The sequence below is a fragment of the Urocitellus parryii genome, chromosome 1 (genome assembly GCF_045843805.1).
Source record: "Urocitellus parryii isolate mUroPar1 chromosome 1, mUroPar1.hap1, whole genome shotgun sequence".
NCBI classification, from domain to species: Eukaryota; Metazoa; Chordata; class Mammalia; order Rodentia; family Sciuridae; genus Urocitellus; species Urocitellus parryii.
In genome coordinates, this window is record NC_135531.1 from 211,908,973 (window position 1) to 212,197,330 (window position 288,358).

Consider the following 288,358-nt stretch of genomic DNA (forward strand, 5'->3'; position numbering starts at 1 on the left):
TTTTTTTTTCATATATTTGGTGGTCATTTGCATTTCTTCTTTTGGAAGTGTCTGTTTAGTTATTAGTCCATCTATTAATTAGAGGAGTTTTTGGTGTTTTTTGAGTTCTTTAAATATTTGAACATTTTTTTTTAATTTTTTTTGTTATAACTTCTTTTTTTTTAAGAGGAGAGAGAGAGAGAGAGAGAGAGAGAGAGAGAGAGAGAGAGAGAGAGTTATTTATTTATTTTTTAGTTCTCGGCGGACACAACATCTTTGTTGGTATGTGGTGCTGAGGATCGAACCGGGGCCGCACGCATGCCAGGCGAGCGGGCCACCGCCCGAGCCATATCCCCAGCCCTAAATATTTGAACATTAATCCTTTGTCAGAAGAGTAACTAGAAGGCATTTTCTTCCATTCTGTAGGTTTTCTCTTTGCATTTCTAATTGTTTCTTTTGCTATGCGAAATCTCTTTAATTTGATGCCATTCCATTTATTAACTCTTGGCATTATTTTCTGAGCTTTAAGGGTCCTGTTGAGAAAGTCATTGCCTGATCCTATATGCTAGAGTGTTTACCCTATGTTTTCTTCTAGTAGTTGCAAGTTTCTGGTCTAATTCCTAGGTCTTTGATCTATTTTGAGTTGGCTTTGTGGAGGGCGAGAGATAAGATACACAACAATGGCTTATTAATCTATAAAGAAAAATAAGATTGTATCATTTTTCAGGAACATGGATGGAAATTCAGAACATTATGTTAAATGAAATAAATCAAATTCAGAAGGTCAAGGGTAGTATGTATCATCTTATGTGTGGAAATTGGAGAGGAAAAATGACAAAAAAAAATGTTGTGGGGGGCAGATTTTATGAAAATTGAAGGGAGTTCAGTAGAGGGAAAGAACCATGGAGGGGGAGAAGAGAAGAGGAAAGGAAATACTATGGAATGATACTGGCCAGATAGTATTGTTATATGACATTGTAATTATTTCTTTTAATTATATATCTTTGTTAAAACATGTCAGTATATAGAAGAGATATCTAGAAATGGTCTTCTCCAGTCCAAAGTGTGTGTATCATATAATTTTGAGGTATTGCTGAATTGCAGTCTACTTCTAATGTATGAATACCTAGCATCCCACATTCTTGGCTCTTAAAAATATTTTAAATGTTCTTCTATCTATAGGTCAAAGATTTATCTTTTAATTTCTATTTGAATATTTTTCACATTTTTCTGGCTATTCTCAATTATTTGAATTTGTATTATATTATCTTTTCCTCACGAAATCTTTAGATGTTAAGGTTGCTATCTTTTCATGTGCGTGTTAAGAAAGTTCTTGATGAGGTTCATAATTGTCTTTTAACTTGGCTTTTTGACATTTATTGCACAGAAATTCTGAACTTTTAAGTATTCTAATCTGTTGAAACTTTCCTTTACGACTTCTGAATGTTTGAATCCCTAGGAAGGTCTTACCCACCTCAGGATTATAAATATATTCTTCTTCATTTTCTATACTTGTTACCCACCAGTCTTACGGGCCTGGATTTGAATCCCCAATTGGCTGAATGTGAATCTGCAAGTTTTTTAAAAAGCTGTGGACACCACCTAAGTAGGACTCTTCAGAGTCAAATGACAATGTGTGGTGCACGACATCCCTACTTTATCATAATTCATCACTAAACTCTTGTGGCTTTTAATTGTGGTATGCCTAGAAACAGCAACTGAGACAATGACATTCCCATTAAATGCATGGTTGGTATCAATGGGTTTCTCTCCAGATCAGCAAAGGGAGCTCTCTCAATGTGACTCTCTCTTGGTTTGAGTTATTACAATAATCCCAAAATTAATAATGATGATGATGAAGTTGATGACAACTAACATTACCTAGTTCTTACTGTGTAGCAGCCATATGACGTGCCATCTCATTGAATCTTTATAGCAAGCTTATGATAGAGACATTACTACTTCTATGGCCATCAGCATCTACTGACATTTTCTGAAGATGCCACAACTAGTAAACAGTATAACCAGAATTCTGACCCCAGAAGGATTGTGTCGTATAACTTGAGCATTAATCCAGATAAGTAGATTTGAAAGTTGATATGGAAAGCAAAATATTTTGGGGGTGGGCTAGGAAAAAATCAGCAACAAAAGTACTAAAAGAATCAAGTGGTTAACAAAAACAACTTAGAAAAGAAAACCAACTTTGTAAATATGAAACAAAATCAGCAACCTCTAAAAATAGATGATAAATTTTACTCCATAAACAATGAAAATCTTTTTCATTGCAAAAGTGACCAAGAATCCAAGTGACAAATGACAAATTTTGGCAGATGGGTGGACATGTAACTAATATTACTGATAAATAACCAGTAGCCCTAAATGTGAGAACTTCACTGATCTTACACAACTCTAGTCCAAGTCCAAGAATCAATTTGGGAAGAAATAAAGATAAATCTTAATAGGAAAAAAATACAAATGATTCTTAAACATATAAACTATTATTTAGCTTCACTAAGAACTTAAAAATGTAGAAAACATCATCATAATGAGGAACCATTTTCATTTACCACTTGGCCATGATAAGACAGAAAGAGAGAGAGAGAGAGAGAGAGAGAGAGAGAGAGAGAGAGACTATGTTGCAAGCTTGAAAGAAGTGCTCTCTTACCCAGTGCTGAATACAGAATACATTGTTACAAGCTCTATATTCAAGAGGTCTAAAACTTGACATTTTCCAAAATAAAATTGCACAGCTTCTTTGGTCCAACATTTTGCACTCAATAACTATGTTACACATATATGATCACCTGTGGAAATGGCATGCATATAAGGACATTCACTTTATTTTCATAGTAATGGTAGGAAACAACTTAATAAAGAAGTACTTAATATTTAATAGGCTATACAAATTATACCATGAGCTGGGAGGAAGTTTAACTTAGTGATAGAACACTCGCCTAACATACAGGAGGCCCCAGGTTCAATCCCCAGCACTTCAAAAAAAAAATTTACTCTATATCCATAGAAGGAAATAGCTCATAGTTTAAAAAAGAATATAGCAGCTTAAACAGATTGATCTATTAAGTTAAAGAGCCAGGGCTGGGGATGTGGCTCAAGCGGTAGCGTGCTCGCCTAGCATGCGTGCGGCCCGAGTTTGATCCTCAGCACCACATACAAAGATGTTGTGTCCGCCAAAAACTGAAAAATAAATATTAAAAAATTCTCTCTCTCTCTCTCTCTCAAAAAAAAAAAAAAGTTAAAGAGCCAGATAGAAAGGTATATAGGTATTATGGTTGTATAAGAGGGCAGGAATTTTGTATGCATACAGACAGAAAATCTCTGGAAGGTTTTTCTAAACCTAAAGAAATTGAGTGTTTAGGAAATTTAGGGAAATTTGGTTTTTACTATATAGCCATAAGTACCTTCTAAATTTTAAATCAAGTATAGATGTTATCTATTAAAATTATAATTATTTATTAAATTGAGAAGTCTACAAGGATAGTTTCACCAGGGATCAATTTTTCATAGGGAAAAAAATGTCAAGAACTTCAATATCTGTCAATAAAGTAGTTGTTTTTTAAAAGATGATTCATGAAATGATGAATAGCTGAAAAAAATTAATCCTTATACATTATTATTTACTTTTAAGGTTAATAAAATACCATCCAATAAGCATAATTTAATCCCAATGTTTATAAAACAAAAAGAATATGGGCATGTAGATGCCCACTAGTAGATATATGTTTATGGAAGAGATCCTGAAAGTTCACATACTACGGACACCTGAGAAATAGAGGGGGGAGTGTGTATTCACTGACTTTATTCACTTCTCTGTTTGAATTTTACAAGATCATATATTACACTCATGACTAAAAATATGTACTGCTCATAATTTAAGTCACCTGGACCTTCACTGAGAAGTTAGGGACTTATTAGTTATATAATATTATTTTGTTATTTTTGCCTCAGTTTCCCAGAGATACACATTTTCTACTTTAGGTACCCAATATATTCAAACATTAGGAAAAGCATATAAAATAACATAAATATTTACTTTCTACCACATATTAAATTTTATATACTGAAATTAATCTACAGTCAATATTTAGACCTCAGTGAAAAGAACTGTTTGATCAAGAGTTTAAAATAAAAGGCACTTGATGGAATCTAAAAACAACAATTGGGATTTCGATGTTAAGAAAACAGCCTCAATTCTTACTCAGAACTTTTTTCTATGTATTTATTCTTTTGAAGCCCTCTGTCAGGCCAATTTACAGATGGTCTGGTGAGCCACAGGAAAATAACCCTGCTTAACTCATGAATCATAAACAGTTACTGTAAATAGTTATTAATGCAACTTCTCAAGGCATCTGCCTTAACCCAAGGGAATATTTTACCCATAAGTTTGAATCTTGCTCAAAAGCAAAATAGGTAGATTGATGCCCTGCTTATAAGTGAAACTGCCTCATAATGAAGTCCTCTGGGTACTTCATAATCTAAATTCCTCACTACAGAGAAAGATTAAAACTAATTCATTCAAACTGAATTCCGTTCTGTAATTAACAGAGCTTATAGGAGGGACTTTGTTCTGTGGTTTTCACAAGTGAACATTACTGAGCACTCTCAAATACTATAAGACCTTCACTTCCATATTTTTTTAGCATGTCAGCCACTTAATGGGCACATGTTTTCCATGTGTGCTTTAGTGTACTTGAATGTTCAGTTGTATTCAACAGATATCAATCAAAAATGAATGTTTGGTTTTTAAAAGAAATTGCTTACTTGCATATGTCATGGGTGGGAATGGAGCCTTCCAAGGGCAGATGAAGGCAAATCAAGTTCAGAGTTAACCAAGCACTGTCCAGCTTGGGTCCAGGAATGTGGACATTTAAATTTATTAGTATTAGAGACTAAGAATATATGCTGCAGTATATCTTAACGTCACTCATTTATGAATGACATTAAGTCAATAAGTGTAAGAATACTGTATGATAGACTTTCCAACTTAAGGACAATGGACATAAACAGGCTTCCCTGAAAGGTGAAAGCTGGAGGACTGCCCAATGCCACCTATGAAATATCCAGGTTGATAGGGCCTCACAGGTTTCAATGTACATAAAACTCCTCTGATTTTCACATTCTGACTTTAATCAATAGACAAAAATTCCATCTCCAATAAGCATTTGATTTATAGAAGAGTGTACATCTTCCATTTCTACCTTTTTTCCCTTATAAAGTGAATATTCTGGTGAAGAATGTGTTATGAGAAAACAAGGCACAAAGTGTAGTATTGGATCACTAAATGGGAGTCAGAAACATGAATTCTTGGGGCTGGGGTTGTAGCTCAGTGGTAGAGCGTTTGCCTACCACATGTGAGGCATTGGGTTTGATCCTCAGCACCCCATAAAAATAGATAAATAAAATAAAGGCAATGTGTCCATGTATAACTAAAGCTATTTAAAGAAAAGAAAAGAAACATGAATTTGGATTAAAACTCTTTCAAGAATTAGTGAGTACCGCAGGAAAGTCAGTTCTTCTATATGAAGCCTCAGTTCTCTCATTTATAAATTTAAAGACTAAAATTAAAATTGCCCTCAGATCTCAATATGTCTGAGATGATACAGAATAATGCTTAAGAGATAGGTATGAAAACTTGGGTGTATTATTAACTTCTTGCCTTACTTTCATCAGGAAAATAAGAATATTACCTACCTCATTGGGTTACTGGGAGTTATCAATGAATTAATATGTGTAAAGAGCTTAGCACATCTCAATAGTAATTATGGCAATGAAGTTGATGATGATTTTATGGACTGAGTTGTATGAGAGGAGATGAGGTAAGAAAATATTCAGATAGTCTACAAACTCTGTAAAATCCTAGAAAGATATAAACTGTGACTAAACATAGTGATCAAAGGAGAAATTCAGTTGAAAACCTTTGTAATGTATGTTTCATGAGTCTTCATAATTTTTATTAATTAATTTATTTTATAGGTATATATGAGAGCAGGATGCATTTTGATTCATTGTACACAATTGCAGCACAACTTTTTATTACTCATTGTACACGATGTAGCATCACACCATATGTGCAGTCATACATGTACCTAGGGTAACAATTTCCATCTCATTTCACCACCTTTCCTCCTCCCATTCACCCTTCTCTCCCTCCCTTCCCTTTACCCAATCTGAAGTTCCTCCATTCTTCTCATGTCTTTATTATTTTTAAGGCAACTTGTGCCTTAGACAACTCATCACTGGGTAAATAAATCTCAAATTTTATTAACTGTTTTGAATACCAAATTACACTAAATTTAAATATGTGATTTCAAGTGTAGGCATTGAACAACAACCAAATATAAGTTTTATTAGAAACGGATTCATTGAAAGTGATGACAAATACATTATAGCTTGTCTTGTCCTTATCCAATTTTGTCTCTCTCCATTGACCCGGAGATGGATTTTTCTCAGTCATTTGTTCAGAAAATAGTAGTTTTTGAAAAGTGGCTCATTCAAGTGGGTTGCAAAACCATGAGGCCAGCAGGCAGAACATGTAAATGCAAGTGAAGAGATCTGCATTGGGTTAAGTGTGGGTGTAGCTTAGTGGTAGGACATTTACAGAGCATTTTCAAGGGTCTGGGTTCAATTTCCTGTGCTAGAGAGAGAGACTGAAAAAGATATCTGTGTTATGGCTTGGATATTAGCTGTCTCCCAAAAGCTCCTGTTAATGAAGAAACATTCAGAGGTAAAGTGATTTGATTATGAGAACTGTAAATTAATCAGTCCATCCTGATTTGAATGGACTGGGTAATAACTGTAGGCAGGAAGGGTATGGCTGGAGGAGGTGGGTCCCTTGGGGGAGAGTCCTGGGAGGGAGCATCTTCCTGTGGCCCCTTCCCCTTTCTCTTTGATTCCTGACCCCGTTATGAGCTGAGAATCTTTCCCCACTGGGTCCTTCCACTTAGATATTCTGCCTCACCTCACAGGCCCAAGGAATAGAATCAGCTGCATGTGGACTAAGACATCTGAAACCTTGAGCCCCAAATAAACTTCTCCTCCTCTAAGTTGTTCTTGCCAGGTGTTTTGGTCACAGCATCACAAAAGCTGATTAAAACATCTGCATGTGTTTCTTGCCCTCTTTATTTTGCCTTACTCAGCTATCTTTGATCAAGATTCTTAATTTTTCTGTTTCTAAATAAGGTTTTCTTAAAAGCTACACAAATACTATACACCCCTATCCTACATCATTTAAAGAAAACCAAAAGTTAGAGTCGAGATCTCATCTTTGGATTTGATAACACTTTTCTTGAGATACTGAACATATTACTGTTGTTCAAAATGTCCAAATGTCAAAATGAAGTCTTCTCAATACACTTTTCATTTCCTCTTCTTTTCTCCCTCCTCAAGACAGAGCCACCTTGAACATTATTTTGCAAATCCACACTCAGAAATACTTAGCTACATAGTCCTGTCATAGACGATACTTCACATTATCAGTGAAGCAACCATATACCACCCAGAAGTGAAAGTTCTACATTTTCTACATTCTCTGAGTTCTGATGAACAGAACCAGCCCTTACCAAAATTATTAATAAGGTATTTTTAGAAATCTAATCTCTTCTTTTGAGCAATGGCTAATGATAAACAGATTTTTTTTAATTTTTAATTTTCTGTAACCAACAAGCAGATACCCTACCATGTTAAAATTTTGCAAGATCTAAGAATACATTGGTTTAAAGAGAGGGCCTAAATTGTTTTCCTGCAAATAAAGTACATGTCCTTCATTGGTATATTCAGTAAATTCTATTTTGGGTGCTCAGAGCGAGCCTCACTTTTACTTATTGGATTGATGTTATTTTTCAAAAATTGAGATTCTTGAATTAGTGGGCTGTTGTAGCTAATGAGCACATTTGTCATCACCATATGGTTATTTAGTCATCTCCGTAGGTCTATTATGTCTGTCATGAAGTATAAACATGTAAAGAGCAAAGGCTGTGCCTAAACTAATTCACACAGGCCGTATAGCAAGTACACTCTTAATGCCAAGCAAAAGCAATACAAGAGATTGAGAAAAAAGAAAAGAAGAAAGAACTCAAGTTTGTAATGAAGAACAAAATCCATATCTTCCCATTTGGCACAGAATCCCATGAGAGCAAAAAACAGTGTCTCATTTGCCTTTGTAACCTCAACATCGAATACAGTGCTTGGCATATTCCATATTCATCACATTACTTGTTGACAATAGGTAGATAAATGAGGGGTTTTCAGCCTACTCATAAAACAGTGCAGCACAATGTGCTGCCTAGAAGACCTCCCTCTGTAAATCCAGCCTCCTCATCTGTAAATTGTATGGAATACTCTCTGTCCCACTAGGCGATGGAAAGCAGTGACTGAAGCAAGCGATGACACAGGACCACAGAAGGTACACTGGGGCTGTCTGCAGAAATGGAAATGACATACTTTAAATGAGTTAATAGGCAAGGAAGGAGCACCAATTTCCCCATTCACAAAGTGTCTTCAGATCAGAACAGCCTGCTTAAAAAGGAAGGGGTGAACTTTTCTTCTATATGGAAAAAAATAATAGCTAATCACCATCCCTGAGATGCATTCAAACACTAAAAACAGCAAAGGATCTTCACAAGAGCATCTTGCAATGGTCTAGAAACTTACATCTATGATTGCCCCCTACATTATGTGCTCCTGAGTCATGAGGCATGGAGTCATTCAGGGGCACTAGGGAGCCCAAATGAAGTTGAGCACTGGAAACCTCCTGGGGTCTGCATCTCCAGTCCCACCAAGCTGAGAGACTCCTTCAATGAAGCCACACAACCAGTTCCCATATTTCAAGAGACTGAAGATTCACTATTGGATATTCTAAATCTCTTTTTCTATTTTTTATTTACTTTTAATTTTTATTTTAACCAATCCATTTGAACCTGCATCAAGGAAATAGCAAAATGAAATAAAATTACGTCAATCAAAGTTATTGTTTTTAGTTATAGAAATTAGTTTAGTAAGGGCAGAAAAAGGTGACATCAAAACCATGGTTTTTAAATTTTTGCTGTCCCCTGTCAGCATTTGTGAATTAAGAATGAGTGGGACTATTATTCTTAGGTTCTAAAAACATACAAAGTGTACTTTTACCCAAATTAATAATGTAATAAATTTAGAGTGTTCTTTCCTCTTTGATAAAGGAATCTGAGACCAAGGTTAGTGAAATAAATGTCTTGACCAAACCATCAGCCACAAAAACAGACAAACAAAACCAACTTCCTACGTCTTTCTCCCATGACAAAAGGTTATGGTGATGCAGCTGGTGATGAGATTTATTCATTTTTCCAAGTTGACACACTGGGTCTGCTCATTTACCATCACAACAAAGCACTCTGCGTCCTTGACTTTAGGTTTTATTTTGGATTGTTTTGGTAGAATAAACATCTATTGCTCTAAGGAGGGAAATCATGTGCTCTTGGAGACATTCATTGCCTTACCACCTAAGTAAAGTTACAGAGCATTCCACAGCCCCGTACTGGTATTTACATGGAAGCTGTGCTTTATGGCAATCAACTTTCTTGTGTTCTACACAATCATACTGTTCTACCACTCAATATGATTCTTGTAGGATTCCAGGAATTGTCCCCCATGTGATGTCTTGAGAGCAATAAAAAAAATAAAAAATAAAAATTTTTAAAGCCTCGTTTTGCACAACTTAAAAAAATATTTTAGAGGCATCAAAACAAAATTATGGATGTGAAATAACTGTTTTTAAAAATTCATCTCATCTTTCCTCCACCCCCAAGCTGTTAGTACCAACTGCAGCTTTTTGAGAGAAGCAATCAGAAACCACAGGGTGGACACAGAGAGAGGGAGTATTTTTGTCGTTGCAATAAAATGGAGCACTGTGGCGTGTAATGAAACAGCATCTGCTCTGACTGGCATTGCTAATCTCCCATAGACACTCTCAGGGTTGACCTCCTTCGTAGGCAAAGCACATGACTGCCTACTAGTGTGATTTGGGGGATAAAGAGTCTCTTTGTCCCATAAATATTTACCCTGTCAGTTTTCATAGCCCTAAGATTCCCTTATCAAGGTTCTCTTATTGGGGGTTAAGATGTATGGCTTGTTAGCATAGTGATTCTCTGGGAACCCATACGTGGTAGGTCATCATGCAATATTTCTACATGTCCTAGAGACAATACATTTTCAAACTGGGTTCTATTGGGGGTTTCTCCTCATTCTTCAGAGACTCCTAGATTAGCAATTCTCCAAATTTTATGCATACACATATCTCCTGGGATCTTATGAATATAAAGATTATGATTCAGTAGGTCCAGGGTAGGGTTCAAGATTTCTGTATTCATAAAGAATTCCTTCATGTTGATGCTGCTGGTCCACAGACCACATATGAGTTGCAGGCTCCTAGACTCTTTCCAAAGTCTCCTAGATTGGAACTTAAGACTGATAACCAGCAAGTTTTACTATAAAGGACCAGCTTATGAATATTTTAGATTTGTGGGCCATTACGTGTGTTGCAACCACTCAACTCTGCCATCATACCAAGAAAGTATCCATAAACATTATGCAATTAAGTAGACATGACCGTATTACAATAAAGTTTTATTTACAAACCAGGAAGCAGACCACATTTGGTCCACAGATCATAGCGTGTTGACCCCTGTGCTAACTAAGCCTAATAAAGGAAAAAAAAAATGTATTCAGAACCCAACCAAGGAAGTAACCAGGAAGCAAACTCTGGGTTTAAATACACTCAAGGAAATTTTGGTATCCCCATTAGAAGCTGAGCCCGGTGCCTTAGACAGACAACACATAAAAGGTGGAGGTATGAGAGCACCAGTCATTTATTCCACATTACAATTTTACATATAACTTGCTTTGTACTCATCTTGGGTTTTCCCTAAAAGAATAAGGATCCCAGGAATAAGACAGGAACAAGGAAAGTTTATGTTCTTCAAGTTCTTGCTCATATATTAGCCTTTTGTCATGCAGAGAAACCACACTAACATTTTTTTTTCAGCCATCAGAGAAAAAAAGATATCCCTAAAGCACAGTGCAAGGTCTATTGTAAAAGTAAGGCAGGTGCCTCTGCTTTGTCTTGCTAACTGTCAAATCCACTGTATCTATCTACCCCACTCGCAAGAACCTTAATGTGTTGACATTCTACTCAGCATTCCAGTATGTCCAAATTCATTTCGTTACTAATCAAATTTTACTGGGAATCCATATTGTAACTGGAATAAGTGGAATTCCTGGGGAAAAAATGAATGAGACGTTCTTGATCCATGCTCCAAGAGTTTATGGTATAGTCGTGTCTTCAGATAAATAATTAGTTCGGCATCAATGTGACAAGAACTATGAGTGCAGAAATACTGGTGCTCTGAGTGATGATAGAACAGAGATATAAAGGTACCTGTGACCTGAAGAGAGGGTAGCCATTGAGCCAGGGTTGAGAGAAGATGAAAGTGACCCAGGAGGGGAAGAGTATGGGCAATAATCTGCAAGCAAAAGAAGGAGTGTCAGAAGAACTTAAAGGTATTTAGTGAGACTGAAGCAGAGGGCAAGAGGGCAAGGTGAGAGATGAGGCCAAGAGAGTATGAAAAATCCAGACCATTGAAAGGCCTTATAAATAAAGCCTTATAAATAAATAAATAAATAAATAAATAAATAAATAAAGCCTTATAAATAAAGCCCTTCAACAAATCAAGAACATATTTGAGAGTGAAAGGAGGGACTATTAATAATTATGTTGAAATAATGTGTATAAACTGAGACTATTCGAGGAAAATGGGACATATGGCCAGCCTACTTACAATCTATATGAAGGAGGTAGGTCTTTATACAAAGAGCCATGGGAATCTATTAAATATTTAGGGTGAGTGGTGATGTGTCTAGATTTATGCATCAAAGTGGTCATTCTGGCTGCATTATAGCAACAGGGGGGGCAGGAAAATCACTAGAAGTACTATAATATCTAAGTGAGAGATGATGGTACTGTACTGTAATACCCAAGTGAGAGATGATGGTGATCTCCAATAAGTGCTGACAACTGATATGGGGAAAGTGGATGGAGTCAAGAACTACTTGGGACTTGGGACAGGAGGACTTGGTTATTGATTAGGTTGGCTGATTGTGTGTGGTAAAGAGAAAAAGGACAGGGAGTCAAGAGTGAATCCCAGACCTCTACCCTGAGCAAGTTGTTCACAGTAGTACCATTTAAGAAGGTTGGGAAGCAAAGGAGTTGTTTTAGATATGACAAATTTTAATTACAAGTACAGTTTTGAGAGGTTATGAAACATCAGGTGGAAATAACAATAGGCAATGGTATAGAGAGAGATTTGAGAGCATTTGAGAGCAAATGAGAAAAGATCAGACTGGAGATTTGATTGGATGATCATTGCCTATTTGGTTCTTGAGACCCCTATTGCCCATGGAAAGTGTGCAGCATGAGAAGAGAGAACTGCCCAAGAGAGCAGGTGTGAATTTCATAGGCCCTAGTCTACAGCATGCAAAAAAAATATTAACTTCCTTTATTTTGGAAGAACTTGCATCCTAATTTTATAGTATCTCAAATAAGGTTCTTGGTTGAGTAAATTCTTTTCCTAAAAGTTACTATTTATTTATTATTTTTATAGTATTTATTTATTTATTTGTTTTACTTCATATAAAAATTGAATACTGTTAATAAGTTGGTAAGAAAGAATAACAATTTAAATTGTGGAAATTAATTTATTTCCTACACCAGATATTTTCTCTTTTTTTCTGGTTTTCCATATTTTAAAAAATTTATATATGACCAGATATTTAAATAGTCTGGCATCTAGCTGACTTTTGATTGTGCCTCTAATTCTAACAGATATCCAGACTGTATAGGATTCCCAGCAGTGAGCACAGCCATGATTAAATTAAAACACATCTTGTAGTTAGAAACTCCTAAATGAGACAGTGATTTAAAATGGATTTTCTTAGCGAATTCTTAGCAAAATGAGGCAAAGGGTTGATTCTGAGACTGTCGGGAGAAGGTCAGGAACTTTTCTTGGATTGGATTGGCTAATCTCTTTTAAAAAATGTTCCCAAAACAATATCAATTTCATTCCATCACAGCATCTGCAGCTGGTTCTATTTCCTTACCATCTTCCCACTGGAATGTATGCCCTTTGATAGCAGAGACCATATGGTGTTCTAGGTTGGAGCCCAGTGCCATCTGTAGTGCCTGATAGGTAACAGATTCCTTGAATACTTTTGAATTAATAAAGAATGAATGGAAGAGAAGGAGATAGTTATGGTATTTTCCTCTCCATTGTTCTTCCTGATATGCCTTTATTAAACTTGTCCTTGTTGCTTTTGGTTAAGAGTACCTTCACTAGTTCAAGGGGTCTTTGGACATAGAGCATTGTGCCGGTCTCCTACTTTGGTCATAACACCTTGTATCAGGATCTCTGAAAACTTTCAGTTGGACAGAAAAAAAAAAATCAACCACTTAAAAGAGAAGTGCTTACTACCACGTATTGTTACTCTGAAAGAAACACCACAAACAACAAAAGTACTTCTCTGTTTTATCAGCAATGCTAAATCTTGGCAAAGAAACAAGAGAAGAATGGAAGTAAGGGAAAGAAAAAGAGAGTAAGGGGGTTCAAAGTAGATTACTAACATCAAAAAATTAATTATCAGTAGTTTCTCATTGAAATGTAGATTCTAAGAGGTTAACAGATTTGCTAAAGAAATCATCAAGGCAATTTAACTTAGGGATGAGGAGCCAGAGAATAGAATTTATAATTTTCATTCTTCATGCATGAAGAAGTTCTCTTAAAAAATGAATAGAATAAGCCAGGTGTGGGGGTGCAGGCCTGTAATCCCAACAGCTGAGAAGGATTGTAAGTTCAGAACCAGCCTCATCAATTTATCGAGGCCCTAAGAAACTTATGAGACCCTGTCTCTAAATAAAATATTTTGAAAAGTGGGGGATATGGCTAAGTGGGCACTTTATCACTGAACAGACAAATGGACAGAATAAGGGCTGGTGGTATAGCTCAGTGGTAAAGTTCTTGGCTACCATGTGCAAGGCCCTGGGTTCAATCCCCAGTCATCCATACATCCATCAATCTATCAATAAAAGAATGAATAGAAATAAGACCTATGTTTGACGTGGAAACATCTGAGTGTTTGCCTTGACAAATTCCTTATATTAAATCACATGCAAGAATTGACAGACTTCCCATTGACTGGGTAACAGATGACAGATTCTGGAGGCAATTAAAATAGCAATTTACTAGGTAATGAACACTAGAACATGAAATGGAAACAGCAGCTGTGATATTGCTGCTAAAGAATTTGTCCTACCTTTTTATTTACTGATTACTCACATTTCAAAAGAGAAAGATGAACCCAAAGTAGAGTCATCTTTCCATATCTATGGGTTCCACATTTCCTGATTCAACCAAACAAGGGTAGAAAACATTTGAAAAGAAATTGTGTCTGCACTGAATACATACATATTTTTTTCTTGCCATTATTCCCTAAAAAGTGCAGCATAACAGCTATTTACATAGCATTTACATTAGATTAGGTATTATAAGTACTCTAGAGATGATTTAAAGCATATAGAAGGATATGCATAGATTATATGCAAATACTACTCCATTTTACATAAGGGACTTGAGCATCATGGATGTTGGTATTCACATGAGGTTGCAAAAGCAATCCCTCTTGGATATGAAGGGATAACTGTACTTCAGTCCACCCCATCAGCTAGCTTCATTCCAAACAGTCTTTCCAAACCAACAGAGTAGGGCCCTTTGATGTGCTGACAGAGTTAGTCTTCCCACAGAGATAACCTCACTGGTAGAGGTTAAGTACTTTCCCTTCCAAAAATAATTCCCCCCAATTCTTTAGAGGTCTTAAGACATCCATCACTTGTTCAGTTTTAATAAGGAACTGTTTAAGAAAAGAGTCCAAATAAGACAAAGTAGTTGTTGAAACATATACTGATCAAATAAACAAATACAGTAACAAATAAATAGATGACTGAAGAGCTGAATGCATGAATGATAAATTAAAATATGTAGTGGCCAGAGTAAAGATAGTTAAGTCAGAAGTTTAATTGTCCCAAGATCCATTTTACCCTTCTTCCTGTGCACATGGTCAAGAAGCTAGACAATATGCTCTCCAGTCTCCACAGCGAGACATATACCATTTCCAGGTCATTTTTAACTTAAACTACTTTCTGGATTTTTTACTTTCCTCTTACCTTGAGCTGAAACTTTGACACGACAGCAACTCTGCTTCAACTAGGAAGGTAAATACCTTACCTTAAGGACTGGTAGAACTGCAGTGAGAATAAACACAGATCCCTGAATGTCCTCATGAGGCAGAGTTGCCTAACCAAATTAGACCAACCTGACTATTATATGAAGGGGAAGAAATTAATATCTTATTTAACCTACTGTATTGTAGGGATCTCTTTATTATACTTGCTGAGACTTTATAATTAATACATTAAGCAAAAGCATCAATGAACACAAGGAAGGAGCTGAGGAGGATTAAAGACAGCCTTAATCTTCTTCCCAAGCAGTCACCTTCTAAGGAAGGTCTAAAAATAAATTATTGCAGTCATTTATTCCTGATGATATAAAACATTTTGAGGGATTTTGAAAAATCAATAGTATTTTTTTGTGAGAGACTTTATATAGGGATTGTGTTAGTCAGCTTTTAATCACTGTAACAAAATACCAGAGATAATCAACTTATAAAGAGGGAAAGTTTATTTTGGCCCACAGTTTTGGAGATTCTAGCCCATGTTGCTTGGCTTTCTTGGTTTGAGTCTATAGCCAGGCAGCATAACATGACAGGAGCACATGGTGAAGTAAAACCACTTGCCTTGTGGATATGTAGATAGAAAGTGAAAGAGGGAGAGAGAGAGACATGGGAGAAAAGGCCAAATTCCTACAATTCCCTTCAAGATCATAGCCCACTGACCTAAAGACCTCCCCTTAGGCCCCGCCTTTTAAGGGTTCCACCATCTCCCAATACTGCTACCCTAGTTTCAAGATTTTGACGTTAGACAATTGGGAAAGTACTTTTACCAAATTCAGAAATTGGGAAAGGAAGGCAGCCAGTTTTGGGACAAAGTAATAAATAGAGTTTTTCAAATGTTAAGTTTATGAGGGTTTTTTTTTTTAATGAGGAAAGCATTCTGGGGTTGATTTCCTTGGAGGAATATTTAGTTAAAAAGTATCTTTTCCAGCGGATTTTATACACCAAAATGCAAGAGGAATTCCAAATGGAGAGACACACAGCCTATTATCTAAACATTTGCTCCCAGACAATCTCCTCAGAAAACTGAGCTTGATGTCCCCTTCCTATATGCTACAACCTCTATTAAGGTTGAAAGAAGAAAAGTGGGGCCTGACTGTGAGAGTTGTTGGAATGATTTCAGCACAGACATAGTTCAGAAGACAACTGTAAAAATTCAAGAGTCTCAGGCCTGACTAAAAGAGAGCTATCACTTTACAAAGATTGGGCTTCAGGAGGCAGGGAATCCTGAGCTAAAAACTAAGGAAAATAATGCTCCTCCATGGCCCAGCAATCAGTGTTTTAAAACACTGGTTAAGGATGGCCTCAAAACTTTGTGAGATGGTGGGAAGGGAAGAAGGAAGAGGAGGAGGGGGGGGAGCTGACAGTTGTTGAGTGCGTTCTACATGCCAAGAATATCAAGTTAAATATAGGTTAACTCATTTTATCCTGACAGTAACCCTAGGAAAGAGAGCCTATTGGTATTCCATATTGCAGAAGAAGAAACAAAGATACAACAAATCATCTAGACTTATATTAAAATCTAGGTTGATCGGCTCCAGAACTCTACTTTCTACCACTCTACCCTACAGTCCCTTTTGAGTTCAAATGTTACACACCATGTATCATGTTGTCATTGTACTGAGAAACATGGGTTTGCAGGTCAGGTCTTCATGCTTCTGCCTCTGGATTGCTACAGAAGGTTTCTAATTGATGGCTCTATTTCCAGTCTTGCAAGTCCTGTCTCAACTGTCACCTTTTCTGGGTAGTCATCCCTAAATCCTCATGCAGGATACATCTCTCCTTCCCCTCTGTGGTTGTGGGTCATGGGAGCATTATTATACTGAAGTTTTGGAGGAATGGTTGCTATATTTCTGGCAGCCTTATACAGTCTAGCACACCTGGCTTATACTAAGTGCTCAATAAATATTTAATTACTGAAAGTAGGAAACCACTCTGGGAGGTGCTTGGAAACTTTGTGTTATTTCATATATAAAGTAGCATCCTTAAACTGATTGAGTGGCAACTAAAACTAACAAATGCATATAAAGATTAGGCAATGGCTGATTGCTAATTAGCAGTCTCCTGTAATAAACCTGGCACTTATCTAGTTTCTAAGCACAAATTCTTTTCCCTACCCAAAACTCACAGGTGACTTTTTAAACATAATCTTTTCAGTGTATTTCTCCATTTGTTCCCCAAACCCTACTCTCACCCATAAAAAATAACCTTGAGGAGTTGTTTTTTTTAACATGTGTCTCATTTCAATTCCTGCAAAATTTGATAGAGTGAAACATTTTATAATTCTGATTTCCTCGTTCCATGCAGTAGTCTAAACATTTGTTTTTAGATTTGAGTTCTGGTTATTTCCTTAGACAGTTCAACTAAATGCCCTTGGAAGAGGTACTGGGTTGTATATCTGGTACTATGTTCAAACCTCTGGCTGACCTTTTGAACTGATTACAGATCCCCTCCCTGCAGTGTGTGAATCCTTCTCAACACATTGCTCAAGACAGTCACTAAAAATGTGGATGTGTAACTGATGTGATTCTGCAATCTGTATACAGGGTAAAAATGGGAGTTCATAACCTACTTGAATCTAAAGTATAAATATGATATGTCAAGAGCTATGTAATGTTTTGAACAACCAATAAAAAAAAACACAGATAAGGCCTAAGCAATGTTCCTAAAGCTCAAGATTTATCTGCTCACACCCCAGCCTATCTCCAATGTTTTCCAATCACTGCCCCGACTCTCTCTTTCATTCATATGTCCCAGAATCACCTAAAAACCCTGAATAGGTAAAGTTGCTACACTTATCAGTGCTCTTCCTTATCCCAGGACCTTGAAGATTTCCCTGTCCATTCAATTCTTATGGGTTTCAAGGACTTTATTATGAACTACTTGCTTTCTTCCTCTTTCTGATTTTTTAAAATATTTCTGACATGGGATTCAGAAGTAAAGATTCTTAACTCAGGTTACAAGGTCTTACAAATTAGTGAAATTACCTATGCTTCTAAATTTCCGGGGTGGAAAAACTGTGAAGGCTCCGAAACAGATTGGAGAATATAAAGAAAAGAAACCAATCCTCAAGAATCCAGAAAGAATCCTGAAGTCATATGAAACATATATAACTCTCTCAATTAGCACATTATCATGGTGAGTGCCAGATTTGTTCAGAGTAACTATTGGAACTGAGTGGCCAAGTAGTAACATCAATAGCTAGACAATGGGATAATTCCTATATAAGATGTATAATACTTCCAAAATCCAGCCCTCATTCCTATAGTGACCCTTACTATAAACACCCGAAACTCAAGAAACAGACATTTTTTTTATTTGCTGATATAACTTAAGATAAATGCATCCACACTTGTTGCCCTCACCAGTGTACTTTTTCACTGAGAAACTGCTCTTCCCTTATCCCATGTTATTAAGACCAATCATCTTCCGGTCCATCACGACTGACCCTCAAAGTGGGCAGCCAATCTCTCCCAGACATTTTTTATATCTGGATGCTAAGAAAAACTGTATGAGCTACATAAGACTGAAATTAACCATAATTCCCCTACATAGAGAAAGTCTCAATACCAAGCTAACATAATAGAAAACAGACCTAAGAGATAAATGCCTCCTGACATCTGAGGCTCTAGGTATACTAATACCTTACCTGTTCTACCATTAGTAGTTTAAGATGGATTTTTGTCACCAGAAGAAATCTGATAAATGTATATTTGTGTATATAACATTATGGGTTTTTTTTTTAACTTTGCAGGATTGGAGATTGATTCTAGGGTCTTGACATGCTAGGCAAACATTCTAACACTGAGAAACATCCCCAGTATAAATACATATGGGATATTATCTTGAAATCTAGGAGCCTAAACTGTGCATTAAAATATGGACATCAGAGTTGCTACTGTTTTCCAACTTGTTATATCTAAACCATTCACCTGAGTTACCACTGTCTAAGGTCAAAGAATGAGCTAAAAAGCCAAAGCAAGAACCCTTTTAGTTAATGCCTTTCCTCTTTGATCGCACTGTTTCCTGAATACATCTTCTACGTTATTTTCAAAACCATTAACATCCCTCCCAGTAACACACATGTATCCTTCTGCATTATACTTGTAGTTGTAATTAATGTCTTTCTCCCTGGCTATAGTGTAAGACCCTTAAAGAAAGAAACTCTGTTTCACACTTGTTTGGGTCCCTCAGAGCTCAAAGGAGAAGATCTAACTGTCTCAACAGTATTCTCTTGGGATTTTTTGAGTTGTTATGTGAAGTATTGATTTTCCAAAGCAGATTGCTGAAGTGATTCATTGTGATTCTGGAGTTTCATTAGAGGCAGCAACTGAAAAGCAATTACTAAAACAGATTCTGGGTGAAAAATAGTTTGTTGCCGTTGAATGTGGGCTCAAGCCTACAATTCTGTAGACTCAGCTTCTTCCAACTTAGCGCAGTCCCTAGTTAAATATTCTAGGCAATTGTTCACTTATTTACTTCTATGTTGCAAAGCTAGAATAACTTTGGGGATTGGAGCATTCTGGTGAATGGCAATGGCTAACTTGAAATCCTTTCATGTTTCACTCATTGCTAAAAAATTTTTTCAGAAATGTGTAAGTTTCCACTTTACCAAGTAAAAATAGAGCATGATTTCATGTTTATTTGGTACAATCTATTTTATTGTCTTGAGGTTATCATTGGGAATATTAATTCTGTTTGTCATTTAGACATAGAAAGTATGTTTTTTCAGGCCCCCAATACATATGGGAATATAATTTTAATTAAATTCCTGAGTAGACTGTTACCTTTGAATTTGTTTACTTTACCCAGAAACTGAATGCACTGGGAAATGTCAAATCAGCTGGAGGATTTGCAGTTCTATTATACTGTATTGGGATGGAGTGAAAATTCATGAATGAAGTTTTCTTTTATGTGCTATACTAACTGTTCAATGTTTTGTAACCCCTCCGTAAGCCAGAGTTGACACATGAAGAGACACAAATTCTATTATAGTATACACACACGGAGGGACCTGAATTTTTTAAGGCACAAGGAGCAGTGGAAATGCCAGTAGACTTAATTTGGTCAATATCTATATTTGTTAGACTGCAAGGAAGAGCAGATCTTCAAGTGTATGTTTACATTCCATGAAAAAGAGATTTGGAAAAAGATACCACAAAAAAGAACAGAAGAGATCCCAGCCACAAATTTTTGGAAGCTGGAAAACAGATGGGTAGCTTAGCAGACCCAAGAAGCTGAATCCTAAACTGGCAGGAATGAGAGCTGAGAAACAACTCATTTTACACTGTAGAACCCCCAAAGATTCGGGAATTGCTGGCACCAGGTACCTCTAGAGGCATGACAGTAGGTTAAAAGAGGGTGGTTGGTTGCAAGGCTATTTAAGAAGTACTTAGCACCCAAGATTCCCTCACCCTCTTGGCAGAAGACTTGAGTTCTTTCCCTGGAGAAGGTAAACTAGGTAGTCTCTGGCACAACTGTCAGACACAACTAACAGAAGGTGTCTTAACCCTAAAAGATAAGAGAATGTGTAAAAAATGTGTGTGTTAAATGTGACCCTCCCTAGCTTTTGCTCCAGTTGGATTCCTTAGCATTGGCAGACTGGCATATGCCCTCTAGGTCAAAATTGTAAGAATGTTCTCTAAGGAATATGATGAGCCAAAAAGAAAAGTCTTTAAGATAATGATGTTGGAAGCTCTTTAATTAAATGGCTCACCCATGCACAGAGAGCTTTCAATTAGCTTTTCAGGGCCCATTCTAACATATAATCAGCAAACATCTGGCAGACAATTCTAAGATGAAGGCAAAAGTCAAAGCTAACAAGACAAGGATAAAATGTAGGAGAAACAAAGAATTTATTTTCATGAAAAAGGAAACCTAGAAAACAATACTGAGCTATAATTAATATCCTGAGAATTCAAAGACAAATATCGCAACCATTGAACATGAACAGGAATGTGTGTGTGTGCACGTGAGTGTGTGTGTGTGTGTGTGTGTGTGTGTGTATATATATATATATATATATATATATATATATATCATGTATTCAGAAACAACACAAAAATCCTTTGGAAATTTAAATGGTAGGAAAATGAAAATTCAAAAGCATCCGAAGATAAAGTTAAGAAAATCTTAGCAAAAAGTAGGGCAATACAACATAATATGGAAATAAGGGAGAAAACATAAGAAGATTTCAGGAAAAGCCCAGATGGTCTAAAATCTGATTAACAGGTGTTCCTGAAAGGGAAAACAGAGAAAATGAGGGGAGAGAATCTTCAAAGAAATAATTCAAGAAATTTTTCCAAAACTGAACAACATAATTTTCTGAACTGAAAAGGCTTCTCAAAAGCTGAGCATGAGGAAGGAAAAAAACCACACAGTATCAGACACCTCTTAGGTCTCATCAGATTCTTCTGGTCTCCCTTGTCTCCTGCTTTGGTGTCTACAATAGCCAGGCTTTGCCAAGCTTCACGTATGTCATACCTCTCGCCAGCACTGCATGCCTTAACTTGCCCTAAGACTCTTCAATTGGAACTGAGGAATGAGATGTCCCCATTCCCTCTATGATACAAACACGTGTGCCCACCTTGAAGTTCAGGGCAGACCTTTGACCAGTAGGACACGGGAGCCGATACCCTTTCTTTCCCTTTTTCCCCTCAGATGGATAATCCTCTGATGGATTCCATCCTGGAGGAGAGTTCCATGATTTCAGACTGCTCGGAAGTCATCTTTATATTGACTCTACTTCTTTTCTGTTCATGTACCTTGTCCCTTACTCCTGATTTCTGGATTTACACACCCAATTAATAGCAAATAGGCATTTGCCTCAAGTTTACTTTCTAGGATATAAATTTTGTGGGATGTAATTTGCATACCAAAATACATCATTGTGAAATTGTATAATACCAGGGATAAAGAAAAAAAATCTTAAAAGCTTATAGAAAGAACAAATATGGGAGACAGCCAGAAAGTTAAGTATCATAATAGCAATCCTGCAAAGCTAGAAGAAAATGAAGCAGTTTTTCAAGTTCCAAAGAGGAGAAAAATTCAAACTTTACATCTATAACCAGAAGAAAAAGAAAGGCATTTGTTAAGATTTAATACCCATTTATGAAAAAAAAAATCTTAGCAAACAAAGAAAGAGAGAAAACACCCTTAATCAGATGAAAAGTACTTACAAAAATAGAACCAAACTATTTATGAAATATGCAGGTGAAGTAGAGGCTACAACATCAAAAAAAGGAAATAACAAAAACAAATCAAAATGACTTCTTATGTATTCAGGTAGTTGGTAGAGAAGTCACTCCACTGAAAATGAGTTGGCAAACCAAGAAGAAAAACTCTGAGACATAAGAAGTAGGACATCGAATCCAAGAGACAGTCAAAGGTAATTCCAGGACTATGGTGAAGGGAGACTCTGTGATGAAGGTTGTTCACAGGGCTTCGATGAGAAGACCAGATTAGAGCAGGTCTGAAGTCTCTAGGATCTAGAATTCTTCAATATGGTAATAGAGATAGAATATCTTGAGTGTAATAACACAGAAGAAGAGAAACAAACAATGAGGCGATTTTGGAGATGAATTATCCTGGACTAAAATTTAGTAAATAAATTTTAAAAGTAACTCCAGGAAAACTAAAAAAATATAAAGAAATAAAAATTTGAAAAGCATCCAATACATTGAAATAAGCATAGTATGTTATTATACTAGGTCCTAAGAATGAAAAACATCCATATATCATAATAACATAAACATAATAGTAATCAAGCTAAAATTATTTTATAATAGTATTGTGAGGATAAGGTATGTAGGAAAGGTGTATGTACTAGATAAGTTTGGAGTTTTCTCTCACCAGGAAATGTAGAGTGTTGCCTCTTTCTCATATACTCCAAAGCTTAAAGGCTAAAGGTTTAAAGGCTAATGACTCAAAAAATGGCAACATAAGCAAAATATAAGTAAATATGAAAACAATCAGCTGAAAGATTTGAAAGTGGTTGCTTTTGGGTGTGAGCAATATGGTCAAGGACAGGAAATTGCCATTGTGTTGTGTTATTTCATTTTTTATAACAACTTGGTAATATTATTTGACTCTTTAAATTATGAGCACGTTTACCTCAGATAAAAATTAGTTTAGGACTTTGCTTCTGATCATTAGGAAGAAACAAAGTTTGGACTTATTGCAGGCCATAATCAACTAGAAAATTGAATATAATACATTGAACAATAGTTTTCAAACACATAATAATAAGCAGCAAAAGTCTATGATGCCTGAGAAATAGAAAATCAATGGGGTGAGCTCTGTGTGTCTGTAAGAAGTAATTTCTAGAACTCGGTGCAGAATGAGTACACCCAAAGAGATTCTAATGTTCTAAGTTGAAATGACAGAGTTCAGAATCCAAGACTGAGTGTGTATGCAAAGATTAGTGGAGAAGAGAAAACAAAAGAGCTTTTGAGGTATAGGAGTCCCCACTAGTCTTTGGTCAAATATCAATCTTCACATGCATTGGGTAAAATTCTGAAAAATCATTCAAAAAACAACTTTTGAAGTGAGATCAATTGCCAGGGAACTATAAGAGCACACACACAACTCAATAAACTTTTGTTCACAGTAGCCAAAGGGAAAAGTTCTTTTTAAATAGAGAAGGCATTTAATAGAGATCAATACAGGTCAAGCTTTAATGGTGCCACTTTTCCAGCCATAAAATAAAGCACATTCTAGTCATGCCCTAATAAAGTCTTTAAAACACAAGTCTTGAAAAATAGGTAAACTTGTTACAAATAACCTAAATGACTATGAGAACAAGGACCAACAAACACTATTTAAATGGACATAACAAAATTCATCATTCAATAATATAAATTTTATAATGTTCTAAATCAAGCTGAGCATGCTGATGCACACCTATAATCCCAGTGGCTCAGGAGGCTGAGGTAGGAGGATCATGAGTTCAAAGCCAGCCTCGGAATCTTAGTGAGGCCTTAACAACTTAGTAAGATCCTGTCTCTAAATAAAATGTAAAAAAAAAAAAAAAAAGATGGCTGGGGATGTGATTCAGTGGTTAAGCATCCCTGGGTTCACTCCCCTGTACCAAACACTCCACACACACATGCACACACACACACACACACACACACACACACACAAAAGGATTAAATAAAAATTTTCCACACATACATAAAAAGGAAAATTATAACAAATAAATCAGAGGAATGTCAGTCTGTAATAAGAAACCTTAAAATTATAGAAATGTAGGAAAAAAGTTCCTGTAGGCAGTAACCTTAAAACCACTATGATCATTATACTTAAGAATTAAGGGTAAAATTAATACAAAAAAGAAAAAAAAAGAAAAACAGAGAATACCAAAAAGGAACCAAAGAACCTCTACAGATGAAAAATAAATAATTCATTTAAAATAAAAGTCACCTGGATAGGATTAAAAAGCTGTAAATAAATAAACAATAGTGGATTTGAAGACAGTGCAATATAAACTCTTCAAAATGCATCATAGAGGGAAGGAGAATTGAAGAAGAAGCACAGGAAGGAGAAAGAGGAAGAAATAAAGGAGCAAGAGGAGGAGATTATCACCAGTGGCATATAAAATGGTAAGAAGAATCTAACATAACACACACGTAATTAGAGTCCCAGAATAAGAGAAGGGACATTTCTTCTAAACTAATCACTTAACAGTTGTCATTTTGCCTAAGACAGTGTAGACCAATAGACTTTTCTATGATGGTGGACTGTTCAGTAAGGTGGTCACTAGCCTCACATGGCTATTGAGCACTTGAAATAAGTCTAGTATGATAAGATGAAAAAATGTCTGAAAATACAATCAAAATATTTCCAAATTTAAAGAAAAGCATACACTAAGACTCCAAAGGAACAATGATTCCCAAACATCTTCACACAAGGAAAGCCACAGCCCACCATAATCAAATTGCTAAAAAACAGTGGTGAAGAGGAAAATATTAAGCAAGACAGAAGGGTGAAAAGTTGAAATATAAATCAGAATAAAGAATTACAGCACGTTTATTACCAAAAACCATGCAAGTCAGAAGACAGCTGTCCAATGACTAGCCATCCGTTACACATGACTACTAACATTTTCATTTAAAGGGTAGAAAACTTGTAATATAACGAATATATTTCTTCAGTCCTACTAAACATATTTCAAATGTCCAATACCCAAATGAAGCTAGCAACCACCTTCTAACCATCACAGAAAAGTCTGCTGGTCATCACTGTCTCAGATAACATGACCATGGTTAAATGATTATTTGAGGGGAAAATGTCCAAAATGAAACATTTAAATTTACCTCTCTTAAGAAACTAAAAACTGAAGTGCAAATTAAATCCCACATACATGGAAGGAAGAAAATAATGGACTTAAGAGTGGCAATCAGTGAAAAGGAAACATACAAACAACAAAGGAAACTCCATGTAATCAGAAATTTGTACTTTGAAATTTTCAATATAACTAATAAAACTCCAGGGAAACAACACATAAAAGCAGAGAAGATTCAACCTAAACGTATAAAAACTGAAGGAGAGAAATTTAACTATAGAGAATATTAGGAACAAATTTATACCTCTATATTTGACAACATAGAGGAAACAGAAAAATTCCTTGAAAAGCACAAAGTATCTAAATTGAAGAAGAATTTTAAAAATTTGTATCAATTATATAGTCTTATATCAATTAAGTAGATTAAATTCTTGATTTAAAAATCTTTCTAAGTAGAAAGAGCCAGAATCAGAGAGTTTCATTGGCAAATTCTTTCAAAATATTTGAGGAAGAAAAAATTGCCAATCTTATAAAAACTTTTTCAGAAAATAGAGGAATTTGGAAAATTTCCCAGCTCATTTTATAAAGCTGGTATCACCTTAATGCCAAAACCAAACCTGCCAATATAGTGTTAATAGAGTAAATGAAAATATTCTTGCAAAAATATTATTAGGTTGAAACCAGAAATACACAAATAAGATATTGTACCATGACCAAGTGGTATTATTTCAGAAATGCAAAGTTTATATCACATTTTAAATATTGGTTAATATAAATCATCATATTAACAGATTAAAGATAAAAATTATATGATCATATCAATAGATAAGTAATAATCATTTGACAAATCTTAATACCCATTTATGATAAAACCTCAGCAAACTAGAAATAGGAACTTTTTCAATCTAATAAAAAGCACTTACAATAACCGACAGCTATTTTAATGGTGAACGACTGTATGCTTTCATCTAATATCAGGAAAAATAAGGATACCCTTCACTACTACTTCTCTTCAATTGTTGTACTAGAAATCCTAGCTTTCACAATGAGAAAAAATAAAATAAAAGAGGGACTGGGGTTGTGGCTCAATGCTAGAATGCTTGCCTAGCATGTGAGAGGCACTGGGTTCAATCCTCAGCACCACATTCAAATAAATAAAGGCTTAAAAAAGCAAATTTAAATAAAAAATGAAAGTATACATATTAGAAAAGAAAAAAATGACTGTATTTGTAGATGATGTAATTGTCTATGCACACATACTAAAAATTTCACATAAAAATCTCCTGCAGGTAATAAATGAATTTGGCAATATTTCAGCAAGCACTGCTAACACAAAATCAACTGCTTTTCTACAAACTGTCAATAAACAATCAAGATATGTAATTTAGAAAATAAAATATGTAAGAATAAATCTATCAATAGGTACAAGATAATTATGCTAAAAATTAAACTATACTAAGAAAAATTAGGACTTAAATGAAGAGAAATACCATGCTCATGGATAGGAAGACACAATATTTTTAAGATGTCAAGTCTCTCCAAATAAATTCAGTGCAATCCCAATCAAAATCATGGTATGCACTTTTGCAGGAATCTGCAAGCAGATTCTATAATTCATATAGAAATGTAATAGATCTGTAGTAGCCAAAACACTGTACTTACACACCTAGTTAAAGATTTATTATTATAAGTCACAACAATCAGGGCATAAGGAAACATATTATTTCCTTATGCCTTTATTAAGGGCATAAGGATACATATATAGATAAAAGAACAAAAACTACAAACTAATGTTAGATTTGACTGTCAAAGATAGCAAAGTAATTTCATGGGGGAAAAGAAAGACTTTATAGCAATGGTATGGGTAGTGGGGATCTTTATGGGGAAAAATAAATAAATAAATACATACACACACACATACACACACGCACATACACACACACACACACACACCTTTATAGAAAAATAGCTTAATTTTTTCAAAAAAATGTTGACTTGGAATGGGTTTTATGCCTAAATGTGGAAGATAAAACTAAAATCACTTCTAGAAAAAAAAATATTATGAGGCAGTCTTTGCAAATTTACAGTAGGTAAGTATTTCTCAGATAAGACACAAAGAGCATGAAAGATATCCAGGCATGGCAGTGCATGCATATAATCCCAGTGACTCTATTAGTGACTCTGGAAGCTGAAGCAGGATTGCAAGTTCAGGTCTAGCCTAGGCAACTTAGCAAGACCCTGATTCAAAATAAAATTTTAAAAGGTTGGGATGTGGCTCAGTCGTAGAGTATCCTTGAATTCAACTGGAAGTTCCACAAAAGAGAGAGAGAGAGAGAGAGAGAGAGAGAGAGAGAGAGAAAAGGAAAAGAAGGAAAAAATTTATCTTTTTCAAAATTTAAAACTTCACTTTGAAAAATAACACAGAAGATTATAAGGCAAGACACAAAGCAGGAGAAAATATTTATAATATATTCCTAAGAATTTGTATCTAAAATATATACCAAATTTTTACAACTTGATAATAAGAAAACAAAAAACCCAGGTAAAAATGGGCAAAATATTTTAAAAATTGCACAAAAGTTATATAAACAGCCATTAAAGAATGAAATGATATTTACCATCATTACTCATCAGTGAAATGCAAGTTAAAATCATGAGATACTTTCACTTCACACCTACTGGAATGGCTGGACTAAAAAAGATTAACAATGCCAAGTGTTGGAAATGATGTGGAGTAACGCAAACGTGCATGCTTTTTGGTGGAATACAACATGTTACTGGCATTTTCTTATAAAGTTGAACATATGCTTAACATATGACTCAGTAATTCTACACCTACATATTTACCCCCCAAAAAAAGACATATATCCACACAAAGACTTGTACATAAACGTTCATAGCAGATTTATTCATAATAACCCCAAATTAGAAACAACCAAATGTCCAACACCTGGTAAATGAAGAAACAAATTGTAATACATTCACACAATAGAATACTGCACAGCAATAAAAAGTACACAACAACCTGGATAATCTCAGAAACATTATGTTGAGAGAAAAAAGCCAGACAGAAAAAAAAGGACATATTGTAGGATAATATTCACATGAAACTCTAAAAAGATAAATTCAATCTATGGTGATACAAAGCAGATCAGTTGTTACCTATGCTCAGGTTGCAGGATGGGGATTAAATGGGGAGAGGTACAAGCCTACTTTTTGTAGTGCTGAAAGTTTGTTGTTGGTTTTGATTACAGTAGATCCATGTGTGTACACATCATTTCAAAATCCATCACCTGCACAATTACGTGTGCAATTAAAAGGAGGGTGCACATGGAAAGACAAGAAAGGATGAGGGAAAGGAACATAAGAAATAAAAGAAAACTCTCAACAATTTATGCAAAGGAAGAGAAGAAAGAAAATTGAAGACAACAAGAATGTAAAATGGAGAGAATCTGTAATACATACCTCACTTCTATGAACTTGGCACATTAGCATTTCCCTTAATCCTCACAACTTTGCAAGTTAAAAATAATTACCTGCATTTTTTTGATATGGAAACTGAGACCCTGGAAGATCAAATCATTTTCCCAATTTTTAGTTTATCAGTGGATACCAAACTCTTTTTACATGTTAGTAACATCCTTTGAGAGTCAATTGTCAGAGAGTGGGTTCTGCAGAAGTCAAAATAGAGTTTGCATTCAAAGTGTGGATCAGGTATAGGTACATCAATGTTTATGCAGCACAATTCACAATAGTCAGGTAATTGAACCAGCCCAGTTGCCCATCAACAGAGGAATGAAATAAGAAAATGTGGTAATACTTACACAGTGAAGTTTTACTCCACCTTAAAAAAATAATGAAAGTAGGACAATTACCAGTAAATAGATGGAATTGGAAAACATCATACTAGAGCAACATAAGCCAGACTCAGAAAATTAAGGGTTGAATGCTTCTTCTCATTTGTGGAAGATAGAGCAAAGTAAGGGAATAAAGGGGGTGGGGTCCGTTTTATAAGGATAGAGAGAAGAGCCACAGAATAGAAGAAGATTGAGGGGGAAGAGGAGCAAACACTGGATGAATTTGACTAAATTACACTATGTACCTGTGTAAATATATCCCAGTGAACTCCATCTTTATTTGTATCAATAAAGCACCAATTAAAATGCAAATAAATAGAAGAAAAACCAGTAGAGTAGAGGAATAGAATTATAGGAAGGGAAGGGGGAAGGAAAAGAGGAGGCATTTGAGACTCAAATGGAGAAAATTAAATTCCATATATGTATGATTATGTGAAAATTAACCCAACTCTCCTGTATAATTATAATACACTAATAAAAGCATTAGAACGAATAAAAGTATGTATCAGGGATCAAGCTCTGTGGGAGGAAGGCTACAGAGGGGGTTTGAGCAGAAGTCAAACTGTGACACAGGCCAACAAAATCTCTCTAATGCCAGAAGGATTGCAGCAAAGTAAGTGGGCCCTCAGAGTGTCCCAGGTTGGGGCAAAATGGTCAGGTCCTACCATCAGTACCTCAATCAGTCATTAAATATGGGATGCCCCAGGAAGAGCATAGCCTTTGGTGAGCTGGCCCCTTGTGGCAAACAGCTGACATCTGGAGGACATCTTCTTATAACTAGAGTGACAAATCCTTTGAAGAAAGATATAGATGACCCACTTCTGTGTCTACCACAATCCTGAAGATAGAAAAGAATACATGAGAGGGGAAATATTCATTTTCTCCTGGCAGAAAAAGAATTTGAGGAGATGTATTCCCAACGCCTCTCCACCATGACATCTCTGTACACTGTGGCATCTGTCATGCAGATCCTGGGGACGGGGCAACTCTCCAAGAGACCTCCCACCACTGACATGATTCCATGCCGAAACAGGAAGGAGAAGGAAGCATATCAGCAACTATAATGACAAAAATAGTTGCAATATGTTTTATGTGCAGGTATGATCCAAAGTACCATGTATGTTTTAAATCACTTTTAAGTGATTTTAAGTGTGAGTTTTAACTCACAGCTGTCTGTGATGAATGTTATTTTTAAATTTTCACTTGTCATCATAGAAACTGAGGCAAAAGAGATTTAGCTTCCAATATAAGAACATATAGCTAGTAAGTGGAGATGTCATCTTACAGTGGAACCCACTTTCTTAGCACCCACACACAATGGATCTCTCAGCATCAAAGACGTTCAGGATTTTTTAGTGTCATACTATAAATACACTTGATCAAGTGCCACCTGGAGTCCTACTGCTCCTTCTCAAAGAAAAGCCGCCCACCAAGTCCTCAGGTTACTCTTCCATTCGAGACAAGAACCTTCTGATTGAACACATATTTTTCCTAAGGCAATCTGTTCTGACCCACTTGGCCTTGAACCAGCAGCTTTGCACACAAGAGCATTCATTGTATAGTGTCTCTGAAACATGAGGGGAAAATCTCCAACTAAAGAGCCATCAGAAGGGAAGACAGTCAATTTACCTTGAATTTGAAATGGGTTTTTGGGTGCTGATCCCCTGCCTCCACTATCCCAGATTGGTCTGTAACACAATCTGACTCTCAAAAACTTAAAAATAGAGATAATTGAACACCCCACGCTGTGATGTGGGGCCTTGAAATTCAGTACTGAATTCGGTGGTGGGAGGGCTGATTTGCATTGACTTAGTCATGCCCACCTCATCAACTTAGACAACTGATGCTAGGTCCCTAGAGTTTCCTAGGAACCTAAGTGTGCCTACGAACACACTAGGCAAGGAATCAGGCCAGGATTTTATTCCCAGTTCTGCACTTAACTAGTTCTGTAATCCTAGATAATTCACTCAGTTTCTTTAAGGTTTCAGCTCCTTTATCGTAGACTTTGGGGTTTGGAAGGGATAAGTTCTTTTCCAACTAATCCTCAATTCTCAGAAATCAATCATGAAACTTAAAGTTGAGTGTAGGAGCTAAGACTTTAATTGGAAAACTATTCTTCCCTAAAATGGAACCTATTTCATTAAGGCAGGAATATAGTCTCTTTGATCCCATAATGAACCTCTTAAAACAAACAGGGTCCTCAGCATTCTATGTTGAAATAAATGAGGTAACAGACAAGCCACAAAGGGATCAACCCTTAGTCAAGAGGCAGCATGACTTGTGGAACAGCCAGGGTTGGGAGCAAACTCTAGCATGGTTCTGCTACAACTCATCTGACCTTACTCCTTGTTAAACAGGCTTTATGATGTCTGTGTCCTCCCAGGAGAAAACATCAGAGAAAGAGAAGAAAGAAGATCTTGATAAAGAATTCAGAAGGTAGATTTTGCTTATAAAATGATCTAGGCCCAAGAACAAGGAAAACATCTTATTTCACTAAGCTTGCAGGATGCGTTTTGAATTCACTAGATTCCACTCACCTAACCCAGAAGGCAAACATTGAGTATGGCTGCATTCATATTTTTTAAAAATGAGAGAGATAAAAAGGAAAGCTGAAATGAACCTTGGAAGACCAGCTTCCCCCATTTGACTGTTAGATAAATTGACAGCCAGAGAACAACTCTGATTTGTCCAGAGCTACAAAGAAAATTAGCTATAGGTCTATTACTAGGACTTGGGTCTATATTCAATTATTCATAGAAAAAAAATATTTACTGAGCACCTAAGAAGGAATGGATACTATTCTACCCTTCTACCCTTGAGGCTGGACTATCAAATAACCCCACAAATAAATGCAGAGTTAGAACTGTGACAAATGAGAAGTCACACAACACTATGAGGACATGGAGTGGTGGCAAGTGGCAAGAGAGGAGACTGGAAAGTGATGTTGAAAGTAAGTGGACCATAAAAGATGCTGTGGATCATGTTCAGTCATTCATTCGTTTACTCATTTACTCTTCCAGCATATATGCTGAGTACCCACCATGAAAAAGGTATTGCACTGAGAACGAGAGATTGAGCGATGAACAAAATGGTCTCTGTCTTCTTGGGGATTACATTCTAGTAGAAGAGAAACAAAGAAAATAAAGAAATATATAGAAATATAATGTGTCAGATAGTGACAGGTACCGTGATGATAACTGAGGCAGGAACAGGGAGTGGAGGCTGAAGGGAACAGGGAGTGGAGGCTGAAGTATTATTTTAGAAAGAATGACGAGGCAAGCTGCTTTGTTAAGATGCATTTTGAGCACAGAGAAGTGAAGAAGAGAGGCATTCAGATACAAGAAGGACAGGGCTCCAAGTAGAGGGAGCAGCACAGGCAAAGGTGTGAGCTCAGAACACACTTAGAATATTTAAGGAATAACAAAGAAGCCAATGTGTGTAGAGCCCAGTCAGCAAAGGGGAAAGAATCTGGAAATCTTAGAAGAAGGAGTTTATAGGGCTTTGGAACATTATGCAAAGACTGGCCCTGACTCTGAATGGGATGGGAAGTTATTGCAATGGTTAGAGCATAAGAAGGTCTGACTTTTGCTTTAGGATGGTCTCCCCCACTGCTCTGTGGATATAGACTATATGAGTAGAGTCTCCTTGGAATGTGGACTTGTGACCATGGCAGCAAGCTAGCTCCTGCGGATGGTAGAGGATTGGAGGATGGGTAGAATGACAGTGTTTGTCATCTGGAGCTAGGGCTGGTCATTCTCCATGTCCTGGAGAAACATGAGGTTGGCTGCAAAGAGAAAGAAGGAGACAGAAGCATAGAAAAATGTGGAGATAAGAGTGGCATGTATTCAATGCCTAGTTCTGGTCCCTTCCTGAGTGAGGCCCAGTAGTCTTTCTAAATTAGGTAACTAAAACATTCTTCTGTGGCAATAATAAACACAACTTTTTAATTTAGTTGTTTCAGTTGTCTTTTTAAAAAAAAACTTATGCCAAAGGATTATACTTAATGGTGATGAATACTTTTAAGAAAGAGAGGGTAAAGAGATTTTTCTTTTCCTTTTTTTGGTACTGGAGATTAAACTTAGGGGCATTCAACCACTGAGCCACATCCCCAGCCCTATTTTGTACTTTACTTAGAAACAGAGTCTCACTGAGTTGCTTAGCACCTCACCATTGCTGAGGCTGGCTTTGAACTCATAATCCTCCTGTCAGCCTCCAGAGCCGCTGGGATTACAAGCACACACCACTGCACCCAGCTCCAAGAGCTTTATTTTTCTTAGCTAGGTGTGGTAGCACATACCTATAATCACAGCTACTCAGGAAGCTTTGGCAGGAGGATCACATGTTCAAGGCCAGCCTTGGCAATTTTAAAAATACCGGGAATGTACTCAAGTGACAGAGACCACTTGTCTAGCATGCACAAGCCCCTGGATTTAATCCCTAGTATTCACAAAATAAAATAAATAGAAGATTTGTTTTTCTTTATGTTATGGTTTGAATATGTGGTGGTGTCCTCAAAAAACTCATGTGTGAGACAATGCAAAGAAAGTTTAGAGATGAAATGACTGGGTTATAAGAGGTTTAACATAATCAATGCATTAATTCCCCAATAGGGATTTACATGATTGTAACTGTAGGCAGGTGCATGTGGCTGGAGGATGTGTCTTTGGTTATGTGAGCTGAGTTTAGTACTCTGCTTCCTGATCATGTCCTGAGCTCCTTTCCTCTGTCACACACTTCTGCCATGATGTCTGCCTCACCTTGAATTCCAGGGAATGGAGTAGGCTATCTATAGACTGAGACCTCTAAAACTGTGAGCCCACAAATAAACTTTTCCACCTCTAATTGTTCTTGTCAGGTCTTTTAGTCACAGGAGCAAAAAAGTTGACTAAAACACTTTATGACTACCTAGGTAATTCTTGGAGTTCCATATCCAAACTCATTGCTGCCACAAAAGAAAGTTCTAAGTTGTCTCCATTTAGGAGATAGAGAACTTATAATGGCTTCATATTAACTTCCACCAGTAGTGAAAAGAGAATGAGGCTAATGAATGAACAATAGTCAAGAGAAAAATTTAGAGAAGAGACAATCACTAAACCCATCTAGGAAGAACAAAGAATAATTGATCTTTCTAAAAGATCAGTGATGAGGTTTCAGGGAAATTACTTTAAATGAGCAATTTTATTAAGTATGTTTTAAAAATTAATTACTAACATTTCAAAAAAATCAGAATATTTCACTATTTGAAGTGATAATCATTATTCGAATTCCTACATTGTGCAAAAGTAACATAAGACATATCAGACTGAGAAATTCATTCCCCAGTGAAGCAGTGTTTTGATGGGATCTGAGAGTCAAAACTTGAGGCAGAAGGATCACAAGTTCAAAGCTAGCCTCAGCAACTTAGCAAGACTCTGTTTCTAAACAAAATATTTAAAAGGGCTGAGGATGTGGCTCAGTGGTAAAGTGCTTTTGGATTCAATCCCAGGTACAAAACAAACAAACAAACAAAACAAATAAAAACCTTTTTTCTTTAAAAAATATTACTATAAAGCATTGTGTAATTAGGTTCCATTACTCCACCTTTATTCCCCCACCCTACACCTGGCCATTTTCTCTCTTTCTCCCAACAAATGTCAGAGGGGAAGTAAAATTGTGGCTGGCAGAATCATGACACAGCCCACCAGAGTAGATTAAACTGTCCACAGGTCAGTCTGGTTTATTTGTACACCATGGACAAAACTCCCATATTTTATTTTATTTTGTTTGTTCATTAAAATGGAAAACAGAAATGAAAGAAAAATAATGAGCCATGTTTTATGATTGGCAAAATGGGTCTTAACATGCAGAAATTTGGAAATTTTCTATTTTATTAAATAGCTCATTTGATCAATACCAACCAAAAAGTTTTCAATAAAATGTTCTTATTTACATAAATTGAACTTGTTTACATAAATACATTACAATTGCACCCCGTGTTCATGCATTGCCTGTGAGTGAGCCTCAGAGGCTAGAGTGGAAGGAAAGGAGGGAATGGGCTATCCATGATGGTGTGGGTCTGAGATAATGTAAGATTCAGGGATGTGACAGAACATTTGGTACAAAGTATCACTTGATAATTTTTTGAAAGCTGAATATTTCATATTTTGTTTTGGGATTACGAAATGGGTCAATTTGAATACCAAAGTGGCCACATTTTCAAAATGACTGCATTAAAATGTCCCTTGCCCATTGCACACTAGGTGCTAATTATCAGAAGGTTCATGCACAGTTTGCAGCCTTGTGTAGGCAGAAAGATAGAACTGGCTTTTGCATATGTTTTATTTTGCTCATACAGCATTTTTCAAAAAAAATGTAATCACCATATTTTAAAAAATGTGAAGATTTAAATATAAAATTTGGATTTTAAACTTCTCTTGGAAAACAGGATACTAAAACTCTAGGTCCTTATTCTCAGCTGGCATTAATTGACTGGATCTGAATACAGGCTGACCGACCGGTTTTAAGTAGAGTACTGCGGTCCATCAGGGCTCCTTTTGACTCACTGTACCTGCCTGTCTCCTCTAGGCACCTGCGTTTGTAGCCCCTTGAACATGAGCCTGGAGCCCTGTGATGAAGAATATAAATATAACTTAAAGCAGGGCAACTGCTACCTTTTGCCAACATGTGTAAGCACATGATAGTTCAGTGATGCCAGATTTTCCAATTTTTCGAAGTTGAAAATTTGTGTTTTTATTTAAAGTCTTTCCATTTTTAAAAGTTAGCTACTAATTCATTTTTCTAGTGCTCTGACAAACAAACGTAAGACCTGAAACTACCAGCCTGAGTCTGCCTGGTGCCATTCTTCCCTGAACTGCAGGAAAGGTAACGATGTAAGGAAGCCTTTGATACATGAGTGACACTGCTGTGGCCCCATTTCTAGAAACACAGGTATAGAAATCAGATCATGATTTTCCAAGGGCAAATCTCATTTAATTGAATCTATGGGTACATTCACTAAGCATTTTCTGTACACATGAGCGCTGTGAAGACGGTGGAGACCCAAATGGGACCAAACCATATTCTAGCCTTTAAGAAGCAGGCTGCCAACCACAACTAAATGAGTCGAGTGTTCAGCTACCTTATCCCCAAATTGGAGTGTAGCCTTTTATCTTACAGAGGCCTCAGAAAGTTTCAGAGTTCTCTGTTACTAGGTACTCCTTTACGACTGCTTCAGGGCAACGAGTATTGCTGCTGCTACTGTTACAACTAGTAACAGCTACTACTGCAAATGCAGTTGGTCCTACAACAACTGTTACCACCATATATTGTGTCTTCATTTTGTGTTAAGCACATTAAGTGAACCATCTCTAATGTTCACAATACTCCTAGATGATAGGTACTGTTATTACACCAATAATATGGTTGATTTAGTCCAATCAGCTTTCTTGAGACCACATGTTGGTAATGATCAAAAATTGAGTTGAAACACAGGATTAGTGGAGTCTTTCATTCATATCATGCTGTTTCAGTTCACACGTAGCCTCCCACCAAGACTTTTCATCTTATGGCTCATACATTTAGGACCTGCTGCCCTTTGATTAATAAGTAAATCAATTATTTGATAGAATACTGCAAGCTGATAAAGACATTATCATCTTCCCTCTTTTCCCTGGATAATGTCTTAAATGAGATCCTCCATGCCTTAACCTCCAGAAGTGACTAATGATAGGAATGTTAGCCATTACTGAGGCTCTATTTTGGTATTGTTTTTGCACCAGCAGCATTAATGCTCTGATAAAGTCATGCTGTTTGGCATCATACACTCTTCTGGCATCAGACTGACTGAGCTGGCACAGTGGTATCTGAAATCTAAAGGTGTCATCAGCAGATTTTTTTTCTATGAAGGGCTAGATAGCAGAGATTTGAGGGGGGCTTGTGTACAATCTCTGTTGAAACTTCTGTCTTCACTGAACAACTCTGCTGTCATTGGTGAAAAGCAAACACAGACACTAGTATACAATGAAACCAATAAAACCAAACAATAAAAGGACCAATAAAACTTCACTCATAAAAACAGATAGTGGGCCATATTTGGTCTGAAAACTACTTTGTCAACCCTTGGTCTACTTGGTCTTAGGCCAGCTCTGTGATCCCGGAAGACAACACATAAACCTGCTGAACCCCACTTTCTTCATCAGTAAGCATGCATATCCCACTACTACCTAAACTAACTTAAAAAGATGATAAGGCTATACTGAGGATGAAATTAGAGAATTTACAGAAAATCACTGTCAACTGTCTAGTGCTCACATAATTATTTAATAATTAGCTCACAAAGTAGGGAGACTTTACTGACTAATATTGGCCTCCTGGCCAACTACCACCTTTGTTTTCCTTCTTCTGTCCCTCCACTAAATTCTCTACCTATTAATCCCTATTCTCAATCCCTCCTTTACACACACACACACACACACACACACACACACACAAACACACACAATATCACAACACATACACATCCTAGAACTATATTTTTACAGACCTCAGCTATACCCCAGGGCCCTCTTTTTTCATCCATCCTCTAGTAGCCTTGATTTTTGTGTGCCACCACTCAGTTGTCCTTCCTCAGATTAGACCACTAATGCAGAATAAATATTATTACTGGCTCAATTATCTTTTTGAAAGGGGTGATTTGTAGATAAATGGCTTATTCCAACATGCCCTTGGAACATCTCACAAGAAAAGTCTAACAATCCTAGTGAAGTGAGTGATTCTTTTTATAGTTCATTAGATTACTTCTGAGAAACCCACTTATAGTCCGAAACAGCAACCCAGCTCTAACAAACCAGGAGAAATTTGGATTTCAATGATGCCATGTAAAGCCAATTCCATACACAGAATTGCAATTGCAGAGTAGGAGCATGGACAGAGTGCAAAAACAGGTGTGGCTAGGAAGAAAGACTGAACCTGAACCTACTTGCTGGTTGCTGAAATAAGTAAATTAAAAGACGCCCCTCTGACATTACTTTCTCAGGAAAGGTAATTCTTCTTTGCTTTATGAATTATATTCCTGCCTTTTATAACACTTACTTTTGATCCCAAATATTACAAGTTCTCTTTTGGGGGCTGTGGCTGTGGCTCAGTGGTAGAGCGATTGCCTCACACATGTGAGGCACTGGGTTTGATCCTCAGCACCACATAAAAAATGAATAAATAAAGATATTGTGTTCATCTGCAGCTAAAAATATAAAAACAAAAAAGTTCTCTTTTCTATATTCTAAGGTGTGTGAAAGCAGACACCATTTCTATTGTATAAATTTCAGCATTTACTTCAGGGCCCAACATGGAGCAGAGATGAAGTAATTATTTGTTCAGTGAAAACTATTTCTTAAATAAAAAGTTGTCTTTGCAAGTATAAAAAAATAGAGTCTGAATATGTAGCTCAATAGGTAGCATGCAGGAGTAGCATGCACAAGATTCTGGGTTCCATCTGCAGCACTGGAAAAAAGAGGGGAAGAGAAAAAGTTTTTAGTGATTTCTAAGCTCCAACTCTTAAAGAATTACAAGTAAAAAAAAAAAAAAAAAAAAAAAAAAAAAAAAAAAAAAAAAAAAAAAACCCTGGACTTTCTGGAGTCCTCATAATATACAGTGTTGTCCTTAGACTTCATTCTCTGATCCCAATTTAGAATCCTATGCATTGAACTACTATTCATATTTAGCATTAGTTGGCACCTTTCTATTAGGGAGATGCTAGATGATTCCTCAAATTGGTTAAGGTTCCTCAATCAACATTTCCGTTTAGGGTTGTTACATGGAGCCAGTGCTGGGCTAGAGTCAACTGGATACACGTCTTTCCAATTTTGCCTTTAGTCCTTTTCACTTCAATATTTTAAAATCTGCTTTGGTAGGATTATTAACACCATAAATATAAGCAAATGCTACTAATCAGGCTCTTTTCAAAAAACAGTTGTTAAACATATACTCACACAGCACTACTTTTTCTTTTAGAGGCTTACTCAGGGGTAAAGAGCCTGATAATTAAAGCTCAAGACATTGCCAGGAAAGTCTAATATGGAACATCCAATTCCAAATTAATTATATTGGGTCAGGCACTGAGAAAGTCACCTTTCCTCAAGCCTCATTCTATGAGAGGGCTCCAACTTTTTCTCCCAGTCAAAATCAGCTAAGTTTTTGTGACTATTGTTTCCTCTTACTATTAAAGGGTCCTTCAAATTTCATATATAGCCTCTTCCTCGATGAAGCTGGAAATCAGGGCCTCCTGTGCTACGAAGTTGTCAGAGAAAGAAGGAAAGGAATGATATGCCCCAAGGATTTATTACTTTACATTCACACCTTGTGTACTTTCATTATTTAATATTATAATCTAAAAGACTTGTACTCTATGGTTCAAAGGGTTTAGCCCATATAATAATTAAAAAAAAAACATGCTTAAGTATCCCAGCCTACATTTTAAGGACCTTTCTGATTTGGGTTCAACAAAATGCAAATATTTGTTTACTTGCATGCTATAGGAAGATAGACAGTACCGTTGCAGTCATCACCAGCTGAGCCATAATTTCAAGTAATTACATTCTCTCAAGGGAAGAAAGCTCATGTAAGTGGTTTTGGGGGGCTTCAGTTTACTATGACTCTTGATCTCATTTAGCAAATGCTTAATGAGTTATCAAAGTCTCTTGAAAGGATGCTTGTTGGTGTTCTACATACAAGTAGAGTTTTACTAAATGATGGAGAGTAGTTTTAACCAATGTTTTATCATTGCAAGTAAAAGCTAATTATGCTTTGTTTTTATCAATCCCACCTTCTTGAAAGTCTTATTCTTCCAAACAGGCTGTTTGGATACTACTTTAATCTTAGTTAATTAGATATAGGAAAGTGAATCCAATTCTCAATTATAGGCATAAAGGTAATAATACACTAATATGAAGTCAATTGGTAGATAAAAAGAGAATGTATCTCAAAAGAAATAATAACAAATGAAATAAATAAATAAAATTTATTACTGAACCCACTTATATGCAAAATAATTTTACCACTTAATAAGATAGCCCTTGTGATTTTTCTGAGTATTTGGGGAACTGCTGAATGAATAATACCTACAAGTGATATTTACTGATCTAAGATTCAGATGTATAACTTGAAGCTACAAGAAACCTGATGCTATGGCCCCCTTGCATTCCTTGACTAAACCAGATGCAAATAAAAAGTAAAGCTGTCTAGAAGTTAAACAGTTAAGGGGGAAGGATGAACTCATTTTCTTATATATGATCAAATTTTAAAGCAATTTTTTAACAATACTATTGATACATGTATACATTGGCTATACCAGCATTCTTCTAATTAGTATTCAAATGACTCATTTTTCTCCATGCTTTTACTTTGACCTGATGTGTATCTTTATATTCAAAAGGAGTTTCTTGTAGACAGCACAAGGTTAGGTCTTGCTTTTAATTAGAATGTTTAGACCATTTACATTTATTATAATTATTGATTCAAATCTACCATTTTACTGTTATTTTTTCTCTTTGTTTTTGTTGTTCTTCTTTTTTACTCATTTCCTTCCTTCTTTTAGGTTATTTTTGTGATTTTATTTTAGCCCAGCATATAATCATTTTTGGTGAATGTTCTGTGTGCATTGAAAAATAATGTGTATTCTATAATTAATGAATAAAGAATTATGTAATGTTGATTGTGTCAAGTTTTTTGATATATTTGTTTTAATCATGTAAATATCTACTTGTCCTTGAAATTACTGACAGATTATTGAAATATACAGCTTTATAGATTTATCATTTTGCCTTTTAATTCTTTCAATCTCTATTAAGTCCATATGCATTTATTATATTTTTATGTCTTCTTGATGAATTCTTTGTGAAAATTTCCTCTTCATCTCTGAATATATTCATTATCCTGAAATTCACTTTGTCTGATATCAATAAAACTGTAACTTAACATGAGAAAAGTCATGTATATTTACCAACATATTTGCCTTTTCCAGTGCTCTTCATTCATTTGTATATCCAAGTTTGCATTAGACATAATTTCCTTTGATCTGAAAAACTTCCCTGAATTATTTTTTGTAGTGTGAGTTGCTCATGAATTGTTTCAGCTTCAATTAATCTGAAAAAGTCATATTTCAACTTAATTTTTGAGGGACATTTTCTTAGGATGTAGAATTTTAATTTAACAAAGTTTTCCATTTAATACTTTAAAACACTGTTCTAATGATTTCTGGCTTGGATGGTTTCTATGGAGAAGTCTGCATTAATTCTTTGTACCTCAGTAGATAGTACATCCTTTCACTCTGGCCACTTTTATTTCTCTTTATTACTGAAATTCAAATATTTGCTCATGATACTCCATGTGTAGTTTTCTTAGTGGGTTTTATGCTTATTTGGTATCTATCTTGGGTTTTTCCTTGAGTTTCTTGGATCTGTGTGCATGTGTGTGCATGCGTGCATGCGTGCATGTGTGTGTATGCTTAATATGCATGGATTTAAAAGAGTAGATAAGTACAGTAGATATAATTTTCATATATATATTAAATTCATTATATTGGAAAAATTTTTGAACATTATTTCTTCAAATATTTTTATTTCTCCTCCTTGTTTATTGGAACTCCAATTATACATATATTCAACCACTTAATCTTGTCCCTAAACTGCTGATGCTATCTTATTGTTTTTAGGGATGTTGTGTCCTCTGTTTCTACTTTCAGGTAAATTTTATTGCAATTTTTTGAAGTCACTGACCTTTTGCACTTTAGTGTTAAATCTACTGATATTCTAGCCAGTGAAATTTCCATTTTATATATTACAGTTTTCAATTCTAGAAGTTGTATTTGATTTCTTTCACATCTCTCTCACTCTCTCTCTCTGTACTTATCTACTCTTTTAAATCCATGCATATTAAACATATTTAGAATAGCTGTTTTAGCATCCCTAGTTCATTGTTTAATCATCTAAGTGTAATAATTTGTATTGCATTCTAGACACTCTGAATGTTACATGTCAAGCGTGGTATTTTGTTATATTCCTATAAAGAGTTTGGTCTTTAATAAAAATAAATAAATTATTTGTGAATAAGTTTGTTTTTTAGTATACTTGTCTTTATTCTTTTTTATAATAGGCCTAGGAGAGCCATTATTTTAGTTAGTCTTGCTACTAAGATGTGTACCTTCTTGAGTCTCTATAATGCATCATGTGTGTTTAATAAGGATCTGTTACTTGCACTGTTGTGAACAATTTCTATTACTGTGTGAACTGAGGTAATGGTTCAGCTTATAACTCCCTTACTATTAGTCAACTTTCTGTTACTATAAAAAATCTGAGGCTGAGCAACTTTACAAAGATAAGAGGTATATTTACCTCACATTTCTGAAGGTTCAAGGGCATGGCACCAGGATCAACTCAGCTCTAGTAAGGCCATCGTGGAGGATGGCACCACAATGGCAGGAACATATGCAAGCAGGAGTGAGAGATTCTGATGCCAAACAGGAAGCCAAAGAGTAACTGAAGACTAACTAGGGTCCCAAGAGAACTATGCTAAACCCATCTGAAGGCATATCCCAAGTGACTGAAAGACCTCCATTAGACCTTGCCTCTTTTAAGAACCTTTAAGTTCCAATACCTCAACTTGGCCACACTGAAGACTAAGCCTCCAACACCTGAATCCCTGGAAGACAAACTACTTTGAAATCATAGCACTCCTATATGATTGCTTATTTCTTAGAAGTTTTTATTGTCCAGCCTTATGAGGTTTTACCCTATATATGTACAAGTTATTATTCAGCCAAAAATGCATGTACATCTCTACAAACATTTGTATTGTTCTTTCTTTGTACAGTTCCCTCCTCTCTGTTGTCTTGCTCCACAAATTTCAGCCACCTTGGTTTCTCCAGTCTCCTCAACTCAGCAATATTGTGATGATATGTATTTGGTGCGGCAGTAGGTGGTGGTGGTGGGGGGTCCTCCATCTCTACATTATATAAACCTGGCATATATGGGCTCACATCAGTTGGAAGGGTTATTGAATTTGGCATTCTGATCTCTATAACAGAAAACTGGTATGAATACGGGGCTTACTTTGTTTTCCTCCTCTTGGATGCCACTGCCCTATGCTTCCTATGTCTCACATTTAAAAACTGGAGTTTTTCCCCCATATATTTCAGCTAATTTTCTCATTATTTATGGAAGTAAGGTAATTCTGAACTCTGTTACTTACATGGTCAGAAGTAGAAACTAATACTTGAATTTTATTAACACAAGTTTGAGTGGGCAAAACTTATCAATTTCAAGATATAATCTTTTCCAACTTATTGTAATGACAAATTACCACAAACTCAATGGTTTTAAACTACACAAATGTATTATTTTATGGCACTATAGGTCAGAAGCTCAATACAGATGTCACTGGGCATACAACAAGACATTGACATTGGAGGCTGTATGAGGGGATCTGTTTCACTGCCTTTTACAACCTCTGAGACCCTTTCCACTTTCTTTAAAGCCAGTACCATTGCATTTCTTATATCATTTGTCCATAGTTACATCTCCTTCTTACATTCCATTCTGCCTCCCTCTTCCATTTTTGAAGGTCTTTGTGATTCCATAGGGCCACCCAAGTAATCCAGGGTTATTTCTCCATCTTAAATTTATCTGATTAAGAAATTGAATTCCATTTGCACCCATAATTCCTCTTTGCCACGTAACAACATATTCACAGTTCTGGGGATAAGACAGATCATCTTTAGAGGGGAAAATGCCTTCCACAAAAGACAAATAAACAATCCATCACCATTTCAGTCAATTTTGACATTTGATTTGGCTTAAAATCTGAATTAAGGAAAAAAAAAAAACCTTCCTAAGCAACTTAAAAACCCTGCTGCTTAAAGACTTAAATAATAATATTGGCAAAAGACTATCAAAGCATAAATATCAATTATCATTTATATTTTTGTAAAATTGGAATGTAGAAGACAAATTAAAAATTCTCATGGTGGTCATTTTTTTATTTTTCGTAGTATATATCACAACCTATATTAAATACATAGATATGTAAGCATATAGAAAGAGTCATCTGTAGTGGCTACAGATTTTAAAATAAAGCCAGGTACTTCTATAAAGCATATCTTTCTTTCCAGGGTATGGAATCTTTCTAATTTTCATTTGGTTATAATTCTCATTTTTCATATATGTCAACATCTAATTTCCTGACCTTAGGCATCATATTCACAGATGGAAATATGTTCTGAGAATGGTGCTACAATACCATATTAAGAATTTGTAACAGTTAAATCAAATAAGGCAGAGATCCTGTTGAGTATTAAAATACGAGGAAGAAAACCTCACTTTATGTTTTGCAATATTACAGATTGCAAGACTGTGCAAAGTAAATATGTCTTCATATGTAAAGCGAAATTGGCAGATATTCTCAGCCAAAAGTCAGAGTGCTTGCTCCCATCTCTGATTTTACTCATCTCCTCCTTCTCATTTTGCAACTTCCTTCCCCTGTGGCTAGCTCTGTTTTCTTCCCAAGAAAACTGTACATTTCTGACAAGGTAAGCATCACAGCTTTTAGGTTTTTTTATCCACTGTTCCTTCAGAGAAAATTTGCTAATGACCACCTCTGGCACATAGTTAAGTGTTGGGGAATCATTCAACAAGTCAACCGATAACCTCTTCATTCTCTTGAAGATGGTGTCATACCCTAGAAAACTTTTTTCAGTTTTTATATGAATGTGGTATTTTCAAAATCATCCTTTCTTGAAAAAAATTATCATTTCAGACCTTGTGTATTGTTATGGGCACATGGAAAAAAACATTAATAATGATTTAGGTGGGAATGTAGGCAAAAGGAGTTTCTAGAAAATACTTCCACAAAACAGCAGATTCTCCAACAAGCAATCAAATAAAGACATGTCCCCAACTCCAAAACTAAGGATGTTGCCACTCTGCCATTTTGATAATGTAATGACAAAAGATTCCAATTCTTAGTTTTATCTTGTGAACTGACACTTGAGTGGGAGAACAAACTTAATAAGAGCCCTGTTTGGCTGGTGTTGAGATTTTCTACCCTTTCCTCTTTATCCCAGAGCTGTTCTCATTGGTCTTCATCCTTCCTCACCTGAGTTCTCCCTTCTTATGATAACCTTGCCTACAAGTGTCACATCAGAATGTACTCCATCTACTAGCTTCAGGATTGCTTATCTGCCTGGTCTGCTACTGGATATCATTATAAACTGCTGTTTTTAGAGGACTCATATGTATGTGTATCTCTGTATGCTAAACAAATCATCTGAAAAACAAAATAACTATTTAGCTCTCTTGCAAAAGTCAAACATATAGAATTCACAGAAAAATTTTAGACTGAAGATTTTCTCAAGTCAGCATAGTATTTTTAAAAACTGGCCAATTTAACATCTCATCCAGATTCTTGACTTAGCTTGAAATACTGGAAAATTTGGCAACACAGGGTCATCTCTCTTGCATGGCACCAGTCAGCTGAAATTGAATAGCATATGTACTCTTCAATGTGACCCAGTCTCTATCATTCCCTCCTAGCTTACCCTCCACCTATCTGATTCATTTAAATGTAAGAGCTCTGGACCCACCAAAAATGCCACAGAGGCCAGGTGCTACAGGTCCAGCAGCATTTGTGACAGTTTTATAGCACCTACTAGGAATGGAGAGAAAAAAAAGAAATATTTATTAGGTACACCATTGATCCCTGCTATCCAGGAACCTTATTCTAGAAGGAAAGACAACCAAGGAAACAAAGAGCCCAAGACAATAAGATAAACTAGAATCCAGGTGGCAAACAACTTCTTGTATACAACCAGCATTCATCTTTGGCAGACTTTGAGAGTGCTTTCAGCAGGGAGAAGTGCAGACACAGACACAAGAATCTGCACCTAGGACACCAAAGAAGACTGATAATTTAGGACAGGAATAAAGACAACATAAATTCTCCATAACTCCATGTCCTCATCTGCCAAATGGGGATAAAAAAAACCTGTCATTAGGCTGCTGTGAAAATTTAGTAACTTGATGTCTTAGGTGAGTGAAGGTTAAGCCCTTAGAGAGTGTTGGCATATATCAAATGCCTTAAAAATGCTAAGTTATATTGTGATTGACTAACGATTGTAATAAATCTTAAGAAAAAGCTCTAAGGTAGGAACTTGACCATGGTGGAGGTGGAGGTGAAGTGAGAGAGTTTGGGACCAGAAAATGAAGGCAAACTTGGTAATGGGAACCATGAACAGAGCTTAGTGACTATACTCACCCAAGAAACTATATCACTGCATATCACTAAAGAACTCCTGGCCCAGACTCCTAATGTGCTAAGATCACTCTTTGCATTTCTGCCTGGATGTCTTCCTGGAAGGCACTTCTTTTTTGACGTCTCTTAGTACCTGCTCCAAGTTTGACTCTTAGTAGATCATCAATAAATGTTATGAAAAAAAGGAAATAAATATACAAATGAAAAAGGGCCCCAGATAGAGGACTGAAGAATGAACATAGAGTACCTATTTGAACAACTTCTGAGTATTCACAATTTGGGAGCAGTTGTATCAACTCTATCTTTTGTTTAGTCATCTAGAAAATCAGCTTGTTTCTGTTTTTGAAAAAAAATATACATTAGGTATATACAATAATGTATACATATCCTTTCTATGTATGTATCAGACCACTTTTTTGTATCACCCAAGGTATTTCTCAGGCTTCCAGTTTTTCCTTCTCAAATTAGGGTCTGTATAGGAAAAGGCTGATTATTTAAATATGTACAATTTTATCCTGTGGCAAAAAAAAGGAGAAACAAATCACTTACAGAAACAAATAGAATAACAACTTTTGTCTCCTCTGTCCTTCCTGTCCCATTCCTGAATGGCAGAGAGAAGGGTAAAGCCATCATGTTGCCAAGGGAGACAGAGCAAAGGGCCAAAGTGAGTCCTGTTAGACAAATTGCCTGTTTGGGAGTCTGGCCCACTGCTGTTGAAAGGACACTTTTTCTCAAGATAAATGCTTTTGCCCCATATCATTGCAACTTTTATCCAACCCAGGATGCCCTATGGCATGAACTCCTTTCCCCATTTTTTGATATTGCCAGCTTCCCCCTCTGGAGCCAGTAGCTTGTTTACCAGACATGGCATCAGGGACCAAGAAATCTCAGAAGCTAGTGGCCTGGTCCCTCTGAGCACACTTCCTTGTTTGCCTTGAAAACTTTATATACAAAATAAAACTAGTTACTGCCAGTTCCCACTTTCTCTCAGCTCCCAAACTCCCTCTGCTATGAGGAAAGAGTAAACTTGGAAAGAATTTTCCTACTCGAGAAACTTTCCAAGAAGAAAAATCATATTTTCTACTTCCTATATTGTCTTAAATTTGAGTAAGTAACCCTTCTCATCAGCCCTTTGCCTGATTAGGTCAACCTGTATGCAAAAGAGACTGGCAGCTGCCTAATTACAAGGATTCAAGGGCACACGAAATATATCCTAGAACTCCTTCCCCCATTCACTGTGGACTCTAAGCACAAACTTTTGCCTCTATCAGATTTATCTGGAGCGCATGTTAAAATATAGATTGCTGGTTCTAAATAATACCTCCCTACCCAGAGTTTCAATTCTGTAGGTGTGAGGTGCCACCTAATAATTTTCATTTGTAATAAATTTCCTAGTGATAATGATACTGTTGATTTAGGGACCACTAAAGTATCAACTCAAGATCTAAAAAGTAATCACTTAGCATCAGAGGAGAAAAGTATAGAGTATATGAAACAGTGTAAGGATGTCAAGTGAGATCTTCAGGACTTAAAGGCCCATAATTATATGAATGATACTCAGCTGGCTACAACTCAGTGTGAGAAAACTACCCAAAGCTGGATAAAGAACAACCTAAAAAGATTAGCAGCAACTTAGTCCTCACACAGGGTCAGGAATGATGCTGTTGTCTACCCATAAAGATGAAAAAAAAATCGTGGGATTTAGATAAAGTACTTACAGGGGTCTTGCCTCAATAGTGGGGAATAACTATCCATAGGCTGAGTACAGTTCAGTCTGAGTACTACTCCACTCCTATTTCAGATAACTGCATAGCAGAACAAAGTTGAAGAATACTTATAGAAATACAAAATATTTGACATCCAGCAAGGTAAATTCCAATTAAAAATCTATCATTTTTTTAAGAAAGAAGAAATTATTACCCAGAATGAGAAAAAAAAATCAGAATAGACACAGATGGGAGTATTGGCAGATGAGGACATTAATTATTATAACTATGTTAAATATGGTCAAAACTGTATTTAAAGATATTGAAAATATTTTTCAGAACACTCAAATTGAACTTCTAGAGGTTAAAAGAAATAAAACCTACAACATATGAGAAAAAATACATTAGATGAGATTAATGGCAAACTGGACATTACAGAAAAGGTTAGTGAAACTGAAGACAGAGAAGCAGAAATCATCAAAAAAAAAAAAAGCAGAAAAAAACCTCAGTATAATCAGTGAACTGTACAACAATTTCAGGCAGTCTAACAGATGTGTAATTGAGGTATTCAAAGAAAAGAAGAGGAAGAGAAAGATATTAATTTAGAAGAACAAAGAAGGAAAACAGCAGATTTCTCATAGGAAACAATGCAAACAAAAGAACGGTAGAGCAATATCTTTAAAATACTGAAAGAAAAGTTCTCTACTGAGAGTTATGCACTCAGTGAAAACATCTTTCAAAATTGAAAGTGAAAAAGAGATGAAGGAATTCACTGTCAGAAGATGGGCACTGTAAAAACAGTTAACAACAAAAAGAAAATGATACCAGGTGAAAGAAAGCATGGATCTACACAAGAGAAAGAAGACCACTGGAAATAGTAACTACATTAGCAAATATTTAAGGTATTTGTTTTGTGGTGCTGAGGATTTGAACCCAGGGCCTCACGCATAGTAGGCAAGTGCTCTGGCACTGAGCTACAGCCCTAGGCCCAGATTTTTAAACTATCATTTAAAATTTTGAAACTTATCATTCAGGTTTTTCTGGGTAACTAGGAATTATCTACATGAGCATCTTTCCTCAATTTCTTATGCTAACACAGAAGAAAATAAAGGAAAACAACAAAGAACTGGGAAAGACAGATAGCATGAAGCCGTCATGATCTTACCTTCAAAACAAAATAAGAAAAAATTTAAAAGAGTCCTTACTGCTATACCCCATTAAACATGGCCCCACAACAGGGCCCATTGCAATAACTCAATAGTTTGCTTTTAAACTTAAATTAACTTTCAAGAAGCACCCACTTTCTGGGTATGATGTATTATTAATATATTTAAAATGTTTAAATATTATTGAGAAATTAAAACTGCAATATAAATGTTAGAAAGTAAAACTGAAAAAAATAAGTATTGATTCATTTAAAGCTCACAACAAATCTATAGGATTGATATTATTATCCCCCTTTCATAGAAGAAAAAAATTAAAACACAAAGAAATAGAGTGACTTTCCCTAATTTAGACAGCTACTAAGTAGCAGGTCTGGGGTTATCATCTGTTTATAAACTGTGTTTTTAATCTTTATATTATATTGTAAAGACATAGGAAAACTGGACAGAAAATACTTTTTAAAAATTAGATGATTGTGGTGAGCCACACCCCTTAGACAGTGGCCGCCATTAAAAGATGGCGCCGGCTTCTGCTGTAGCCTGTGATAAACAACTCCTTCTATGGAGAGTTGGCACACAGTCCCTTACCTCCCTATGAGAAGGTTCCACCTGGCGGCTTGGGATTGGGATGCTGGGGGGCTTTATTAAGCGGCGCTTACGTGTGCTGAGAGTAGAACAGATAATCATAATACATGAATCAAGGCCTGAATAAACTGTTGAAAGAAGAATCCTGTGTCGTGTTTTTTCCCTTGCCGGCGAGAGGTCGCGACAGATGATAAAGCCAGAAGAGTTAACATCCAGATACTAGGAGCTCAAGACAGCAAAAACTGTAGCAAACAAAGTACTTAAAATTCTATAGAGAAAAATATGTCTAAATTTTGCTAATCAGAACACATGAGATTTTTCAACATAAACTGAGAACAGCAGATAATATAGTAATATCTCCAAAATTCTAAAAAGGCCAACCTAGAGTTCTGTATTCCTAAACTCTTAGTTAGGTATTTTTAAACATATCAGGTCTGATATGTTTAAAAATATTTACTCTTCACACACTCTCAAGAATTCAGTGAAGATGCACATTAGCAAAACAGGGATTAAATAATAAGGAAGAAATAGGGGAACCAGAGTTCCTACGGAGGAATGAAGCAAGAGAATTCACAAGATCTTTGTGAGGGTAGATCCCAAGAGGATAGCAGTAACAGTGCAATCCAATCTGGTTCAAAGCAGGAGGACAGAAGGCTCCAGGAGGAATACCTCTGCAGAGACATTGGTAGATAGCCTTACATGGGTGGATGGAGACATTAATAATTTGACAGTGTTTGGTAAAGAATTGATAGCTTGAAAACAGCAAATATAAAGAGAAGAATGACTTCAAGGAAAAACAAAAGTCTGTACAGAAAAGAAATGTAATTATTTGTGAATAACATTTAATTGGCAATAATAAAGTTGAACAGTAGTCATTGTCTTAACTTGAAATTATTACTGTAAAAAAATCTATGAAGGAAGAGATTCTGGTCTGTTTTGTTCATTGCTTTTCTCCCCCTTGATTAATCAGCTGTGCCTGGCACATAATAGGCACTCATTAAATATTTGTTAAGTCTATGAATGAATACAGGGAGAAAAGAGGGAAAATGTATAAATGAGTATAGGATAAGAGTAAGAAATACTAAGAAGAGAGCTACGTCCTCTTCTTCCACAGAAGTCAAGAGAGAATGTCTAAAAATAAAAAATAAGAAATAGAAGGATAACTAGGCTATTATAAAAGCAAAGGTAAATACTCGAAGAGAACTGTTTAAAAAATAAAAAAAAAAATGATTGCCACTGTGGAGGAAATGACAGAGGATTGCTACTTTTTATTATAAACCTTGTGGAACTATTTATTTTTTTAAGCAAGGAGAAATTAAAATTATAAATTCACAAAAATAACTACTATTAGCCACCCACCAAGCCGCTTGGTAATTAGCAGACTGACCTGACCTCCCAAACCAGCACAAAATTGCCTTCCAACATTCCAAAACAGATCCTCATTCTAGAAAGCAAAAATACAGCAATTTTGAAGAAATAACTCAGAACAGCACCAAAAGTAATGACATTAAATATTTTGGTAAGACTGCAGAGAGCTTGTTCTAGGCATTTTTAAAAAATAACTGAGTTCATACCTGGCATGCAAATTTGTGTCCTGAATTTATTTCTAAAAATGTTGATGCTAAACAAGAGAAAAAGATTCTTCACTAGAAAGAAAGCCAACCACTCAGTACAGAAATTCAGGAGGCATATTCTACTGAAAAGGCAGTCAATGACATCATTTTCATGCAAAAAAAAATGGGGGGGCAGAAAAAACTATGTTTTTAAAAACAAGCAACCATACATAGTATATTCATTAAGAGCCCAGGCATTGGAATCCGTCTGTCTGGGTTCAGATCCCAGCTCTACTGCTCCCTGGTTGTGGGATGGACACTATCACAATCTCTATGAACCTTAGTTTCTCTAAATGTCCAATAAAAATAATAGCCTGTCTGCTACTGTTTCTTTGAGGAGCATCTGTTCGATGGTGAGCTAATGACCAGCATGCAGTGAATGCTTAGAAGACATTAACTATTAGTTTGTAATTATTATTATGACTAATAACCGCCTAGCAGATAAAACTTATACCACAAAAATACATCATAACAAGAGGGATATGAGGCAAAGATATCCTCATTGTAGGAGGAAGGACAGGAAGGAATCCTGTCCTCTGGTACTTGACACTCAATATCTGTTAAATTTGTGAATTGTAGACACACATAAACATCAAAGCTAGAGTTTTTGAGTGACTTTGGTGTCATTATCAGGCTTTCAGATTAAGAAACGGATGTGCAGGGAGGGTAATGGTTGTTTGGGGGGATTCAACTAGCGGAAACTGTCAAGAAGAATGTGAAATGGGGAACTCTATAGAGTCCAAGGTGCCTTACCCAGCATGACACCTCCTGAAATACATGAATGAATTAGGTTTTGAAATACTGTGTCCCAGTTTCCTGAAAGGGGGAGAACCTGAGACAGGAAGCTTTGGAAAGAGAGATGGGGGATTCAGTGAAGTGCCCTGGCATGATCAGACATCTAATGATAGAGAAATTCCTTTGGGTCCTCCTGATTAAGTGCGAAAAAAAAATAGTATTTATTTAGAGACAGGAATGAGGGGAAACAGATAGATTAGTTTCTCTGTGGAGAAGCTAACATCCTAGGAAAAAAGAGATTAGTCCAGCACATGTATTCCATGATCATTTTGTGGGCTACAAACACATTAAGAAATAATGCTGTGGTCTTCAGGTCTATTTTGATGCCATACCATGCTGTTTTTTGTTTTGTTTTTGTTTTTTACTGTAGCCCTGTAGTATAATTTGAGGTCTGATATTGTGATGCCTCCTGCATTGCTCTTCTTGGTCAAAATTGCTTTGGCTATTCTGGGTCTCTTATTCTTCCAAACAAATTTGAAGACTGTTTTTCTAGCTCTGTGAAGAATGTCACTGGTATTGTGTTGAATTTCTACACTGATTTTGGTAGTATGGCCACTTCAATAATATTCATTGTGCCTCTCCAATGGAACCGAAGACACAGAAACTAAGCCACATATTTGCAGACATCTAACACTTGACAAAGGTGCCAAAATACATGGAGAAAAGATAGCCTTTTTAACAAAAAGTTCTAGGAAAACTGTGTATCCATATATGGAAGAATGAAACTGGACTTCTATCTCAAACCCTGTATAAAAGTCAAATCAAAGTGGATTGAAGATTTAGGAATCAGACCAGAAATTTTACAACCACTAGAAGAAAACAAGACCAACACTTCATCCTACTGGTGCAGGCACCAACTTCTTTAACAAGACCTCTAAAACTCAAGAAGGAAAACCAAGCACCAGGTAGTGGGATGCCATTAAATGGAAAAGTTTCTGGACAGCAAAGAAAAGGATCAAGAGTGTGAAGAGAGGGCCCACACAATAGGAGAAAAATTTTGCCAGCTGCTCTTCTGACAGGGGATGAATATCCAGAGTATATAAAGAATTTAAAAAACAACACCAATCTAACAAATAACCCAATCAATAAATGGGCAAAAGAACTAAACAGGCATTTCTCAAAAGAAGAAATATACATGGCCAACAAATACATGAAAAAAATGTTCCACATTTGTAGCAATCAGGGAAATGCAAATCAAAAACTACACTAAGATTTCATCTCACTCCAGTCAGAATGGCAACTGTCAAGATTACAAATAGAAAATAATTGCTGGTGAAGAGGTGAAGAAAACAAACACTCATACATTGTTGGTAGCACTACAAATTTGCACCACCACTCTGGAAAAGCATTATGGAATGGCACTATCCCATGACTAGCTATCTCACTCCCTGATATTTATCCAAAATAACTAAAATCAGCCTATTATAGTCACTTCAATATTTATAGCAGTGCAATTTACAATAGTCATATTATGGAATCAGCCCAGATACTCATTAATAAATGAATGGACTAAGAAACATAGTAAAAAAAAAAGAAAATATGGTATATATACACAATGGAGTTCTACTCAACCATAAAGAAGAATGACATCATGGCTGCTGGTAAATGGATGGAAATGGAGCATATCATGCTAAGTAAAATAAGCCAGACTTGGAAAATCAAGGGAAGAATCTGGTCCCATATATGGAAACTAGACCAAAGTAAGGGAAAGCAGTGTGCCTGGGGATGGGGGTGGGGGCGGAATTGGATATCATAAAGATATGGAGAAAATCAGTGGAGTAGCAGGAGATCAAAAGGGACAGAGGAGAGATGGGAAAGGGGAAGCAATGCAGGATTAATTTAACAGACTCAAATTATGTGCATATATAAATATACCACACAGGGACACCTTCCTGTGTGTGGTAAGCACCAATCAAGGGTGGATAAATGGATGAGCAAGATGAGGGGGGTCAGTGAAGGGGAGACAAAAGGAGGAGTAAAGACTGAAATGGAGTGAGTCAGACTCTATGCATGTACGATTTTCTCAGGATGAACCCCATATGTGTAACTATAATTCTCTGGAAGAGAGGAGAGAGGAAGAGGAGAGAGGGAAGAGGAGGGGAGGGAAGGGAGAGAAAGAAAGAAGCAGTAAAGTCTAGGTCAACAGTAAAGGCCCTCTATTTCTTAGTCCTTCTTCTAGGTGGGGGTTGTAAACTGGGAGGGGAGGATGGCAAGAGAGTCACAGGTAACTGAGCCTCTGGCTTAAAAAATTATTCCAATTTTAGTTGTGTTTCTACTTAGTTGAACAATTAGACTTAACTACTGTCTCAGTCTTCTCCTCTGTAAATTGGGGGTATATGCTACCCATGATATTAGAAAACATCAGCAAAGAGGTATAATAAGAAGATAATGCTTATATCAGTATGAGTCCACTTAGGAGACAAAGCACACCCATCTTTCCATATTTTTTATAGTACAGAGAATAATTCATTAGGACTAACAATTAGTAATTGGAAAAAGAACAAAATGACAACCTTAACGTTAGCGTGGAGGAAGCGACTAGGCAAGGCAGTGTGCCCCTGAGCCTGGAGGAACAAAGGAAGGGGGTAGAATTATTACAATGGAGAGGTTTAATGGGATCCCCACCCACAGAGCTGCAGCGCTGGGTTGAGCTGGTGTCTCTGAGTTTAGAAGTGGCTGGGATCTTGTCTTCTGAAGAGTGGACCCCAGTCCTTGGTGTTTAGTATCTGTGAAGTGAGGCCACAATAAGGCTGTTTCTGCAAACATTAGAACAACTGCCAACTGGCCTGAGACTCTGCTGCTACTGAAAGGAACTACCACTGCTAAGGTCAAGAAAGGAGGCTGGGGTGATTCTGACAGAACAGGAAGCAGATGGCAGGAGTCACTTCAAGTTGATGGAGTCACAAAGCCTGACAAAATGGTGCATGAAAGGGTGGGTTTTTAGAAGTACAATTAATAGTGCATAAAATTATTTTTAAAAATGGGTTTATTTGTGAAAATTTCATACATGCATATAATATCAAGGGCGGGTTTTAAGCTGAGAAACAGTCTGGAAGAATGCCTATGAGAAGTTTTGTGACAGCCTACCTGTGTTTTCTTAATAAATATTTGAATATAGGACATCTCTGTTGTATTTGAAAACAACGAGGAGTGCGCTAAGGATGAAGCTCAGCGGTCACAAGGCCCCGAGTTTCATCCCTAGGACTGCAGAACAGCAGAAATAAAAACAAAACATAAAAATCTTAGCTGTGTGTGCCTCTAGTCCCAGTACTCCAGAGGCTGATGTGGGAGAGTCATTTTGAGTCCTGAGTTTGAGAACAACCTAGGAGATAGCCTGTCTCAAAACCGAAACAACCAGGAGTCCTTGTTTAAAAAATGGAGCCAATCAAATATGTCCTCATCACAGAATTCTCACTGGTGGCTATGCAGCTCAGAGAATGTGGGTGGCCCAATGTGAACAAAGGTAGACATCAACTTTGAGGACTGATTCATGGCCAGAGAAGACTCTGGTCTTGGAATCAAAAGGTCTAGGCTTGGCACATCAGACTAAGATGGCATGAATCCACATAAACTGCTTTACTTGAGAGACCCACGTTTCCTCTTCTCACTTCATACATATTCCCAGTCACCTTGAATATGGAAATCTTAACTGGGGTTAGATTTCAAAGTCAGTAAACAAGGGGAATCAGATGGGGTCAAATGACTTAGAAATAAGACGAATTTGAGACCCTCATATAACGTGCTCGTCTACACAGCCAGATTATCCTCCAGAGTTGAAGCAGCCATGTTCCACAGGTGATTATCAGATGAAGACATCATTGACTATTCAAGGGCCAGGCTGCATAAAAAACTTATGTGAACCACTAAATACTATACTCACACTTACTCAGCACATGGGAACCAAGACCTGTTTGTTTATATCTTGGAGCTTCTCTTCACTTGGGTTCTGCAGTTACTAAGGAGAACGGCAAGCACTATTTAAACTGTCATTTACTCATCCTCTCCCTTTTGTTTCTTTGTTTTGCTGAAACATGTGCACAACACCCACCAGAATGACTAAAATGGAAAAGAAGAAACTACTAAGTATTGTTGAAAATGTAGAACAACCAGAACTCTCATACATAGCTGATGGGAACATACATTGAACAACTCTGTTTAAAAATGGATTGGTAGCTAGGTGTGGCAGCACATGCCTATAAAACCAGCAACTTGGTAGGCTGAGACAGGAGGATCACAAGTTCAAGACCAACCTCAGCAACTTAGCAAGGCTCTAAGCAACTTAGCAAGACTCTGTCTCAAAATAAAAAATAAAAAGGGCTGGGGATGTGGCTCAGTGATTAAGCACCACCGGGTTAAATCCTTGGTACCAAAATAAATAAATAAATAAATAAAGTAGATTGGTAGTTAGCTGCTGAAGTGGAACATTACACCTGATGATTCCACTCCTACATATATACTGTATGATTCCATTTATAAAGTGTTCCAGAACAAACAAACGTAACCTATGCTGTTAACAGTTGAGAGAGTTCTGAGGTGCTGGTAGTGTTTGGTTTCTTGACCTGAGTGCTATTTCCATGGATGTAACCAACTAAAAAAAAATAATTTACCAAAATTCATCAAGCTGTACCTTTTTACATATGTATACTTTTATGTAAATATATAATATTTTAATAAAAGTTAAATGTGTCTTCCTTCCAATTCTCAATGTATAAGTAAAAGAATTGAAATAAACAACCCACTTGCAGTGTTATTCACAACAGTCAAATGTGGAAGCAACCTAAGCATCCACCAAGGGGTGAATGAATGGCTGGATAAACAAAATTTTGTATATGCATACATGTATATTATTCAGCTCGAAAAAGGAAGACAATTTGCACATATTCTACAATGTGCATGAATCCTGAAGTACTTATGCTACATGAAGTTAGTTGGTCTCACAAAAAGATAAATACCATATGATCCACTTGTATAGGGAAATTAGAATGGACAAACTTACAGACAGAGAACAAAATCATAGGGGAGGTTGGTGGGGTGCTAGCACTTAATAGGTATGGAGTTTCAGTTTTACAAGATGAACAGTCTGTGGATGATGATGGAGAGTTGCATAACAATGTGAATGTACTTAACACTATTGAAGTGCTTACTTAAAATTTAAGATAGTAAATTTTAAGTGTAACATGAATTAAAATTTTAATTTAAAAAGCTAAATGTGGGGCTGGGGATGTGGCTCAAGCGGTAGCGTGCTCGCCTGGCATGCGTGCGGCCCGGGTTCGATCCTCAGCACCACATACCAACAAAGATGTTGTGTCTGCCGAGAACTAAAAAATAAATATTAAAAATTCTCTCTCTCTCTCTCCTCTCTCACTCTCTCTTTTAAAAAAAAAAAAAAAAAAAAAAGCTAAATGTGACTCTGCTATAAGGCCTACTCTAATCCCTGCCTTTTTAATCGTGTTGTGCACAAGAAGTAAAAAGAGTTAAGAATAGGTTCTGCATATCCTTGGACCTTAAGCTACACAAATGCTTTTGCCATCTTTCTTCACTTTTATATTCACAACCACCTTTGATAAATGATGACTGGATGGACAGATAAACAAAATCTTATATATACATACATATGTCAGAGAGGCTTGTTATCATCAAGTTCAGGAAACTGAGAAGGAAAATCACAAAAGAGAAACATAAAACTCATATTTTCAGGTACCAAATTCAAGCAGCGAGACATCCTCATAGTACCCTCAGGTTCATTACTCGCCTTGGAAAGCAAATTCAATTTTCAAATTAGTTTTCAGTTTCTATTGCTCCCATAAGAAAACACATTATATTACACAGATCTTTATATGTTGAAAATAATTCCACTGATTGACTTGAAAACAGTTTATTTAATTTATACAAATAACTACTAAATACAAAAAGTAGATTAAAACAAAATAGTTATTTTTTTCTGGCAGAGTTTAAATGCACATAATGGATAATTCCGAAGAAAATGCATTTTCCCCCACAGCGTTCAGGACTAAAATTCTACTGAAATCTTTGTTTCTAAATCAGTAATATATTCGGTGGTGTCACATGGGTAATGACTAAATACGTTCTGCATAAGAACTGAAAAAAAAGTTACAGTCTACACACATACAAATGTGAAGCATTTAAATGTGAATTTAACTGATAATAAAAGAAAATGTCCATTTCAGAGTATAGTGTTAAAAACATTTCAGTAATAAAATCATAAGACCACATAAAAATAAGCTTTAACATACACACAAAGCAGTTTTGTAAAAACTGCTAAGTGCACAAGTAATAAATAATTTGCAAAGTTGTGTATAAACAATTCCTAATGTTCGGCATCGTTGTAAACATCAGCACATGTGTAAAATGCAGCAAAGTCTGACATTACATTTTGTTTTTGCCAAATTGAATTCCTATTATCCAAAGACAGACCAGTGGAGTACGCAGCCAAAGTTTTGGCAAGTCGGGTCTTTAAAATTAAGAGTAACAGTGCAAGTAAGGAATGCAAAGAATTCCTAGTGCAATAAAGAAGAGAAGCACAGGCAATATTGCTGATTAAAAATTCACCACCTCCTTGAGTTTCCCGTGGGGAGTGTCTAGGAGACCTGTGAAAGATATGCAAAGCCACTGTCTTAATGCCCAGATCTCTTTTAGGATTTCTCTGTGTTCCTCCAGTTCCCTACCTTTGCAACAGTATCTGTCCACTATTAGTCTTTGCAGTGTGAACAGTTCATGAAATGCCCAGTTCACAGTCCTTGAGCGAGGTTGGGGTGGTTTTGGTGTCTCCCCAGCACATGGCTAGGTGAGATGTCTGCCTCGTCAAAGTGGCCATTGAGGGAGGGAGACAGATGAGTTCTGTTCTGACAACCAGGCAGGCCAGCATTAGGTCCCAGCTGGACAACGACAACATCAAATCTTCCTTCTTGACACCGTGAAAATGTCAACAGTCAGTTTTCAATTTGTCTAGGGAATTATCAATTTTGGTCAAAGTCTTTTTGATACGCAGAGCTGTGAGTCTTGCAGATGGGTTTTGATACCAGCATTCTTTCATCAGCTTGGCCAGAGAGGTTAATGTCTGAGAAGAGAAAGAACAAAGACCACAATGACAAATTGGCTGTTTAGTGGCACTGAAAGCTGTTTGCAGAGGTAAAGTCAACTGTTTTGAAAAACTCTGCAGGTTGTATGAAGTTAAAGAGATGTTATTGCCATTTTCTTTAAACAAACATTCAAGGCTTTAACCAATGATAAAGTCACTCAAGAGTTTCTTGAACTCTGTCCTTTCGACTCTTAATACTACGAACTTACCTTATCAGGCAAATTACACAGGCCAAGTTGGACCCCTTGATGGATTTATGGACACTAAAAGCAATGGTAGTAACCCAGAGATAGTGAAATCTGCAAATTGGATCACTTCCCAAAGTCCTAGATCTGCTACTAGTTATGTGTAGTAAGACAGGCTCTACAGCATTGAGTAGTTTGTTTGAAATTTTAGGTAAGCAGAGATAAAGAGGAGATGAAAAGCTTCACTCCAGATCTCAATGCAATCACAGGGCTAATAGCAGCAGTAATATGTCTCCTAATCCCTGGTCAGTCGTAAATTCTTCTGAATAGTATCACTCATTAGCAAGACCTACCAGACAGCACTTCTTAAAGAACAAGACAATTTTCCAAATCTACTTAGTTAGGCTCAAAGAGCCTTCTACAAAAAACAGGGAGGGAGAGTGGCCAATACAGAGTGCAGATGGCTTAGATACAAAAGATCTATTGAAATCAAAAGCAAGCAAATTACAAGCAGCCAAAATAGCTCTAGAACCAAGAAACTAGAACTCTCACCGGGTCTGAGAACCATCTGTTGGGTATGTTTGGCCTCTGTTGATCCACACACACTACTTTCCTCATATCTTCAAAACTTGGGTCATTGGGAACTACATCGTAGAATGGTGGCTTGTAGTCTTCCACTATACCTGCATATGGGACAAGAATTGTGCTGGGTTAGCAAGATAGTAAATGTTCCCCTAAGATTTTATTGATGGGTCTCACAGGTTATAATGTGACAGGATAAAGTACTAGTCACCTTCCTCATACCTTAAGCCGTTCTGGAAACTACAAGGAGATACTAACTACACAGCCTGTAGGGAAATAGAGGAAAATATTTATTAGAAGAAAGTACGGGAAAACTTCTCATGTAATCACGAGTATTAACAAAATGCTCCGACAGGACACACAAACAGCTCTGCAATGCCCAATAAAGACTGAGTGACCTAAAATAAAAATTCCTCTGGTTGTCAGAGAAGAACAAAACACTTCTAAAAAGTACACGCATCTAGTCATTTCCAACCATAAATAGAAGTAAAAAGTTGTCCTCAAACTAGAGTTGGAAGCAAATAAATTAAGACCATCCCCCCAAATAAGACTTTCTGTTATAAAATTATTTTGTAATAAGAATCATTGTTTAAAAATAATCCTTCCCACTGGGAAGGATGCTAATAATGTAATATTGCATTTCCTTGTTCATCCATTCTACATGCCATGAATACCCTCTAACCACCAGGCACAACTCTCCATTGGATGGTTCTGTTAATTGCTCTCAGATTGAAGGCACAAGACAAACTGTAGAGAGACTAGCCATCAGGAAGGCAAAGGGACAGTGAAGAAAGCTGAACTCTTCTCTTACCCCTATGCAAACATCAAAGTGACCACTTTCAGCTTCTATTCCTGAATGACTTCCCATGGCTTAGAAACCTTTTCCAACAAAATTACATAATTCACTTCATCATTTGCAACTGGAAAACTGATTCTTCCCTTCATCGAGATGAAACCAAAAACATCTATTCTTTCCTTCCCTTCATCAAAAAAATTCAGTAGAGCAGTCAGCGGATAACTTGGCTTCCAGCTCTCTTCCCTTCCTCCATGTAATTTATTTCTACTCCTAAATACATAAGGGGTTATGGCAGAGGACAGAAGGAAGCTTTGCACACAGTTATGATTAAGTTTTCCTAGTTCCTACAAGCCACCTTTGAAGCTTCAATCCCCTTTTCATTTATTAAAGAAATTACCTAGCAGTGAGAAATTACCTACAGTTCTCGAGAATCCCATATAAATACAAACCACTTATGCAGAAGATTAGATATGATAAGGAGCATCTGTTCAAGAAATACTACATAATTTTTTTTAAACTTCACAAATTCAACTAAAGAGTTTATTTTTAAAATAGAAAGTAGTCTAAATTGTGTTTTTAAAAATTCTAGTTGGTACCCTTCTTACTTCTGAATCACTTAGCCCATTGCCTAGCTGCACTGTAATGTGTCAATTACCTTCCCTGACAAATCATCAACAGCCCATATTGGGCATCAACCACAGCTTCCAGAATACCTGGAACATCTCAGAGGTCTTACATGCTTCTCATGTAAGATCCCAGGAAGCATTCAAACAAAAATATTTTACTTCTTTTCAGTACTAAGAGACACCACCTAAACCCTGCACCTTTGCCAGGCCACATGAATAAATTTACGGTAAACAAAGATGTGCTTTTCACCACCTCTTAATTTTTTTCCGCAGGAACACATTTAATAACTTTGCTTAATTCTTTAAAATTCTCACAGAAGGCTATTTGGAGTAATTTGCCTAGTGAGTGTGGGAAGGGTTATGTGAATGTAAACAGTAACACAAAGTCAGATTTTTTTTTTATTTCTAGGCAAAATAAAATGTGGATTAAAACATAAGATTTGACGACGCCCAACAATGAACTTCACTCTACAAAGCTGAAGTTTTCCCTTATGTTTCTATATCCCATAGTTTAATCTTAATAAATACCCCCAGCTTTTAAGAAAGGAAGTCAAGTTTAAAAAGAAAGACCACTTAATCGATTATGCCTGGGACTTTGTCACAACTCTGTTTCTTCAACCATTGGTCAGTGGTTGACTTTGGCCAGGCTTCTCCGAAATAAAATAAACCTAACTGTAGCAATCACTTGGAACTCCCTCTAGTCAAGGAAAGCACATTTCCATCAGTCAAAAGTACATTATAGCTACTATGTGTGGAATGCTATATTAATGCTGAGGATAATAAAAAGCTTAAACATGCTCTCGTTTTTCAAGGAAATCAAATTCTAGTAGAAGATCAACACAGTCCCTTTCTTTCTTTCCTCAGATGATGGTTTCTTTCTTTCTTTCTTTCTTTTTATTTTATTTTATTTTTTTTTTTTTTTTTGGTACCAGGGATTGAACCCAGGACTCTTACCCACTGAGTCACATTCTTATCCCTTTAAATTTTTTTTTTTTTTTCCTTTTGAGACAGGTCTCACTAAATTGCTTAGGACCTCTCTAAGTTAGTTAGGCTGGCTTTGAATTTGTGATCCTCCTGCCTGACCCTCCTGAACCACTAGGATTAGAAGCATGCACCACTGTGCCTGGCAACCATGTTTAATTGAAAGGCTTTTTTGTTTGTTTGTTTGTTTGTTTTGTTTTGTTTTTGAGGCAAATCTATCTTTACCAATCAAAAAGAACCTCAATACCTTTTCTCCCCACTATTTATATCCTGAAAGGCAAAAGTAGAAATACTAAATGTTTGCTTGTTAGCTCAACACTGACTCAATAACCATGTGACCCTTTAAACTCTGTGTGTCAGAAGTTATACTTGGCAGTAGGGATACAAATGAAAAGGAAGTTGTGACCATACTAAGGAGCAGGGCAATAGGAGAGGTGGATAAAACTGAAATGATAAACTTGTGTCAGAGACAGAAGCCATAAGATGGGGGGACAGAGAAGGACCCATCTGTCTGGTTTCCCAAGTACAATCTATAAACTGGTGCTACCAAAATACAACGAGCTTTCCAGGACCCAGGGGTTGGGTGCACATAGATAAGCAATTTGTGAGGGAGCATGAAGGTGAGAGGAAGACAAATCACCACGGAGAGATCTTCGCTCCAGGTAGAGGGAGAGTGGGGCAGGGAAGGATGACAGTGAGCCTCACATGCTGGAGACATGAAGGGGAGATCCCTAGAGGTTAAGAGTGGGGCACAGGGCGGTGGGAAGCCTGGAAGGAAAGACCAGGGTGGGTGGGAGGTGAGCACCTCAGGAGGTGACTTGTGTTGCCAAGGTAGGAAGTGACTGACTTACAACGATTCCTCATATTTGCCAAAAAGTGACAAACAATCTGGGTAGCCAGGCAAAAACAGTGAACTGTAAGTCCTATAAAGGCAGCCCCCAACGAGCAACTGCCAAATCGTGAGCCAGCAGAGATGACAGCACGAATTCAGGAAAGCAACTAAAAATATGAAATGCTTCAAGTGCCAAAGGAGTGGTACAAACAACAAACGATACAGGGATGCAGGGGAGAGGAGCTGTAAACGCTGGTCAAGGAAAGAACAAACAGCCCGGCTGGCCTTCCCATCAAGGCGGCTGCTGACTCAAAGCGGCCAGGGAAAGCAATCAGAGAAATTATTCATAACTACACCCCCTCAACTTTTGGCATGTGTAACTAATTTATACAATCTTTTTTTTTCCCCTCCTTGGGCATATGTTTAATTGAAAGTTTTTTTTTTCTTCTGAGGCAAATCTATCTTTACCAATCAAGATCCCTACCACTAATATGCAGCATGGCTCTGAATAAACTCTCAGTTGTCAGTTTTCCAATACCTTCCAGCTACACATCACAAGCTCATGTGCAAAACAAGAATACCCTCCACATGTGCTCTGAAAAACATGAAATGCCACCGTGTCCTGCCTACCAAGGCCTTGGACTAAACACTCATCTTCTCCCCTTTGACAGATGCATGCCACAGGTCTTTCTGTTTCACATCCTATCCTCCCATATTCCACTGTCTCCAGCAAGATCTTCAGAAGAAAATTGAGGGTAAGTGCATTATGTCTCTCCTCTGCCTGTATTCCACCAGTATTGCCCTTAGGAGGATGTTCATTCCCCACTACTGCCCAAGTCCACCACAATCCTTCACATACCTGGGCATCAGCCACACTAAAATGGCTTGCAGTTCCACTAAAAGGGTGTATAAGGACTTTCCATCACTCTTCCCCCTTGTGTAGCATACCAATTATCATCATAGTCTAATTGTATTCTCATTCTCACTTGCACCTCACACCCTCCCAAGCTTGCCCAGTTGAGCTCTGGTTCAACTCTTTTCGGACTCAGTTCATGCCTCTGTCTTCTGAGCAGACCCTCCAACTTCCACAACTCCAGGGTCCCAAGACTCAGTGCTCACCCTATACTCAGGCGCCTTCATGTGCACCTCAACTGTTATGGCTTAATCTGTTGATTTATAACAATTTATTATAGCTACAAGTATATCCATACAGAGAGTTGCTATCCATAGGTAATTCCTACAGAAAGGCTGAAATTCTTCAGAGATTAGTAGAACTAATCTAGTAGTAGAATTTAATTAGTAGAATTTGAAAAGAAAAAAGAGGAATGGTTTGTACTTGCTTTCTGGGAAAATGATAAGTCAAAACAGTTGTTTCCTCTAAGGGTGGCATGTGGGACACTTCGATGTGGTTCAAGGACAAAAACTTTTTATCTTACTAATTGCATATTTATGGTATCACTGTCTTCCATTTTATGCCAGGTGACACTGGTTTTCCAACTCTAGTGGTGATATTAATTTTCTTTCAAAACAAATTTAACTTTGAAACTAGCCAATTTAAAAGAAAAAAAATTACATAAATAGTGATATAGGTGTCAAATAGGTATGGGAAAATCATGAAGGTAGCATGTGTATGAGTGAATCCTGGGAACACAGAGTTTACAGAAAGGCATTCTTCCTGTTGAGACAGGGCTCAAAGAGGTGCCTCCAATATTTGTGTTATTCCACCTGATATAAAATGTCAAAATATTTTTCATGACATAGCATACAAAAAAAAAATGGTTAGTGAACGTATGGCTAAGGCTTGTCATGGCAGAGGGGATGACGCTTCATAGTTCTGGACCTGGTGGTCCTGATTCACTGACAGGGGGGTGAGAGAATCAGTACAGTATCTGGGGCATCCAGGAGCCCCACAACAGGTAGCCCTTTCTGAAAGCAGAGGTGGAGTTGGGAGGGCAGCTCTGCTCCCTGCTAGGTAGATTAAGGTTGTGACAGCTGTGTCCGAACTCGCCCCCACTGCAATTCATGGACAGTGGAAACACACATGCTTTCTTTCTTTCTTTTTTTAAAAATATTTTTTAGTTGTTAATAGCATCACATATAAATAAGTAAATAAAATAAAGGTCTAAGAATTGAACCCATATACTTTTTTTTTGAAAGAGAGAGAGAGAGAGAGAGAGAGAGAGAGAGAATTTTTTAAATATTTATTTTTTAGTTTTCGGTGGACACAACATCTTTATTTTATTTTTATATAGTGCTGAGGATCAAATCCAATGCCCCACGCATGCCAGCCGAGCACGCTACTGCTTGAGCCACATCCCCCCCACCCATATACTGTTTAAAGTCAAAACTTACTGCCTCCTCAGGAATCCATGCTAAAAATTACAAAACTAATTAATTTTTAAATTAATTAATTAATTTCTATAGCTAAGATTCCCATAGATGCAATATAGCAAAAGTACGATGATTTATCAGTTACTAAGAAGTCAGGTTTAACTAACAATATTTAAGCAGCAATGGACTGAATTACCACAGGGGTGGACAAAAATGCCTAAGAAGGCTGCCTGGCATTTCCTGAGTTGGATTTTACACACCCCCAAACCTAGAGAGACAGAAGTGCCACCTGGCTCCAGACATTTGGTAGCTATAAATCCCTCCTAAGAAGGTGCCATTCACTGCATGGTAGGGCTTTTATGAGGTTTAAGCTGCTGAAGTTTTGTCTTGGGGAAGGACTGCTCAAGAGCCAGTTGGGAAGAGAGTACTGGGTAGTAAACAGCATCCAATCAAGTTCTGCTGCCTTCAGGTTATTTTGGAATGAGGTCAACTGATTGCCCACCTCTATTATGGATCTCTAAATCATGGACAAGGAATTCAGAAATTTGATGGGGGGAAAAAAATCCTTCCTCCCACCTCACCTCCATATGCCTGACCCCAGTTGCTTACCTAAAAGGTAAAAACAAAAAAGTGAGCAAAAAACCTGAAATTACTATGAAAGTGAAAAAAAAAATTCCCTAGTATGATTCAGCTATTTGTTCAAACCTTAATATACGCTAAAGCAGTCAATTAAAGTCATGAAACATGTTGGATATTAAGTTGCTGAAGAAGTGAGAGTTGTCATGGTTTCCATACACAAGCCCATTGTGCTTAGGAACAGAAGCACATGCGGTTCCCTGGCAGGCTCAAGATTAATTAGAAGAGGTTTTTCCAAAATAAGTGTGCCAAACATAAGCTTCTTCTAACAAGAGTTTTCTAGTCCCTGTCCCTGAAGAGGTGCAGCTTGGCCAAAGACCCAAATAGTTTTTGACACATGTGAATGCTGGATTTCATCACAAAATAATCAAAGCCAGTGAAACAGTGTTCCACAGAAGCTTCCCATGGGCAGGGAAAAGGGGAAGCGAAGGTCATGTCCAGGCCAAGTGCTAGCACAGTGAGGAGGAGAAAAGGGTGTCTGAGGTCTGCAAGCTCCTAGAAACGTGCCATTTTGCAAAGTAACCAAAATATGAGGAACAAAGCACTCTCTCTAAGCCACACACACACTAAGTGCTTCACCTCTGTGACCTCATTTAATCATCATCACCTTTTTAAGTGGATGTTACCTATCTTTTTCAAGTGTTGAAATTAATCAAAGGGCCTGGGTCAGAAAGCATGATCTCAGGGGCCAGAGTATTACTGATTCCCTTTTGCTGCTTCCAGTGGGCCCAGGAAAAAGAGTGCCCAGCTCTAGAGGACACAGTCCAGCAGGCTTCTGTGTGTAATGACATCTCCAGAGACCCAGAGCAACAGAAGACAGAAATACCCATCTCAATAAGCTATATAACCACCAAACACCAGAGAAACAGATTTGTCCTATCTTCTTGTGGTATGTGCCTGCGCAATAAGGGTACATCGCCTTCTCAAAAAAGTTTTATATCCAGATTGTATATATGTAGAAAGGAATGGTGTCATTAAATCTTCTGACCTTAGATCTACTAAAGTTCTGGGGCTGGGGCCCAGCACTGTGCGTCTCGACAAGCTCTGTACGTGATTGTGGTGCACGTTCCAGTTTCAAAACTACTGATCTAAGCAAAACCCCACTGAAGTTCATGCACATATTCACACAGGAGAAGTGAGAAAACGGTTTTCTTTCCTACCAATTCCAAATTCAGTGTCAAACTGACACCACAAGTAAATTCCAAAAGACACTATTGAGAAATGTTCACATGTGAAAATGGACTTAACTCTCATTTCCTGTACAGAAACAGCATGAGGTTTATTATTAGTAGAAAATAAATGTACAATTCCAATAAAAATACAAAATACTACATATTTTTATGCTCATAGTTCACTTGAGGATCATATTGCTCCAAGAGAACTATCTGGTCATCAATTTTTATAATGGACTCTGAAACTCAAAGGATGCATAATTATAATAACCTTCTTAATGTAAGACATTCACATATTTAAATGAGGTACATTTTATATACAATAATTTCAACATCTATATTCCTTTAACGATAGTACCTAAAGCTGGTAAGAAAGTGAAATAGGTACATCACACCCTGGGGTGAGAAGGATATTGTAAATTAGAACTGCTCTAAGGGAAAGCAATTTGGCAATGTGTTCCAAATCATAAAAATGTCCATACTCTTTGACCTATTAAAATCTGCTTCTTTTCAAATTAGGAATGAATTCTCCAAATGAAAAAGTGATGTGCACAAAAATGTCTACGACAGGCCCCAAATGGGGAGACAGGATGTACTCTAACAATATGGAAATGGATGTTAATAAAATATCATGTGAGCATTTAAAACAAGTACAGGGGCTATATGACAATGTGAAAACCACACACACAAATGAAAAAGATGACATAGATTTGAATTTATATGATTACAACTGAGTTTAAGGGATGCACAAATAAGTACAAAGAAACGTGAATAAAATCTGAAAACAAAAATTTTCTTGTTTTTCTTTCTACTCACTTTTTCGTTTTAGGGGAGTAGTCATTAAAGTACTAATTTTAGTAAAGTAGGTTTTCAAGTAGCATGGGAAACCATTAAGCCTGAGTTTAGATAAACTGATCTGTAGCTGGGGGGCAGGGGGTGGGGTGGGGGTGTCCATGTGAATGTTCTTAGGAAAGAAAGGACCACAGAAAGAAAAGGGAAAAATATCAAATTAGTCATTGCCAAAGGACAATAGCTGATTTACATGAGAAATAAGATACACTTACCTCCCCCTAAAAATCAAACCACATCACAAAAGTTCAACCCACAAAATTTTAGGAAATAGCTAGCAGCTAAATGATGCGAAAAAGGAGATCAATAAATCAAAAGCAACCAAAACATTCTCTCTTCTACCATCCACAACTGCGTTTTCCAAAAATAATGTTGAACACAGGATCTAGCAAGCAAGCTAACATTTGTTGAGCTAGATTTTAAATGGATGACTCTAACTTCAAACTGACTACTATTAATCACAGCTGATCTTTAAAAGCCATTTGGGTGTATGCCTATGACACAGGGAACGGGTTTGCAACATGAGTTCTTACAAAGCCGAATCCCAAGTTTCTGCCAAGCAAGCCTGCTTGGCTCTGCGCTGCACGCCCACAGCTGGAAGTGCTACTGTGCTGGCCGTGGGATGCCAGCTTCCTCTTCATTTGGGGAAGTTCCCCATCACACAGTTTATTCTGAGACCAATCCTTCTCTACAGTCTCTTTAAGATAAACTACTCAAGAGTCACACTTTTTTTTTTTTTCAGTTCCAATGTGCTCAAGAATGATTGGGGGGGGGGCGAGGAAATGAAGCTGATGTGCAATTTCAGGCAAAGTTCAGAACTTTATAAATCAGCAAAACAATCCCTCTGTCGCAAACAATTCTCAAGGCACTTCAATGGCACAAACTGCCAAGGCAGTGGCTCCCAGCAATTGAGAAAGAATTACCAAGAAAATGTTCGTGACTTCATACAAAAAAAAAAAATGTACTTTAAAAGAGTAGTCAAGTTATGATCCTTGTATGTTTACTCTGAAACACTTGTTTTAGTACTCTCAGAGGGTTTGTTCAAAGCAGATACACTCTGCTATCACACAAAAAGCTACCGTGAAGGCATGCCAATTTTAATTATTGTACACTAAAACTATATTAAATTTCCCAATTCCATTTCCACCACATAATCTCCTAGTCTGACTGTGTAGTCATGAAAATGATGATTACCCCCCAAATCTCAATTCTTAGAAGAAAATATCCATGGAAGGCTGATGGAGCATAGATGTCAGAGGCTTCATGCATTTTTTTTTCTCAAATACTTTAAATCCAGGATCATAATGGATCACAGAAGAATAAAATGTAAAGTGTCATTGGAAATTAACAGAAATCTAAATATATGACATCTTCTTTTGTTTTTCTGGGATAATTTCAGATACATGCTGTGTGAAATAAGACTTCAAGTGGTGAAGATATGAAGAAGTTCATCAAGCTGATTCAAGAGATTGTGCTACAAAACACACAACTTTGTGTGTTGTTGGGGCATGCCCAATTTTTAAAAAGATTTAATCCTTTCCAAACACAAAGTACCTTAAAGTCTAAATATGTATTTGAGATTGATTTGGGTACATAAAAGATAAGAGCCAGAGCTCACCATAGGGATTCAGGTCATCAATGAGTTGACCTATATGTGCCCTTAACTGCTAAGCAACACCATTTCATTAAACTACTTATAAACAGATCAATATAAGCCACCTATTGAGGGCTCCCCAAATTGAAACTGGACTTATTCAGAAAGGAATGGCTTCGGAGTGTGAAAACTGAACCCCTTCTCAATAAGCCAATCATAAGAAGTGAAAATGTCTAAAACAGAAGAATTCACCCTAAGGCGCACTTGAGAGCATTCTCCTCAAGTTAAACCTACCTCAGGAGGAGAACAAAGAGGAAAAGGAGGGTAAAGAGAAAGTCAAATAGGAAGAAATGAAATATGGACCAACCCAAACACAACCCAAGAAATAATTAGTCTCCTCCAGAAAAACTGTTTCTCAACTGTCATTTCCTCTTATGCTTCAAACACGATGCTGTGGCAGTGAGTTCACCTACCAGCCACAAGTCAGATATACACTCCCAGAGTTTCACGAGTATGATTCAAGGAACTAGGTAGGCTTCTGTCTCCCCCCTTCCCCTTTCAACAGTATCAATGTCAAGAGAAGGGGGACAAGGACAATATTATATCAGATACCTACCATTGCTCACCATCCGCCTGGCCACTTCCCACAAAACAAGTCCAAAGGCCCAAATATCGACCCTCTTGTAAGAATCAAAGCAATCCACCTGGATGGTTTCATCTAGAACTTCAGGGGCCATGTAGCGCTTGGTGCCTACACGAGGATTGTTCCCCACATCAAGCTGATTGGTGCTCTGGGAATGCATGACTGCCAGGCCTGAAAGGAAGAAGACAACAGTGCAGATTAGCTCACTTCCTTTCTCACAGAAAGGCTTTTGAAAGGATTTTAAACTAACCCCAATCAAAAGTGCCCTCTGGTGGTACATGTGGTCACTGCTGCATTAAACCCAGAATCATCCTTGGAATACTTGGGGTGACTTTTGGAGTGACAACAGGAAAGAAGGCTAATACTAGAAACACTGTGGAGTTACAGGAGCCTCTAAGGGACAAAATGCTTTGGGCAAATGGCAGACCCATGCATTCAATCCATATGAGGCCAGTGTTTGAAGTCCATAGGAAAACAGGCTCCCATGTTAAGTGTGAGCCTCAAAGTGGCTTAACAAGTAAATTAAGCTCTCAAGCTCCTCCACCATTCCCACTCCTCTCCAAACATAAATTTCAAACAGTGTGAGACTGAGAATTTGAGGTAATTTGTCACCACATCAAGGGCAGACTGCAACAGGCCCTGCTCCATCCCTAAGGGGAGAGCTGCTTCTCTGAGCAAGAAAGCTGCCAGACAGGCCTCTCTGCCTGGAATCAGTGGAACAGACAGCATTAAACGAGACCTCAAGTCAATATGTATCTCTCATGTTAAATGGCCTGAAACACTTAAAACAGGGCTCTTTTCAGAATTCCTCAGTCAATGAGAGAGACCTGGTATTCCTGACTAGCCGGGGGTGGCGGGGGATAGATGGATTCAGACATGGTTTATTTGAGGATGAATTACTTATTGATGCGTACATAGACCAACTGAAAATAATTCACTTGATATAATGAAAAGTGCCAACATGGAGCAGGATGCCCCTGTAAATCTGTGCAATCCAAAGATCTCTTGGAATTCCCTCAGCTATCTGTTGAGAATCCTTCTCTTTTCACTTCATGCCTTCGAATGTGTGGGACTATGACTCTATGTAACGCCAGGGAGGTAGCATATTGTTATCTCATCCTTAAAAATTAGCTAAGATATTTACTAAAGCAGTGTGGGTCCCTCTTCTCCTATTTTTATAATCAACTCTAAGATTCTAAGGCCATTGTAAATATTTCCCAAATCATATATGCCCCTCACCATTCCCAGAACCAGAGATGATCTATGAGAAGATTAAAAGGATACAATTTAAACAAAACATGGCAATACAACCGTGGTGCTTTTATTTATTTTGGTACTAGGGATTGAACCCAGGGATGTTTATCACTGAGCCACATCCCCAGCCCTTTTTTGCAGGGGGTGGGTGGGGTACTGGGGATTGAATTCAGGGGCATTCAAAGACTGAGTCACAACCCCAGCCCTGTTTTGTATTTTATTTAGAGACAGGGTCTCACTGCACTCCTTAGTGCCCCACTTTTGCTGAGGTTGGCTTTAAACTCACGATTCTCCTGCCTCAGCCTCCTGAGCCGCTATGATTACAGGTGTGCGCCACCACGCCCAGCATGCTTTTAAAATATGTCTACAAGTTCTTTGAAACTTTTCTCTTCAAGAGGTGACCCTAAATTTCTCATCCCATTAGTGTAGGCTGAACTACTAAAGATAATATGGCAAAAGTAATGAGTTGTGTCTTTAAAATTAGGACATAAAAGACATCAGATAATTATAAAAGCCTCCTTGTTTGTTCTCATGGCTCTCACATCACGTTACAAAGACATTCAGCAGCCCTGTGGAGGGCCACATGTAAGGAACTGGGGCTTGCTGCCTGTAGTCATGTGGGTGCGCCATCACCGAACTGGACCTTCTAGCCTGCATCAAGCCTCTCAGATGACTACAACCCAGATGACCAGCAGCTTGACTGAACACTCCACAAGACCCTATGCCAGAAGTCATTCCAAGCTCCCTGACCCTCAAGGGGATGAGTGAGACGATATATTTGTGTCATTTTAAACTGCTAAGTTTTACAGGGAATATGTTACCTACTAATAAATAATTTTTACATTAAAGAAACAAAACAAACACATGCAATGTGTGAATTCTTATTTGAAAAAGAACTGGAAACATTTGAAAATAGATATTAATGATATTAGAAAACTACCAAGAATTGGTTACATTAGAGATGTATTTTTGAGACATTTTTAGAGGATGTGTTTGAGGTCATCAGGAGAAAAGTGTTGTGGTGTCTTCAACATATTTTCAAAGAGGTTAGCAAAAATACAGACAGGACCATATACAGATAAGGCAAGTGTGCCAAAATGTTTCAATTTAGGTGTTGAGAATTTAAAGTGATCACTGCACAATTCTCTCAATCCTTATATATGTTTGAATTTTTTACAATAAAAAGTTCAAAAAAAAAATAAATGGAATGCCACTCATAAGTATTAATAATAGAATGAGGAGCTGGGTTTGTGGCTCAGTGGTAGAGAGCTTGCCTAGCACATGTGAGGAACAGGGTTTGATCCTCAGCACCACATCAAATAAATAAATAAATGAATGGAGGTGCTGAGTTCATCTACAACTAAAAAAAATACTTTAAAAAATAATAGAACTATTTCTAATGAGTGAGCCTTAATTTCTGAGTATAATGTAAAAAATTATATACAAATTATGGTCTTATAAGAGCCGTTTCCCATACTATATTATCAATCCCCTGAATACTAACATCTTAGTGCAGATTTTTAAATCACCTGATGTATCTAATTAGAAGGCTGCAGATCAAAACCAACTGTAGCTGAAGAACTTATTACAAAATGCCCCCACTCTTTTCCTTACAAGTCTCACATCCTAAAGTCAAGACCTCAATTTATCCATCCCCCCTGAGGCCACTAGATTATAACAGTAGCAACCATTTGAATCCTTTGCCTGGCATTGATGATAATTTCTCAGCCTTATCAGAATCCTGTGTGGTAAGCCTAATTGTTTTTTTAGTTATATGAGTAATACACATACATGCAATGATCAAAGTTTCAAACGGTGCAGAAGTACAGAATGGGGCAGAAGTACAGCCCTTGGGCTAACACTGCTTGCACAGACTCATGCAAAAACACAGGGTAAATAAAAGCGAAAGTCAGAATTTAAACCCAAATTGCCCTGCACCAAGAGATATAACACAAGCCATAAGCATCTTCTACACTACAACAAAACTGCCTGCAAAAAGCCTCAGGGCCATGTACTTATTGTAAAATAATTTCTAAACATGAAAGAGAAGAATTTCAAGGGATTCAAAGGAAGTAAATTTTCCTAACTTACTTCCTTGTGTTTAAAACCAAACAACAAAATGATAATAAGCCTTATTTTATTATAATTAAAGCTAATTTTGCTTAAACCTTTATCAGTCTTAACAATAACTGCAATAATGTGATAAACCATTTTTTAATCAAGTAACATAAGGACTCTCAATAGTCCACTGAAATAAATAACCAATATTATAACTCAGTTCTTATTAGCAAAATTATTCAGTCAATATTTTATGCATTTAGGATGAATACAGTTTTATATGAAATGCCATGGTACATGGAAATAATCTTCTTAATAGTGCAGTTAAAAACTACATTGAGAGCTGGGGCTTTAGCTCAGTGGCAGAGCATTTGCTTAGCACGTGGAGGCACTGGGTTTGATCCTTAGCACCACATAAAAATAAACAAATAAAATAAAGGCATTTTGTCCATCTATAAAAATATTAAAAAAAAACTACACTGAGAATTACCCTAACACTATGAAAATTAGATATTGTAGTAGAACAAAATGAACTATTTTGCTCTTTCTCAAATTGATAATTTTGTCTTAGTTACAGAAGAATGATTTTAGAAAACATCTTTAAGACCTACTCATTCCACAGAACATTTCACTGTGTACCTATTTCATGTGAAAGTTTGCAAAATCGTTATGTGACATTATTAGTTGCCTTTGAGAATGGGATAGTGACTGTCTGAGTCTAAGGTGACTTTCCTGAGGTGACTCAGAAAAGAAGAGCAACCTGGCTAGACACTGGAGAAAACAGAAGTAAAAATGGTAATTAAAAAATGTTTGTTTTTTTTAAATTTACCCAAATCTGCTATGCAACACTGTCCATTCTTCTTCACCAGGATGTTTTTACTCTTTAAATCTCGATGGGCAATGGCTGGCTTCCCTTGGGTCCCAAATATCTCTATGTGCAAATGTGCAAGACCACTAGCTATAGACAGCACTATTCGAAGGCAGCTAACTGTATCCAGAGTAGTGAGCTGAAGATAGTCATACAATGACCCCATTTCATGGTAATGCGTGATCAACCACAACTGGGTACTGGAGTGCCTTGATGTCATGTCTGAAGCAATGAAACCTGGAGAGAGTAAAAACAAAATTAAATTAGACATGTGAGCATTCCACACTGTAACTCTTCATATCCAGACACAGTGACTTACACAGTAGAAATCATCTGCAACAAAAACAAGTAAATAGCAATTGCCATGAGAGGTTAACAGACCCAGCAACAGAGAAAACAACAGCATTTATTCCTTAAAGGGGCACTAATTAATTGGAAATTTTCATATTAGTTTCCATTGTAAGTGATCCTTTAGAAAATATCTTTATGTTGTATTAAGATTCAGAAAGGTTATTTTGTGTTCGTGCATAATAATAGTGCCAAATTCTTCATAATGTTGATATTCTAAGCACAGATCATTCATCAAGCATCCTGAAGAAAAAAAAAATACAAAAAAATCCAGAACCTGGATACCTATATGCTAGTCTATATACCTATATGCTGCCTGCCTGTGATTTCTGCATAATAATGGGCAACTCCGGTAGGCTCTTTGACCTTTATCTGCTCAACTGTAAAATAAAGGAATGAATTTGCTAGATGATTGACTTTATTCATCAAATAAAGAAGGAACCAATAAGAAATATTGAAAATTTTGAGGCTCTTTTTTCAGTCACACAGAAACATGATGGTGACAATATCTGCTGGCTAGAAAAGACACATAAAAAGGAAAAAAAAACTACAATATGTGAAAAGTATTATAATATATACTCTACAAAGGGCAACACAAGCCCAGAGTAGGTATTGAGATGTTACAAAAGGCTTCCATCAGAAAGTGACAACTGAACTGCTCTCAAAGGGAAGTGAGACTCTGACAGTTGTGAACAGACACTGAAATTTTGAGGAAACTTTGGAGCCTACTAAAAGAAATTTTAATCTTCAATAACTTTCCCCAAAAGAAATACCCCAAACCAAAAAAACAAAAACAGGAAAAAAAGCAAACAAACAAACCCATCACCACTTTAAAGAAATTAAATTGCTACTGCATATCTGTGTGGCCTCTGCTGATTTCTTTCCCCAAGGAAAAGTAGCCTCTGATTAAATAAGTGAAAATCAAACTTTTGATTCCCTTACTTTCCCTCACCACCCTAGGTCTCAAAAGAAGGATTCTGTCATCCCATTAATTATGTTCTGAACCTTCAGGAAAAATGACTTTTTAAATAACGAGACTTTTTAAAAACTATTTCTCTCTCAAGTGTGAATTATATAACTCCATTTGTTTCACAATGCTGGGGCACTTTTGTGGGCTATTTGTGTTTTGAGTCAAAGCACTCTATTGTTAGTGGAGGTTGAGCAGGGGGGCTAGAGGTTGGAACTCTGGCACAGGCACTGGATGTGTTCCGAACCAGGGGACAAAGTAATTAGGGCCTCTTACTTCACACTCAATGTCATCCTCCCAGCCCTTTCAAGAGCTAAAAATAAAACTCAGTCTTAAGTAAGGTGACCAGTGCCCCCTTGTGAGCCTCTCCCTGGCACCGGTCATGGGAACCAGGTACTGGGCAGCTGTGACAGCCAAGATGTAAGGCCACCACCCAGAGCAGAGCCAGAGAGGGCTGTGCCCAAAGCTACAGGACTGGCTCACAGGCCAGCCCCACCATCCCAAACTGGGTGACCTTGCCCAAGTCACATAGGGTCTCCTCCAGCTTCCTCATTCGTAAGATGAGGGTAATGGCAACGTATGTCAAGGGGTAACTGTTAGAATAAAAGCAACACTGCATGTAAAATGCGTGACCTGATGCTTCACACACAGTAAGCATTTAAAAATGGCTGGCCACTAATACATTTTAAAACAGCCCAGAGTTCAGTCAAAACCATAATAGCAGCTTTTGTAATTTAATATTTTTTGAACAAGTTGTTTCCTTTCCTTGCATCAGTTTTAAGAAACTAGGACTGGTGGAACAGTCGGGCAGTGCCTGTTCTGAGCACAAGACAGCTCTGGAGTGGGGAGGTGGAGATGGCTGCACAAGATAGATGAACTCAGTGCCACTGCATACTTCGAATGGGTAAAGTGGCAAGTTTTGTGCTATGTATATTTTACAACATGTTTTTCAAAAGGTATAACACAAGACTTTGGAGTGAATTCTCGTATTAAGCAACTTCTGTAGTTTTAGTAATGAGGAAAAGAATGCTCAGAAAGATACAACTTTGATCCCAAATAAAACAGTGGGCCTCTAACAGTGTCCAGAGTAGAAGCCAGTCTCCCAAACTCCCAGACGACTATTGCTCCTATCATGTGACACAGTGTTCCCGTGGTCACTTACCTGTTAAGTGCCACACTAGACATAACAGAAGAAAGAGTTGAAATTCAAACCAGTCCATTTGAAAAATGTTATTTTATAGGTTTGGCTAAGGGAATGAAAACTGAGGGCCCAGAGTTTTACATACACAGACAGATACATAGAAATATACATAGATAGAATTTAGTTATGTATTTTGGGGGACTTATGGGTGGGAGGGATCATGATCTTATATTCAAACACAGCATGTAAGCCAGGTGTGGTACCATGCACCTGTATTCCCAGCTAGTCAGGAAGCTGGGGCAGGAGGATCACTTGAATCCAGGAGTTCTAGGCCTGCCTGAAACACAGCCAGATCCTGTCTCAAAAAAAAAAAAAGTCTATGCACAAAAGGCTATCTGTTTCTATGATCTTTCTTAATTAGAAAGACTACACAATCCATATGGCTGAGATTATAATAAAGGTAGAAAGATCTTATGAATTCAGAATTTCCACAGATCATTAGGTAATAAGAATTGGATAATGTTTTCCCCTATGTGATCACACTAAGGGAATCTAACTTCTTATATTTGAATCATACTGTAAAGGTACCTTTCAAATTTTCCTTGTGATTAAATCCAATTTAATAAATATTTTCTGCCATGTGCAAAGTACTGTGTTTAAGCACTAGGTGTGAAGGCAAAAGCAATGCAAAAGATACTTGTCCACAGAGTACAATGGCGTCTATCATAGGCAATTTAACTAGAGTGCATGGTTAAGAGACCATTTGCAGATTACAACAATATTTGGCATATTTTGCACAATGAGTCTGTGAGCTCTGTCAGTGGGGATATGTGAATGTGCCCTTCCTTCAACAAGTCTCAGACCTCACATGCTTCTTAAGGGTATGTGTACCTGCTTGTGAAGAATAATTCTGCTATTTGAGAGAAATATTTTTGTATGAGATGGCTTTTAACACAACTAACTCAATTTGTTCTAGTGGAAGAGAGAGAAACAGGACATTCAAAGGTTATTTTGACTATAGACAAATTTTCATCTCATACCCTGACTCTAGACTCTAGAAAGCAACTGGTCTAGCAGACCAGTGCAGGATACAAAACTGCAAGATAGAGTTAGGTTGCCCAGAGTGATTCCCAGCTCCCCTATTCAACCTCCCTGTACATCAGCTGCTTCGTAAATTAAAACTGGAAAAATAAGAAAAACCTACCCTCTTATGGTTGTAGAGAAGGTTACATGAGAATATGCACATGAAGCACTTAGATCAATGGTTACTGCATAGTAACTACCCCTCACTATTTTTGATAGTGTTCTTATTGTCATTACTGTGGTTACACACAGACATCTAACGGTAACACATGGCAGTGTGTAAAAATAGACCAGAGTACAACATGAAGCTGTGCACAAAGCACAAGCAATTTTCCTGGGAGAAACTGGAAGGGAACTGAGAAGTTTTAATGGAGGAAGAGGTGATTGTAGGATGGGAAGGGGACAGTGGGTGATCAAAACAACATGCACAGGGACAAAGGGCCCTCAGTGTTCATGGCAATCCCAAGGAATGGCATCTATTGGTGGCAGCAGAATGTGGACATCTTGGTAGTTAATGCTTAAGAGACCACAAGGAGGCCCAAAATAGGGAGTCTTGAAGGCTGGGCCATTAGTCATAAATGTTGTAGGCAGTTTGGGAACCGTCAAACACACTTTGAGCAGAATATCTCTGCTCCTCCGGGGAAGACAATTCAGTGTGGCGTGAGGGGCTGGAAACTGGTAGCTGACAGCAACAGTAGCACTGGGGAGGATTAGGTGATGATGAGGGCCCCAGAGGGAAGGGAAGGGGAGAAATCAATAGCAGAAACTGAGACAGTTCTGAGAAGAAACATCGCGGCTGCACCGAAGCTTTGAACAACCATCAAACCACTGTCTGAGACACTTAATTAGGATTTAAATACTAATTAATAGTAGTGGAACAGAAATACATTCTGGCATGGTCTTCCTATACGTCAGAGCTAATCCAATAGCCACAAAGCAGCTGACACTATGCTATCAGGTTAAAGAAGCAGGTGGCATTCTCCCTCCATGTTAGTGTAAACACATTAGGAGAAATCTTGCAAAGTTACTGAAGTCAATGGCCCAAGGAATAGGTTCACCCTTATACTGCCATTGCAGGATTTCAGTGGGCACTTTACATATTTCACAAATGTTGCTAAGCTTTAGTTTCCAAATTAAAATGTATGCTGAATCCCTCTGGAAATCTGGTCTTTAAAAATGATGCCTAGTTTGAGGGAATGTGCATTTAATTATGGTGTCCCTGGGAGCTGTGAATCTCTAGGAAAGAATCCAAAGATCTTTCTTAGTTTGATTCAAGTAATAAATATTCAAAAAGGGTGGGGTAAGTAGAACAACCCATGAAGCCTTGAAGTGAACAATACAGGGCAAATTTTTGTTGTTTAAATAACGATCTGCAGATGTAGGAATAAGAATGAGCAATAACGGATTTCCTTTTCATCATCCAGAGAATCTTACAACCTAACTTATTTGCAGATTTACACAAGAAATTGGCGTTAAAAGAAAATTAAACAGTATATAAATGCTGAGGCTCCCTATTTCACTTTTCAAGAAAGACTCTCAAATTCACATTCAGCAAAAGAAAGTGGGCAAATGTCACCAGTTCCCTCTACTTAGACACAATTAACTGAGGGGCATCCTTGTACTTACCTAAAATATTTTCATGCCTCAGCATCACAGTGTTGTACAATTCTGTTTCCCTGAACCATGACTTCTCGTCACGGGAGGAAAAGATCTTCACGGCGACATTTTCACCTTGCCAACTGCCCCTCCACACCTCACCATACCTGCCTTTCCCTGCGGAAAAGAAAAGAGGAATCGCTGGAGGGTGACCCAGGAGAGGCAGCCAGCCTGACTCCTAAGAACACACCTGTGAACCTAGTGTCTGCAATCCAATCCCTCCCATTACTTGCCATGGAAACTCAATTTGGGACTATCAATACCACAACCTTTTGCCTGTGAAGATATATAAAAGGTGGATGGAATCTGCCCAACCCAAAGTGATAATAAGCTGTCATCTGTATCTGCATTGTACACTTGGCTATTAATTACAATGCTTAAATTTAAATTCCTCTACTGAAAGGCATAAAATGCATATGACTTTCAAAAACATATGCAAGTTCTTAAAATCTGGATCATGGTATGGATTATTAGATTTCAATGTTATGCTAAAAGCCAAAAAAAGATATGTGTAGCTGAATTTAATAGCTTCCATGGTGGCTTCCTCTTACGGAATCACCATAGGCATTTACTAAGCATACAAATCTGAATTTATGTATGCATTTTTTCACAAAAAAAGAATATTAAATTTAAGATGTGTGTTCTGCAGATTAGAAACAAAGATAACAAAACACAAGCTACATAGGAGATCGTCAACCTCACAACCACCATCCCTACAGGCTTTCTTGGTGGAGGATATACTTCTAAAGAGGATTTGCAGTCTTAAACACATAATCCCACAACCGTTTTGATTTCTGACATTGGTCATGGGTATTTGTTTATTAGACAACCCCTGCAATGCCACAAACCCGGTATGCTGAAAAGACCACTTGAAGAATACATTTTTAAAAACACAGTGACATTAGTTGGGGTCTGACCTGTCTAGTCTACAGTCCCCTCCTGCCAAAGTCATATACGTGTCAGTTGTCAAGGACATGTTCACATTCTCTTTAATTACAGGTAGGGGTGATCAGGGAGTTTTGGGAGGAGGTAATTACCTCAGTACTATGGGCATCAACATAAGGTATAATCAGCCTGGGCAACAAAGAGGCAGGAGGAGATACAACTTACAGGGGAGTGGGGATTTCTGCATAGACAAGTGGTGGCTGGGATCACAGAGTTGTAATAAGCAGCTATAGAACCACCTGCAGTGCAGGAATATAGTCCCTGGCTAAAAAATGAAGCCACTGAGGAAGAACTCAAACATGGAGAGAGCGCAGATCTGTCCAAGTGACACCCCTGAAATATCTTCAAAACCACTAAATCTAGACTCCCTAGGAACCAATGTTCCCATGAAACCCCAATGATTAATCCAAAAGAAAGTTAAAAGAGGCCAATAGGTACTCACTGTGGGCCACTGTTGGGTCTAATTAATAGAATTCTGTATTAAACAGACACTGTTTAATACAGAACTTTATTAATCAAATCACAGCAATTGCTCAGCCCTTGTAACTTAAGACCAGGGCTAGAGCAAAGATGCTACAAAATCGGAAGCCAGAAAAATGATATGCTAATCTTTTCCTATCTACAGTTCCATTTTGTATTTTTATTTGCCCTTCACCTGCATTCTTTCATTAGGAAGGAAAGAAAAACAGCCCAAAGAATTGTGGACATAAAGTCGCTTCAAATCCTTCCTTTTTTTCCCTCCACAATAGGGTAGATAGATATAATTAAAATAGAAATCAATTTCAATGAATTTCAAATGCTTTTGTCAAATGTTTTTTTTGTCAAAGCAATCACAAGCAGAAGGCCCCTATAAAAGTGGAGTTTTCCAAAAGCCCTGGCCAGGTGCCCCCAAAGGAGATCCTCAAGGCACCTAAAATTTGGGCATTTATCGACCTGATCCAACTTCATGTGGTTTTTGAAACACAAATGATAACACGCTACCCATGCAGTTTATCACATATATTTTTATCCAAAGCTGTACCACATGAATGCACATCACTGCTTTCATTAAATCTTTAGCACCAACCCAACAAAAATGTAAAAATTAAATTCACACTATCGCAAAAAAATGCTGAAGAACATCTATAGAACAAGAAATCATTTATATTTTTAAAGGTACAATATTATTTGGCCCTTCAGACTCTGGATCTAATCTCTGCCAACTGTGAGGGGTAAGCAGCCCCAGGATCGGAATAGAGGGTGGGTGAGACAGGTGCACATCCCCCATCACTGCCTTCACACCATTATGCAGACACCCAGGTTCATAATCAAACAGGATGCTGGTGAGTATAAGAGGACAACTCTGGTTGCTTGTAACGAGCACATCTGGGGTTTTTCTGGCTTCACCTGCTCTATTCTCAGTCTGCTGTGCAGGAGACAGGTACAGTGGGAGACAGTTATGATAGCTTCAGAACTAAAGAAAAGTGAACAAAGCTGCTGCCCATCACCCATGTGCCTCAGTCAGCAGTCACTGCTCTTCCTACTTCTGTGGATCCTCTTTTCGAATCCTGAGCTTGGGATATCCCTCTTCCCATGAAAACACGAAGAAAGAAAACCCACAGGATAACTGCCAAGGCAGTGGATGACAATCAGCCACTTCCCCAAAGGATGAGAGGACAGGCACCCCAAACTGTCTAAAGAAACCCTGAGCACTGGGAGGAAAGTAGAGGTGGTACTAAGCCATTATCACTACCGTAGCCATCCCTGAATGGCATCTGAAGGGGTAATCAATGAAAAACATCATGCACCCTGCAAATACACACACCCCATGTTAAAACTAACAAAAATTAGGACTTTAAAAAAGCATTTGCTAGGCATGGTGGTACACACCAATTCCAGCTACTTGGGAGCCTAAGATAGGAGGATTCCAAGTTCAAGGCTAGCCTCAGCAACTTAGTGAATCCTGTCTCTAAATTAAAAAAAAAAAAAAAAAAAAAAAGGTGGGGGGCTTGGGATATTGTTCAAAGCTAGAGCACCTCTAGGTTCAGTTCCAGTATTGAAAAAAAAGTTTTAAAAAGCGTTTTACACTATTTTTCTGTAGAACAATATAAAACAATAAGTTAATCACAAGTTTTGACAAAAAAAAAAAAAAAACCCAATTCCTGGGAATTGATTCTGAGAACTCAAAACAAAGAAGTGATATGTGCAAAATCGTTTTTCAAGTGGTACTGTAAACTCAACCAGTGGATTCTTAGAAACACTTTAAGACTACTTCTGATGTATGCAAATACACAAAAGCTATGTGAGCTTAAAACTAAAAAGGGGGCATAAAGTAAATCATGCTCCATGATTATATCAACATAAAAATATGTTCCCATATGGGGAAAATGAAAGGCCATAAAAATGCACATAGCTATTGTAAATAAAGGAATTACAAAAGTACCTTTGGTAAAATTTCGGTTCTTTAAAAACCTTTAAAAGTACTTTTTTAAAATTTTCAATTGACATATAATTATACCCATTTATCATTATTTTTCAAGAAAGGGGGAGAGTGAGAGAGATTAGAGACTTGCAATAAACAACTTCACTATCCAAATACTGACTTACCTTGGATCATTCCATACCTGCAGTAGGGGACAGTCATCATCAATTCACTTTTCAAGCATTGCCACCATCCCAAAGGGTTCACATGTAATGAAAACTTTGACTGGGTGTTCTCTACACTAGCTACAACCATCCCACGCCTCCTGAAGTTTAGTGAGCTACGTGTGTGACATCGCCTAAGTTTAATAAGGAAGCAATAAGCACCAGAAGCAGACTTTGCAAGTTCTATCCTTCTCATACCACCACAGCTAACATTACCTACTATTCACCCAAAAAAGGGGGGGGGGGAGAATTACCGACACACTCCAACAGTGTTATCTGGCGAGCCACTGTTCTTTGTACCAGAAAAGGAAGACCAGAGCCACTTCCTGATGTACACGAATGATCCAATAAATCCTGTGGTTTAAGACAGAGAAAAAGAAATGACTGAGTGATGGCTCCTGGTTTCAAGGGTTACAAACATGTTGCTGTAACTCATGTGGAAAGTGGCAATCCTGGGCACATGGCCATGGGCCTGCCTGCAAAGCTCCACCAGAGGCAGGATTGGTTTCATTTCTTATGAAAAACCAGAAGTCAGCCCTCTTCCCGATGCCTGGTAGATTTTCCTGAAGGATAAGCACCTTTCTGACGACCAGAGTTTTAGAGTAAAATAAATAAATAAGCTGAGCAATCTAAAGATGCAAATCAAAAGGTTTAAGAAGCAGGACTGAACAGAGAAAGACTAGCAATGGAAAAAGAAGGGTATAGGATCCCTTCAACTCCAAGAGTTGGGTATAATTTACCATATTCTGCTCTGCTCACGAAGTATCTATCAAATGATCCACTTTAGCTACCATACTAACAAGAAAGTCTAATTAGGAACAGACAAATTGGGAGTCTGAACAAACAACTGTCACACTGGCCATGGAAATATCCATTCATTAACCATATGATTAAACTGGTCCACTCAAGCAATAATGGGCTCCCTGGATAAGGTTACCTTTTAGTTGGGTGAGGAATAAAAGGATTACTAAATTAATACCTATTTCTCATTTTTTTAAAAATGTGAATCACAAATTGGAGGGGGGGTGGCGAGACAATAAAAACACAAAGCCAGGGTCCCAAATTGACTCCTGCAAATGAATATGTTGGCAAAAGGATTCCTAGATGGTTCATTCATAGTTTCCCTTCTTATTGTCAGCATAAACCAACAAGCACAAGTCTTTTGGTAACAGATGTAGATTATCTATAGTAAATAATATAGTGCCCACAGTGACAGTGGTAAGGTTGCAGTAATGTTGAGCTAACACTCTCCAAGTCTCTTCCTTTCTCAAACATTTCAGCTGCCCTATTAAAGCAATGCATCGATTTCTGTGAATTTCACCTTCTTTACTTCCTCTGAGAATCACTGCAAAGTACTGTGGATCAGCAAAATTACCAAAAGCTGAATATCCAACAGAAGAAATTCAGAACCCTTAAAAAACCACTCAAAAAAAAAGATAATCAACAAGAAAAATGAGTGTAGATGAGGTAGAGTTCATGTGCTGTGGGGGGGGGGGGTTTCCCGTCTATTCAACTTTTTTTTTAAGAACAATAATTCTGAAAATTAAACTGCTAAAATTAAATGTGTTGCTTTTTCATAATGCACAATATTAGTTCTAAATACAGGTTTATAGATGAAAAAAATCAACTAAAGACTAATAAGTATGTCCTTTAATCTGGGATCTCAAGACTTCTTTTCTCAACATAGGTAAGTGGTAAAGTGAGGGTGCGCTTTGTTGAATCACATCAAGGAGGAGACTGCTTAAATAAGCAAGTATATAGACCAATAAGGACAATTTGTTTTAAAAATTGTGTAGGTTTCTATGTTATTATATCGTGATATGCTGTCAACTGACATGGCTGAGTTTAGAAGACTGTTTTGGCATGTACTCTCATTCCTTCAAAATCCTAAAAGCTATTTAAATGGTAATTTATACTACTAGATATTTCAATTATTACCCTTGATAATTAGTTATGTTAGCAGCTCTGAGGAATAAAGTTCTGACTAATCTATTTTAGAATCTTGCTTTGATGAAGCTCTGTCAGGATTCATCCTTACATCTTCTTGCTGCTAACTCAATAAACTCATTTAATTTTCCTTAAAGCTTAGAATGGAGTTCTGAGTAAATTTCTAATGAAAATTTATATTTCTCTACTTTTCAAAACAAAATGTCATTATTTCCTCTTCTCCTAGTTCTATATAATTTAAATAGATTGGTAAAGGAAAGCTACAAATGTCTATTTTTGCCCCTTTTTCATACAAAAAAGTACACTTGACTGGCAGCCCAGGGATGGGGCAGGTAGCAAGGCAAGATGCTTCCTGCCTATTCAGCCACCATCCCATGTTCTGGTGACTCAGTAAGGTGGATCCTGCAGTTGTCCACGTGCACTACCTGGTGCTACAAAAACTGATGTTGGTGAAGATACATGTCTCCAGAAAAAAACGAAGCTGCAGGGCAAGCCTAACTGCAGAACTATCAGGCACTTTGAAGCTTGTCTCTAGCAAAGGAAGACTTAATACAAGATGAGATGGATAATATACAGGCATGGCATTAAATAATACTGAGTCATATTAGAAAGATATTGCCTTGATTGTCTTTCAATTCAATGGATTATGACAAAGAATCTATTGGTACTGCATGTCTTTCACACCTCTTTTGTACCATAAATTTTTGCCCTTATCAAAGTAGGTATCAGATATAGCACAGTATCCATGTAAATAGTATTAATTATTTTTCTTTTATGCTTTATGGTAAGCTTCTATTTACAGCAAATGATCTTCTTTTTCTAAAGTTTAAAGTCTCTTTAAAATTAAAATTTGACGCTGGGCACAGTGACACATGCCTATAATCCGAGCAGCTCAGGAGGCTGAAGCAGGAGAAGTAGAAGTTCAAGGCCAACCTCAACAATTTAGCAAGGCCCTAAGCCACTCAGCAAGACCGTGCCTTAAAATAAATAATAAAAATGGCTGAGGATGTGACTCTGTGGTTAAATGCTGTTGGGTTCAATCTGTAGTACAAAAAATTAACAAAATGAAATTTTAAAAATAACTAAGGAATGCAGCCACTACTCATGTTGTCATTAAAAAAATACAAGAGTGATTATTAAATGTATGAACACAATGGTTTTCATATTGAGTAAATGTATACGTAAAATACACATAAGATTTTGAAAACTTAGTTCAGAAACTAAAATATCTCAATTATTTTTATTGATTATAGGTTGAAATGATAAAAATTACATGTGTTGGGTTAAATAGACTATCAATTTCACCTGTTTTACTCTTTTGTTTTATTTTACCTTTTTAAGGTAACTACTTTAAAATTTAAAATTCCATATGTGGTGCACAGGTTTCTACTGGTCCACAGGGTTTAGCCAAATGACTGCACTCCACAAGGGGGCAGCACAAGAGCACGAAAAATTTAATAGCTGCTTTTTTGGATGTCAAGTTTTAAAGTCTTAAATTATAGGGTGTTGAAATAATCTCAAGGGAAATTGATTTTTAATATTAAGTAAAAGTGCTTCCTTTAAAAAGCACTTTTACCGCTAAAAATAGAGTAACAGAATACCAACTCTAAGCCCTCCAAAATTACAGGCAACCAACCATTCTCTGTCCCTTTTTCTTTACCCCTTACCCCCACAAAAACAATCTACTAAAATAAATCCCCTTTTCTACTTCTGTATCTACATAACATGGATGTTTTCATGCAAGGGAGACAAATGCTACCATATGCTTGCTTAGGAAATAAGTGACCAATGGTGTGTGTGTCCATTCACTGTTTACTTTTCATGCCAGAAATATGGAAGTGTCTTCAGCCATCTTTATTGTGCTTTAGATTCCCCGTGGGGTCACAAACTCACTGCTAAAGTGCTGTCTCCAACATTGGTAGTGATGAGCCCTTCAATGGTGCCGTACTCCACATCTCTGGGATTGAGGCGTTCTTGGTTGCGCCTTTTAAATTTTCGGAGAGCCACTCCCAGCAGGCATGCTAGAAGGCATACTGCAAACACTACAGAGAGAATAATGAGGCCCACCTCCAAGTGGAAATGCTGTGTTCCAGGGAAGGACTTTCCTGGAGATGGGGGAGAAAAGGATAATGGGCTGTCAGAATCACCGTTTCCTTGTTACTTAGCATAACCATAACCAAGTAGCTCCTGATCCTGACCACATAGTCTCACAAGACACAAAGTGCTAAAACTAAGATACTTCTCTCAATACCTGGCCAATAGCCCAGCCATTTAAACCATCATTCAATTAGACGTAACTGGAGTTTGAAAAAAAAATTCCACTGAGAATCAACTGTATTAATTAATGTGTGTGAAAGTGTTTTTAAAATGTAAATTACTACACAAATCTTGATATTACTCTTATTTACTTGGATTTGGTATATAAAGATGCCCTTACAGACACTATACCGTAATATCCCTGTGAGAAAGTGCTATCTTGGTTAAAACCAAATTACCCCATCTGTGCTCTTTCTTCAATATATCTTGAGAATGTCTACTGCTGAATTCTCATTGATCTTTTTACAGCACGATTCCTGTCTCAGAAGCTATTTATTCATCTGTGCATTTAGTCACCTACTCAAACATTCATTCACTGATTCACTCCCTCGTCCAGACATTATTACAGTACCCATTCAAGCACTGGTGCATTCACTCAAACATTTCACCTATCACACATGCAGATATTCACAATGGATCTCCACTTGCCTACTGAGTTAAATTATTATTATTTTTTTTTTTTTGGTTGGACAGTGAAGGTCCACACTTTAAGGATCCCCAAACAACACTTACCTCTGAATCAGACCCCTTATGACATTATGTCATAAGTCCAGCCCTCCTGCACATCTGCTTTACCTGTGTCCATGTCCTTGGCCCCTTCAGCAATGCACTCTCAAGCTGAACTTCCTTTGTATATTTCTCTAACTTTCTAAGCCCAAACAATGACTTAATGTACACAATCTCCCATGGTACGTGTCATTTGCATGATCAAGTTTAAAAGTAATCAAATATAACATTGAATTATAAATATTGTAGCCCCTCAGATTAGAAAATCCTTAAATAAAGACAGTCAATCTTCTGTTAAACCTAGAATCTAGCAGAGTGTTCTACAGAGAAGGAACTTCATACATAATCATTGTTATGTGAATGCAGACCTTTCTTCATGTCTTTCCACTTGATGAATGAAAACTTAACTCACAGTGCAAGAGAAGTACCTCTTTAGTTTTAATATTTTAAATATCTGATCTCTCATTTTAAAACCGTTTATTATTCAGCCCTATTTGTTTACCATAATTGAACCCTTTGTATCTGCCGTAAGGTCATCAAATCTCTGTAATGTGATCCCTTATCAGCTTTTTTTGCTTTTCTGACTCTCCCGTTGGTTGTTTCTAGCAGTGAATCCTCCTAGTAGTATCTCTTACTCCTCCACCTTTTGTGTTTTTTCTTCTTTTTTGAGTGCAAAATTAAGTAATTATACCTATTAAAAATGTACTATGCATTAAGAGAATAAATTTGGCTTGGAGTGAGTCTATGGTAATACTTGCAGGGGCTTGACAGTCTAGGGCTCATTTAATGGGAAAACAGTTTCAGAGCCCTGGTTTCCAGAAGACAGGAAATCTGTAATGAATACACAAGAGAAAGGATTCCACATAAACTACAGGGTTCGTGAGAAATCTCATCTGGCTTCTAGATTCAGCCATAGCTGGAGAATCAGATCTGGGAGGAGGTTAGGGAGTCCGTTTGCCAACTTCCTCATAAAGAGGAAAGAGCATTCCACTCAAGCACAGTTTCTTCTTCCCTACACATGTGGCCTAGAGATGAGTGTCTACTAAGTGGAATTATTTCAGAAATTATAAAAGATATCACAGCCCCTTAATAGAAAGTGGCATAGAGAGCTGTACACCCATTGGTGGTGACCTAAAGAGAACGGATTGGTCAATCTCTTCCCAGAGTGGATGTCACCTTAGTCACTTTTTCAGATATGTCCATCTTCCTTTTGAGATTCTAAAGGGCCATGCCTCTTTCCTCCTCACCTAAAGCAACCTTCTATATGGCTCATCACCTTGGTTCAAAGAGTAGGAGGAGAGCCTCATGCCTGCAAAGATCTTTAACCCAAACAGATCAGGACACTACTAACAAAACCCTCATCTAGAAATAGAAAAGTGCACGGGGACCTTTAGTGGGCAGCTGGGCCGTGATGTTCCTGTTACACCAGTCCCCTTGGCAGCACTCCACGGCTTGGCCAGGTGATGGCGGGGTCTTACAGGTCATCTTCCCTTGCTCATACACCTGGAAGCAGCCTTTCTGGTACACATGGAAGCCATCATTGATGCTCAGGGACGAAAAGCACTGCTGGCCTTCACAGTGGTCCTCATTCCCACAGGAAAGGCCTTCACACACACACATGTAAAGTTTGGGGTTGACCTTGGGCTTCTCATCTGCAAAGGAGAGAAAAGCATGGGGAAAAAAAGAGATCATTGTCTGGGTTTCACTCCCACAGAGGGAACCACAGTAGTTTTTCCAGGACCATTCCAAACACATTCACAGAGCAGAAAGTCATCACCATTATGTCCACATTTCATGGCCTCATCACTTGATCAACTACCAAATAGTCACCTCTCACCCTATGAATGCATTTATATAAGCTGAAACGGGTCCATGGAGTTCTGGCAAGGAGGTTCTCTCCCTGTGGCTTCCATGTTACCTCCAGCTTATACCCCAGTTTTTGCATCCAAATAAAATGTTTTGCTGGAACACAATTTTCAGCACCTTAACTTTATTCCCCAAACAGTTCCTAAATATATGACAGCTATTAACACCAGTTCCTGCTGCAAAAATCTTCATTGATGAGTAGAATACGCAATACTGACTTTGCTGTTTCAGAACCTGATTGCTTCAGAATTATTCTTGTATAATGCAATCTATAGCTATAAATCCAGGTTACCAATAATTCCAGTTAGATGTCTAGACTAACTTTTCTATAGTAATAACACTCACATTTTTACATTGATCAAAATGAGAATTCAGAGCCACTGCCTAATTTTCAACTGTCAAAAAAAAAAAAATGGGGGCACCCAGCATCCAGGATGAGGGCACAAGGAGACAAAGGGAATGGAACAATGTTTGAACACTAAGGCTAACAAGTAGGACCAAAGGAATATCCCGCACCTGGTGAGTCCAGGTTACAATGGAAGGAAAGATAGAAATGCATTGTAACAGAAGTACACTTAATCAGACCTCCTAATTGTCTCTTTTTCAAAATACCCATTTGCAGTTCCATTTTTCATATCACTCTTTTCCCCTCCCTTGTTGGAATGATAAGTTTGAACTTGCTTGTTCCAACCGTTTCCACTAGTGGGCAAAGAAAGAAAAGATACAATGTAAACAGCCAAGTACTAGAGACCACTGATTAGTTAGCTAAGGCTACTTTCACCAAAGCACCGTTCATATAAGGAAATTCAGCTTGCAGAGTACCTTCCAAAGATCTCTGGCATAGACAGGCTGCCCTCTAATCCCTGAACCCTCAGTTGTGGGTCTGTAAGATAACTGCTTTCTTTCTTAAAATAACAGGTCGGGTGGCTGTGCTTTCAAGAGAAGACCTGAAGGTGAGGTCTTTGAAATGTCAAGTTCATTTACACAGATTTGTGTGGGTGTGTGTAGAGATGTGGGTTATCTCAAAAAGAGAAAAGTGTTCTTAATCTTTCTTCTTCCCTCTTCAAAGAAGTGGAAAAATAGTTCACTGCCCACTGTCATGTGGGTGCCTCGTCCCACAGAGTAAGTGCATGCAGACACACAGACACAGCCTTCTATTTATAATTGACTTGCTAGTTCTTTTGAAAACCACAAGGGGCTCATCCAAAAAGCAAAGACATGCCTGAAAGCAGAAAATCCAAAATAGTCGCTGACAGTGCTATGTATGTCACCAGTCTCACCCCTGAGAATCAAGAGCCCTCAGACATTTTTAATGAGCAAAAATTTTAATGAGCAAAGAGATAGTTTTTATTTTCTCTGAGCAGAGAAATCCAAAAGAAACTCCAGCACCAATCTATTTCTATGAGGATAAGAAACATATATATCTGCTGACATAATCCGGCAAAAAGTTTACACTTGCCAAAACAGAGTTGAAAGATAATATTTCCAGGGAGTCTAGACATGCTCACCACTCTTGAATGGCATGAAGCTGGACTGAGGGCTGCCAACTATGCTGCCCAACAGGTGATGGTTATTTGGAAGGAAAAGGATGGGTGGGGTGAGTTAATGGTATCATATTGATTTATTTCTGATCTACAACAGGGAAATGAATGACTATATTCTTAAGACTCAAATAATACAGTTGATACAAATTTGAAACGTTTAAAAACTAAGTGTTTTTAAAAGATCAGCCTGATGTGGTAATACACGCTTGTAATCCTCAGCTGAGGAGGCTGAGGCAGGAGGATCACAAGTTCAAAGCCAGCCTCAGCAACTTAACGAAGCCCTGAGTAATTCAGAGAGACCCCATCTCTAAATAAAATGTAAAAAGAGGTTGGGGATGTGGCTCAGTGGTTAAGCACCCCTGAGTTCAATCCCCAATATCAAAAAAAAATTTAAAATTCACAGATGTCCACAATACCTAAGGAACACACAGTAAAAAGTGTGCCTGCTGACTCTGGATTGGGGATGAAGAGTTAATGTTGAGATTAAGAGGTAGAATGAAAATAAAGTAAGGGTGTAGTTATTCGTGGACTAATAATAGATAGAGTACAACATACTCAACCCACTGCAATAAGGTTCATGAGGAAGAATAGCAACAGCAAACAAGTAGTTCTAGGTTACAGAGGGCTTTCTCGCTCTTGATCCTATAGAAATGGACGGTCTAGGGGCTAGGATGTCATTCAGCATTATACTGCATACTTAGCATGTGCAAGGCCCTGAGTTCAACCCCCAATATCACAATCAATTAATAAATAAATCAGTAAATAATAGAAATGGATAGTCCAGGGCTGGGGATATAACCCATCTAGTAGAGTGCTTGCTTTGCATGCACAAAGCCCTAGGTTCAATCCCCAGCACCACAAGGAAAAAAAAAAAAAAAGAAATGGATAGTCCAAGCTACCAAAGACTTAATGAGACTTTATGGCTGTAATTTAAAAAAAAAAAAAGCAATTAAAAAAATAACAACAATAATAGTTTCTCTAACATGTTCTCCAACTGAACAGTTTTTTTTAAAGTAAAGTATTTTTTAATTTATTTTATTTGATTCTTACTTTCTAGAATTATTTAGACAATTTGAATTGGGCAATTAAATCTGCTGAAACTCTCATTAGGTCCTTACCAAAAATTAAAATCAAGTGACCTATAACTCACCTGCTCTCAGACAGAGATAGGGCTCTAACCTGCCATTGGAAATACTTTTAACCTTTAGATAAAGTGATCTGGGTGCCAAATGAACACTTGTAGGCACTAGCTTCTGCACTGGGGTCCATTTTGGGGGTTTGGAAATTTTTTATTATTTTTTTTTAATTTTTTATTTGTTTTAATTACTTATACATAGCAGGAGAATGCATTCATGCACTTTGATAAAAACATTGATGGGATATAATTTCTCATTTTTCTGGGTGTACATGTTGCAGAATCATATTGGTCATGCAGTCATATATATATATATGTATGTGTGTATATATATATACACATACATAAATAATGTCTGTTTCATTCTACTATCTTTCCTATCCCCACAGCCCTTCCCCTTCCTTCCCATCACTTCCCTCTACCTAATCTATGGTGACGTTATTCTTCCCCAGTGCCTCCTGCCTTATTGTGAATTAGCATTGCATATTAAAGAAAACATCCAGCCTTTGGTTTTGTGGAACTGGCTTATTTTGCTTAGCATGATATTCTCCAACTATTTACTGGCAAATGCCATAATTTACTCATCTTTAAAGCTGAGTAATATTTCATTGAGTATATATACCCCATTTCTTTATTTATCTAAGCATTCAGATGCAGGAAGGGTCACTACTTTTCTAAGGTTTCTAGTTTTTTTGACAGGATGTGTAGAGAGTCTGGCAGATATTTAGACTGTAACCTAAAGAATTCTGCCAGAAGACAGCAGCCTCAAGTGCATACCATCTTCAGTAAAATTCAACTTACTGTGCCCACTTCTGCAATGTACACAGGCGTGAAGCAACACTAGCCTTAATCAGATCTCATGGGATCATACACTAAGTCAAAGAAATTCACTCATTTATTAAATACTGTCTTTGGATCTTCCATATACTTCCATAATTGTGTTCAGAAGACCAGGAGGCTGACTATCTTTCAGTTGGTGATTCTTTGCAACAAGATATCTAAAACTGGGATTTACATATCTTACCTTCCATACTCAGGACAAAATAAAAAAAATTCAAAAATAGAAAAAAAAGCAAAGAAAAATGACTGCTAATGAAATGTAATAATCAACTTAATCTCTGACAGGGAAAAAACATAAGTCGAGTCTAGCAGTTAGCAATACAAAAGTACAAGACCATCACGACTTTCTTCCCATTTTGCTCTTCACCCAAACTTTTATCTTTTTAATCTGTACATTCCCATATAACTAATGAGCAGAGTCCTTCATGTATGGGTTTTTATATACATGTAAATATAAAGAAAGATCCTAAATTCATAAAAACATAAGAATTACCCCCCATACACACACACACACACACACACACACACACACGTCAAATGTCACCATGGCAATTTCACTGACAGACGGGGTAAATCTGAAGAGATGCCAAAAGGATTTTCTGAGCTAGGATTATTAAATCAACAAAGAAAGTTAAAAACAAGGTAGAATATTCCCAGATACTGGTATTCACAATTCTTAGAAATATAGCAGGCCTCAAAATGTCCATGACTCAGTTTGTCTTGTCAAATTGAGGAGTCACCATAACACGTGTGGGCAGGGCAGCCTTTGAGGGCCACAGAGAAGAGTGTGTGGATCTCTAAGCTCTTGGGCTGGGATATAAATATAATATACATCAAGAAACACCACAGAATGGATAATTGTGTCCTGTGAAGGGTTTTCCACAGCACAGACAGGAAGCACCATATCTGATATGAAGTACTTTACACTTGCCTGTGCAAATAACCAGGAAGTGCCCTGGCAGAAGGCAGCAAGTCTACTCTACCTAATTGACATTCATTTAAATAATTCAGTAGTTTAAATGTCAAGCCAGAGGTATTCCCTCTCTGCAGAGCTCACCCACATTGTTTGTTCTAGAAGGCACCTCCCAGCATTACTCAGTGTTATGGCTGGCTCCATATGCCCTTTGTATCACAGGAACCAGGGCCGTGTGAAAACACTCACAGCCTGGGCTGGCTGGGAAAGGCGGTGAGTTCTGACCACAAATGGAGGCTGCCTCCTATAGAGAGGGAGGCCAAGGAGTGGGGGAGGATGGGGACTGGCTCTGCAAACCAGAGATGCAGGCTGGGAATCCCAGCAGTTTACCACGGCCAAATCTTTAAAAAGATTTTTCTTGTTCTGGGCAATACTCAGCTTGCCATCTGGACACACCTACCCTAAGACTAATCCTAGACTGGCAGAGGAAGAGGCAGAGCAAAGAGCATCACGGACTTTCAAAGACGGTTCGTAGTCTGGGATAATCCTGTATGTCACAGTAAAAGTATTCATATTTATATTTGAGACTTTGGCAATCTAAGCACAATACTATGGACTTATCTATTCCCACCTGCCCAGTCATGCACTCTATAATGCTTTAAGGCATTTAAACTGATTATCATTCTAAATGGTGCATAAAAGCCCACATTTCCCACTAAGATCTTTCATACAAGACAAATGAGCAAATGCTACAAGTAAACCAGCCTGTAGCTATGATCCATCCTTGGGTCAGCAAAAGAAACAAGCTGAATTTTTTACAGTCTTACCTCAAAGTAGCACATATAATAATGCAGTAATTAGATTGTAATTATAAAAGTCCAATAGCACAGAACTTACATTGGCTAAAAATGGAGCTCCAAATATTCCTGGCCTTCTTCCAACCATCTAAACAATTCATTCACTTGGAATGGCAGTTTATATTAGGTTTATAGATTATGGGACTCCTTCCATCATTTTCTAATCCGGAACACAGTTTGGCACTTCTCCAGAATCTGCAAGCATTTGAAATCTCTGGCATTAAACAAAGGCTTAAGGAAGGATTTTGTAATGCCAGGTTTCATTGCCAGCAAGCCTGCTCCTAAGACAGGAGCACAAAGGTCCATCCGGAATGCCTAGTGAAGGGCATTTGATCCTCTGACAAGAAGGCAGGCTATATGCTCAGGGATTAAATACCCCAAGTGCCCAGATGCTTTCTCATTATAAACACTCATTTAGGGAACTCACTTTCTTTTTCCTTTTTAATCAAAGAAACTGATACTTAATAAAGTTGTAAAGCCAAGAAGAAAATGTACTCTAGGATTATAAAAGAATAGAGGCATTCAAACAGACAGCTAAAAACTAGAATAACAACAAAAATGTCTATGATTTTGAACTCATGATGCCTCCACTCCAAACATTCTCTTCCCCAGTATTCCCTAACGCAGTGAATGGCAGCCCCATTCATTCACCTGCATAAGCCTGATTCTCGCTGCCTTCTACCACTCTCAAGGACAGGCAACAGCCTAATCCTTGCCTGCTGTTTAGCATCCTCTTCAGTCCCTGGCAGCTCTCAGAAGACTTCTTCATGCTTCAGGATCCAAGGCCCTGTAGGTATAGAATTCCCTGCACCCTGAAAGCTTGTCTCTACCTCTCATGCTGCATTCACCTGGTCAGTGCCTATCAACCATGCACATCCTACCTTGTATGATATTTCCTTGAGCAGACTTTGTTCACGCACCCAAAGGTAAAGAAGAAACCCCCTTCAGAAACTCAGGTTTGTGGAAACTCAGGTTTGTGTCCTTATGGCTATTGAATGCCCAGCCCTTTCCTCTAGATTGCAAGCACTGTGAAGGTGGGTACTGCATCTGCCTGGGTCACCATTACATACCCAGCCACGGCCTTTGTGCCTGACAGAAGTACAAGCCTGAGGCATATTTGCTACAGCATGAATTTTCTCCTCCCAGAAAGGTTTCAGAGGTGAGAAGAGACCTGATGCTAATTTTCAGAGCCGACTTGAGCCCATAAAGTCTTCAAATGTCAGCACAGAACTTAAGGCAAGGCTTAGTCACCAGGCCAGCATGTCTGTGCAAACCATTTCTTCCCTAGAGAGGCCCGCCGTACCATCACATCTGTTCACTACTCTGGGCTCCCATGTGTGGCAAATTAGTACTTTTTGTGGTACAGTAGGTTTTTCGTTAGCTTGTTTGTTTGTCAGAAGAAAGAACTAAAACACAAGAGTTCCTAAAATAAGGAACTCTAATACATTCTAGAACAGCTGGGCTTCTGTGGCTGGTCTTCTTTGGGCTGGCTGCTTGGGGACTTTGGGCTACCATAGTGCTATGGTGATCAAGATCATCCACACACAATAAGTGCCTTCAACACCAGTCAGCTTACAGAGATGCCTGCAGCACTTGGCTGCTCAGCAGAGGAAAAGCTGCCCCTGATCTTTGCTGCCATTTTTTCCCCCCATCAGTACAATAACGGCAAGTTCAGCAGGGAGTGGGAAAGAGCGAATTACATCATGTTCTCCTCTTGCTTTGCTGAAGGTGATAAGGATTCCTAAGTCATCCTGCATTTGAACTGCTGAAGCTGAGAAAGAAGAAAAAATAAAAAAAGTGCCATCTGTTTATTTTGTGTCTGGGCTGACTCCTTGTCTCTGAAATAATCCCTGTAAATTAAGCCTATTACAGCAGCCACACCTTCTATTTCAAAGCCAAAAATTTAGCCCGTGTTCAAGTGACTAACAAATTAAACAACACTGTGGGGTAATGACCTAAGACAATATTGGCCTGTCTTTTCCATGGTTTTTTGTTTTTTTTTTAATGATTCTCTGAATGCTGTACAGACTTGGCTTTACCACAGCAATGCCTATGACGCAACTCCTTAACATAAGAGGAAAGTAATGCCCTCTGTGTTTTGTCTTTAAAACTTCTCCAAATGAGGCTTCACAGAAACAAATGATTACAACGACTGAGGGGAACTGCCTACTGTGGAATATTTTCATAGGCCAGAAAATACTCTCTCCTCCCCACATATAACAAGCAATGCCCATGTCTGAACAAAGCTCCAGTTCTAGGGAGAATAACAGAGCCAGAAGGAAGGCAAAAGCAGTTCATTCTAGTGAGTTATAAACAGTTCAGAAAAGTCATTCCTTCTCTAGGTTTCCATCTATTCACCATCTCAGGCTGGAAGCTCTGCTCACAGTACAGGAAGGGGAATTGCTCTTGGCTAACTCATTTTTGGTGTGTTCCCTTGTCTCCTTGGGCTAGCCAGGGAGTACATGGCCTACCACTCAGAGCTTCCTACCTGGGCTCTGAATTGAAACTTGGTTTCATAGGAAACCTTAAATAAAGAGCAGAACAGCAGAGAGGGAACCACCAGGGCCTTTAAAGCCCAGCTCTACACCTCTGTTTCTCCTCTCCTGCCCTACTCCACCCTTTCCTCTGGGGTTCAGGGACCGACCTTCACAAGTTTGCCAACCTTGGATCTAGTTACCATCACAAGCCTTTACCACACCTCCACCCTTTCCGGAAGCTTTCAAACCACACAGATAAACCCTTCAAATGCTGGGCAGGGTTCCAGTTTGTTTAACAACAGTCTTGGAATGCAGCCTTAGGCATTGTGGCACCCAAATCCAAAGGTGAAAAGGCCCCTAATTAGTGAAACCCCCCTCTTCCCTAGCTCTGTACTCTACCCTACGCCACAGAAAGAGAATGGAAGGGACATGGTGATTTCTAGACTAGCCCATTCCATGCTAGATGAAACCACAGGGAGTAAAAAAATTAAAAGAGTGAAAAATTGGGGCACAGTCCAAGCTTCTGCTACTGCTACTTCTCTATCCCCGACTCCCCAATCTACTTCTCATGGCCCTGTCCCGTCCAGAACTCCATGAGGGGCTAATGAAGCAGGGAATCCCATGTCCTCAGTCCCATGACTGCAAGACTGTAATGCCAGCCCTCATCACCTGACCTTTGCTTCACATATCTTCTTACCCCTATCAGACTAATTAATATGGTCCAAAAGAACTCATTAACTCCAAACTCAACATATTTAAGAAGATTGGCTGATTATTGAGAGAATAAAGATCCTACAGCCACTATGAGAAGTTTGAGTTTGGGTCATTTTGAGCTTATTCCTCTTCATTCAAGTCCAAAGAAAAGCTCCAGGTGCCTACACTCTGGGCAGAAGCAGAATGCATTTCTTCAGAGGGCTGGGAATTAGAACTGGCTTTCCAAACACACCATCCCTGTGTCTCAATCTCTGCGGCATGGCAAGCCATTTTCAGCTTCCACAGTCATATTAGACCCTGACAGAAGAAAGCCAGCTAAATCTGAGATGTGTCACGAGGCCACTGGCTGGGAAGCAAGAATACCTAAACAAACCCAGGCCAGAGCAACAGGCAAGACTTTCCGCAGATTCCCTTTGGCTTCTGTAGCTGCAGATCACTCCCAGCCTAAAGATAACCCAAGTATCTATGAAGGGTCACTTTTAAATAGTAGCTTTAATACCACCAGTCATCTCAGAAGTATTTCCTTCCAGAGCCTGCTTCCATCCACACTGTCATGCCAAGCCTGTCCAACAATGGCAAGCCCAGTGAGGAGAAGAAAGTCCAGAAGGAAATGGAAGGAGTCCCAAAGGGGAGCAGGCAGCTCCTAACATGCTATGGTTCTATTAATTCTCCATTGCACCCCCACATTTGGTCTACTGAGAAATAACCTTGCAAAGAGACACCCTGTAGAAACTATCTACTGAACACTGGAGATTAAAGACCAGGTATAAAATGAAACTAAATAGTTTAATTCAATGCCTCCCCTTTCTGAAGCAGATGCAACACAAACCATGGCTGGCTGCCATCCAGGAGTTTTTTAGGAAAACATCCCCTTCCAAGAGGAAACTTACACCTCTCAGTGTACTGGGCCACTGTTTTGTTGAACAAGGGAACTATATGGAGTCTTAGGACACACTGTACAAACACAGCCATTGTGGCCACCCACTAACCACGCAAGTGTCAAACGGGACCTGCTCAAAAGCCTGCTTTTTATTTTGGGTTTTGTTTGTTTTTATTTTTGCTCCCATTTAAGCAGGGACAAAGTCCCCAGATCTTCCTAAGAATCATTACAATCTGCTCAGCACCTCACCTGCTGTCTACCAAGTGAGTCCACACTGTCCTTCAAGGCAGTCAGCCAGGGGCTGCTGTACCAGGGACAGGTGCTCAGTGGGCTATTTTCAGTTGCTATCAGCTCAATCGGGAGCCACACATGCTCAGGAGGCAGCCGAGTTTTGGTAGCAGTTCAAACTCTGGGCAGCCAAGAGACATACACCTTTCACAGCTGCTACGGCAACCAGCAGCCCAGCGCTCCTCCCAAGACCGGAGACAGGCAAACAGTGTAACCTGCCCAGCCAATACGCTGGCAAGCAGGCTGTACCTCTCGGCTCACTGCCTGGGTTATTCTGAGCGGGGCTTATTGACACTCCATGGCAACACAGGAACAAAAGGCCAGCTAGAAGGATTGAAGTATCTTGCAAAAGTTGCTAGAAAAGTCAGCAGCCCAGGCTTCTGTTTTCATAATAAAGTTAGCAGTGGATTATTATTAGGTAATCCTTGTTTCGCAGCTGTCGTCGTTATTTGTGAACTACCTGTAATAAAGTTCTACTTTTTGAACTACAGTTTGTTTTTGTTTGCCACCATTTAGTTGCTATAGTTGGGAGGAGTTTGAAAATGAAGCATGTGGTCAGCCTGCCCCCAAACTGCAGGAGAACTAGTTTTTCTCACTCCCTTTCCTTCTATTCTTGACATGACCTAGGATCCACTTCCATCACATCACTCTTTCAAAGCACACAAATTGCCTCTACTTAATCTTTCACTAGCTCTCCACTGCCTTCAGAATACAAGACACAACACCTCAGGCACAGGGCTCAGCCTTACTTGCAGGTCTCAACTCAGCCCTAATTAATCCTGTCTCATGACTTGGTGTCCCCCATGGTCTCTGGCCTCCACCCTTCCCCTGCCTGAAATGTCCTTCTTAGTCCCTCCTCCTCTGCTGGTCTAAAGCCAGTTCATCCTATAAAACTCTGTCTCCCTGGACTGCCAGCCCCAGCCCCACAGGAGTCAAAGGTATTCCTTGTAAGGAAAGTATTAGTACCATGTGGTAAGCCAGGCTTCAAACAACTGGACTATGACTCATTAATAGCAAGAACTCCTTCTTGCTTACACAGACATTGCCAGTGCCAGCCAGTTTTGACAATGGTACTTCATTTGAATAAAATCTACAGGCAGGGTTATTATTTTTTTAAAGTGCATCTCACCATCACATCCCCGCAAAGAAGTTTCCATTCTTCCTTTTATTCCTTCTCTACTTCCCACACCTCCCAAATACGTATCTCCTTGGAAAGTTCATGTTCTGCTCTAACCCATAACAAAGAATTAGGCTCAGCATTAACCCTGGCTCTAGGAAACACCCTCTCTCAGGGCTCAGATTCAGCTGATAAGAATCAGGCAGCAGCTGTTACAGTGTTATGACCAAGGCTGGGAAGGTGCAAATGTAAACTTCCCTCTTCCTCTCAAATCACTGGCTTGGAGAGACAGGATGGTGGGGCTACATGAAGTTGTGAAAAAATAAAAGGTTCTAGGCCAGGGTTGTTGGCAAACATACCAGAAGACCTAACATCAGTGGTCACAACCTTCCCCTTAGGACAGCAGGAACTTCTGGAAAGTGGACTCTTTGGAGCAGACCGAGGTTGTCTTTTTTTAAAAAACTGGGTTTTGACCCATTCGTGGGTACAGAAATCAATGTAGTGGCTCGTGACTAGGTTTCTTTCCATCTTTTGGAGATGAAACTGAATAGTGTTAAGGAAAGAGAAGAACCAGGAGCACATTGAACAAGGCTAAGAGTAATTACTATTTCATGAATCTATCCTTTCAGATGTGTGTGGGTCCCGTATGCACACTGGGTCCTAGTCTAAAATGTTTCTAGCTATGAGTCACAGTCAGAAGTTGGGAAGCCAACCCACCCTGTGTCTTACACTATCTTGGAATGACATGAGTTCTGAGTAATTATGACTATTATAAATAATCATTATCTGGGGAAGTTTGCTTGAGTTCATCTTGAGCTTCAGAGGGAAGTTACAGAAGGGCTAGCAGCGTTCTGAGGGTTGTAAATTAATTTTTAAATGTGTTTTATTTTTCCTATTTTTCCCCCTAAAGGTGAAAGTTACAATCCTACATGCTTCCTATTTTACTAGTTTTTCTGTAGAGAAAATGGCATCTCTTACTCTTGAGACCTGTCTAAAGGACCCATGGCTCTCCACACTTAATTACGAGAAAAGCGTTTCATAAGCTTGTATGTTGAACTTGTTTTCCCAGCTGGTCAATGCCTGATTTTGTTTGATTTGAATTTTTAATGAGTGTTACCCACTCCCCTCTTACACTGTCCAAGATAAATAGATAGATAGATAAATAGACAGACAGACAGACAGATTATCTACCCACAGTGGAAACAAACATTTCCCAAGAAGGAGAGGCTAACAGAAAGCTTTGTTTTAGCTCTCCTTGCACCAGCTCATATATAATCACTTTATTACATAAGAAAATATGATGATGATAATAAAAAAAATCTTAAAAACGTGCAGCTCCATCCAACATTTACAATTTAAGTTTTTGTAATGTTAAATAGCCCTGCACATCTCATCTGTCCCGTAATCCTCACAATTACCCTAACAAGACAGGGGGTTTTGTTTTTCTTTGCTTTCTTTCTTTTTTTTTTTTTTTTTTTTTTTAATGTGTTTGGATTGGTGAAAGCTCTTGCTTGAGGTTACACAGCCAACAAAAAACAATGTATATTAAAGAGTGGTGTTCAAAAGCTTCTATCATTATTTTTTGTTTGTTTGTTTGTTTTTGTGGTGCTGAAGATTGAACCCAGGGCATTGCTTGTGCTGGTCAAGTGTTCTACTACTGTGCTACACTGGTATATCCCCAACCCTAAGAGCTTATGTCATTATTAATCCTCTTCAAATTTTCATTTGTGTGTGTGTGCGCGCGCGCCCTGAGTTAGCTACATCTACATTCATTTATGTCCGGTGCATGCTAGAATCCAGCTCAATCCTGTCTGTTTGAGAGGAGAAGAGAGTTTGTAATAGCAAATGACAAGGCCCCTTCAGCTGGGTTTGTGTTCTTTACTTCTCATCTCTCCTACCAGTAATCATTTTTCATGTTCATTATCTACCCAACTCTAGCTGCAGGAAGAGTTTTATTTGCTTTCACAGAGAAGAGCACTTGAGTCCTAATTACCTGTATATTCTTCCCTTCCTTCCCACTAATAAGACTGATCATGTTCTAATACTACTATTATGCCACCAGGGAGAAGACAGAACCTCTGGGTTTGGCTTTCCTTTTGTCCCTGAATGCATACAGGTGAAGACGGTGACACCAGTACTTCAAATGGAGTATTGCTTCTTTGGAAATATTTTAAAGCCAAGACAACCAACATTTTGTAAGATTTATAAGTCACAGTTAGATTTTATTATAGCAAGGGAGGTTAGACTTATGCAGAGTTTTGTTGCAAGAGATTTTGGTCTGTCTTAGAGAAGACTGCTAGGTCCTAAATTATTTTCTGAGTTAACTGGATTTTAGTATTTTCAAAGCCATTGCCACTCAGACTTTCCAGCCCAATTACCCAATGAAGGAAGGAAGGGGATAACTTCAATGGACTTTTTGTTAGGGTCCACAAAGGTGCCCCTCTTTGCCACTGGGGGGAAGAATAGAATAAGCCTTTCTTTGAATTTCTCATTATTGAGGATTCAGGAAGTTCTTGAAGGGGTGATTGAATGTAAAAGAAGCATCTCAGTGTTAAATTTGTTGCTCTCATTTCTTGTTACTATAATTTATCTCTTTTGTTCAGAATAACTTTTTTTTCTTTACCATATCATCGAATGAGAGAATTTTTTTAGAAAAAAATAAGTACTAATTAATATGGGAAATAATAACATAAGGCGATTGGCCCAATAATTCACATGTATTAAGCAGTCAATAAATAAATAAATAAATATATATTATGGGCAATCATCAAAGGGATCGTTACAGTACACAGTATTTTCTGTATTTGGAAACAAACAAAAACAACAACAATTAAAAAAAAAAAAAAGAGTCCCTTTTTGCCCAGAGCATTTAGAGTTGCACAGAACTTTAAAAAGTTTCTGAAATACACACAAACTCTATCCAATAGTAGGTCCATGATTTTGGAACTACATTTGAAGTGTTATCACCATTTCTAATCACTGTTTAAGAAATACTTGGTCTTCAGCAATGAAAAAAAAAAATCGGGGAGACAAAGGAGGAAGAGTTGGTTTGATTTTTTTGGAGGAGGGCACATAAATTTGTACATATTTATGGGTGACAAGTGATGTTTTGATGCTTTTACACAATGCATAATGCTTCAATCATGGTAAGCACACCTATATCTTCAAACATTTATCATTTATTTGTGGTGAAAACATCCAAAATTCTTCCTCCTTGCTTTCTTTGACATACACATTATTGTTATTACTTGCCATCCTACTGTGCAACAGAACCCCAGAACTGTCTAACTATAACTCAGTATACACTGACCACCCTTTCCCCATCCTTCTCTGGTTGTTTTGGAGGTGGGGGTCTTGCTCTGTTGCCCTAGTTGCCTTTGAATTCCTGAGCTCAGGCCATCTTCCTACTTTAACCTCCTCAGTAGCTGAGATTACAGCCTCATGACACCACGTCTGACCCTTGTTTGTTTTTTAATGGATTACAAAATACATCAGAACAAAATATCGCCAGGCACAGTGGTGTACACCTATAATCCCAGAGACTTAGGAGGCTGAGGCAAGGGGATCACAAGTTTGAGACCAGACTCAGTAATTCAGTAAGGCCCTTGGCAACTTGGCAAGACTCTATCTCAAAATAAAAATAAATAAATAAAAAATAAAAATATTTGAGATATGGCTCAGTGGTAAAGCACTGCTGAGTTCAATCCCCAGTACCAAAACAACAACAACAAAAAAAAAACCTCTATGACTTTTATTTAGGTCCCAATAATGTCATCTAGCATCAATAATATCACGGATACACAATTAATAAGCTGGTTCCTCTTCTCTGTAAACATTAAATATGGGTCCTGTTTTCTTTTAAACTTGGTCATCTATAAAGCTCAGTACCAGATAAGCTATAGTACTATTACAAAATGTTTTCCTTGTCTTCCCTGGAATTTACCTCTTTGGGGTAAGTATTTTATACTTAACATTTGCTTTACAACGAATGTTGAGTACATTACAGTATATTACAAACAGAGTTTTTCTGTGTTAAGAAAAAGGTACTGGTACATACATACATTAAAACAAGAGTGCCTTTCATAAAATATGCTATTGACAGTCAACATGGAGCCGAGCCAGGGAGAGAGGACAGCACGAGGCAATGGCCATTATGATTGGAGCACTCTAGGTCAGAGCACTCACTGCATGTTCTTTTTTAAAAAAAAGATAGCATTTCAACTAAAGGATGAGACACTCTTTCCCACACTCTGGTCCATATTTCTAAACATTCTGGTGGTGGTGTGGTGGTAGATAAAATAGCAAAACCTTAGTGGCCATTCATTCCTGTATCAGCCCAGATAAACTAGTTTCATTATTGTGTTTTTACTGTGGCATGAAAATATCATTTGCTGGACTCTCTGGGCAGCTTAAGAGCTGGGATCAGGAAAAAACAACCAATAGAGATGTTATTGACATTTCCATAAATTCCATTTGCTCCTCTCTTTTTCCCGCTCTTTCTCCAACCCCCTTCTCTCTTTATACTACATTTCCACCTCAATTTCTCTTCTGCTCCTTTTTCTTTCTATCTTATCTACATCACACTTAAGTCCATGATGCCAGTGTAAACCCAAAGGTACTACTTAATACCACAAAGAACTGATAAGGCACCTAGGGAAAGATATAAGACATTTGGAGAGAATTTAGTCCTGAGATTCTTTAGATTAAAAAATAACAATAAAAAATCAAATTGTTAAGTAATTTAAAAGAAGACAGGGAATCCTAGAAACTCATTTGAAATAAATGTGTTTAGAAATTTTGCCAAGTTATTTCCTGGGGCACAATCGCCCCAGATGAAAACCCCTGCTAACTCAACAAATCTTGTCAGCTTTCATAGAAACCCTTTTCTTCCTATTAATCCCTTCCACACTGCCACAGTGGAAAACTTTCTTCAAACATCCTTGGCACTAATTGACACAAGTGTCATATTATCACAAAGTCTTTAACAATATTGCTTAGAGCAGCGTCTACACACTGAATATCTAAAGTGGGCTATAGCTCCATTTTCCAAGAGAAACAAAATATTAGTGACCTTATGTAATTCCAAATTTGCTCAACATAGTAAAAAAAGAAACAAGTGGAATTTACGTCTTCACTGTCTTCAAAAATCCAGTTTGTTCCTTACACTTACAGCACATCTCAATTCCATTGCTACACTTCAAGTGTCACATTGACTACTGGCCATAATATTGGATACTGAAGATGCACAATGTATGTCAATGAATATGAAAAGGAAGTCGAAATAGATCAAATAGTATAAACTTAAAAAATAACAAAATCCATTCTAGAAGATTAAGCACAGATGTCCCCACAGTATGGGCTACACTAACTTTCCAGTTACTTCCCTAGAAACTTATCAATTATATAAAATATAACACTATATCCCAAAGAACTTATAACTGGTTAATGTCCCTCACTTAGCCTTACTGTCCCACCTATCATAAGGAGGTTGAATTCACACTGTAAGCACCACTCTCTATGGAGGAACCTTCTAAAACAGAGTGGGCACAGCTTGATGCACAGTAAGGCATGTTTATGTTTTATGGATATACAAAGTTATATAACAACTTGCTAAAAGAAATTACATACAAATGCAGAGAATTATGAATACATTTTATTCTTTCAAAAGGAGTAGTACTACCTCTAAGCAACTTTTTGAAAATTGGCAGGAGACCAGAGATGCCAAAGTCCTTGAAATGCCTTGGTGGTACCACACAGCTAAGTTTAGCCTGCTATGTTTGAAGGAGAAATGGGCCCTTGCCAGACACTGGATCTGCTAGCATCTTGAACTTGGAATTCTCAGCCTCTGGAACTGAAATATAAATTCCTGTTGTTTATGTACAACCTTGTTTATAACATTTTTGTTATCACAGCCCACATAGACAAAGACTTAGCCAATGCCCACACAAATTTTGACTGTCCCAGTACACGTTCATTTACATGAAAAATCTTGGTAAAATTAATTGAGCCTAGTACCTATTACAAATAGTGTAGATTAAACTGTCACTATATGTAAATTTCCAAAAACATATAAATATCATATAACCTGAGGGCATGTTATCAGCTTTCCCTTACTATAACAAGTACCCAAGATAATCAACGTAATAAGAGAAAAAGTTCACTTTGGGCTCACAGTTTGGGGAGTTTCAGTCCATGACAGATTGGTCCCATTATTTTAGCCAGTGGCAGCTCAGTATATCATGGTTGGAGCATGTGGCAGAAGAACTCTATTAACCTCAAGGCCAAGTGCAAAAGATAAAAAGTGGAAGGGGTGGGGTCCCACAAACCCCTTTTGGGGGAACAACCCAAATAAAATCCAGAAGACTTCCCATAGGCCCCAAATCTTCAAGTTTCTATCACCTCCCAATAGTGCCAAGTTGGGAATTAGGCCTTTAACACATGGGGGCTCATTCCAGATTCCAGATTCAAACTACAGCAGAAGGTCAGCAGTTCTCAATTTGGTTTTTATTCAGAAAATGCAATCATGGAAGGTTAGGCTACTTGTGACACTAATACCACACAACAGTACCAACCTGCTTCTGAGGATACAGAAGATCATTACATACATAGCACGTGCTAGAGTAGCCCCCACCTTGTTCTGGGGATACCTGTTCTCAAATGTTCAATGGATGCCTGAAATCATGGAGAGTACCAAAACCTAAATATACTATGTTTGTTCCTCATATATACCCTATGATGAAGTTTATTTATAATTTAACACACTAAGAGATTAACAACAATAACAGAAAAATCATATTATACATAATAAAAATTATTTAGAACTTATGAATTATCTATTTCTGGAATTTTATTTTAATATGTTTGCACGATGGTTGACCACGAGCAACTAGAACTGTGAAAAATGGAACCATGGATGGGGACTGGGAAGCTACTCTACCTCTTTATGTCTTCAAGCATACTCATGTTGACTGTGATTGAATGTATGGAATCTGTTTATATATATTGCTATACTGTTAATTACAGAAATTTCTTTATTTCTTCTTAATATTTATTTTAGATGGTGCATTATGCCAGGTTTTTATATTTTTATATCAAATACTTTTAAATTATAATATAATAGGGATCAGAATTGCACTTCGAAACAGTCAAGGGGCTTTACCAAATATTTATTATAAAAAAGGTGTGTTGAGGCTAATAGGGTTAAGACCTGCCTAGTTTACAACAAGCCAAATGATACACAATATACTTATCCTAATCCAAATAGCTGCATGTCCCTTACCTTCCACACTCGGGGAAGGAAAAGCAATCATCATTAGCACAGGAAGAATCATCACTCCATCTATCATCGTACAACTGTGGAGGGAAGAGAAAAGAAGTCAGTCAAACAAAAATTTAACTGCAGGATGACAAATTCAATTAAGCATACCATCTTTCTCTGCCACTGCAGGCCCCTCTTACAAATCCTTCTAATGTATGTTCCCATATGTTTTAGCACATTCAATTGGATGCCCTTTTCACTGATCTAAGAAAGTCATCTAAGGAGTTAATCAGATTCACCTCACTTTCTCGGAACCCATCCTCTTAGATGAAAAACTCAGGAAGGAAACTCAGGGAGTAGTGGTGTAAAGGCTGAAGATGAGGCATTCCCACAGATTTCAGGTTTGAATTTGATCTTACCCTACTGAACACTACATTGACATAATAGTAAAATCCCTAAGAAGAATGGATATACTACTCTAGCATGATGTTAAAGATTAAGAGACCAGGGGTGGGGGTTGTGGCTCAGCGGTAGAGTGCTTGCCTAGCACGAGCGAGGCCCTAGGTTCGATCCTCGGCACCGCATAAAAATACATAAATAAAACAAAAGTATTGAGTCCAAATACAGCTAAAATATAAGTATTTTTTAAAAGATTAAGAGACTGAATAACTCAAGCTGAATTACTATATTTGTGCCTTTCTTTGCTTTAAAAGGTGAAGAGGTGGTGGAATCTGCATTTCAAAGAAAATAGTCAAACAAGCAAACAGAAATCACCTCATCTGTGGCAAAGCAATGCATTTCTAGTTCACCTTAGATTTTCACAAAGGACAGATGCAATTAAGACAGGAATACTCCTGAAATATGAAATCATGTACATCTATAATATATGAAATTATCATTGAGAAAATAGGATAGTTGACAAAAATTTCAAGTTGGTGTTGGCCTAAAACTACATTGGCAGAAGCTCAATTTCCTGAGTTAAGAATTTTTCCACTTGAATAAGTCCTGCAAATATCAGGAACCTGATGGGAATTTGGCTAGACACAATTTTCTGGATAGAGTAACAAAGAAAACTGATAAAGTTCTTTATGAATAGTGCTACCTTACTCTTGCAGCTTCAAACCAAAGGGCAAATTCTGTTAACCCGTTTGGAGTAGATTCCTTGTGATTCTCCTTCAGCTGATTGTCTGATTGTTTCCTTACCACACTCCATCCCATCTTTCTACCTCTCATTTAACATTTTCCTTTTCCCACAATTATACTTCAATCTATCACTTCTCTAATAGCAAGGAGGTGTACTGGGGATTTTTATGTACCTTTCTTTTATCTTTAAAACCATATGAAACTGGAGTGGCCCTCTTCGGCTGTAGTTGTTATAATAATTCGCGTTCACATAGCTCTTTTCTGTGGCAAGTCTTTTTTGAGGCTACAAATTCCTCATCTTGACCTCTCACAACCACAGGCCGACTCCTCTGACACTCTCTATACCTTTGAACAGCAATATGCTACTTGTTGCCCTCTGCTTGAACTGACCTGAGATGCTGCACCCACAACTCTCTCTTACCCACTCCTCTCCTCATATCATTCATGATCTAGCTCAAAAGGTGGTATAGTTTGAATCTGCCCCCCAAAAGTTCCTGTATTGCAATCTTAATCCCCAAAGATATATATTAGTAGTATTTGGAGTTGGGGCTATGGGGGAGGTGATTAGGACTAGATAAACTGGTAGTCTTTATAAGAAGAGGAAAAGTGACCCTAGCCAGCTGCCTCACTGCCATGTTATATTGCAGCAAGGGGGGCCCTCACTAGAGCTGAGCAGATGCTGGAGCTGTGTTCTTAGATTCCCCTGCCTCTGGAACTATAAATTTCTTTTCTTCCCAAATTACCTGGCCTAAGGTATTGTGCTGTGGGGACAGAAAATTCTCCATCCTAAGAGATTTCATTTCAGCTCCCCAGCACTGGGGCAGAACAACTTGCAGTTGTGTCTGTTGAAATCCCCAGCAAGAACCACCTGCCTTGGATGCATGCATCCAATGGCCATACAAAAAAAAAAAAAACTCCTTGAGCCATGGAATAAAAATACTAAACTCCCTTTTTCATAAAACTGTGAATTTTAAAAAGTAGTAAACAACAAAAGTCTTTATTGGAAGTCTTTCTCTGTGACAGTAGAACGAGAGGTGGCTTTCAGGAAGAGCAGAGTTACAGGATGGAAGGGCGGGCATGATCTGCTTACGGAGTGCAGCTGTGCACTATAGATTTGAGGGTCCATTTTAAGTGGATTCATAATTTATACTGGCTGGTTATAATGAAATGAGCTCTCCCCCCCAGGGCAGGTGTCCTAAAATCATTAAAGAAACTAGAGATTGATTATGTTACTGATGCAAGCACCAGAAGAAAAAGAAAACGGTGCCCCAACATCATTTATTCCTAGTAGTTCTTCTTTAACCACTTTACTAAAGAAAAGTAAGAATATTCAGATTAATCTGGTATGAAGCAGTCTCCCCAAGTCCATAATTTTTTTTAAAAAAATGGAAAACTGAATTCACGTCCTCTGACATATATAATAAATATTACTTGAATGCCCGGCTTTTCAGTAATAATGTGAAGCCATCACTATTACCTTAAATATTTTATATTTGGCTTTTTTTCATAGCTTTATTGAGGTAAAATTAAAGTACAATAAGATGCACATATTTGAAGTATCATATTTAGTTTTTAAAATTTCTTTTTAATATATTGCTATAATTTAGATCTTGAATGTCCCCCAAGGGACCACGTGTAAAACTTTTGGTCCCCGGGGTGGTGCTACTGGGAGATGGAGGAATTTTTAAAAGATGAGGCCCAGTAGAGGGTTGTTGAGTCATTGGGAGCATGTCCTTGAAGGGGACCATGGGATCTTAACTCCTTCTTTCTATTTTTTAACCTGACCATGAAGTGAGCAGTTTGTTCCACCATGAGATCCCCACCATTGCCATCCATACCTCAACTAGATGCCTAAAGCAATAGGTCTAACCCATCATGGACTAGAACCTCTACCATAGACAAAACAAACCTTTCCTCTTTCTAAGTTAAACATCTAAGGTATTCTGTTATAGTGATGAAAAGCTAAGGGCTGAGGATGTAGCTCAGTGGTAAAGTGCCACTGGGTTAAATCCCCAGTATCTAAAAAAAAAAAAAAAGAAAGAAAGAAATTAAGAGGAATTCTGATGTCTCTTAGTCATCTGTCAGTTTTACATCATCACCACCATAATACTAGTGACACTTCCTAATGTGCCTGGCACTATGCTTAGGATCAATATGCATGATCTTATCCAATCACTCCCTAAAACACTATAAAAAATACTCATCTTTATCCTATTCTATGGATTTTCTAATGGATGAGTGGAAGTAACTGATCCAAGGACCCAAAGCCAAACCCATATATATATTTTATAATACATACTTTGCATATAACATAAAACACAAATCAACATATTTTGAGTATACATTAAGAAAATTAAATTGAACTGATAAGTCATCAAAAGCCATTTGAGACCATTAATCTATTTTTTTCATCTCAGTCTTATCTCTGAATTCCCAGTCCTTCTTTCATTAATTCATTCATGCACTCAAATATTATTGAGAGCCTACTAGGTGGTGTAATAAGAAACTATATACTATATACTACATATTAGACATGAAAGTATGGTTCTTGCTACTGTGGAACTTATAACATAGATATGCTAGTAGTCAAATAATCATCAAAAAGATTGCATAACTTAAAAACTAAAATATTAAGTAAGAAATAATTAAACTATATTGCCAAGAAAGTAAATTGAGATATTTCTGGAGCATGGAACTTCCCTGAGGAGGTAGTATTTTAATAGGACCAGGACAAAAGTACTAGGAAAACAGGAAGAGCATGTGCTCCAGGTGTGAGTGTGTGTGTGTGTGTGTGTGTGTGTGTGTGTGTGTGTGTGTGTGTGTGTGTGTCACAAGGAATGTGATGCAGACATGGGCAGGCACATCAGGGTAACATGTGAGGAAAAGGGAACAATTCCTCAGCTTCTGTAGAGGCCCAAGGCCAGGACAAGTGAGGTATGTCCCAAGAACTTAAGGCTTAACTTAGAACAGAAAAACATGAGAATGGCCAGGTACCGGAGACCTGGAAGAGCCCTGAGCTAGAGACAGCCCAAGAAAGCTGGAAAGGGAAACTACCGTCATTGCTGGGGTAAGGGACTCTAAGCCCTGTGTCCTCACTGTTACCGAGCCCCCTTGGTTCTCACCACCATCTTTTCCTTAGTTCCCTTGGCCCCTTACTTCTAGGCACTCCAATCAGCCTACTTCTTGCCCATCTCTAGACCTGTGTATGTGTGCTGTCACTGAGTCCTCTTTATAGCCCAACCTGGCCAATTCCTACTCATCCATCAAGTCTCAATATAAATGTCCCTTCCTTATAGTAGGGTGCCTAAACCCTCAAAAACCTTTCTTTCACTTTCACATATTACTTTGTTAATTTTCATAGAAATCATCATTACTAATAATTATGCATTCAGATCTTTATGTGCTTCTGAACACGTCTCCCTTATACACTAAAATCCATAGCAACAAAAATCTATTGTCTACCTTGTCCATCAATGCCAGAGCCATGTAGATGCACATTTAATACTTGTCTAATTACAATGCTTTCCAAATTAATTAGCTCAGCTTATTAAAAAAATGAATACATATCCTTCTATATATACCTGTAAAGGAATGACAAGATTAAAAAATGTATCATCTCAAATTACGTTATATGCATGTACAAATATGACATAATGAGTCCAATTTATATATAATTACAACGCACCAATAAAACAAATAGATAAATAATGTATCATCTCCATAAACTTTAATGTATAGAGTTTTAATCTGGGTAATAGTTAATGTTAATAGTTACCAAGCTTTAAAGTCAAAAATCCCTTCGGAATTAAAAAAAAAATCCAAAAAAACAATAATACTGCTGTATTTTCCATGCCACAAAGCCAACAAAAGCTGATGCCCCAAAATATCTATTTACAGATTATCATTATGCAAGCAAAATTAATTTCAGCTCATAAATAAGGAGACATAAAAAGAATGATAAATTCAGTCCCCCAAGCTAATCTTAAAATATGCTAAAAATTATTGGGGTAAAAAAAAATCAATATCACTTACTGGCTACTACTGTTCAGGGTTTGGAGTGCCTCTGCTGCCCATTAATTCAGCTATTGAAAAGAGCACCCCACAAAGGAAAGGGGGAAAAATGCAGAAAAGAGAATGTTCTGAAAATTCCTGATGTCACTTTAAATATAAGAAACATCAATATGTTAAAGTATCAACCTAAAGAACCTACTTATAACTTCAAAACATATTAAAAATATATACTGCCTTTAAAAGTAATCCTCTACTCTTGGTAAGAAAGAGAGATTGGCAGAAATGGGAATAGGAACAATTCAATAATTCAGGAATACCTCACTAGTGGTTTTCAAACTTTTTGGCCTCATGATCCCTTTATACTCTTGAAAATCACTGAAGAACTTGTTTATGCAGGCTATATCTGCTCATTTAGTTTAATTTTAGGAATTAAAATTGAGAATTTTTTAAAATATTGTGTTTATATTAAGGTAACAATAAACACACTACCCTGTTTTTAAGAACTGTATTTTAAACAAACAAAAACAAAAACAAAACAGGAGAAAAGTGGCACTGCTTTACATTTTGCAAATAAGTATGTTTGACGAAGAAGATACCTGGATTCTCAAATATGATTCTACATTCAACCTGTTATAACATGTTGGACTGGTTAAAATATATATAGAAAATGTAACCTTGCAAATGGTATTGTAAGAAGGATCTTGCCAAACCCCCTCAAAAGTTTCAGAGACACCAGGGACTCTTGGACCACCCTTTGAGAATCACTGCCTTGAAGTTTAGATGCTCAGTTCTTCTACTATACCACTTCACCAAATGGTACCAGATATATTAGACAGAGCACTTGCCCCATACCTGACCAAAATGCTACTGTTCTTCAGTTTTAGAAATCTCTTTAATCATTCTAACATCAAGAAAAGCTTATCAGTTGTGGAAAAATGCATTAGAAATGTTTTTAAATGTAGGAATGATATATATACAACTAAATTTTTTTAAGTAGAATATAAACTTGTTAATAGAAAGGTACTCACTGCTTATTTCATTTAGGTTCAAATGTCAAAGTCCCTAACTGAAGAATCAGGCTACTGGGATTGCAAAATATCATCTGAAGAGTTCCGAGTATGAATTTTTGCCTGTAATGTATACAACACTCCCTTCTGTTCTTGGATAAGACTCTCAATCCCTGGTAACTAATCTTAACACTTCAACCACAAGGAAAATAGCTCTTTGGAAAATGGCTAGGGACCTCCTGCCTAGCTAAGGCACCCTCTTTGAATCAGTGCTACCTCTTACAATGTCTCAGGTCTACCTTCTTGGGAGACAGAGCATTTGCATGATACTCTACTAAAAACAGACAATCACAGGGCAGAGCAGAATCACTTTATAAATCCCAAGGTGCTTTTCAAACTCCATTTATAGATCAGACTGATATCCAGTCAAGAAGCTAGCATTCAGCTCAATTTCTAACGTGTAGGCTAAAGACCAAGTTTGGCACTTCTTTTGTTCATCACAACTTTATGGCTGAATAAAGACATGGGTATGCTGATACCCTTAATTAACTGTTACTCTACATAGCTTCACTCACTGGCCAGCCCGAGATAGGCCAGCAATCCAGCAAAAATAATCATTTTGATATTGGTCACAGAATAATTAGAGTATGATATACTGAATTTCTACATTCAACTTTTAGAACTGATATTAAGCAATCTACTTGATAAGCTATAATATGGCAATAAAGGTTATTTCTAAAATCTAGACTTAAGAGCAATGTTCAATTTTTGGTCCATAATACAGAAAATAGGGAGAAAGTTATTCAAAAATTCTACAGAATGTTCATTTGTCTGGCCTGGTAGCCCAAACTCACTCGGTTTGCCCACTGGTTTCAATACATAATTTAGACAACACCTAATTATTAAATAGGGACTTTCTTGATCCTCTTCTCAGTTTCACTTCTAACAATCTCTGAGTTAAAAAGAGTCTTGAAAGTGGGTCATATGAGCACTCATCCCTGTTTTGAATGACTTTATACCAACTGGTACAGTCTCTTTAACCTTTGCTAGATTACCACTCATAAGGGTTCTCTTACTTCTATTCCATGACAGTTTTTTTTTTTTCCAACAACAACCAAAAAATACTCTATAATATAAACGGCAGAGGCAAAACAGAAATTTCAGGCATGGTGGTGCACACCTATAATCCCACCAACTTGGGAGGCTGAAGCAGAATTCCAAGTTCAAAGCCAGTCTCAGCAACTTAGGGAAACTCTGTCTCAAAATAAAAAATAAAAAGGGCTGGGGTTGTAGCTCAGTGGTAAAGTGCCCATGGGTTACATTCCCAATGCAAAAAAAAAAAAAAAAAAAAGCAGAGGGAGAGAGAAATTCTGGTTTCTTTTAATTATCTATCAGTGTTATAAAATTATCACCATAACACTAGATAACACTAGGGGCACTTACTAATAAGCCTGGTGTTGTGCTTTGAATCAATATGTATTATCTTATGCAATCACTCCCTAAAACACTGTGAAAAATATTCATGTTAATCCTATTTTATAAAAAAGAAAATGGATGAGTAGGAGTAACTGATTCAAGGACATAAGTTCAAATCCAAGACCACACAACCAGACTCCAGTGATCTTAATCAACTGTTACTCTACATAGCTTCACTCACTGGCCAGCCCGAGATAGGCCAGAAATCCAGTCTGTCATCCTTAATGCTTCATCCAAGTCTTCCTTCATTCTAAGTTTCAACAACTTTGATTTTTCTCTTAGGAAACAATCTTACCCATGGTTATTTGAATCGCCTTTCAATCATCCCTTCCTTCTATTTCTCTAACCTCAAAATTAATTTCTTATACTCTGCAACCTTCAATTATTTCCCCTACCTTAACTCCTGCTTCCAAGAAAGGAAAAAAAAAAAAACCCTCAATACCTCAATGTCAAAGAAAAAACAAGCTGTTTGACAGAGCAAGTGGTTTCTTACTCCCATCCCCCACCCTCTATCTTCAATTCTTCTGTAACCCACACCTCAAAGTAAAAACAGAAAATAATATAAGGCACATTTGGAAACTAAGACAAATTCTAGACACAAAAGTTTGAAGGAAAGTATACTTACAACAACCACCTCCCCGTAGGACAAAAACCAGCCATTAGAACTGATTAGATAATGTGAGAACATTTCTCTCTTCCAAGCTGAAGAGATAGACCTATCGGAAGGGTGGCTTGCTACAAACTTCCTGGGACTTTGGAAAGGGTGAAAAGAGATGGGAGATGTCAGTCATAGCTGCAAAGAAAAGGTTCCACTAGAGCCATCAGGCCATATAAGTTAAGTCAGGGTCTCTTCTTCAGTTCACAAATGACCTTTTAAATATTCTTAATGCCACACTCTGAACTAGTGATATGTGCACAGGCTGCCAGGGCTTGGTTTCATACAGACTTCATTGCTGCTGAGGGTTGCTGATGGGCTTTTACTTTCAGAACATTAGCATGTAATTTGATCTTTTGCAATAGATGAATACAAATAGTTTCTTGGACAAGTCCTATAGAACAGAAAACGGGCCCCTAAATCAGTTCATCCTGTGTTTAGAGAAAATAATTACAGATTATTTTAGGAAAGAAAGGATTTTAATGGAAAAAGTTAGACTAGAAACATCCCAGCTATGACAGATGGACCCAAGATATGATTTGGGAAAAAATGGGAAGAAAACAATTTAATCTGTAAAAAAAGAAAAGAGGATGGTACTAAGTTGAGGGAGTAAAGGTTTAGTTTAGGCAACCACATAAGAAACAAGGATCCCCAATAAATTTATTTCAATTGTACACAAAATTGACTTTGTTATACCTCGAGTAGTTACACAAAGGAAAACTCAGGCAAGCTCCTGAGAATCCAATGTTCCGACACAAGTTCCTGGGACCCCAACACTAGGTTTTACTTCAACATGCTCTTGCATGGAGACTGTGTCTCGTTTTCTACTTCACTCCCTGTATCCAGTAGCCATGGTTCTCCTGCTTCCTTTCAAACTAATAAAACTCATCACCTCCCAGCTGTTTTGTTATATTCTCCCCTGCAGCACAGGGACACCACTTTCTCTCCCTGCAGTTTGTCCTGGAAATATATATATATATATATATATATATATATATATATATATATATATATATATATATATAACCTGTGGATATCAGTGGCCCTATTATTCCTTCCCATAAAATCTTCTAGATTTGTAACTCTGAGTCCATTTAAAATCCAGTTCCCCATTACTTTTCAGTTAGAGGCCATCTCTGTCTCATTTCTAACTGTGCCTAACCTTAAATCTTTCCTTGAACCTGATAACATAGAGCGTCTATCCTCCCTATTACTGGATGGCCGGTGTTGCAGAACCTATCCTAGGACTCAAGTGTCCCAAGGCTGAGGCCAACAGTGTCAATCTGCAACAAGGTGTAGTGGAGGCAATAAGATGAAAGGGCTATCAGAGTCAGAGGGGTACAGCTCTGCTCTCCTCTCTCACTCTCTCAACGGAAGACAGTAGAGAACATTTCTGTGGAGCTGAGGAAAATAGCCATTTATACTCTGGTCTGTCCAGAGCCTTCCCACCCATCCCCACTCCACCCTCTCACTCTAAGGCCATTCCTGGCTCAGACTTCCCACCCACCCCACCCATTGTACGTCCCTGCTGTATCTCCTTCACAGCACTGGGTGACATATGTCCTTCACTTACTTATTTTGTGTTTCCCCTCTCTCTCCTCCACACACCAAAATGTAAGCAGCGTGACAGTAAAAACTACACGGCAACCTCCCCATGTCTAGCCCTCACCAGGTACTCAATATCCATTAAAGTACTTTAATTCTAACCTCTCAGTCAATGTTATACTCTGTATGGGTGAGAAAGCAAGGTCCAGTTTAAGTTTTTGTATCGCCTAGCAAGGAAATAACTGGGAAGGGGAGTGCAGGCAGGCCCATGACCTCAATTTAATATAGTAGCAACTGGGTATTTGAGATAAATTAAAAAGATATCATTTGTAACTTGGATTCCAGTTTTCAAGGGTGACATCCAAGAGAAGCAGCCAAACAAAAAGACGGCTGGCAACCTCTGGTTATACCAGACAACTCCCTGGTGGACAATATCCCATTTGGAAAGAGCCGCTTGGATCTCTCCTTGCAGACACCAGCTGATCTGCCCAGAGCCATCCCCAGTGACCTCTGAGACAGCTTGTGTAGCTTGAAAATATATCTCCTACAAGTCAAAAATTGACATATTATCTCCCCCCCCCAGGCTTCTAACAGTTATTGACGCTATTTGGAAAGCTATGCTTCCATGCCTATTAATAACCTTCAGAAAGAATCCCAAGGAAGTGTCAAAAGAAAAAAAAAAAATACGTGGCTGAGGGAAGCCAAAGACTCAATCAGAGGTTACAGTTAGCAATTAGTATATCTGAGGAAAAACAAAATGAAAGTTTTAATATCTTCTGTATTAGATTTTATCTTGTCAGGAGGCTGAAGACAAAATACTTAGCCAATGAATTCAAGGACTCCAAGTCAAGAACCCTGGTCTTTATTTATGGAAAAGGGATACTTTTGAAAAAAGACTCCTAACCTATTTAAATAAACCAGCACCACAATTAACTATCTGCACATCAATTATTTCAGAGATTTTTGTCCACAGGGCTGATATCATTAAGCCTTTTATAGTTATTTACACCTTTCTAAAGTTTCTCCAAGTGACACATTAAACAGCAACCAGCCCAACCTACTCTAAAGAATGGAATTGCTAATTAATCTTTTAAAAAGTCTTTTCTTAGTGGTCTTCCCCCCCACCCACCCAACTAGAATGTGATTAATGGAATTGTCTCACAATTTAGCTTGAAATATGCTTTTGCCAGTCGAGCAGCTAAAGCAGAATCAGATAATTGTGGTATGACTCAACAAACGCACAGCTGTTCATTTAAATATATCCATCAAAAGTATAAATACGATCATGAGAAAGAAAGGGAGCCATGTACCAGGGTCAGTGCACAAGTTGAACGGGTTAGCATCCAAGTAACCACAACAGAAAACAAGGAAGAGATGGGGCAGGAGACGGGAAGAGGTTCTAGATGGATACTGTATGGGGAAAAAACAAAAAAAAAGATGTGACCCACGGGAAATACTCGCTGACCTAAATACAGCAACAATGCCAAGAGAAAAACTAATTGCACTGTATTAAATGAGGAGAAAGAAATGAATTTTAAAAAATAGACAATGGTCCCCAAGTAGCGAGGTATAAAGCCTACAGGGTAGAAATCAATGAATCTTGTTTATAAAAACAAAGACCCCCACCCCACACAAAGCAGAGGAAGACAAGAACAGGATTCTCGCCTCCCTCCTAGTACACACATGGCCTTGATACACTATGATTATGAAACCATCATGGAAATGTGGGATTACCTCTAACAGACCCATAGTACAGATGGTACCCAAGTTAATACTTTCAACTATATGCTGATAAGAATGTGATACACATACTTGCAGTGACTAGCGATGTACCCAACTCTCCTCTCTGGATGCACAGAGCAGCAGCAAGCTGCCACTCCCATCAGCCCTGCAATCTCAAGGACAAACCACCACCACCGCAGGGCTACAGTGGACTGTGGTGCTCAGCTGTGATGACGGTTGGGTTAGGCACATTACATGCATTTTCAAAGTGCATTATTATCAATTTATAGTGGATTTCATGGGACATAACCGCATGGTAAGTTGGGGAACATATGCACATAACTTAATAATGGGCAACCTCTTTTGTAGATCTTGCACATTAAGGACAGTCGTTTGCATGGGGCAAGGAAATGAAGAAAAAAAAAACTAAGAACACTGGGGTGGGGGGCTCTTTCCAGCACTGCAGACCCCATACCTTTCCCCTTCCTTAGGCATGGGTCATAAGGCCCAGAAAGAATCTGAGAAGCAGAGGCACAAAGATCTTGATCCTTTCCAAATACGTTATTCAAAATGCTAATAAATGAAAAAGGATCTAATTTATTACGATGATTTCTAACTTTTCTCTCAACCAACAAAGCCTCCTTCCAAAAAAAATAAAACAATTGCCGCGGCAGTGGAGGAATGGAAGCCCATGTGTAGCCTGACTACTCAGCCATCCTGCACTGAGAGCCATTCCTATTCTCTCCACTTATAAGCAACCTCTCTTGTATTATCACAAGTGTCAATAAAATTCAATAATTACCACCTGAGGGGTAACTGGGTAAGGCCCAAGTCCTCTCCTATCTATCTGCTTCATAAAGAGCCATCTACACTGGTTGCCCCCATCACCCTCGTTAGGCCTCAGTCCACAGTGTTCTGCTCCGTCAACTTGCTGCAACAACCCCTTGCTAAGGCAAGGGACTCTTCTCAGTCCATCCATTGTCTTGTCAGATTCACAGAAAAACTTCCATAACACACAGATTACCCACTCCCAAGAAGCAATGATCTGTGATGAGGCCCAGGAACCCCCCACCCTCCAGCAATTCGGGTGATGCTGAGAATGACGAAGGGTCTCACTTGTGCATGATGCAGGATGGAGTCATGGATAACTCCTGTCTTCCCTTGAACTCTTCCCTAGCTGAGGACCACGGGCCCCACTCTCCAGTGTCTTTAAGGCTTTGTTATGTCTAAGGTTCTCTGGATGTGGATTCCTCTTCCGCCATACATCCTTAAATCATGGTTTCTCTCAGGGCCCCACACCTCAGTCTTCTCTTCTTCTTAACTCAAGGTGCTATTCATGTTCTTAGATTCAAGTTCCACCGTAGACCACCAGGCTCAACCATTAAGTTGAAAATGGAATCACCCCCAGATCTTTCCTTCCTTATTACCTTCTTCCCCACGTTTTCTTGTCTTTTTACCACTTATAAAATAAACGTTTAAAATTTTTATTATAGATATTTCAAGTTACATGGAAATAGAAAATATGATCAATGCCAGTTTTTCCCATCTAGTTTCAAAAAACAAAACAAAACAATAAGCTGACCCCAGTTCCAAAAGAATTCAATTTTATATCTTCTATTCTGCCTGGTTTTTTTTCCTGAAGTATTTTAACCATAATCCCAATGTCATATCATGTTTCCCACAAATTCTCTAATAGGTAAGTACTGCTTCTAAACATAAATGCAAACCCAACATCTCACGTAACAAAGTTAAAATTATTCTTCCTCCAAATATCATATACCAGCTAATCAGTATTTACATCTGGTGAATTTCCAACTATAAAAACCTCCCCCAAGGAAAGAAGATTGGGATGGTATAAAAAGATAAAACCATTCAGATCCACTTTCAGGTCTCATAAGTAGTATCTCAGTACTGTGACATCTTTGAGAATACTGTGCATACAATGTGGGTGAAAGTAAATGAGTAACTGGGGTCTTTTCTTTTATTCTTTTTGGTAGTAGTGGGGAGTTTGAACCCTGGGGCCATAAGCACACACATGCACGTCAAACACTCAACCATTAAGTTACATTCACAGGTCCTTCTAATTTTTTGTTCTGAGACAGGATCATGCTAAGTTGACTAGGCTCGTCTTGAAATTGTGATCCTCCTGTTTCACTCTCTAGAGTCACTGGGATTAAAGGCATGCACTACCATGCCTGGTCATTCCCTATTATTTTTGAGAACCAGAATTCCCTATGTGGAATAAAGGAGATATAGATGCAACACAGAAAAGATTAAGTAAAAACCTTTTAATCTGAATTTGAAGTATCAGCATTAAGTAATTTCTATACTTACTTCATTATTGAACTTCAAAATATTGACCCACCTAGTAGCAGTGAGCACCCCTGGTACCTACACTTTGATGTTAAAATGCCACTTTCCACTTAAATTAGGATAACAAGTTGAATTGAATCATGAGGATATAATCATCAAAAACCACCCAATAATAAACAAAGTCAAATGTCTGAGTCCTTCAACAAACTGGGGGAAACAGAGAACTGGTGAGAGAAACCTGATAAGAAATTTTTTTAAAAAATGTGCAAAAATAAATTATAATGCTAAATGTGAACACATGGGTGATAAAACTATAAAGAAAGGCAAGAAAGCAATTACTGTAGAAAATATACTACTTCATGAACTATATAGAGGTCACACAAAAATTTCACTTTATAATAATTAATAAGTTGCTGCTTGAGTAAATTTGTTTTATTTTTCAATTAAAAGTCAAAGACAAAAGCTAAATATGTGCTGTAACACACAGAGACTGAGAAAGCAATAAGTATTGTGTGTCATATACAGCATGTACAAAACTTTGCCCCGATTTGTATGTTCCAGTTTATGCAATAAACTCCTGAAATATTAACCCTTCCTTATCTTTAAACTAAGGAAAATTGTTTTTCAAATTCCAAGTTGGTTTTTAATAGAAGAGAGAAATAAATGTTGGTTTCCTAGTCAGAATCAAAAACCATGTATTTAACAAAACATCATATAAGTTGTTCCTTCCTTCTCATCTATTTCAATTATATAAGTCTCATTGATCAGAGGAGACAAAAAAGAGTCTCAATAAGTGTTTCCCCAAATAATTACACAACACTAACACCAAATAAGAAAAACTAACATCTTAAAGGTTTGAACCCTCTCCAACAAAGTTTATCTACACAAAATCCCAATAATAACAGGTTTTATTCTTGGAAGAAGGGAGTGGACTACAATAGAAACTTTTCTCAAAGAAAAGTTGGAACTACTGGTTAAAACTGTAAGACTGGGTAACACCAGTACTGACAGCCATGGGACAGCAGGGTTGGAGACCCAAGGGCAAGACAGGGGAACTAATAGTGACAGAGCAGCAGAAGGGTATTGGAATGCTAACCAATATGGCAGAGATTGATAATTTTCTACTAAAAATCTTTCTTCCCTTCTTTCTGGATACCCGGTGACCACCAGAGACAGCAATTCCCTGCCTCTTTTGCAGCTAGATTGCACCGATTGTAAGTTCTCACTAACATAAGCTGCAATGATGCCTGTAACTTCTCATCACTTATCCCAGATAAGAGCATGAAGATAACCAGAGTGAGCGATTACTAAACCAACAGGACAGAAGGAACCTGAATCTCAGGATGACCAATAGATATGGACTGTCCTGCTAATCTGTTTTGCTCAGACTAGAATTATTAAATGAGGAAAAAATATAGACTTCTGTGTTCTTTGAACCACAACATATTTCAGTCCCTAGGTTACAGCAACTTAGCTTTATTGTAATTAAAAGGGCACCTCGGAAAATATTAGGTTGAATCACACCTAACATTCCAGATAGGTCAAAGATTTAAATCTGACAAAAGAACCACATCACATGACCAGGAACCAGGAGATAGGTTCTTAAGTCTATAACTGGACAAGGTCTTTGAACTGTGATACAAAAGTCTGAAACCACAAAAAGACTGATTATATATTTACTTCTACAAATCTATTTGTTCATCTTTTATTGAATATCTCCTCCAACAGGATGGAAGTTTCAAGGAGCAAGAGCTAGGGTCTGTTTTCTTACTATATAGTAAGGTGCCTAGAATGAGTTCCTAACACACACACACACACACACACACACACACACACACACAAAGAAAGGCATTTAATAAATACTTGTTGAGTGAATAAATTGGCAAATTTAACTATTTAAGATTTTTAATAGTCAGCACATCAAAATTATTTGCCTTTATACAAATGACCACCTGGGGAAAAATATAAATAGTTCAAATCATAAGGAGAAAAAAGGAAGCTATAAGCTGATAATAAAAAGCAATATTTTCATAAGAAGTCAATATTCTGATAATAAAAATCAAAAACTATTATAGTTTGGATATGTGGTACCCCCAAAAAACTCATGTGTGAGACAATACAAGAAAGTTTATAAGTGAAATGATAGGATTATGAAAGGCTTGAACTGATCCATACATTGATCCACTTGAATGGATTAACTGGTTGGTAGGTAGGCAGGTAGGGCCTTGTGGCTGGAGTAGGTAGGTCACTAGGGGTATGACTTTGAGGTACATATTTTGTACCTGGTAAGTGGAGCTCTTTTTGCTTCCAGAGTGTCATGTTCTGAGCTGCCTTCCTCCACCATGCCCTTCTGCCATGATGTTCTGCCTCACCTTAGTCACAGAGCAATGGAGTCAGCCATCTATTATCTGAAACCATGAGCCCTAAATAAAGTTTTCCTCCTGTAAAAGTGTTCCTGACAGGTCTTAAGGTCATGGTGGCAAAAAAAAACTCACTAAAACAATAACCCAATGGGAAAACAGACAAAGACATAAGAATAAAAGGTACAAATCTAGAAATACAATGTCTTTTAAACTTACAAAAAGATACTCAACGTCAATCAAAATAAGAAAAATGGAAATAAAAGCTACACTAAACTGACCTTTTAAACTCAGTAATTTGGCAAAAAAAAAAAAAAAACTATCAGTTTAGTAATCATAGTGATTGGAAAAGATATGAAAAAGTGACATTCTTATCCATTTCTGGTGAAATCTTAAACTTTCAAGCTGTATGAACAAGCAAAATGGCAATAAATTTCTACCAAAATTAAAATGTATGTACCCTTTGACCCTGCAATTCTACTAGAAATGGATCCTACAGAGTCCATTTGACTCGTGTTTGAAATGATGTGTATAAGAAGTTATTTTCTATAGCCCTGTTCATGATAATAAATACTGGAAATGATCTATAGGTCAATCAATATGGAACTGGTTAAATAAATTATAGCATGTCTTTACAGGAAAACATCTGGCATTCACTGAAAATGAATGTGGCTTTAATAGGGAAGAATTTCCAAAACAATATTATTCCAATGCAAAAAAAAAAAAAAGATGCAAAACTTTATATATTCTTAATCTGTGTAAAAAGAATGAGTAACTTATAGTAGGATATATATTTATATATTATACATGGTCTGAAATCTCTGAAAGAAAATTGTAACAACAGTCTCCCAGGGTAACTGGGTATTTGGGGAAAAGAGAGACTTATTTTTTACTGCACACTCTTGTGTCTTTTAAATTTTGTCTACACTGATCACATTACTTTTCTAAAAATAAACACTTTACACAATAACAAAAATACAAATATTCATTGCCACTATTAGATATCTGAAAGCTTCTCTAGTGATTCTCACTGTTAGTCACATTAGGAAACAACTGAGCTAAATAAATTTAACCTTATTTCATAATTAAGAATCACAGTGTTAGCAATTAACTACAGCCTCATCTTCTCTTCCTTCCCCTCAAATAAACAAATATACAAAATGCAGTCAGTCTCTTAATGCCATCCCCGTTACTCATGACTTCCTCTTAAAACTAATCCAACCTCACACCAGCTTACATGGGCAGGAAAGTACTTCAAAATGCTCAAAGGATGGTAGCCAGAACTAACAACTATGCTTCTATATCAACACAGCCTCTAGAAAATGAAAATTTGACACAACTGATATATCAGCAACAGCCTAAAGCAGCGCATCATCTGCCGTAGAAAATATAAACTCATGTGGTTAATGACTCCAAGTCCAGTGTCAACACTGGTTTGTTCCCTAATGTGAAAGGCCTCCCCTCCCCCACCTCCTTTAAGTTATAGGCTAGAACATTAGTTATTAGTTATTACTTACACTGAAATTGAATTCTGCTTAGAAGGAAAAAAGTCCACAGTATATCAAATCGAAAAGTAAGGTGTAAAACAAAATGTGTAATCATATTTCATCAATTTTTAAACATAACTAATAAATAAATTTTACTTATATGTTAAAAAATGTCTACATAAAAAGGTTCACCTAGGCACAGTTGCACACACCTGTAATCCCAGTGTACCAGGACGCAGGAGGATGTCAAGTTCAAGGTCAGCCTGGGCAAATTAGTAAGACCCTGTCTAAAAATAAATAAATAAATAAATAAGGGCTGGGGATGAAGCTTAGTATAGAGTGCTCCTAAGTTCAAACCCCATTACCACAGAGAGAGAAATAAGGGTGAGAAGAAAAAAGTAAATATTGTGGCCCTATATGGTGAAAAGAATGGCAGAAACATTTTTATATGTAGGAGAAATGTTGGGGTTATTTGAACAACTTAGCCAAAGTTAAAGACCAATGGTGCAGATCCATCACCCCAAAAGCTGACCATCCAGACAATGTAAGAACAAAAACTAGTAGGCTGACTCTAATTTTCTAACATTGGATTCATATAAAGCAACAAAATAATCATCTATGGCAAAGAAATTACCCTGTAAATCTGATCTCTGCCAAAGAGCATTAAAAGAGGTGATCTGTTGAAATGATTGTACAGCCAGCCGGCTCTGGCTCTGGCTGCGCTGCTTGGAGAGGTCCGAGGAAAAGCTGACTCAGCTACCTTAAAGCTGGCTCCTGGTCACATCTGCCCACAGTCCTTCAAGCAGAGCACCCTCCTTTAGAGCTTCACTGGCCGTGTTCCCTGGGAGGTGCTCCTGGAGTCCTCTGGAGTTAGGAGCTCTCTCTAGCAGTCTCCCTATGGCAATGCGATGCTCAGGAACGCTCAGGGCTGCAGAGGGAAAGAAAGAAAATTTTGTAGATGAGCAGAAGAAAATTCTGTAGTTGTGACTGTGCTGGCTAAAGAAAAGTACACAACTTGACAAGTTTTTCAACTGGAATCACAAAACAAAAGCTGACCTACAAATGAAATATGAATGGAAAAGTTTGAGAACACGGATATGCAGTGTGTTGATGTCAAGCATTTTTAGAAATGACACAAACCCAGTTAAGAAGTTAGTAAATTTCAAAATCAAGTTCCTTCGAAGTCCCTATGTCATGTGCTCAAGACCATTACAGAAAAGGGGAAAAAAAAATCAAACAAAAACAATGACAATGTATACTAATTATTATGTGCACTTGTCTGAGTAGTACAGTAGTACAAAGGACAGGATGAAAAGAAGTTGTCTTCACTTTGCAGACCCCTAGTCCTCCCTGGAGACACTAGTAAACCAAAGTCACCAATTTCTTGAGAAACTTGGAAATATCTGGTTTTGTTCCATTTCAAGCAACATTCTCAGTAGTCGCTATCTAGTTCAAAGACTTGTAAAACAATGGTGTGGAAGGAGCTCAGAGTGGAGGGGAAGAGGTCCTCCAGATAACTAACCAAAAACAAAAAGCCACCCAGGCTCCCTCTTCCTTTAGAAAGACTTGAAAAACATCACCATTTGCCAAAGGAAGAGGAAATTTTTATTAAACCCAAACTTTCCTATTTAAATCCTTAAAAAACACAAAGTGCTGAATACCCTAACTCGTTTTGGAAAACATCACCTTTTTCTTTCTTTTTTTTTAACCTCAACGAACATTTTTGCCAAGAAATTTTTTCATGGAAATAAATCTAAGCAGAAGGCAAACCCAAAATACAGCATCTCTAAGTAATTATGTGGAAAAGAAAATGTTCCCAGTCACCCTGGAATTCCAGGGAAAAGTTTTGTAGATAGTATCAAAACATCCCTTGCTTAAACTGAGACTCTCCATCTATTGGGGAAAAAAAAATCTAGACACATAAAAGACACAATAAAAATAATACACAATAAAAAGGCCTCTTCGCAGAGAGGTCAACCAGAAATGTGCCATTTTCATCCATCATTTAGCAAAGGTAAAGAGCAAAACTCCATTCCTAAAGTGGATGTCCTTACAAACTCTTCTGCTGAGCAGCACCCACAAACCCTTGAGTTTCCAAACAAACTGTTGAAATACTGGTATTTTTCAAGATCATGGGGCCAGGGAAACTTGGTAGATTTCCCACCAAGGATGGTTTCCTCTTGGCCAACAACTAGCTTTGTTTTAGGAGTAGGCCATTGTCACTAGCTCTCCTGCCTAGGGTCAACTGTGTGTAAAGTCACACGCACACACTTTATCACTGGGAGATTTAGAGAAGCAAAAAAAAATTTTAAACACTAGTGTATATTTTTCTGATTTTTTCGGATTCTCTGCTTAAAAAAAAAGCGAGAGAATGACCACACCCCCCACCCCACCGACTGCTAGGGATTAAGCCCAAGGCCTTGAGCATGCTAGGCCAATGTGCACCACTGAGCTGCACCCCCCTTTTTAATTTTACCCCAGCCTCATCTTCACTGCACAGAATTCCTTCCCATCCTTCAAGACAGTGTTCCAGTTCTCCTGCCTCTGTTTAGCCTTCTTCAAACATATTTTCCAGATCTTTCTCATTCTGATTTTCTGGTATTCATATTCTATGTGACTCAACCTGACACTCAGTTCTCTGCCATGAACTAGGTTTATCTCAAAATCAATTTGAAGCTAGGTGAAGATTACGTATTATTCTTCTGTTCATTCCTCCTTCATAGTACCTAGCAGAGAGTTGGTATTCAAGAGTTATTGTATAAAAATCAAATCTGAAAACTAAATATAATTTAGTTTTGTTTTAATTTTTTATTCATTTTACTTATACATGACAGTAGAATGTATTTTGACATATCATACATACATGGAGTACAATTTCCCAATTTGTGGTTCTACATGATTTAGTGTTACACTGGTTGTGTATTCATGTATGAACACAGGAAAGTTACATCTGCTTCATTCTACTCTCTTTCCTATTCCCATCCTCCTCCCTTGCCCTCACTCCCCCCTATTCAACCTGGTGTGCCTCCACTCCCCCCCACACACACACACACACATATTGTGAGCCGGCATCTGCATATCAGAAAGAACATTTTGCCTTTGGTTTTTCTAGAACTGGCTTATATCACTTAACAAGATAGTCTCCAATACCATCCAGTTACTGGAAAATGCCATAATTTCATTCTTCTTTGTGGCTGAGTAATATTTCATTGTGCATATGTACCACGTTTTCTTTATCCATTCATCTGTTGAAGAACAACTAAGTTGGTTCCATAGCTTAGCTATTGTGAATTGAGCTGCTATGATGGGACTGCATCATTGTAATATGCTGATTTTAAGTCTTTGGGATAAAACCCTAGAAGTGGGATAACTGGGTCAAATGGTGGTTACATTCCAAGTTTTCTGAGGAGCCTCCATATTGATTTAAAGAGTGGTTGCACCCATTTGTAGTCTCACCAGCAATATATGAATATACATTTTCCTCCACATCCTAACTAGCATTGATTGTTACTTGTATTCTTGATAATTGCCATTCCAATTAGAATGAGATGAAATCTCAGTGTAATTTTAATTTGCATTTCTCTAATTGCTAGAGATATTAAATATTCTTTCATATATTTGTTGACCATTCATATTTTTATTCTGTGACGTGTCTGTTCAATTCCTTTGCCCACTTATTGATTGAGTTATTTGGTTTTTTTCCTGTTAAGTTTTTTTATATATCCTAGATATATAATATCCTGGAAATTAATGCTCTATGTGAGTGAGGTACATATAGTAAAAATCTTCTGCTATTCTATAGTTTCTCTATTCACATTCTTGGTTGCTTTCTTTGCTGTGAAAAAGCTTTTCATTTTGATACCATCCCATTTGTTGATTTTTTAATTTTACTTCTTATGCTTTAAGAGTCTTATTTAAGAATTTGGTTCCTAAGCCAACAAGATGGAGATTTGGGCCAACTTTTTCTTCTAGTAGGTGTTGGGTCTCTGGTCTAATGCCTACGTCTCTGATCCACTTTGAGTTGAGTTTTGTGCAGGGTGAGACATAAAAGTATAATCTCACTTTGTTACATATTGATTTCTAGTTTTCCCAGCACCATTTGTTTAAAAGTGTGTCTTTTCTCCAATGTATGTTAATGGTGCCTTTGTCTAGTATGAAAACAGAGAAAAAAACGTGTGATACTTGTCTTTCAGAGTCTGGCCTATTTCACTCAATATCATGCTCTGCAGTTCCATCCACTTTCTTTCAAATGACATATTTTTGTTCTTTAGGGTTTGTGGGTTTGTCTCCGTGTCTTCTACTCTGTACCACTAGTCTTGCCTGTATGGTGCCAATATCATGTCTTTTTTGTTACTACAGCTCTACAGTATAATTTAAGGTCTGGTATTATGATGCCTCCTCCTTCATTTTTCTCACTGAGGATTGCTTTGGCTATTCTGGGCCTCTTATTTTCCAAATGAATTTCCTGACTGCTTTTTCTATTTCTATGAAGATCATTGGAACCTTAAGAGGAACTGCACTAAATCTGTATAGCACTTTTGATAGTATGGGCATTTTGATAATATTAATTCTGCCTGTCCAAGAACAAGGGAGATCTTTCCATCTTCTAAGGTATTCTTCAATTTCTTTCTTTAGAGTTTTATATTTTTCAGTATAGAGGTCTTTCACCTCTTTTAACATTTGTTTTAAAATTTATTAAGACCTCAACTAACCCATGGATAAATGTCAAAACTGGTGATGTATTACATGAAAGAAAGTAAAATAAGAGCTGAAATACTGAATGAATTCTGAATACTTATACTCTCCAAATAGTCTACTTAGGACCCATGTCCCTACAAATATCTTTGAAGTCAATCAGCAAGTTTGGCAGACCTCATAGGTAGTAGAAAGCAATTATGTTCAAAATACCAAGAGCAGTTTAAAAAATGAAAACAAAATAATTTTCAAAACTCATGCACTAATTAAAATCAGTACTATAAGATACATATCTATATAACAAACTTCAGCAGCCTGGCACTAGACTTTCATTGACCTAAGCTTTTTCCAAAAATTTAGCCAACATATTTGTTTGGTTATGGAGTTTTAATTATTGGCAGCTGGTGAAGCTGTATAAAAATTTGACCCATAAAGGTCAAAAGCACATTCCTCTGAGGGTGTAGAGGGAGACTATGAGGGAAGGGAAAAGAGAAGTCAGTCCAATTCTCTAGCTCCAATTTTGAACATTTAACATCGTAGTACATTTTCCATTAGTTCAGTTCAAAAGAAAATTGCACAGATTCCTAAAAGCTGTAATATGATGGGACCTGAGGAACAGGCAAGCATACAAAGTACCTATACCCAATCAAGTTCTCGGCAGTCAACACAGCAGATGAGCAACAGAAACAAATCAACAACAACAACCCAAAAAAAAAAAAAAAAGGACAAATTTTCTCAACTTTGTAGTAATAACTGCATCCTTGGCTTCTAGAAATTGTGGCTTCCATATATTGCAAATCCCTGTCCTTGCTGGAACCATCCCACACCTTTCCACTCTGTCCCCACAGTCCCATCATCCAAACCAACCGTGGTGCAGAATTACCATGGTTGGAATTACCACTACCCAAAATCACTCTAAGAAGTGGGATATGGGATGTGGGGTAAACAAAATGTGGTGAATATACAAAATGGAGTTTTATTTCATCATAAAAAACAAAAATATGTCATTTGAAATAAAATGGATGGAACTGAAGAGCATGATATTAAGTGAAATAGGCCAGACTCTGAAAGACAAGTATCACACGTTTTTCTCTCATATGTGGATGCAATGAGGGAAAAGTGAGATCTTATGAAAACGGAAAAAAAACAGTAGGGTAGAAGAAGTGATTAAAGGGAGGAAGGGTGGAGGGAGTATTGAGGAGTGAAATTGATCAAATTATGTTATATGAATGTACAAATATGCCACAATGAAACCACTATGCTGTATAATATGTAGCAATAAAAACCTTTTTTAAAAAAGGAATCCTCCTAAACCATAGTAAAATACTAAAAGCAAGGAGAAAAATATAAACAAGCCAGAAATAGTGGTACAGTCCTGTAATCCCAGCTACTTGGGAAGCTGCGACTAGATGATCTCAAGTTCAAGACCAGTGTTAGCAATTTAGCAAGACACTGTTCAGTGGAAGAGAGCTTACCTAACACGTGCAAGACCCTGGGTTCAATCTCCAACACTTAAAATAAAAAGAAAGAAAGACTGGGCATGGTAGTGCACCCTGTGATGCCGGGGATTAAGAAGACCGAGGCAGGAGAATCACCAGCCTTGGCAACTTAGTGAGACCCTGCCTCAAAATTAAAAATTGAAATGAATAGAGGTGTAGCTCAGTGGCAACGCACTCTAGAACCCAATCCCCAGGACTAGCCCACCAAAGGAATAAAATTATGCAAAACTTTTTTATAAAGTGGGATTATGGTACAAGAACATGGACTCGGGAAGCAAACTAAACTTTCAAACGTTCTAAATGTGATCTTCACAAATCATTTAACCTCTATGAGTTTCAGTTTCCTTTTTCATGAAACAAGATAAATACCTTCATCTTTGAAAGTTACTTATAATCATTTAGTGAGCCCCTTCATTCCAGCTAACCACATAACTAGCACTGTCTGACTTAATCTAACAATGAAACTGAAAGGAAGTACTATTCCCATTTTATATATAAGAAAACAATGTTCAGACGGGTTTAATTAAGAGTCACAGTTTTTTTAGTTAGTGGCAAAACCCGAAATCAGCCCATATTTTTTTGACTCCAAAACTCTGTGCTCCTAATTACCACTAAATTAAACTGCCTCTTGACTGTAACTACTGAACTGACACTCATAGCAAATATTCTGAATTCCCTTCCTTGCCTTCCATCCTTTAGGATAATTGAAGGGGTAAAGTATCACGATAAAAAAAAAAAAAAAAACATAAAACATACCAACCCCAACAATATCTCAAATTATATGAAGATACTATAAATGTTCTCTTGTTCTGACTTCAAAGTAATATTGGTACAACCAAGCACGTAAATGTTGAGGATCCTTCAATACTAATCCTGACTGCAGACATCTGTCTATGTGGGGAAACAGGCCGGATCTATTAGTCATTCTAAAGAAAGGTGATGGGATCACCAGCCAGTTTCCAAGATTCCTGACTCCTAATGGAAACAAAATATGTCAGATGCCATAAACACGGATAAATCTGGGGACATCACAGGTTGGGATTGGGGACACATGAAGCTGGGAAAGATCAGTACTGATTGAGGTAAAGTACAGATGAGGTATAGCAGCTCCCTGACTCTAGGAGTTTCCAAATTCTCAACAATTAATCTTTGGATTTGGGGGGTGAAAAATGGGAATTCCCCAAAATATATTATTGCTGAAATACTTCCAAAACAAGCCAAGTGCAGGGGCACATGCCTGTAGCCCAGTTACTCAGGAAGCTGAGTCAGGAGGGTCACTCGAGCCCAGGAATTTGAGGCTAGCCTGGGCAACAGAGTGAGACCCTGTCTCAAAAGAAGAAAAAAAAACAAAAACAAAAACAAAAAAAACTTCCAAACATTCTTTACTGATCATTCATTATGAATATCTAAAAACTTTGCTAAATAAGAAACAGCAAGCTTAGTGTATTTACAAAGAACGGTGGCCTATAGTAAATATTAAAACCTGAAAAATGCCCCCAAACATTACTGGATAGTATTCCAATAGCAGGCAAAATCCAGCCCACAGTCTGTTTTTATAAATAAAAGTTTTATTGGAACAGGCACACTTGTTCATTTTACGTATAGTCTATGTCTGCTTTCACACTGAAATGGCAGAGTTGATAGCTGTGACAGAGTCCGTATGGCTTGCAAAGCCTAAAATATTTACTATCTAGCCCTTTAGAGAGAAAGCGTGTTGACCTCTGCAGTAATCTACATTCAAATCTACAAGAAAAGTTCACAGTAGTACACAGAATCCCAAGTTGAAACTGCCAACTTAGACTTATTTTGCTTCTGAAACTTATTTCTTGGAATACCACCCATCGGATTTGTATACAGTAAGCTTTGCATATAAACTTATTTTATTTGCAAGGATGACTCACTACCAGCAGTAACAGACTGGGCCACAAACACACATTTATCCCAGCAATAGCTACAAGCAATCATGACCAGTTCTCTCCCACATGTTCCTATCCTGCTCTGACTCCAAGACATGTCCTTCTTAACCTTCAGCTCCACGGGTCACCTTTTTCTGTTCTTGCTTTCAACTTGCTATCAGTTGACTCTTTCTAACCTACTACTGTCTCTATGTTGACTGTTTTAACCCTCATAGGAGAATTATAACCCTTTTTCCCATTTACCTGATAACTGATTGTTCTGAAGGGTTGAAAAAACATAGAGAGTACATTTTGTAAGAAATCCTGGGAAAGAATTTGACCACAGGAATACTAAGCTCTAATCAGGTGCATATCTAGATACTGAGTACGAATCAAACTCACTGGACTTTTAAAAAAAATAAGGAAAAAGTATTGGGGAGGACAGGCAGGATATGAGAAAGAATGATATCGCCCGGATGTTTTCAGGAAAAGATTAAGGTCTCACAAGCCTAGGGAGAAGACAGGCCAAAGAAAAGATTTAGTGAAGGGGGGCTTTCCTGACAGTTTGGCCCCAGTGATAGGATTTAAGACCCAAATATCAGAGCACCTTACTCCTCTAGAATTTAATGTATAATTTGGCTGAGATGAGAGGGACCCACTGTGGATTACTTAATTACTAAGTATAATTAAGTAACAGACTCTACTTCTGAAGATAACCTGCTTATACTTTGTAACCTCAAAACCCTCCACTGAAGTGGTTTGGCGGTCCATCAAAATCCCTTTCATTTGGCCAGCCAAAGACTCATTTATTTGTGCCAGAAATACAAAGTAAGAGGATCAAGGAGGAAACTTGAGGGAACAAAGGCAGTGGGCCACAGTAGACAAAGGGAGTTCCAGGCCGCACCAGAGCCCTGGGCTGAATCCCAGCCCGGCCAGCCACCAGTCTCGAGAGCTTGAGCCAACCGTCCACGCAGCAGCTTCCCGCAGGCAAGCGGGCACCATGGCGTCCCTGCAGAGCTGCCACAGGTGACGAGCATGGCACATAGTCGTGCTAATGAATGGTAGCTATTATTATAAACTCAATATTTAAGGAGTAAAAAGAGGAGACAGTGGAGATGACTAAGGCTGAATTATTAGGTTGAATCATATGAAATGACTGAGATTTGACCATTCTGACTCACACAAATTGCAATTTTAAATAAGTATCATCAAGGGTTCTACAGGGAAGCCTGGAAAACGGAAATACGAACGACTAACAGTGCCCAAACTCACTTCTCCACCAGTGGCAGCTTAGAAGGATTTATAAGACACCAAATAGGAAGGCCATAGGCTAAAACAGAATTTCCCCAGAGCTACCACCTCACCAGATATGCGGGTGACTTCAGGGAAGAGGCAGATCCTTCAAAGACAGAAAGACAAAGCAAGCACTTCCCACCCACAGGGAACCCACAATTCACTCCTTTCTCTCTTCCTCCCTAATCCCTGCTCTCTCATTTCTTTCCCTAAGAAAAACCAAACAGTGTCACTTGTAAATTAGTTTGGAAAGGAACAGGACATAGCACCTCTGGCCAACTGATGTCACTAACCACATAGCAAACCTTTCTACATGTCTTTTAGAGTAGTGGGAAGTTCAGTAAAGAAATCCAGTATTTCCATCATACCCCCCCCCACACACACACACACATTTTCTTATACTTTCTTCCTACCTGGGTGGTGTGTGTTGTGTTTTTTAAATCCTGTCAGTGCTCTCCCAGTTAAGGGGTCTGTGGTTGATCCGTGGAGTCAGGTCAAAGCCTGGGTGAGAATTTAATGTCTACTTTGGCGGAGATGAAAAACTCATGACATGCCCCTAAGCCTCAACACAACTCGTGCTATTCCAGCTACCCCTTTATCTCAAAAAGGCACTGAGTGAGGAATCAGCACCTTCAGTGGAGAAGGATTAAGAACTGGCAGAGGTAAGAAGGGAGCAACCTGTCATTTCTTCCATTCTCCCCCAAACACCCCTCAACAGAACCAGACTTGACTGGCGATTAGACGGCTCTTCTCGGTGTGTTCAGTTCAGCACCTGTGTGTGTGCTTCCCCATCCAGCACCACTGCAGCACCCATACCTCCACGGTGCCCATGTTTTAACTGTCACCTCACCGGAATGTGGTAATCCTCGATGATTACCCTCACACACAATGCCATCCAGGCTTTCATCAGCTCCTGATCTCAAAGCACTTTTTACAAGAGTTTGCAGGGATGCCACCCACGGGGCTAGGACCAGATTTTCTGGTTTTTAATGGGGTGTCTGGCGTTTTTTTGCTTCTCCTAAGCTTTACTCTGGGGTGCCTGTGTCTATTTACCTCACTAGGCAGATATTTAGCAAAGCTTCTATAAGGACCCTCTAGAAAGTAGAGACTGTGTGTCCCGCCTCCTGCTATATCTCCAAGGCTGGGCTAACATCATGCCAGATTGGTTTAAATATATATGGAATGAATGACATTTAAAATTACAGAAAAACCGAAAGCATTAACAATTGCAAATGCATAGTGGTTAAAAAAAAAATTCCTCTATCACTACATGGCTAAATTTCTACCCAAGACTTCAATGCAAAGCAAGGAAGAAAAGGACAAAATATCCTTATTCCCACTTGCAAACATTTATGTCAGTCATCAACCTAAATAAAATTTTTACCAAATCACTCTCCCTAATTAAGTTTCAACAAGAATAAACTGAATACAAGTTAATCAACACTTTTTCTAATCAGTTGGTCGAAATTATCATCTATCTGCCCACAGGCAGAGAGGAATTCCCAAGGCTACTCCGCCAACTGCTTACCCGTCACCAAAAGAACAAGGTAACAAAAAAAAAAAAAAAAAAAAAAAATTCCAATAAAGTTAAGCACAAAATGAAAGGTGAACAATGTTTCACATGGCCTTGTTTTCTTGTTATTGTGTGTATATATGTGTGTATGTATACTACTTAAGCATAATTATGTCAGACAAGCTGTGTATTTTGAAAGTACTTACCAGTCCTATAATGAGTTATCTAAAAAAAACTAACCTTCAAGCTTCCTGATAAGAAAAATAGCCTCTTATGTATCTTTGCATTATTATCTTTTATAATAATTGGGGCTGTATCCCTTCCATATTAGATAGTCGTCAACAAATACTTGTTAACCTGTGAACACTGAGTTAATAAAAGTAAAGACTGCGGATGTAGCTTAGTGGTAGAGTGCTCACCTACCAGGTGCAAGGCTCTGGGTTCGATTCCCAGCATGCCAACAACAACAACAACAACAAAGAAATAAAAGCCAAGTCAAGAATTTAGGTAAATTTTCAAAATCTGCTTCTATCATCAAAGTCCAATGGATAAAAGCACTGAACACCCCTGCAATTTTGCTATGTGATGCTGGGAAGTCATTCACCCTCTCTGGTTTCCATTTCTAAATATAAACTGAGGACAGTGGCCTAGGTCACTAAGCTCCCCACTAGCTCAGAGATTTTCTGCTTAGACATTTCATTTGTCATTGCTATCAGGATTTCTCAAGAATTATGCTAACAGGAAGGCCTATTCTTTAATTAAAGCTGGTTTTCAAATCTACTCCTGTACTGAGATGGCACTCAACCTACTCATGAAAGAAAAAAAAAAACTAAAAATATTTTTTCAATTATCAATCATTTGCTTACCAATTGAAGGATAAGTAAGAAAATGCAGAAGAGTAGCAGTAAAACAATAGGTGTCCATCATGACCAGGGGCATAAGAATACATCCAGGTTCCCAAAACTAAAGTCATCACATCTATCTCAACCACTCCCCAAATGTGCTGATATTCCCTTATGTTCTAACCCCAAATGTGCTGATATTCCCTTATGTTCTAAGCACCATTAACCTTGATAACCAGCCCAGAAACGAAGTTCACCTTACAAAGCCCCCACTGCCTTTGACTCTCCCCACAGTGGTGCTCCGACAGACTCAGCTGCGGTCTCCCCCACATACCTGCCAACAGGGCAGTTGATCCGACCACTGAGCTGCCTCTTGGACGCTCACACCAACATGGATGACTCTGGATGTTCACAGCCTAGCCCAAGACATGTCCAACCTCACCCGGTCATCACCCCCTAGGTCCCCTTACCCTAAATGCACTTTACAGCTCCCTGAAGACACCATGATCTTATTCACCTTCTGCCTTGGCACTTGTCTATCTAAAATAGACATCTGGCAAATTTCTGTGCTTCAGAATCAATGCTAGCATCACCTCCCAAAGCCTCAACATAGACATTCTGTCTGAGATATATGGCCTCTCATCCAGCATTCCCACACTTAACTGTCACGGTGCTCAAAGAGCACATTTCAACTTTTTGTTCTAACAAAAAAAAATTAAGTATGTGAACTCTTCACAGATAAGGAGTATTTTTCATTCTGAAGTATCAGGGATGTCTTAAAACCAATAGCTCCTTAATAAAATGCTGATATATGAATGGGTACATCCTAATGCTGATATATGAATGGGTACATCCTGATAATGGATCCAAAGCATAACAGGGACCCCTCCAAGACAAATATGAAAAAAAGAGAAACAATTATGTTAATGGCAAAAAAGAGGTACATCCACCTAGAACTTACCTTTAGTGTTGTAACAGCTTTTAATTCAAAGCAAAAATAAACAAATATCTAACCCTCCCCAAAACCTTAAGTTAAAGAGACTAAGAGAGATCTACAAGTATTTCTTATTTTATACAAAAAAGATAATGTGTAATATACACTCGACCTCAGCTTCCTACTCACTTACGTTTGAAAACAAAGAAATATTTCCTATTCCAGCACTTAAATCTTTTTTTTTTTTTCTAAATTATACACATACACGGGGTAGGGGTGGGCAGGGGCTAAAGAATAATACTCAAGTACTATGCTAACAATATAGTATTACTGAAAACTAAGAAGTTGTAAGGTAGCAGAGGAGATACTTCATCTTACAAGAAAAATGTTTATTCCTTTCCCAGAAAATTATTCCTGAGATGGTCACTTGGAGCTGGGCCCCATACAATTCCTGAGGCAGGGCTCTCACTCTCTGGCCTTCTTCCAGTTATTCTCAGTCCAGGTGAGTAAAAGGACTACAGTGCAGGGAGCGGGGATGTGTTCTCCCTCCTACAATGTTATGCTCTGGAAGTGTACCCCAAAAGCTATGTGTTAAAGGCTTGGTCACCAGCCTGAGACACTAGCGGGAGGTAGTGGACTGTTGAGTTAGGTAGAGCCTAAGAAAGGGAAGTTAGATCACTGGAGGTAGGCCTTTGAAGTGGATTTTGGGACCATAGCCCCTTCCTCCCTCCCTCTTTCTCCTTCTTGGCTGGCATGAGGTATACAGGCTTCTTCCACGATGTGCTCCAGCCATGTTGTACTGTGCCGCCACAGGCCCAAAGCAACAAAGCCCAACAACCATGGACTGAAACCTCTGGAACTATGAGATAAAATAAACCTTTCCTTCTTTAAAGTTGATTGTCTCAGGTATTTCATCACAGCAACAGAGAACTGACAATTGTATCTATCCCCTTAAGAGTTTTCCCTACTTTGAGTATACGCTGTATTTGATAACATACTTTGTCTCCAATCCATTTTTGTAGAAAAGAGGGAAAGCTCTGGAGTAACACAGCTTAGGAACTGAACCTCTGCCCGACACTCCCCAGCTACTGAATCATTATTGTGAGCCAGTAGCCCCATCTACAAAATAGGCAGACACCATGTACTTATCAGGCTCCTGAGAACTCGCAAATCACCACCACGAAGCTCAGGCTGAGACAATTAACACGGGACAACTTCTAAGAAGGGATGCAAGAAGTTATGGAAGAAAATAAAAGAGATGACAAAACAACAGGAAGAATAATGGCAAGTGGAAGAGTCAGGACTAGAGCCAACCTACCTAGAATCAGGGAAAACCCCATGTGGAATCCTCTTGTGAGCTGCAATGATACTTTGGAGTGGGGTGATGTGGGTGGGAGGGTGGGGATGGGCCTGCTTCCAGAATTACAAGCTATTATCAAGACTTCATTATCTAGGATACTTGAATCTCTGGATTCCTTAACTCAAGTAATTTTATAAGGGTAACCACAAAGCACAGAATTTTCCATACTTTAATCTCCTTGTGTCATTAAGCATTCAGTCCACTAATGGAATTACAATCTCTTGATTTTGGTTACTATTAATTACAACACACAGTTTTGCCCCCAGATTCATCTTTTATAGATAAATTCTATAAAATGAAAAATGTCTGAAGTTGATTGTGTTAGCACTCTTTTAATCACAGGCCTCAAGATTGCACACCTGTGACTAATTTACATCAGCACCAGTTGAAACATCAGCTTTTTGATCATTTGTGATATTGCCATCCTTTAGAAGCAACTTACCTGACAGTTAACATGAACAATCTATAGTTACCATGATATCCCAAACTCCCAAGTGAACCAGAACTTCTAAAGTGAAATAAATTATTTTATTTTCCTCTTTCTTTTCTTCTGTACTGGGGAGCAAACCCAGGGCTTCACAGAATCCAGGCAAGTGCTATATCACCAAATATTCCCAGCCCAGAAATTAGTTCTTCATAAACATTTTACACCATTCTTATCTAAAATATGCTTTGTTTGTCTAAGATTGATTAAAAGGATAAAAAGTATTTATTTATGTATAGATAAGTTTAGCCAAGAGCAATAGTGCACACCTATAATTCCAGACACATGGGAGGATCACCAGTTTGAGGTAAGCGTTAGCAACTTAGCAAGACTATTTAAAAAAATAAATAAATAAGAAGTAAAAAGGAGCTGGGAATGTAGCTTAATGGTAAAGTGTCCCTCAGTTCAAGCCCTAGTACCACATCTAAAATTTAAAAAAATAAATTATATACATATATATATATATACATACATGTATAGACACACACACATGCACATGTTTTACTACATAAATATAAAATGTATGTATGTATATGTACTTTGTACATACAGATACATATGCATTCATACAAACTTTATGACATACATGATCTAAAAAATAAAAAAAAAAAAAAATCAAGGACCACAGATATAATTCAGTAGTTTAGCACTTGTCTAGCCCTTGGGGGGCCCTGGTGTAATCTTCAGCACTATAAAAATAAAATAATAAAAAGAAATTCAAGAAAAGCTTTTTGCCAGTCCTATGTTCCCCTGAGCAGAAGAGACACCACAGCCAGCTAAATTCTTTCACTGAAAGTCTCTCCAATGTCTAATAAATTAACAAACAAGGCTTCAGGCCATAGAAGTTTGCTTCCCGTATCCTCACATCCCTGATGCCCAGCACATACATAAGTTCAGTGGACTACTGAGGGGCAGGTGAGGATCAGCCACACACCAAGCCAAAGACTGAAGGAGCCCACAGGTCCTTATCTGTGACCTGGAGACTGCTCTCTAGCACCCAGAGGTAGGTAACTCTCCAGATGACTCAAAGTTGAGTTTCACTCACATGGACGCCACATTAAATAGTTAACAGTCTCAGGATTGCTTCAATTAGAAGGCAGAACATGAACATACAAGAATTATAAAAAGCATATGAAAACATCTGCAATTGCCAATGTTTGCCATTCACACCGTGAACAATTCTGAGAACAACTCAGCTGAGTTTCAGGTCACTACACTCTAGTCAGTTTCATAAGCATTTGTCTCCCTAACTTTTGTTTTTTTTTACTTTTTAAATCCCAGGGAGGGGAGTGATAATCTTCTATAAGTTTTAGAATGCCTTATTTTCTAAAAATGGCAGGAAGGAAAAGGCAATCTCCTGTTAGTTTTAACTTTTAATGTATGAAGTATTGGGGAAAAGCCTCACAGATAATGGTTTAAAAAATTTGTTTTGTTTTTTTTTTTTTCAGTTTTTTCATGTGCAGCATTTTTGTCGGTTCTACCAGTCAGGCTGATTTTAAGACAATACACACTATCGTAAGTTCAACTAAGCCGCTTAGAAATTATCACAAGATTTATACTAGTTTAACACAGTTGCAAGCCATTGTTTTTTGATTTGGACCCATGAAGAATGGGTCACATACATGTCTAGAAACTATTTTATTTTAAATATAAATTTGGGTGGACTTTCACAGTGCACACACACCAAACACTTTAACTTTGACTTCTGAGTTATAGCCAACACCCAGTACGTTTAGCAAAGACAAGTTCAACACATAAGAAAAGTAATTTTTTTTTAAGAAACAGGCAAGTAAATATGAATATTCACAGAAGCAGGGGTGTGCCAGGGTTGGGGAAGCTTCCACATGTGAGTGTGTTCTCTCCAGCTGTAGATGGGTGGCTCCCAACTGTGGGGAGGGTTCACTGAACATCCAACAGCAAGAATGGTGAAGGAACTAAGTTTCCACATACACATCTAATGACATTTCTCAAACACAGTCCAAATTCATGATATAGAGATTCACATACATGTGTACGCACATATGTAAACTATATATGTATGCATACATATGCTTTATATTTGATCCATGTCATGGTCTGAATTTTTGTGGCCCCCTAAAACTCCTATGTTGAAACCTAATCCCCAATGTGATGGCAGTAGAAGGTGGGATCTTTGAGAGGTGATTACATCATGAGGGTGAAATTTCATATTGTGAGGGTGGCGCTAATTAATGCTCTTATAAAAGAGGCCCCATTGAGCTGCCATGCCCCTCTACCAGGTGAGGACAGAGTAAGAAGAGACCACATACAAACGAAGAAGCCCTCACCAAACATAAAAGTATTCCAGTGCCTTGGTCATAGGCTTCCCAGTCTCCCGAGGAGTGAGAAATAAATTTCTGTTCTTTATAAGCTACCCAGCCTCAGATATTTTGTTACAGCAGCCCAAATAGACTAAGACTGCATATATGTATGTGTATGTATGTATATACATATACACACACACATATATACAGCAATTGAAACCTTCACTGAAAGTTCCTCCAAAGTTCAGTAAGTTAACAAACCAGTATTCATGCCATAGAAGTTTGCTTCCTGTATCCTCACATCCCTCACACTCTCCCACCTTAGTGTGCGTTCTAATGTTTCTCTTATAGAAAACTGTCAGGACTCCACACCTTACTCTATGTGTCCCTGGTCACTATTCCTTTTCTTTTTACCCTTCACTGTGGCTAAAACTCAAAACTGAGCCAGACCGCCTCAGAATTCTGGCCCTGCCACTTGCTACCTGTAAGCCCTTAGGCACTAACGTAATGTGCCTCATTTCCTTCATCTGTAAAATTTAGATTAAAAAAAAATTGAACCTGCTTCACAGAGTTATTAAAATAAACGAGTTAATATGTGAAGCACTCAGAAAGGAACCCGATATAAACACCCTTACAGAATAAGTCATTACTATTATTGATGTTTTCACAACCACAACCCTGACTTTCATAACAGTAATTTTCTTCCTTTAAAAAAAAAAAAAAAAAAAAAGTTCTGAGCTTTACCACACCAAAAAAAAAAAAAAAAAAAAAAAAAACTGGCTATTCTGACTTGTCTCTGAATTCCCCTCTTTTCTTACTCTGAAAGACATAACAATGCATGTGAGAGTACAGTGCTGAATCAGCTCTGATATGTGTCAAAACTTCTTTCCCTCAATAATGAATAATAAATTACCTGGCAATATTCACAATGGACTGCAGTCTAGCACTGCCCCACAGCAGAACGGAAAACAATGGTAAAAACAGATCCCTTAACCAATGGAGTTTATTGGCAGAATAAAAGGAAATCATCAGATTAATAACCAGCATGTCGATTCCCATTCACATCCCCAGCATCAGCTAAGGAACAGACAGCTGAAAGCAAGTCACCCCCAAACGGCCAAGCTTGACTTTAAAATACATTAGTATTCACCATCAACATGGACCTACACAAGCCTCCACCAAAAACACTAAGGAGACATTTAAACTACTATAAAATGTAAAAATGAAAACCAAAGTGTCACACCTGGAATTCATCCCAGTCTTTCAAACATATAAAATTGACACAGTGATGGCTTGACATTTAGAAAAAGACAAGCCGGCACAGTAGAGCAAGCATGACATGTTAAAGGCCATTCAATATCTAATATTAATCACTGAGGGGTCATATTTCCTCAGAACAGTCTCTCTAGTTTGCCATCTAAATAAAACACTAAACCAGGAAAGGCCACATACTTTTTAAAGGTGCCTAATAGAAAGGTTTTATGTAAAAAGAACGTAATTTGCCCACAGACCTTATTTTTCCCATCTTTAGTCAAAAGAGAAGAAATCTATCCTGGGATACTATGGCTACTTGGGATGGCCTGGGAGTGACCTGGGAGCAAGAAGTCTGCAGCCAAGAACATTGAGACAGCTCGTAATCTACATACAGTTTCCAAAAGGGAACCACAGATAGTACCTAAAAGCATGACATAATGTTCCTCCTTGCACATTCATCCCAAGGTCCACACTCTGTTCTAAACCCTCTCTATTTAGGGAGGGTCAACTGGAAAAGCCTTGTTCCCAGCTGAGCCCATTACCAGGTATTTTTCTCAAGTTTCTCTTCTCCCGGGATGCTTGGGTACCCACTTATGTTCTCCACAGCCCTGGGTCTATCCACTAGGAAATGATGATCACGCTTTGACAGCAGGACTTCCTTCATCCTTTCCAGTTCTGAGTCCCAGGCCTGAGCAGAATGTCTGAGACGAGGTGCACACCCAACGAGAGTGCTAAAGTGTAAAGGAATGGGTCCTCTTCCATGGAGCCTTTTAGGATTTAAGGCTTCTGGGATTTAAAAGCAGTGTATAAGGCTGGGGGTGTAGCTCAGTAAAGGACACACCAGGCTCTGAGTTGAATCCCCAGCACCTAAATAAATAAGTAGAAACATAAAAGCAGAGTGTGTTCCGACTCCGCACCACCAACATTCTGGAGTGTCCAGATAAGGAACACCCACCTCCTCTTCTGGATGGCTAATGTGTGGGTTCACAGCACATGTTTCATTATGGCTGCACCCATGGGCAAGAACAAGACTCTGTAGCCTTGAGGAAGTTAGTTTCTCATACTTTGTTTCTTTCCCCTGCAAAATGAGGCTATGAATACCAGCTTCCTAATATCAGAATGCTATAGCCCAGGACAAGGCACAAAAATGAACACTCTGATCCCTGTGCCTCTTCCCCTTGTATAATAGGAATAAAAGTCATAATAACTTAAGATTTTCTAAGCTTAAGCTGTGGGTAACAGACAGATCAGATCACCTCACTATTTTTTTTCTTAAGTTCATTTTAGGATCACCTCCCTTTTAAATGTACAAGGATGCTTTTCCCCTCCACTCAGTACTTCTTTCTTCCCTTTCGCTGGAGACCTAAGAGCTGACCTGACCAGAAAAAGGTAAGTTCCTAAAGAAGGTCTCCCCACTACACTGGACCTGGCCCAGGACTGAAAAAGCAAGAAGTGCACACACAGAATGAATGCTGATGAAACCACATCTTTGCCATTCCCCAATGTTAACCTTCCAAACCAAAATTCTTAAAAAAAAAAAAAAAAAAATTTGTTTTGTTTTTTACTACTCATTTTGAGCCTAGAAATTCAATATTTGGAAAGAGGGATACAGTGTTACCTCCGTGATAAGTGACTATTTTATCAAACTTTGGGGACTATAATACTTGGATACATTGTGTGTAAATTAACATTTCTATGGTCACACACTCAAACTAACCCAGACAAATCAGCTTGGAAACCACCACCCAACTTCATTCTGAGTAACCATTAAGTTTTAATCAGATGTGGTTCAATTTCTGGAACAGGGAGCATTAAAAGGGGCTCACTGCAAAAAAAAAAAAAAAAAAAAAAAAAAAAAAAAAAAATGGGCAAAAGGAGAAGGGGCAGGAGGAGGAGGCGGAGAGGAGGCGGAGGCAGAGAACAAAAGAACCACCCTCCAGCCAATAGGTGGACTGGACTCTTGACTCAGAATCCTTCTGCCCCTTTGCAGCTGTTGTCTCCTGCAGTTGGCACGAAGCACTGCCAGTCTGGGACTGGCTTCCAGGGAGGACAGCATTGTTTTATTGGCTACTTAGGCTGTGCACACACCATTAATGGACTTTTTATCTCTCCATTTTCCTGTCAGTACAGAACCAGTCAGTCTGACTCTGTTATTATCATTAAGAAAGCTTTTTTTTTTTTTTTTCCCCTCTTCCCCCACACACTCTTTAATCCAAACAACATCTGGGAACTTCAGCCTCTGTCATGTAAAAGGGAAACAGATTTAGATGGAAGAGGGGGAACAGTACAGTCCTGGCCACACATGACAACTACCAAATTCCAACCAGCAAACTTCTCTTGAGTCACCCAGAACCTCCAAAATGGTGTTCACTTCAGAAGTCCCAGGTACTTTAACCACGGTGTGGCCTTAAACCACCAAGAGGCCCTTGGCATCTTGACATAGCTTTCTTTCCCCAAAAATAGAACCACAAAATTTTTTCCTACACAGGAAGTCCCGTTGTGAAATAAAAGCTAAGAATAATATTTAGAAGAATATTTTTAAGGGATTCTTTTCTCAGGAAGGAGGAAAAAATGAAACACCCTTGATGAGACATTTGTAGGATGTCACTAGCGCATAAACTAAAAGGGAAAACCTGGCGCCATTAAACCCAGAAAACATGTCCTCCTGTAACAGACAGCTGTCTCTCCTCTATAGCTGAAGTGTGCTTTTTGCCTAGATCATGCTTCATGAGTCATGAAATCAATACAGGAAAGAGTACAGGGCCAGCCACACTGCAGTCACAGAGACAGTGGCTCCAAGCCACACAGGTCCTCTGCCCCTTCCTCACCCTTGCACATGCTACATCTGGTTAACATGCACACTTCTCTCTACTCCATGCCTGAAAGAGCTTCATGGGGTTCTCAGTGTTGGGCCTTTTGGCATTAATTCTAGGTAGATAGAACCTAAAAATTATAAATGCCAAAAGACAGGCTCCAAGCATTCCATTGTGCCCCTCTCCACACTTCTCTGGAGTTTTCCACAATGTTCCAATGACAACTATATGTAGTGTAGAAAGGATTTATTTCCCCTAAAATGCTCATCATCCAGGAGAAAACACATCAGAACTGAATATTTGAGTCAGCAAAGGTTAACAAGTTTTGTGTGTGTGTGTGTGTGTGTGTACATTGTTGTTGTTGTTCCATTCAGCAAAAATGCAGAAAAATCACTCACTGTCTGAGCCACCAGCTCCTGCTCACTGGAAGCTGTGCCTCAGAGCCCCTTGCAGTCTGTTGTTAATGACAGTCTCAGTAACCTGATCCTCTCACAGTGGGAGACTTGAGTAAGCACTGGCCTCTCTCTGGTCTCGCCTTTCCATTGTCCCACCCTGCAGGGCCAGCTGTTTCTGACAGCCAAATTGCTGCGTGCTAAGCAATGAATGCTATCAGAGAAGGAATTTTCATTTTTATAATGCATAGGCCTCCATGGACAAATTATACAGCTTATGGTGCTGGCTGCAGGATGCTGCTCCAGGCTTGAAGTGCTGCCAAAACGCAGCCTGTCCTCCCCTCTTCCCAGCCCCAAGGCTGACAAGACAGTCACCCAAAATGAATCTGAATGGCCAGTGAAATGGAACACGTGTTTTCGGAGACAGACAAAACATATGTAGAGAATAGCCATTCTGCTACTATCCTTGATGTAATAGTATACAGTGCAAGCTGATTGAGCTAATGTCATACCATAGAGCCACCTAGCATGGCATCCATTAAGATCTACTATAATCTGATACCCTGCAATGAACATCCCAGGGGCATCAGTAAAATCCCTGGTTCCTTGTTTCTGGGGATGCCAGAAAACGAACCTAGAACTTACTACTTCTTGAAAAACAGCAAAATCAAGGAGGTCCAAGAACTGTGTTCCTTTGTGATAATGAAGGGCCCAACATGTGTAGAACCCTTGGCCTCACCAGTCCCTCTACCTGCTGCTGCTTTCCAGTAATGATCCCTGAATCTGGTCTGGGATACACACCTTCTTTTCTAAATCCAAGCTAAAGTGAGGGAGGAGGGACTAGACCAATCAGCACACTGTCTTTGATTATGGGGTGTGTGTGGCCTAGGCTTGTGCAATGAGAGTGACTCTTGGGATTTTGTAAGAATTACTAGAAGTTTGATTTTTTTTTTTCCATTAGACTTGAATGTAAGGGAATATACCACAGCAATTCCGATACCATAAAGGGAGAGCCTTCCTGAGAATAAAGTTGACAAAGGAAGAATACTAACAGGGTCCCAGGGACACTGCTTGAGCCAGTGTCAACCCAGATCTGGAGCCTATTCTACCTGGACTCCCCAGAAAGGCTGCCATTCAATGTTCCACTCACCAAGGCTAGCTCAGGTTGAGTTTTCAGCCACTTACAAATGCAAACAAAAATAAATAAATAAACTCTCCCTTTACCCTAAAAGCACCCAACGGTCAACACAAATATACACTTTATACCTTACCAGATAAACAACAGAAAGTTTTTGCACTTTTTCTGATTTCCTATGAGAACTTACTCTTTCATCTTTCCCTTTCAGTCCTTATACCTTCAAGTGAGCTAAGGTGTGCAAACCCTCACCTGATTTTGGTCCCTTCTCTAAAGCAGTCTAGCTGTCTGACCTGAATTCAAGGAGAGAGAAAAAAAGATACATTCGTGATCTGCCTTTTCTTTTAGGATTATAAATCTTCACTTGACACAGCCCATGTGGCATAAAGAAAGTAGACTCCAGTTAGTGAGTGGTCCATCCACCCCACGTCAATGAAACTGGCTTGGGGAAAGGCCAGCAAACCAAGGCAAGCTGTGAACAGAGCAGGGGAGGAAGACACCTGCTCTTCACGGGTACTCAGGTCTGCCAAAGCACAAGCACCTGCAGGCTGCGAACCGCCAAGACTATCACGTGCCGCGTCATGCAGCCATCCACTTTATCATTAACTAATGTCTGGCCACTGAGGGCAGGGTCCAGTTCAAGAACACAGGGAACTTTCAGGCAGGAGGCGTATCCAGAACCAGGGTGGGCTCGCAGCCACTCACCACAGACTATAAATACCCTCCTGGCTTTGGTCCCAGCAGCAACCACAATCCCTGTTCCCCTGTTGGTAACAGAACTGCAGCCTTCCCCCTGGGACCATCAGTACATCCAACTGGGCATGGTGAGAACTATGAAGTGCATAGATGCTTACACAGCGCCCTGGTGAGCCTGGCTTCTCAAACCCCTCTTGCCCATCCTTTGCTTCTGATCCCCAAAGATCAAAAAGAGAATATGTTAAAGTTGAAAAGGATGTAAGTAACATCTCAGTTGGTGGCTGAGAAAAAAAAAAAAAAAAACTACAACACACAGGTTCTTTCTAAATTGCCACAGAAAGGGAAGGAGGGAAAAGAAGGCCAATTCACTCTTGACCCCCTCTCCTTGAAGACACAGAAATCTCAAACCTTTATTTACACTTTTATTGAAAGTCATAAGGAGATTGGCAGGATGGGATAGGCGGGAGGAACCTGCCCTGACTTGTTTTTGGAAGTAAAGAGAAGTATTAGAAGGCCACCGAGACTGTTTAGACAGCAAAATCATGTAACTAAATATATATTTTATATATATATATATATATATATATATATATATATATATATATATATATATATCAAGCTTCTTCTTGGGGACAATAAAATAGACCTCAATTCTAAGGACTGCATTAGACATAATAGTTGGGCTCACCCAACCCCTGAACCTAAAGATCACTCTGCCTTAGGGGGCGTCATTCTAGGGTAATATCCCTGTTATAACTGCTGTTTAAACAAACAGAACCTCCAACCATCCAGCACTGAAGAAGGCACTGGAGAATATCCTTTGTATCATCTCATTACCAATTCCTGGCACAGTACTGGCATACAGTAGGTGCTTCAAAAGGTAGATAGATCTCTCTTCCAAGATCTCTCTTCCAACCAACTTCCTGACCCTTAACAAAAGCCAAGTTAGAAATAAACTACATGGAGTACAGAGTACAGAGGGTGTTTTAACCCCATCCAGTTCACTGTCTTTCCTATCCACCTCTATTCATGTCCTCAACCAAGATGTACTGAGCACCTACAACAGGGAGTTTTACACACTGGTGGTCTAAAAGCAATGTGACTAAGTTCCTACTCCCATAAAATTTATCAGGACAAAACTTCACACTGAAGTTCTTTTATACACCTAACCATATGTCTCCTGCTGAAAGGCACACATCTGAGAGGCACTCTCCATGAAAGAACACATGTCCCTACATAAAGAATTCTTCAATTTATGAATCAATGAACTCTGCAAACTCCTTAATATTCAGTCAACATTGATGTTCAAGGTCAGACAATGACACATTTTTGACCCTATTCTTCCCTAAAAACACAAAAATCATGTGATTTCTCAAAGGTGCTTAGGAAATGTTCTAAGGCTCATCTGAAAGGTAGTATATGAATTCAAGATTTTCTTACAAAGCACAATGTATTTAATCACATATCTACCATAGAAGCTGTGATTACAGAATAAACCTTTCAGAGTCTAAAGTCACAATTAATCCTAAAGATGTGAATTCAATGCTAATTAAACTATACTCTTAAATTCTATCCTCCCCTTGAGTTTGGAGGTAGAAGCCTTGAACTAGTAGAAAGTGTAGCTTTATAGAGCTAGCATGATAAATGCTTCAGATGACTAAAAATTTCGGTTCGTGTGCTGTTATTCATGTCTTTTTTCTGTCTTTCCCTACAAACTAATCAAATATACACCACATAGCTAGAGTGTTACAATAGTCATGCCTGACATATATATGTGTTACCCAACAAGTCTTACTGAAGGTGATTTGAAACATTCCTAAAGTATTGCTCCTGCCTCAATTTTCCCTGTAAAATAAACAACAGCAGCCACAGCCAATATTTTGAATATTTAGCCAGGTAGCAAACACTGCTTTGCTAGTGATTTATATACATATTCCAACATACATCATGATACAACAGGAATTATAACCTCCAGTTTACACCTGATAAAACTGAAGCTCAGAAAGGTTAACTTCCTCACAAAGCTGGGAAGTATAGAATGTGTTTCAAATCCACACCAGCCAGGCACTTTAGGCCACTCTTATCTATTATGTTATGAGTTTCCGTGTTCTTTTCCAGCCATGATCTCAAGGGAGCTGATTAACAGGCACCTTATCAAAGCTATAGGTACTATCAATGTAAGTCTGGTTACATTATAAGGGCAGTTACATCATATCCATGGACAGTAAATTCCAAATGAAGGTAGCCTCCGAATACCAGCTTGAAAATACCAAAAAAGGCTGAAAAATCATCACCTTCCAATGTTTGCTTCAAAAAACAACAGAGCACCCCTTAGATTTTCATAGGGTCAGACTACTAGCATCCATCCAAACTAAGGCTGAGATAAAAGAAAAAGAAAAAAAAAAACTATTATCAGATAACCTTGAAATTAAACCAAATAAAGAAGAGAATAACTGGGCAACAGCCAAAGGCCTGTGCTCATGGGTCAGCTTTAAAGAGCAGCTGTGCTTACAGTGCAGGGGAAGGAGAGCAAGTCTGGCAGAGGACACCAGGAATCTCTCCTCCCAGGAAGCAAACTGCTCTCCTCCTCCTCCCCCACCCTCTACACTTGTATGAGGAAAATTGAGCCTAAGTGTCTACAAGAGTCTTTGAGTTTATGAAACGCACCGGAAAGGATTCCGGTGAAGATTAAGACTTCCAAGAGACCAGGTAAGACGAATTCCCAAGTCACAGCAACAGATCTGCCAACAGGCCTGCAAGCTTCGCCTGGCAGATCTCCAATTGTCCCCACTAAGTTGCTCAGCTTTTCTCTGCTTAGCCACTCTACCATCAGCTCTGCTCCCTCCCAACGACTACTTAAGGTTCCAGAGAAACAAAAAGCAGTGAACTGCTCCTGCCAAAAAGTAAAAGATCAGAAATTTAAAAAAAAAAAAAAATACAATAAGAAAAATCATCCATTATCTTTCAAACTAAAGTAATTCCCCGGCATCCACAAGGGATTGGTTTCAGGACCCTCTGTTAACACCCAAATCTATGGATATTCAAGTCCCTTACACAAAATGATGGAACATTTGCATATAACCTATTCACATCCTACCATATAATCTTCACTTACTTAAAATACCTAATCCAGTGACAATTCTGTATAAATAGTTTTTATACTATTTTTGTCTCCAAACAAAAAAAATGAAAAGGATGGACACCGTGGTAAAGTGCCCAGGGTTCAATCCCCAGTTCCAAAACAAAACAAACAAAACAAGTTAACTGATAAGTCTGAAACCACATGACTAAGTACTCTGCCAGGATCTGAGGGTTTGGAAACAAAGTTTGTTATTTTTTTTTTTTCCTTTGGTACTGGGGATTAAATCCAGAGCGGAGGTTCTCCCATTGGTAGAACACTGAGCTACACCTTCAGCCCTTTTTATTTTTTGAGATGGAGTCTCACCATGTTGCCCAAGCTAGCTTCAAACTTGCCACCATCCTGCCTCAGCCTCCCGAATCGCAATGTGATAACACTGGAAAGTGAGTATGTCCCAAGGACTCCATCCTCAGGGACAGGATTAATGTTTACAAAAGATGTTCCAGGGAGCTCCCTTGCCATGTGAGGACAAGCAAGAAGGTGCCATCTGTGAAGCGGAGAGCAAGCCCTCACCAGACACCAAATCTGCAGGCACCCTGATCTTGGATTAAAACTACAGAACTGGAAGCAATAGACTTCTATTGTTCAAAAATTATCAAGCCTAAGCCATTTTGTTATAATAGCCCAAATGGACTTATAGACGAGCCAAAGAGGCAAATCATCCAAAAATAGGTTAGAGATGATGGGGTGCAAATAAATTGTGTAGGCATGTCATGTCAAGAAGCCAAATAAACAAACTATGGCTGATGGTTAGGGTGATACTTTATTTGGAAGAAGAAAAAAAAGGCCTCTGCCAATTACGTTAACTAAGTTAAGGAACTTGAGAAGAGATCATCCTGGATTATCCAGGTGGACATTAAATCCAATGATGAGTGTCCTTATAATAGATGCACCGAGAGACACCCAGAGAAGGCCATGAAAAGAAAGAGGCAGAGATTGGAGTTCTGCTATCACAAACCAAGAAATTCCTAGAGACACCAGAAGCTGCACGGGACACTGCAGAGTTCTCTACTCTGGACCTCAGAGCATGACCCTGCTGGCACCTTGATGTCACACTTCAGGCCTCCACAACTGTGAGAGAATACGTTTCTGTTGGTTTTAAATCACCGTGTTTGTGAAAATTCCTTACGGCAACCCTAGAAAACTAACACAGATGGCAAGGAAAGTGTTGTTGGGGAAGCAGGGAGGTGAGGGTCCTGCAGACAGGAGGAAGAAACAGCAAGAAAAGGGAGACAAGCTGGTCACAGAACGAACCATGAGGAACGGCTGCTATGTCAGATTACAGATGAGCTAAAAGTGAAATGTACTTGGGGTTAAAGAGCAACTTGAATGTCAATGTCAATGTAGGCCCTATTAATCTGATTAGCTAATGTGGACTCACCAGAGATATTTAAGCAAGGAAATAAAACGTACAACACACAGTTGCTGGGACATTAATATTAAAAAGGAAAATGAATTAGAAGCAAATACCTGATAGACCTTCCCTCTGTGAAGATCCTTGAAAAACTAAAACAAATTAGTGTATCCATATCCTAATCTGTGACTGCTACTTTATGTGTCAAAGGGACTGTGCAGATGTAATTAAGGATTTTGAGATAAGTTTGAGGTGAGCTGATTATCTGGGTGGGCCCTAAGCATAATCACAAGAATCCTTTTAAGAGGGAGAGAGAACCAGGTGCCATGGCACTTGCCCATAATCCCAGCAATTCAGGAGGCTAACGCAGAAGGGTAATAAATTTGAGGCTGACTTGGGCAACTTAGATCCTGTCTAAAATAAGAAATAAAAAAGGTCTGTGGATGTAACTCAGTGATAGAGCACCCTGGGTTCAATCCCCAGCATGTGGGCAGTGGAGAGGTACTAGGTGTGGAGAGATAGTGGGAGATTTAACTTCAGAGAGGAGAAGGTGATGTGATAAGATGATTTAGGCAATGTGCTTTAAAGATGAAGGAACCACAAGCCAAAGGAAGTGGATTCTCCCATGAGAATCTCCAAAACTATAAGAGAATAAATTATGTTTGTTATAAGATACAAAATCCATGATGATCTGAAGTGGCAATAGCAAACTAAGATTTATGTTTCTCCCTCTAAAATTCTGATAAATTTATCTTCCCTGAATTTTTCCTGAAAGGATTTCTCCTTGCTTCTCCCCATTGTCTCACCCAAGAGGGATCCATTTAATTTTTCGAGAGCTCATATCTGACCTTCTATCTCCCTGTTTTAACATTTCCTGACTCACCTACTTCAGACCTTTGTAACTTTCAAAGCTAAACATTACTATAGTAGGCTCCTCTTATCCAACAGAGATACAGTCCAAGACTGCCCCCTGACTGGTAGATGCTTAAAAGGAAAGATAGTACTAACCCCATATATACATTCCCCCCCTCCATATGCATCCTATAACAAAGTTTAATTAATAAATTAGGCACAGTAAGAGATGAACAACAATTAAAATACAATAATTATAACAATATACTATAATAAAATTGCCATCATGACCACTCCTGCTCTTTGGAGCCATTATCAAACAGAATAAAGGTTAGTGAGATACCACAACAGCAGATCTGATAACTGAGGTGGTTACTCACCAACAGGCAGGTGGCATATATAACACAGATACTCTGCACAAAAGGATGATTCACATTCCAGGCAGGAAGGCACAAGATCTCATTATGTTACTCAGAATAATGTGCAACTTAAAAGCTATGAATTGTTTATTTCTGGAAATTTCCGTGTAATGTGTTTGGGCTTAGGTTGCCCACCAGTAACTGGCAGAATACTGTACTATATGTCATATAAGGCAGTAAGAGAGAATCTACTAATTCATTCATACAACCACCTTATTCAAGAAAGGATTTAAGAATAAGCTGCTTCCCTCTGAGGTGATGAAAAGGGTTTTTATATCTTTATGTGTGATGATACTTACATAGATAAAGACAGATGTAAAAATTCACTGAGTTATAAACTCAGGATTTGGGTACTTTATTGCATATGTGCTATATCTAAATAAAATAAACAAACAAAAAAAAAGAATAAGATAATTCCACCTTCTTTGTTTCTTGAAAGCAGAGGAATAGGTTTAAAGTTTCCAAAGGAAAAGAGAAAAGCAACATATGTCACACTGGGAAACTGATTCATCATTTTTAAAACACTAGATGGATAAAGAAAAGAATAAGCACAAAAAAACATATGTGTATGGTCCCCAGAAAGGATCTGTAGACAGAGATGGCGTCTGAACTAGGGAGGTGGCAGTAAGTGGAGAGAGAAAGCAGCTGACACAGAGAGGGACTTAGACACCAACAAGTGTAGGTGACATGGCGAACAGTAGGCTGTGATTGTTTAAAACATGGTCTAAGCTGTGGCGCTCTTTCTGTTAAGTGACGGGAACTGTGTCCCATTCTCCAGAATCCAGGATCTATGACAGCTTGACCCATAGAATATGATGGAAGTGACAGTCACACTTTCTAGCACCAGATCTTGGGAAATTTGTAGCTTCTACTTCCTGTCTCTTGAGACACTTGTCCTTGGAACTCAACCGCCATATTCTGAGGAAGCTCAAAATAGCCCAGACTGTGAGACCACATGTAGGTGTTTCAGCTGACAGCACCAGCTGAGCTCCCAACCCTCAGGCAGCAGGCAGGCAGCATTAACCACAAGATGTAACTGAAAGGGCCTTCAGATGAGTCCAGCCCCAGCCTCCAAATATTCCCAGCTGAGGCCCCAGATACTGTTGAACAGAGACAAGCTATCCCTGCTGTGTATATTCCAAATTTCTGGCTCACCAAACTGTAAGCATAATAAAATGGTTGTCATTTTATGCCACTGTACTTGGGGTGGTTTATTATAAAACAATGGGTTGACTAGAACAGTAGAAATCTAGTTGGGTTATTGTCAAGAGTGTAAGAGGATGACGTACAAGATAACCATGAAGAAGAGTCTGAAAGAAGATGCCACCTATCTTAAAAGTCAACAGCAGCATTTTAAATGTTCTTTTCTATATAATGGTGAGCAGCTGATGGGCTAATCCAGGGGATCATATGATTGGATTAGGAAGATTCTATTAGTAACGATGTGTAGTGGGGATTCTAGCACGCACAAATACTTGATATAGATTACAGCATTATACTAGCAATAATGTATATGGGAGGATTCCAGCAAGCTCAAAGAAACATTTAATATAGATAAAATAATCCTTGAGTTTGGCTCTCATAATTACACCCATATTACAAGTGAAATACCAGAGGGGAAAAAAGACAATCTAGAACATCGAACCCTGTGGCAAACACTACTGGCTCCACATTCAATGTCCACATTCAATCGTATAGTATTCAAATAACCCAGCAAGGAGAATAACACTACAGAGAATCACATGTCAAAACTGCAAATTTAAAGATTTATTTTGATTCCCAAACTCATATTTCTTGGCACATTTCTCATACAATTTTATATCTAAAAAAAACACTATTCACATAAATTTACTAATATTTATTTTATTTGCAAGAATGACTCATTGCTAACAGAGGACGGGGCACAGACATAAACATATAACCTGACAATGGCCATGAGCAGGTCTCACTGGTTAAATTGTGACCACTTTTCTCCTTCATGCTCTTCTCTCAATTCCCGGAATAGTCGTCCTTAACCTTCTTCTCCATGTGTCAGCATTTCCTGGTCTGGCTTTCAACTTGAAGCCGGTAGTTTCATTAGAGCCAGTCACACCACGTCGGCGTTGATTCTGGCTAGTGTGTAGTTTATGGAACAATGAAAATATAGAATCTTAAAGGATGGAGATTGAAAGAAAGAAAAAGCAATCTCAGAAAATTTCAAAATTTTGAGAAAAAGGAAGTCAGCCTTTACCATTTGAAAGAATCTAATGATCACTAGAAGCTTCAGAAGAATTAAAATGAATGAAAATTGTCTACAGACTATATAGAAATGGAGCAAAATTCCAGGCAAGATTTGGGAATGGATTTTAAACAGTTAAAACATGATGATCCCAGCTACTCTCAAAATAGTTTATGTTACATATTTTATATGTGTGTGTGTATGTGTGTGTGTGTGTGTATTTTTTTAATGGGCACAGTGGTAGAGTGTTTGCTATTATGTGTAAGGTCCAGGATTCACTCCCTAATACTGCAAAAAATAAGAAGAATTTTTAAAAAGTGGTAATCTCTGGGAAGCCCCAAAATAAGAGAAAGTCATATAAGATTAACCAAGTTTCCTTTTTCAATAAGATTCCTAAACTGAACTGGAGAGCGTCTTGATAAGTAAAATAAGCCAGACTCAGAAACTCCAGGATTATATGTTTTCTCTCCTATATGGATGCTAAAGAAGGCTGGGGGGTGGAGTGGGGGGGTGGGGTAAGAATCTCCTTAAATTAGGAGGAGAACACTAATGTATTGGCGGGGGTAGGGGTTAGGGAAATGAAATGGAACAAATTGTTATGTGTGGGTACAAACATGTCACCATGAATTCCACCATTATGTATAATATACCAATAAAAAATTAACTAAAAAAAAAAAGATTCCAAAGAAACATACACATCTAGATTTTGGTAACCCATTTGACAAAGTCTCTCATTAAATATTCATGGTCAACACAGACCAAAAATTAAAGAGGTATGTATGTCTGTTAAGTTTCTACATAAAGAATACTGTTTAAAAGAACTCATCTCTGCTGGGCATGGTGGTACATGCCTGTAATCCCAGCAACTTGGGAGGCTGAAGCAGGAGGATCACAAGTTCCAGGCCAGCCTCAACAATTTAGGAGGTCCTAAGCAGCTTAACAAGACCCTGTTTCAAAATAAAAGTAAAAAAAGGCTGGGGATATGGCTAAGGGGTTAAGCATCCCTGGGTTCAATCCTCAGGAAAGAAGGAAAGAAACAAAGAAAGAAAGAGGCAGGGGGAAGAAGGGAAGGGGGGGGTGAGAGGAGGAGGAGGAGGAGGGAAGGAGGAAGTGGAGGAGGAGGAGGAGGAGAAGTAGTAGTAGTAGTGGTCTACTGCTATCAGCAGGATCTGACATACTGAAAAGTAAGGTAAATAAATGAAAGGCCCTCCATGTAGTAAAGGGAATGAACATAAGGCAGTGAGGGGTCAGGAACCCAGCAGCATACAGGCAGCTCAATACCCAATAGGCAGGACAACATGGCTCTCTGAAATACAAAATACAGCAGTTTGGGGCATACAAAACAAGCATGGAAGTTTTAAAAAAGTACAGAAACCTACCCAGAAATATTGTAATTTGTTCTAGATACCAATTTTTAAAAGATTTAATCAAATCAGAGTGTGAATGGCAAAGTGGGTAGCAGCAGAGCTGGTGATGATCACTTGGAAGCACTGAAAATATTCTGCTTCAAAAAGAGAATATCAGAGTGCTAGACAGGTGGCTCTGTGGTACAGCACTCACCCAGCATGTGTGAGGCCCTGGGTCTGATCCCTAGAACCCTCCCGACAAAAGAGGAAAAAAAAGGAATATTAGGGATCAATAATAACAGGTCTCATCACTCACTCTATTCTGTGTAGCTAAAAAAGAGAAGACACATGATGACCAAATGATAAACAGAAGCTCACTTGTAAAGAAGAAAATAAACCACTGATAGTCAAGAGCTGACCAAAGGCAGAGTGAGCTCACAGATACTGCATCGCTCAACTTTGTGGGAATTCAATAAAGGCTGGAGGTTCATCCAGCACAGTGCAAAGCAAGTGCAGGTCTGGGGGATGAACTGAACAACTCCACCCACTGCAAGGAGGCCAGAGGCCACTGGGTAGTCACCATACCCCAGAAGCTTGCCAGCTTCTTGTCCCAAACTGGGATTTGGTAGGCACTTCAGAAACATTTAATGAAGACACAAAATAAGAAGATCATTGAGAGAGAAAGATAAATGTTGTGTTCTGAAGTTTCAGAATGAGGAAGCCTCAGGAGTGACTATGGACTGGTCCTCTGCAATGATTCCTCAGGAAGTAGCTTGATAAAGGTGTAGGATTCAAACCATTTTGTTTAATGGTAGGGAAAACTTAAGCCTATTTCTAAGCTTAAGGGGAAAAAAAAAAAAAAGCCAGTACAGAGAACAAATTGAAAGGAATTCATGGGAAAAAGACATATGCCCTTTATTCATGGGTGAATATGTTCTAAAACCTCCAGGAATATCTGAACCCACAGATAGTACCAAATCACATTTTGTTTGTTTGTTTTTCCTATAAGTTCAGGATTTTCTGATGCAACACACTTGACTCTAAGAATACATTTTTTTTTTTAACAGTTCTGGGGATTGAACCCAGGGGTATTCCGCCACTGAGCTATACTCCAGTCCTCAGTCCTTTTATTTCATTCAATTTTGAGGCAAGATCTCCCTAAGTTGCTGACGCCGGCCTTGAACTTGCAATGCTCCTGCATCAGCCTCCTGAACAGCTGGGATTATAAGTGTTCACCATGGCACCTGGCCTGCTTTCTCCATTTTAGTGATGCACTTATACACAATGGCCATAACTTTTGCAGTTTTAAGGTGTGACGGCAAAACACACATTTATTTTCCCTTCTTCATAATTTCATGGTTAGAAGATTTGTTCTTACCCACTGATAAGAGGGGACTAGTATAATAGGTTTTCCCATCAACTCAGGGTGCCATCATAAAACACCATAGACTAGGTGACTTCAACAACAGAAATTTCTTTTCTCACAGTCCTGGATGGTAGAAGTCTGCAACCAGGGTGCCAGTGTATTAAGGTGCTGATGAAGGCTCTCTTCCTGACCTGCAGAAGGCAGCCTTCCTGCTGTGTGCCCACATGCTGGAGGAGACAGCGGGCCTCCTACTGTCTATTATAAAGACACTAGCCCAACATGAAGACCCAACCTACATGACCTCATCTAAACCTAATTAATCCCCAAAGGCCCGACCTTCAAATATCATCACATTGAGGCTTCGGGCTTCAACATATGAACTGAGGGAGAGAGAAAAAATTGTGTTGACAGCATATAATAAGTACAGGTAAAATTTTAGAAGATCATCCTCAAAACTGACACCAGTGATTAATAAACCCAAATCTAATCAGATCCATTTCCTACCTAATATTCCCCAACAGCCAGGAGAATTTGAGAATAGGACCTATATCATTCAGGCCACCATAGTCTCTGTGATGTAACCTTCCCGAGCCTTTCCAACCTGCCATTCCATCAGGGCCCATGCATACACAACTTAAGCAGAAGTTCAACTAAACCACCTACCGGTCACAGCATGAACCATGCCTTTCTTATGCCTTCCACCTTTGCCCAGAATGTCCCTCTGCTAGAATCCCCTTTCTTATGCTATCAGGTAAAGTTCCAATTATTCTTAAAATCCTGGCACCTCCCTGGGTCAGAACATTCCCTACATCTTTCCCCCCAAAGCAGGTTAGTGTTCCCCTTCTGGATCACTGCTGCACATTCTGCACTTCCCAATCTGTAATGCAAAAACTGAGTCACATGTCTCCCTCACTAAGCGACAAACACTCCAGAAGCCAGGGGCAGCCCCTTTGGTACCTATATGACCAACACATGCCAGTACAGAGCCTAACACACAGGTGGTATAGGAAGGAAGGAAAAGAGAATAACAAAAGAATCAAACAGACCTTAAAAAGACTTTAAATAAATTTTTAAAAAAATAACTAAGGCATCTTTTTATTCCTAACATTTGATACCCATCTCACATAGACATATTTTTGGTTAAACTCTCCCTGGATGTGCACAAAGATTTGGAGATTTTGTTTCATTCTCCAGTAAAGTGGAACACAACATAGGAGACCTGAGGGACCAAGAGCAGAGAGAGAGAGGAAAGAGAACCATGGTGCTTTGCCCCAGAACTGGCAAACCCAAAATGCATAGAAGAGTGTCTGTTGTCATTTATAAAACAAACCTGATGTTCTACCAGTGTCATAGACTGGTTCACCATCCTTTCCATAATTGCCAAGGAACAACTGATAGACCCCTCACAAAGAAGAAACTTGTTCAAATCAGAATCACATATGGCACTTGGGGACTTTCAAGCAACTAAAGCACCTTTCCTAAGTGAACAATCCATGTGTGCCCACACTCATCAGAAGTGCTCACTTTATAAACAAGAGTCAGAGCAACTACAGGTGGTCTTGGGGGGGAGAGCTTTATAAATTATGAAGTCTGCCACAAATGCCATTACCAGCAGAGTTACACTTGCTGGGCCGATGGTCCTTCAGTAGGAGGGTGGCAGAATCAAGTGAACGGAAAAGACTTTATGTTCTGTCTGACTCATATTTTGCCTTTTTCTCCTCCCAAAAGAATAAAGCTCCTAATGGTACTTTCTTTGATGACCAAACATGAACTCATCTGCTCAATCTCTTTAATGACTACAATGTTCCTTCCTTCATCATGAACCAGGAATCTAAAATTTTAATATAAGCATAAGGCGTCAAATTTTTATTCCTTTTCCCCAACTTATGACACTTCAAAAAAATAAATAAATTCTAAGGTACACTGAATTACAGATTCTTAGACATGACCCTATAAAAGGAATTACACCATAGCAGCCTTTACTAGAGGTAGAAAAAAATATATATTATAATGAGCTTTTGTCCTGCAGCCTTCAGTTTTCCCCTCTAGAACATCACCAGATTTGAATTACTCCTATATCACCCTGGATCCCCTTGGTGTGCTCTTTGAAAAGTACCTGTGTGTTCCCAGCCTCCCCTGAGTGACTCCTCCCTGCTTTCAACTATTCACTGCCCAGTTGAAACCTTGAGTTTCTTGTCCTAAAACTTGCTGATTCCATGTCTTCATTCTCTTTCATCATTCCCCCTCCCCCAAATTCTAATACAAATCTTTAATGTCTCGGGGAAAGAGCATTAAAAATAATAAAAACTTGAGAGTGGTCCATCATGATAATATGGAGAATGTATGACCCAAAAGGACACCTCCCTCAATTCAAAACAAGTTTATATTAGGTGCCCAACATATGCCCTGCAAGTAATTACGAAACAACATCAGCACCAGGTCTGGGGGGCACATATCTGTAATCTCAGCCACTCAGGAGACTGAGGCAGGAGGATCGCAAGTTCTAAGCCAGCTTCAGCAAACTTAGCAAGGCCCTCAGTAACTTAGACTGTTTTAAAATTTAAAAATTAAAAGGGGGAGGGGGTTGTGGCTCAGTAGTTAAGCACCTCTGGTTTTAATTCAATTCCTAGTACAAAAGAAAACAAAATCATCTTTCCTAGACTACAAGTTTTGTGAGAGGGACCGATTCATCTTCATGTCCCTCCACACAGCTCATCAAAGGATCTCACAAAGAGGAAGGCCCCTCTGAAATCCAGAGAGTTTTGGCCCTTATGGATGACTTATGGTATTAAAATAGAAACCAACTTACAGTGGTTCAACTTATATTTTTTGATTCTTATGGTTTTGGGGGTGGGGATGTGGCAATTGTTAGTTTTGTTTTTCATTTTGCTGCTATTGTTCTTGTAGCAGTCCCGGGGATTGAAGCCAGGAGCACTCTACCACAGAGTGTAGTTCCCTCAATTCAAAACAACAAGTTTTTATTAAGTACCCAGCATGTGCACTTAATTCAGTAGATCCAGTCTTTTTAAATTTTTTTTTTTTTTTTTTTTTTCAGACAGGGTCTCGCTAAATTGCCCAGGCTGGCCATGAACTTGCAATCCTCCTGCCTCAGCCTCGGCGAGCAGCTGGGATTACAGGTGGCACACTATTGCATTTGGCTTTATTTAACATATGAATTTTTACTTTACATAGTTGTAAAAGTAATACATATTTTCAGTAGATCCATACTTGGAATCATGAACTTTGATTTTTTTCAAGTGTAATGATACCCAGTAGGATACTCTCGTGATGCTGGACAGCCAGCTACAGCTCCCAGTCAGATCTCTTCATGAAGGGAAACAGCTGAGACTAAGTTAACTGTATTAAATGCATTTTCAGCTTATGCTATTTTTGACTTACAATACTTATTGGACATAACCACATCATAAGTCAAGGACCATCTGAAAAAAAGGTTGCAAAATCATAGTGGCAAAAACTGTGTATTTTAAGGGCTGGGGATATAGCTCAGTTGGTAGAGTGCCTGCCTTGCATGCACAAGGCCATGGAGTCCAATCTCCAGCACCAAAAAACAACAAAACAAACAAACAAACAAAAAAACTGTTTATTTTAAATATTTACAAAACATACCAGACAGTACTACTGGGCTGATCTCAAGATAATTACAGGGTCCAGTTATGAGACATGAGTTCAAAGTTACATAATCCAAGATGCCTTCTTTAATCTTGATGGTGTATTTCTGGGAGTCTAGCATTCAAGGTTATGGTCAAGATGTGACACATCTTATAAGAGGGAAGCTTGGGCCAAAGAGTCCTCCTGCCCACTACCACCATCACCCACGTTCTCCAGGCAACAGTGAACAGATGAGTCAATATTAACAACAATGAACACGTGGTAGCTGCTCTCAAGGGATTTAAAAACTAATGGAAAGGGGAAAAAAAAAATGGAGACAACCCTTCCAGCTAATATAATGGAAAAAAATACCAGGAAGCCAGAATTCCATCCTGGACCCATCACTAAATCATTCATCATCAGCAAGCCCTCCTTAATATATTTAAACTTCAGAGGCTTTTTCCCCCCTGTAAAGAGGAATAATATTACTTTCCGCTCTGCCTCCTGAACAGGGTGATTAAGAAGATCACATAAGATGTGGCACTGCTTTGGTAAGCTACAGAGCCCTCCATGAACGTAAGAAACATAGGAACAAAGGTTGAACACTTAATCACATGCTGCCTGAGCATCACCATAAAAAGAATCTTTAATGACATTTATAAACATATAAATTCAGACACTGAGATTATTGTGTCGAGGGAATAACAAGGGGAGCTTCAAGGAAGAAGGAGAGACAAGGTGAGTGGCTATGTAAGAAAGTAAAGCAATTTTATGGAGCCCCAGAGGGCTCTGGCAATTCTTCTATGAATATCTGAATTTTCCTTGTCATCTTTTTTTCTTTGTGGAAATAAAACTCCATGAGTAACCAGAGGATGACGACAACTCTCCCCAACAAATCCAAACTTAGTCCCTAAGGTCCCATACCAACCCAGGCTCCTTCTTCGGTCAAAAGTTCTAGAAAAAGTCACTTGCTCTAGCTGTACCTCCCTCTCAGTTCACTGTTATATGGCTTCCTTCCTCAGGCCTATCTTGCACAAGCATTACTAGTGACATCATAAGCGACCAGCACATGGCCTGCTTGAGCTCTGGCCCATTTGGTTGATGGGAGTACCTGGAGGAGCCTTCCCTTCCTGATTCCTTAGTGTCCCACCCATCTTGAGCTGTTCCTATACTCTTCTCATGGGTCCTTGTCCAGGCACTCACCCTGGGGGCTGTGGGCATCAGATTCCCCTCTCCCTTTTTTCCTGTAGAATTTGATCCCCACCTGTACTTCACTGCTGCCAGGGTCAGGAGAAGCTCTAATCTGTCTCCAGTCTAGAGCTCTCCTCTCAGATCTGTTCTTTTTCTTCTGAAGAACCACTAGATAGCTCTTAGTGTCTCAAGACCCCTCAAACCCAGCTTGTTAAATTGAGCCTGTCACCTTGCAGCATGCTCTATTCCTCTTATTCTGTTATAACCATCTATGACAGGGAGCCTCAGTTATCAGATATCCTCCTCCTCCCATCCTGTGCCCCCACCCCACAGATCCTGTCAGTCACCACATCTCATCAGCTCACCCTCCCAAACGTCCTTAAAACTGTCACCATTCTCTCTAGCCACAACTGTCACCAAGCAAGCAATAGAGCCCTCCTCCTTTCTTTCCCAAACTGCTACTCCCCATTTCCCAAAGTGTGAAACATAGACTACCGGTGATCCACCAACAGGCTGCCTAAGTGGTATTTGGGCTCTTTTATTTCTAATGGTTATTTTTTTTTTCTATCATATGTTAAAACAACTCCATAAGTAGCACACCAAAACTATATTTCTACAGGTAATAAGTCTAAACCAACTTTCATGCACATAACCTGGAGACCTTTCAAAATCAGAACACCTAAATCAAAACCTCGCAAAACAGAGCACAGGAAATGTGGGAACCATTCCATTAATATGTGTCTGCAGAGCCCATCATGGTGGCTCATGCCTGTCAGCTACTGGAGAGGCCGAAGCCAGAGGATCACAAGTTTGAAATCAGCCTGGGCAACTTATAGAGGCACTACTCAAAATTTTAAAAATTAAAAAGGTTGGGGATGGTAGCTCAGTGTTAGAGCATTTGTCAAGTGCCCAGTATGCATAAAACCCTGGGTTGAACCCCCAGTACAGGAAAAATTAATTGATTAATTAATTGATTGATTAATTAATTAAAAGGAAGAAAGAGACAGAGGAAAATAACCCTGAAATAGGTCTAGGGAGGTAGCCCAGTGGTACAGCACTTGCCTAATATGGAAATCCCCTAACGGGGGCAGGGACAGCAAGGAGGGGTGGGGGGTGTTGCTCTTGAAACAGGCATTCTAAGGGATAGCTCACCTGGGACAGAGGAAGTCAAATCATGTGTATGGTAAACAGATAGAAAGGATATCTCCACCTCACCTTGGTTTGTCCACGATTTTGGCACTAAATGTCTGGTGTCCTAGGATATCCCTGAGGCCCAAGCAAACCAGAGCAGCCTGTCTCCCTACAGATAAGGCAAAGTGTCTGAAGTTTGAAAAGTAATGCTACCATTTCCCAAAATGTGACACTCTAAGGTTGGGGTGCTAACAGCTGTAAGGCTACATAAGGTTCAATTGTGGAACAGATTTGGAAGACCCCAGGGATACCCCAGTATGATTAAGTTAATGACTTTTCCCAAGACTGACTTTTTAGAACCTCCAATGTACATTTCACATTGTCTGAAAGAAGGATATAATGTCCTGCATGTCTTGGAATTGAGGAGTATTTTTTGTGCCGCACCTTAAGCATGATTTAGGTTTCAAGAAACATCCTTGGTAACTGTTGTCTTGTAAGGACTGCTAGACAATTTTGGAAAATATAAATTGATGTTACTTATCCATTAACAACTTTATGCTTGTTTAAAAAGCAAAACAAAACCTCCTTAGGTGGTTTATATTTTCCCAGTTCTCTCACTTTTTACCCCTTCCTAGACTCAAAGTCCCAATGGTTCTCAAACGTTTAGAAGCATTCAAGTCACCTGGGGATACTGTTACAAAGCTGATTCCCGTATGTAGGATTCAGAGTAGCCTAAGACTCTGATTTTCCAATGAAGTCATCACTACTATTCCAAGTACCATACTTTGAATAGCAAGGTTCTGCTCAGATTCAATTTTAAAGGACGTCTCTTTCCTGTAAGCCTCTGTGACTAGACGATCTTTTCGCAATCCCATAACTTCCTACTCCACCATCATAAGAAGCTCAAAAACATCATTCCCCTAGGAAAACATTCCTTGGTGACCTCTTAAACAAAACTACAGAACATCCCAACTTTTTCTTTCTTCCTTTTCTTTTTTTCTCTTGCAGCGCTGAGGATTAAACCCAGGGCCCTGCACATGCTTGGCAAGTGCTCTACCACTGAACCTCATTCCCAGCCCCTGCATCCAATTTCATTTTATGTTTACAGCCCTATTCTGGTGATTCTGTTATATCTAGGTTGTTTTTCTGCCTCTGCCAAACTAAGCTTTCTGAGCACTCTTTTGTCTATGTGCTCAGTGCCTGGCATACAGTAGCTACTCACTAAACTTAGATAAATGGAAGGAAAGAACACCAGAAAAGGATATAACACCAGGAAGACTTACAAAATAAGGCTGGGGCTGGGAATGTAACTCAGTGGTAGGGTGCCTGCTCAGCAGGTATGAGGTTCTGGGTTCAATCCCCAGCATAAGACAGGCAGGCAGGTAGGCAGGCAGACAAAGCAAAAAGAAAAGACAACTGTCATGCAACATCAAGTCTGTTGGTTTGGAGTTATGTGGCTTGGAACCCTCAGTAGGAAAAAATAAGTAGAATCAATGTTAGCATTTCAGAGTCAAATCACAAAAGAACAGCATCACATAATTTTTGCACTGTAGAAAAATTAAAATGCCAGCTTTCTTGAAATAAAAAGTAAACCCAGATAATCTTCTGATTAACATCAATGACTAAAATCTACCAGGCACAGTGGGATATGAACCACCATTTCACCTCTAAGTCTATGATCATCCACTTTACAGAGAATCTTTCTGACAATTCTAAGTTTAAACAAACCTTTGTGAAAAGAGTACTTACTCTACCAGGTTTAATGTAGTCACAGCTGTCAAAATCATGGGCCATGTATCACACTTAAGAGAGCATTTGAAAATGTGTCAATAATTATAATTAGACACTTGTACCAGATCTAATATATTTTCCCTACCCTTTAGCTTCAACTGATGTGAAATTAAAACCAGTTTATCAAAAGTGCAACTCTCAGATCATAATTTAATCCGAAAGTAGATATAAAACCTGTCACACTACAAAGATACAGTACATTTTACTCCAGAGGAGGAAAGGCCACAGCATTGTAATACATCATTTTAGGTAAGGTGACCACCTTTAACGCTGAAGGGGTAAAATACATTATGGAGGTGACATAATCTTCCAATATTTACTTCACTCATTTATATTTAAGATTCTCTTCAAAATTATGCATGACCCACAGCACAGACACTAACTGTTAACATTTCAGTTTGTTTCCTGCTAGTCTTTTTTCTTCTCCTCTACATCCATATGTATATAACCACAGATCTGGAAAGTACTACATTTTATGTTTATGTTTATGGAATTGTGCATAATTTATGTGAATAGAATTATGCAGTTTTCAGTGTCTTGCTTTTTCTACTCAAATGTTATTTTCTGTACTCTTCATGGTCAATCATTCATTCCAAAAATTTCTGTGCACCTCCTATAGATAAGGAAGTATACTAGGCATAGGACACACACACATACACATTCACACACACTGTACTAAACAAAGTATCTGTTCTCGTTGGGGTATTTATTTACCCCATAGATATACTGACAGTATATATAGGTAGTACATGTAAAATACAAAAAAAAAAAAAAAAAGTGTTAAGGATCTATCTAGATGGAATAGCTGAAAAAGCCTCTTTGAGAAAGTAACTTTTAAAGTGAAATCTGTCTCTAAAAATTCACCTAAAATAGTATTTTTAGTAATTAAATATGATTCCATGTTTCATGTATGTAAATAAAACCTAACCTCTATGATAGAACATTTAGGTGTGTTTTTTTCCTTTTTTGCTACTCTAGCTAGATGAATAAATTTGTATATTTAAAGACAGTAAATACTTTTTTTTAAATAAGTATAACCAAGGGCTCAAAAATGTTCCAGAAAAATTTATATTAGCAACCCAAAATTTCCAAATCTATCAAATGAAAAATTCAAATATATTACTTAGCTTAAGGGAAGCCAATTCTTAAAAAAAAAAAAAAAAGAGAGAGAGAGAAATGCAGTATAGAGAATAAACATGAATTTTATATAATGTTGTTTACTTGAATTTAAATTTTTAAATATATCTAATTTGGTAACCACCAGGAAATCCAATTATCTTGTTAAAGAATACTGATTAAATATTTCAAAAATTCAAGCAAGCACTATTTTACCTTCTTCACATTATAGAATACATCAAAAGCTGTCTGCTCTGGTCTGCTCCAAACTCATAAATAAAATTTTGCTGTTTCTTAAAGACTGTCTATCACAAACCTACTGCTTTTTTTTAAAGCTATTATAAAAATAAAACTTTTACCCTAAGTCTAAAAATCCATTGCCTCTATTCTTGATCAATAATAAAAAGCTGACTATACAAGTTTCTTGGTCACTAAATGCCTACTTACCACTCACCATATTAAAAAAAAAAAAAAGATAATTAGCCATATAAGCTCTGCTTTTAACATAAGGCAAAAACCAGACACAGTGCTTTAAAACAATCAAAGTAAAGCTGTGGTTAGCAAGGCTTCCAAAGCCCAGAGTTCTTCAAGACTCAAACTTATGCATAGAGAGAGGGAAAAAAAAAAAAAAATCAAGCTCCATTTACTGGAAAAACCAAAAAAGAGACTGAAAGAGAATCAACGCATTATTAAACTTTGGAAATAACTGAGTCTGTGCCCTTCTAGACAAACAGGAAAGGAAAAGCACTATGAAGAAAAAGGTTAAGAAAATTACATTCCTGGGCCACACAATTGGTTTACAACAGAAAAATACACTGCAAGAGTCTTTGTGCTCTCATTCACACCATACCACACTGCTTTAAACACTAATCAAAAAACTAATTCAGCTGGGAATGGCGGAACACACCTGTAATTCCAGTAACTTGGGAGGCTGAGGTAGGAGGATCTAGGAGGGCCACAAGTTCAAAGCCAAACTTGGCAACTTAGCAAGACCCTGTTTCAAATTAAGAAATAAAACGGGCAGAGATAAAGCTCAGTATTATACCTGAATTCAATCCCTAGTACCACACGGAAAATACACACTCACGGTAGCAAAGAAAATACACTTAAGGTACAAACAATGTTGAAATTTCAAGTATAAAGTACAAACGATTTTTGATTCAGCAATTCCCAATCTTTGGTATACAGAAGATAGTCATCTAGAGCTGTTTTTTCCTATGCATACCTACCTGTGATAAAGTTCAATTTATAAATTAGGCCCAGGAAGAGATTAACCCATAAGATTAAAATAGAATAATTATAATAATATGGTATGATAAAAGCTATTTTAAATCTATAAATTTTATTTCTGAAATTTTCCATTTAATATTTTTGGGCCCCAGTTGACCTCTGGTAACTGGAAACACAGAGAGTAAAACCACAAATAATAAAGTTGATATGAAATATGTAAAGTTAGTCACTGAAGCACTGTAATATATAATGTCACCTAAAGTAACAACAAAAGGTTGGTTAAATTAATTACCATACACAAAGGTATGCCTTTCAAAGGAATGTAGCAACTCAGAACTAAAACATGCACAATAGAGAATATAGTTCAATATTCATAGAAAAAAAAATTAGTACCTGAGGACAGTGGACTGATGTCCCTGTTGTCCCTGTTACCTGAAAGGCTGAGAAAGAAGGAATGCTTGCACCCAGAAACTGGAGGCCAGTCTGGGCAACAGAGTGAAATCCTGTCTCCAATCCATCCATCAATCAATAAACCAGCCAGGCACAGCACTGCACACCTATAATCCCAGCTACTTGGGAGGCTGAGGCAGGAGGGTCACAAGTTCTAGGCCAACCTGGGCAACTCAGTATTACACCACCCCTGAATTCAATCCCTAGTACCACATGGAAAATACACACTCACAGTAGCAAAGAAAATACACTCAAGGTACAAACAGTGTTGAAATTTCAAGTATAAAGTGCAAATGACTTTTGATTTGGCAATCCCAACCTTTAATATACAGAAGATAGTTACCTAGAGCTGTTTTTTCCTATTTTGAAACCCTGTCTCAAAATAAAAAAAATTAAAAGATCTGGGGATATAGTCAGTGGTAGAGGTAGAGTACCTCTGGATTCAATCCCCCGTAACGGATGGGAGCTGTGCAGAGGTAGGGGGAAGGATGGAGGAAAGAACAGAAAAATACCACAAGTATATACAATAAGGAGCCACTAATGCTGGGCCTCAGCAGGAGAGAAAACAGGAAGAACTGGGACTGTGGCAAGTACAATGCACATGTCACCCCTGACAGACACAATCAAAAGCTCTGGAAGGTTCCTGCAGGAACAAGGTCTCAGTGCTACGGATGTTTTCAATGTTACAGGAGCAGCTGGAAATCTAGATTTTTTTCATGGGAAATTTCCTCATTTTTAAATACTGTCAAGTATTCCTTAAGAAAACATTTAAAATGCAATAGCAAACAAAATACAACACTCAGGTGCATTCAGCTCAGGGTTGCTAGTTTTCCACTTCCATTAGAGAGCATGCTACTTTGGGAACATACAGCCTGGGTTAAAGTTCAGATGTATGATCTCCAACATGTTACATCACCTCTCTGGGTCTCAGTTTTTCCTCCTGTAAAAGGAGGATAGCAAGTCTAGGTACTTACTTCATAGAGTGGGGTATGAGAATTCAATGAAATATTGCAAGTAAGGACCTAACCAAGGCCTCCATTATCTTAACCTTCAGCCTGGCATTCCAAGGAAATCCTAGTGTAACTCCAAATCTCCCTTCCTTACCTTCCTTCTGTGGCTTTCAGCTTAATATAATCCACACAATCAAATCACTTCATAAAGCTTGCCATTCCTTCCAATTGTCTGAGATCTTGCAAGACTCCCTGAGAAGCTGCATCTTAAGACAGGAGTCTGATTCTGGTGATTAAAATTAGGCACACCTGTTTTGTATAACTCGGCTCCTAAACAAAAACCAACTACCTCATTTATTTGCCCCATTCCCTCTTTCTAGAATGTTGCCTAGTCTACAACCTACATATATACAGATACCTGTCAAAATGATAATATCAAAATGATACCTCTTTCAAAAGCTAGCCAAACAAGATACTTCCTCAAAGGTGCTGCGTAATCCTTATCCTTCTATATCTTGGGACTGAGATACTCAGTGCTCTGCCATGTACAGTTAGATATATAATTCTTCACGCTTTATTCAAGTAGCCATTAAGATCAAGTTGGTTACACATCCACCAACCAACTTGATCTTAATGGCTACCAATAAAAAAAAAAAAAAAAAGATCCAGTTGGTTTTGCTCAGCAAAATCCCATGCCCAGTCCCAAGCACAATAAGACATACTATATGCTCAGTAAATGAAAGATAAAGAAGAGCAGGAAGATGAAGGAGCAAGAAAACAGAAAAATTTTAGGAGGGACAACTGACAAAAATTAAGTGTTTATGTCTTTGAATATAAAGAGGTGTCTCAACTGACCTTCCATTTTACAATTCTGAATAATACCTGGAGTCATCTTCCCCACCTCCCTCTCACCCTCTCATCCTTTGGATGCTAGCAGGTACTCCTGCTTTCCCCTTATTACTGAAAACCACCATTCTATTCAAATATGATCTAAATCAACAGGGAGCTAAGGGCTCCTGCCACCATTTTAAGTCAATCAGCCCCACCTTTGATGTTGATTGGGATCAAGATGATAATGCACTCTTGAAGCTGGTCCAAAACACATATTAGTCACTTTAATCTGATTTGGAGAAACAAGCAAAGACCCTAAAACAGAGAAAAGAATTGGTGGGGGAGGGGATGCATAGGGGTGAGGCCTTTCTGTAGAACTGATGAAAAACAATATCCTCATCTAGATTAGCAGCTATTCAATAAACAAATTAAGCTTAATTTCCACAACACCCAGGTTACTTTTTTTTTTCTCGAACTGCTGATTATGAACCATTAGCAAATTGTAAAATCAACTTAGTAGATAGGTATCAGAATTTTTAATAAAAAGTGAATACAAAACAGAAAGCATTACAATATTGCTTTGTGGAACTTGTAATTCAGCTTTATTTTTTAATAAGCATGTATGAGTGTGTATGTATTAGCTTATAATGAAAAATGCATTGCCAAGAGTCAAACGTCTTCTAAAATCACTGAAATAAAATTAACCTTTTCCTTTTTTTTTTAAACTGGACCATACCAATAAATATTTTTGTTTTAGCCACCTATTGCTCACAACTGTTCAGGTTCTTCAAGTTTGAAAAACATGTGAAAAATATCTTTTGGCACATTGTCCCTAACCATTTTCCTTACTTATGAAAAGGAAGGTGAGGGTCACTTTAGATAATAATCTATCCTTTTCTCCTGACTGTTCCTACCTGCATTTCTGTACTGTGTAAGTCCTTGGCATAAAGAAGAGACAGAAATATCCAGCTTTCTTGGAGATTTTTGCTTATAAGCATTAACTTACCACTTAAGAATAGTCAAGCACATTATATTTTTGCCCAGCGAATAGCACCACTTATCAGTAGCTGCAATAGTGAAAGACTCACAACATGCTTTAAAATATCATCTCAACCCATACCCTCCATTCCTGTCAAGTTCTTTTTATTACACTTTTTTTCTCAGCACCCACTCTCCAAACTCCAAGTATCAACCCACTTTAAACATCCAGCTTCGTCCAACATCACCCGCTACTTCCTTTGTCCTCTTTTTCCTTTTCTTATAAAACCCAAGAGCTTTATTGCTTTTGTTCTTGTTTTGTTTTTAGTGGTTCAATCAACAATTCTTCCCTGAATATCTAAAAAAAAAATTTTTTTTAAACTTACAAAAATCTTCTTTTTCAATGGCATCAATGATGCCTGGTGACTATGAATGGCTGATCTGGACTTTCAAAGATGATCAAAATGCCTAGTCATTATGTATTCAAGTTGAAAAGTTCTATGTGATACCCACTCAAATCAGCCATTAAAACCTATCTGAAGAGGAGTTTACTTTGGGTTCCATCCATTTTCCAAAGAGATCATGCACATTCTTTCACCTCTGACATAAGCACTGCCTACCTCTCTGTGCTATGACAACTGTTTGACAAGTTATACCACAGGCGAAAATTGGAGTAAATGAGTCAATTCACCAAGTGTTCGGGGCCCGGCCATACACAGGATTCCTTGCTCTATAGGCTATAAAAAAATTAGTTGAGGACTGGGGCTGTAGCTCCGAGGCAGAACGATTGCCTAGCATGTGTGAGGCACTGGGTTCGATCCTTAGCACCGCATAAACACTAAACAAATAAAGCCATGCTGTCCCATCTACAACTATAAAAAATAAATAAATAAATTGAGAAATTCTTCCCCAAAATGGAAAATTTTCCCTTAAATATAAAAATAAAAATGAAACAAACACTGAAATGAATACGATAAATGTTTATATTCACTATGTACAAGTTATGATTAAGCATTAAAAAAGGGTGCATCAGGCTGTAGATGTGGCTCTGTAGTAGAGAATATGCTTAGCAGGAGTGAGGACTTGAGTTAGAGCAAAGCACAAGAGAGGCTAGGCAAGATGGCACACACCTGTAATGCCAGCCACTCAGGAGGTTGAAATGAAGGGATAGTAAGTTTGAGGCCAGCCTCAGCAGCTTAGCAAGACTCTCAACAACTTAGGGAGACCCTTATCTCAAAATAAGAAATAAAAAGGGCTAAGGATGCAGTTGAGTGGTAGAGCGCCCTGCCCTGGGTTCAATCCCCAGTACCAAAAAAAAAGGCACAAAGGGGTGGGTAAACAAATACATTTCCTTCTACCTACAGTGTCTGTTCTCCCTGCTTCACACTCATGCTTGGGACCACAGTGACCAGTGACTATTATCATTTTCTCTGAGAATTCACTGATTCCCTAGAAGCCAGCATCCCTTTGCTCCCCTATCACATAATCATCCATTCATTCTTTTAGCAATTAAAAAACGATTTATTGGCTGTGTGGTCTCGGCCAGGCATTATGTTAGGTGCAAAAGATACACAAAAGATGAATAAGACACAGTCCCTGCCCTCAAGGAGCCCAGTGAGACAATTGGAAAGGCTTTAAATTGGTGAAGGGGAATGAACTGTATCGAAAGAATAAATGGAAGAATGAATAAGCTGAAGTTCTTGCCCTCAGAGAGCTCAATCAAGGACCAGAATGAAGAGTGGGGATGATAAAATGCTAGGAGACTGTCAAAAGGCAAGATCAACATGCTTTCTTGCTGGCAATGAAATTACTCTGATCCCTGAAGGATTTGGCTCTCCCCAAAATGGGGAGGGGGGGGGGCGCAATGCAAAGGGCTAGGCAGCCGAGGCCAGGACTCAGGATGAAAGACAGCTGACCTCTTGGAGATCCATCAGGACACCTGTGCTACATGCAGCCCCTCACCTCACCCCATCCCTCCCCAAACAATATTCACCTACTGCACCCACTTCCACAAAATGTAGAAAGGACTGAATTTAAAGTTACTTTCCCAGTCACAGAAATAAAGGCCAGATACCCAGAGTAAACAATGAGGCAACTCTAACAGGCAAAGTGGAATGTTGGTCAGAGACTGAAAACCCAAAAGTCAAACAACAGAGTAATGGTGGCTCCGGAAAATAAAGTTCTCATGGATCACATAAGAGCCTTCAGACTTATAAACAAGCTCAGATTTCCAGATCTGCCTAGAAGAGCACAAGCATATTACTTGACTGTGCAGTCAACGTGAATATTGGGCAGGGGTATATTTGTTTTACCTTTAAAAAGAAAGCTGATGGGTCTCTGGTTCGGTTTGGTTTTTCTTTTTTCTTTCTTTTATTCATGCTATGCTAGCAATCAAACTCAAAACCTCAAGTAAGTGCCCTGCCCCTGAGCTATATCACCAACCTCCCCCACAATTCTTTGTCTGCTCAGTCTCTTATGAGTCAGTTTTGAGTGCCAAACCAACCTCTCCTACGAACCAAAGGCCATGATGTGCCAACCACACCAACTTGATGAAGCTCTTTCCAAAAGGGAGTATTTTCACTTAAATGTCCTTTCCAACAGACAGATCCTGGTTTGGAACTTCTGATTCTTAAAGTAGCACAGCAAGCAAGAGCAGTCTATGGTCAACAGCTAAAAAAGAAGGAAATCTTCTGTTTGGTTCTTCTGTGAGCTGGAATTGGCCACAGGGTGTGTGTGTGTGGGGGGGGGGAGACACAAAGTTTCATTCCAAAAGATCAAAGAAGGCATTTTGTACCAGGAAGCCTAATTCCAAATCCTCATTTCCAGGAATAAAGCCACAGTGCCCAATACTTGCCTGGGAAAATAAAACAGGGGACTCTGTGGATTCCAATTAAAACCTCTGATGGCTTTATTTCCCAGCCTCACCAGTTTAATGTTGTTAACATTTTACCCAGTCACTGCTTAAACTTAAATACCACTTCCAGCTCTGAATGGTCACTTTACCCCTGGGTAAAAACCAAAGCATTTTAACACTTCACAACAGCACTCTGTGCCCCATCCCAAGTACTAGATATATAAGACAAGGTGATGCTGAGAAGTGCCAGCTGCAACCCAATCATGTCTCCCACATCAGCAGAGAATTCAGGAGAAACACCACTGCAGCCCATGCCATTATTTCAGACATAACACTGGATATGAGAGTGGAAGGAGGAGACAATAGAAAAAGCGATGTACCTCAGCTTTACTCAAGTATAACAAATAATCAGCCGGCTCTAAAATTATTACCTGGAGTCTTCTTAACCAGCCAATAGTTCTTGTGTGCCTACTTTATACAAGACACCAAGCTGTCTATAGTTGGCAGAGTGCAGTAAAATATTCCCCAAGTAATCATTATGTTAATAATGTGTTTAATTTTATCATTTTATAAAAAAAAAGTATGTGTCACATATGTAGGTTATAAAGTCTAAAAATAAAATCAGCATGCATGAACCCAACACCCAACCCAAAAACCAGAACATCACCGATACTGTATCATCTGCCTACCTTGTCCACCCTTATCCCAGGCCACACACATACCAGGTAATCATTATCCTGAATTTGAGGTTTTGGTACAAGTATAAATGCATCTTGAAGATCACCTCCTATTCCCAAAAAGTGAGTTGGCTTTCTAAATATGGCAGTAATAGATAGTTACCTCTTAGAAAGATACAGTTAGTGTTTTGTTTTGTTTTGTTTGTTTCTTTTAAAGAAAAGGTGGACTGATGCTATAAAAAACGTATTAAATAAAGACTAAGTGAGACATAGTTATGGAAAACTCATGAAGACAGTGTGTGAATACATGAAGTTTAGTAATCACTGGCAAGAGTAGCCCGGAACAAGTTTTCCAGAATACCACAGACCTCTGGTTCAAATCTCTACTCCACCATTTAAATTTGCCAAGCCTCAATTTCTTATTGTAGAAGGGTAAAATAATAATAAAGCATATGGTGCTTTTAGAAAATGAGGTGAAAAAGTGCATGTGAAGAGCTGAACAGTGTCTGGCTCATATCCAACACCCCCAAATTATCCTGTCATTAAACTCACACACATATCAAAGGGTTTTGCCCACCATCAATGGCTTGCTTCTCCTAATTCTTAATGACTTGGGCATGAGATCTCCTCTCATAAAAATAAATCAAGATACAAGGATCCAACAGCCAAACAAGCCACAAAGGACAGCTCCCAGTCCAGCATTGATTCCATCTTCACCTTGTGACCTTGAAGAACAGGATCATTTTTCAAATCCATTTCTGTCCTGTCTCCTCCTCCCTTAGAAGACTAGATACTCAATCGAACCCTAAGAATTACCTAGAAACTTATCAAGATCTCCACAGGACTAGTCCAGTTGAGTCTTGGCTAGGACAGAGGCATAAACTATATTTACTGATTCAGTCTCTCTTATTCCAAACATAGTTGAAAGAATAAAATCTGATAAATCACTACTTTGAAAAAAAAATTCACAATGCTATTAATCGAATTAAATTTCTCACTTTGAAAATTCTTTCCATTTCTGAACATGGTATCTTTACTCTGCATCCTTAACACTCTTTTAAATTACTTAGATGATCACTTTCTCCCAAGGCACAAAAGTTGTAAGACTACTACCTAAATCAAGTTTTATTGAAAACCACTCTCTCCTTTTCAAATTAAACTCAGCAATACAGGTGGAAAACAAGAGTGTGAACCCAATCTGTGCATAGCCAGTCCTTAATATGTCATCTACCCAGAATTTATCTCAACATCATTCACCACCTTTGAGTACTTGCATCAGGGGTGACAGAAGAAATGCTATTTTCAACACAAAATACATCAAATTAAGGCATACATCAAATTAAAAATACTTCCATTTTTAAAAAATAATTCCAGGCCAGAAAACAAAACTAACTGAATCACAAAATGATCTGATCCTAGGAGATGGTGATCTAGATCCTATCCAGTCCTAAAATAACCTTCTGACCCCACTGTCCCCATTAATGACAAGGGTGAGGCCCATATTTCATACTTAAGCAGTCTGCACATTGTAAAGCTGCATGGCAAGCTGGTGTCTGAGGTCAGCACAAGTCTAGTGTCTGCCGGCTGCCCAAGCCTGGGCCCCTGGCCAGCAACCCACCTCCAGAGACAAGTGCCAGGACATACTATAGTGTTTCCATTTAAGGCCCGCCACTTGGATCAGCCCATCTCTGAAATTTCTTAACACCACCTTTCCAGGAAGAATTTTTTTGGGGGAAAAGGGAGGTGGTGTCTATTTTTTGCCACCGCCTTCCCTTGGGCTGTCAGAGTAGTCTGTATCTCTGGGACAGGATTCTTTAAAATCAATGGATAATGTCTCCATTCGAGGGTCTCTTCACAAATACATAAAACATGTTTAGGGTCGGTTCCTTTTCCCATCCTCTAAGACCTATCTCCCATGGCTCAAAAAATAGAGAAGGAAAAATAAATAAATAAAAGGAACAAATCCATTCTATACCTTCTACCTCTCTACAAAAGTCCAATTAATGACAACTTTTTAACCTAAGACTTTTCTTCTGCTAAGTGGAATGTCTTCTTCCTCAAGTAGCTTCTTCCACAGCTTCCCTCCCATGCAAGGAGCGTTCAAAACACCAGGGAAAATGGGGAGAGGGTGGGAGATGCATCTGGCACAAACTGGACAGAGCTGAGCTAGTCTAGAACCCGACGGAAGTCTGAATCCAGCGGCCTCAGAAGCCCACAGTTCTCCCCAGCGCGCCCAAGGTTCTAGCCTCACTGTTTTGGTTACAGTGTTGAAGGAAGGGTTTTAAACTTGGCAAAGTACCGTGCAACATCTGTAACCACATTTGCCTTCTGGGGATCGGAAGATGAATCCCACATTCCTGGCTTTGAAGCTTTTTGAAACTGCAGCTAGGAAGAACGGAGGGAGGGAGGGAGTTGAGCAGAGTTTATTGGCTGTCTCTCCAGCAGAAAATTCCTCTTGGAAGGGATGGATATTTTGAGGGTGGGGGTGATTCGCCCATCTCTTTACTCTCTATCAAGCTCAGCTAGGAAGGTGAGCCCCGTGGCCGAATGGCCAGATCGATTTATAAGTCTGAGGCGCACACCCTGAAGGAGTTCACTACACACCCACACACACACCCAGTGCAAAGCCGAGACCCCTGCTCCATGCCTCTGCCCTCCCCGTCCGTATCCCACCAGCAGTTCAGGCCCAAGGCAAGACAGTTTTGTTCCGCGACTGCTCCCCCCACCGAGAGGGGATCAAGCTTGGGGGAGAAAGGAATGAAAGCGAGGGGGAGGCACCGCAGACGCCCACCCTCCCACCCCCAACCCTGCCTCTTCTCCCGCTAGGCTCCCTCCTCCCTCGATCCTCCCGGCTCCCGCAGCACGGCCGACGACCTGCTCTCACCTCTGGTCCCGCCGCGGCCAGGGGCAGAGCCGGGGGAGGCGGAGTGCGCTAGGCAGCCGGGCGCTGCAGGTCGGCGCGGCGCGGGGCGGCGCGGGGCGGGCGGCCCCGGCGGGCGCGGGGCGGGGCGGGGCGGTGCAGCCGGCGAGGGAGCCCGGAACTCTGCGGGGCCGAGGGCCGGCGGCCGGCCGCGAGTGACGGCGACGACGGCGGCTGCAGCGGAGCGGCGTGTGGGGCCAGGGGCTTCCCAGCCTCGGGCCGGCGCGGCTGGCGGAGGAACAGGCTGGTAGCGGCAGCGGCAGCAGCGGCAGCGGCAGCCACCCGGGGGAAAGAGCCGGGGGAGGGAGGGGAGGCGGGGTGAAGAGCAAGAGGAGGAGGAGGAAGGGGAGGAGGGCGGGCGGAATAAACTTCCCGAGGCGCAGAGGCTCGAGCCGGGAGGACGGCCTCGGGCTGGGCGGGAGCGCCGGGTGGGGGCTGCCCCGGGGGCGGTGGGGGAGACGATCACAGAGAGTAGAAAAGTTCCCCCAGCGCCGTGGGGTAGGCTGCGGCGGCGGCGGCTGCAAAGAGCAGGAGCCGGAGCGGGAGGAGCGGGAGGAGGAGGAGGAAGTGGCTGCGGAGCGCTCGGCCAATGAGTGTCTGGAGCTGTGATTAACCAGGCAGCAACACATCATTTCCTCCCGGCGCGGATCCAGGGAGCCGGGAGGGAGAGGGAAGGCGGCGGGGCGGGGCCGTCCCCGCGCCCCCTGCAGGCGCCCGGCCCGGGGCGAGCCCGCCGAGCCCCGCCGAGCCTGACCGCGCCGCCCCCGGCGCGCCTGGCGCTGTCTAGCCGGTCGGTGGCTGGCCGCCTGGCCGGGAGGACACTGCGAGCGCGCCGCCTGTGGGGCTCCTCGCAGGCGGCAGGGCAGGCCCGAGCCGGGCTCCCGCGGCCGGGGTGGGAGGAGGAGAGGCCGCGCGGCGCGGGTGAGTGCCCAGGTAGGCGCGGGCGGGGCCGTCTGGACAGCTCCCGGGGGCGCGCGAGGCCGGCGGGCGGGCGGACTGCCTCCTGGGCCCCGGAACTGCGGGCCTCATGCATCTCGAGCCCTGCTTGTCAGGCTTAGGCTGGATTCTCAGAGAGAACCTTCAGCATTCTCATCCAGGCCATTTCTGACCTGCCTACAAATCCCCTTCCACTTTGTTCATTTCCTCGCAAGGTCTGGGTTATGAAAGCCCTTGCCATTTTCGCAGTCGGCTTCCTTGGTAATAAAAACATATCTGGGAGTCGGGGTGGGCTTCTGCAGTAATCTAGCCCTGTCCTAGGCGCCATGGGAGTTTACAGAGCAAAGGAAGGAACATTTCCCACCACAGAGAGGCTGACAACCTCAGCCTTGGATACACAAAAACACCCCAGTATGCTAATATTATCCAGAGCATCAAAAAGACATGCAAGGATCAAATTTTGCATGGTGCCTGCTGAGTGTAAGGAAGCGCTATGCCATTTTCTCTGCCCTCTAGAAGTCTATAACGTGCAGTCCTCACACAAAGCAAAATAAAAGCATGACACCAGTAAATGGGAATACAGTAAAGTATTTTTATCTCTACAGGTCCATTCATGCAGAGGGCATTTATTGGGTGACTGTCTACAGTACTGCAAAAGGTTGCAAAGGAAATGGAAGGTCTGATCTTTCAGGTCAGGAGTTTACAATCTAGTTAGAAACAGGCATACATACAAGGAACAGCTAGGGGGGGGGGGGAATCCCCAGGTATTGAGTAAACAAGAAGATGGAGAAGGTTGGAGGTTTTTTGTTTTTTGTTTTTTGTTTTTTTTTAATAAGGAAAAGACTTTATACATATATGTTCGGTGAGGATCAGGAGAAGAAATTCCAGGTCAAAACAAAGGAAGACTGCTTGTATGTATCCCTGCTGTATGGAACAATAATAACAATGTCACTTGGCTGAAGTGTCAGCCCTGCCACTTAAAATCCGTTTTGACCTTGTGCACACTTTTAACCTAATAAGAAATTAAAGGCTGTCTCATAATATGGTTATGCAGTTCAAATGAGAATACACGTGAATGCTTTTCAAACTGCTGTTTTTCTATCATGTACATTTATAGAGTACTCTTTTGATAAACTGGTCTCTTTTTGAAGCTTTCTTTACAGTACCCTCTAGGCTGTAAGCTCCATGAGGGCAGGAACCAGGTTTGATTGTGTTCATTATATTATCACCATGCCTAGCAGAGTGGTACCTGTGAATGCTTAATAAAGGTTTGCTGAGTAAGTGAATAAATGAATTGATGAATATTGTTATGCTTTGAACTATTACTTTCATTTGTTCCTTACGCAGTCTTTTGGTTTGGGTTTTGGTTTTTGGTAATGGTCTTATTGTGTGGCTGGCTCAGTGCAAAACTCTCTAACTTGGAACCTTCCTATGACTGACTTGTGTTCCAGGAGGCTATGGGAGGATTCTGGGTAGTGCTTTTAATCTTATACTATAAGTGTGATTGTCTAAAGCATGAGAATACACTAAGATACTATCCTCCCTCTACACTCAAGGATATACCCCTTCAGGCTTTAACACCTTAATACAGGGTTTCTCAACCTTGGCCCTGTTGACACTTTTGGCCGGATAATTGACATGCTATCCTCTGCATTGAAAGACATTTAGCAATATCTTCAACCTGTATCCACTAGATGCCAATAGGACAAACTTCTCCCCAGTTCTGATAATCAGATATTGCCAAATTTCTCCTGGGGTGCAAATTGCTCCTTTTTAGAATCAGCACCTTACCCCGAGGTTTAATGCATTGATTTAACACTGGTGGGAAATCACACCAGTAAAGTAACTTGGAGGAAATACATTTTCTGTTATTCTAAGATTCTCAGATCTCCTCAATCATATGTTTCAAGGAGCACGACTCTTCTTAATTAATTGCCTGCTGCATTGTGAATTGGCATGTCTTATGTTTTCTGCATATCCTCCTCCTTTACACTCAGATCAACATGTTCATTTCTAAAAGTCAACAGCTCTCAAAAACTATTAGGAAATAGGGTCTTGAGCAACCGAAGAGTCCTGTATGATATTTTTCTATAAAATTTGAGGAAAATTATTCCACAAAATTTTGCACACCACTTCTCTTATAGTTATATTGTTAGACCTATAAAAAATAAATGAGTCAGTACAGAAATTGTAATCCTTAAAATTTTCATTTAAACTATTCTTAAATATCTACATGGAGTATTTTTTATTTTAAGTCATTTCTTTTTGGTTCCAGTGAAAGTTTCATTTCATAATGGAATAAAAGAACATGTTTAGGGCTAGGGATATAGTTCAGTGGTAGAGTGCTTGCCTACAATGTGTAAATCTCTTGAGTTTGACCTCTAACAATGAGAAGAAAAAAGAGAGAAAATGTTATATTTAAATCCATAAATCAAATATTAGCTTGGTTATACTTATCAGCTTCCAGAAACAAATTCTTTCAAAGAATATTTTGTTGAGATGTGCTTAAGCTGGTGTTATTAATGAAAATTCTGATGGATTGATGTGCTCCAGTTCAATTTCTAAAAGTTTCTTGAAGAAAAATAAAGATTAATGGTTAAGAGACAAAAAAAAAATTCTGATAAGTCTCTTCATTCAGTAATGGACATGCAAAACAACAAAACAAAAAACGCTCTTCCTAGAAAACAATAATAGCATGTTTGTGGATATGAGCAGAAAATTTTGTCTAGCAAAACAATGTCATTTGTCCCAATATATAAGGTTTATCTGAAGCATTGGTTTTATTTATTTTTTTTGGAGAGAGAGAGAGAGGGAATTTTTTAATATTTATTTTTTAGTTTTTAGTGGACACAACATCTTTATTTTTATTTCTATGTGGTGCTGAGGATCGAACTCAGTGCCTCACGCATGCCAGGCGAGCGCATTACCACTTGAGCCACATCCCCAGCCCAAGCATTGGTTTTATAATTTTATTCATATTTAGTTTGTGTTTCATAGTTGTGTAATAGTTACAAGCATATGCATATTAGTATATATCTATGTTAGTAATTGTTCACATTCAAGTTGAGCACTGAAGACTGGGTAGGCATCCAAACAGCTTAGAAAAAAGATAAACTTGACAGTTGGCACACACCTGCAATCTCAGTTGTTCCAGAGTCTGAGGTAGGAGGATAACAAGTTCAAGGTCAGCCTCAGCAACTTACTGAGTCCCTGTTTCAAAATAAAATAAAAAGGCCTGAGGATGTTATTCAGTGGTAGAGCCCTTTCCTGGCATGGGCAAGGCTCCGGTACCAGTCTATTTCCTAGCACTGAAAAAAAAAAAAAATAAAAGCCAAGTTTGGTGGTTAGATTTATGATAAAGTGAGTCTCCAATTTCTGTTTTGTTAGGCTTGAACCAGGATATAGACTCTTAGGTGGTCTCCAAGTTCTCTATGAATTCATGAAATTGGAGCTTTTGTTCAAATTACAATGTTTTTTAAAAGCCATATTAAAGAAATTAATAATTATGCATATCCTAGATCATATGAATATCTACAACAATGCCTACCATGATCCCCTAGTCTTTTTTTGCTATCTATGTACCAATAAGGACATGAAGCTTATTTAAATGCTATTTTAATAAAAATATCTTAAGGCCCATAGGTCTGAATATCCCTAGGCTTTTTTTTTTCCTTTTAAAGGTGTCTATATATTACTCAAATGTGAGAAAAACTGTTCCAATTTCATCATAACTATTCTTAAAGAATGATGAATTAAAATGTCTTGAGGTCTGAAATTTAGTCCTAATCCTGAGACCCACAGAAAAACTAGTATCAATATCAATGTTCTAAAGGTGGAAGTTACTGCATCAAAAAAGTAGGAGGTAGAAGACAAAAATCATAAGCTAAAAGAATCACTAAAAATCATGTTAAGCTTGGCACCCTTTTCTCTAAAAGGTACATAGTTAAATCTGTCAGTACAGACATTGGTTTATTATCAAGTTAAACTTTTCGGGTGTATCAGTCACTTATTAATTGTGCATTTCATTCAAGAGCTTATTGGCACTGGGTGAGTTGGCACAGGCCAGTAATCTCAAGCTATTCCAGAGGCTGAGGCAGGAGGATAGCAAGTTCCAGAATAGCCTGGGCAACCTACCAAGACCCTATCTCAAAGTAAAAAAGGACTGGGGAGGTAGCTCAGGGGTAGCATGCCCCTGGGTTCAATCCATAGTATCATCAAAACAAGCAACAACAACAATTTTTTTTAAAAGATATAATATTTCATCAATTATTTTATATAATCGAGCATAATATCTGTTGGTAAGATTGACTTTATAAGGAACAGTACTACGGAGGCTATAAACTGGAATAACAATTTCTGGAAGACAATTAGATGGTATGTATCAAACATCTTAAAAATATTTATACACTTTGACACTTTAATACCATTTCAGGAATTTGTGCTATAAAAATAATCATCAATCGCAAAAAGATTTGTATGAAAGCATAATCATCATCCAATAACTTTGGAAATGAAATAATAAAACATAAATTGAAAAAAATTGAACACAAAGGTAATATTACAATTCCAACACCCTTATAAGCACATTTATCCCTCAAGCTCACACATACACAAAGAAAAAAAAGACTATAAGAAAATATGTCAGGATCTTCATTACTTATCATGGATTGTGGTTGACTTATTATTTTCTTTGTTTCCATTCTCTCTCTCTCTCTCTCTCTCTCTCTCTCTCTCTCTCGATACAAAATGAGGCTTTACTTCAGCCAACATTTTGCAAACTGGGGATATGCAGTCTTCCACACAAAGCAGAAGTGTTTTTTGTTTTTTCTTTATACATGTCTCTGAGTTCAAGTGGTTCTTTAACATTACTTTCATAAGCAGAAGTAATAAGCATTATAAAAATAAAAATGCACATACTTTTAAAGGGTCTGACAGTCATGGAAAAAATCTAACTGGTGAGGAATTCGCATCGATATATTTGTGAACTGGAAGTCACGGTGTTGAGAATGGAATTGAAATTTGGCATTTTTGTACTTGGCTGTTAGGTCCATTTTTTTTTTTCTAAAGAAAATTTCCCAATGAATTCAGAGCCTGCTAGGTGTGGTGGTGTACACCTGTAATTCTAGCAACCCCAGAGGCTAAGGCAGGAGAACTGCAAGTTCGAGGCCAACCTCAGCAACTTAGTGAAACCCTGTCTCAAAATAAAAAATTAAAAGGGCTGGGGATGTAACTTAGTGGTAGACCATCCCTGGGTTGAATACCTAGTACCAAAAATAAAAAATTCAGAGCCTGCGTGTACATTCTTCGCCTGCTTAGGCGGTTCCTCCTGACCCACTTCCTTTTGGCCTTGAGGGCTAGATGCCCCTGAACCTTTCCATGGTCTTCTTCACTTTGGGGAGTTCCTTGAGTTTCTAATTTATTTAAGTACAGTTAATTTAGCTACACTATCTAGACATGGATTTCTAAACCTAGTCCCTGTGAAGCCCTCAGGAAGACCAAATTAATTTCTTCCTTAAATTAAACAAATACATTTTAAATATCACTGTGTGGCTATTGGTAGAACCCAGCATCATGGTGGCTTTTAATTTTTAGGGAATTTTTTCCTCTTTTCCTGGTTGGTCCCTCTGAGCACTGGCATCATGAAGACATTTTCATAGATAAGAAATCAAATTAATTTGCTAAGTCCTAATGTAGCCCAATTCCACCAATATCTAAAATCCAAGGGCTTCCTTTTTATTAACCTACTTTTGTTGCTCCAGAGAGCAGCTGCTAAGGTTAATTACATATAGTGAAGAACTAGCCGTGTGACCTTATACAAGTAACTTCAGATTATGGAGCCTACTTTTTCCTCAGCTATGGAGTCAGGGGTGGGTTGCATTTTTGGAGGGCTCTCAGTTGTGAAATTCCTCAACCTTAGTAGAAATTACTAAAAGGCTAATTATCTGATGTTGCTGAGATACATTTGAGCTTTCCGAGGATAAAGATTTAGCTTAGATTTCTAGGAACCTGCACAATACTAGTTTAACTGAAGTGAAGAAAAACTTCATCAAAAGCCACAAAAGAATATTGATGTGGCTTGGCCAAATCATGCAGGTCTCCCAAATCATGAGCAAGGGACATGATTCATGGAGTTTCAGCAAAGAAGTGAATGACAGGCTTGCTTTACATTACTTATCACTGATCCAGGACATCTATCTATATTCCTTTGTTTACTGGATTTTTTCCTCTAATATTTATTTTATTGTTTTAAAAAAAATGAGGGGGCATGCCAGTAATCCCAGCTACTTGGGAGGCTGAAGCAGAAAGAACATAATTCTGAGGCTAGCCTGGGCAAACAGGGACCCTGTCTCAAAAAGTTAAAAGGGCTGGGGCATTGTTCACTGGTAAAGTGCCCCTAAATTCAGTCCTCAGTAACACAACATACACACACACACACACACACACACACACACACACACACACGCACTCTCTCTGCAAGGGCTGGGGACTTAGCTCAATGGTAGAGTGATTGTCTAACATGCAGCATGCACAAGGACCTGGGTTCTATTCCCCACATCACTTAAAGAAAAAAAAAAAAGATATAGGATATAGCTCATTGGTACAATGTTTGCTTAGCATGCCAGAGACTGGATTGCTTATCTAGCACCAAAATAAGTAGTGATAATAATACTTAAGTACAAAAGGACATTCTATAGGAAAAGGAAAGTCTGGTGCCTGTGCTGCTTCCCAGATGTCCAGTTCCTTCTCATTGATGCTAGCTTCCATGTATCCTTATAGAAATGTTTTAGACATATGAAAGTATATGTGTATTCTCTTTAGCTTTAACACAGATGGTAACATGCTATATACACACTCATCTATCTTTGCTTTCTTTTTTTCAAATTAAAATAACAATGTATCTTAAAAATTATCAATCCCCTATTGATAGTCTTTACTGTGAAAAAATTTTTACACACAAATTTATTTTTATTGTGCCACCACCCCTTCAAGGAGGCACTGAACTCACATGGGAGGAGAAGAAATCTCTCATCTAATCCTAACTCTGCCTTTTACACTTCAAAAGTTTGTCCCTGGAATTCCTGTGTCTTTTCAAGGCCTTGCAACTATTTTAGGCAAGGCTGCAACTAGACCTTGATTCTCCTAGCCACTACTCAGTCCAATTTTACTTTCTGATTGTAAAATTGTACGTGTTGGAATTTAAAAATATTTTTAAATGGTATGCATGATCTGACTCAATTTTTGATTTTTTTAAACAAGCATGTATGATGCACAGAAATTAATTTTAAAGGAGGTGTACCAAGATGCTGACTCTGGTAATATTGAATGATGTCAGGATGTGTGTTGGTGTGGTAATGGGGATCAAACCTGGAGTCACAAGCATTAGGCAAGCACTCTGCCACTAAGATAATCCTCCACCCCTGATTTTTTAATAGCAATTTTATTGAGCTATAGTTTGCATACCATATAATTCACCCATTTTAAGTATACAATTAAATGTTTTGTAGTATATTCACAGACATTACAACCATCATTGCAATCATTTTTCTTCTATCCACCCCTCAGTGATCTATCTCCTAGCCTTTTTTTTTTTTTTTTTTAATTTGAGACAGGGTCTCACAAAGCTGCCCAGACTGGCCTCAAACGTGAGATCCTCCTGCTTCAGTCTTACAAGTAGCTGGCATACATCACCATGCCCAGCTATATAATATTTTTTTAAACAATAAAATAAGTACTAAGAAAAAATATGTAAATAATTGCAATCAATTTCAAAACATTTTCATCATCCCCCAAAGAAGTCCTGTACCCATTAGCAGTCTCTTACCGTATTTACACTTCTTATTCTTGTTTTACATACTTTCCCACAAAATTTTTTATTGGTGCATTATAGTTACACATGCTGATGAGATTTGTTGTTTCATATTCATACATGCTCACAATATGCAATATAACAATATAATTTGGCCAATATCACTCCCCAGCACATCCCCCCTCTTATTTTACATTTTTTAAGTTTCACAATAATTATTAAGAGAATAAACAAATCTATTACAAATAAAATGAAAACAATATTCACCATAAAAATAAATACACAGAGAAAATAGACAAAAGTACTTCAAAGAAAGTAAAAATCACTTAATTGTACTGTCCAATGTAAACAGACAATGTTTTGGACAATTTTCTCCTGGTCTTTTCTATTCATATTCATGTCTCATATATAGAAACACATAGATTCTTTTGTCTCAATTATATTATGAGCATTTTCCCAGGTCACTGGGCATTTTTTTAGAGAATTTTTTTTTTTACTAAGATCTATGGTTATTCTACAACGTTTGACCACATCTTGTTATTTTATTAGTATAGATTCCTAAAAGTGGGAATCTGAATCATGTTTTCAATTGCTAAGTAATTAGAGCTCTTTCATGTGATTTGTCCATCTCACCACACCCATCATTGTCTTTGTCACCAATCCCTTTATTATTCTGCCTATTTGGAAATTAATAAAAGTTATTTGTTTGGAGATAAGGAGATAGGTCAGTGATAAAGTGCTTGTTAGCATACATGAAATCCTGGGTTCTTTCCCCAGCACAGGAGGAGGAAAAAAAAGTTATCTGTTTTAGCTTGCATTTATTTGATTGTAAATGATACTGTATCTTCTTCATAAATATATTAACCATTTTGTATTTTTCTAATTTTTTTTCAGTTAATATCCTTTGCCTGGTGTTCTATCAGAATGCTAGTATTTTTATTGATAAGAGTATTAGAAGTTCTTTCTCTCCCTTTCTTTGTTCTTTCTTATTTTTCAGAGGAATGGCCAGGTCTATCAATAACTTTTAAAGATAAACTTAAGGCTAAGTATGTAGCTTAGCCCTTGCTTGCTTAGCATTCATAAGGCTCTGGATTCCACCTCCAGTATTATAAAAAAAAGAAAAGAAAAAAAGATTAACTTGATGTCTACCTTTTTTGTGGGGACCGCTTTTCATTTCTATTTAACTGAGGAAATCTCTAGGAATGAGGGAGAAAACTACTTGCAAAATTCCTTATTTTTAAAATTTTATTGATCAATGGATTGATTGATTGATTGCAGTACTTGATATTAAACCCAGAGGCATTCTACTACAGAGCTACATCCCCAGCCCTTTTTATTTTTAAATTTGAAACAGAGTGTTGCTGAGTTTCCCAGGCTGGCCTCTAACTTGTCTCAGCCTCCCAAGTAGCTAGGATTATAAGCCTCCCAAGTAGCTAGGATTATAGGCATGTTCCAATGCACCTGACCAAAGTTCCTTATATTTTGATAAAATGACTGCACATGCCAATTTCATCCCAACTATCTAAAATAATATAGTAAGTAAAACCAATGATATAAAACATGCATTAAATAAATCATAGTTTTTCTAAGTAGCCAGATAAATTGTGCTCAATCAAATTCATCCATCCCTATGCAGATCAACGTCAATCCTGGCCCCTTTAGTACAACAGTATAAATTTTCACTTTACTTTTCTCTTTGACGAACATTAATTTTAAACCAATGAACAGCCTGAAGTTTGACTATGAGTCAGTACCTCCTAGTGCTCTACTACAGAGTAAAAAAAAAGGTTACCAAATCCTCCAGTTTTTAACACGGAGATCCAATTTGGAATGAAGGAAATAAATGTCCCACTCTTTGTTATTGATCACATCTAAGAAACTGGAGTTTCAAAATAAACACCTAAATCTCTTCAGAATAGCAGGGGCCTTGAAAAGGAAAAGAAATGTCCCTACAGTAAGGGAAAAGATGGTGGTGACCACAATTAATCCTGTATAGAAAATGACATGTAGCCTATTGGTTATAAAGAGATAGGAAAGTCAGTTTAATGATGGAAATGGCCTAGAGCAGAGGCTGCCCCACAGGACCTCTCCCAGGGCCGCTAGCAGCTTTCCACTGGAGGAGGATGCAGAGTTCCCTGTTGACAAATCATGTATACATTTGGTGATAAATCAAGTGTTCATCAGAAGTTTTACCACAGAGAATTGTCTGCTTTGATTTTCAGCTCACTACATAGGAGGCACCGATGAAATTTAATAACCAAAACGTGGTTAATTAGATACTACTTGATTTTAAAAATGAAGCAAAAAGTTGCTTTATCACAGTCATCATTCTTAGGCCTTTGGAATAAAATGATGGAATTTCCTTTACAACGAATTTATTACAGCCTCCATTTTTTTTAAAGGATTTGATGATGTTGTGTTCCTCCTTAATAAAAAGTTTTAAATATAAACAAAAAAGGCAGGGGAGGGGGGGCTACCCAAGAGGCTAAGGCAGGAGGATCCCGAAAGTCAAGGCCAGTCTGGGCAATTTAGTGAGACCTTGTTTCAGATTAAAAGGTAAAAATGGCTGGGAATGTAGTCAGTGGTAGCACACTTACCATTTCTGGGTTCAATCCTAAGTACCATAAGAAAAGAAAGAAAGGAAATGGAGAAAGAAAAATAAAACATGTATAATGAACCCACACATCACCAGCTGAATGTTAATCAAGGTCAGCACAGACTTAATTCATCTGTTCCCCATTTCCTTTTTTTTTTTTCCTTGTATTTTAAAATAACGTTCAGCCATCCATCATTTCAGCCATTCCATCCCTAAATGTTTCTGGAAGGCTCTCTAAAACACATTTTCTTACATAACTGTAATGCCATTAACTCACTCACCTAAGAAAATGAATTATTCTTTGGTTTTATCTAATCCCCAATTCAGATTTTAATTGCTGTGAGTTTCTCAAAAGGTCCTTTGTCAAATCTGGATACAGACAGGGCATGCTCATTGCATTTGACTGGTGATCTTTAATGCCCTCCTAATATTCAAACCAGTTAGTCCTCCCCTGTCTTTTCCCTACCCATTTTTGTTATTGTTGATGATGTTGATAATGGGGTGAAATAATTTGTAGATGAAACCATATCAGTGGGCTCCACCACTATGTTAATATTTCTCCAGCTGTCTTGAAAATCTCCCTTGAATCTTCCCTAAAAAAGTAATTAATCAACATAGAGTAGAACTCAAGTCTTCTAATCCAATTCTATCATGCCCTTTCCCATCTATACTACCATTTTACAATCTCTGTGGTCTTAGTTTCTGGTGGTTCAGAAAATATTAGAAACATCTTAAACTCTTCTTCTTCTATGTTTGTTTATAAGTCCCAGTATCTCCCAACAACTAGGATTTAGAATTTACACTTTTCTTCTTTAATTTCTCTAATTTTTAAAATTTTATTTATTTATTTATTTATTTATTTTGGTACTGGGGATTGAGCCCATGGGTGCTGAACTACAGCTCCAATTCTTTTTAATTTTATTTTGAGGCAGGATCTTGCTAAATTGCTTAGAGTCTCGATAAATTGAAACTGGCCTCAAACTTGTGATCCTTCTGTCTCAGCTTCCCCAAAGGGCTGTGTTATGGTTTGGATGTGAGGTGTCCTCCAAAAAGCTTACCTGTGAGAAAATGCAAGAAGGTTCAGAGGAATAATGATTGGGTTTAAAAAAAAAAAAAAATGTCTTAACCTGGTCAGTGATTTAATCTCCTGATAGGGATTAACTGAGTGGTAACTGACATGGTAGGGTGTGATTGGAGGAGGTGGGAATTGGGGCACGACTTTGGGTATATACTTGTGTCTGGAGAATGGACTTTTTCTCTGCTTTCTGATCGCAATGTGAGCTGATTCCCTCTGCCATACTCTTTTACCATAATGTCTCAGCTCACCTCAAGCCTCAAGAAATGGAGCAGGCCTTCAATGGATTAAGACCTCTGAAACCATGAGCCCTCAAATAAACTTTTCCTCCTTTAAAATTGTTCTGGTTAGATCCTTTTGTCACAGCAGCAAAAAAAAAAAAAAAAAAAAAAAAAAAAAAAAAAAAGCTGACTAAAATAAGCTGGGATTACAGGCGTGGGAACTGGGGAACAGACCCTGTTCAATATGGCACTGCAGTTTAATATGGCACTGGGAATTGAGCCTGCAGCTTGACATGTATAGGTGAGTGCTCTATCACTGAGCCACATTCACAGTCCGGTTTTCTTTTCTTGATGTCTGGTCCATTGAATTTACTCTCTAAATGGGACTTTCTTAACAATATGCCAAAATTAATTGAAAAATTCAAGTTTTCCTAAAACCCAAATAAATAAATATGTATAATAGATCAATAAAAAGTACTAGTGCTTTTACCCAAAATTTGAATCAAAACTAGTCAAGCAAGAAAAAATTATGCACATAAAATGATCTTGAAAATATGAGTGTTCTGAAAATTAAGATGAAACATTAAAAATTTTGGAAAAATTTCAAAAGCAAATAATAGGTGCTATTGACTTATTCTCTGTTAGCTAAGCAAGACATACAGTTTTCTGTTATTGATAAAACTAATGCACGAAATAGTGTTGTATACAAAATAAAACCTTTCTATTTGCCCAGGAAGCAAGAAGGTAGAGAGCTCACAGAGCAAATGAGGGCAGGAAACATATCTTTTCTTATCCATTTCTTTCTTTTTTTTCCTTTTATTCTCCCTCCACTCCCCACCTCCCCTTATACTAGGGATTGAACCCCTGGTACAATCTACCCATGGCTTAACTACCAAGCCACATTCACAGCCCTTTTTCTTTTTTGATTTTGAGACAGGGTCTCACTAAGTGGCTTAGGGCCTCACTAAGTTGCTAAAGCTGGCCTTGACCTCTGGATCTTTCTTCCTCAGCCACCTGAGTCACTGGGGTATATTACAGGAGTGCACAACCTCACCCAGCTTCTCTCTCTTTTTTTAAAATAAGGTGCTAGGGGCCTCATGACTTCTAGTCAAACAGCTGTACCACTGAGCTACATCCCCTTCCTTATCCATTTTTTTAAAGTCTCCAAAGATGGGAGAAGCAAAAACTTAAATCCATTTCAATGGCTCCAACTTTGTCCTTTAAAAGATTTTAATACAGTCAACAAATCAGTTCAATAAATCATTTTTTAAAACCCAGTTTTAATTAATAGAGGCTTTTACTTGCATGCACACACATTGTGTATACATGCACACACATTGTGTATATATACACACACAAAAACACACATATATATTTAAGTCTTTCTGTGTTCTAAAAATTTGGCTAAGGATTATCACTTTGAAACACAACTTTCTCGTGAAAAGAACAATTCTTAGACACACTTTCCCCTCTGTTCTTACAAGATTCTTAGTCCAAGGGTTCCCTGCCTCTCCTTGGTGTTTGTTTATTTCAATTCTCAGACATATCTTAAGAGATTTTAAAACATTGTTGAGGTGGAGTAGCTCACAGATCCTGTATGGTTGCTACGGATTTTTTTTTTTTTTAAGAAAGAGAAAAAAAACACATTGTTTTGAAAAACATGTTTTAAAAATAATTTTATAGATTGCAGATTTTGTAAATGATCATGTTAATTGTTGGGAGGGGGTTCCCAACCTTGTTAATGTCCCCTTAGCATTAGGCTTTTGTTCCCCAGCCTTGAATATGTCATTTTCTCCCACAGACTGCATTTCTAGGGGTATAATTGCTGTCTCCATGTAAAAGACAACTCGTGTGCATAAATTTCCACTCACTAAAACCAGACTCTGCCTCCCCTCATTTTAATGCAGATGTGATCCAGGGGGTAGGGTTACACTTACTTCCCCAAGCAAATGAACAGATTACACATTAAATATTGTCTTTGGAACCAGGTGCACAGAAACAACCAATTACCTAGACAGCTCATCAAGTCCTGATATGTTTACCACATTGTTTTTTTGTTTTCTCTTTAAACATTTGGCGAATTATTCTGAAGCTTTCATTTCTCTGTAATGAACAGAATATGCTTATTAATAAAGGCCCCTTTTGTGTGATTCACTAACAGTTGAGTCACAAAAGCCTTTAAAGCCATGTTTGAAAGTTTCTGAACTGAACTCAAGTTCCTGTGAAGACAAAGCTTTATTACTACAAAGAGGACACTGCTTCTGGTTCTTTTCTAAATAATTGGTTTCTGAAATGACTTAAAGGAGAAGGGACATGGGTTTGTGAAGGAGAGAGAGTGGGAAATGCCTCTGTTCTTCTTCTAGGCTTTTTTAGATTATTCGTAAAGGACGGTATCCATCCATACAAAGTTATCAGATTTTGGTCACCACTCATTATATCATCTTGAATGTTTTATACATATTATGGTTTCTTTAATTAGCCTGAAATACAGATGAACTCAAGAACTCTTTTAGAACTTGTTTCTGTTATTCCAAGGGAGTTTTACCACATCCTGAGGAGGGGCTGATTTAGATTTCCACAAAGTCATTAACCTTCAAAGAATGTGAAGAATAAATGGGGACAGGGGCAAAAATGTAATGGGTGTGAACTATTAGGAAGGTTGGAGGCAGAGGTCTTTGTGGTAGGGATGCCTGAAGGTGGCTGAGGACAGGGATGGTTGGGAGAGAGAAATGGGAAGATGTTGTTGGAAACTCCAAGAAAAGGCTTAGTGGTAAATGGCTTGGAGAGCAACCATCTGTTGGTTGAGTGGTTAAGCAGGACTGACAGTGTACCAAGCCCTGAAACCATTTATCCTCCTAGCTTTCTTTAGAAGTTAGAGGGAGTTCTAAGGAAAGTAAAGGAAAATGCACAACAGAAAAAAAATTCTATCTGTGTGTACATGGGGGGATGAGAGAGGGAGAGGGAAACTGAGAGTAAGCCTTTATTATTTTTTTAATAAAAATTATTATTATTATTATTATTATTATTATTATTATTATTATTAAAGCCATTTGAAAGAAGATGTCTGTTTAAAAATTAAAAAAAAATATTTTTGGTACTAGGGATTGAACCTAGGGGAACTTAACCACTAAGCTACAGTTACATCACCACCCTTTTTCATTTTCTTTCTTTCTTTCTTTCTTTTTTTTTTTTTTTTTTGTGTGTGTGTGTGTGTGAGACAGGGTCTCACTAAGTTGCTGAGGGCCCCATGCTAAATTGCTGAGTTTGACCTAGATCCTCCTGTCTCAGCCTCCGAGTTGCTGGGATTACAGGCACACACGTGTCACCATACCAGCAAGAGGATAAGTCTTTAAGGTGTGAGGGTAGAAGCACTTGGAATCATCAACAGTACTTCCAAGTAATTCTCATTCATTATATCAAAGTGGCAGGTGGTCTGCAGAGGGCAATTTGACTTTTACTTGCAAAATTATAAATGCACAAGCACTTTGACCTTGCAATTTCACTGAAGGAATATTTTCTCCCCCTATCCAATTTTACCTAATTGTAAAATGATGCATGTACAAGGTGAGCATTGCAGTACTGTGTATAAAAGCAAATAATGAAAAAAAATGCTGAATGTCTAGCAATAGTATACTGAGTCGCTAAATTATGATCCATCCTTAAAATGGAACACTCTAAAACTTTTAAAAATAATAATGTGGACGTTCCTAATGTATTTATATGAACTGAGCTCCTTGAAATATTGGTAAATTAAAATAAAATTACTGCAAGGACAGAAAAATGGATTTTATGCTACCATTTCAGTAAAAGAAGGAAGCAAGCTGGGCATGGTGTCTATAATCCCAGAGATTCCAGAGGCTGAGGCAAGAGGATTGCAAGTTCAAAGCTAGCCTCAACAACATAGTGAAACCCTGAGCAACTTACTGAAAGACTGTCTCAAAATTAAAAAAAAATAAAATAAAAAGGGCTTGGAATGTTGCTCAGGGGTTAAGCACCTCTGGGTTCAAAAAGAAGATATATATATATATATATATATATATATATATATATATACACACACACACACACACACACACAGATATATATATATATCTGTATTGGCTAACATAATTGGGCAAAATTCTCAGAGATGGGGTTAAGGCATGAACATAATAGGAAGCAAAGGACAGGATAAGATGTTTTACTATTTTGAACAGAGCTACAGACCATGTGAATAAATGACCTACTCAAATATTTCAAAGAGGAAATAATTGCTAGATGTGGAATAAGGTCGTCTTAGATCTATATACTAGTTCCAGCGCTTTCTGATTCTATAAGTTTGCTTATCTGTAAAGCAGAGTAGACAAATCTACCTGCTTCTGAAGGAGCTGAGAACATTACATGAGGTCCTGCATGTCACCTACAATGGGGTACATTCCACAATGTTGGGGTTTGCCATTACTCTCCTAATTGACATTTTAATCACCTTTCTCATAAATAACTAGGTATGCTGGATGCAGTAATGCACACCTATAATCCCAGCAGCTGGGAGGCTGAGTCATGAGGATCGCAAGTTCAAAGTCAGCCTCAGAACCTTGGTGAAACTCTATCTCTAAATAAAATATTTTAAAAAGGGCTAGAGATGTGGCTCAGTGGTTAAGCACCCTGGGTTCAATCCTTGGTACCTAAATAAATAAATAAATAGTTATATGGAGGGAAAGGTGGAGAATGATGGTGGTGGATTCAGGAGAGAATACCAAAAAACTTTTCAACTCCAGTCAGGCTTGGAAGCAAATGTCTGTTATAATAGCCACTCGGGAGTCTGAAGCAGAAGGACAGCAAATTCACTCTTTGGCAATTAAGTGAGACCTTCAGACTCTGTCTCAAAGTAAAAGATAAAAAGGGATGTAGCTCTGTGGTAAAGCACCCCTGGGTTCAATCCCCAGTATTAAAAAAAGAGAATACATTTTTTTCCAGCTCCATAGAAGTGTGTGGAAGGAATCAATATCATCAGAAACATTTATAGAAACCCCATGTGTGCCTGGCACTCTTCTCTTCAGAATTAACAAATAAGACCTCTCTCCTGAGTTTTCTATCATGTACTTCTCTTTTCAAGTTCTGAGGTGGAAAAGCCGAGAGATGTTGATTGGTTTTGCCTGGGGCAGGTGCCTGTCTCTGGACAGTCGGAAACAGAATGGAAGCTTTCATAGGTAGCACATTGTTGGGGTGGCGAGCCGCAGCTGCCAAGGAATGAGGAGTAAGCTGGCAAACCCAACAGGTCCCCACGACAGAAATAATTTAAGTGTTTCTATTTTTAAAAAAGTAGCAATGGGGCTAAGTGGAGAAGTGAATATTTTCTGTACTACAAACGTACTTGTAGGCAGTAGACGGGGTGGTTTCCCCTGGGCCTGAAGGGAGGGAAGAGGATGTTCCTTCCCAAAATATAGACAATGTGGTTTAACAGCTTGACTGCTGACCTATGAACTCAAGAACGCAGAGAAACGAGAGGATACAACCTTGAGTATAAGCTCCCCAAATCTTCAGGAGTTCACACACAGATGCCAAATGGACATAAACCCCCCAAAATTCTATAAAAGTTTGTTTGTATATGGGAATACACATTTTCTAGGGAAATCCATAACTTTCATCAGATTCTCAAAGAGGACTGTGATCCAAAAAGGATTATAAGCCCCTGCCATACAAGAACCTTTGGGTCCTTGTATGGCAGGGGCTTATGATTAACCCCTCATTGGGAACGTAAGGCCCATATAATAAAGCTTTTCAAAAAACATAAAGAAAGAACAAAAAGCCCTCTGCTCTTGCATCTATCTTGTTTTGCCATATTCACATTTATTGTTTACTAAAAGTTCTGTATCAAACATGTTCACTTGTAACTTAAATGCCTAGTTTAACTGCCTCCCAAGCAAAAATACCTGTGAAATTGGGGGTATATTGGGTTATTGTCATGTTGTTTTCTCTATTACATATTAGAAGAAATTTATTACTGTGAAAATTTAAAGATGTTCATATCATTTCCAAAATCGTTCCACGCATTCCATAAGGCGAGCTTAGGGCACTTTGGAAAACCCTCTTTATAAATATTCTAAAAAATCACATCATGGATTAGGACTGTGGCTCAGCGGGCACGCACTTGCCTGGCATGTGTGAGGCACTGGGTTCGATTCTCAGCACCACATATAAATAAATAAATAAAGGTCTATCAACAAGTTAAAAAAAATAAAAAATAAATGTTTTTAAAAGTCACATCAGGCATCCATTTTATAGAGGAGGCAGGAGACAATTAGCTTCTAAGCAAATGTGGAAAACTTTAAGTCAGGTACTGGACAAGGCTGACTGCTAATGATTCGGCCATGCTGTCTGTCTTATTGGATGCAGACAGTTTAAGAGATTTTAAGATGCTCTCTCGCACATTTTCCCACTACCACATAAAGAGAATCAACTAGACTAAAAATTTGATCGATTTAATACTCTGGTAATGATCCCAGCAACTGAGGAATGGGGGTGGAAGCCAGTGAGTTTCTTTCTACTCAAATTCCATCTCATTTTTATTTTCTCTTAATGTTTTTTTTTTTTTTTGAATCCCAAGTTCCAAAACCTGTCCCCTATTATGCAGTGCAAACGAGAACAGATGGGGAAAAGTTATGTTGGAAAGGGCTTTGGAGGGCCACAGAGAAGAGAAATATGACTACTCAATGTGTCACACACCAACTTGCAGCTGCCACCAGCCCTTCCACACGAGCTGCGTATGGAACCAGCCCGTGGAGCTCTGAAGGAGCAGGCGCACTGCAGGATGGGAGTGCAATTAGAGACATTCTCTGTGCTTGTGTTTCCTTGAAAATATGAATAAAGAGTGGAGCAGCAGCACAGCCAACAAAAGAGAAATAAATCCAAAGGCGAGCCTGGAAAACGGTTAGCTTTACCCTGAACCGTCCCAAATGTGAACCGATAATTGGCTTTATCCGGCCTTTTTATATCAAAAAATGCCTCAGCATGTCTCAAAGCCACCATTCAGGTCTTCTCTCTGTCTAGGAATTGTTATTCTAGAAAGGTCATACTAGCTCACATCATGATGTGGCCTTCTTACAAGCATTTTTCAGTATTCACAGGGTGCTTATGAGTTCCCTAAATATTTCAAGTATGAAGCAACTGACCTGCTTTCAAATTGTAGTTCAGCCAGTTCCTACCTGTGAGGCTTCAGGCAAGTCACCCAGCTTCTCTGAGCTGGGGCTTCATCATGGATAAAACAGAGGTCACATGACCTACCCTCAAGGTAAGGAATATAAATGACTGACACAAGTGCATTTGTCAATTTATAGCAGCTCTTATTACTGATTATCAGAAAGCATAAATACGTCCTTTTTAAAAAATCCAACATAAATATAGCGCGCGCGCACACACACACACACACACACACACAATTCTTATGCATGTGGCTAAGAATCTATGCTAAAAGTACTTATAAGGTTAACATAGCTTAAGGGGCTAGGGGTGTAGCTCAGTAGTAGAGTGCTTGCTTAGCACTCATGAGACTCTAGTTCAATTCCCAGCACCTCTCCAAAAAGGTTAACATAGTTTAAATTAGTTAATTCAAATAGTTATCCATACCATATAGAGGTATCTGTGAAGAAATCTTATTGTTGTAAACAGTGGTGTTATTGAATCCTGCAGGGTCTTTGAACTTCTGTCTTTATAGAGTGAGCATGCAAAGACTTTGTATCAAAGAAAATTGCTTTTCCTCCCATGATAGTTCATAAATTACCTAGATAGAATTATTTTCTTTCCTTTTTGTACTTTTAAATTAAATTTATTTCTTAACTGATATATAAGAACATAAAAATTGTACATATTTATGGAGTACTAAGTGATATTTCAATACATGTATACATTGTGTAATGTTTAAATCAGGCTAAACATACCTAGCTCCTCAAATATTTACTATTTCCTTATGGTGACTAGATTAAAATCTTTTTTCTATTAAAATCTTTATTTTATCTCTGTAGGTGGTGCATGCCTGTAATCCCACCAGCTCAGGAGGCAGAGACGGGAGGATTGTGAATTCAAAGCCAGCCTCAGCAATTTATCCAGGCCCTAAGCAATTTAGTGAAACCCTGTCTCTAAATAAAATATTAGAAAGGGATGGGGATGTGGCTGAGTGGTTAAGCACCTGTGGGTTCAATCCCTGGTACCAAAAAAGAAAAAATATTAGTTTCCTGGGTATATCTCAGACTATTTTTTTCAGCATGTCTAAGAGAGTTCAGGGATCTGCACCGTAGTGGTGATTCTTAAGCACCCTAAAGTTGAAGTGCCACTTCCTCAAAAAATGGGGATAAGGATCATTCTAATTATGAGCTACTTTCCCACTTTCACCACAGGCTCCCAAGTTCAGCAACTGTTAGTGGGATACAAAGTTTGGCATTTGACAGATCTAGCTTCTCTTCCCCACAGTCTTTATTATCTTGCTTTGCACAATATTTAGTTCAGGATAGACTATTCATAGCTTCCTTGTCCATAGGAGATATTAATTTGGTTACAGTTTACTCCAAGAGGGTGGCCATGCATTCCAGTATGCCCAGAATGTTTTTTGTTTGATGATGATGATGATGATGATGCAGTAATGGGGATTGAATCCAGGGCCTTGAGCATGCTAGGCAAGCACTACCACTAAGCTATATCTCCAACCCCTTTTATTTTTATTTTGAGACAGAGTCTTGCTAAGTTGCCCAGGCCTCAAACTTGTGATCCTACTGCCTCAGGCTCCCCATGACTGGGATTACAGGCATGTGCCACCACACCTGGCCCATGAGGTCATTAATCGCACTCCTTTTCATCCCCAAAGTGTCCCCACTTGGATGGTAAATTACATCATTGCTCCAGGCCTAGAGGGTATCTGATTAACACATGTAGGCCATGAATAAGGACTGGCAAAACTTCTAAGATATGTTATTCATTAGTGTAGGGAAGACGTGCCTAACATGTTTTGGCAATAACCACCAGAGGGTACTTTGGGCTAGTGACGTAGGAAAGATCACAGAAAATTATACCCTTTCAATTTATTCCATAAATTGGCATTAAGAAAAGCAAGGCATAGGAAAACTGAAAAATCTACATTGGCTAATATCTCCTCTCTTATCTGAGTAGATGAGGGGAAAAAAGCATGGATCTTGGCACCAAATGCAGTTATTTTTCTCCTTCCTTCTTACTGATTGTCATCTTGGGCAAGTTATTCAGTATCTTCAAACCTGCAGTAGTCAGGTATAAAAAAGATAATGAGGCTTACTTCAATTGTAGGGAATTGATGAAATATTTGTATAAAGCACCTAGCTCTGTGACTGGGTATTTGATAATAGCCCCTCCTTATTCCTTCTGTCATGGCCACTCTGTGCTATTGATACACCAAGGTCATGTGGCCTTTAAAATAAAGGGTCTTTTGAGAGCAGTTGTGAGGATGCTGTGGAAATGGGGAAAGATTCTGGAGTCTAGTCTCTCTCTCTCTCTCTCTCTCTCTCTCTCTCTCTCTCTCTCTCTTTTGACAAATTTGAAGACATAAATGGTTGTGAACCGAAAAGAAAATGAAGGGCTAAAGAGCTGAGTGATGACTAAAGACTGATCAGGAAAGGTGTAATTATAATTGTAAATGGTGGAGCAAAAAGGGAAGAGGAGAGGGAAAGGAAAGGAGAGGAATAAGGAAGGGGGCTAGGGATCTAGTTCAGTTGATAGAGCTCTTGCCCAGCATGCTTGAGGCTCTGGGTTTAGCACCACACAGACACACAAATACACACAGAGAGAGAGAGAGAGAGAGAGAGAGAGAGAGAGAGAAACAGAGAATGAAGGGGGAAGGGGAGGAAAGAAAAGTATAAAAGGTGATGAGCTATGATCTCTAGTCAGCAAAGGTCTGACTTTTATAAAGGGTCCTACCAGCTCTTGAGGAGCATCCTGTAGACATGATGGTGCTGTTCATGGAATGGTTGCCTCTCAGCCATCCAGACTGCTGTTTGGGTGGGCGGGATGGAGAAATACTATTCTGTTAAAACTAAGAGCTTTGAAGTGGAGACAAACACAATCTGGTAGTATTACAGAGGCATTATTCACCCGGATGACTCACTTTCTGGCTCCCACACAGCAGAGGCAAGAAGTAACATTAGTGACCTTGAAGATGTTGGCCAAGTATAGACCCAGTCTTAGGCCTGATTTTTCAAATGGATGTGTGTGTGTGTGTGTGTGTGTGTGTGTGTGTGTGTGTGTGAGAGAGAGAGAGAGAGAGAGAGAGAGAGAGAGAGAGAGAGAGAATATGAATAGGGAAATGCATGTTAAAGAGTAAGAATGTATGGCAAACAATTCCAAAAGCCAGTTCAAAACCTCTTAATATTTAAACAGCTAACTCAACTACATAGCAAGTACTTAAACAAGGAAATTACCATTTATGAGAAGGTCTCTGCTTGAAGCATTGATAAGGTGACTCAATAATGATTATTTAAAATAACCATTCTTGGTTAAGAGATAAATATGGACTCCAGTTCCTCTTCCTGGACTCTCTCATCATTTTCATTCATGAAGACTCTTCATGAATCCAGTTTGCTGAGAGTAATATTTTCTGTGTTTCCAGTTCCTGCTTTTTGTTCAGAACCTCTATACACACAATTCAAACAGATGCAGTCCCTTGGCCCTTGACCACATGCAACGGGAAGCAGCCAATAAGAAAAGGGTGCATCCAGTAGCTATAGGAATGGCAGTCAAGGCTTAGAGCAGATGGTCCCTGTGGACCAGCAAAAATTTGTAGTCATGGAACCCAGTCACAGTTTCAGGTTAATAGAGACAATAGTTTTTGGAATTGTGAAGTCATTTTGAAGCTGATTAGAAAAAGAGAGACTTGTAGGTGTTAGGTATTAAAGAGTTTCTTGTGTTTTGAGTTTGCCTCATGGAAAAACAGAAGATGGTAGTGGAAGGAACACAGCTCTGAGGAATTTCGCCGTTCACCATGTTTGTAGGGACAAAGGAGGAAGTTTTGTTTAGAAAGGTTGTCAAGGACAGCTTAAAGGTAGACTTGAGATGACTGGCCACATACAGTTTGTTCTTCATGTAGGTGGCCAAAGTTTTATGGTTGTTTCAGGTTACATTGTTTTATGGTTGTTTCAGGTTACATGTGCTCTCTCTCTCTCTCTCTCTCTCTCTGTCTCTCTCTCTCTCTCTCTGAGAGATTAAACCAAGGGTGTGCTTTACCACTGAACTACAACCCTAATTCTTCTTATTTTATTTTTATTTTGAGACAAGATCTTGGTACATTGCTCAGGCTGGCCTGGAACTTTCAATCCTCCTGCCTCAGCCTTCTGGGTCCTTGGGATTAAAGGGGTGAACCACTGTTCCAGGGCCCCCTATGTTTTTTTAAAGTGCTTACTTTCATGGGTGCCTATAATAATTATAAGAAAGGTATGGTTTTCTCAAAATTCATAGCTAAAATTTCAACAAGCAAACAAGCAAAGTACTCTTGAGACCATTTTTCTTTTTCTTTCTTTCTTTCTCTTCCTTACCACCCCCCCATCCACTTCCTGTACTAGGGATTGAACCCAAAGGAGTTGTTTTACCACTGAGCTACATTTATTTTTAATTTTATTTTTATTTTGAGACAGGATCATGCATAGTTGCCCAGGCTGGCCTTGAACTTGAGATCCCCTGCCTCAGCCTCCAGAGTGACTGGGATTACTGAATGTGCCATTACACTTGAGGTCTTCAAATGCTTCTTGCCACATCAAACTGTGTCTTCTGCTATTTAGGAAAACTGCTACTATAAACCAGGTGTAGTGATACACACCTGTAATCCCAGCTTCTAGGGAGGCTTAGATGAAGAATTATAAATTTGAGACCAGCTGGTCATCTCAGTAGGACCCTGTCTCAAATAAAAATTTTTAAAAGGCTAGGTAGCTTGCCTAGCAGGTGAGAGGCCCTGGGTTCAATCCCCAGTACTCAGAAAAATTAAATAAAAACAAAAAAGCAAGCAAGCACATAAAAGCTGGAATTTAGAATCTTCTGGTATTGATCTCTATAATGTAATAGGCAGAAAGATCTTTAGGTATTCTGGAATATCATTGTAACAAAGGTTGAGGAAAATTGTCTTCATTTGGCTTTAATCAGGAAAAGTGCTTTTGAATCTCAATTACTCAACCTTAGTGTAGGTTCAGTCATGGAACCTAGGAATTTCTGGAACAAAAAGTCATAAATTTCAACAGAATTTAGATAGGGAGGAAGAGGAAGAATCATAAATAATTGCTTCATACACACATAGCTATTTGACTATATTTGTGATGTTTTATTTCACATACCAAGTGGTGAGTACATGAGTGTTTTATTTTTCTCTATGCCTTTTTATTTTCCCTGAAATATTTTGTTTTTTAAAAAAATGATTGGTATTGTTTTCCTTTTTTGGAATCTGTCATTTGTAATTTGATTTGTTGTTATCAGCGAGAGGGGAGATAGAGAAGAGATAGAGAAGAGGCTGGGTTCTGACATCTCCTTCTTTCTAGAAGGAAGAATCAGATCCTGGATCTCAGATCATCAGGGACATTCTTCATGTCATCTTTGCCATTCTGGTGCTGCTTCCTCTCCAGGTCTCCCTACCCCCTTTACATTTTAGGAACTCAATTGCATCCTGCAATTTGCCACTGCCCTAGTCGCACCAAGGAGTGGGTGTAGTAGAAACTCAATATCCACTGGTATGTGTCATTGTTCCTGAGTCAACTTTGCTTTTCAAAAACGCAATATGTTATTAAACAAAATCTCTCTCCTCTGTTCTGAACAACAGACTAGCAGTTTGGTTTTTTAAATGTATACTTAAGAAAATAGTATACATGCTTAGTCCACTCAAAGACTAATCACTTGCCAAGGTTTATTGGGAGTTGCTAGGGTGGGTCCCCCCATTCCATACCAATTCTCCAGTCACATAATGGCAACATTTTGCTCTAAAAATGCTAACTTCTCTTCTGTTGTACTTCTGCTGTTATTCAAAAACAGCCAAATGGATGTTATTGAAATCCGGTCCCAAAAAAAGGTTGAAATTGCTCCCCAGCTGGGCCTGAGACCCTGCGTGCCAAATTTCAGCCTAAAGAGAATTCTTATATTTGAGTCACTGTGAGCAGCTGAAAATATGAGGTTTGGGGTGGAAATGCTAACAGACTCTTAACTATCATTTTGCAAACCATGTGATTATAACACAATGCAAACCTCCTCTGGAGCAAGTCTCTGGCAAAAGCAACAGAAACAAGACGTCTGGGCCCCAACGACGACGTTCTGCCTTTACAAGCTTCTGCTGGGTTAGCAGCAGGCAGGGGAGGCCTGGCGGTGACACTGTCGACATAGGGAAGCCTGCTGGGGTTAGAAGAAGCGCCCTGTTGGTGAATTTCTGTTGAATAACAGGAGCGTGTGCCGCTCATTCCTTTACAGCGCTCCTTGGAACCGGGGTCTGTGGTCACCCTTGCTTGTTCTGGAAGTGTTATCGCCAACACAGTGCTTGATTCCAACCAGACACTGATTGTTTGCCACCTCTAGTCCCATTGGCTTAGTCACACTTGCTCCCATTCCAACTTGGCAAGAATGCCAGCACTGCTTGGCCACTTGCTTCTGTCATCTGGCATTTAAATGTGGGCTGAATCTCTCCTTAGTAACATTCAGGGCCACAAAGATGCTTTGGTTCCAGGCATCAGATACATGTTTCAGACAGTGAGTGCCCAAATTTAGGTAGAGATTCCACAGGCTGATCCATTCATGGAGCCTGCATGTGGTAGAGACGTGTCAGAGTTTTTTGAGGGCGGCCCCCCACCCTAGGGTGCTGTTTCTAGAAGTGTCCATCACCATGCCTCTTTTAACAGCCCTCTCTAGGACTGTGATGGAAAGCAAATTGCTCCCAAAGCTCAGTCAGGCTCTGGCTGATCTGTTTCTGCCATTTTTTAGCCAATCTATTTTGGGCAAGACAATTAACCACACTGAGTGTCAGTTTCCTCAAGGGGGACAGTACTTGCCTGTTAGGATCATGGAATGTGCTGGATGTGGTGGTGCATGCCTGTAATCCCAGTGATTTGGAAGGCTGAGGCAGGAGGATTGAAAGTTTGAGGCCAGCTTTAGCAATTTAGTGAGACCCTGTCTCAAAATAAAATTTAAAAGGGCTGGAGATGTGGCTTAGTGGTAAAGCATCCCTGGGTTCAATTCTCAGTACAAAAGAAAAAAATGCACAATGTGAAATGTTAATGTTTTTAAAATTCCAGTGCATTATAAACTTTTTTTTCTTCTGGGGATTGAACCTAGGTGTGAGCTATTACCAAGCTACATCCCCAGACCTTTTCCTTTTCATTTTATTTTGAGACAGGATATCATTAAATTACCCAGGCTTGCCTTGAACTTGGAATTCTCCTAACTCTGTTTTCTGAGTGACTGGGATTACAAGCATGCACTACTGCACCTGGCTTGCAATTTATCGTACTCATTTTGAACTACGTTATCTCCAGAATCTCATCATAATTTCAAAATTCTCGTCTAAGTTTAAACTATAGTTGAAGCTTAAAAGATATGCTTCCATTAGAAACAGCAGGCCTATGAATTAGAATTTATCATATGCCTGGTATATATGCCTAGTTCTCTGTTAAGGACTGTGGAAGATACATAGTAAGTGAAGACAAGATCCCTAACTTTAAGACAAACATGATTTGTGGAGCATAGTGGCACATACCTGTAATCCCATCAATTTGAGAGTCTGGGGCAGGAGGAATGCAAGTTTAAGATCAGCCTCAGTAATCTAGCAAAACCCTATCTTAAAATAAAAAAGTAAAGGGCTGGAGATGTAGCTCAGTGGTACTCCTGGCCTCTGTCTCTAACACTAAAAAGAGAAGAATATGATTTAGCACAAAACACAAGATCCTTGCTAATGAAGTGAGAGAGTTCTAGATATATACAGTAGCAGTTTAGAAGTGGAAAGGAAGTATGAGGTCTAGAGAAAAGGGCTTCCTCCATGGAAAATGCTTGTGGTAGATTGCATTTGTGTTTATCAAGGATCCCTTCTTTAGAAGGGTCTTAGTCTCCTCAGGCTGCAATAAGAAAATCCCTTGGATGGTGTGGTTCATAAACAGTGGACATACATTTCTTACAGTATTAGAGGCTGGGAAAATCAAGATGAAGATGCCAGCACTTCTGATATCTGGTGAGGGCTTGGGTCTGCTGCATAAGTGGTGTCCTCTGGTTGTGTCCTAATGTGGTGGAAACAGCAAACAAGCTCTCTGGCATCTATTTCGAGAGTGCTTATTTCATTCATGAAGACAAAACCCTTATGATGCTACCATATTCCAAAGTCCTCTCCTAATACCAGCACATGGGGGATCAGAATTCAATATATAAATTTCGGAGAGATGCAGACACTGAGACTGTAACAAGGGGATTTGATCTTCTACTCTGCATGTGGTTTCAGTGAGTTTGCTAGTTAGTCACAGACTCGGCCCTCCCTGGCTTTAGCTGTACTTGTTATCTCTGAGCGTGGCTACCAGTTTTTCCCATCCTTTTAGCTAGAATGATTGAAAAAAGGAATGGCACTTTATCCAAATCAGGCCAATGAAAATCATGACCTACTGGACACAGTGGCACTCACCTATAATCACAGTGACTCAAGAGGTTGAGGCAGAAAGATCGCAAGTTTGAGGTCAGCCTAGGCAACCTAGTGAGACTCTGTCTCAAAATGAATGAAAAGGGCTACAGATGTAGCAGGATGGTAGAGTACTCCTGGGCTCAATGTGCAGTACCGAAAGAAGAAAAAAAATCATGCTCCAAAATATAATAAATTACAAATTTATCTCTTGTAGGTTGTATAGAAGAGGGGATGTTGTTGTGGGTATGGAGTTCTTTTGCCCTACTCTGGCCCCTTCAGTATGGAGGAAGGATGTCAGTGGAAGGGAAGCATGAATCCTAGGCAGAGTGCACCACCAGGATCTGGAGAAGGGATCTAATAGCACTTTGTGGGTCTGACACTCCTCAGGCAACCTCTTCTGGTTTTTGTGAAACCAAATTTCTCTCTTGTGCCTTAGGAAGTTTCTTTTGAATTTTCGTTCACTTGCACAAGGAGTCATAACTCATAGAGGATGGGATTTGAATTGTATATTTTTAAAATGGGAAGGATTTTGATATGCCTGAGGGAAGAGACAGGGTATTCTGGGGGAGTATAGATCCTTCAATGAAGGTCCAGAGGCTAAGAATGAGCTTGGTACATTTGGGGAATCTGAGAAAATCAGTCTGAATGGAGCAACTTGGAAAGGAGTAAATTGGGGATAAGCAAATTGGGCGGGTTATTAAGGGAGAGATCAGTTTGAGAGTTTCTTCTGTCTAGGTAAGAGCTGAGAGTTGATTAAGAGGGATCAATGTTTCTTTCTTTCTTTCTTTCTTTTTCTTTCTTTCTTTCTTTCTTTCTTTCTTTCTTTCTTTCTTTCTTTCTTTCTTTCTTTCTTGTATTGGGGATTGAACCAGAGCTGCTTAATCACTGAACCACATCCCCAGCGCCACCCCCCTCCCTTTTTTAAATTTTGAAAGAGGATCTTGCTAAATTGCTTAGGGCTTTGCTAAATCGCTGAGACTACCATCAAACTTGTGATTCTCCTGCCTCAGCCTCCTGAATTACTAGGATTACAGACATGTGCCATCTCACCTGACTAATGTTTCTTAAAATAAAGGAAAACTGTATCTATTTAACAGCAGAAAGAAAGAAAGAAAGAAAGAAAGAAAGAAAGAAAGAAAGAAAGAAAGAAAGAAAGAAAATGTTTTTCTTTATATTAGGGTTTAAATCCAGGGTATACTTTATTACTGAGCTTTGTGTCCAGCTCTTTTTTATTATTTTATTTAAAGACAGGGTCTTGCCCAATTGTTGAGGGTCTTGCTAAATTTATGAGTCTGGCCTTAAACTGTGTAAATTGTTGAGGGTCTTGCTAAATTTCTGAGTCTGGCCTTAAACCATGCCTTGCTTAATCTTAAAAGTTAAAAAGTCTATGGTAATCAGGTATGATGGGTACATGCACCTGTAAATTCCTGCAGTTTAGGAGATTGACACATGAGGATCACAAGTTCAAGACCAACCTGAACAACTTAGCAAGAATCTATCTCAAAGTAAAAAATGAAAAGGGCTGACTATGTAGCTCAGTGGCAGAGCCCTCCGGGTTCTATTACTAGTAGTGCAAAGAAAGAAAAAAAGCTATTATATTTATATTTTGTCACAGCAGCCCAAATATTATACTTAGGCTACTGTGACAAAATCCCAGACTGGTTGGATTAAATAAGGGACAACTATTTTCTAAAAATTTTGGTGGCTTGAAGTCCTAGATCAAGGTTCTGGTGAATTTTGTTACTGGTGGGGACTCCCTTCCTGGCTTGTAGTTGCAGCCTTCTCAAAGTGTCCCCATGTGGCCTTTCCTTTATCCCTAAGTGGGGAGTGCTCTAGTGTTCCTTCCTCTTTGCATAGGATGCTAATTGCACCAGATTAAAGCCCCACACTTATGACTTCATTTAACTTCATTCGATTTCCTTCTTAAATTCTCCATCTCCAAATACATTCACATTGGAGGTTGAGACTTAATCTATGAATTTTGAGGGGGACACAATCAGTCCATCATATCTGCCAAAACTAAGAGTAGGAGAAAATGAAAGGTAATAAGGATTCTCATATACAACTAGTGGGAAGGCAAATTATTACTACTTAGAAGAAGAATGTAATTGAATCTAGTCATCTTGAAAATGTACATCCCAGACCTTGCAGTTCTGCTTTGATTTCGGAAAGCCTTTTGCACCTGTGTTCCATAAAGTACACTCAAAAACTGATTTTTTTACCACATTATTTTTAAGAGTGAAAAAAACTGGGAGCAACCTAAAATATCCATCAAAAAGAAAAGGAAAAATAAATTTTAATACATTCATACAATCTACCCTATATATCCATGGAAGCAAAAAAAATCTGGAAATCTATGTATCAACATGAATAAATCTCAAAGATTATAATGTTGAATAATAAAAAAATCAAATTAATGAAAGATACATAAAGTACAACAAATCAGAGGGATCAGAATGAGAATTTCTTCTCTCTAGGTAAGAGCTGAGACTTGATTAAGAGGGAACAATGTTTCTTTCTTTTTTTCTTTTTGGTATTGGGGATTGAACCGGCTCATGCTACTGGACATATTTCTTCCTAATTCCTTATTCACTAATGTCGTATGGTAGCTTGACTGTGACCATGTGGGAGTCTTCATACCATGGAATTTGGCAGGTACTTTAAATCAAGAAAGTTTGTTCCCCTCTTGGGAAAGTCAGCTGTTCTATGTTTACCAGGATATCATGGGATAACATTTTTATATATGTTAAAATACTTAAAACAACTCAATATATCATAGCATCCATATAAAGACAAGTATTTGGGTATTTCGAGGCTGGCCTTGAACCCTCGATCCTCTTGCTTCAGCCTCCTGAATCACTGGGATTACCGGTGTGCATCACAGCACCCAGCTCCCTGATTATTCAAGAGGAATGAAAGGATACACAAGGGCTTTACATGGAGTTTGAATGTTTTATTTCCTTAGCAGAGAAGTAGGTACAAGAGTACTAGTTTTTGTGTACACTATTCTTTTTCTATAATGTTTCATAAATCAATGAAATATGAAGCCAATCCTCCCATAGAGTACTGTGCTGAGGTGAGGGGAGGCACCATTGGTCTCCATCCCTGTTCCAGCCTGAGACTGCAGTGAGAAGGTAAATCTGTGGCTCTCAGATTTGTCCACTCGAGATTCCAGATGAATCTTCAGTATCTCTGGAACTACATACAGGTGCCACATTTGGTTCTAGGCTTCTCAAAAGAAAGAGTAGATACCAGCACAATAAAGAGGTAGGAATACCTGAGGGGGGTGTCTTTCAGACGGTGGGCATGATCACTTCAGGATGACCCTGTAGCTTTGTCTGGCTTCCATAGGCTGTTTGGTAGACAGGGAGTATTTTTGATTATAGGTAGCAGGCAGAGCATATATGGTATAGTTGCCTATTGCTAATTAACTTGTGTCATAAAAGAACTCAGGTCCTCTAGAAAGGGTGAGTAGGAAATGCTGTGGAAGGGAGATTCATAGCTCACAGAGGTCAGGAAAAACTAGGAGGGATGGCTTTGCTCCTAGGAGAAAGATCTTCCAGCTCTCCTGCTGGGGTTCTGCCATGAAAACATTCCTAGTTGAGGTGGTCGAAAGTTCCCTGTTTTATTTACATACCCCTTCTCTTGAGACAAGTTAATAAGGCATTTATGGACCTGTCTGGATTTTGTACCTCTGCCTGACCCATCTCCTCCCCGTCACACTGGGTGATCTTCACAGTGTGCTAAACACACCATACTCCTTCTGCACATGCTGTTCTCTCTGCCTGGAACACCCTACCCCGCCCACAGTCTTTTTCTTTCTTTAAGCTCCTCCCGTGTGAAAACTTTCCTCCCACCCCTTCACATGAGCAGGGTTTATCTCGGTCTCTTAGGACAGGCTTCATCATTCCTCTTCCCACACAGCATGTCCAGCTCCCCTGCTCTGGTGTTGAGCTCCTTCCAGAATCTATCGTTGTTTAACTTTGTGTCTGTCCCCAGGGCCCAGCAAAGAATCTGGGGTAGAAATTGAGGAGGCACTTAGTGGAGGAGAGAAAAAGAGAGCAAAAAGGGGGAAACAAACAAACAAAAAACCCTGATTCTTCACTACACTTCTCTAGGGTGGAGGTGAGGTGTCAAAGGAAGGAAATGGACCCTAGCAAAAAGCACAAAAGACACAATTGCATGCTTTTGTGGAACTTCATTTTACCTAATGCAGTTTGTGGGACTAAATGGCCAATATAAAAAGGTTTGAGATGCACAGAAGATAGAGGTCAGGGATGGCAACCAAAGTCCTAGTACCTCTCCTTCCCCTTTAGCTGCAAACCTTTCCCCACTTTTGTGTGTGTCTCCCGACCTATCCTGGAATCTCTTGAATTTTTGTCAACAGCTAGCTGTTTCATGCGTGTTAAGCACTGAATTCTGTTCTGAATACAACTATAGTAGGTTCCACTAATTAATTAAATTGTACTTCCTAGACTTGGAGTCAGGTCTCTTGAATACAAGATGCAAATTTATGCAACATATGCAAATCACTCATGTTCTCAAATTCCATGAACAAATCTGGTAGCCTTGAGATAAAAAAGCCCCTGCCAAGCACCATCTCTCCTAATTATTGCTTAATTTCCCCCCTTTTAACATTGAACTAACACTTTCAGGCTTGGCAGAAACTGGAAGAAACACAGTGAAAGCCAGTTAATAAACAGGAAGTTCCTTAAGGGCAAAGACCCTGTGATCTATTTATTTTGTGTTCTCCAGAAGCTCCTAATATACTACTGAACACACACAGTCTTGCACAGGGCAGACTACCAGTCTTGACTACTAGATTATAGACATTTTGATGAACAAAAGTTGAGAGCCCTGCAAGCTTTGCAAAGCACAGCACTGAAGACTAGAAACAGAAAAAGTGACCTGCACTGTCTAATATGTGGCTATTTGATGAAATTATGATTTGAAAATCAATTTGGATTAAATAAAAATTCAAATATTCAGTTCTCAGTCAGACTCCCTGCATTTCAAATGCCTAATAGCTGCTTGTGGCCAGTGACTTTGTTATTAGGCAGCATAGATGTAGAACACTTGGATTACTGTGGGAAGACTTACATACAACACTGATCTAGATACTCGATACTCAAGGTCTTCTCTTCTCACCAACCGCATGGCATTGCCTGAGAGTTTCCTGGAAATGCAGAGTCTAGGGCCCTATTCCAGATCCACTGAATCAGAACCTGCATCTCAACAAAATCCCCAGCTAATTCACATGCATACCAATGTGAGAGGCTAGATCTAGAAGAGTAATCGGTTCTCAAATTTTAGCATTCGTCAGAATTAATTTGGAGAATGTAATACATACAGATTGTTGGACCCCAAAGTGAGAGTCTCCATTCAGTACGTAGACAAGTTTCCTAAGGTTGCCTTAACAAACGAGCAGAGTAGGGTGGTTTAAAACAAGAGGAATGGTGCCCCTTGAGAAGATGGCCTGTGTTCTCCCCTGAATGTATATCCCTGCTGTATCCCCAAAGCTTCTCAATATCCAAAATGACCTGCTTTCTCTCTCCCATTTCCAGGCTCTAAAAGTCCTAAATCACATGCCAGCAGGACAATGGTTCCTCTAAAATATAGGAACGAATCCTTCTTGCCTCTCCCTAGAGTCTGTTGAATGGCTGTCAATCTTCAGTGTTCTTGTCTGGGACTCTGACCTCTGCCTCTACCCTCGTAGGGAGTTCTTCCCTTGTGAATACTTCCATTTCTCTATCTCTTCTGCTATTAAGGACACCATTCAGATGGGTATGGGATTACTCCGGTAATCCCAGAGATTTGGGAGGCTGAGACAGGAAGATCATAAATTCAAATCTAGCCTCAGAAACTTAGTGAGGCTCTAAGTAACGTAACAAGAGACCCTGCTTCAAAAAAAAAAAAAAAAAAGAAAGAAAGAAAGAAAGAAAGAAAAAGGACTGGGGATGTGGCTCAGTGGTTAAGCACCTCTGAGTTCAATCCCCAGTACCAAAAAATAAAAGAAAGAAAGGAAGGAAGGGAGGGACGCCAGTCATACTGAATTAAGGGTCCTTCCTACTCCTGTCCTCATTTTAGCTTAACTAATTATGTCTGTAATGACACCATTTCCAAATAAGACTACATTCTTAGGTTCCAGGTATTAGGACTTCAACATCTCTCTTAGGGAGACACACTTCAATCCATAACAAGAGAGATAGGTTGGTACCTAATAATCTAATTTCTAACAAGCTTTCAACGGGTGCTGATGCTGCTCCAGAAGCCACACTTTGGAAACCCCAGGTAAAACTATCTACAGGACAGGTTTATATATATATGTGGTATTATACCATAGTTCAGTTTCCCAAACAGGTAGTATTCTTTAAATAGGATCTTGCTGTGTTGCCCAGTCTGGCTTCATACTCCTGGGCTCAAGTGATCCTCCTGCCTCAGCCTCCCAAATAGCTGAAACTATAGACAGGTACCACTATACCGGTCAGAATTCCATTTTAAGGCAGAGAGAGAGAGAGAGAGAGAGAGAGAGAGAGAGAGAGAGAGAGAGAGAGAGAGAGAGAATATATTACACAGTCTGCTCATGAATATTTTCAAAGACAGGGCTCCTGTTGCTAGCACAGCAACTTTCTATACGGCTATACCTGTGAAAATGCATGCCCCTGGGACATTCTGAATAATCTGACATATCTAGATATCTGACGGCAGCCAAATGTCTCAATATTAAACTCTACATTTTGTCTGTGTGACAGAGTTCTCAGAATTCTCCAGATTCTGGTTTGCTCCTGAGGGCACACTTGTTGAAGTTTTAGGGGTAATAATCATGCCCTGCACTGGTTATGAATTAATTAGAAACAGTCACAGGATTCCAACAGATGAAGATCAAAAGATCAGATTTATTTCCAGTAAACACAGATTGCAGAGTAGAATTTGGACTCTGACCACAATGAGCCTTCCTACCATCCCCTACCTAACTGAGTTTATCTGACACAGTCAAGTACAGAGAAGACAGCTGAATCTACACCTGGGTGCCAGGTTTCAAAGGTATGAATTGTAGCTATTACCACATAGAGTAAGACACTGCCACTAGGAGAAGACAGGTTTTCCTGAGAGAAAGAAAGCTGCCTGGCTGCTCTTCCCCACACTCACCTACCCAAGATGACTTTCCTTCTCCCAGAGTATCTATCTACCTTCCATTCCCACGGTTTCCCTCCTTTCAAACAAATACCCAATGTTATTTACAAAAGAGCCTCGTCTTCCATGTTGTCCAGCTGTCTCAGGAAGCCGGCCCCAACCTCAACTCCAGCCAAGCATAGGACTTCTAGCCCCCTTGCAAGTGACTGGTTCCAGAATTTAGACGTCAGCCATTAGTGCCCAGCCTCCCTCCAGAGCCTGCTGTTGAACCAGGGATGGACACATGATACAAACTAGCAGGTTCAGATTGAGGTGAGAACTTTTTTTTTTTTTTTTGGAGTGGAGGGAACTTGGGATGGAACTTAGGGGCACTCAATCACTGAGCCACATCCCCAGCCATATTTTATATTTTATTTAGAGACAGGGTCTCACTGAGTTGCTTAGTGCCTCACTTTTTCCTGAGGCTGGCTTTGAATTCACAATCCTCCTGTGTCAGCCTCCCCAGCCACTGGGAGTACAGGCGTGCACGGAGGGGAGAACTTTTGTTCAAAGGTTGGAGCAAAGATTTCTTAATGAGGAAGCCTGTTGTCCCTGAAGCTGATGGAAGTCATCTTGGAAACAGATTGAAGGAAAGGTCAGCTAGAGGGTGGAAAAACTCAAGAGCAGAGGAAGATTCTTAGCCCCAATTATAATAAATTTGGTCTGGATTCCATTGTTATCCTTACCAAAGATGCTTATTTTCCTATTGTTTATGCTGGTTATGCCAGTGTCTATGGCGTTTCCAGCTAAAATAATTCTCACCAATAAAGTCTTCAAATATTGTTCCTACAGGTGAGTAGAAGTTGTCACATGAAACCTGAAGAAATTGGACTGTCTCCACTCACCATCGCTACAGTTTAATTTATTAAAGTTGCTCTTCAAGTATGTGCATAATTAATTGGGCACATTACTGAAACACTGTGTCACTATTGACACTCAGGACCCCACATGATACCTGACAGGGGAAACATGCTAAACAATCATTTGTCAAACAGTTGCAGTTGGAGCTGCACCACCGTTTTTTTTAGCAGATACATGATCGTTATATTAAGTTCAGATAAACAGAAACCTCTAGAATATTTTTGATACACAGACATTTTGTCCCTATCTTGTATCTGAACAATTGTTTGGTATATGAAGTTTTCCTTTTTAAACATTTTTAACCTCAATAAGGATGATATTTATTGGTGTTCAGCCTAATAGATTCCAGCATGGGCTCCACTTAGTTGAAATCATTTTTTCATCATGCCAGTTTTTCTTCTTAGTTTAGTATCACCTTTAAAAAAAAAATAGATATTCCTTCTATGTCTTCATGACTCAAATAGCAAAGTGTTGACTATACTAGGAGCAGGAAGAGGAATTGACACAGAATCACTGCATTTCTCTCTCTGCATCAAATCCTGACCCATAAAATAAGAACTTCTGCCCTTCCAAAAAATATCAGCATCATAACTTCTACCACTTCCAGCTCCCTTCCTCCATCTCCAGCCATGCTTGGTGGTTGGTGAATTATAGAAAAGAGACTGAAAATGCCCGAACAAGCCCTCTCTGAGTCCTTTGAAGTTGTCTCTGTGTAAGCAGCAAACAATCTCCTCCACCGACATGGAGCTGCCCTTGGAGCGGAAGCCAACAATCCAACAGCTGTGACTACAAATGGAGAGAGAAGTTAACTACGTGCAGGCTGGGAGATTAGCAAGTATTAGGAGCCAGATTATGTGTGGACACATAATAAGCTGCATTCTCCCATCAAAACAAAGGTGAGGGTTTCTTCTCCATCTGGTAGACACCTGTATTTTCTTATCCAAAGCTTCACAACTTATACAGGAACAATTTGCTATTAGTTATTGCATAGTAAATCTGATTGTTCAACAGTTTCAAATCTATTAGAATGTTATTATTGAGAACTTCAACATATACCAGATAAAGTAGGTCTATGACACCCACCTAAGCTGTCACTTTAATAGTCTAATTTAAAAAGGAAAAGAGGAGCTGGGGTTATAGCTCAGGGGTAGAGTGCTTGCCTTGCACATGTGGACACTGGGTTCAATCCTCAGCACCATATAAAAATAAATAAAATAAAGATATTGTGTCCATCTTAAAAAAAATCTTTTAAAAAAGGAAAAGAAATGAGTTTAACTCATTTGATTCAAAATCATGACATTTTGAGCAAAGTCAACATAACATGAAATGGTTATAATGTTTTTGAAAGTAATTATCTGTTGATTAATGAAATTTAGGTGAGTACTAAAAAGAATTGACCTCTAATTTATACATTTGTAGTCTCTATGATTCTCATTTTACTCACTTCTTGAAAATCAGATTCCTATTTTGTTGTTGTTATTGTTATTTGGGTACTGGGGATTGAACCCAGGGGCACTTAACCACTGAGCCATAGTCCCAGCCCTTTAAAAAAATATTTTATTAGAGACTGAGTCTTACTGAGTTGCTTAGGACCTTGCTAAGTTGTTGAGGCTGAGTTTGAACTCTTGATCCTCCTGCTTCACCCTCCCAAGTTGCTGGGATGACAGGTATACACTACCTTGTCCAGCTCCCAGATTCCTATTTTTTTTTTTTTTTTGAAGTCTCAATCCTTTGAGACACAATTTTCTGAGATTGCCCTCTGTGCTGGTTGGATGGTACTTGGATTTCCCTTCACCCTGTAGTGTGGTAATTCCCCAAATCTGGAGACATGAACTCACAAAAACCACAGGTGAACTCTTGCCAAATCGTATCTCTTTGGGTATATTAAAAAAACATGATGGTAACAATTTTTTCTCAAACATTCAACCATGTGTGAGCAATTTGGAGATATATGGTAGATAATTTTTTTTTTTTTTAATTTTGAGGCATTTAACTGTAGCCCACCATTGCAATTGTAACATCGTCAGCTTGTGTAGTCAGTGGCTGAGCCTAGCCAACTGCCTTATGGCCCATCCCAACTGCATGCTTTATGTTCTTGCTCTTTATCTCAGCAACAATGACTTCTCTGTCTTCATGAAAATCATGCTGGACGGAAAGCTGTCTCTTAATGGGATGAAAGTGAAAAAAGGTGTCAAAGAAAAGGACATATTTAAATTTGGAGATCTGTGGCAGTCTTGAGTCAAATACCCCCTTATTGTCAGGGAGTTGGTGTACTTTGATAGCATGATGATTTATTGATACAATGATCTGGCCAGACACAGTGGTGCACCTCTGTAATCCCAGCTACTCAGGAGGTCAAGGCAAGAGGATTGAAAGTTTGAGGCCAACCTCTACAACATAGCAAAACACTGTCTCAAAATAAAATAAAGAGGGCTGGGGGTGTAGCTCCATGCTGGAGAGCTTGTGTAGCATGTATGAGGTCCTAAGCATGATCCCCTGCACAGGAAAAAATAATTGATCTGTACTGTATGCTTTGGATTTTCCTTCTCTGTTCATTCCAGGAAGGCAGTTGGGCCATTGCTTAGCTGAAGTTGAAGGTAGCTTTCCTTCTCATCTTCTGTGAAAGGCTGAGATTATTGAAAAAGTTATTCAGTGAGTCCTAGAGGAAGAGAAAAGGGGTCCTAGAAAAGGAGAGATCTTTCCCTGACAAAGAAGAGTTTTAGTTTGGTGGCCATGATGCTTTTCTCCAGGAGAAGTACCAGGACCACAGAGGGTATGGCGTCTGGCTTCCCTGAACCCCACAAAGGAACAGAGCTCTAGGCTTCCCCAGACCACGCGGGAGTAACAGAGAGTAACAGAAAATGTAACATGAAGATAGATATTTGGTAAAAGTTGCTAAAGTTCACTAATAACTATTTGTCCCTACCAGGCATAGTTAAAATCTATTTCTCTGCCAGCCTCTGTATCTATATGGAATGAAATGACTGAGCCCAGTTTCACATGGGCTGAGGTCAAGTGTATGATTTTACGGTGTGACCTTTAAAGAGGTCCTCATGATTTATTATTAGTATTTGGTAGTCAGGATTTGGAACTCGGAACACTTAAACACTGAGCCACATCCCAGCCCTTTTTATTTATTTTTTTTTATTTTGAGAAAGTGTCTTGCTAAGTTGCTTAAAGTCTTTCTAAGTTGCTGAGGTTGGCTCTGAACTTGTGATCCTCCTGCCTCAGCTTCCTGAGTCACTGTGCCTGGCTTCTCATGATCCACCTTCAATCCTTTTTTTGATCCCAGTGCTAGGTAGCAAAGGATTCCAAAGCCCAGATGATAACAGAGCCTCATTGGAAAGGGCTTAGATCTTTGAGTTACTACTTGAAGGCCGACAGCCTGGGATTGCCCAGGAATATCCATACTGGACCTTCTGTAAGTAAGGAATGAACTTAGCTATCTTAAGACAGTGTGAGTTTTGGAGGGTTTTTTGTTGTTGTTGTTTTTGTTTTTAAACTTTACATAGAATTAGTTTTAATTATCCTGCCTAATTAAAATGTCCTACCCTTCTTTCTCTGCAACATATATGCCTCCCAGATGCTTCTAGGAAGAGAGGAGACTCAAATAATAGCTGAGATTGAATTTCTCACTGGCTCAGTGGGACCCTTAGAGGTCCATTTCATTTGATTTATAGAAACTAAATTATTTGAAATGAGACCCGACATTGGAGACTAAGATTTCTATCTCTCCATGTGAACTCCTTTTTCTTTCTGGAAAAGACATCCACGGTGGGATTCTGGCTTCTTCCACCAGTGCCTCGGCACACTCATCACGGAGGTTCATCCCCCCCAAACACAGCCGTCAGCTTCCTGACCCCCTCCATCCTTTATTCTCAGCCCTTCCATGGGACAGCTGTGAATCTTGGCCAGCAAGGAGTTAAGCCTTTCTTTCAGGTCTTTTGCTCCTTCCGCCCATTAATTAGATTGAAATTTCAACTTCAGGCTGTGCTGCTCCTCTCTCGCTAGCGCTGTCACCTGAAATACTGCCCACCACACATGAGCTTTTGACAGCCAGAGCTGTTCAAAAGCCTCTCCATGCCTCTATTCCAGGAATAACCCAAGGAAAGGACTGCTATCTGTGAAAGCTAAGTGTGAAGCCCTCTCTGTCCACCGCTTCAAAAGAAGAACTACCCGTCGGCCTGCCTTATTTTGTATTATAGCTCCTCTTTGTCAATGAAAAGTCCCAGCTCTCTATTCATTATAAAGAATAAAGAGCTTTTCAAGTGTGAGTTGCTAAACCCAGAAGGGAACAGAGCTATTTTTAAGAAGGTTTCAACTCTGAGCTGTTGCAGCAGGGCCAGCCTGCCAACAGAGGAGGTCTTCCAGGGAGGCCCAAGGCAATGGCAGCCTCTCTTCAGGAGGGTATTCAGGAAGGAAGCTCCCGGGGTGGAAACATCCCAGCTCTCTGGCCCACAGACAGCCCTGCTGGCTTCCTACCTGGCTCCTCTAGACAGAACACGCAAAGGGGTCCCAGGAGGACTTTTCATGCTCACCCATTTGAGGTTCGCCTGCAGTCTTAGATTTCTCACCTCCACTTCCTCCACAGAGGAAACCATCGGCTTGGATCTCCTCCGGGGGAGGAGGGGGTGCCTTTATGTCCTCTCCTATCTTCGTCAAGCCATATGCGACTGGCAGCCACCACGCTTCTCTCTGCAGGAAGAGGATAATCAGAGCTGGATTCCCGAATGAAAGGAGGAACACGCAGAGTCGCCTGTCTCCTGTCCAACAGCAGCGAAATCCTCTTGGCCTGGGTCTGACCAGAGCTCTTCTGAAGTCGGTGCACGTTAGGGGCGGAGAGTTGAAAGATCTGGGTTCAAGTCTGGCCTCTGAGCCTCTGCCTCCTCTGGGTGCGATGAGGAGGACAGTACTTTGCTCTCAGCAGCGCTGCAGGAGGCTAACCCATCCTCCCATGGGTAGGGAAAGGGCTGTCCCCTGCTTGCATGGCAATCATTGCTGTGAAGGTTGGCTGGTGAGGTGTGCACTCTGATGCCTATGGAGGACAGACAGTGGTGCCCCTGGATGACAGAGGAGATATTAACCATGTGACAGAAACTACTAATGATTCAACATTAACCAGGAATAATGTTTCCTACCCTCCCGTTCCTTTCACCAGAGAGGAGGGGCAGGGAACTAAAACCATTCCATTATTCTGATAGCATTGGGAAGTAAAAAACCAGTCATGGATACTAACATGGTGAGAGAGAACCAAAATGTTCAATACATTCATAGAAAGAGTGGCAAAAGGCAGTAGAAACCGTTATTTTGTTATAATACATCCTGTACCACAGAGGATATACGAAAGCCTGCAGAAATAAAATTCAGTAATTTTGTTAAAGGAAAAATAATTATAGCCAGGAAAACTATAGGGAAATAGTGTGATTAGAGCTACAGGAAAAATAGTGTATATCTATGCAAGGTGATAAAGTTCTACTGTTATTGAAATGGGGTAACTAATTAGACTCTGAGCTTCCAGGAGGCCAAAGCAAAAAGGGAAATGTGATCTGTCACCAAATTTATGTATTTTCATAAGGAAACTCTCACCACCACCAATTCTTGGTCCTTTTTTATCATAAGACTCATAAGCATGGATATTTATCTTCAAGAAGAGAATATTTAGGGAGTTTCATTATGGTCTTCTTCAAGTATTTGATGGGCTTCCAAGTACAAAATGGAAAGATTGCTTTGGGTAATTCCAGATCACAAAACTAGAATCAATGAGTGTAAGTTAAGGGGAACAGATTTTGGTTAAAAATAAAGAACTTTCTAACAATTAGAGTTGTCCATAAATGGAATGAGCTGTCTGGCAAAGAAGTGAGCTCCCTGTTACTGGAAGTGATCAAACAGAGGCTGGCTAACCATCTGTTAAGGATGAGAAGGATTTGCGCATAATGAGAAAATTATGCAACAACATAATACAAGGCTCTTCCTGACAGTTTTATTTATAATAGTAGGGAAAAAGTAGAATCAACCTAAATGTCCAACAACAGGGGATTAGTTAAGCTATTTATGGCACTTTTCTATGACTTATTTTTGACATATTTTACAGATATTAAAAATTGATGAAACAATGACCTGGGAAAATGATGAAGATCTACTCCCAAGTGGGAAAAAAAACCCAGTCTACTAAAATAGAATATATATGGTGATACCATTTTATAAAGAAAATTTTTGCATGGACACATCATACCACAGAGAGTACATACAAGAAAACAGGGAGAACAGTTATCATTAATGTCTGAATTATGGGTGATATTCCTCCACTAGTCTTCCCAAGGTTTTCTAACTTTCCTACTTTAAGCACTTAGCACTTTTGTAAATAGAAAAAAGAAAGTAAAAAGACAAAAGCAAAAGGGCACTTTGCTAATCAGTAATTTTAACTCCATGATACCCTCAAGTTTTTTGGAACCCAATATTCTGTGATTTTTTAAATTTCAAACTTAGGTTGATTGTTTTTCTTTTATGAAATGTATATACTTCTCCAACAAAGAAATATTGCCTCAAATTTTGAGATGTAAACACAATCAAATGCATTTCTTATTTCTAGGGCCAGTCTCACCAAAATCTCTTTGGAAATTGGTGGGAAATAGTTTCAAACTCTGCACAATAGCTGGGGCGCAGCTGGTGCTAGAGCACATGCTAGGCAGGCACGGGCCCTCGGATGGCTCCCAGCATCTCACCTAGAGACTGGACAATAAAGAGGAGAAGGCTTAAAAAATTGAACTCACCCACCTTTGGATCTCAAATTTTGGCTCTACTACATACCTCAACTTCCTCAACTTTAATAAGGAATAAATAGCTAAGATTTGTAGAAGATTGGTATACGCCAGGCACCGTCTAAGTGCTGTTCACGCAGTGGAATTCTCAAATCAGTCCTCAGAAGCCTCTCTTCTTTTCCTTATTTTTCCGATAATAAAACTAAAGGACAGAGAATGCCAATATCTTGCCACGTCCACACAGTTGGAAAGCGATGGAATAAAAATCCAACCTCCGACAGTCTGACCTTATTCCATGTTGTTATCATATGCCTCAAAGAGCTGTGGAAAGATGAATTAAATTAATACATGAAAAGCACCTCAGAGAAAAGTGGGCAGTCCGTGTACCAGGTTTTTTTTGTTCTCTCTAAACTTTTTTCATTGCTCTTTGGCTCCAGAAAGTTTTTCATTACCTCCCCAGCACTGTGCTCTGTCAACCCACTGGGGAAGTGTGGCTCTGTGGTTGGTAGTTTTACAAGGAGTTCATTATCAATGACACTCATGTCAAACTCAGAGATATTAGAAATTGTGTCCCCCAGGACTCCATTCTGGGGCTGATTCTTTAATATTTCATCAATGATTTACATGGATAGAACAGAAAATAAGCTCTTAGAGCTGACAGATGATAGCATGCTGTTAGCAGATGACACCCATCGTCAGCTAGGAAGGCGAGCATCCAGGACAGGATTAGAATTCCAAATGGTCTGGCAAGATGGAGAAGAGGTGGAGGCAAAAAAAATGAACTTCATTAGCAACTAGCACAGAGTAATATGTTTATTAAGAGGGCAAATAGATAACGCCAGCATAGCAAGGGCATTGACTAACAACGAGAGAGAGTTGTTGGAAAGAGTTAATGGTGGAAGTTGTTCGTAACTGGAAATGAGACAGAAAGTCAAGTATGATTTTGGAAATGTACTGACAAACAAGACTATGTTGGAGTGAATCAATTTTCCCATTATATACTGTATTTTTAAAGCCATTTTCAAGTGTGTTTCTCCCCACCCCCTTCAATATTGTTCTGGACATCTTGGAAAAGGCACAGAGAGAGAGAGAGAGAGAGAGAGAGAGAGAGAGAGAGGGAAAAAAAACTTTATGGTTGCAAAATATAGCATGAGGAAATGGTGAAGGAACTAACATCCTTTAATTGAAGAAAGTGAGTGAATTGCTGACAATTCATTTAAGAATCATTTACAGAGCACTATTTATATGCCAGCCTTTATGCAGGGTGCTGAGGGACAAAAAAGAATCAAGACCTGTTTTCTGCCCTCGAGCTCAGAGACAAGAGATAATCACTTTTCAGTTTATAAAGACAAGTTATTTAGAATAGGACTAAGATGCCTCATATTTGTGTGTGATTCATGACTAACTCCTATGCATCTGTCTTTTATCTCCTCTTTCTTCCTTTCTCCTTTTTTTCTCCTTTCTTTCCCTTACGTAGTCTTCAGATCTGTTATTGGTTCTCACTAATATAGCAGTTTAGCCCGATGTGTACAGTGAAGTCTCATCTGAGACTTTGCCAGAAAAGCAAGTATCTCTCTTCTTGCATTTCAAGGTATTTCTATAACATTGTCTTTCGTGTTCCATGTATGTGGATAAGATTGCAGGCAATGAAGTAAAGCTCAGAGGGAGAACAGGCTCTCAAGGTGCTAAGTTGATCGGTTGGACTGGAGAGAATGCTAGACAATGTATATTACAAATACTACAACAATATGAAATTTGAACTCTTAATGATGGTGGCAAGTCCTTGATGGTTTGTGAGAAAAGGAAAGAAAGATCAGTTTAGGGTTTTAGGTAGAGTGACATTGTTGTAGACAGACTAAGTTATCAGAGGACAGATTGGAAACAAAGGACCTGTTAAGTGAGGGTAACTAATCTATAGAAAAAAAAATTAGGGCCACAATTAGGCAGTAGTAGTTAGAAAAAGAAAAAGATATGTGGAAGTAAGAGTCACTGTAAATAAAATATCAATAAGATTTGGTGCCACATGGGGATGAGCATTGAGAGAGAGAGAAAAGAATTGAGCAAAAAATTCAGAGATCTCAGACAAGAAATTTGGGAAATAAAAATATCATTAGCCAGAATGTGTCAGTGGGAAGATATGTGCGATTTGTGGCAAAGGAATCATGGTAGGTTCAGGGCTAGACAGGTTGTCTTTGTGTTGCTGTGTTGATTTATAAGTAAAAGCCAAATATCCAACAGGGAGCTAAGAATAGATTTCCTAGGAGATCATCCTCACAGAGGTAGTGGTGTATTTTGGACATCTCCACCTGTACACCCCACTGATACATCACACTCTGCATTCCCAAGACTGAACTGTACTGTCATTCACAAACAGTTTAATGGATCTTTCTCTTCAAGGTTAATCCTGCTCCCAAGTGCCCAGACCACCAAACTCAAAATCATTGCTGGCACTGTCATCTCCTACTCTCCCCTTCTTCCACAACCAACCAGTACCCAAACAATGGATTCTAAGAGAAAAATACGTTGTATGTCAATTCCTATTTTTGTAGGTAATGCTTCCTTGATTTGTTCTCTTGGCTATCACAACAGTTTTATTACAGATTTTCTTGCTATATGCATGCATTTTTACACTTGTGAGTGCATGAATTCAATGTCTTCCTGGAGTGAACAAGCCTATCCAACCTTGTCACTGAGAATTTCTGTAAATACCCAACACAAACCCCCACCACATCCTTGCCTGTCTTTCATGATGCCGGGCGTATCAGTGCTGTGGGAAACTGTCATTCCTGCCACATTACTTTGGAATCTCTTTTTCCACTTAAAGAGAGTATCTTTCCAATTCTGAGTCTCCTGCTTATCCATTGAGAGTGTTTCCTTATCTGTCTGCGTTTTTTGGAAAGCAACAGGCTGAAGTAGGAAGGTAGGAGTGAATAGGAGAAGAAAAACTCAGGATGTCAAGAAAATCTAAGCAAAGGATTGTGGGGCCCTGAGAAGGGAGAAGTCAAGGAAAAGAAAAATGATCACTGGCGTTGGTTGGCTGGGAAGAATTATCAGTTACAGAAGCAAAACTTAAAAAGGTTCATTTGGCTTTGAGTCTGCTTGGGTTAAGACTCTAGTAAATGACCTAAGTTGAACTACCTGATCATTGAAAAATTTTACAGCAATTAAAAGAGTAGCTGGATCAGGGAAAAATATTTGAAAATTATATGCAAAGGGGAAATGCCAAATGTATGGGAACTAAAGGACAGAGGTTTCTGAAGAGGAGTCTGTTAGAGAGAAGACTTGGTTAGAGACAGAGCTATTTATAGGGATTTATTAAAATAAAGTTCTTTAAAAATGTGTTTGTCATAAACATAACCCAAACCACAAATATAGAAGTAAATATGGGGGGCTGGGGCTCACTGGTAGAACCCTTGCCTGGCATCCAGTGTGAGGCACTAGAATGCAGTGTGAGATACTGGGTTCGATCCTCAACACCACATAAGAAAAATGAATAAATACATCTTCAACTAAACATTTTTTTAAAGAGATGTAGTAAATATGAAAACCCACTGCCATATACCATTTGGGAATATATTCTTTGGGACTTTGTAGAATACATACATATTTATTTATTTAATTCCTTTTAATTTAATTTAATTAATTGTGCCACACAATCCTTTGATTAGATTTTCTTGACATCCTGAGTTTTTCTTTTCCTATTCACGCCTACCTTCCTATTTCAGCCTGTTGCTTTCCAGAAAAAGCGGAGAGACAAGCAGTAGTTTTTAGTTGTACATGACAGTAGGATGTATTTTTGACATATGATACATACACGAAGTATAACTTGTTCTAATTAGAAGCCTATTCTTGTGGTTGTACGTGATGCGAGTTACCCTGGTTGTGTATTCACATACAAGGCTAGGAAGGTTATGTCTGATTAATTCTACTGTCCTTCCTATTCCCCTCCTCACTCCTTCCCTTCATTCACCTTTGTCTAATCCAATGAACTTTTATTCTTCCCACCCCCATCCTCCCTTGTTTTGGGTTAGCATCCACATATCAGATAGAACATTCGGCCTTTGTTTTTTTTTTTTTTCACTTAGCTTATTTTGCTTAGCATGATAGTCTCCAGTTCCATACATTTACTGGCAAATGCCATAATTTCATTCTTCCTTATGGCTGAGTAACATTCCATTGTGTGTATATATATATATATATATATATATATATATATACACACACACACACCACATTTTCTTTATCCATTCACCTGTTGAAGGGCACCTAGTTTGTTTCCAAAGTTTGGCTATTGTGAGTTGAGCTGCTATAAATATTGATGTGGCTGTGTGACTATAGTATGCTCATTTTAAGTCCTTTGAGTATAGACCAAGGAGTGGGATAACTGGGTCAAATGGAGGTTCCATTTCAAGTTTTCTGAAAAATCTCCAAACTATTTCCATAGCATTTGCACCAATTTGCAGTCTCACTAATAATGTTACATACAGGGCTAGACATGTTGTCTTTGTGTTGCTGTGTTGATTTATAAGTAAAAGCCAAATATCCAACAAGGAGCTAAGAATAGATTTAATTTAATCCTCACAGAGGTAGTGGTGTATTTTGGACATCTCCATCTGTACATCCCACTTATACATCACACTCTACATCCCCAAGACTGAACTGTACTTTTCTTTCTTTCTTTCTTTCTTTCTTTCTTTCTTTCTTTCTTTCTTTCTTTCTTTCTTTCTTTCTGTTTTTGGGAATTAAGATACTTTAATTAATAATGGAATTTCATTTGTTACATGACAATATATTTTGAAATATTTTACATACATAGAATAAAGTAAAACTTGTTCCAATTAAGATCCCATTTTTGTGGTTGTACATGATATGGTGTTACATTGGTCATGAATTCATATATGCAGATAGGAAAGATATGTCTGATTCATTCCATACTCCCTCCCTTCCTTTCATTCCCATTTGTCTAGTCCAATGAACTTCTAATATTCCCCTCCCTTGTTGTGAGTTAGCATCTTTATCCATTCATCGGTTATAGGGCAACTAGGCTCGTTTCATAGTTTGGCTATTGTGAATTAAAATGCTCTAAAAATTGATGTGGCTGTGTCCCTGTAGTGTGCCGATTTTAAGTTCCTTGAGTATAAATTGAGGAGTGGGATAACTGAGACAAATGGTGGTTCCTTTCCAAGTTTTCTGAGGAATCTCCATACTGCTTTCCAGAGTGGTTGTACCAGTTTGCAGTCCCACCAGCAATGTAGAAGTTAACCTTTTCCCCCACCTCCTTGACAACATTTATTCTTGCTTATATTCTTGATAATTGCCATTCTGACTGGGATGAGATGGAATCTCAGTGTCATTTTGATTTTCATTTCTCTAATTGCTAGAGATGTTGAATATTTTTTCATACATTCTTTGACTATTTATATTTTTTCTTCTGTGAAGTGCCTGTTCAGTTCCTTAGCCTATTTGTTGATTGGGTTATTTGGGTTTTTTTGGTGTTAAGTTTTTTTGAGTCTTTTGTGTAGCCTATAGATTAATGCTCTATCTGAGTTGCTGGTAGCCAAGATTTTCTCCTGTTCTGTAGACTCTTTGTTCACATTCTTGATTGTTTCCTTTGCTGTGAAGAAGCTTTTTAGTTTGATACCATCCCATTTATTGATTCTTGATTTTACTTCTTGCATTTTAGGAGTATTATTGAGGAAGTTAGTTCCAAAGCTGACATGGTAGAGATTTGGGCCAACTTTTTCTTCTAGTAGGTTCAAGGTCTCTGGTCTAACACCTAAGTCCTTGATCTATTTTGAGTTGAGTTTTGTGCAGGGTGAGAGATAGAGGTTCAATTTCATTTAACTACATATGCATTTTCAGTTTTCCCAGCACTGGTTGAATAGGCTATCTTTTCTCCAATTTATATGGCTCTTTGGTCTAGTATGAGATAATTGTATTTATGTGGGTTTAACTCTGACATACGCATTCTTATACACATACACATGTACCTTTTCTATGAATGACTTGTTCAATGTTTGCCATCCTATTTCCCCTAAAACAACAATCTATGGCAATTAAAAATAGCATCAATAAAGGTTACATTTGTATAACATATTCACACATACTACATTTCACTTGCATTGTATCTGGGATCCTCACACTGATGTTCAGAAGTAGGCGGAGTGGGATTAGTGGTATCATTCTATAAAGGAGGTCATTTGTTGACAGAGTCATGATATTTTCTACTGAAGAGGTATCAACTGGACCAAACTCCTCCACATGAAATGAGGAGTTTATTTCCCTCCATTTTCCACAGAGATATTTCTATAACCAAACCTCCCCAGCCTCTGCTAAGGTATTCTACGGAACATGTCAACTGAAAACTTGGATTTGATACAATTAAATATCACCAGGCAGTTGCCTAGTGACTTTCTTTTGTTGGGAATGAGGTGACTTTCCCAGTTGTATCTGACAATTATCTGAATAACATCTTGAAATGAGAACATTGAAACGTATAATGAAAAGTTCACAGGACCCCATACTGATGTCTCTATATAATCCAGCTAATAAATAATGCTGGTAAACCATGGGGTAGCCCAGTGGCAGAGCACTTGCCTGGCATGTATTGTAAGGTTCTGTGTTTGAACCCCAATACTACAAACAAACAAATAAAATAGGCAATGGGAATTTCCATTATTGGGCACAGTCTAATGTAAAGAAATCGGGGCAATATGCAAGATGTATTATATTGAAAGAGTGCTAGTCGTTTGTGAGACATATTTTTTTCCATATTTTAATGCATAAAAATAAGCATTTTTACAAATCCACAGGTCTTTGGCTTGGTGAAAATCAGGACATGGAGACTCATGAAAATTGGTTCTCAGGGAATAAAATTATGGCATTTGCAGGCAAATGGATGGAATTAGAGAAGATAATGCTAAGTGAAGTTAGCCAATCCCAAAAAACCAAATGCCAAATGTTTTCTCTGATATAAGGAGGCTGATTCTTAGTGGGGTAGGGAGCGGGAGCATAGGAGGAATACACAAAACTCTAGATAGGGCAGAGGGGTGGGAGGGGAAGGGAAGGGGAAGGGGATTAGCAAGGATGGTGGAATGTGATAGACATCATTATCCAAAGTACATGTATGAAGACATGAATTGGTGTGAATATACTTTGTATACAACCAGAGATATGAAAAATCGTGCTCTATATGTATAATAAGAATTGTAATGAATTCTGTTGTCATATATAAATAAAAATAATTAACTAAAAAATTGGCTTCTCTGCTGTTACAGTCTGTCTTGGGCAGGTCATTTAACTTCCAGGTCTGTGAACAGGAGATGACATATATAAAGCTCACCATGGATGACACAGGAGATTCTCTTAGTAGTAACTAACATTTATTGAGGTTTTACCCTGCTCTAGTTACTGTTCTTAGCACTTAGAGAGGATTTTCTCATTTAATCTTCACAGTGAAACTCTTAGGAAAGTCCTGTAAATACCCCAGATTTATAGATGAGCAAAGTGAGATTTAGAAAGTTTGGTTCTAGCTACAGGTTAAAAACTGATAAGTGGCAGAGCTGGGATTTGAGCCTGAGAGTAGGAGGCCAGTTATTTCCCAGCTGCCTCCAATGTTATTGACCTGCTTGCTATATATTTCACATTATCAGCTTTTTCCTTCTTTCTTTTCCACTCCTTTTTGGGTTTACTAGCTGATTTTGATTTATTATTAACTTAAATGTCTTCAGGATTTGAAATGTGGAGCCAGTGAGTGAGGAGAAACTTAGGGATAGTAAACAATATGATCAGCCTGTATACAAATGCACAAAGTACAGCAAGGGCTGGGCATGGGGGCACACCCCTGTAATGCCAGCAACTTGGGAGGTGAAGCAGGAGGACCACAAGTTTGAGGCCAGCTTCAGCAACTTGGTGAGATCCTCTCTCAAAATAAAAAATAAGGTCTGGGGATGTAGCTCAGTAGTAAAGTACCCCTGGGTTCAATCCCCAGTACCTCTCCCCCCAAAACAAAACAAAACAAAACAAAAACCCACAAAGCCCCAAACCAGAGGGAAAAAAATGATAAATTTATTGAAGAAACTGTGATGTTCAAGAAATGTAGGGGAACTTTAAAAAAAAATAGATCTTACTATATTGTTCAGGCTGGCCTTGAACTCCTAGATTTAAGGGATCCTTCTCCTTCTGAACAGGAACTACAGGTGCATGCCACTGTATCCAGTAGGGACTCTTTTAAGTTTCCGAGTAGCATATATTCCCATGGATTGCAGCAGTACCTGCAAAAACTTTAATGAAACTAAAGGAAGTGTTAAAGGGAGGGAGAAGTTAGCTCAGAGTGGATTTGTACATTGCCTGAGGGAGAGAGCTCCACATCTCTATTGAGCCCTTCCTAATACTACTTTCTCTTCTATTGTCTCACACCTTTTACTTACACTATTTGTATAGGGGAGAGATTAACTTCCCATTTTGCAGATTACCCTGAGGTAACAACCAGACCTGGGGAGAAACCCAAATGAGGTCACAAGGACTTTATCTTGAAAAACAACTGTCTCAGGAAAAGGCCATTTGGCCTATTGCTTCTGGTTCTGTAAACATGCTTCCTGATGGAGACTCCTGTGTAAGGCCTTCAGTCCTGTAGGCTAGAAAATTTTAATCACCCCCCAATGACAGGACTGGTCAGAGAGGACGCGAAATAGCCTATAAAAGTTGTATCATGGCATTTGCAGGTAAATAAATGGATGGAGTTGGAGAATATCAAGTTAATATGCCAATCCCAAAAAACCAAAGGCCAGGTGTTTTCTCTGATAAGTGGATGCTGATCCATAATGGGGGTGGGGGTGGAGAGCATGGGAGGAATGGAGGAACTTTGGATAGGCCAAAGGGGAAGGATGGGAAGAAAAGGAACAGGGGGGTAGGAAAAATGGTGGAGTGAGATGGACATCATTACCCGAGGTACATGCATGAAGACACGGATGGTGTGATTCTACTTCGTGCACAACCAGAGAGATGAAAAATTGTGCTCCATTTGCGGACTATGAATCGAAATACATTCAGCTGTCATGTATCACAAATTAGAACAAATAAATAAATTAATTAATTTTAAAATAAAAATAAATAACAAAATAAATATTTTTAAAAGGTTATGAGAAACTGGATCAGACTTCAGACTTCAGAGTAGAGACTCCTGTGTGCCCACCGGTGTTCTCCCACTCTCTGAGTGTCGCCTGGTGCTTCCCACAGGGTCTGCTTCCCATAACAACCCAATAGAGGCTTCAGGTGGTAGATCACTTGCCCAAGGGTTCTGGAGACTCATCTTTTCCTATACTGGACTGGGGCAGGCGTGGATGTATCACACAGCCAATGAAGGCCTGTAGTGGCACTAGATCTTTCCAAAACTCAGTACCTAACATTATTCATAATTTTATGTTTTCTTTCTTAACTTGAAGAGTCCTCCAAATTATATAGACGTCTTGCCCCTCAAAACCAGCTCTGTGCCTGGATGGAAGTCAAAGGCTTTGATAATTCGCCACCTCCCCACCATCTACAGCAATTCAGCCTCTGGGCTTCAGTTCTCTCCCTGGTGTAGAGAATGCCAGGAGCGCCAGGATCTCTGGCCAGCTTCGGGTCTGTGGGACTTTATATATTCTGCCTTTCACCTGGAGGTCTTCCCTAAATTTAGCTTTGCTGGCTCACCTCACAGAGATGCTTGGAGGGCAATGTTGACTCTTTTTTTTTTTTTTTTTTTTTGACAGCTCTGGTTTTTCTATTAATTGCAAGGTTACCCCTAGCCCACAGGAAATACAATGCCAAAAGGAAGGGGAGTGGATCCCTTCCAGACCTCCACAACTCTCCGATTATACCAAACCAGGAGCAAAAACCCTCTTTAGCATTTGAAAGGGAAGGCAATTGTATTACTAAGCCTCACTCCACCGCCTCCAGACTTTTCTTGCCAGAGAACAAAGGGCAAAAAGCAAACACCACTCCATACCCCTATTCACTGGAGGTTAAAAGAGACCTCCCACTCTACAAAAGTCCTTCTAAAGGTCAGTTTGGGAGTGTATTGAGGAGGAGGGCACTGGCTCAGGAACAAAATGTTTACCCTCACCCTCTGTCGGGCTGCTTCTGTTTTCCTTTTTAGCACGTGCATGGGGTACATCTGTCAGAACTGGACATTTTCATCCCCTGATTAGCTTGCTGGTGGTCAAATTGTACTTCCTCGACCCTCTGCAGGATTTTTCAGATTCTTGATTCCAATTGAACTAAGAAAGCAGGGCCACCCAGAGCTGGGACAGCTCCCTGGGATCACTCAATTCATTCGTATTCATTTTAAGTCAACAGATACTGATTGAGAGACTAATGTGTATTCAGCACTGTGCTAGGCGCTGCGCTGGAAGGAAGTAACCACATATAGAGCAGATGCAGTTGTCTTACTGCTTCATTTCCATGGAGAAGACTTGACATTGAACAAGGAAACCCGCACGTCATTCATCCAATACAACTGTGATAAATGTTTAAAGGAGCATGGTGTGCAAAGAAAGCTTATCAAGAGAATGGCTAATCTCACTTGGGCTATGAAGAAGGGGTTTTTTTAAAGGAAGTGAAGGAGTAGGCTTAAACTCTGTGCCAGGGCAGTTGACATCATGCTGAGTATAGGGGAGGGGAAGTAAGCCAAGAGACCCTGACATGGGAAAAATATGGCCTGGCACAGGAATTGGAAGGGGACTAGTGTGGCTGGCGTCCACAGAATAAGACAGAATGGGGCTGGAGACCAGGCAGGAGGGGGAACTTCCGCAAGCCTTTGTATTCTAGATAGGTCTTTGCATTTTGTCTCCAGAGCAATGGGGAGCTAGTTATGAGTTTTAATTAGGCTAGGGATTTTCAGAGGCTTGCAATGTAAGGAAGAGTTTTAGGGGACAAGGGGCTACTGCAGGAATATCAGTTAATAAGCTTTGTCAAAAGTCAAGGTGAGAAGTTCTCAAGTTTTAAAAATTTATCTGGGGATTTTGTTAAAATACCTATTCTGGTTTAGGAAATTCTCAAGTATAGTCTGAGATTCTGCATTTCTCGCAAACTCCCAGGTACCCATGTTTGTCCATGCTATAAACACCTAACCAGCAGTGAAGATGAAGGAAAGAAAGGAAATGAAGCCACTTTGAGAGTTATTATGTGGAAAGTCAGTGAAAGTATCAAGTTACTTGTGTGGTCTCGGACTTGGGCAATGGTGTGGGAGGGGTAATGGTCAACTATTACAACGACACAGTTGAGCTGCTGATCTGCTGTGGAGCTACCTTCTTCTAGTCTTTGCTGTTAAATGAGATGGTAAGTGGTTTGTGTTCTTTTACTTGTAGTTAGTGTATTTCTAACTGTATATATTGTGTACTGACATTGCACATTTAGATCTTGTATTAGATAGACATGGCTCAGATAGATCTGGTATTAAACTTTGGACATTTTGTATTTCCTCAGTTGACTCATCTACCTATCTGAAGAACGCTCATATACTATTGAAGGAAATATAAATTAATAGAGCTACTTTGAAAAGTAATTTGGCAGGGTTTATTAAAACTTAAAAATATACATTTCTGAAGGTTCCCAAATTCTACTTCTAGGTAAATCTTACAGGAACTCTTGTACAAGGCATTGAGAAACAGTATGAAATTATTCATTGAAGTGCTTTTTATAATGGGAAAGAACCAGAAACAGTGTAGATATCCCTCAGGAGAAAATATATAAGTAAGGTACAGTATACTGATAAGATAGTGTACAATGGAGCAGCTTAAACAGATGAACCAGCTCTATATATATCGACGTGGATGGATCTCAGAAACATAATGCTGAGTAAAAAAAGCAAATTGCACAGTGAGACATGCACTAGGATCCATTTATATACATTTTAAAGGCAGACACTATACTACACATTTTTATGGATCTGCAAGTCTATGGGAAGAAGACTGGAAGGACACATTAGATATACTTGGGGATGAGGGATAAAGAAGATAAGAAAAAATAGGGGTCATGTCTAGACAGATGATTATATCATGGCAGTAACAGAAAAGAGTGACTGATTGAATCAATTCAGTTCTGTGCCTCTGCAGCTCAACCTTAGAAACAACATGAAACAAAACGTAATACTATTGCTTTTCTAAGATTAAATGACATAATAGCCCAATGTCTGGCACATAGTAAGGGTTTAATAAATGGTGATCATCATCATTATTATTATGCTTGCCTTCTGTACTCTGTCTTTTTGTTTTCTGTAGCTCTTTCTAGTACAGTGATCTTAGAAAGAGGGAGCCTTTGGTTGGGTACCTTTCTCTGCACCTAAATTTCCAGTTCTCATTTATAGGCTTGAAGCTATACAAGCAAAAGGCCTGGTTTGGAGCCAGGTATTGATGTTCACAGAGGCTACTCTAATGAGTTAAAGTAGTGCTACCAGGCATGAATCCAAGAGTAGCCCCAGCCTATCAATCCACAAAATAACCCCAAGGAAAAGAACACCAGCATAAATCCTTGCATTTTGCCTAAGTTCCTTACATTAAGAATTGGGACTAGATTGAGCAAAAAGGAAATTTATTATAAAAATTACAAAGCTCAAGAAAAATAGTTGGCGTCAATTTTCTCGGCAGACTTGGAGAAATCTTACTGCCTTGCACCTACTTAATTCTATTTCCACAGCAAAGGTCTGTTGCTTGCCATGTGCATGTCCAGGTACTAATTACTGAACCAGTTTTGCAAGCAACTAAAAGAAGCTCTGACTCATCTAGGTAGAAAAAGGAATTTATTAGAAGGATATGATGTAGCTCACAGAATTAAAGGAAATGCTGACACTGGATCTTGGGAAGAAGAATCAGGAAGTTATAAGATCTTAAAAACATACAACCCATTTTTACTTAGGTCATGCCCTGGGAATAAGCCAATTCCAGCTACCCAGAATCCCTCTGTCATTTGCCCTTGGAGTCTGATGGCTTAGTGTAGGTTATATAGAGGAAGGGTTTGATTGATAGTCCTACTAGACTATACAGAATTGGGAAGGGATAGTCTCTCAAAGGAAAAGCTTATTTCCAAGCAAGGGCAAAGAATGCTGGATGCCTTAGTTGGCTTGGGTTGCCATAACAAAGTACTTATAGACTTCTGGAGGTTGGAAGTCCAAGACCAGGGTGCCAACACAGTTGGGCTCTGCTGAGGTGTCTCTTTTTGACTTGCAGACAGCCATCTCACTATGTCCTCACAGCCAAAAGAAAGAGATCTGGTGATTTTTCCTCTTTTAATAATGGAACTAATGACATCAAGAGGGTCTTACCTTAATAACCTTTTCTAAACCTAACAATCTCCCAAAGGCCTCATCTCTATATACCATCTTATGGGGGTTAGTGTTTCAGCACATGAATTTTGAAGGGAAACAATTCAATCCATAGCACTTTTTTAAAAATTTATTTTTAAATTGTAGATGAATATAATACCTTTAATTAATTAATTAATTAATTAATTAATATGTGGTGTTGAGGATTGGACTCAGTGCCTCCCTTACACATGTTAGGCAAGCACCCTACCAGTGAGCTATAGTCCCAGCCCCAATCCATAACACTTGTAACAAAAACCAGCAACAACAACAACAAAAATATATGTCTACTAACTACACAACTAAATGTAGTTTGTGTCTTATTCAAGAGTTCTAAAATAAAAAAAAATATGTTATAGCTTCACTATTAGCTTGCTTAATGGCTTGGGGAACTTATAAAATTATAAGAGGAAATTTATTAGATTGGCTTACAAAATCAGAGGCCGGATAGTCCCACAATAGCTATCTATAGGCTGGAAAACAGGGAAACCAGCCTCTTGTTCAGTCCAAGAGGCTGGAAGCCTCAGAACAAGAGGGAACAATGATGGAGCCCCAGGCCAAGGAAGTCCTCTGAGAGTCACTGGTGAGAATCTGTATTCCAAGGCTGAAGAATCTCGAGTTTGCTTATTTATGGGAGATGGCAAAGCAGCAAAAAACACACCTGGTGGACATTCAGGTGGACTCTGTGGACTTCTCCCTTCTGCTGCTTTTTGTTCCAGCCAAACAAAAAGTTGAATGATTCAGGGAGGGTCTTCCCTACACAATAGTTGACCCACATGCCGGCTGTCTTTGGAAACATCCTCAGTGACAAACCCAGAAGTGTGCTTTACCATTTTTCTACATGTCTCTCAATCTAGTCAAGTTGACGACCAAGATTAACTATTACACTCACTTATGTCACCAGATATAAGATTCAATAGATTATTCATAACGTAGCCACAGAGGGTCTCAAATGTCTTAAGGAAATAATTCTCAACCTCGCCTTGGTTGCACATAAACATCACTTGGGACAAGCATTTAAAAATAGACACAGCCGGAAATCCTGATTTAATTGGTCTGGGAGGGAGAGCTTGGGTATCTGTAGTTTTAAAATTTCCCCAGGTGATTCTCACTTGCAGCTAAGGCTGAGATGCTCTGGTTTCCACATAGTTTGCTCTCTCCCCTCTCCTGCAGAAAGTCCATTTGTGTTTATGAGAGGTGACAGTTCCTGCTTTAACAATTCCAGCAAGGAGGGTGACTTTAGTGTCCTCCAGCCACTATTACCAAGATACCGTACACTGGAGGCTTCAGCAACAGAAACCTATTCTCCCAAAGTTCTAGAGGCTGAGAAGTCTAAGATCAAAGTTCCCACAAGGTTTGTCTCCTGGTAAAGGCTCTCTTCCTGTCTTGCAGATGGCTACCTTTCCCCTGTGTGCTACTCCTCTTATAAGGACACTAATCCTCAGAGCTTTACTCTTATTATTTCATTTAAAATTAATTACCTTGATAAAGGTCCCACTAAATATAGTCACACTGGGAGCTGGGTCTTCAATATAGAAATCTGGGGGGATGCACCGAGTATACAACAGGGAAATCATTGGACTAAAGAGGTCCTTAAATTGTTAGAAAGCTCTTCTTCATATTAAGTTCAAACCTGGTTCTTCTTAAATTCTCTCTCTGTCTTAATTCTGCAGAAAGGATTAAAAGAAAAACAAGGAAACTAATGCAACTAATAAGTCTTTTGCAGGGTATTTTGCTTTTATTATTTCTCTAAACTCTCAGAAGAATACGGTGAGGATGATATCACTGTGCCCAATTTTCAGATCAGAGGATTGATTTATTTAATGTCACTTCATAATATTTTTTGGCATCAATGCCATTCCTGAAACTGTCGTAATTTTATAAACTCCAGTACAGACTGACCTTTAGTATGTGTAAGAATTAAACAGAAAGACCCTGATCCACTGTGGTCCAAAACTTTGCATTTCAAACAAGCTTTCAGGTGATGATGTTAAAGGCTGGTTGGTAGATTACACTTTGACAGTGATAGTGTGGATGAGCTCCTCAGACTTTTTAACAAGGTGATTTGTACAAACTATTTCAGGTGTCTTTTTTCTTTCTTCTAGAGGAAAGATCAGCTTGTGCTTCCAGTACTGATGATTATGTCTGGCAGAGACAGAAAAAACTATGAAAAGATAGAATGTCTAGGTCATGGAAGCAGAAACCTATGATTTGTATATAATCTGAATATTTCCCCTACCTATCATCCTTTCCACTTCTCTAGAAAGGCATTTTTATTTCTGGGACATTCTTTTAGCCCACTCTGTCAATCATGTGACCTGTCAATCATGTGATTCCCCAATAAAACTGGACACACACAAAAAGGGAAGCCAGACAGAATTCATAAAACCTTTTACTGGACACAGTGACTGGTCTAGCTTGTCGATTCTGCACATGGCCCACAACAAACTAGTTAGAATCCTTTATTTTTTATTTTTGTGACATTAAAAATTGACCCCAAGAATGCTGTACCACTGAGTTACACCCTAGCCCCCTTTATTTTTATTTTTATTTCTATTTTTATTTTTATTTTTTGAGATAGGGTCTAGCTAAGTTTCACAAACTGGTCTGAAACTTGTAATCTTCCTGCCTCAGCCTTCCTAGTAACTAGCATTGCAGATAAGTGCTGCCAATGCCTGGCTTAGTCAGAATCCTTGAATTGCCATGAATTCTGGGAGAAAAGAGGTATCCTTTTTTTTTTCTCTTGCAAATGAAGCTAAAGACTGAGATGGAGAGAGAAGTTCTGATGCCATTGCATTTAGCTTTGTGGAAGTTGATCTCCCTTAGATTGCCCATTCCCTTGAGTCAATAAAGACTGTTTGGTTTAAGCTTGTTTGAGTTTTTGCTTTTTTAAAACTTTTTTTGAAGTTGTAGATGGACAGAATGCCTTTATTTTATTTGTTTATTTTTATGTGGTGCTGAGGATCCAACCCAGTGCCTCACACATGCTAGGCAAATGCTCTGCTACTGAGCTACAGCCCTAGCCCCCAAAGTTTTTGCTTCTTGCAACCACACTGAAGCTATGAAATGTCCCATCTTGTTCAACCTCGGTACTCTCAGTCCTAGTGCTCAATTCCAGCTCCAAATGAGCAGAGTTCTCACTGTACACAAGCTTTCATTGAAGTACCTCAGCTCTTCCTGGTAACTTCATGCAAAAACTGCCTCATAATCTTTCCTCTGTTGTTGTAATAGTGGGGTAAGGATCATGGTTAAGAATATAAGCTCTGATTAGGCAGAATTTGGTTCAGATTGAGGCTTTATGACTTGCTACTTAGTTATAAACTTTTTGAAGTTCAATTTTTTTCCACTTGGAAAAATAAGATAATAACATTATTTGTGAAACAATTATCATTTCCTCACCTTTTTTTTCCTTTGAATCTCTTTCCCTGGCCCAGGGTAGCCAATGACAGTGACTTTGTCCCAGAAGAGTTAGATTAACTCTGCTTAGAATTAATATGAGTGAAACCCCACAGAGGTGAAAGGTTGTTAAGAGAGAGCTGTCCAAAGGTACTACCATAGACTGAGCAAAGTGCCAGAAGCTGTGACCCAGCTCCTCAGGGTTTCAACTCTGGTGCTTCTGTCCTCTCTAACTCTGTTTGTGCACTTTCCCATTTGTGATCCAGCCCAGAGAACTTCCAATAAATTTTTTGGTTTTTTTTTTTTTTTTGTGTGTGTGTGTGTAGGATACAACCAAATAGCCTTAATGAATAAATATACTCAAAAGCTTACAGTGAGGTGATTTGTTCATTACTGGGAATTTAATAAATGCTCCATCAGTGTTTGCTAATATTGACTTCTTCCTGGTGAATTTTACATGGTGTGTCCCATTTATGGCCAAGAAATCAGCTCTGTGGAGTTGCCTATTATCTACTCCTATGCCTTACTGAGGATAAGAATTAGGTGTGTGTATAAATACGTAACAACAAATCTAACTATTATGTATAATTATAATAATGCATCAATAAAAAGGAATCAGTTTGTTTCAGTAGTGTTAGGGTCTGTAAACAAGTCAAGATGGCGCCTGGCATTTTGCAGAGGGAGTGGTTTGTGAAGTAATGCCAGCGAGCCATTAAGCGTGGAGATTCCTGATTGGTTGACTGTTGTATCTAGTTTATGTTAATTAAGATAAGCTGTGTGGAATGTATATATACCCCTCCTGTCCTACAATAAAGGGCTCCTACTCCTGCTGTATCAATCTACACAAGTTGCTCGTCACCCCCCCACCTCCACCCCCGTTTATTTTGCTTCAGCCGGGCTGCGGCACAGTAGTTTGGGAGGGGGAGGCAGACATTAAATTTGAAACCTCCAATTTTTTTTTCTTGTCACAGTGTCTTAATACAAACCGTACTTCTCTTCTGTTTGGCAGATGCATGAAACTCCTATTGTTTCTCAATTTGGGGTTCTCTAGAAGTAGACTGTTCTGGAAAACCCAGAATTCTTGAGACTAATTTCATCTGTGCTGTGTATTTTAAATGAGTCCATCTGCAGAAGGCTGAATGATGGCCCCGGAATGTCAGGTCCTGCTTTGGTTTGAATATGATTTGTCCCCTCTGAAACTCATGTTGAAATTATGGAAATGTTGGAGGAGATCTTTGAGAAGTAACTAGGTCATTAAGAGGGGTTAATAGCTTTCTCAGGGAAGTTCTCTCTCTTGGTCTGGATTAGTTATCTGAAGAATGGGTTATTATAAAGAGAGGCTTTTTGTCTCTTCTGCTTTTATACCTTGTTATGGTGTAGCAAGAGATCCTTATCAGATGTGATCTCCTGATTTTGGACTTCTATCCTGCAGAATTGTGAGCCAAATAATTTTTTTCCTTTATAAGTTATCCAGTCTCGAGTATTGTGTTATAGCAACAGGAAATAAATAAGACAGGTACCAATCTCTGGAGGCTATCACTATTAATTTATAAGAATAAAGGTTTTTGAGCTGAGCATGGTGGTGCATGCCTATAATCCCAGCAACTCAGGAAGTTAAGGCAGGAGGATCCCAAGTTCAAGGCCAGCCTCAGAAACTCAGTGAGTCCCTAAGCAACTTATCAAGACTCTGTCTCAAAATAAAAACTAAAAAGTGTTAGAGTCTGTAAACAAGTCTGGATGGCGCCTGGCAAAATGCCAGAGGGAGTGGTTTGTGAAGTAACGCCAGGGAGCCATTAAGTGTGGAGATTCCTTATTGGTTGACTGATGTATTTAGTTTATGTTAATTAGATAAGCTGTGTGGAATGTATAAATACCGTTCCTGTCCTACAATAAATGGCTCCCACTTCTGATGTATCCATCTACACAAGTTGCTAGTCACCACCCCCCCCCCCTTTATTTTGCTGCCTGCGGCAAAAAAAGGGCTGGGAATGCAGCTCAGTGGTAAAAATGCCCCTGGGTTCAATCCCTGGTATGGAAAAAAAAAAAGAATAAAGGGTTCTTGCAGATGTGATTCAGTAATCCCCAAAGGTAACCAACTGTGTCTTTATAGGAGGGACACAAAGGAAGATTTCATCCTCCTACAGAGGACAAGATGATGTAAAAGACAGAGGTGAGATTAGACATGTGACTACAAGTCAAAATACCAGAAACTGGAAGAGTCAAGGAATAGTCTCTCCCCCATATCCCCCAGAGAGAACATGGCCTTACTGTTACCTTGATTTCTGTGTTTTGGACTTCTGGCCTCCAAAACTGTGAGAGAATAAATTTCTGTTTTTTGAAGCCACCAAGTTTGTAGTAATTTGTTACAGCAGCTGCAGGAAACTGATACATACGTTATTCTAAATAATTTTGTCAAATGTGTTGAAAATCTGTGTAACCAATTGCTATAACAGACAGATCCTTAATTTTATTTATATAGATTATTTGGCTCTTTTCTATTCTTCTAATTTTCAAAAACTCTGAGAAGAGTGTTGCCTGGCTTCACTTCTTCTCAAGGAGTTGCTCGAAAACTATCCCTAGCTGAAGTGCCCTTCTGTAGCAGGTATCCTGTTTCTATGTTTCTAATAGTGCTGTGATCCCAAAGCATTAGGTTTCTTCTGCAGGAAGAATGACTACAGACAGTAAGACCCCCTCCCCTCAACCCACGTTGCCTAGGCATGGGTGAATGATCCATTGCACAAGCACGCAGTGACCTTAAGGATACCTTCTCTCCCTTGGGATGGGTCGAGTGAGGTCAGACCCCTTAGAAAAGAATTAGGACATTACTAAATTCATCATCTTCTGGCTCTCTCCTTCTAATGGAATGATCCTTTTACTTTTTCTAATACTTTAAATGTTATAAAATATTTGTAAGAAAACTTTAGACATGGAAGAATGTATAATAAATGGTGCCAAGTTCTTCCCTCCATGGCTTCCCATTTCACTCTCTTGCATGTCCTTAACCAGTGTTAAAGTCATAAAAACTTCTTGAAATACATTCCTTTGTGCATTACACGCCTGTGTGTGCTTTCCTACAGTATAGACAGAGGGCTTTCAAAATCTTAATAACAAGATTGGCTAAAGATCACCTGATAAATCAAAGCACCTCTTGTTAAACTGACATTAGAAAACTGAGGTTAGGAAAAACAGGACCTGGCCATTTTGGGGGGACATCATTTAATAATTTGAATATCCAACTTCTCTGAAAATTATCCTGGTCTGTAGACGTGAACAACCTTCTTCATTAAGACCTACCATGTCCTCCTTGCTTGAAGACAATGGAGAGGGCTTTTGCTGTATGATAACATGTATATCCCTTGTGATCTGCTTTCATTCTCATTCCAGTTACCAGACCTCTAAGGCTAAGTTCCAACATAATACATTTGGGGATATGTTGGACCTTTGCTAATGAAGGAAATAAACTCTACCCAAAGGACCTGCAAGACCTGAACTGAATCGGGAGCTAGGAGAACATTGTTAAGACTGGATTCTGAGGGGCTCTATTAAGCAGGTTAGAAAAATATATTAGACTGGGACAGTTTATTAATTAGGGCACTATCCCCAAATATAGGGTTTGATAACCTGTCAAGGATCCAAAAAGATGGTTTGAACTCACTACTAGTATGGATCACTACTAGTATGGATTATAGAGGAACAGAAAAAAAAAAGATGGCCCATACTAAATGAAGTTGAGACAACAGAATTTCTAATGTAGGCAGTGGATGAAAGGATTAAAAAGTTCTGGGGAATGGGTTTGCTGAGGTGTTGTGCTAGCAAACTCACCAAATGATTATGCACCACAGGAAGGACTTTTGGACATATCATTACCAAGGCTATAAGTAATGCACTGGTAAGAGGGGCAATAGTTTCACTAAAAGGTTTAGGAGTGGATCTCCTTTATAAGACAAGGTTAACTGAAAGTGAGGCCTTGTGACAGTGACAGCTATGGGAATGTTAGGACTCCAAAACAATAGCAGGTGGGTGATGGTTTGGAACTGTCAGAAGTCAGGTGGGCGTAATTAACTTAATGAGTGGTACAGTCACAGAGGTAGCCAAGGGAGACTGACCTGTAGCTGCAGTGTTAGATATGATTAATATCTCTGCTAGAGCACATTAATATGGTTTCAGGTACATAATCCATGCCCACTGACTTGGCAAAAGCATTCTTTTATAATCTGATCAGAAAATGAGATCAGGAAGCATTTGCATTCACATGGAATGGGACATAATATACATATACAGTATATATAATATATTATACATAGCAAAAAGTCCTGTTAATTCTTCTGCTTCCAATAATAATATAATACAAGGGGATCTGGACTATTTGTACATCCCACAGAACTTTATAATATCCCTTCACAGTGACATTAGTGGCATTCTTTTATTTGGGTTAATGAATAAGAAGTGGCTATTGCACTAAATGACTTACTAAGACACACATGTTCTATAGGAGATGAGATTAAACCCTCTATAAGACTCAGGAGCTTGATGCTTAAGTAAAAGTCTAGGGGTCCTGTAGTCAGGATGTGCCAGGAAATACCCTTCAAAGTAAAAGATAAAGCATTACATCTTATATCCCCCACTACTAAGACAATGCTTTCTATGCTAGGAAACATTTATCTAGCCATGTAATAGGTGACAAGAAATGCTGCCCTCATTGAGAAGGTACCAAGGCAAAAAAGAGTTTATAGCAAATCCACGCTGCAGTTCAAGTAGTGCTGCTACCTAGTCCTATGGTACTAGAGAAAGTGGCAGGAAAAGGTGCAGTGTGACAATGGGCCCCATGGCAAGTCAGAGTGGGAGAATAATAGTGCAGGCTCCTAAGATTCTGGAGCAAGGAGAGTTACACACAAAGACACACACACAGAGACACACACAACCCAACAAAGCAAAAGACAAAACATACACACACACAAATACCAAGAAGCATAAAAAACATAAAACTCTTAGCTGGGGATGGTGACACATGACTAATCCCAGTGACTTAGGAGGCTGAGGCAAGAGGATCACAAGCACCAGGCCAGCCTCAGCAACTTAGCAAGACTCTGTCTCAAAAATGAAATAAAAAGGGCTGGTATGTAGCTCAGTGGTAGAGCACTGAGATCAGGAAGTGTTTGCATTCACATGGAATGGGACATAATATACATATACAGTATATGTAATATAGTATGCATAGCAAAAAGTTCTGTTAATTCTTCTGCTTCCTATAATAATATAATACAAGGGCTCAATCCCCAATACCACAAAAAAAAAACCAGATGAACAAACATAAAAACAAAACAAAAATCAAATTCTTGGCATACTGCGGGGCATTGGTTGAGATGAAATGCTTGATGACAAAATACCAAATGACCATGCTTTCAAAAGTGCCCATCAAGAGCTGGGTCTAGCCAGGCATGATGGTGTATGCCTATAATCCCAGAGACCTGAGAGACTGAGGCAGGAAATCACAAGTTCCAGACCAGCCTCAGCAATTTAGGAAGAACCTGCCAAAAAAGAAAGAAGTATGTGGTGGAGGTGATGAGCAGGGCAGGGCGGGGTGATGGTGGAGGATGTAGCTCAGTAATAAAATGCCCTTGGTTCAATCCCCAGAATGGGAAAAAATAAAAAAAGAAAAAAGAAAAAGAAAATCTTGGTCCACACAGACCCCCCAAAATAATAAGGTGAGCTTGGAGCCTATAAAAAAAGAAAGGCATGAGGTCCAAGTATAAAAAGGTCTAGAGAGCTAGTAAAACAAAACAACCAACCAACAAAAAAAGAGCAAAATAAACATGTAGCCCAGACCCTCACGACTTCTGCTACTATGTACCAGTGCTTCTTTCTTACCACCATCATAGTAGGAATCTTTTATGAACAGCTGATGGATGAGCAAAAACTCCAAACTTGATTTATAATGGAAACAGCTTGGTATATGGGTGCTTAAAAATGAAAGCAATTGTACTTCAAGTGGCTTGAAGGACGGTAGTGAGGGGAAATCCTCCTTCAGGGTAGTACTTGTTTATCTACTTTGTGGAAAATGATAAGTGGCCTGATGTTAGGATAAATCCAGACTCAAGAGCAAGGGCCCATGAGTTAAGACTGAAGGAATGAGATAAAAAGGTGTTTGAAAAAATGGGAATAGGAAAATCTCTATCTCACATATTCATGTTCAGCAGACATCAACCATGGAGAAAGATCTAATAGCCAAACAGACAAGGCTGCTCCACCTGTCTCTGTCATCAGCTCTCTTGGGGCTGGCTCAGTGGATAGATGAATGGACTGGCCATGGTGGAAGAAATGGGTGTTATGCATGGGCCCAACAGCATGGATTCCCACCTATCAGGACTGACTTAGCTTTTGCTACCATCAAATGCCCAATTCGATGGCAGCAGGCCTCAACCCTGAGCACCTGTGATCATACTGCTCTTGAGGAAATGATATAGGGTCTTCAAGTTAACTAAATGAAAGGCTTTCTTACCCGGAAAGGACAGAGGCTTGTTCTGATAAGAATAAACACATATTATGGAGTGGGTTTGCTTTTCCTGCCTGCAGGGTCTCAGCTACCCTCATTATTTGAGCACCTGTGGAATGTTTTAGCTGTGGTGAAGACTTCTACATAACATTGTTTCAGAGCAAAGAGCCCACTTTCCTGCAAAATAGCACAAGAGTGGATCTGGGACCACTGGAACTGGTCATTTCACATAGAAGGACCACTCAGAAACTAGCAGCCACACTTGAAATACTAGCTTGGATGCAGTACTCTGCAAGAAAATGGCTCCATCTTTTATAAGTAGATGGAATTTTACTGGACATCAGTAGAGAACAGCTTTCATCGCAGAGAAGACTTAATAAAAAATGTTATATGATACTGTATTCCCAATAAGAATAATCCATTATTACAGGAATCAAGAGATACAAGCACCCGTGACCCTACTCACCAGCATTTTTTCTAATGACCCGGTGATGACTTTGTGCTTTTTCTCCCCAAACTTTGGGTCCTGTAAGGGACAGAGGTTCCAGTTACCCAAGAGGGCACACTTCTACTATGGGACCCAGCAAGTGTCCCACTGAAATATAGATTACATCGGCCACGTAGGCATTCCACACTGCTCATGTCCAGATACTGCTGGACAAGAAGTGGAGTTACCATCTTGGCAGGGATAATGGACCCTGATTTTTGGGCAGCAGTAGGCTGCTGTGATGCAGCGGACACACACATAATACATGTGACATCCAGCTAGTACGTTTCAGTGCTTTTTGTACTCCTTTGCTCAGTTGGAATGGTAAAGGGACAAATCAGCAACATTGGCTTAAAGAGAGAGTGGAATCCATGTTTTCAGAACCAAGGGGTCTGGGTAACACCATCAGCTAAGTTATCAAAACCAGTCGTAGCCATGATGAAATAAAATGAATCTAGAATGGATAGCAGAAGAGAAATAAGATGAGTAGCAGTTATAGTCCTGAGACCAGTTATAGTGGTGGAAGCTGTCATCTTTCTCTTTTAAATTTTCTTTTGGGGAGAGAAGTATATCAGAATCCTGGAGGGGAGTAACTCTTCTAATATATGTGAAGAAATTTATCTGAGGGACATAAGGATGGGCTGTAGTGGATAATGACATGACTTACAGATTCCCTTCCAGGGAGGACTTGCTCTGTCAAATCCTTCAGGGATCTGCTAATGGTTGCCTTGCTTGAGAACACTACCCTTTCCAGGGCAACCTATATCCAATCTTTGGTGGGGCTATAAAGGCCCGCCAATTGGAATTACTGTAAAACAACGTTGACTGCTACCTTTGAGGTGCTATAACAAAATACTACGGACTGGGCGGTTGATAAACAACAGAAATTTATCTCTCACAGTCATGGAGGCTGAAAATTTGAGATCTGTATGACAGCATGATTGGATTCTGGTGAGGGCCCTGCTCCAGATTGCAGATTGCCAATTTCTCATCGTGTCTTCTCATGGCAGAAAAGAGAACATGTTTTATAAGAACATTAATCTCATTTATGAGGACTCACCTTTGGAACTTAATTATGTTTCAAAAAATGCCTCCAACATATGAGTTTTGAGTGGACACAACACAGTCCACAACAATTGTCTCTATAGATTCCAGGGCTCCCAATGGGATTAGTCAAGAATTTGCTAGGATTGTAATATCATTCATCTTCTTCCTCTGCCCAATCATACTTCCTTCCCCTTCTTTCCATGGGTAGACTCTTAATAAATTTCTTTCTCATTAGACCCTGTCTCAGTCAGCTTCTGGGAAACCCAACCTACCAATACCACTCCTAACCCTTCACCCTGCTGGATGTGAGGAGAGCATCCTCAAGGTACGCTAGTGTGGAATGAATGACAAGAATCAGAGCTGATCAGGGAGGGGAAAGCATGTGTTCAGGAAGAAACAGTTGTAACAGAGTTGGGAGATTCACCATATAAGAGAATTCATTAAACAGGCAAATATTTTAAAGATAACGAAGCTAATTTTCCCACTGTTAGATAAGGTAGGTATGAACAGAGAAAAGGAGAAAATTAGAATAAACCTTGTGGTCTTGGATTAGTGTTAGAGGCATTGTATAAATTATTGTTTTTTAATTCACATAGATTGAAATTCAAAAATAAACTGTGGATATGTGGAGGGGGCATGTGTGTGTAGCTAGCTGTATCCACAAAGACTGGCTGGTGGAGGGAGCACGAAGAGGGACTGGAAACTGTGACATTTTAACATCCAGATGTGATTTTTAAGTGGCTTTCAAATATTTTTTTGACTCAAAGGACCTACGACTCATTGAAAAAAAAAAAAAAAAAAGATTGATTCTAGACCCAGAATAGCAAAAGTATAAGATGGTCATAAAACATCTTGTTCTAGAAATCAAATGTTTGTTACCATTTGACTTATGAAGCATCAGAGAGTTACTCTGCCTGCAGACTAACAAGACAGCTTGCTATGATTTTTATCCATACCCAAAGAAAACATAAAATTTCTGGGACAGATGTAAATGACTTTATTAGTCATGACACAGCAAGCCGCAGGATCTCCATGTTTGTGTCAGTTCCCCAAATCTCCCAACACCATGGGGCAGGACAGTGAGGTAAAGCCTGTGTGTATAGAGAGTCTGTGTCACTGAAAGTGACAGATAAAGTACAGATAAAGAATAATTATGAAACAAAATGCAAAGGTACAAGCTCAGTGGAAAAGTGGACACAGATGAGGAAATGAGAACTTGGAGAAGCCGAACCTTTGCAACAAGCAATCTGCCTGTTCTCTGATCTGGAGGGAATTTGCTACACCAACATTGATCAGTGATGATCAAGCACAAAACACGTGGTTTGTGTTTCTGAAGATATACAGAAAACATGAGAGACCTGTAGAAAAGTATCTCTTAATTGTACTCAAAGAATGTTGAAGCCATATCAAAAGGAAACAGAAGCCAGCTTACAGAGTGGCTCACAGGCCAAATTAGGGAAAATTTAAACATAAAAATAATAAATGTGTGGGCTGGGGATGTGGCTCAAGCAGTAGTGCACTCGCCTGGCATGCGTACGGCCCGGGTTCGATCCTTAGCACCACATACAAACAAAGATGTTGTGTCCGCTGAAAACTAAAAAAATAAATATTAAAAAATTCTCTCTCTCTCTCTCTCTCTCTTTAAAAAAATTTAAAAAATAATAATAAATGTGAAGGATAATAACCCACTGAATAAGACAGGAAACGGAGTTGTCTATAATTTACAAATAAATCATTTGTCTTCTTGTTCTTTTTTTCTTACCATTTTCCCTCACTCCTATACTGTGGGTTTGAACTGTTTAATAAAGTAGCACATGAGCTCCGGGCTCCACCTTCGGGGGGCGGGGAATCACGCTATGATGACACCCATTGTTCATTTTCCCACTGAGCTTGCTATCTTTTCATTTTGATTCACAGTTATTCTTTATCTCTACTATATATTAATCCCTTATCAATTTTAGCCTTCCTATTTGGTTATCTACTCTCCAATGTATTTTCAGTTCAACAGAAAGCCTCAATTTATGTATACTTGAATTATTTTACCTTTTTTCCCCTTTGGTTATGGTTTGTGTTAATTTTATATAAGTAATCCTTCCCTATACCTAAGTCACAGAGATATTCTTTTTTAAAAATCTCATTAGTGTATAATTATAACTTTCATATTTGTTCTTAAATCTATCTGGGGTGCTTTTTTTGTTGTTGTTTTATTTAAAGGTGGGACTTTATTTTTGTTCATATAGCTTTATAGTGCCTATTAAATTTCCATATAAACATATACCTGGCACTCACTTCTGTTTTTTGTCTTTGTTCTTGAACCAAACTAGCAATATTGTGGTGGTTTTATCTGTGTAGCTAGCTATGCTAGAATTGTATTTTCTATAATTATCTTTTCTGTATGGTTTTGAGTTAGAGTTGGCCACCAGAGATATCTTGTGTGATACTGAAAGGTGATGAGTGAAGGGGTGGACTGACTCTCTCTATCTGAAGGTCAGAGTAAGGCTGTCACGTACAGCACCATCTTGTATATGTTATTGATCTCTACCTTGTTGGGTTAACCAAGACATTCAGCTTCTTTAGCTCCTGTTAAATCTCCAGCTTCTTCAAGTTCAACCCTAATGACAACTCCCCAGCCCCATGAACTCAGCACCTCCCAGATGTCTCCCCTTTCAAAGATTCCACCGCTTCCTAATAACACCACCTTGAGGACCAAGCCTTCAGTCACAATGGATCCTCGGGGAACAGGTTAGATGATTAAACTACATTCAAAACATAGCAGTCTGTATTTAACAAAGGCTAGTTTGCTAGTTTTTAATATGAAAAACTTACATGGTATTTAAGCTGGTATTAGTTGAAGTAGAAATTATTGAAGTAATACAAAGGTTAATTGATGGAGTGAGGTTTCTGAGGAGATGGGGAAAAAGGTATCTTATTCAGACTCCCCCAGGAAGGATCTGATCAGTTTCATTAGTGACACAATGGGTGGCCCTTCACACCCTATCTTCTTGACAGTCACCCTATGGATGGCTGCCTCTGTCTAAGACATCCCTTCTCCTGCCATCTGTGGGTAGGGGGTATGTAGGTTGCTTTAGGTAGGTTATGTGGGGCTACAAATAACAGAAGAGACATATCTCAAAATGGCTGACACGTAACTTTGAAGTTCAAGGGTTGATTAATTCAACAGTTCAATGGCATCATCAGAGTCCATGTTCTTTCTATCATTCTTCTCTGTTTCCTCAGACTTTGATCTTGTTCCCTTAAGTTGGCTTCATAACTGTCTTAAAATGACTGCTGTGGTCATATTTAGAAGGTAATGTCGAGGCACAGAGATGTAAGCACCTGCCATTCATGTCCCTTTCCTGGAAGTCTCATAACAGACTTCTCAAAGAGTTAGAATCTCATCATGTGCCCGGTCAATAGCAAGGGTAATTTTAGGTAGGTTATTTAAACTTTCTGAGCATCATGTTTCTCAACTGTAAAGTGGGTAGCATGGTATCCATCTCAAGATTATTGAAAGAAAGAAAAGAGGGAGTGTAGCATAGTGCTTAGCTCACATCTATTCTGCTCTCCATTCTGTGTTTATAGATCATATTATAAGAAAGGAAAATAAAATTCTCTTTGCACATTTAAAAGATCACAATTGACCTAAAATAATTTTTTTTTTCATTTTCTGGTGCTGGGGTCTACTTTTCTGAAAACACTTAGCAAAGAGAAAAAAAAATAATTGATGTCTATTAAGAAGGATAAAGAATGGATGGGCAACTGAAAGTGTGCTATATAGGACCACCGGTGTGCACAAAACTGTCTGGCAGCTTTGACTTTGGGGTGTGAGGCGTCCGAGGTGCCAGACAGGAACTGGGATGCCAGAACTTCCTGTGTGTGTCACAAAGGAGGAGGTCCATTACACAGGCTGGGGATCCAGGGCACAGATGGAGTACAGGTGCTGAAGTATGTGTTGGTTGATAAAGTAGGTGAACATTCAGAGTGATTTATTCTTATCCCAATTCTATCCCTCAGAGGAGGTCCCTGGGCTCCACCACAGCCAGCATAATAAATCATAAAGTTCCTTGAGCTCCAAAAGGAGCTAACATGAATACTGAATAGTATTTGTGTTACCATATTACTAAGTCAAAAAAAATCTGTGCATCCTCACAGGCAGTGTGCTTTCTCTAGAAACAATAAGCTTGCCCATCTAGGCTCTTCCTGTGCTTATCTCCATAGACACAGTGCCATCTACCGAAAATAAAGCACCAATAGCCATGCTACCCGGAGGGATTCCCAGGAGGGCCCCCCTCCCTGTGGGCTCCCAGTCTCACCCACCTCCCAGATGGACTGGAGGGAGTAGGCGGAATCCACAGGCTGTTCTCCTGTCACAAACTGTAATACATCTGTTCTCTGGTGCTTTCCGTGAGCAGCAAGAGTAAGACGTTCCTGTAGGGACCTGAGTAGCCTGGCATGACACTTGCAGTGTACATGAAAGCTCTTTCAGGATACTCTCTAGCCTTAACTGTGCATAAACTTCAGCTGTCCCATGGAAGAGACATGCTTTTATATTAAAACATAGCAGGAGTGATTGACATGACTTCCTTTGGGTAGTTAAGAGATGTTTCTTTCTGTCATGGTGAAGAAAGGTTTTTAACTCCACTTATCCTTTGGCGAAATTTTTAACGGGTGCAACAAATCAGAGCCTAATAATAGAATCCTGGAACATTTTCGGGACAGCTATGTCCTTAGGATATATGGATACCCTCGGCTGTCATAAAATTCACCTATGCCAAGTTCCACATTTTAGCTCACCCTGTCTTCTCCAGGTGACACTGTCTCTTGGTTTCCAAAATGGAGAAATGTGGAGACCAAAAGCAGATTTTTGCTGACATGTAACTTCCAGGATTGGTGACAAAATAGAAAATGGAAGCTGTTTAAACTCACAGCCTTCTCAGGACACACAGTAACTCTTGCCCTAGGCATCTCTCACTACCATTCTTCTTGTTCAGTCTGGCCAGAAGCCCTTTCGGATCAGTTGGTAACTTAAAGCTCTGGTTTGAATTGATTTCCTATTTGCCTTTTGGTAGTCAGACCTGGCTTTTCTTCCATTTGTCCCTTCAAATGGGCCCCATTCTTTCTGTTGCATTTACTGCTCATTCCTTCATCATGTTTTTAATTGGATTTTCCAAAACAAAACTTCCCACAGCTAAGTCTGTGGTCTAGTAATTTATCACAACTATTCTTGAAATTGCTTCATTAAAAGGGGCATTTGAAGCTGAAACCTAAGCGTCTGTTACCATGGTAACCAACAACAACTATTTAGAACTGTCTGCTTAACCAGAGGGGTAACGGGCTGTTGCTGGCGCTGGAAGACTGAAGATAGGCAGCTAAACTACTGGACAGGGTAAAAGACCTGCAGATTCTGAGGTGGCCCTCAACCTCAAGTCAAAGATCCTCCTATGAAAAAAGATAGAGCAAGTTGGTGCCATGCTCCGGCATTCTCTGCGTCATTTATTCCAGAAAATTTGGTAACAGGAAGTCCTTTTTATCATTAGGTTACTGAGAAGATTTGGATTCAAATTTATATCTTGAAACAGGACATTACACTTGACATGTTCTCAAGCCAATCATTTATGTCTTTGAGCCTCAAATTTTTGGGGCAAAATACTCCCTATTTATCCACCAAGTTATGTGAATATCTATGAGGCAATAAAAATGAAGCCTGGTAAAGTGGGTTTTATACCCATGTAGTCTAGAACTCATGTTTAGACTTTATAACCGTTCTATAGAGCTTCCTGTGGGTTGCCACCAGTCAACCTTCTTCTTCCAAGAAAAGACGATCTCTCCAATAGACAGCAGTGTCAAGATCACCTTACGGATGGCCTTTTCCATGCCAGGATTCCCCATGCTTCCCATTATCCACTGGGCCCATGAAATAGCCAGCAGCTACTTTAGGCATGTCTTGAAGTGTTGGTTATAAGAAAAGTGTATTTGAAAAATAAGGAAGATTACAAGAAGAATAAATTATATTCCTTCATCCTCTATATTCTTGGGATTCCATTTCCAATTTTGAATAGAATATTAAAAAGAAAATCAAGAGTGCTAAGCATTGTATTTCAATAGAGATAAACGTCAAATCAGGTGGGATAGATGGGGAATATGGGCAGATCTATGTTTTAATCAGTAGTTATTTGCTTAGGAGTATTTTACATGTATTGTTTCTTTGGCAGAAGCATAGTGCATTGAATAAACAGGATGAGACACATACCACAGATGGAATTTATCTTGGTGAGCAAAGTATGAAGGGAATGCAGCTATGACAAAGAGGAAACCAAGGCACAGCGTTGACTTTCTTGGGACCAGAAGAGACAGGAGTGCACTGAGATAAAGTCTTGGTAGGAATTGTTATGAAAGACCATCATGACAATAACTAGGATTATATGGAGAAAGAGTTAAGTTATGGATACAAGTAGTAGTGAGTTTTTGGTGAGTCATTTATGTGCCTATCTGAAGGAACAGGGATAAGCACAACTAATGCATCTCATGGTCATGAGTAGGTAGTCTGCTACCTCAAATGTTCTAAATTCCCTTCTCACCAAGGGCGTAGGGAGACCAAACCCTCTCTGAGATAGGTGGGGTGTGGAAGAGGACACGGAACATTGGAATTACTCAAGTGTTCAAACCAGAGTGAGTTTATCAACAAAGAGATGTCTTGCATAAGTTTTGAGAGAAGATGGACAAAATGATTTAAAAAAATTTGCTAGTCTTGTGGTTGCTAATAATAAATCTTCAGAAACATGCCTTTTACTGTTTGTTTCTCAGACCTTCTAGATCATGAAATGTAGTTTTAGGTTGTAGTGTAAGATCTATGGAGTAATGTGGGTATTGCTGTTAGCTGTAAATACAGTTCTTTATTATGGTTGCAGCTTGTTCTCCTTAAAATAAAATTCAGCATGTGCTGAATTTAAGTTTAGCCTGGCTTACTTTTCTGCCAAATAGAATGTAAGTATACTTGATATAATACCGTGTTAACTTTCTTTTCAACATCAACCCAAATTTTGGATGTTCTTATCAGTTTATTATTAAACTTTCTTGCAAAAACAAAACGGGAGACTTTCAGGGCATCATCTTTGGCATCACACAGACCTGTTCAGATCTTGATTATGCCACTTACTTGATTGCTAATCCTCACTTTCCTTATCTGTAAAAGTGAATGATAAAAATGTATATCTCATATGGTAGTTCTGAGGTTTAAAGGAGGTAATGAATATAGACTGGGTTGGAGTAGCCTTAATTTATAATATTCTTTCTTCCCATTCAATTTCTGAACCAAATAAGAAACAGACAAGAGTATGGCCAACAGGAGACTATTATCATTAATAAAGTGAACAATGGAAAGCTTCAGACTCTGAAAGCTGAGTACCCAGAAGAGACAGGCCTACTACCTGGTAATAGGCAGTACTGGACAATAGGTTTCCCCACTGGGCAAAGACTGTGACCAGTAAGCTTACAATGTACCTAAAATCAATTGAGACCATATGTTCCCTGGGGGGAGATTTTGCTACAGAAAGAGTCTGAATTACATTTCTTTCAAACTCACCAGTGAGATAAATTGCTCCTCTTCTAGGAGCATCCATGGGGGTGGAAGTACCCAGGAGGGTTACAGCTCAAGTGCTTCACTCATGGTGGGAAACATCAGGAGTGGAGAATGAGTATTTACTCCAACAGAATGTTTAGCACAGTGCCTAGCATAAAGGAACCTTTATTATATGAAATCTGTGCTATTATAATTAAAAAGTGAAAATAAGCTCATAATATGTTTTGGACTTTGATACAAATGGGAAAGAGGTAAGTAGCAAGTATAGAGGAAAAGATAAAAACCTGAATACTGAAGGTCCTCATATGTCCTAATATGCATTTTCATTTTGTTTCAGGAAGAGACACTCAAGTTTGCATTTTAAGAGATGAACTCTAACTGCAGTATATAGGATAGAGAAGATAGAGTTTCTATGAACCAGGGACTATGCTATACCTAGTACAACATTGGTTGTCTGTTTTAGTCTTCACGAGCATCCTGAAGACAATACTATTCTCATTTTGCTCCCATTTTATAGAAGAAAGAACTGAAGATCTGAAAGTTTAAGTAACTTACCCAAGATACCACTTGTAAATGAAAAACGGAATTTGATCCTGTGTCTTTGTGGATGCCAAGACTTAGCACAGGCTTCATGGCGATGTGACCTGTGCGTTCACACAGAGCCCTGAGCTTAAAAGGCTCTTGAGCCTGGTTTAAGGCTCTGTGGTCACTGTCTTGAAATTCCCAATAATTTTAGAATAAAAGACTCAAATTTTCATTTTGCACTGGGTCTCTCAAATTAAGTAGCCACCTCAGCCAGGATATACTATTTTTCATCATCTCAGCCATCATTTCCCTAAATCTGAAAGATTTCACACAAATAAAACTCCCCTTCCAATCAAAGAGTTGTGAAGAATTAGACTACTCTAGGTAAAATATTATTCAGTTACTGATTATGTGTGGGTATTTCTGCATTTATACAGGGTTCAGAGCCAAATCTCCATCATCAAACAATCTTTTTTCAGATTCCCTTTGGTTTCCAGGGACTTCCTCAGTGCTGCCCTGCTGGCCCCAGGCTGCAAGTTGGACCCGGGCCAAGAGGTGGTGTGGATGAGGCTGGAGGATTAGTGGGGGTGAATATGTCCACATCTATACACACATGTCTGTCATATTCCACGTCCAAGCATAAATTAATTTAGGATTATCTTGTTGATGTGTTCCATATTTCAGCTTCCATCAATTGGCACAAACAAGTCGGAGACAATGGAACATATGTTGGTATAATTTCCCAACTTTGCTGCAGCAACAGGTCCACAGAAAGGCAAGCAGCTATTACAGATGAAAGAGGGTGTTTTAGAACATGCTGTGCGAACAGCTCAGCACTGGAGCTTAATTTTCAATCATCTTACTTAGCCATAAATTCATAATACTCTTTGAAGTAGTTAGATACTCTCAATATGTCGTTAAGAAAGAACTTTTAAAAATTACAGGGAAAAAGAAAACACAAACAGAAAGATCCTAAAAACAATTCTAAATCTTTCCATATTTTTCACTTCATACACACATACGCAGTTACAAAATGGAAAAGAGTGGACATGCTGTTTTGTAATCTAAATTTTTTTTCTACTTAACATCTGAACATTAATAGTTTGAAAAAAACTTGAATAGTTTTCTTTGGGCATTTTAATCATTTTTTATGAAGAACATTATTGTTTAAAACATGATTTTTTTAAGCTAACCTGAAATATCTTCTTCAAAAGATGTGTATATTTTTAAGGTCTTTGATATATATTGCTGAATTGTTCTCTCAATTGGATTTACATAGTTTACAAATACAGTTCCAGCTTAGTGTGGGGGTTCCTGTTTGCATAACCCTTTTCTAAAACATTTGGAATAAAAAATTTTAAAAATTTGGATTGGGGGCTGGGGTTGTGGCTCAGTGGTTGACTGCTCACCTAGCACAGGTGTGGCACTGGGTTAGATCCTCAGCACCACATAAAAATAAATAAATAAAAATAAAGGCTTTGTGTCCACCTACAATTAAAAAAAAATTTAAAAAGAAACTTTGGAGCAGTGCAAATAGTTTTAAAAAGTTTTTCGAATAGGAATCTATTTTTGTTTTGTTCTACTTTGGGTACTAGGGATTGAATCCAGGGGGACTTAACCACTGAGACACATCCCCATTCCTTTTTTATATTTTATTTAGAGACAGGGTCTTGCTGAGTTTCTCAGGGCCTCACCTTGGCCTTGCTGAGGCTAGCTTTGAACTCGAGATCCTCCTGCCTCAGACTACTGAATCCCTGGGATTATGGCATGCACCAACTCACTGGCTTGTTCTTCTCTTTTTAGCCGTTCAGCAAGCTATGGTGCATACTATGACCTTGGAAGGGCAGAAGATGCCCTGCCACTACTCCACACTCTGAGCCTCCATGTTTGGATATAGATAATAGTTTCTCTCTGTTGGAGAGAAGAGATTTTCTGGATTTTCCATAGCTTTGACTTTATGTTAGATACCATATCTTCGCTTAAGAGAAATGACTATTGACTGAATATCCTTTTTTTTTTGTTTTTTAAGTTAGATTTTAATTTTTCCTGAGCTCTTCTTTTCTTGCTAAATAATATTCTTAATTTATTCTCTAACATATTGCTCTAGAACTTGCTTACCCTTTATCAAACAAATTAATGGTTTCCAATCTGGTCAGTGTTAGTCATATTGTTCCATGTTATTGCCTAATTTAAGTGCCTAAAAATGACTTTTAAATAAGAGCTATATCTCAAGGAAAGTTGTTCCAACTAACTCTAAAGCTTTGGCAGCCATTTTTATGCTAGAGTTGTCTTCTGTATTTTTTTGGATATCAATTCTTCTAGAGCTTTCTAGAATTCATCAAAGAAGAAATAGTCTGAAAACCAGGCTTCCAGAATCCAGATATTATTCACAGGAACTCAAGATACTTTTCCAGCTCCTAGATTTGCTCTACTGGGGGTGTATTGATCAGGGTCCATATTAACGAGAACTTTCACAGGGAGTTGTTATAAAGAAATTTTCTTTGACCTGAAATTGAATAAGTAATTTTAGGGGAATATGATATAGTTTGGGGTCCTGAAACGACATTTACTCAGTCATACTAATAAAGTAACCATAATTCTTTTCATTTATTGCTTTTATCTCAATTAACATTGCACTTTGAACTGTAGGAGCACCAATAGAATAACATTAATTTGAATCCCCCCAGAGCCTCTGGGATTACAGGTGTGCCACTTTAACTTCTAACCTCAACAGTGTGTTCACACCACTGCAGTAGCAGAGTGTTGCCAGTTGAAGGAAGGACTGTGGGTGGGACAGTTGTTCTCATAAGGTTTCTTTGGAATAGTGCCCTAAACTTGAAGGATAATTTTTCTGCCTGTAACATCAGGGACCTGCTTGTCTGATTATTAGCTCAAATAAGAAGACGAACTAAACAGTCTAAGAAGGACTCAGGAAACATATTGGGGACACTACATAATGGTTTATGTTGGGCTCTCCTATTTTTTATTTTGCTTTCAGGCACTCTACTGCTCATTTTGGGAATCTTTGCTCATTTCTTTTATTAGAAGGTTATCATTTTATAATATACTTTGAACACACTTTTAGGTAGCTAAAATTGGATTTCAATAGTTTTGAGAACCCTGTTGCCTAGTAAAAAATGGGGAAAAGTGGGGCTAGGGACGAGAAATAGTTATTTTTAAGTTATTAGCAAATTCTCATTTTTCTATGGGTGAAATTTTGAATTCACTTGTTTTATTGCATCATTAGCTCTTTGATGCCTTTTTTAATTGGTGTATTATAATTACACAAAACAGTGGGGTTTGTTGTTGTATATTCATACATGCACACAGTAGAACAATATAATTTGGTCAACGTTTTTCCCCAGTTCTCCCCTCCCTCCTCTCTCCTCCTGATCCTCTTCCTCCACTGAATTTACTTTTTAATTGGTACTGGGGGTTTAACCCAGATACGCTTTACTGAGCCACATCCCCAGCCCTTTTTGTTTTTTATTTTTTACTTTTAGACAGGGTCTCATTAAGTTGCTTAGGGCCTCACTAAGTTGTGGAGGCAGGTCTTGAACTTTCAGTCCTCCTGTCTCAGCCTCCAGAGCCTCTGGGATTACAGGTGTACCACTGTTCCCGGCACTACTGGCTTTTCTTTTAAGAATAGCTTGCTCCTTTACTTCCTCTCCTTGGTTCACAGACCTATGTATTTGATTATAGGGAAGATACCACATATAATGGTCTCTAATTCAAAGTATACACTGCACCCTGTAAGAGACAATTCCAACTTTCACATGGTTGTTTCCAATTGACACAGTAACTGAGTTTTTAGTAAGCCATACTAGCTTTGAAATAACCCAGCCATTTCAGAGAGATGGGTTATGTGCATGACATAATTTATGGGCATTTCACCTATTGCTGAAGAAACCCTCACCTGGGAAAGATTCCTTTTATAAAGGAGTGCCCATTACCCTTAAGGCTCACCATGATCACCCCTTTTACAAGTGGACCCTTGGATAGGGTCAACTCTCAGCAAGTTCCAGGTGCATAATATACACTATGCTCTAGGAAGAAATGACTTGCCTAATTTCAAAGCCTTGATAATAATATCCAGCAATAGAAACCTGGGGAGCTTTCCAAGGATATTTGTCCAAAAAGGATATAACATTAGTTTTGGCTTAATTCATTGATATGGGTAGGCTTCCTGGAGAATCTGAATTTAATGTGTAAGTTCCATGCTAATTAACACTTCACTAAAACCTGGATTCAAGGGTGGCTTATAATCCATGAGGATGGTATGCCAGAGCTTTTCTGATATGATGTGGAGAAGGAAATCCGCAGAAAATCCACAAGAAGTCCACAGGCATAAAAATGTTGGACTGGGTTTATCAAGTGTAACCTAATGCCCATCTTGCTACCTACCACTCCACTAGAAGGCCTAGAAGACAGTCTCTTAGCTGAGATATTGACAAGTCCACTAGTGAAGGGCACACCTGCATCCTTGAAATGCTTCATGATTGCTCTTTGAAGTCCACATGTGATTGTCAGGGTGCTGCCCATGCAGATGGGCTCCCTGGTTGGATTATGAAGTATCTTGGTGTAGTTAGACATTGTGTTTTATTAGAGTATTGAGTTTCTTTCAACTGCATATTGATTTCTTCAACAAATTTGAACTTTTAGCCATCATTTCCTCAGACTTTTTCTTTTTGCAGAAATTATTATTTTGCAGCAATTTATTATTTTGATACAAGGTCTTCCCAAGTTGCCTAGGCTGGCCTTGAACTTGTGATCCTCCTGTCTCAGCCTCCTGAGTAGTTGGGATTACAGGTGTGTGTTACCCTTCTCATTTTTTTTTTTTTTGGTAGGGAAATCTGCAGGTCTATTTTATTTCCACTAGAAAAAATATTATAATCTATATAAAATTTTGGTCCACTTTTTTTCCCTTTACTTCTACAATTCAAGATTGAACATTTACTCAAGTAAAAGCAGAATCATACATTGAACTAAATATTCACATCATGAAATTAATAGGATTTAATTGAATCAGGTTTGCTTTTTAGTATTTTTCAGGAACGATAACTCCTTTTTCTTACATGTTATTTTCCCTGTACTTCCATTTATTTGAGTGATGATCTAATGAATGTCTCTTCTCTCACATTCAGCAATGAGTGTACATAAGTGTAATTTGCAGCATCAGTAACTAGATTCATTATCTAATATTTATGTCAGATCCCTTTCTGCTATGGTGTTCCCACAGTCACCTCAGATATTTTAATCACATGTACACTTTCCAATGTCAATTGTAAAAATCAAGATGTTAATTTAAAGAAATGATGAGAACAACACTGTGCCCACTTGTAGTCATGCTGTTGTGAGAGGACCTCGGACAGTTACTGCTTCAATCTCAGCACCCTCCTTTGGGTAAAGCAGCAGCATGGTAAGCAGCCCTAGCAGGAAAATTACTCTCGAAATACTGTTTGTAGATCCTATTGACAGTATTGAAATCATTTATGTTAGCCAGCAAAATAGTGGCTTTGAGCACATTAGTGAACTCACAGACTGCAGCTTTCAGAATTTTACCTATCTTTGTAAGAACTTGTTTAGCTTTTGCTGCTACCTCTCCTGGCACAAGGTGTTCTGCTTGAAGAGTTGATGCCTGTCTGTTCAGAGATGTAAATGATCCTGTTGATTAACACTGTTTGACTGTAGGGACCAGTGGACCCTGGGGCTTTTGTGATGCTGAAAACCTTTTTGATCAGGTAAGACATGGCTAGACCTTCTTTCTGGAGAGGCCAGTTGGGGGTGGGCTCTCTGGGTATTATGCTCAACTATTTTTTTAAAAAGATGTTTTCTCTCCTCTCTTCTCCTTCTTCTTCTTAGGCCCTACATCTACATGAGTAGTAGGCTGTTTGAGGTTGTTCTGAAGCTCACTGTTTTTTTTTTTTTTTTGTGAGTTCTTTTTCTCTGTTTCATTTTGAAAAGTTTCTATTGATGTGTCTTCAAATTCACTAATGCTTTCTTCCATAATGTCTAATCTAATGTTAATCCCATTTAGTGTATTTTTCATCTCATGTACCATGTTGCACTTTTCAACCTTAGAAGTTGATTCGAATATATTTTATATCACCATCTATGTCTTTCCCTACCATACGTAAGATTTCTTCTACTTTCAACACATTATAATTATAATACCTGTTTTAGTGATCATGATTCTATTATCTGTGTCATTATGAGTCAATTTTAGTTGATTTTCTTCACCTTTTTAGGTTATATTTTTGTATGTCTGGTAATTTTTTTTGAATGCCAATAGTTATGAACTTTACATTTTTAGGTGCTGCATATGCTTTAATTTCTTTGCATGTACTTAATATTTGTTCTAGAATATAGTTAATTTCCTTGGAAACATTTAATTGTTTCAAGCCCTGTTTTAAGTTTTGTTATGCAGGTTAAGAAAGTCTAGGTCTGATTTTTTCCCCCTATTATTAACATACTATATTTCTGAGTACTCTCCTGGTTCCCCTGTATTATTACAAGGTTTTTCCATACCAGTTGGTGGGTTCACCAAATATTTCTGAATCTCTGTGAACTCTGAAGATTGTCCCACCCACTCCTTTTGAGTGGTTGAATAGAAAAATAACAAACTCATTTTCTCCTGTATTCTCACATCACTTATGGTATCTGATACCAAGGCAAGCAGTTAGTTCTGTAGTGGACACTTGCTGGATGCCTTCCAATTTAATCTTGAAAATATCCACACGAGATAGTGTCAGATCCCACAGGTTGAGGGTTCATTCTCATAGGACTTCTCCCCACTTTCAGCATCAACCACAAGCTCCAGATTGCTTCACCTGTGCTTCTGAAGGACTGGCTATAATTCAGGGTTCCCATAACCCCCACCTTGGGTTCAATTAATTTGCTAAAGAAGCTCATAAAACTCAGGGAAACACACTTACCAGTTTATTGGAAAAGATACTGCAAAGCATACAAGTAAAGAAATGCTAGGCCAAGCGATATAGAAAGAGGCAAGGGGTTCCCATGCCCTCTCTTGGGTGCCCCCACCCTGTAGGAACCTCCATGTGTCCAGCAATTCAGAAGATCTCTGATCGCTGTTCTTTTGGACTTTTATGGAAGCTTCATCACACAGGTATGAGTGACTAAACCACTGATCATTGGTGATCCATTCAACCTTCATCCACTCTCGTCTTCCCAGAGGTTGGGGGTGGGTTAGAGCCCAAAGCCCCAATTCACTAATTCAGCCTTGGTCTTGACCAGTCCCTATCCTGAAGTTACCTGGGAGATGCCAGTCATTTGTCAATTACCATTTGTCACTTTGAAGATTCCAAAAGACAAGAATGAAAAACAAATAAATTTGTATTTCACAATATCACAGTGATTCTTTTTCCATCCTTGGTTAGTTTTTTTTTTTTTTTTTTTTTTTTTGGATGCATGTGCTGATCACTGCTCAGCTGAAGAATCTCTGTAAGTAAGCCTCAATATACTTACAGGATTTAAAAAAATTAAAAGTGACAGAAACCCAACTTAAATTAGATTAAGTTTTTTTTTAAAGGTATTTGTTGACTCACAAGATTAAAATCCTAGGACAGAACTGACTTCAGAGGTAGTGGAAGCAGGAGCAAATGAGGTCATCTCTCTTGTTCCTTTTCCATCTATCTCTTGTCTCTGTCTTTCTCTGGTTGATATTGTGTGAGTTGTTACAGAAGATGGCTTCTTCCAAGCAGAGGGTAAGGTGGCCCAAGCTAGTGGTGGCTCACATCACCATCCTTCCAGGTCTTTCCTTATGTGCATTTTGAATCTCAAGAGGGACTCATTGGTGTCTTTGGGTGACGACATGCCCCTCTCTGAACTAAACACTGTGTGTGGGATAGGGGGAGTGCTGATGTGCAAGGCCAGGACTACCCCTACTTAAAATATTCAAATGAATTCCTTGCAGGAGAGAACAGTCTTATCACTGGAAGATGTTAAGGGAAGAATGTTGGGGAGGAAAAACAGCAATAATCAACACATCCAGCTTCTTTATCTGTATGTTGGTTAAATAATCTAAAATGTGATAACATTGTAGGTGTCTGGAATATAGTAAGCATAGCAAATGTTACAGTATTAGCAACCATCCAACCTTAGTACTTCCAGTTGTCAGTAAATTCTTCTACTTCTCTGTATCACTTACACTCAGTAAAGAACTTTCTCCTGTGTCTGTGCCAAGAATTGCTTGAATTACTACCTGTGGGCCTCAGTTTCCAGGTAACTGGGTTCCTGATCCTTCACCATTGCAATTTCTCAAATATACCTGCTTCTGCTTTGCCTAAGCAGAGATCTTATGTAAGCATCAAATTAGCCACAGGAAACAGATGGTCCACTTGAATTGGGTAATTTGAAGAGAGTTTAATAAAGGGATTATTTATAAAGGTGTTGTCAGGTTAGAGGGAAATCACAAGGGATAGTGCAATACCCCGAGTTGTTGAAAGGGTACTGTTGTTGCACAAGGTTTGATGGGACAAAGGACAGAATGGTGACTGGAGTTGGAAAGAGAGGGATACCTGGCAGAAACTGAGAAACCCTGTTCACCTGTATTACCCCACAAAGAAGGCTATAGTGGGTAAATACCCTGGCCTCCTAACCTCACCTCCTACCTTCTTCCTGATCTCCAGTGCTCCCCATTGGTTGAATTCACTGGGAAGCCATAGGCCGAAGGAGCCTGTTGAACAACCCAAAAGTCTGCCCCTTTCCTGGGGCACAGAGAAAGTTGAGGAAGAGAAAAGGTTAGAACAAATGGGAAGCATTCAGCAAGCTGAACTGAGTTTAGATGCTTTTCCCAGGGTGAAACAACTTATTCTTGGCTGTTCAGAATTTCCCTTCTGATGTGGAGAACTCTGAATTTCTACAGCCTGGAAGGGGAAAGATCGCTGCCAGTGACTATTATTTAATGAAGCAAAATGCTGGTTGCGAGTGCCTGGGAATTTGCAACCTCATAACAGGAGGTCTTGTTCTTTAGTTGTGTCTCTTGAGTGGATCCTAAATCAAACCATTTCTTGAAGGAGACAGCTTTACTACTGGGCAACTGGAAAGAATTAGCACAGAGAAAGGAGAGCTTGTTACCTTATGTGGTCAGGGGAGGAGGCAACTTGGCTGACTTGGAAGACTGGTCTGTCGACATGTTCACAGATACCAAGTTCACCTCATGTTCAAAATGTTTAGGATGGAAGCCAAGGATGGAGAGCAGGGGGCGGGCGTGAAAAAGGCATAGTAATGAAAGGGGGACTCGGTGAGGTGAACACAGATTGGTGGAAAGTATAGACAGATAAGAGAGGAGACAAGGGTGGAGGTGCCCGATGACAAAGTGGAAAGTGAGCAGTGCTAGAGAAAAACTTTCAACCTGGGAGCCACAGGCAATCCTGTGGTGGAGAGAAAGAGCAGACTTTAGTTCAGCTTTGGCAGTGGCAGATGAACAGGGTCCAAGCAGCTGCTGATTAATACAGTTGTAGGAGAATGCAGGCCTGGCTGGGATATCGGCTCTTTGTTTTGAATCCTGATTTTTTTTTTTTTTTCCCCCTGAAATACCTTGGAAGCCACTTAGCCAAAGCAAGTGAGGAAAAGAGAAAGCCAGGCTGTCTGGCAGGCCTGCAGAGCAGGGGACTTGCTGAGCCACTGGATAGGTGATTTCAGACCAGCACTTCAGGTGGGGATCCCAGTGGAGGCCTGCGTATTTTGGATATATTACTTAATATTTCAAAAGGAAAATCACAACCCAAGTGGCACTTGCTTTAGTGCATGCTGATCTTCACCACCTTTGTCTTTCAGAGATCAACTCTCTGCCGCTGTGTTGCTTTTGTAAGGATGGAAAAAAATAGAACCATTTTAATGTTGTGCTGTTTGCCTTTCCCGACAGTTAAGGAGCAGCCCATTATTAGCTGGCAACACTGTTGTGACATCAGTGGTGACTTTGCTACTTGGGATTCAGCTCATGAAATAGCTGCCTCCCTCGTACAATTTTTTATTTCTTTTTCCTTTTTTTTTTCTTTCCATTTCTCCTGTTTCATTCTGAGACATATAATTGGCTAAAGGGCTATCTATGCTTTTGGCCTAACTGCGGGTCCTTTTAAGAATGGGCTGATAGAGCTACTAACATGTTAAGTTTGATGCAGTTCAAGATTCTGGAGTCCTAGGAGACACTTTCTTATGGTAGTCCCTGAATGACAAGTGAGCTGTCTTTGTTAGAGATGGGCAGGGAGTGCTAGGGAGTTATTTCCCACGGTTGTCAGGAGGTCCTGGCATAGGAGAAGGAGAACCTCTGAGCTGGTCTGGGGCACCAGAGTCTGAACAGGGAGACCAACAGGTCTGATATGCAGAGTTGGAGACTAGAAGGTGGGGAAGGACATTCTGCCAGGATGAGGACAGTAGAGGCATCAGGAAATACATTATATACAATAAGTAAAAATATCTAGGATAATCAGAGCCAGGCTTCTCATTATTATTGGTGATGAAAAAAATGTATGTAAAAAGAGAAAAAATGCAAACTTAGTGGTATAGGAATTGAACTGCAGATATTGATGAAGTCTTATATCTATCAATATGTGGAGTTGGAGTAAATATAGATGTTAAATAACACACTTGGGGCTAGGGCTGGGGCTCAGTGGTAGCACACTTGCCTAGGATGTGTGAGGCACTGGGTTTGATTCTCAGCACCGCATATAAATAAATAAAATAAAGGTCTATCACCAATTAAAAAAAATTTAAAAATATACACACTTATGTGCATGTGTATGTATCTTTTTGTGTGTGTGTGTGTGTGTGTGTGTGTGTGTATGTGGTATTGGGGATTGAACCCAGAGGGTCTCTACCACTGAGTCAAACCTAAATGTCCAGGACTGGTCTTGAACTTGAGATCATCCTACTTCAGCATCCAAAGTCTCTGTGATTAAAAGTGTGTGTCACTATATCCAGTGTGTGTATATGCTTTGTGATCTAAGTTCCAGATTGATTCAAAATTTAAAAAAAATTAATATGAGGGTAATGCTATTATTGAAATGAGGACATAGCACTGACAACATGGTGTCAAAAAATTAAATGAGGTCATTCATGCAGCAGGTATAATATAGTGCCTGGCAGAGTAAGCTCTCAATAATGATTATTATTACCCTTTGGAAGAAGAGCCTAGCATGAACACCGTACTGCATCTTGTTGCTATTGTTTTCACTAAAAATATATTTTGGAGATCTTTACATAATGGTGCATACTTCGCTTTTTAAAATTAATAAATCTAGCTGTGTTCTTTACTATATTACTTTTATAATTAGAAAAAGAAAAGAACCCCAATAATTGTAGGGAGATAATCTGCATTAGTATGTCATCTGCCGATGACTCATAATTTAATTAATTCTTGTTGCTAATGGAAACCTCTGGTTGAATAAGGCATGGTTGTATTTTAATAGCAGCACTTTGGTGGAGAGAATAAGAAACTATAACCAACTCCAAATCTATGGACCTAGGGATATTCACACTAATTTTTCCTACTTTTATAAAGCTCTGTATTAAAATACTAACTAAGGGAAGCAGCTGTTAAACTTCATTTCTTCCTTCTATCAAAAATCCATATTTAAGGTCTGCTGTGACCAGACGCTACTCACTGTGGTAGGGAGGCAGTCGTGAGCAAAACAGCCCTGCCCTCCTGGAGCTCCCTAATCCTAGCAGTGGGGGCACAGGAAATAAACATCACAGCTATTCCTTTTCATCATGAAGAAGCGTAATGTGGTAATTTTTTGGTTGGTGCCTTATTAGTCATTTGACTTTTAGTAACCTTTTGAGCTTTGGTTTCCATATATCAAAAATAGAGATCATAATAAATATCTTACGAGGTTGTTGTAATCAAATATGTAAAATGACTGGCATAAAGCCAACCCCTTAGCAGGTACTTGCTAAATAGAAGCCACTATTATATGTAAATTGAACAGCTTTGGGTTCTTGTTTTTGAGACTATGTACAAAGGGTTGCTTTGATTTCTAGTGAAGTTGTTTTCTTCCCCAGGTTGGGTGTGTCAGTGGGCACCCTATACCTTATCATCCTGTGCTGAGACCATTAGTCACTTTGTCTTTACTGTCCTTTTATCATCTCCCACAGATAGGAATAGGAAGTCCATCCTTCACCCTTCTAGAAAGAACCCCAAGAAATCTGTCATGATCTCTTGTCACCTACCTTGCATCTCACACTTTGAATAGTTTCTCTGCACTGTCCTGTAATTGAGTTTTTCAAAAAGCTTTTCCCAGAGCCCAGGGCTTTCACTAAGCTCTCCAAAGCTCACACGTCCAGACCTGGCCTTGTTGGCCATGCTAAATATTTCAGTTTTTATCCAGAGAACACTGGATAGGGAAAGGTTTTTTTGTACCGGGGATTGAACTCAGGGGCACTCGACCACTGAGACTCATCCCCAGCCCTATTTTGATTTTTACTTAGAGACAGGGTCTCACTGAGTTGCTTAGTGCCTTTCTTTTGCCGAGGCTGGCTTTGAACTTTCCGATTCTCCTGCCTTAGGATCCAGAGCTGCTGGGATGACAGGCGTGTGCCGCTTCGCCCGTCCAATGGAAAGGTTTTAATAGGGAGAACTACTTGACTTCCTTTATATTGTAAATGGAATCCTCAGGTTGTTCTGTAAAAATGGGATAGAAGGGTCCAAAGAGAAAGCTGGGAGATGGGGAGGGTCCAGCGGTCACCTCAAGGGCAATAGCAGAAGCTGGATCAGGATGGTAGAGAGGAGAAGGGAACAAGCTTGAGTTCTAGTCTGTTTGGAGCCAGAATTGATAGAACTTGTTGGTGAATTCAGTGGAACAATAAGAAGGAGTAGGGAAGTTTTCAATTGGAACATTTGGGTGGATTTATATGGCTGTACCATTTACTAAAAATGGGAAAGATGGTGACATTAAAACTCTACTAAGTGCTACAAGATTCAAGTTGAGTGTTTGACTCTACAGGGACCAGTGGGTACTCTTGGGGTTTATATATAACCCTAACCAAACTTCAGGGTCCCAGCTCAGTCCCTGAAGGTCTGTGCATGGCCAAGACCACTTCAAACTCCACTCACAGAGCTTCTAGTCCTCTGCAAACCTTACTCCCTTGCCAAACCCATCGGTCTTCTTGGACCACAGAAGTTTCTTTCCTTCTCTAGACATGCTCATCCTCCACCTCAGTGTGATTAAGGATGGAAAAAGCATCCTTCCTGCAGAGAATGGCCTCTATCACATGTCCTGTAAAAACAATTACCACCCCCTCCCCGCCCAAGAAAAACTCTAAGTATACTTCCCAAAGTCTGGGTTCTTCAATCATAAAGTATGGAAAGTGATAGAGAGTTCAGTTTACAAACAACAGTTTATCCTTCCTCCGAAAAAAGTTTTCTTGAATTCTTCAAGAGCACAGACTGGTTAAAAAGTCCATGATCTCATTAAGAAACGAGTATTTCAACATACTTAATATCTTGAAGAATGTAGCATCTACACTCAGAGGTATGGAAAATTTACTATCTTCCCCAAGAACAAAAAAACCCAAGTTTTTATAAACAAAGGGTCATTCACATGAATAAAAAATAAGAACAACTTCGAAGAATTGGTCATTGGGCAATCAAGCTAACAGCCTACAGTGGATAGAATGAGCTCCTGTTCCCACTCTTACTCCAAAAGTCTGCTGTCAGATAACTGAGTCTTCTTCTTTTTTTATTTATTTATTTTTTAATTCTCAGTGGACACAACATCTTTGTTGGTATGTGGTGCTGAGGATCGAACCCGGGCCGCACGCATGCCAGGCAAGCGCGCTACCGCTTGAGCCACATCCCCAGCCCGATAACTGAGTCTTCTGAAGTGACACCAGGTTTGCTGTCCAGCACAACTCCTGCAAATGACTGGATCCAGAGCAACATATCCTGAGACAAGACGGGGGATAGGCAGACATTCCTGGGAAACAGGTTGAAGCACACAGGATCTTAGTGTACAAAAAGCCATCGCTCAGTCAACGTGTAGAAAAGAGATTCCTCACCTTCACGGTTCTCTTAGCCCTGCTTCTTTCATTTCCCTGACTTTGACATCTGTGAAGCACCCTTGTTTCCCTCTCTGAAGCTGATGCTTCAGAGTAGGGATAATAGTGAGTAGGAATAACAGCTCATAGCCTTTGTTAATTCCTTTCTGTGAAGCAGCAGACAATATGTTAAGCACCCTACATGCACGCTCTCATAGACTTGGGATAATTCGGCCAGGTGGTAAAGTCACTGTACTCATTTTACACAGGAAAACATCCAAGTGTGGGAGATCTTGAAGCCCTTTGCTTCAGGCGACTATTTGGTGTCCGAGTCTCAGGATTTGGTGACTTCTTTCTGCTTTGCACTCCCTTTTCATGTTTCTCCTGGCATGTGCTTCCTGTTACTAGCCTCTCCATTCAGCTAACTTCCCCACAACAGATTGATCTTGCCAAGTTCTCAGGTGCCCTGAGGGTTCCCTGGCAACACTTGCTCTAGTCTTCAGCCCTCCTTGAAAGCGCTCTCTGCTGCCGCCACCTGGCTACCTTGAGCACCGATTGGTTCCTTGGTAGTACACATTTGCCTGGAAGAAAAGCTTGAATTTCCCTCCGACCTCTATTTTAGTAATCAGATGTTCAGTTATTACCATTTAAGTTAAAATAAGAGTGATCAAATATCGAGCTCAGGATCTAATAATGCACTGAAGCTCTCAAAAATGGATATTAAAAATGTAAATTTAACTTGTAATTGGATACATGGGTCCCCCAGAGAAGTTAATGGGAAGAAAAGATGTTTCAAATTCAAAATCCTCTGAAGCTTTTGCAATAGATAAGAAATTTTGATACTTTGTGTCTCTTTAGTGTATTTCTTCTTTACAAATATGTTTGTTCGTGAAACTTTGCCAGCGTGCTTCAGGAAAGCCAGTATAAAATGTTAAGTTTATAGTTTTGAGAAAGCCATTACTTCTTAGCTTATTAGAAATAAGTCCATGAGAGATTGGTAATAGTATTTTGGAAAGTTAAATTATTTATTCGATTCTCTTGTGTGTCAAGCATCCAGTATTCAGAACACGTTTGACAAATTCTAAGGAGTACTTAAATAGCTTTTATAAGTTATGGATTGTGTGTGGGGGGAAGAATATTATTTGACTTGGGTTAACCCTGGAATTTTTCTTAAATACACAGTTGTATGAAATAAATAAACAATAAAATACTGTACTACTACAATGAAATGGGTATCCTGTTCCTCACAGCTAATGCCTTTCTAAACATTTGGCTTTCTTACCGTACGATTAACACTGTTATTTCCAGGCCAATCAATAGGCACAACTCCAAGATTAAGAGCAATTTGGATCATTATTCTCCTTTCATTACATATTCATTATTTTCTGTTTGAATAAGACCCATAATCAGTGTTATTTACCAATCTTTATGGTGAAACTTTAAACCACTGGTTGTTCCTATCTTTGCAGGTATTAAATGCCATTTCAAATATCCTTTCAATAATTCTGCAGTTGCTAATGAAGTCCATTTTTCCAGATTTTTTAGTTCACTGAAGGAACATTGAACCCCAAGAGTCTTTAAAAAGTATTTGTTGTTTAATTGGAGGCAGCTGTTCCTTAAGTTCCTAAGTGTATAAAAGTGCTTTCCCCCTCTTCTTTAATAGCTTTTTATCACAGTTTAAGAGTTAGACTTAAAATATATACAAAGTTTGTATGAAGGTCCCCTGAAATTCTTTGATACTGAAAATATTAAATATTATAACTAACATGCAAGAAATTACAGGACAACACCCTTTAATTTTGGATTTAATTACTCAATCCTAAAAAAAATATATATTCTCTTGTTCCTTTGGGTAAATTTCTTCAACAAAAGTTCTTGGTTTATTTTAGTTAATTCTAACGCATGTACATTTTGTATTGCTTGAATGCAACATTTTTTTCCCCGCCTTGTCCTTGAATTCTTTCCAAGTATCATTAAGTATTGGATACATACGGTAATAGCAGATTTACTTAAATGTCACTATTAATACAGCTTATAACCTTTAACATTATGTATGAGAAATTTCAGAAAGAAGCCCTTACATGGATATCCAATGTCCAGAATAACAAGAGCCAAACATAATGATTTTACAGTTGAAGGATAGCCAAGATGCACATTTTCTGAGTGTGGTTTTACTGGGAGTCTGTATGCAGATGAAATATGGCTTTTAAGAACAAAATCTTCATGGAAAAGGCCTTTATTGTCATAGCACTGGGCTGACTTTCAAGCCAAGGTCAAAATACTTTCTGCAGTTCTATTTTTGGGTTTCCCATTTCTCAACAGGACGTTCCCAATTTTGAGTTAGTGCTATGAGATGAAGACACAGACCGACTGGTGCCTTGGAAGGAGCAGGAGTGCCTCCTTTTTGTGGCTTCCTCTGAAACCATTGCAGACTCTGTGCTCTGTGCATCTCTTCTGAGATTGGCATCTGCAACCTGCCATCTTGGGTGGTCACCTGGCCCCAGCAAACAGTTTGGTCTCTGAGAAGGCAAAGGCATACCTAGGCTTCATTCTCCTCTTGCTTCTTTTGGATTTTTCTAAGAGAGTGGCCACCTTATGTTGTTGTTAATTTCTTGGTACCAGGAGAGATTGAACCCAGGGATGCTTAACCCCTAAGCCACATCCCTAGCCCTCTTTACTTTTTATTTTAAGACAGGGTCTCACTAATTTGCTTAGGGCCTCACTAAGTTGCTAAGTTGCTGAGGCAACTTTGAACTTGAGATCCTCCTGTGTCAGCCTCCAGAGTCACTGGGATTATAGACCTGAGCCACCGAGCAGCCATGTTGTGGTTATTAACCATGCATTGTCGAGATTTTCAAACTGTAAACCTGAAGAAAAAAATAGTGAGGACAAAGTGGTTTAATTCAGATTGGCAGGGTGGTGGGGTGGTCAAAGGGGAAGATCCAGAAATCAAAAGCGCATTGATCAAAAATAGCAAATGCTATTCTTTGTTTGAAATTGAATACAGAGGCAACTGAAATCTGTAAATAAATAAATAAATATCTTTCGATTTTATTTTATGGAACAATTAAACTTAAAAAAAATGGGAGAAAGAAAAGCAAGCAAACTTGATGTAGTAGAATCTCTAAGGAGAAAATATCTCTTGACGTAATTACGCATTATTTTCTCAAGAATTAATCACTAGATTGTTAAGAAGAGTAATCTCTGAATTTTTAAAGGCAGCACTTTGTTGGGAGCATAGGAAAAATGGAGGAAGTTTGATTGGGCAAAGGGAAGGGAGTGGGGTACGGGGGCAGGAAAGATGGTGGAATGAGATGGGCATCACTACCCTAGGTACATGTATGACTGCACATATGCGATGCTACATCTTGTACAATAAAAGAAATGAAAAGTTGTGCTGGAATTGTGTACAAGGAATCAAAATACATTCTGCTGTGACCTATACCTAATTAAAACAAATAAATCAATTACAAAAAATTTAGAAGCACATATATTATTAAAATATTTTCTTTTTTTTTAGTGAAAGAAGATGTAAATATTCTGCCCTTAATGTCAGAACATGTTGCATCTTCTTGCACCGCCAATAACTTCTATGTCCCTTGCATAATAGCCCCATCTTGTGGCTATTTGTCATTTTTTTACTAAAGATATGTTGCATTTTCACAATGATGGGCATCAGTGGAATCCTGTCTTTTAATTTTCCTTATATGCTGAATAAAATTAAGCAGGAAAGAAAAAAGGGCATGCATCAATTCATCATAAAGGACCACAGATGGACTAGGAGAAGAGATGATAGGTGTTCAATAATATTGGCTGCATTAACATTAAGTAAAGGGCAAGTTTTATTAATAGGAGGAGGGAGGGCCAGGAGGTGCCTATAGCGAGAGTACCATAGATCCCTTCTAATTGTGATAAGGCAATGGAACTCACATCTGTCGTTCCCTAGGCCTGGGAGACTTACCACTTAGCAAAGAGCTTGGCAATGCCCAGTTTGTATTGGGGAGCACTCTTTACTTTCACATGGAAGAAATATAGTTGGAGCTAGCTTATTAGAATAGGAAAGGAATTGCTCATGCAACCAAACAGCCAGATGGAGAGTGGAAGAGGTTGACCCAGGGAGATCTGAAGCAGGAATCTGAAGCTAGATGGACTTTCCTCATCCTGGGTCTCTGAGTGTTTTTGTTCATTGTCTTGTGCTCTTCTCTGCTTCTTATCTTTTCTTTATAGCTTCCAGGCACACATCTGGACCCATAGCTCTAAAACTGGAAGAAAAGAGCCCTCTTGTCCAGCCAAAGTTTTGCAAAAAAGTCATGGAAGAAGTCGAACTGGTTTCTTTGGGCCACACAACCCCACTTTGACAAATTGCAATGGCCAAGGGAGTGAGCTACATGAACTGGCTAAGCTTGGATAGGTTGTCCCCTGTGGAGAAACAATCACTGTTAACAAGGATGTAGGTCTTGTGAAAAGAAGTTTCCATACAGAACACCTGAGTACAGAGAGGGAGAGAAGAAACCATTTATTAAGGGAGAAGAATAGACTGACAAGAGTGACTGAAACAAATAGCCTCTGTCCTTCCCCTCCTGTCTGTTTGGCACACCACCCAGCAAAGATTTGTTTAGTTAGTGAACACATTTATTTGGTTGGTGAACAAAGTTACAACCCCTTCTCTTCCTCTTCTTCTTCCTCCTGTTCCTCCTTCCTCAGCACTGGAGATTGAACAAAAGATTTTCCAAATGAAGAAAAGGATTGGTGTAAATGGTAGTGGGGTAGATGGCGGAGGGTGTATGTGTGTGTGTGTGTATGTGTGTGTGTGTGTGTGTGTGTGTGTGTGTGTGTGTGTGTGTGAAGGGGGTTGTTTGCAATTCTCTAGAACTGAAAAACTACAAGTTACCTTCCCTCTTAAACTGTGGGGACTTTAGCTACCTGAGTTCTCCCTGGACCTCTGGAGCCTATGCTAAGAATCCTGGCTTTTCTCTATACAACTTGGGAAACATCTTTATCTTTTGGCATCTTCTTCTCGTTTTGGGGATTAGTGTTGTGCCCATTCACTGAACACCCCTGTACCCTTGCTTGCATAGCCAGGCATATAGGACTTCTTCTCTTGACTTTAAGAGTTTGATTCCTAATCACTCTGAGGGGGGGAAAAGAAAGAAGATATAGCAAACGTGAGAAAGTTTCAAACATTCAGTAATCATACTGAATTGTCTCCTCTTTTAAGATATTTGAAAGACACACAAGGGATTTTTTCCCCTTAAAACATTGCTTTGCTTTGATTTAAACACTGAGGCAACTTATGTTGTTAAAATTATTTAAATTCATATTTTGCTTTTCTCTTTAACATTTTGTTTTGAGCATTTTGTTTCTCAGATTTTGAAAATCTGCTCTTGAGACTTCATAATATTTTATAACTTATATAGCTATTACCATGCTGTTGAAATTTTTGTTACTTGCAATTTTTATTATTATAAATAATGAGTTGCACTGTGATATTTGGCCATTCCTTTTTTTTTTTTTCTTGAAAAAGACTACTGGAAATAGGATTATTAGATTAAAATGCCCAAGTCTTTTATCATAGATTTAGTCTTTTCCTTCATTACTAAAACATTTTCTGGAAAATACTAAAAATACATGGAAGAAAATAAATGTACTTGATAAGATCACTGCACACCGATAGTAATTGCAACTATTTGGTTAGATATTTTTCTTTTAACGTGTACATGTACTTTGAACAAAAAGGTAAGTATAAAGGCACTTTAACAAAATTTGTTCACTTAATATTCTTAAAATAACAATACTCATATCCAGTTAGCAATTTTAAATGGTGGTATCTTATGTAGTCTCTAACATGGAAGGATACTGTAATGAAAAATACCCATTATTGAATATTTAGATTGCTTTTAATTTATGATGTTTTTAATGAATTCTCTTTTTTTTAAGTGGGAATTAAACCCAGAGACACTTTACCACAGAGTTACATCACCACCTCTTTTTATTTTTATTTTGAGACAGACTCTCAACATGTTGCTAAGGGCCTTGCTAAATTGCTGAGGCTAGCCTTGAAATTGCTATCCTCCTGTCTGGGCCTTTGAGCTGCTGGGATTACAGGCGTGCTATGCTATACCTGGCTATTTTAATAGATTCTGATGCATAAATCTTGGTGCATATGTCCGACATGGACATGAGGTGACTATGTTTAAAGGAATGCTTTAAATATTTAGACCCATGGCATCTATTTGTGGTCTGTCTGTGCCCCCAGATCTTAGGGATCTGTTTGGCTGACAAGACTTAGATAATGTATTTAGTCCCAGGTGTGGAAAGGGATTAGTACAGTGAGAAGGCAGCACATCACCAAGACTCTTTCTCATTTTAGTAGAATAAAAGCAAACACAATCTTAGATTGGGTAACCAGCAGTGTAATTTGGGCAACTTGCTAGGAATAGATGTATTTGGAGAGGAAGAAATGAGATAGAGTCCTGGATGGTGGTAAGTGCTCAATAAATGTTAGAAAAAAAAAGGGTTAGGCATCCTTACATATCTGGACAAAAATGCCTTTGAATAGTGAGGGATGGGTAGCAATAGCACTTGCATATGAAGGAAAGCTTTATATGACAAGACAAGCCCCAGGGCTTTGTTTTATGTTGTTTACGTAGGAAAATCTCAGACAGGGCCTTCCCAAGAGACTGTCTCTGTTAGCCACTGTCTGCTCCTAGCAGTTACCAGGGAGGCCCCTTCCTCCCACTGTAGCAGAGACCTGCTTGCCTGATGGGGAAGAATTGAGCTGTTGAGGAACGAGCTGCCCACCTACTATTAAATAATGTTCTGTCTCTAACATAGAATTTCCACTTAGGAAAATGTGCTGTGAACTTGGCTGCAGTATTTACTACGCATCTTCCTGACAAGCCTGTACTGCAGCTCCAGGGCCCAGCTCCAAACTGGCAAGTGGTCTCTGGAGACTTTGTATCATCAGGAGCCAGACCCAAGTAGGAATGGGGTAGGGTTAACAGCTAGTCTGCCAGGTGGCCTGGTGGAGTCAATGAAGAGACTTAAGCAGGAGAGTTCATCAGTGGATGATGGCCCTCCTGGAACATCTAGCCACGCGCACAGAGTCACTTAAGTAGCAGGAGTTCCCATCAGAATTAGGCTTTACTGCAGTAAGTTTTTGTTATGTGCTTTCTAGAATTCAGACTATAGCCAGTTTCCTTAATAGTTGTCTAATCACACTCCATCTCTTATTTAAAAATACAGTTAATCTGGACCTTTCCCCCCCATAATGTCAGACAGGTAATGGGCTTCTGATAATAAGTGTTCCTTTGGCTGCACAGTTACAGTTCATCAAGACAGTGGCAGCCAATGGCTGCAACACAGTGTAAAGCTAGACAATGAAACACAAGACATGTGCCTTCTATGGTTCGCCAGGGATAATACACTTATTCCTTATCATCAAAACACAAAAACAGCCCCACGCATAGAGAGCATACCTTCTACTACTTCTTCCTCCTGATCAAACATTCAGACCCTTGAGGGAAATTTGGTTTCAAATAACACTTGGATCACAGGTTACTTTTGAAAATGATGCTTCCATTCCAAAATGATCCTTCGGTTCTGTAGCAATATATGATCTTAGAATGTTTAGCTGTATTGATTTATAGGGGACAGAAAACTTGGTCCAGCAAGCGTATGGATAATAAAATTATTTGCATTCCTATTCCACTAAGAATATTCTGAGAATGATTTCATTTATTTATTTATATTGGTGCTGGAGTTTGAAGCCAGGGCCTTGTGCATGCTAATCGTATACTCTATCACTGAGCTGCATCTCCTTCTAAACATCCCATTCTGTGTGTAGTTAAATTAATCTTGAGTATGGTCATTAAAAAATAGCAGATTTTAAAAGACCATAATTAGCAAAAAGGCAGAACATAAATCTTTTTGAGAGAGAGAGAGAGAGAGAGAGAGAGAGAGAAAGAAAGAATTTTTTAATATTTATTTTTTAGTTTTTGGTGGACACAACATCTTTATTTTATTTTTATGTGGTGCTGAGGATCGAACCCAGTGCTCTGTGCATGCCAGGCGAGCGTGTTACCGCTTGAGCCACATCCCCAGCCCAGAACATAAATTTTATCCTAACCATTTTTAAGTGTAGAGTTTAATGATGTAAAATATATGCATATTGTTGTAAAACAAATTTCTATAATTTTTTCATCTTGCAAAACCAAAACCCTGTTCCTATGAAACAACAACTTCCCATTCCCTCTTCTTCTTGAGATAGGAGAAATAAGGATAGGCAGAAAGAAGGCTAACAGGAACAAGGAAAAGGCACTCTAACTTTAAATCTAAGGTGTTCTATGAACACCCTCATCTTCACTCCCCTGGCCTGTTTTTCTCTCAATGAAAATTCTTCATAGGCCTTTGAATCCTAGAGGATGAGGGTCAAGAAGATTAATATCTACATGCATTGTTAGCTTATACAATGTATTTTCTTTAGACTAAATAAAGCCAAGGGGAAACATCGTTAGAGACTTCTGATATGGGTACATCCCAGACATTATGTGTTGACTGTCTGATGTCAACCTAGAGATACTGAGAACAACTAGACCAGTGTGACTACCCTGTGCTTCATGGTGAAGAAACTGGAGCTCACCAGGATGATGTCACCCCCACGTACTTCCCATGTTCACTATTTAGGAAGTTTCTTTTAATAGAAGAGCCCAAGACTCCCAAAGTGTTCTCATTCTCAAGTGCCCATATTCCTTCTCCATTGGAATGTATATCCTGCTCTAGTTGCTTGCTTTCTGGAATAAATCTCCTTGTTTTCCCAAATAAATCTCTGTGTCTCTTTTGATGCATACTGAAATTCCTTTCTGTGGTATATCAAGTTCCTTCCAGGGCTGAGGACCTGTTTAGACCCCTATCCAGCGACACTGCCAGCCCTTAGCAGCCACCATTCTGCTGTTTCTATGAATTTAGCTACTTTATAGATATCAGTTTTTGTATATATTGTTTCTTTTTTCTACATTTTAAAATTGATACATTATAATGATTTATAAGGTGGGATTTATTGTCAAGTTATAAATATACATAATTATATGTCTCATGTAAGTGAAATCATATGATATTTGTCTCTTTACAATTGGTTTATTTTACTAAGTCTTCTCAAGAGTCATCCATGTTGTAGTATGTAATAGGATTTTCTTTTTTCAAAGGCTGAATGATATTCCATTATATGTATATACTACATTGTGTTTATCCATTCATCTGCTGATGGACATTGTTTCTATCCCTTGACTATTGTGAATAGTGCTGCTATAAACATGGATGTGCTAATATCTCTTTAGATTCTGCTTTCGGTTCCTTTCACTCTATATCCAGAAGTAGGATTACTAGATAATGTGGTGATTCTATTTCTAATTTTTGGAGGGACCACTTACACTGCTTTCCATAGCACCATGCCAATGGTGAGCAAGTCTGCCTTTTTTGTTTATTTGTGTTTTGCAGCACTGGGTATCAAACCCAGGACTTGCATATACTAGACAAGTGCTTTGCCAATGAGCTATACCCCTCAACCTATAAATGCTTTTTATTTTCTTATTATCAATTGAGAAAAGATTCTTTAGTCTTTCCATGAAGACCTACCTTTTAGTGTCTTTGGTATTTATTGAGTACTTTGCAGGGATCAATTTGTCACTTGAATGCATTACCTTGGGCAGAAGTTTATAGGAGATTTCTGTTAGCAAAAAATAATTCTTGTGAACTAGATAAGGTTGTACAATTCTATGATGTTTGTGTGCTTATACCATTTTATTTAAAAAGAAAACCAAATTCAGAAAACAAATGTCATGGTCTTGGTCTTGCCTAGCCTAGCCTATTCTTTCTTTCTGTGGAATTTGGACTTGGGGTAGTTTGGACAACTTAGATTGCTAGTCCTGCAGGGAGATGGAGGATTTCTCGATAATTAAGTGTTGAGATGGTCTCCTCTTCTCACCCCACAAGCTGAATCAGATGGTTGACATTTCAGGCACAGGTCCAATCCTCTTCAATTTCCCTCTCTGAACCAAAGGGAGAGCCCAGAATGAGTGACTAGACTTTGTAACTGCTCATTATGAGACCATCTATTATGCTGTTTAGTATGCAGTATGTTAATAAGCCAAGATATTATGGCAGAGGGTCCATAACTAATCTACCCTAATAAATAAGAGTAATGGCAGTGGTACTAGTATATTCTATGGTTATAATGTGCTGCCTGCAAAGTGTGACATTTTAAATAAACTTTATTCTTGCAGTATTTAAAAAAACATAAAGGCAGTAATGAAATATAGAGCACAACATTAGTTGACACAGCAATTCCTGCCTCCCAAGACCCTGCTAAATAGCCAGAGCTTAAATCTTCATCTTGAAATATACAGCTCTTCTATGATTTTAAGTGAGTTGTAAAACTTTTATGGAGTGCGCCCTAACTTTATTTTAAAAATATTCTCCGTTTTTATGACAAAGGTGACCCAGAAGTACCTTGTGAATAATAGAACAACATATTTAAGCTATTAAATTCCCCTCTCTGGACAATACATATGCGTTCCTGGTACTTATCTCTCTCCTGGTTGGAAGTGGGAACTGAGAGAGATCTTGAATTGACATTTTACCTAAAACTTACTGATTTTTGACTCTATATGTAACAAAGTTTTACTCCGATGGGCACAATCAAATTTTCCGCTACCACATTAAAATAAAGATTCAGAAACTAAAGCCAGCAATTACATAGAAAAATGTAAATCTCTGTACATCTGTGAGTTGAAATTGTGAAATTTTCATACTCCCAATACCTAGTTAGTTTCTGGACATACAGCCCTTTAAGCTGATGTAGGCCTATGGGATGCGCTTATTCCCATATATAGAGAACTAAATTTAAGTCCAAAAACTAATTAAGATACTCAAATGCTTTCCATTTATTGCCAAATTTCATCACTGAGTTACGATTCTCTGATTACATCAAACTCCTGCACATTTTTCAATGAAGCACAGACAATTCATTGCTACCTTTCTTTGTTTCTCCTTTGTAAGCTTACTTACTTTGAAAATAGTTGCAGTCTGCTAAATATATATAGGTACATATAAAGTAAATATATTTATATGTATGAATACACAGATCGGCCTTCAGTTTCACACAATATGTGAAGCCTCATTTGGATGTAATGACAATTGGCAGTGTTCAAAGAATGAGAAAACAACAGATTCATCTATTTATTTTTTCCTCTTTCCTACTGAAGTCACAGAGAATAACTAGACTGTAGCCTAGTCAATGAAAGTACACAGCTCTTTGTCAGTGCTGCCACCTAAACATTATCCAAAGGACACTCGTTTAGTCACTGAGTAGAAGTTCAGCTTTCTGTGAGTCTCCTCAAATAATCTACTTTCAAAAATATTTGTAAGAATTCAATTTTTTTTTTACACCATTCAAGTGTCTTGTTAAGACCAATTGGAGTCTGGTAATATCCTCTATTCTGATATTTATAAAGAGCAGAGAACAGGGCGCTATATCTTTCTCACTAGGAATCCACTGAGTGAGGCTCCTTTCTATCTTCTCCTTTCTCTGCTCACTCAACTCCCAGCCTTGGATTCTTTCTCAGGGAAGAAGGCGAGAGAGGTGTCAACACAGTGGGAGGAGTGAGCAGGGTGGCCAGCAGGCAAGGGTGACAGCTCCCTGTGTGTGTGGGTTGTGCCTTTAACATCTCTGGTTAGAGAGCTCGTGGGGAGGGAGGAGAGACACCCTTTAGTTCAGGGAATGATAGTACAAGTGGGCCCTCCTAGGTAAAGTTGTAATGGAGGGAAAAGGAGGTGTCTCCTTTTGTCACTAGAAATTTCCATTCTTCTCATGCTCATCAGGGAAGTAGGAGACAGATCAGTGGATACAGTGCTGCAGCAGGGAGCAGGCTGAGGAGGGCGGGGAGGGCAGGGAGGCCCCAGCTGTTGGTGCAGAAGGGAGAATGTACAGAAAAGGAGCCTCCCCCTCCGACCGCTTTCCTTGGGCATCATTCCATTACTCCCAAGCTTTCTTAAATGCCTTCCACCACAATCTGAAGTGGTCAAACCACCATATCGCTCTAAGAAACCATTGAAAGGCGCTTCAACCAGTGTAGGCTATTTTTTAGCAATTTATGTCCTCCAAGGTGAAAGGGAATACAGTACTCTAAAACACACACACACACACACACACACACACACACACACACACACACACACATGAAATTCTCTCTTAATATCATGTGGAAAATGCATGATTTGTTTTTATAAATATCCCTGTAGCTTTTGGCTTAGGTGTACACTAATATAATTATTTCAAAGACTCTTTCAAAGGGCTAGCATGAAGGAGCTTTTTGGAGTGATGGGTCTGAATCCTGAAAGAACTTACACAAATCTACACCTGTGTTAAAAGTCAGAACTACATTCTAAAAGAAAAGTCAATTTTGCTGTATTATAATTAATTTTTTTTTTACTGCACAAAAACAAAACAAAACAACACCAACAAAAAACAACAACCCAGCTTCTTTATAAGATCCAAGTTCCCTCTCTCACTCTCTAATTTGTATAAAGGCTGAGGTGACTGTTGAGTAGAGACTAGATTTACTTCAAAGGCCCAGACTGGCTCTATGAAAACACTGATATCCCAACCAACACTTGTTAAACAACACTTGTTAAATTCTTGCTGTGGAGTTCCCCAAAACGTCACTTCAAGTTCTCACTGTCAAGTTCTCTGTTCTTCGTCAGTGGTCCTCCTTTGCAAAAACGGGATTAATCTGTTCTTTCCTCAGAAAGGTTGGTCTGAGGCTTTCTTAGGCAGGGTTCCAGGGAGACAGCTCTATAAACAACCCTATGCCTTATGAGCATGGGCTTTATTATGACCAGCTCTGTATGCCCTCCAGTCAACCCTAGGCCGCAGGGTCGAGCTGGCTTCGCTGCTCCTTCATTGAAAATGAGAAATTTGTCTTCCCATAGATCCCCAGGATACTTTAAATGTTGATAGTCCCAATTTGGCAGAGAAGAAACACAACTCCTGCCAAATTGGGACTCCCAGGAAGAAGGGGGTGAACAGCCGAGGATGACATCAGAGAGCAGGAGAAGTCGGCTGGAGCAGGATGGGAAACTCCTGGTGCGGGCCCTGGAAATATCCATTGCAGCTGGACAACCACCCTGGCCAGTGGGGGGGGGGCATGCTTCCCTAGTGTCAAGGACATTAACACAACACCCGTGGACCAGAGACCAGTGGCACAACATGGCAGCTTAATGGAAGGCCCTTGGGTCTGTTTTTACTTTCTCCAAATTTTGATAGTGAAATGATTACAGGAAAATATCTCTTGATTCTAGGAGGAGCATGACTGCAATGGAAAATGGAAGTAGATGTATGATCCCAGAGAAAGTAAAGAATAATAAGAACAAGGGATAAAGAGATTAGGCTACCAGCTGGTGATTCTTAACTTTTATTGGGTTCTGGACATCTTTGACTGTCTGGTGAAACCTATGGGTATCTTTTCAAAGTGATATGTTTTAAAAATAAAACACACAGAGTTAACGAAGAAAATTTACAAAGGGTCCCCACAGAAACAGGTTAAGAACAGTGATATCTATGGTATCTATGGAGCAATGTGGATCTTGCACCATTATATATTTTAATTTTTTCCAAGAGAAGCCAAGACCTCAAAACTTTAAAAGAAGTTTCCTGATTTTTAAGTCAAATCTATTGAAATTCTGAACCAATCTAATTATGCATGTGTCTGTGTTGGTTTTGGCTCCTGGTCTTATACTGAAACTTCATTTTAGAGATTCCAGGAGACTCTTGGTCAACAATGAAGCATTACAATCCCATAGGGTACCAATAAACAAGACTAGGGACAGTATTATGGCCAAACTAGGAAAGCCCAACGCTTGGCTTTTTGTCAGTAAAAGAGGACAGAAATATGGCAGAGAAGAAACATGTATCAAGTACATCATAAGACCATTATCATTTCCCTTCCCTTAGGATTTTAATTTTAGTATCCTACCTTCTGTGATTTGATAGATTCCCACTAACTTGATTTTACAACTCATGCAGGTTGAATATCTCTAATACAGAATTTGAAATCTGAAGTTTTAAGTGCTGACATGACATCACATGTGGAAAATCCCATCTGTGACCTCATGTGATGGGTTAAAGCCAAAACACAGGCACATTAAAAATACTGCTTAAAAGGACTTTCAGGCTATGTGTTTAAGGTGAATATGAAATTTAGTGTTCAGACTTGAGTCATATTCCCAAGATAGCTCATTATGAATATGTAAACATTCCAAAATCTAAAGAAACTGAAACCTGAGACATTTGGTCTCCATGCGTTTTAGATAAGGGGTACCCATCCTGACATCAATTCCACTGGCCTGCTCTCTAAGAAGTAAATGTTATGAGCTCACCCTGCTTCCTCTACCCAGCACAGGCCTTTATTTCCAGCTTTGCTTCAAATGCTCCAGAGTCTAGAGAGTTTAGACCAGGGTCGTGCAAAATTAGGTGTGGAGGTTCTGTACAGAGAACGCCTATACCACCTTCATTCTTTAACTTATCCATTCATTGTTTTCTCCCCACCCCCTTTTCCTGGTGTCACCACTCAAGTAAACACATATAGAACATTCATTATGTGGCAGACACAGGTGTTGTATCTAGGGCTACAGGCATGCAAACAGGAGAGAAATGTCACATGCTAAGAAATGAACATGGCACACACAGGAAATAATGGAGTCACAGAGGAGTGGCACTGGGTGGTAGTGACTTTGAAAGGGTAAGAATGATGATCTTGGTGAAGTCACCATCTAGATGGTCCCTTGCTGGAAGCTCAGTACCCTCCAGAATGGGTCGTCCAGCGGGAAGAGGGTCCACAGATCAGAAGCCTGGGGGCAGGGTGGGCGAGGGGAGTCTGTGAGGATGGGGAAGCTGACGTCTTTGGGAACAGTAGGGAGGGTATGATGAGGTCATGGGGTTGTTGAGAGAGGATTTGGAGGGCTGCAGCCCAGGGCTGTTTTACTCTCAAGTACAGAGAAACGACATGGTAGAAGTTTGTGGTGTTAAGGGAAGATCTCGTCTCTCATTGTGACACTCCATAAGAGTTAATGACTCCAAGCTGCAAAGATTTAATTCTAAACTTGGAACATGGGACTCCCAAGATCCTTCTAATGGAGAGCTGAGCTGCTTTTCCCTTTGAGGCCTTAGAAGGAGGAGACCACAAAGGTTAGAGTCACAAAGAAGCTAAGCCAGGACCATCTCATTGCTTCTGTTTCCAGTGAGGGCACCAGAAGCTGGTCACCTATGAAGACCTCAGAGTTGGTCAGTGGGGACCCAGGCTTGGAAGCTGGTCTTCTACCTCCTGCAGCATCCTGGGTGCAGCAGTGACTACAGGACTGGAGCTTCTGGAGTGGGGAGGACAGAGCTTGGGGAGCAGGGTGGCTTCTCCTTCTCTAATCACCTTTTGTCACTCCCTGTGCAGGTCAGAGAGAGGCAGTCACTCTTTTGATGGAGGATGACTCTGTGTGTGTGTGTGTGTGTGTGTGTGTGTGTGCATGTCTGTGTGAACACGTTGTTAGGGATCTAATCCAGGGCCTTGCACATCATAGACATGTACTTGACCATTGAGCTACATTCCCAGCTCCTAGAATGGCTTCTTTTAAATTTTCTTTTAATTGTTGATGGACTTTATTTTCTTTATTTTTATGTGGTGCTGAGGATCAAACCCAGTGCCTCATGCATGCTAGGTGAGCACGCTACCACTGAGCTACAACCCAGCCCCAAGAATGGCTTCTTGTTTAGAGAGTCTGACCAAAGTTGAGAATCTTTATGGAACCTCGCTAGTTCAAACAGCAAAGCTTTGGGATGCAGGGGCTTTGGAGAGTTGCTTCTTCAGTTAGGAAGGCTGACATTGCCTAAGCAATGTCCCCTGCCTCCCAGAGCTGGAGAGGCTGCTTGGGGTTAAAGCTATTTAATGTGTTAGAACTCTGCCTAATTTCTTCCCTTGGTAAATGGAAATGGTAAAGTTGTTAGAACTTTAATGCACATGATAAATCACCCAAGAAACTTGTTTAAAACGCAAATCCCAGGGCCTATGCTCAAGGCATTCCAATTCTTAGGTCTTAGGAAAGATCTCAGAAATCTGCAATTTTAATATTTTCTTTGGGATCACTGATATAGGCATTCCCTGGAGAACATTTTTTTTAAAATAAAGGAATAAGAGTATACAGAATTTGAGTAAAATGAAGTCCAGAGCTCCTGGAGGGTTCTTTCTTCTCCTGTTTAAAGCTGAGTTTAAGGATCAAAAAGGCTTCTTTCTGGAAGAAAACCCCCAAAGCCACTTGGAATAGCTCATTTTTCTCAAACTGCCAGGAAATATCCAAAAGTTGACTTGTGGAGGAGCAGGATTGGGATGTGAACTGCATGAGAAAAGACAATCTTAAAAGTCATTTAATTTAATCAGCAGAAGGATCCCCAAATCCTGGGAAGAAAGTCTTAGTGACACTTTTCATAGTTGCCACAAGGTGGCGGTCTTCTGCATCAATTTGAAGAGGAATGCCGGTTACCATCAGGTTAGCTTGTTTTCAATATTAAATAAGTCATTAGTTTTAAAAATGTGCATTAATTTTAAAAGGAGGCAAGGGGAAATAATCAACAGAAGAGACTTCAAACTCACATTTCAATCAAATACTGACACGCTCTAGATGGAGGAATTTAGTGAGATTTCAACCTTAGATCCCAGAAAAAAAGATAAAAATCTGTTTGAGAAAAGGCAGTAGTCTTTGTAAAATGAAAAATGTCATTCAAAGAAAGCATCTTAAAAGCATTCCAAAGAGTTTGCTTTTTGGAGAGCCAGCAGTGCAATTTGGTCATTAAAAATAAAGCACTAGTGTCTGGTAAAATTTCCTTTTATTATTTGGTCTGCAGTCAGGACCAGAAAATGAAAAAGAGAGAGGAAACCAAAGTTCTGGATAAACACAAGAGCAGTCATGAACCAAAAATGACCGCAGAGCTGTGGTTTGGCTGGTGCAAGTTTAGCCTTTCTTCCCAGTTAGATCAGGGGGATCATCCTAATTGCCCTGGGGGGCAGCAACAGGTGAAGGAAGCTAAGTGGCTGAGAGCAGGGATGACTTGAGGGCTCACTACAGCATGCCCTCACTTCTGGGAGGTCAAGTTCACTGTGAGTCTGCAACCTCAAGACTGGAGCAGCTAGTGGTTGGGGTTATGGTGAGGCCAAGGGCACCATCCCACAGGCATAGGCTGCAAAACGCCTCAGGCCAGTGGAGACAAGGGACAGGGTTGCTTGTCACTTAGTGGGCTTTGGGCCATGTGTGTCTACATCTGAGCACATTAGTGCCAAGACAAACCCTGGCCAGAGCCTCACACTGAGTCAGCCCCCTGACTTGTTTGAATGCAGGGGCAATTTGCCTGAGGTCAGTAGAAGGGGGAATGGAAGAATAAAAATCACAGCCTCATCTCCCAAGGGCAAATGGAAAGGTTGGCCTCATATCTTACCCTCTCATTTTAGCTTCATCTGGAAGAAAATCCCCAGAAAACACATGAACATTATCGAAAGAGGCAAAGGGGCCACAAGGGCATGCAAGGAGATGAGGGAGTCCTCCTGTTCCCCATGGTTCTCTCAGCATAGGAAATGGTGGGAGGGGGAACCTCCTGTCAAGAACAATGACAAGAGAACTGAGGGCCTTGTCTCTTAGGAGTTTGGAGAGTGCATGTGAGACTCCTAAGATGTTTTTTCTTCTTGCCGTTCTCTCATCGGCAGTGTTTGGGGGTTGTTTGTGTACTGCTGGGGCACTGCCCTTTCTGCTCTTGGGGAGAAAGTAGGACAGCAAGAGGCCAGGGCATGGGGCTCAAGCTCTGGATGTTTTGAGGGACAGCTGTTCATAGGTTGTTCTATGTTCAGTGCAGCTCACAGTGGGGTGATCAAATGAGTGCTTGGGAGAGAGCAGGCTGACATTGCCTAAGCAAGGACAAGTCCGTCCCTGGGTCGGTATCCTGCAACAACCTCCTCTATGCTGTTAGGTATTTGGAGGAGATTCCTATATGGTGAAGAGTAGGGATACTCACCAGGTGGCCCCTTGTGGAAGAATCTTTTCCCATTGCATTATCCATGGCTCTGGGGGCCTGTGCTGTCCACTTGCCAACTGCCATGACACTGCTGGACTGTGTTTAATATAGAATGCAGTACACCACACAAAGGCAAGCAGCTTATTTAATGATCCTCTAAATTAAAATCAGATCCCATGCCGAATGTGATAAATACCTTATCTTTGGGGTACATGTCTTACTGACATGGATCGATTGACTTTCACTACTGCAGTCAACTCTTAGAGCCAGGAATGGAGAAAGGGAGAGAGGGTTTCAATGTTTGTGGTTGCTTCTTTTTGTCTTGCGTGATGAACTTCATGTTTGAAGATGAGATTTCTAGCCCAAAGAGTGATTTTTTTGAAGAGTGGAGTGGGTTTGCAGGCCCATGTCCACTCTCCCTCACAACATGCTCATTGGTCAGTATCATGCAGGTAGTCAACCTGGCCCCTGAGAGGGAGAAGTGCTGCAGGTTTGCCCAGGGGTTGGAGTTCTGATCCTAGCCTCACCAGCCCAGAGCTCCCTGCAGCTGTGCCCCCTGTATAGACAGGCTCCTCATTGGCACCATATGCTCTCTCACAGGGTGGTCAATAGCAA

The 288,358-nt window shown here is 38.9% G+C and overlaps 1 protein-coding gene and 1 pseudogene across 2 annotated transcripts; both read right to left on the reverse strand.

The window, feature by feature from the left end:
* Positions 1-58,488: 58,488 nt before the first annotated feature.
* On the reverse strand, positions 58,489-179,772 carry Acvr1 (activin A receptor type 1). Of its 2 annotated transcripts, XM_026401468.2 has the most exons (11): positions 179,707-179,772; positions 126,994-127,161; positions 108,536-108,609; positions 90,014-90,277; positions 87,696-87,907; positions 84,110-84,209; positions 80,256-80,402; positions 75,052-75,327; positions 70,884-71,081; positions 60,421-60,551; positions 58,489-59,662 (listed from the first exon to the last, which is right to left on the reverse strand). In XM_026401468.2, the coding sequence occupies exons 3-11, from the start codon at positions 108,600-108,602 to the stop codon at positions 59,528-59,530; spliced, it is 1,530 nt and encodes a 509-aa protein (XP_026257253.1). In that variant the 5' UTR covers positions 108,603-108,609; positions 126,994-127,161; positions 179,707-179,772; the 3' UTR covers positions 58,489-59,527. The 2 variants fall into 2 exon arrangements, with proteins under 2 accessions (XP_026257253.1, XP_026257254.1); XM_026401469.2 differs by lacking the exons at positions 126,994-127,161; positions 179,707-179,772 and adding an exon at positions 126,868-126,969.
* Positions 179,773-260,991: 81,219 nt separating this feature from the next.
* Positions 260,992-261,398, reverse strand: LOC113191643 (2-iminobutanoate/2-iminopropanoate deaminase pseudogene; annotated as a pseudogene).
* Between the last annotated feature and the right edge of the window lie 26,960 nt (positions 261,399-288,358).

Excerpts from the sequence above, each read along its gene's own strand:
- Acvr1 (XM_026401468.2), bottom strand. The coding sequence starts at position 108,602 with ATGATAGATGGAGTGATGATTCTTCCTGTGCTAATGATGATTGCTTTT. Across the intron at positions 71,082-75,051 it reads GTGTTGCATAGCAGATTTGG|GCCTGGCAGTCATGCATTCC; the intron begins GTAAATTTAAAA and ends TCTTCCTTTCAG. Across the intron at positions 60,552-70,883 it reads CAGGCGGATGGTGAGCAATG|GTATAGTGGAAGACTACAAG; the intron begins GTAGGTATCTGA and ends TCCCATATGCAG.